The sequence below is a fragment of the Anomaloglossus baeobatrachus genome, chromosome 4, assembly GCF_048569485.1.
Source record: "Anomaloglossus baeobatrachus isolate aAnoBae1 chromosome 4, aAnoBae1.hap1, whole genome shotgun sequence".
NCBI lineage: Eukaryota > Metazoa > Chordata > Amphibia > Anura > Aromobatidae > Anomaloglossus > Anomaloglossus baeobatrachus.
This window is the reverse complement of record NC_134356.1, coordinates 279,225,912-279,514,269: the sequence shown is the minus strand read 5'-3', so window position 1 is coordinate 279,514,269 and position 288,358 is coordinate 279,225,912. Positions and strand designations below refer to the sequence as shown.

General features: G+C 47.1%; 2 protein-coding genes across 4 annotated transcripts; one reads left to right on the top strand and one right to left on the bottom strand.

Annotated features, from left to right (window-relative positions):
* Positions 1-45,310: 45,310 nt before the first annotated feature.
* Positions 45,311-107,399, top strand: MDM2 (MDM2 proto-oncogene). 3 transcript variants are annotated; one of them, XM_075344875.1, is made up of 11 exons: positions 45,311-45,475; positions 47,372-47,453; positions 68,877-68,951; positions 69,064-69,197; positions 72,102-72,151; positions 89,899-89,963; positions 90,042-90,114; positions 90,213-90,373; positions 92,841-93,002; positions 102,617-102,691; positions 102,816-107,399. In XM_075344875.1, the coding sequence occupies exons 1-11, from the start codon at positions 45,411-45,413 to the stop codon at positions 103,371-103,373; spliced, it is 1,500 nt and encodes a 499-aa protein (XP_075200990.1). In that variant the 5' UTR covers positions 45,311-45,410; the 3' UTR covers positions 103,374-107,399. The 3 variants fall into 3 exon arrangements, with proteins under 3 accessions (XP_075200990.1, XP_075200992.1, XP_075200991.1); XM_075344877.1 differs by having other exon boundaries at positions 45,312-45,453; XM_075344876.1 differs by lacking the exon at positions 45,311-45,475 and adding an exon at positions 45,928-47,015.
* A 41,032-nt stretch (positions 107,400-148,431) lies between these two features.
* On the bottom strand, positions 148,432-282,707 carry CPM (carboxypeptidase M). The gene is made up of 9 exons (XM_075344874.1): positions 282,558-282,707; positions 272,929-273,088; positions 189,808-189,905; positions 186,324-186,496; positions 183,407-183,591; positions 180,271-180,414; positions 163,209-163,361; positions 159,313-159,461; positions 148,432-148,786 (listed from the first exon to the last, which is right to left on the bottom strand). The coding sequence occupies exons 1-9, from the start codon at positions 282,579-282,581 to the stop codon at positions 148,559-148,561; spliced, it is 1,314 nt and encodes a 437-aa protein (XP_075200989.1). The 5' UTR covers positions 282,582-282,707; the 3' UTR covers positions 148,432-148,558.
* Between the last annotated feature and the right edge of the window lie 5,651 nt (positions 282,708-288,358).

The window sequence follows — 288,358 nt, the reverse complement described above, 5'->3', positions numbered from 1 at the left end:
CTCCAATGGCATACCCTCCTCGTTGAAGTAGACTCACAGACATCAATTAGGACTGGGGCATGATCTGACCATGTAATATTACCAATGGAGAATGATCTGACCATGTAATATGACCAATGTCAGAGTATTTAGTGAGACGTAGGACTGGCAAATTTCCCAAGAAGGTGTCAATGCGTGTATGCGTTGAATGTGGGTGAGAGAAAAACGTGTACTGTACCGGGACTTGTTTTTCAGATGTGCCTGCTCCAAAGGGTCTCCGGGGTCTGCCCATATGTTCCGGGCAGCGAGTGGGCTATTAATAGCGGCGGGATCTGGGGATACCGTGGAGAGATTCAGACTCATGCTTCTTACCCGGCCATTAGCAAGCCACCTTTATTCACAATTTTTAATTCTGCAACATTCACTGCGTTTGACACCATAGGTGTTTTCCAGAGATTAAATCGTCACTACACTCATTCATAAATTCCCAGAGGGATGTAATTTCCAAAATTTGGTCACTTGTGGGGGATTTCTTCTGTTCTGGCACTTGGGGGGGCTCTGCAAATGGAGTCCACAAACTATTCTAGAAAAATCTGTTCACTGAAAATCAAATGCCGCTACTTCCCTCTCAAGCCCTGTGGTGTAGCCAAACAGTAGTGTACAGTCACATGTGAAGTATTATCATACTCAGGAGAAATTGTGTAACACATTATGAGGCTTATTTTTTAATCTATTCCTTTTGTGAAAATTGGAAATCTGCGGTTAAAACAATATTTTAGTGGTAAATGTAATTATTTTTTGTTCACTGCCCTATAGTATAAAATTTTGTGACACACCTTTAGTGTCAGTATGCTCACTGTACCCCTGGATGAATTAATTGAGGTGTGCAGTTTGTAAAATGGGGTAATTTCTGTGGTTCTGGCACCTCAGGAGTTCTGCCAATGTGATATGGCACCCTCAATAAACTTTTGTGAAACCCCTGTGCATTTCAGGTGCTCACCAACCATCTAGATAAATTCCTTGAGGGGTCTAGTTTCCAAAATGGGGTCACTTGTGGGTGAGCTCCACTGTTTAGGTACATCAGGGTCTCTCCAAACTCGACATGGCGTCCACTAATGATACCAGCAAATTTTACAGTCAAATGGCGCTCCTTCCCTTCCGAGCGCTGCCATGCGCCCAAACAGTTGATTTCCACAACATATGTGTTACACGCTCGCCGCCAGGGAATCGTGGTATTGCGGCGAGCTGGGGTAGTGAAAGTGTACCCACTAGAGCACAGGGGGAACCCGGACTTACCCTTTGAAGAGTTGTGGCTTGAATAAGCGCACACCAAGAGGTGGGACACCAGGTGCCACTCCCAGGGCAGCAACCAGGACTGTGGCAGCTGAGCGGAACAGTGCTACAGCAGGACTGGGAGCACAGTCCTGAAGAGGTGGTCAGCTGGGACTGCACTTACACATAGACGGCAGGAAGAGGGGAACTGGCGCTATGACGACACTACTGTGGGCATCCACAGGGGGATGAGCCGGGGACACCACAGGTGAGTGACAGAAAGGAGAGATACCAGGGGCACTGCGCAAGGATGCAGAGGAGCCTCAGCATACTAGGGGAGCCGGCGTTACAATATGAGGTATCAGTGTACTCAGGAGAAATAGCACAACAAATTTTAGGCTGTGTGCACACGTTGCGTTTTTTACCGCAGAAACGCTGCGTTTAGAACCGCAGCGTTTCAGTGGCAAATTGCATGCGTTCAGCTTTCCCAGCAAAGTGTATGAGAAAGCTGAAAAATCAGTGCACACGCTGCGTTTCTAAACGCAGCGTTTTTGATGCCAAAAATCGGTGCGGAAAGAAAAGCAGCATGTCACTTCTTTTGTGCGTTGTGGCTTCGTTCTCTCCCCCATTGAAATCAATGATGTGGGGTCAGAACGCAGCTACACCGCAGTGAGCTGTTTTTTTGTTGCGGTCCGCGGGCTTTGTCAGCATGCCAGAACGCAGGCATTTACCTGGAAGTGAGGTCAAGAGGTTTCCTGTTGACCTCACTTCCTGGCAAAGTCCTGGAAAGCCGGTTTGCTGTTGTCCCGACTCCCGAGGAATCGCCATTTGTGAGGAATCTTCTGTGGGCCATGGCGTGGTACAACAGACGGAAGATCGATGTCCCTAAGCTCATTAGTCTGGTGAGTATAGTGGGTTTTGTTTTTTTTTCACCTATTAACTACTGCCGATCCGCCTTTGAACGGCGGTAGGGTACTTTTTCCGATCCGCCGCTTTTTTACCGCAGTCGGAAAAAATGGTAGAGCGCCCCCAAGATTCAGAAAATCACCGGGATTTCAGCTACCGGGGGTATCTGAGACCCTGGAGATTATGATTCCCGGTCCCCGCTCACCCGATCGCCAGTATACACCGTATACGGATGATCAATGACAGCGCCGGTAAAAAAATGATTTATCTCCCATCTGGCATGATCAAATATGCCAGATGGGAGATAAATCTCCTCCCCGGTTTCCTCCGGTCCCCCGGTGTCCCCCCAACCCCCTCCCCTACGCCCCCCACGACCCCCAACCCCCTCCCGAAAGTCCAAAATGGCCGCGCGCACAGTAGCGCACCGGCCGCCATACTCCTATGATATCTGTCGCATGTGCCTTGAGACATGCGACAGAAAAATGCCCCCCAGGCCCTGCCAGGTCACCCCCTATTCCCCCCGGTATTCCCCCTTACCTGTCCGGTCGCAGCGCTGATCCCCCGCGGCCCCCTCCTCCTTCACAGCAGACGCCGGTCAGTGCGGTCACATGAGCAGAGCAGCTGACAGCCAGCACTGTGTTCAGAGAGCTGTGCTGGCTGCTCGGCAGTCTGCAGCTGTGTCTTGGGGAGAGTGGATGCAGATTTTTGGCACCCACTCTCCTCAAATGGAGGGTCTGCCCTACTAGAAAATGGTACGTCCTATTCTGTTGGGTATATAGGACGTCACAACTTGCAACGTGGCATCCTTTCCCGCTGTTTTTTTTTTCTTGAGGGATGTTCCTATGACGTCACTATGTCTATATATTGTATGCACTGTCTAAACTGGACAGATTGGATGTTATTTCTATCTCTGGTGGTCCTGATGAAGGGGGCAGATGCTCCAGAAACGCGTCGACCTGAATGACAATAAAGTGACACTGATCTGAACATCTTCTGAAGTGATCTATTGGCGCGGCATTGAACACCTCTCTCTTGTGCTTTCTGTTATCTACCATATTGGTGGCTGCAGCCCTGGATCGTTTGATATATGCGATTATAGTAGTTGTGGCTTCTCACAACTACATTTGGTGAGTAGATTTACTCCCCTTTCCCCACCCCTTACATATTGGGGTAAGACCCTATTGCGCTTGTTTTTCCACAGCTGTTTTTTCTACTAGAAAATGGGGGATACGTTCCCTGAACGTGCCCCCATATTCTAGAAGGTCCAGAGCCGAAGTGGGACGTCTAAATGGATTTCTGCGGACCCTTTTTTTCAAATTTTTTGATTAAATTGGAGAACAAGGGAATGATTTGGGGAGTGTTTTTTCTAATAAAAAATTTTTTGTTGTCATTTTTTTTTGCTTTTGTTTACTGTCAATTAGTTATGTCTGGTATCAAATAGACGCTGTGACATAACTAATTGCTGGGCTTGATGCCAGGTGACATTACACATCTGGTATCAACCCCATTTATTACCCCGTTTGCCAACGCACCAGGGCGCGGGATGAGTTGGGGCGAAGCGCCAGGATTGGCGCATCTAATGGATGCGCCACTTCTGGGGCGGCTGTGGCCTGCTATTTTTAGGCTGGGAAGAGTCCAATAACCATGGCTCTTCCCACCCTGAGAATACCAGACCCCAGCTGTCAGCTTCACCTTGGCTGGTGATCTAATTTGGGGGGACCCCACGTTATTTTTTTTTTTTTTATTCTTTATTTATAAATAAAAAAAAAAGCCTGGGGAGCCCTCCAAATTGATCACCAGACAAGATGAAGCTGCCAGCTGTGGTTTGCAGGCTACAGCTGTCTGCTTTACCCTAGCTGGCTATCAAAAATAGGGGGGACCCCACGCCATTTTTTTAATTTTTTTTTGGGATAAAAACTAGGCTAGGCACCCTTTAGTGCCACATGAAAGGTACTAAAGGTGCCAGCTTAGAATATGCAGGGGGGGGTGGGACGTTGTATATATATTTGACCTCCATTGACGCTTTTTAGGCTGGATGCCCACAATCAGGGTTTGCAGCGTTTTGGGCGCAGAGTGTTTTCCCTGCATCCACAAAGCTGCGTTGTGCAGTAGACGCACAGTGGAAGGATTTTTAGAACTCTCCTGCCCACTGTGCTTCTTTTCTCCGCAGCATAAACTGACCGGTGGCGTGGCTTCCCGAGCCTCAGCATGTCAATTTATGCTGTGGAGACGAGAGTGCTCTCTGCAGGTAGAATAGAGCTAAAGTCCACAGCAGCCTGAACCCAAATCGTGGGCATGGGCAGCTGCGTTCTCCCGTGGGCAACACTCACATCTCTGCAGGAGGCTGACACTGTGTACTGGATGCCGTGTCACTGGATCACGGCCACATAGCCCAACAGTGAGAATATTGGTGCTACAGCTACATTTTGGGTGAAGTAGCTGTGGATTCAAAATGCTTAATATACTCCTGAATAAAATCCTTGAGGGGTGCAGATTCCAAAATGGGGTCACTTGTGGGTGGTTTCTGATGTATAGGTACCCAAGAGGCACTGCTAATGTGACATGGTGCGCGCAATTTATTTCAACTTTTCCAAAATTAAAATGGTGCTTCTTCCATTCTAAGCCCTCCCATTTATCTAAACAGAGGTTTTTGGCCACATGTTGGGTATCCCTGCGCTCACAAGAAATTGGAAAACAACCTGTGGGGTCCACATTTTGTTGTTGCCTCTTTGAGTTCTTATCTATCTTTTATTTCCATCTCTCTATTTATCAATCCTTCTAGGCTATTCTTTTCTTTCTGTTTATCCATCCATCCTTCTATGCTTTTCTTTCTGGTTATCCATCCATCCTTCTATGCTTTTCTATTTATCCATCCTTTTTATAATAGTTTACCCTTCTTTTTTTTTTATTTTCAAGCACATGGATGTTATGATTTCATGTCAGTCACTATTTTCTGTTTATTAGGTGGAGTCTATGCCTTGCTTATGGGATATGGTTTCACCAGACTACAGCAAGAAGCAGCTGAGGGAAAATAGCTGGATTACGGTCTGCCGGGAGCTGTACCCACGTTGGCATGAGGCCGATGCCAATCTTCAGAATAACATTGGTAATGTGCAATGATGCTTCCTACCATGGGAAACTATATTTGTAACAAATGTGTTGTATTTATTTATATATATATATTTTTTTTTTTTTAAAGAAAGTGACATCCGCAAAAGGTGGAGATCGGTGAAGGACCGCTTCTTCAAGTGTCTCTCCGAATGTAACAAAAGTGGTGCTTCACCTTCCAAAACACATATTGCATACCGTGAGGAGTTGCAGTTTTTGTGCAGCGGAAGAGTGTTACGCCAGTAAGTTTTAAAAAAAAAAAAAAAAGTTGGTAAATTCATGATTACATCCATTTTGTTATGTATTCACAGGACAGAAGGAAATATTGGTCAGCCAGAGGAGCCTGGGTTTGAGAGCACCATCGACAATGAAGACCAGTCGTCTGAACAGGCAAGCCATGCCTCAGAAGAATTGGTGGTGCCGCCAATAATAAGTGTAGACCCTCTCTGTCCCACCACAAGCGGGTCTTCTACAGCTGCGCCCAGTTCTGGCACTGGTGGTCGTGAGATCCAGAGAGCCAAAAAAAGAAAAAACCCCACAACACTGGCTTGTACCAAAACAAATGACCCCCTGACCAACCAAACATTGGAGTTCCTTAAAAACACATCAACGGAGGATGAGTTTGATACTTTTGCTTCAAGCATGGCCAAGCGTTTGAGGCAACTACACAACAAAGCCAAACAATAGGCCTGTATGACGGCCTTTTGTGGCTTGCTTGCTGGGTTTGAGGAAGAAGGGCCGTTCCCCACTGCGGGTGAATTAGTGTGTGGTGCAGAAAAAATGTTTACCCTGAAACGACAGCCACCACAAAATGTCACTGTACCGCAACGATCAGCTGTCAAACATGTTAGCTGTACCACACCCTTCCAAGAGTATCCTGCTGCACATGTGAGACCTAGCAACACATATTTGCAACATGTCAGCCAAGCAACAGTTGACCCTACTGACCACCAGATGTCAGGGCCATCCCAAGGCTCGGAAGCCATGGGCGGGTACTTCTCTCAAGATTTTTTTCATCTTTAAATGAATCATTTCATTAAATAAAAAACTTATATTTGTTTAGTAATAAAAAGTTTAATAAACATATTGTTATACACTATATTTGCTGTGTGTGTGTTATTTAAATTCAAGGTTTTGAAAACATTCAAGTTTTTACATATAAAAACAACATTCTTTAAAAACACATTTTTAATTCAAAAAACACAAACATGTCAGACTGTTAGCACAAAGGTCGCTGGCCACAGTGTAGCATGCTAATGACTGGTGAAAAAAACTTGTAACATCTTGTCTTTCAAGCGGGTTCCTGTCTTCTCTGCTGATCAGGCTGCACAACACCGACACTGGAGTATTGCCAGTGCACGGCACCTTCAGGACTCATAAAGTAGTCAGTGAAGGTATCTCGCACAGAGACACCAGAGTTACTTGGCCGACCAGAAACGGTTAATACTGGCATAAAGCTTCGTGCCTGTGCTTCTTCAAATACATCACTGGTGTACTGACGACCAAAATTGTGGAGAGCACAGCACGCTTTTATGACAGCATCAACCGTGCTTGGTTTTAACTGGATGGCTGTGTGAAAGATCCTCCACTGACTACTCATGATTCCAAAGGTGCACTCCACATATCTACGTGCACAAAGGGGACTGGATCTGTGGAGCCCGGCAAAGGTTGAGGGGCTGGGAGTGTTCCGCAATCTTGAAGAATTTGCAGTCCAATCTGTGATGTTCTCAACACCCGAGAATCTCCCGTACTGCCATAAGCACCAACATCAATGGCCACAAAGTTGTAATGGGCATCAGCCACCGCCATGAGGACCACAGAAAAATATTTTTTGTAATTAAAAAAATTTGATCCTGATCGCGGTGGCTTCTGAACCCTAACATGTTTGCCATCAACGGCACCTATGCAGTAGGGGAAGTTGGCCACAGTCTGAAAGCCTGCCGCAACCTGTAGCCAAGTTTCCTTGGTTGGGGAAGGCATCACTATGGGCTGCAACGTCTGCCAGATCACGTTGCATGTGCACCTCACAATTTTGGAAATGGTAGATTTACCAACCCGAAATTGAAGATGCAGGGATGCAAAACTCTCTCCAGTGGGCAGAAATCTGGAAAGGAAAAGAAAATGAAATGAAAACCAGTTTTTGACATTTTACAAAAATTACATATATTGCAATAAACCCATTTCGTTTAGACATGTCAAGTAGGTTCACTACACTGTGTTGAACGTGACATTTCTTTTGTTTTCACTCCCACTATTTCGATGTCTCCCTCTCTCTTTCTATCTCTTTGTGTGTATTTCTTTGTGTCTTTTATTACTGGCTGTGTTGTGACAAGAAAACATTACATACAAAAGGTGGTGGCTGCGCATTCTCCTCAAGTGCAGGCTGCATTGTGTAATAGCTATATTGACTTTAATGGAGCCAGGTTTTTTGTGAAATTAATTTAAGTGCGACGTTAACATTTTTACAATCAAAACATAGTCTACGTCATTCCCTGTGTCACATGAGTGTGGCCAAAATGTCGAGAATAAACATGCAAGGGTGCAGATTCCTGTAGCAGACACACAATCAACAAAAAACAGTGTTTTGTATATAGTACATTACAACTTACCGCAAGGTGATGAGCAGCCTTTCCTCAGCAGAGATAGATTGTCGCATCACACTGTCCTTATATGTTAGCTCTCTTTTGACCATTGATAGTAGCCGATCAAAAGCGTGGATGGGTAGCCGACAAAAAGAAATGAATTTGTCTGGATAGCTTTTTTTAAAAAAAAAAAAAAAAAATTAGAAAAAAAACCTGGGCAGTAACAACCAGAAGCAGAGATTACAGAGCTCAAACAAACACTTTTTTGTGTGTTATTTAAAATAAAGTATTTTTTGGTGTGTGTGTTTATTCACTTTACTTACGGGTTGATCATGTCAGCTGTCACATAGACGCTGCCATGATCAAGCCTGGACTTGGTTGCGGCGATGCGCAGCCATTAACTACTTATATTACCCTGATTGCCACTGCATCATGGCAACAGGAAGAGCTGGGGACACTCCGGTACTGCTGCATAATGGATGCGACAGTCCCGGGGCAGCTGCGGCTGATATTCTTGGCTGCAGGAGGAGGGGGGGTGTAATGGGATCAACCATTCAGACTGCATCATCAATGTAGAAATGGATTTGAACATTGCTTCAGCACTTGCCCACAAGGGGGCAGTGTCAGACTGTGCAATCACAGACACAGAGGTGGGAAATCCCCTACAGCCTGTGTGTTCTAACCAGGAAGAAAAAGAGCGGGAGGACAGTACAGCCCCGGAGCTCAGCCAGCACAGAGCTACATGTGGTCTCCCTGAACAGAGGGCTCTTTTGCAACCGGATTCTTGGAAGAATCACCCTGTGAAAGTGGTTTCTGCCATCCCCGGTTTGCAGGACTTTGTTTTCACCGAGGATCTAACCGGACTGCAGAGCATCGCGCCCGGAGTGCATATCCAGGGGCTGTGACAACTTGACTGCAGAGCATCGCACCCTGAGTGCAAGTGCAGGGGCCGTTACCGACACAAGGGAGCCATCCGTACAACCGTGACCTCCCTTCTTCTGCTCGGTGTGCCCCGGGACTAAGAGACTGACTAGAATCCGTTACCAGCGGGAGAAGATCAAAGGAGAAGACCGAGGAGCTGCATCCCTTCAGCGCTGCACCAGGACCCATCATCGTGAGACTCCAGGCCTGCGACGTGGGAGCGGCATCTTCTTCTGGGATAGACTGGTACGTGATTGTAGGGAAAGTTAGGGAAAGTTGCCGCCATTTCTTTGTGTTTTTCTCTTTTCTTTTTTTTTCTTGCTGCGTACCCGGAAGGAGTGAAGATCCGGGGACTCCACCATACACATGTGCGCAGATAGTTCGGTTGACTGTGTTATAAATATGTTTCATAGTAAAGAAATGTTACTACCGGTAAAATCTGAGTATGGGGATTTTGTTGGAATAGAGCATACACACACACCCGCGGCCCTACCACCGGTCGCTTCATGTGGCGTAGTCGGAAGGATGTGTGACCAACAAAATCATCCCCCGGTAGTAACTTATAACCGGACAGCTCCCCCGCCGTCTATTGTCAATCAGGTGAGAAAGTTTAACGGACGGAACTATCCTGTAACTGAATGGACTGAACAACTTAAGATAGTGGGGGAAATGTATAACACTGATCCTAAGACCTTAGCAGAAATGGCCATGCTAACATTAGAGGGGGAAGCGTGGACGACAGTCAGGCTGGAGACGGTTAGGGGCCGGCGTACGTTGGATGACTTGGTGCGGGTGCTGGAGAACACCTATGGGCCGACCACATATGTGGGAACATTGCGCTATATGTTCTTCCGGCGTACTCAGCTCGAGTCGGAGGACATTCCTCAATATGCCAATAACCTTCAAGTGCTGCTAGAACAAGCCTGTAGAAAAGAAGAACAGATAGCTAGTACGGGTGCCCGTGACCTGGTGTTGAGAGATCAGTTCGTGACCGGATTGAGAGACCCGTACCTTAACCGCTCATTGCAAGATCTACTCCGGATAAATCCGGCCCTTACGTTCGCTGAGGTCAAACAAGAAGCTATAGACCGTTCAAGGGGACCTGTCGTGGAGACACAGACATATACCGCGGCTTGCAGGTCCATATCTGGTATCGGGACTCCGAACAGCGACACGGAAGAACTGAAGCAGATGGTGGCAGAGTTGCAGAAACAGGTGTTACAGCTCACCCTAGACCAACAGGCGGGCCGGCAAGCGAGACAACAACCAACCGGCCGATGGGAAGATGCTGGACTTGCGGCGACCCCCGCCATAGAGCAAACCGTTGCCCCCAGAACTTTCAAGTTCATCCACGGTCCGATCTACCAGAACCAGCAAGTCATGTCTCACAACAGCGGCCGCCTTTAAACTAGACGCCCCTGCCAAAGAGGCTCACTCGGCAGGGGAGGCCAAAGAGAGGGGTGTGGGAAAACAGAGCCAGCCACGGAACAAACTTGCATCAAATAGCCCCACCCTGGAAGTATTACTGGAAGGGATCGCCGTACAAGGGTTAATGGATACTGGGTCTCAGGTATCCACCATCTCCGAGCAGTTCTACGAAGAATGTCTAAAGCCGCGGGTTGCCTATGACCCTGATACCGCCATCAAGATCAAAGCAGCCAATAATCTACCCATTCCGGTGACGGGAGTTGCCTGGATGAACACCGAAATCTGTGGCCAAGATCTCGGGAAGAGAGGGATAATTGTGGTCAGGGAAGGCTTTGGATCAGAAACGCCCATGATTATTGGGATGAACATCTTGAAAGACCTGAATCTGGTGTTGTTTACCAAGAGGGGGCCCAAGTACTGGCAAGAAGTGACCGCACATAGGGCCACCCGCCGTGCCTTTCAGCAAGTGGTCCGGACCTGCAACCTCCAGCGAATGACAGAAGAACAACTGCCACTGGCCACGATCACCGTACCCCGCCATACTAGAATCATATTACCGGCTGGGAAAGAGACAGTTATCTCACTACCCCTTAGCACCACGAGACAGCTTGAAGGCGTGGAGGTGCTGCTTGAGCCACGCACCCCGAAGGAAGGGAAGCTGAATCCACTAGTTGCTCGAACTCTAGCAGTAGTGAGAAAGGGAAGAATTCCTGTCAGGCTGGGCAACACGGCTAACGTGAGCGTTGACCTAGAAGCCGGGACACAGCTCGCCCGAGTCTACGCTCTAACCGAAGAGGTGAACCCTATGAGCCCCCTCCAGTTTGTACCGTCTACAGAGGGAGATTGGACAGTGACGGTCTCTGCCATGGCCGCTGTCGCGGGTGACACCAACGCGGGGCGAGAACTACGAGAGAAGTGTCAGTTGGACGTATCCCAATACTCCAAACGGGAGGTGTCCCAGGTGGAAGAGCTACTTCAAGAGCATCAGGCGTCCTTTGCCCGGCATGACACCGACTTTGGGTGCACCACCAGTATCAAGCACGAAATCCCCACAGGTGACGCTGCTCCGATCCGTGAAAGGTACCGCCAAATACCTCCCCAGCAATACTAAGAAGTGAAAAATCTCCTGAATTCCATGCTACATGCTGGAGTGGTACGAGAAAGCCAGAGCCCCTGGGCTGCACCGGTGGTGATAGTCAAGAAGAAGGACGGGTCCCTGAGGTTCTGTGTGGACTACCGCCGTTTGAATGCTTGCACCACCCGGGACTCATACCCTTTGCCAAGGATCGAAGAATCCCTGACAGCCCTGAAGAAAGCCAAATACTTCTCTTCGTTGGATCTGGCCAGCGGATATTGGCAGGTACCCATGCACGAGAAAGATAGAGAGAAGACTGCTTTCATCCTACCCATGGGCCTGTACGAGTTCGACCGGATGCCCTTTGGTCTGAACAACGCGCTGGGGACTTTCCAGCGGCTGATGGAGCACTGCTTGGGAGACTTCAACTTTGACTTCACCCTCATCTACCTGGACGACATTGTAGTCTATTCGGCCACATTTGAAGAACACCTGCAGCAGCTGGGCCGTGTGTTCAGTAGGTTGAGAGAACATGGCCTGAAGTTGAAACTCAGCAAGTGCCGTCTTCTGCAGCCCGAGATCAATTACCTGGGCCACCGGATCTCAGCCGAAGGTGTTCAGCCGTCTTCAGAGAAGATAGCCGCCGTACGGGATTGGCCGCAGCCCACAAACGTCAAGGAGGTCAGGGCTTTCCTGGGGTTGGCCGGCTACTACCGCCGGTTCGTCAAAAACTTCGCCCGGCTTGCTGCACCCTTGCATGACCTGCTTCGAGGGACCACCAACAGCCCCAGAGGACGACCAATCAGCTGGGGACCCAGCCATGAAGAGTCCTTCCAAGCCCTAAAGGGTGCCTTAATGTCTCCCCCCTTCCTGGCATATGCGGACTACAACCTGCCCTTCCAACTACACACCGATGCCAGTCTACAGGGTCTACGGGCAGTACTTTCACAGGTACAAGAAGGCAAGGAACGGGTCATAGCCTATGCCAGTCGGTCCCTACATGAGGGCGAGAATAATCCCACCAATTATAGCTCGTTCCGGCTGGAGCTGTTGACACTAACGTGGGCTATGGCGGAGAAATTTGCAGGGTACCTCACGGGGACCGAAGTACTAGTCCTGACCGATAATAACCCATTGGCCCACTTAGAAAATGCGAAGCTCGGAGTCATGGAGCAGCGTTGGATGGCTCGGCTCTCCAAGTTCAATTACAAGATCAAATATAGGGCTGGAGCTGAGAATCAAAATGCGGACAGCCTGTCTAGAGTGTCATACCCCTTACTCCACCGAGACCGGGATGAAGAATTAGAAGGGGACGAGACGCCTGACTTTGCAAAGCTCACCCAACAGATGATGGATTACCGCCAGTTCGTTGTCGGCGAAGCTGGAACTCCAGTGGGGGTCGCCTTGCCACCCCAGGAGTGGTGCAGGCTCCAGGACCAGAAGCCTGAATGGGCTCTACTCAAACAATGGGTGAAGCGGCAGCAGAAGCCTCCCGCCGATATACGGGCACGACTGTCTACCGGGACCTTGACCCTGCTCAGTCAGTGGGACCGGCTGATTCTGAGAGAAGGAGTGCTATACCGGAAGGTTCTCTTGTCGCACATGCTGGAGGAATGCACACAAGTTGTGGTGCCTGATCAATTGGCCCGTGAGATGGTGGCCAAAGCCCACAAAAGGAATGGACACTTCGGAATAGACAAGACCTTTCGGTGGATTCAACAGTCCATCTATTGTCCGGGGCTCCGCAAGCTGGTTGAAGACGTCTGCCAAACCTGTCGCACCTGTGAACTACACAAGTCCCCTGAGCAGCGTGCACCTGTCCAGACAATTAAAACATCCAGGCCCCTTGAGCTGTTGATGGTGGACTATCTGCTGATTGGGACGGCGAGCTATCAGTACTGCCCAGTCATGGTGGATCACTTCACAAAATTCGCTGTCGCTGTTGCTACCAAAGACCAGACGGCTGAATCGGCTGCACGGGCCATCTGTCGACAGTTCATCCACGTCTATGGGTGTCCGGAGAGGTTGCACTCCGAACAGGGGGCTTGTTTCGAAGGCCGAGTCATCGAAGAGCTGCATCGGATGTATGGGATCCAGAAGTCAAAGACCACTCCTTACCACCCACAAGGAAACGGTGCATGTGAACGCTTCAACCGGACTCTACTCCAGCTGATCCGCACCTTGGCCGATGATAAGAAAGACCAATGGCCCCAATTCCTTCCCGATCTAGTATGGGCCTACAACAACCAGGTCCACTCCGTGACTGGTTACATCCCACACACCCTTCTCTTTGGCCGCCCCGGAAAAGGGGTCCATGACCTGAACCTATTCCGCCCCGGAGATGATGTCTGCCATAACTACCCCTCCTGGCTAAATGCTCACCGACAGAAGATGGAGACTGTACACCGGCTGGTGAGCCAACAAATCCGGGGCCAGATACATGCTGACCCACTCCCCGTGCAAGAGCACCCCTTGAAGTTGGGACAGCTAGTCCTGCTCCGTATCAAGAAGCCACAAGGGAAAGTTCGAGCCAAGTGGGAGACTGAGGTCTACCGGGTAATCGAACACCCCTACCCCAACGGGCATGTATACCGAGTGCGGGGTGAAGACAGTCGCAGCATCCGCACTGTGCACCGAAATATGTTGCATCCCTGCCGATCCCAGCCTGACTCCCCTACCACAGTACCCGGAGGGGGTGACGCTGCCAACACGACTGACGTCACGGACGTTTCCCAGCATAGTGATCACGTCGACTCTGAGACCGGTGACCCACCTACACAACCCAGTTCTTCCACCGGAGTGCTGACTGAAGTGGGGAGTAAAGACAGTGACGGGGAGGGGAACAACCGACCCTTGAGACGCACTGACCGCACCACTGCTGGGATCCCGCAGGGACCAGTATATATGGCCCACTTCTCAACCAACCCCTGTGACATCTGCAGTCATCACTGCCTGGGAACCGACGGTAGTTGACAGGGACTGCCAACCTTTAAGTGGGGGGGTATGTAATGGGATCAACCATTCAGACTGCATCATCAATGTAGAAATGGATTTGAACATTGCTTCAGCACTTGCCCACAAGGGGGCAGTGTCAGACTGTGCAAGAACAGACACAGAGGTGGGAAATCCCCTACAGCCTGTGTGTTCTAACCAGGAAGAAAAAGAGCGGGAGGACAGTACAGCCCCGGAGCTCAGCCAGCACAGAGCTACGTGTGGTCTCCCTGAACAGAGGGCTCTTTTGCAACCGGATTCTTGGAAGAATCACCCTGTGAAAGTGGTTTCTGCCATCCCCGGTTTGCAGGACTTTGTTTTCACCGAGGATCTAACAGGACTGCAGAGCATCGCGCCCGGAGTGCATATCCAGGGGCTGTGACAACTTGACTGCAGAGCATCGCACCCTGAGTGCAAGTGCAGGGTCCGTTACCGACACAAGGGAGCCATCCGTGCAACCGTGACCTCCCTTCTTCTGCTCGGTGTGCCCCGGGACTAAGAGACTGACTAGAATCCGTTGCCAGCGGGAGAAGATCAAAGGAGAAGACCGAGGAGCTGCATCCCTTCAGCGCTGCACCGGGACCCATCATCGTGAGACTCCAGGCCTGCGACGTGGGAGCGGCATCTTTTTCTGGGATAGACTGGTACGTGATTGTAGGGAAAGTTAGGGAAAGCTGCCGCCATTTCTTTGTGTTTTTCTCTTTTCTTTTTTTTTCTTGCTGCGTACCCGGAAGGAGTGAAGATCCGGCGACTCCACCATACACATGTGCGCAGATAGTTCGGTTGACTGTGTTATAAATATGTTTCATAGTAAAGAAATGTTACTGCCGGTAAAATCTGAGTATGGGGATTTTGTTGGAATAGAGCATACACACACACCCGCGGCCCTACCACCGGTCGCTTCAGGGGCATTAACCCTGCCCCCCGCCCTCCCCAGCCTGAGAATACCGGGCCACCGCTGTGTGTTATCTGGCTGTACGGTAAAAAAAGGCGGAGCACACGTTTTTTTTTATTAAATTTGTCCGTTTGATTTGTATGTGTATTCTATATGTCTGTGTGTGAGTGCTGTGTGTGTGTTCTATGCCTGGGTCTGTGATGTGTGTGTGTTTACTCCCTGCTCCGCTTCCTCTTCCTGTCATAATAACATCACTTCCCTGCAAATCGCAGGGCAGCAATGTACATTACCGCAGGTAAACCGCGAAATACCGTAGTGAATTACGCATGAAAATGCAATGAACTGCACAGAATTTGCTGCCTGCGTTATTCCCTGCGGGATTTCACGATTACATTGCAGTCAATGGAGTGAAATCCCGCAGCGACGTGCGGAAAAGAAGTGACATGCAATTGTTTTAGTAGCGGGAATCCCGCAGCAAAACATGCAGCTATCAAATTCCGCATAGGGCGCACAGCATTTTTTTTTTCACATAGGTTTTGCTGGTGATTCACTGCAGAGATGTTATGAACATAACATGCAGCGAAACAGGCAGCAAAACCGCAGGAAATCCGCTGCAAAAACCGTTAAGTGCGCACAGGGCCTTAGATCCAGATTGTATATGTCAACAAAAAAAGGAAAATAACCTATAGAGACCCATATAGAAATATGGTATTACATAAAGATATACATATGTAGCAAAATAAAAAGACTAGGTTTTGCTCACCGCCTTAAATCGCTGTAAAGTAAGGTGAAATGGCCTTTCTCCTCACGTGCCATAACAAGAGGATGCACCCACATCCTTTTTGTCATTGCCTGCAACATATTGTATTGGTTAATAGGGAACAATAAAGAAAACAGAAACGTTAAACAATTTTGGGCAAAAAATTACCTGGCGTCTACGACGACAAAGTAATAACAGTAGAATAAGCAGCCGACTTCGTTGGGCCCTGCGTAGACGTATCTGTCCTGTGGTTTGTGGCATTTTTTATTACAGCCAAGATCACTCTGTTTCCACAATAGAGAATGTAGAGAATGTGGAGAAGAAGGAAATGACATCACAGGTTTTTTTTTTCCAAAGGTCTGTGTTCAACCAACTTTATATTAACACTGACAAGTCTTAAAAAAACGCACCTAAAAAAACGCATGAAAAACGCATGCGTTTTCAATGCGTTGTTTCTCAAAAAGCATTGTTTACAATTCTCCCCTCTGCCAGAGGGTGCGTTTTTTTCCGTGCTGAAAAAAACGCAACGTGTGCACATAGCCTTATGGTGCATTTTTTTGTGATACTCTTGTGAAAACCCAGTGGGACATAGAATCTTCTGGTTCTGCTAAAAGCTGTAAGTTCTTATCTGCTATTCAAGACAATTTCCTCTCTCACATGGTAGATGAACCGACAAGGGGAGATAATCTGTAGATCTGGTCCTGTCAAATAGACCGGATACGATTTCAGATGTACAGGTCCGGGAGCACTTGTGCACCAGCAATCATAATATGGTAAGCTTCAAAGTAATATTCAATAGAACATTTCAAAGGGGAAATGCTAAAACCTGGAATTTTAGTAAAGCTGATTTCAACAAATTAAGGGAAGAGCTTAAATATGTAGATTGGGACAAAGTCATGGTAACTGGGGATACTGAACTTAAAGGATATACTCCTAAAGTCCTGTAAAAAACTTATACCCTCTGGTAATAAAATGTCCAGGAATAAAAAGAAACCACTATGGATAAATAAGACTGTACAAAGTATAATAAAACAAAAACAAAGGGCGTTTAAAATTTTAAAGGCAGAGAATACAGAAATAGCATTACAGAAGAATAAAGATATCAATAGGAAATGTAAAAAAAGAAATCAAACAAGCAAAACTAGCTACTGAAACGAAAATCGACAAGGACATTAAAATAAATCCCAAAATCTTTTATAAATTATATCCCTTAAAATATAATAACATGTTATATAGGACAAACATAAGACTGAGATATTAAATAGGCATTTCTCATCTGTGTTCACCAAGGAACTGACTGTACTAGGGATCATTCAACAAGTGAAAAATCAAAGTTCACCACCCGATATAATTAATTTAACACAAGATGTACGCCTGCGTCTGAGTAAATTAAACATTGACAAATCCCCAGGGCCAGATGGCATTCATCCACAAATATTGAGGGAATGGAGCTCCGTAATCGACAGACCGCTGTATCTCATCTTTTTAGACTCACTTGTAACAGGGTTGGTGTCTCAGGATTGGAGGATTGCTGATGTGGTACCGATATTCAAGAAAGGTAAGAGGGTAGATCCAGGTAACTACCGTCCAGTAAGCCTGACATCAGTAGTATGCAAAGTTTTTGAGGGCATTTTAAGGGATGACATGCAAAAATATATTGCAGAAAATAATATAATAACTGACAAACAGCATGGATTCATGAAAGATAAGTCGTGTCTAACCAACATGTTGGGGTTCTATGAGGGGGTAAGTGCAAACCTGGATATTGGTAATGCAGCTGATGTGATTTATTTGGACTTTGCAAAGGCATTTGATACTATACCACATAATAGCCTTATACTAAAGCTCCAGAAGCAAGGACTAGGGGAAACTATATGCAACTGGGTAAGGAATTGGCTAAAAGATAGGAAACAAAGAGTAGTCATAAATGGTACATTCTCTAAATGGGCTATAGTCAGCAGTGGGGTGCCACAGGGATCTGTGCTAGGACTGATTCTTTTTAATCTCTTTATTAATGACCTTGTGGATGGGATTGATAGTAAAGTGTCAGTCTTTGCTGGTGACACCAAACTATGTAGGATATTAAAAACTGACCTTGATAGTACAATATTACAAAAAGATCTGGATAAGATGTCAGAATGGGCAGATACTTGGCAAATGAGATTTAATGTTGATAAATGTAAAGTAATGCACCTAGGATGGAGTAATCCTATAACTGCGTATACATTAAATGGAAGTAAACTCGGGACTACAGAACAGGAGAAGGACTTGGGTATTCTTATTACAAATAAGCTGAGCAGCAGCACTCAATGTCAAGCAGCAGCTGCTAAAGCAAACAAGATTTTACGGTGTATAAAAAGAGAGATTATATCCCGTGATCCCAACGTATTGTTAGCCCTCTAGAAATAACTTGTAAGGCCACATCTGGAATATAGGATCCAGTTTTGGGTTCCACATTTTAAAAAAGACATTCTGAAGTTAGAGTCAGTTCAAAGGTAGGCAACTAGACTACTACAAGGAATGGAAGGCCTCCCATATGATGACAGGTTGAAAAAGTTAGATATGTTTAGCTTAGAAAAAAGACGTCTCAGAGGAGATCTCATTTATATGTATAAATACATGTGTGGTCAATATAAGGACTGGCACATGACTTATTTCTTCCAAAGACAATACTAAGGACCAGGGGGCACTCACTGTGAGTGGAAGAAAAGCGATTCCGACAGCTAAATAGGAAAGGGTTCTTTACAGTTAGAGCAGTCAGACTGTGGAATGCCCTACCACAAGAGGTAGTAATGGCAGATACTATAACAGCTTTTAAAAAAGGGCTGGATGATTTCATCAGTACACAAAACATTGTTGGTTATAAATGACTTAGTGACCAAATGTAGAACTGGTGGAGGAAGGTTGAACTAGATGGACCTAGGTCTTTTTTTCAACCTAAGTAACTGTAACTATGTAACTATGAAAAAAAAGCTATCTGGTTGAAGTAACAATTTTGTGGTAAAAATGTATTTTTTAATTTTCACGGCTCAACGTGTTAAATTTCTGTGAAGCCCCCAGGGGTTCAAGGTATTCACCAAACATCTAGATAAATTCCTTGAGGGGTCTAGTTTTCAAAATGGGGTCACTTGTGGCGGAGCTCCACAGTTTAGGCACATCAGGGGACCTCCGATTGCGACATGGTGTCCACTAACTGTTCCAGCTAATTTCGCATTCAGAAATTTAAATGGCGCTCCTTTCCTTTTGAGCCCTGCTGTGCACCCAAACAGTAGCTTTTCACCACATGTGGGGCATCTACATAATCAGGAGAAATTGTACAACTAATTGTATGATGCATGTTCTCTTATAACCCTATTAAAAATGCAAAATTTTATGGCTAAAGTAACATTTTTGTGGAAAAAGTAAAATTTTAATTTTTTTCCTTCTACATTACTTTGGTTCCTGTGAAGCACCTAAAGGGTTACTAAACTTCTTGGATGTGGTTTTGAGCAATCTGAGGTGTGGAGTTTTTAGAATATTGGGTATTTTCTGTCACCTAGGCCTCTCAAAGTCACTTCATATGTAATGTGATGTCCCAAAAAATAAAAAAAAAAATGGTTTTGTAATTTTTGCTGGAAAAATGAGAAATTGCTAATAAACTTTGAACCCTTCTAACTTCCTAACAAAAAAAATGTTTTTTTCAAAAATGGAGCAGATGTAGGGTAGATATGTGGGAAATGTTATTTAGTAACTATTTTGTGTGACATAACTCTCGGATTCATGGCCATAGAATGTCAAAGTTTGAAAATTGCACAATTTTTGCCAAACCTCAGATTTTTTGCCCACAAATAAATGCAAAAATATCAGCCAAAATGTACAACTATCTTGAAGTATAATATGTCACAAAAAAACAATGTCAGAATCACCGGGATCCGTTGAAGCATTCTAGAATTATAACCTGTCAAAGTGATGCTGGTCAAAAACCGCTGCCATCTTTGTGGAGCCCACAGTGTTTGCTGTGTGTTCCACTTTTCCCCTGTCATTGCTGCGAGAGGTCCAGGAATGGAGTGAGTTCATCAAGGGGCGGTGATCGCAGCTGACAGCTGCAACTGCCACTGTACTCAGCACTAGCAGGGCGGTGACAGGAGCCACTGCCATGAGCGGAGGTCTGGGAATGGAGTCAGTTCATCTCGGGGCGGTGATCGCAGCTGACATTAGCTGCAACTGCCGGCAGCTCCTCCTGCTACTGTACTCATCGCTAGCAGTGCGGTGACAAGAGCCGCTGTCGGGAGCGGAGGTCTGAGAATGGGGTCAGTTCATTCTCGGGGTGGTGATCGCAGCTGACATTAGCTGCATCTGCTGGCAGCTCCTCCTGTTACTGTACTCAGTGCTAGCAGTGCGGTGACGGGAGCCGCTGCCACGAGCGGACGTCCGGGAATGGAGTGAGTTCATCACAGGGCTGATATTAGCTGCGATCACCAGCAGATCCTCCTGTCACTGTACAGCAGTGACAGGAGGTGCTACCAAGACACCCGGCTCACAGGAGGAGGTGCCGGGAGTGGAAGTGCGATGAATACCGCTGGCTCACAGGAGGAGGTTCCAGGAGCAGAGGTGGGTGAGTACCGGTGGTGGGAAGCGGTGATCGCAGCCTAACATCTATAGTACAATACCAGGCTACAGATCACCGCTGACACTGCTGTGTTCAAAGCAAAGCAGAGAAATCACACGCTGCTTTGCTCCGAACACACTAACACAACTCTGCTATATCACTGCACACTAATATACAACCCCTGGCAAAAATTATGGACTCACCTGGCCCTGAGGATGTCCATTAAGTTGTTTACTTTTGTATAAAAAAGCAGATCACAGACATGGCACAAAACTAAAGTAATTTTAAATAACTTTTTGGCTTTAAGAAACACTAACAAAATCATAAAAACATAATGTGCTAGCCAGTAACGGTTTCTTTTCAAAACCAAACAGGGGGGAATAATTATAGAATCACTCAATTCTGAGCTAAAAATTATGGAATCCCCCTGTAAATTTTCATTCCGAAAACTAACATCTGCATCAAATAAGATCTGCTCGTTAGTCTGCATCTAAAAAAGGAGTGATCACACCTTGGAGAGCTGTTGCACCAAGTGAACTGACATAAATCATGGCTCCAACACGAGAGATGTCAATTGAAACAAAGAAGAGGATTATCAAACTCTTAGGGTAAATCATCACGCAATGTTGCAAAAGATGTTGGTTGTTCACAGTCAGCTGTCTAAAATCTGGACCAAATACAAACAACATGGGAAGGTTGTTAAAGGCAAACATACTGGTTGACCAAGGAAAAGATCAACGCGTCAAGATAGGAAACTTAAAGCAATATGTCTCCAAAACAGGAAATGCACAACAAAACAAATGAGGAACGAATGGGAGGAAACTGGAGTCAATGTCTGTGACCAAACTGTAAGAAACCGCCTAAATGAAATGGGATTTACATACAGAAAAGCTAAAAAAAAGCCATCATTAACACCTAAACCAAAAAAAAACAAGGTTACAATGAGCTAAGGAAAAGCAATCGTGGACTATGGATGACTGGATGAAAGTCATATTTATTGAGGAATTGCGAATCTGCATTGGGCAAGGTGATGATGCTGGAACTTTTATTGGTGTCATTCCAATGAGGTTTCTAAAGATGACTGCCTGAAAAGAATATGTAAATATCCAGTCATTGATGATATGGGGCTGCATGTCAGCTAAAGGCACTGCGGAGATGGCTGTCTGTTGTGAATGTCAGTTATGCTTTGGCTGCTGGGAGGCTCCCTCTTGTGGCCAGGAATGGTTTGGACATAGACCAGGTGTGTTGAGCAATGGGCGTTTCCATTGCTAACTCTCTGCTTATTTAAATCCTGGTCTGATAGCAGGTTATGCCGAATGTCAGTTGTTCTTTGTTCACCAGCCTGCTTCATTCTGCTCCACACCACATCTACCCCAGATAAGTGCTTTGCTTTTTATTTGTTGTTTGGTTCTTTTACTCTTATCTGAGTTTGTCATTTGCTGTGGTTGTTTTCAGTTTAGTGGCATGCAGGGATCTTTCCTCTCAGTTGTTTAGCTGGGAAACTCCCTGCAGTTATGTTTGGAGTATTGCTCCTATAAGTCCATGTGTTTGTGGCTTTTTGAATTTGTAATAATTATTGTTTTCTGTTCATTGGTATGACAAGAGCGCCTGGTATAGGATGGAGTGCAGATCGTGCGATCTGAGGGCCTTTTGTACTATCAGGAATTTGGAATTTTGCAGGGTTTTTCTCTGGCCACTATCAGCCCCTTTCCTGTCCTTTCCTATTTTAGTCAGTGGGGGCCTCACCTTTTGCTAATCCTATCATCTGTGTATTGTGTTTTCCTATATCACCGCAGTCTTTGAATGTGTGGGGCTTGCTATTCTTTATCTATTTTCTGAGGCAGAGAGTTATTCATCTTTCCTTCCTTTAGGATAGCTAGTTCTCCGGCTGGGTCCACGGTGCAGAGGATGTTAGTTCACCCCTCGGCTACTTCTAGTTGTGATGGTTAGTAAGGGGATGGTGGCCAGATTAGTTGCCAATGCTCTTGTCACCTTTTACCAATGAATTATGGTGGTCTGCCATGGTTCCGGATCATAACAGCTGTCATTACATCTTCAATAAATGCCCATATTTACATTGAAATTTTGGACACTTTTCTTATTGTCAAATTTGGTTTTGACCACAAAAACGCTAACAATACGCTTGCGTTTTTACCGCATTTTGTCTGCATTTTACATGCTTTTTCCTTGCTTAAAATCAGATGCGTTTTGAATACAAATACACTACTAAATAAAGTTTAAACATACAAACACTTTGAAAAAAAGGAAAAAAAAGTTAACAAATATCCTGATTAAAATAATACACAAAATAGCTAATTTTATTAAAATTATAACTGTTCTAATATTTATGTATAAAATAACGTTAAATTATGGAGTTTCATTAATTTAATTGTCGGACTATGTGTGTGTGAAAAGGGACATATCATGCCCTTAATATAAAGTAAAAAACGCATGCATTTATGTTGTCAAAAAAGCATGTTTTCTGCATCAAAAAAGCATGTAAAACGCTAGGATTTTGATTTAGGATGCGTTTTTAAAGTTCTCATTGACTCTAATGTTAGCAAAATGCTGCCAAAATGGCAAAAACAATTGACATGTTGCTTCTTTAAACGCAGATATGAAAGACACTCAACCAAGCCATAGTTATAAATGTATAAAACATTTTATTTACATAATGCTGTGAATGTGTCAATAAGTAAATCAAGATGATATAGAGAAAGGACCAAGGGGAAGAGGTGCTGAAAGGGAGAACACCCCACGTGTCCCGGATGAAATTAAGAGTAAAATCTCCCAGGGATCCTAAAAGAGGGATCCAGAGAACCGGGGTAGCACGTTTGGGACGTCGGTCCCCACGTGCTACCCCGGTTCTCTGGATCCATCACCCTGGTAGGTGCAGGGCCCTGGGCTTTACTTAGGTTTACCTGACATATCAGGCCTCACTATATCCCGGGCTGTCATCCTCTGTGTGGTTACTTATTACCCTGGGAGGGGGTTTTTGGATCCCTGGGAGATTTTTCTCTTAATCTCATCCGGGACACGTGGGGTGTTCTCCCTTTCAGCACCTCTTCCCCTTGGTCCTTTCTCTATATCATCTTGATTTACTTATTGACACAATCACAGCATTATGTAAATAAAATGTTTTATACATTTATAACTATGGCTTGGTTGAGTGTCTTTCATATCTGGCAAATTTAAAGACTCTATCTCTTTGGGTATTATCAGTTTCGAGTTGTTGCTAATACTTATGTGGCTCTTTTTTGTTCTTATTCTTTAAACGCAGGTATTTTGACAACATTTCTGCATCAAAAACGCAGCGTTTTAAACAGCATTGTGCGCACAAGAAATCCCTATTTACCATTGATTTTGCTTGAAAATCAAAACGCATGCTTTTTTGCATTAAAACGCTGCAGTTGAAAACGCTGCGGAAAAGCATGAAAAAACGCAAAGTGCGCACATAGCCTAAAACCTATAAGTACCCAAAATTAGGATATAGAGATCTTAATTACTAAATGTGGAAAAGGAGAGGAGAAAAGGTCCTAATGGGTAGTTATTGTGACCCATAAAAAATGTTTAATCCCGGAGTCTGGGGATCTCATGATGATCTAGAGTTTTTGGCCCAGACTTATGCACTTGCACTTAAACATTTTAAATGCATGTGTTTTTTACCACGTTTTTCATGCGTTTTTTCTGCAGGTTAGTCCCTGCGTTTTTTTTACCATTATCTATGGCAAAAAACGCAGGTACCTGCAGAAAAGAAGTAACACGCTCTTTAATTCCGCAGCAGAAAGTTTTTTAAAACCCATAGGATTTGCTGGGGAATGACTGCAGCAATGTTAGACACATTTCTAACAAAGCATATGCCTGCAAGGAATGCTTCAAGGAAAAAAAAAGTCAAAACTTATTCAGGAGAAAACCAAACTCCTTGAGAATTTTCCCAAAAAGGAATGTTTCCTGGCCAGGTTTCTACTTTAGGCTATGTGCGCATGCTGCAGATTTAGGGCTCATGCGCATGTTGCGTACTTACATGCATTTACGCTGCATATTGCACTGCAGCGTAAATGCATGCGTCCTGCGTCCCCTGCACAATTTATGAAGATTGTGCATGAGACGTGCGCACGTTGCTTTTTTGAACGCTGCGATTTGGGTGCTAAAATTTTGACTCAAATCCGTGCGTTCATAAAAGCAGCATGTCAATTGTTTGTGCGTTCTGGATGCAGCTCCCACTCTGTCTATGGCGGGGGCAGCATGAAATCGGCTTTTTTTTAACAAAAATACTGCATTCATTATGCAGTGTTTCTGCAGCGATTTGAAGAGCTCATATGCTGTCAAATCGCTGCAGAATATTATGCAGTTACGTTCGCATGAGCCCTTACCGCGGATTTGCTGCAGAAAATGTGTCCAACATTTCTGCAGTCATTCCCCAGCAAAACCTATGGGTATAAAAAAAAAATGCTGTGCGCACACTGCATTTTTTTTTTATACCTGCGGATTTACCAGCTGAATTTCCGCTGCGGAATTAATGAGCATGTCACTTGTTTCTGCAGGTACCTGTGTTTTTTTGCCATAGATAATGGTAAAAAAACATAGGGACCAACCCCTCGGCAAAAATGCGTCAAATCGCGGCAAAACCGCGAGTTCGGTTTTAGCTGTGAGTGCGGTATTCTGCCAGAGGGTGCGGATTTTTCTTAAGAAAAGTCCATTTTCAAGTGCGCACATAGCCTTAGAAACAACATCTTTGAACACCTCCTAGAACTTTCTGTGAACATGATTTTAGCTGGAATTTTTTTTTTTTTACAGCTTTGACAAAATGTGATGTACTTTTGTGCCAACATCTGGCTACTTTGTCTATAATATGTTGCACGTCCAAAGGTCACTCACTACTTCATTGCATCATAACATAGATTAAGAATAACTTTTAGGAAGGCCTACTGTTACATGACAATAGCCCCACATGCATAACTAGGTCTATAAAATAGTCTGCTATGTAAGAAAACAATAGGCCTTTACAGACATCAATCACATCAAATATTTGGGAAGAAATGAAAAGGGGACTGAGGAAGGCTACTTTCATGTACAGGTTCACTTTAAAGCAAAATGGATCACGTGTGGTGAAAGGATCTCCTTTTGCTCCATTTGGGTAGTAAATGAAGCAGAGAACCATGTACCTCACTTTACTGTGCATGTGCTGTTGTACCCCTAGTACATAAGATGAAGATGGAGATGATCTAGTATGCTAGTGAATAAAAAGTTTGAGTTTGGTCCTATCCCTCCAAATTACCTTGTTCTAGAAGTTTGGAGGCTTGTCTCTGTGCTGTTTGGCGTATTGTAGGCGAGATACTATGTGGCATTTGCGCAGTAATGGATTTCTTCTGGTGACTTGACCAAGCAGCCCAATTTTCTTCAAGTGCATATTGAAACAGTCACACCGCTAGTTTTCAGTGAGTCAGGTATTTCAACTGATGTTGTTTGTGGGATTTTCTTTGCTTCCCGAGCAATTTCCCTGGCAGCTGTGGCCGAAATTTTTGTTGGTCTACCTGATTGTAGTTTGGTTTTTACAGATCCCCTGATTTTCCATTTGTTAATCAGTTTGAACACTGCTGACTGGCATTATCAATTCCTTGGATATCTTTTTGTATCCCTTTCCTGTTTTATACAGTTCCACTATCTTTTCCCGTAGATCCGTTGACAATTCTTTTGCGTTCCTCATTACTCACAATCCAGAAACATCAGTGGCTTGATACAAGAGTCACTCTGGATCTCAGAAACTCACTCAGGTTTGATGCGCGCACACACACTGATTACAAGCAAACAGGTCACAAATGAGGATGTTACCTTTATTAGCCATTCAAACAAATTTGTGTCAACTTCTGTGCATGTTATCAGGTCAAAATCATCAGGGTTTGTGAACTTTTGATGGATCTTCATGGATCCCAGCAAAGTACACATAGAATCCAAAGTTTAAAGGTAAACCACACAAACTGTCTTTTGAATTAGTTAATATACATTTCTGTGTTTCTACAGTCATTAAAGGGAACCAATCATCATGATTTTTGTATATAAGCTAAAGCCAGTGCTATAGTGGCACTATCATGCTGATTATCTACATACCATTAGTGGTCAGCTTAGATGTATGGGTTTTCAAATCCATGAAAGTGAAGTTTATAAAATCAGCAGCTTCTTGATTGGCATTTGCAACTGAGCAGATAATCTCTGGGTGGGTATTCATATGGATTCCCGCCCCCCTGCCTGTTGTTCCTCCCTCTCTCTGTTCTCTATGGTAAGTATTATACAAACTATTCACTGTGCTCAAGGACCTGTGGTGAGATCATACCCATGTGACCAGAAGGGGCGAGGCCTCAGCCAACAAAGCTTGATACCAGGTCACATGAGTATAATCTCACACAGGTCCTTCAGCACAGTGAATAGTTTGTATAATACTTATCATAGAGAACAGAGAGAGGGAGGAACAACAGGCAGGGGGGCGGGAATCCATATGAATACCCACCCAGAGATTATCTGCTCAGTTGCAAATGCCAATCAAGAAGCTGCTCATTTTATAAACTTCACTTTCATCGATTTGAAAACCCATACATCTAAGCTGACCACTAATGGTATGTAGAGAATCAGCATGATAGTGCCAGTATAGCACTGGCTTTAGCTTAGATACGAAAATACTGATGTTTGGTTCCCTTTAAGTAATAAAAAGGAAATCAATAGTGCTTCTAGAGCATGCTCTCTTCAACTTTGGAACTCGCATCCGCTTTGCTAGGATCTATGAAGTAACCTGAGCCCCTTGAGGAAGGAGACCGCAATCGCTCCCAAAACGCACATCGATTCAAGCCCAGAAGCAATTCACCTAATGATCTGTGGTGAGGATGTAAATATCTGACTGATCCAGAACCTTAAACCAATCTAACGATAGATGCCCAGGAGAGCCTGAGAACCCGTGCCCCAGGACGATCTTCGATAACGGAGCTTACCTGTCTGTTCATCCACATGGAATAGAGCCATATTCTGCGGACGACCTCAGTGAACTGCTGCTCTTACGCGCTGCGCTTCCAATATAGCGCAGGGAACAGAGTGTTACTCTACAGCAAACCCTCCGGACGGTGATCGACAACCAGGTAACTCATACTAGGCACCTGGCATGGGCGCTTGGTGCATTGTTACATCGCTGCTACACTCCAATGTGGCCTTGGCGGGCCGTAACACGGAGTGCAGGAAGGTCAGACACACCAGAGAGGGCACGGTCTCCGCATAACACAACTATCTGGATACATGGAGCAGGCATACAGTGAGGACATACACTGAAGGTTGGAAACAACTAGAATACTTTGGGCACAGCTATCTACCAGTGACTATTGCATGTATACCGCCAAATCTATCAATCAATGGGGTTACCCCTACTTTGAATCACCAATTTTAAAACCTTGCGGAAATTCTTGGAGGACATTAAATCTTAAAAATTGGACTATAGGTGGCAGCCAACAGCCGGGGCTCCACTTATTTTTTTTAAATTGGACATTGTAGTTAGTACATTTTATATAGTAAATTTCATACAGTATACTGTGTATTGTTATTGTTTTAAATTATTGCTTTGAAATATTGTATATCAACCGTCAACGTATTATTCTTTATACATTTGAATGAAAAAAGAAATAAAAAAATCCATTTCGGTCTAGTAAAATTACAACTTCGATCTAGCGCAGATTTATATATAATTTTGCTTATATGTTTTAACTGTACTATTGGGCAAGGGGAGGGTAGTTGCCAAAATCTAGCCACAGCTGAAGTTTTGGGTAAACAGAGCTGGAATCTACCTTTTAACAGATATATTACCTAGTAACTACACTTTACCTGCAACTCAAGCAAACTTGACATCTTCCTGTGCTTGAATGCTGAACTTTACTGTGAGAGCTGGCACTGCCCGGCCTCACTGTCCAGCCCGCCCTCTGCACACTCATTGGCTGTCAGTATTCTGCCCCAGCACTGACCTATCATCATTCCAGTACTGGTAAGGCTGGTTTCACACTACGTTTATTTAACATCCGTCCATAACGTTTTTTTAGCGGAAAAACGGATCCAGTGCAAATGCGTTTTCACTTCAATGCATTTGCAATGGACTCGCGTCCACCTGCGTTCGCATGCGTTTGCGTGCGTTAGACACAGGATCCGTACTTTTGCGTTATTTTAACATGTTTCAAAAACGCTACTTGTAGCGTTTTTTACCTTTGTCAAAATAACGCATCTCACAGGATCCTTCACATTGCGCCGCGAGCTGCAATGCATTTCAATGAGCGCTGGATCCTGCCTAGCAGAATGCGTTGAGTTGCGTTGTAACAGGATCCTGCTTATGTACTGAGCATGCCCAGAAAGTACTGAGCATGCCCAGAACCAGTCTCGCGTGATCTGTCTCTCTCTCCTCCTCCCTCCCTCACCCTCTCTATCTCTGTCTTTCCCCCTCTCTCTGTCTCTCCCCCTCCCTCTCTCCCACCTGAGAGCTGCGGACACTCGTAACCAAGGTAAATATCGGGTAACCACTTATCTTAGTTACCCGATGTTTACGTTGGTTACGTGTGCAGGCAGCCCTGCTCCTAGCAGCTGCAGACACTGGTAACCAAGATAAATATCGGGTATCCAAGCCCGATGTTTACCTTGGTTACGAGCGTCTGCAGCTGTCAGAAGCCGGCTCCCAGTCTGGCACGTTTAGTTCCCCTCACTCCCGATCACATGACTGCAATGCCCGCCCCTAAACATCCAGTGACAGGATCATGCAAAATAACAGATGCGTTAGCATGCGTTTTTTGCTGTAAAAGCAGGATCCGCTTTTGCAGCAAAAAACCGTTCCTGACGCATGTTAAAAAAACGTAGTGTGAAAGCAGCCTAATAACATGAGAGATCCTGCTTCTCTCATCTGTGACAGAGCAATTACCTCACATCACATCTACAATGGCGACACATAGAGAGTTGTTACATGTTCCTCACCCCTTATAGATAAATGAATACTGTGTAAGGAAGACTATATATAGCATCTAATGTGAGTCTATAGTAGATATGAGAGTGTGTGTGATATATAATATAATATATACAGTACAGACCAAAAGTTTGGACACACCTTCTCATTCAAACAGTTTTCTTTATTTTCATGACTCTAAAAATTGTACATTCACATTGAAGGCATCAAAACTATGAATTAACACATGTGGAATGAAATACTTAACAAAAAAGTGTGAAACAACTGAAAATATGTCTTATATTCTAGGTTCTTCAAAGTAGCCACCTTTTGCTTTGATTACTGCTTTGCACACTCTTGGCATTCTCTTGATGAGCTGCAAGACGTAGTCACCGGAAATGGTTTTCCAACAGTCTTGAAGAAGTTCCCAGAGATGCTTAGCACTTGTTGGCCCTTTTGCCTTCACTCTGCTGTCCAGCTCACCCCAAACCATCTCAATTGAGTTCAGGGCTGGTGACTGTGGAGGCCAGGCCATCTGGCGTAGCACCCCATCACTCTCCTTCTTAGTCAAATAGCCCTTACACAGCCTGGAGGTGTGTTTGGTGTCATTGTCCTGTTGAAAAATAAATGATGGTCCAACTAAACCAGATGGAATAGCATGCCGCTGCAAGATGTTGTGGTAGCCATGCTGGTTCAGTCGGCCTTCAATTTTGAATAAATCCCCAACAGTGTCACCAGTAAAGCACCCCCACACCATCACACCTCCTCCTCCATGCTTCACGGTGGGAACCAGGCATAAGGAGTCCTTCCGTTCACCTTTTCTGCGTCGCACAAAGACACGGTGATTGGATCCAAAGATCTCAAATTTGGACTCATCAGACCAAAGCACAGATTTCTACTGGTCTAATGTCCATTCCTTGTGTTCTTTAGCCGAAACAAGTCTTTTATGCTTGTTGTCTGTCCTTAGCAGTGGTTTCCTAGCAGCTATTTTACCATGAAGGCCTGCTGCACAAAGTCTCCTCTTAACAGTTTTTCTGACTCTTGTTCTTCCTTTCCTGGGGTGGTCCTCATGTGAGCCAGTTTCTTTGTAGCGTTTGATGGTTTTTGCCACGGCACTTGGGGACACTTTCAAAGTTTTCCCAATTTCTCGGACTGACTGACCTTTATTTCTTAAAGTAATGATGGCTACTCATTTTTCTTTACTTAGCTGCTTTTTTCTTGCCATAATAAAAATTCTAACAGTCTACTCAGTAGGACTATCAGCTGTGTATCCACCAGACTTATGCACAACACAACTGATGGTCCCAACCCTATTTATAAGGCAAAAAATCCCACTTATTAAACCTGACAGGGCACACCTGTGAAGTGAAAACCATTTCTGGTGACTACCTCTTGAAGCTCATCAAGTGAATGCCAAGAGTGTGCAAAGCAGTACTCAAAGCAAAAGGTGGCTACTTTGAAGAACCTAGAATATAAGACATATTTTCAGTTGTTTCACAATTTTTGTTAAGTATTTCATTCCACATGTGTTAATTCATAGTTTTGATGCCATCAATGTGAATCTACAATTTTCAGAGTCATGAAAATAAAGAAAACTCTTTGAATGAGGTGTGTCCAAACTTTTGGTCTGCACTGTACATTCAGCTTATGGCAGCCATACTCAGACATAAAGTTAGCAGAGGGCAGTCATACTGCACATGTACCCAGTCATACAGTCAAAAGAAAGCAGCAATCCTGTACATATACCTGGACATGCAGACGGCAAAGTTGGTACACGGCAGCTATACTGCACATGTAGTCATCAGACGGCGGACAATCAGAAGACAGCAGGCATACCACATGTATCCGAAGATAGTCAGCTAAGGCAGCCATACTGCACATGCAGGGGCGTAACTGCAGTGGTCGCAGCGATCACCATTGCGACCAGGTCCGGTAGGTTAGGGGCCTGCGGCCGCATGGCAGATCAGCAGCCAGCTCCTTTCTGTGAGAGAGGAGCTGCGCTGTTTTGCCGCAGACCACGTGGCCGCTATATGACCTGGTCACCGCCGCTGACACCGGGAACCCCAACAGAGTGTCGGCGGCACTGGGCCCCCGTCGTCGCACACTGCTATGATATTGCATAGAGCAGCTGGCGCCGCTCTATGCATCATCATTCTTCCCCCGTGACTGCGCGGTGACGTCACTCCGTGCGACTGCTGTGTGTGGTGAGAGCACAGAGCGCAGGACGGGAGGACGCTGACCGGAGACACGGGGGAATGAGAACAGAAGTGAGGATGAGCAGCAGTGAAACAAGTAGAGGTAAGGACCAGGGCTGAGGAGTCGGTAAGCCAAACCTGCGACTCCGACTTCTCAATTTCCTTTGCACCGACTCAGACTCAACGACTCCAATTTCCACATATATTGCTTATATTTAAGTGAAAAATTTATTGTAGTACAATGTGAACATCAGACATTTCATTTTTATGATACAATAATCAAGATATTTAGGTAGAACATAAAATATATTTATTGGAATACAACTTTAGAACACAAACTAATAAGTTGTAAATATGTAATACACTATGTAATATAGATTTTATATATATATTGTGAGGCAGTGACAGGGGTAATATTTGAAGACCGCTATGTGTCCCCCAGAATGTGTCTGGAAATCCTCTGAGTTTGCCATAGCTATTACTGGGAGTATAGCACAAAGGGTAACAGGGAGACAGATCCCTCCTCCCAGTCCAGGTTTTGTAGCAATCCTCATGTCCGGCATTTTCGTTTAACCCCTTAACGACCGCGGGCCGTAAAATTACGTCCTAAATGACATAATGTTACTGCCCGCGGTCCTCCGGCGGCAGCATGCCGCGATCGGCACACATCTCAGCTGATTTTCACAGCTGAGATGTGTGCCTGCTAGGCACGAGCAGAATCGTTATCTGCTCGTGCCGATTAACCCCTTATATGGCGCTGTCAATACATGACAGCGCCATTATAAGCGCGATTGCGGTAATATTTTCCTTACCGCCCGATACCGGAAGTCACGTGACGCAATCACGTGACTCCCGATAGTTGTCATGGTAGCACAGGGTCATGTGATGACTCCTGTACTACACCTGACTTGGTTTCACTTTCGCTGTGCCCGGGGCACAGCAAAAGAGAAAGACAGCGTATCTGCTGTTTACAGCCTTGCAGCTGTGATCAGCAGATACTGCAGAGCGATCGGAATGCTGATCGCAATAGCCCCCTAGGGGGACTAGTAAAATAAAAAAAAAAGTTAAAAAATAAGTTTTAAAAAATTAAAAAAAAACAAAAAAACCTAAAAGTTCAAATCACCCCCCATTCGCCCCATTGAAAATTAAAGGGTTAAAAAAATAAAAAATATACACACATTTGGTATCGCCGCGTTCAGAAACGCCCGATCTATCAAAATATAAAATCAATTAATCTGATCAGTAAACGGCGTAGCGGCAAAAAAATTCCAAACGCCAAAACGACGTTTTTTTTGTCGCCACAACTTTTGCGCAAAATGCAATAAGAGGCGATCAAAACGTAGCATCTGCGCAAAAATGGTACCGTTAAAAACGTCAGCTCGAGACGCAAAAAATAAGCCGTCATTGAGCCTAAGATCCCGAAAAATGAGAACGCTACGGGTCACGGAATATGGCGTAAAACGTGCGCCACTTTTTTCGGACAAACTTCCGATTTTTTTTTAACCCCTTATATAAAAGTAAACCTATACATGTTTGGTGTCTACGAACTCGCACTGACCTGAGGCATCACACCCACACATCAGTTTTACCATATAGTGAACACAGTGAATAAAATATCTCAAAAACCATAGTGCTATCGCACTTTTTTTGCAATTTTTCAGCATTTGGAATTTTTTTGCCATTTTCTAGTACACAATATGGTAAAACTGATGGTTTCATTTAAAAGTACAGCTCGTTCCGCAAAAAATGAGCCCTCACATGATCATATTGACTGAAAAATAAAAAAGTTACGTCTCTCAGAAAAAGAATGGCGAAAAAAAAAAACGGAAAGCGAAAAATCGGCCGGTCGTGAAGGGGTTAAATCATGCAGAGCACAGCAGGGTATGTCTCAGTTGAGAGCCAGGCTTGGTGAAGCTAACACATGCTGTGTGAGCTGGGCTGGCTCTGTGTGGAGTGAACACAGGCCAAGAGTGTGAGCCTAGGAGAACCTTACACAGATCCCTGCGGTTAACGGGGTCCTAAGGTAACAAGACTTTTTGATGCAAAGAATTTGTCTATATGCACCGGCTATGATCCGGAAGAGACTTTGACAGTGGGAAATTGGATCTATTTATGCTGCAACAATAAATAGACTGTTGGTGTGAACACCCTGCTGCCTCACTGCCTCACGTTTTTGCCCAAACAACGCTGCTACCTCACATTATGGTGGAGAATGCGGGCATGGCAGCCTGGTTGCTAAGGGCAATGGCCTAAGAGGTACTTACCCGGAAAAAATAAAAAAAAAATTATTTTTTTTTACTGACTGTTTGCGGTGGATCGGCGGGTCCACGAAGCTTACAGGCGTTGCAGCCTGGTTGCTAGGGGCAACAACCCAGTTTTCACATGTTTATGATCAAGCCTGCAAAGTTACAGTTTACCTCAGCAGCCACTATGGAGGATCTTGTAAAGCAGCTGGCCCAGTCTACTGCTCAACTACAGCAGGTTTTTGCACAAACCAGTGCACAACAGCAACAGGCTAATGCTCAGCACCAGCGGGCGTTAGCTCAGCAACAGGAGACAAACAGCTTGTTGATTAAGCAGCTTTCTGCTCTGCAAGAAGCGCTCCCAGCGGTAACTCCAGGTCATCCAGTCCTTCCTGCGGCCCAGGACAGAGTAAGGGCGGCACTTACGAAGATGAGTGCAGAGGATGACCCGGAAGCCTTTCTCTCCGTGTTTGAGAGGACCGCTGAGCGAGAGAAATTGTCTATCGACCGTTGGACTGATGTCGTGGCCCCGTTCTTGGTAGGTGAACCCCAAAAAGTCTACCTGGATCTCAGCACGGAGGATGCCAAGGACTATGGCACACTGAAAGGTGAGATCCTTGCACGAATGGGGGTTAACACTTATCTCCGGGCCCAACGAGTGAATCAGTGGTCCTTTGAGGAGGGAAAACCTGCACGCTCACAGGCCCATGTCTTACTGGACCTTGTAAAAAAATGGCTGCAGCCGGAGACCTTGAACCCCGCACAGATGATTGAGCGGGTGGTGATTGAACGGTTTGTGCGGACTTTGCCAGCCCCCATTCAACGGTGGGTGAGACAGGGGGACCCCGGTACCCTAGACCAGCTAGTGAATTTGGTGGAACGCTACACAGCTACCCAGGAGTTGGTCCGGGACTCTGCTTCATGGCGGGCACTCCGTAGGGATACGCCCCCTTCACAGTTGGTAAAAGACTCCCGTCCCTCCTCGGGTGCTGCCCCGTCTTCAGCCCAGGCAGAGAGTAAACCCCAGACTAAGGTCAGCCGGAGTCCCGGTTCCCCAAAGTCAGACACCCGAAACAGGGTCACCTCTGCTGTTATGTGCTGGCGGTGCCATCAGCTCGGGCATGTGATGGCACAGTGCCCACTCACAACAGAACCCATGGACTGCCGGTACGCTCGCCGGGTATCAATGTAAGCCCATACTGTTTGTACCGCAAGCACTGTTACTATGGGGGAGGAGCCCCATCTCTGCAAAGTACGTGTTAATGGCTATACAGCAGAGGCTTTGTTGGACTCAGGAAGTGTAGTGACTCTTGTACATGCCTCCTTGGTCTCCGGGGAAAACCCTACGGGACATAAAGTAGGGGTACTTTGTATTCATGGAGACCTACGTGAATACCCTATGGAAAGGGTCACCATTGCTACCTCGTGTGGAGAGGTTCAACATGAAGTGGGGGTGATGAAATTACTTCCATATGCTGTTATTTTGGGAAGAGACTTGCCCCTGTTCTGGACATTATGTGGGAGGCGACCTAGCCCTCCGAGGTGTATGATTGAACCAGGCCCTGAGCCGGACGATCCCGACTCAGGGATACCTGCCGTAGGGGTCACCAGTATAGGGACAGAGTGTAACCCTGCCAGGTTTCCCCTAGAGGTAATGGCAGGAGAGGTTGAGCCACCCGAGGCAATCCCGGAGTTGAACGTGTCTCCAGATAATTTCGGAACAGCGCAGCTCCGGGACCCCACATTGGCTCCTGGACGTGGAAATGTACAGGTAATTGATGGGGTACCCCAGCGGCCTGGTGCCAGGCTGGAAACTCCCTACATGGCTCTAAAGCGAGAGTTGCTCTATCGGGTTGATACAATCCGGGGGGAAATAGTGGAACAGTTGGTGGTCCCTCAGCCGTACCGCCGTCAGACCTTGGAATTGGCTCATAACCACCTAATGAGTGGGCACCTAGGTGAAGAGAAAACGCGGGAACGCATGTTTCAGCGGTTTTACTGGCCAGGGGTCGGCGCAGAAATTAAGAGGTTCTGTGAGTCCTGCCCAGTTTGTCAGTTGACCGCACCAACGCAACGTTTCCGTAGTCCTCTGATACCTTTACCCATTATAGAGGTGCCTTTTGAGCGGATTGCTATGGATCTGATCGGACCCATTGTAAAATTAGCCCGTGGTCACCAGCACATCCTGGTAGTGATGGATTACGCGACACATTATCCGGAGGCCATTCCACTACGTCACACCTCGGCGAGGCTTATTGCTCGGGAGTTGTTTGCTATGTTCTGTCGCGTGGGGTTACCCAAAGAAATCCTGACCGATCAGGGCACTCCCTTTATGTCTAAAATTACAAAGGAACTGTGCAAACTCCTCCAGATCAAGCAGCTACGCACGTCAGTGTACCATCCCCAGACTGATGGTCTAGTGGAACGTTTTAATAAAACTCTGAAGGCTATGTTGAAAAAGGTGGTCTCCAAAGAGGGGAAAGATTGGGACATGTTATTGCCCTATTTAATGTTCGCTATCCGCGAGGTCCCACAATCTTCCACCGGGTTCTCGCCATTTGAGTTACTGTATGGCAGACATCCGCGGGGACTGCTGGATATAGTTAAGGAAACTTGGGAACAGGAGCCCACCCCTCACAAAAGCACAGTGGAATACGTTATGGGTATGCAGGATCGTATCACGGCAATAATGCCCATTGTTAAAGAGCATTTGCTGGATGCTCAGGCAGCCCAAAGTACTCAGTATAATAGAAAGGCCTCCATCAGGTCTTTTAAACCGGGAGATCGTGTCTTAGTCCTGATACCTACTGCAGAAAGTAAGTTCTTAGCCAAATGGCAAGGTCCCTATGAGATCCGGGAGAAAGTGGGGGAAGTAAACTATAAGGTGTATCAGCCAGGTAGAAGAAAACCAGAGCAAATCTACATTGTAAACCTGCTGAAGGCATGGAAAGACAGGGAATGTATGGTGGCTGACGTAACGTTGGACCTAACCTTTTCAGGTGCCTTGACAACAACAAAGGAGGAGTCCCCTGATGATGAATTGGGAGTGAGGATAGGGGATTCTCTCTCAAAACAGCAGAGACGGGAGTCTCGGAGGTTAGGGCAGCGGAATACGAATGTGTTCTCAAGCCTACCAGGCCGAACAACCGTAATCCACCATGATATTGTCACCGAGCCTCAAGTAAGGGTACGCCTGAGGCCATACCGGGTACCAGAGGCTCGTAGGCAAGCCATTGCGGAGGAGGTAAAAAAGATGCTCCAACTAGGGGTTATTGAAAAATCCACGAGCGAATGGGCCAGTCCCATTGTACTGATCCCGAAACCAGACGGTTCTTTAAGATTCTGTAATGACTTCCGAAAGTTAAATGAGGTTTCGAAATTTGATATGTATCCCATGCCCAGGGTCGACGAGCTGATAGAGAGACTGGGACGGGCCCAGTACTTCACGACTCTCGATCTCACTAAAGGTTACTGGCAGGTGCCGCTGACAGAGGCGGCAAAAGAAAAGACCGCTTTTGTCACGCCAGGGGGGCTCTATCACTATGTTGTCTTGCCATTTGGTTTACATGGGGCTCCGGCCACATTTCAGAGATTAATGGACATAGTGTTAGAACCCCATCAACCATATGCCTCCGCATATTTGGATGACATCATCATCTATAGCAGTGACTGGAGCACCCACTTATCTCAGGTACAAGCGGTAGTGGATTCGCTCAGAGCTGCTGGTCTGACGGCGAATCCAAGCAAATGTGCTATGGGTCTCAAAGAAGCCTGTTACTTGGGGTATGTGATAGGCCAAGGGGTTATCAAGCCACAAGTAAACAAAATCGAAGCCATTCAAAACTGGCCTCGTCCCCTTACCACAAAACAGGTAAGAGCCTTTCTGGGTATAATGGGGTATTACCGACGATTCATACCCAATTTTGCTGGAAGGTCGGAGCCTTTGTCCGATCTTTTGAAAGGGAAGAAGTCGGTCATGGTCCACTGGAATACACAAGCAGAGGAAGCCTTTCAGGTGCTAAAGGTAGTCCTATGTGGTCAGCCTGTCCTTGTCAACCCTGACTTTCAAAAGGAGTTTATAGTACAGTCAGATGCCTCTGAGGTGGGTCTGGGTGCAGTTCTGTCCCAGGAGGTAGATGGAGAGGAGCACCCGGTCACCTATTTGAGTAGAAAACTCACCCCAGCAGAGAAGAACTATAGCATAGTGGAGAAGGAGTGCCTGGCGAATAAAATGGGCTCTGGAATCCCTCCGCTACTACCTGCTGGGCCGACACTTTCGCCTGGTGACAGACCACTCCCCTTTGGTCTGGATGAGGAATGCTAAGGAGAGAAATGCTAGAGTCACCAGGTGGTTTCTCTTCTTGCAGAACTTTCACTTTTCTGTGGAACACCGGGCTGGTAGGTTGCAGGGCAATGCGGATGCCCTGTCCAGAGGTCCCTGTATGTTGGCAAAAGTTCAACCCCGCCCGTTTGAACTGAGGGGGGGGATATGTGAGGCAGTGACAGGGGTAATATTTGAAGACCGCTATGTGTCCCCCAGAATGTGTCTGGAAACCCTCTGAGTTTGCCATAGCTATTACTGGGAGTATAGCACAAAGGGTAACAGGGAGACAGATCCCTCCTCCCAGTCCAGGTTTTGTAGCAATCCTCATGTCCGGCATTTTCGTTTAAATCATGCAGAGCACAGAAGGGTGTGTCTCAGTTGAGAGCCAGGCTTGGTGAAGCTAACACATGCTGTGTGAGCTGGGCTGGCTCTGTGTGGAGTGAACACAGGCCAAGAGTGTGAGCCTAGGAGAACCTTACACAGATCCCTGCGGTTAACGGGGTCCTAAGGTAACAAGACTTTTTGATGCAAAGAATTTGTCTATATGCACCGGCTGTGATCCGGAAGAGACTTTGACAGTGGGAAATTGGATCTATTTATGCTGCAACAATAAATAGACTGTTGGTGTGAACACGCTACTGCCTCACGTTTTTGCCCAAACAACGCTGCTACCTCACAATATATATATATATGTATATTATATATATTAGTGTATATATAACACTATGTAATAAAATATGTGAGTGGCAAAAAAAAGTTTTCAACAAAGACCTACTAAATAAAATTTGTGCAGTCTATGAATTTGTTGTAAGGGATAGAATTGCCTCCATCAGATCCTCCTTCGCAGATGACCTCAAATCTGACCTAATAATTTTAAGGCTACAGAACAACCTCTCTACAGTAACTTGGGTTGGAGGCAAAGCCGTAACCACATGGGCAACATTTCTAACAATTACCGGGTATAAAGGAATTGCCTCATGCACAGTCAGTTTTGATGAACGGTTGAATTTTTCTATTTCTTTGAGAGCAAGTGAAAAATTTTACTGAAATCTGGTCAATCTGCTGCTATAGGAGACTGAGTGAAATCTTTTTCCTTGAGGCAATGCTTTGCCTGCTTCATGTCATCCAAATACTTGTCAAAGTTAAACTCATCTGATGAGGATGAAGATATGGCAGCAGTAGCACTGTCAGGACCCAAGTCCTCTTGCGCCTGACAGTCCTGTAGGCCACTCATATCAACTGCTACCTAAGTCAGAGCTTCTTTTCCTTTAGTAAGCTGTTGATCATCAAGCAGTATATGATGACTTGGGTCCACATAAACAGCTGCCAGAAAAAAAATATTTTCCAATAGCTGTGTCTCTCTCTGTTTCATTGAAGCAGAAATGCCATCTGCGATTAAACCTCCTCTTTGGGACAGGCAAAATAGCAAGTTCCTCCACTCCCTTATAAAAAATGCCAGGGGTTAAATACTCAGCTTGTAATTTTTTTGTCAAGATAAATGGGTGATTAAGCAATTCCTTCAATTCAGCCACCTGTGTCCATACATTTAGTGTTACCTGAGGGTTCGCCATATCTATAAGAAACGGTTTTAGTTCAAGCAATCGCTCAATCATTAACCCCTTTACGACCCATGACATACTGGGTATGTTATGGATCATATGCAGTTAATCCCCGCCCCCTGCCGTGGGCAGGCCGCGGCGATCCGCGCACATACTGTATCAGCTGATTTCAACAGCTGACATGTGTACCTGCTAGTTGCGAGTGGAATCGCGTTCTACCCGTGACTATTAACCCCTTACATCTCGCTGCCAAAATCTGGCAGCGAGATGTATATGCGCGCCGCCATTATGCTGACTTACTCCACCCCATCGAAAGTCACGTGACTTCCGGTGGTTGCCATGGTAGCACAGGGTCATGTGATGACGCCTGTAGCTAACATGAGTCACTTCCTCTCAATGCCTTAATACAGCCGGCATTGAAAGTAAAGCAGCATATCTGCAGATTTTAGCTCTGTAGCTGTGATAGAAATATGGCAGAGCGATCAGATTGCTGATCGCTATAGCCCCCTTGGGGGACTAGTAAAATAAAAAAAAGGGAAAAAAAAAGTTTTAAAAAAAATAAATAAAAAACACCTAAAAGTTCAAATCACTCCCCTTTCACCCCATTGAAAATTAAAGGGTTAAAAAAAATAAAAAATATACACATATTTGGTTTCGCTGCCTTCATAAATGCCCGATCTATCAAAATATAAATTTAATTATTCTGATTGGTAAATGGCGTAGCAGCAAAAAAATTCCAAACGCCAAAATTACGTTTTTTGGTCGCTGCAAATTTTGCACAAAATGCAATAACAGGCGATCAAAACGTAGTATCTGCGCAAAAAGTACAGTTAAAAACGTCAGCTCAAGACGCAAAAAATAAGCCGTCACTGAGCCATAGATCCAGAAAAATTAGAACGCTACGGGTTTCGGAAAATGGCGCAAAACGTGCACCACTTTTTTTGGACAAGCTTGTGAATTTTTGTAACCCCTTAGATCAGTGTTTCTCAACTTCAGTCCTCAAGACCCACCAACAGATGATGTTTTAAGGTTTTCCTCAATATTAGATAGGGAATAATTCAATCACCTGTGCAATCCTAGAAACCTGATTGAGGAAAACCTCAAAAACATGATCTGTTGGTGGGTCTTGAGGACTGGAATTGAAAAACACTGCCTAAGGCCCCTTTCACACGTCAGTGATTCTGGTACGTTTGTGCTTTTTTTTAAACGTACCAGAATCACTGACATACGCAGACCTATTTATAATGAATGGGTCTGCTCACACATCAGTGATTTGTCACTGCACGTGTCTCCGTGCAGCGTACCCGCGTGTGCGTGATTGCTGCACGGAGACATGTCCATTTTTTTCTGGCATCACTGATGTTCCACGGACCACGCAGTGGTGTGATCCGTGAAACACGTGCCAGAAAAAAACGTACTTTTAAAATAAAAAACATTTTAACTCACCCGGCTTCAGGCGCGCTCTCTGCAGCCTGTTCTCCCTGCTCCTTCTGTGCCGGCTGATTACTGTCACGCATATTCATTATGCGCGACACAGCCGACCCGGAAGCAGCTGCTGCGGGGGTCACCGCAGGCCGGATGCTGCGTCGCAGGAGCGATCAGCACCATGGACAGCGGGAGCGGGCGCAGGTGAGTGAATCTCTAAGTGCAATCACGGGCCACGGAGAACGGAGCCCGGATTGCACTTAGACAACCCACGTGTGCCGTGATTTTCGGCACACGCAGGGACATGTGCGTGTTTTACACGCCAGTGAAAAACGTCACTGTTTTTCACTGACGTGTGAAACGGGCCTTTTAGGCTTCTCTCACATGTCCGTGAAAAACCACACACTTTTTTCATGGACGTGTCAGAGGTGCGTTTTGCCCTCCGTGAGCCATGTTTATGGCACACGTGTGTTATCCGTGATAACACACGGAGAACGGGAACTTTCTACTCACCTGTCCCTGGCGTCGCTTTCCATGGTTCTGATCTTCGGTCTCCGGTCCTGCCGACTCCCCGCTGCTGCTGCTTCCGGCTGCAGTGAAGTGAATATTCAATTAGCATAATGAGCGGCGGTCGGCAGCAAGTGACAGCAGCGGCAGAGACAGGAGGGCTGGAGAAGGTGAGTAAAGGTTTGTTTTTTTTCTCACAGACACGTCTTCTCTCCGGTGCGTGTCACATGGAACACATCCGTGTGGTCCATTTGCATTACGTGTGACCCGTTTGCTTTCCGTGTGACACCAGTGATGCCGGAGAGAAAACGGACTTGTCGACGTGAGAAACACACGGACACACGTAAGTACGGAACGGACACACGTTCCGTGCGCAAATACTTACGTGTGTCCAAAACCATAGGAATACTTAGGTCTACGTGTGTACGTATCTCCGGTACGTGAGAAAACTGCCAAACACGTACCGGCACGTACGTGTGAAAGAGGCCTTAGATACAAGTAAAACCTATACATGTTTGGTATCTACAAACTCACATCGACCTGAGGTATCACACCGACACATCAATTTTACCATATAGTGAACATGGTGAATAAAATATCTCAAAAACTAATGTGCGATCACACTTTTTTTTTGCAATTATTCCGCATTTGGAATTTTTTTGCCGTTTTCCAGTACACTATATGGTAAAACGTATGGTTTCATTTAAATCTACAACTCGTCCCACAAAAAACAAGCCCTTATATGGCAAGATTGACGGAAAAATAAAAACGTTACGGCTCTTGGAAGAAAGAAAGGAAAAAAACAAACAGAAAAACGCAAAATACCCGGGGGCTGAAGGGGTTAAAAAAGTGCTGCCCCACCAAGTGGCTTGATCGACAATTGCCCCTTTCCCAGCACGTCTCTTTAAGGGCCGTTTCAGATCAGCGGTATTCTGCCACACTCGCAGATCCGGCACAAGGGCACTACAGTACTTTACAGTTCACAGACAGTGCGGCAAGTCCCGGTCATATGCTGCCACATGCTCCGGTCACATGACCCTATGTGCCCGGAGCTTGCCAGTGAACTGTAAAGTACTGTACTGCCCTTATGCCAGATCTGCGAGTGCGGCAGAATACCGCTGATCTGAAACGACCCTTAGATGGAATCAATTTTAGGGGTTCTGGCAGCAATAACCAATTTCCTCACTTTTCCAATCAGATTTCCAGCATGTCTCTCTTGCAGACTATCTCTTATTGCCAGCTGCAGCATGTGCCCAACACAGCGCATATGATGAATAGGAAAGTGTTTTGAAGTAGCTGCAACAAGATCATTTAATTCTAAAGTATCATTTTGCTGTTCTTCTGTTGTAATATCTGTTTGTTCCTCAGTTACATGAACAGCACTGTGGCTCCATCTCACACATACTGAATCCTAAATTCTCTTTTAGCTGTTGTTCATTACTCTCATTCATCAGTTTAATTGTACTTAACATGTTTGAAGCATTGTTCATTATTTTTCTAATCTGCTTTTGCTATTGAAAACATTATTTATGAGCTCAAAAACCTTTCAGGTGATGTGGTTTTTTAAAAAGCTGATCTGCTTTTGCAGCTGAAAAACGTATCCTCAAAAAACGCAGCAAAAACGCTGTGTGTGAATGCAGCCTTAGATCAGGAATAGAACAACCATTTATAGGACATTTCATAACTTTTCCAAATTCCTATGAAAAAATAATCAGCACATTCTGCATTGAACCGCTGTACCCAATTTATTATATATTTTAGGAGTCGGAATCAGTCCATTTTATACCGACTATGACTCCACCAAAATGAACACCGACTCCACGACTCTGACTCCACAGCCCTGGTGAGGACAAAACATCAGTGGAAGGAGAAGAAAGGTGAGTACTTGTTTTTTTCTCATATAAATCAGTGAGTACATGGGGAGGCATTGGTGGGGGGCTGGCTGCAGGACTCATGGAGGCCTGGAGGGGCTGGCTGCAGGACACATGGAGGCCTTGGGGGGCTGGCTGCAGGACACATGGAGGCCTTGGGGCAAGGGGGCTGGCTGCAGGACACATGGAGGCCTTGGGGGGAGGGGGCTGGCTGCAGGACATATGGAGGCCTGGGGGGCGGCTGCATGACACATGGAGGCCCTGGGGGGGCTGGCTGCATGACACATGGAGGCCTTTGGGGTGCTGGCTGCATGATACACGGATGCATGGGGGTGCTGGCTGCATGATACATGGATGCCTGGAGGGGCTGGCTGCATGATACATGGAGGCCTGGGGGTGCTGGCTGCATGATACATGGAGGTCTGGAGGGGCTGGCTGCATGATACATGGAGGCCTGGAGGGGCTGGCTGCATGACACACGGAGGACCTGGTGGGACTGGCTGCATGACACACGTAGGCCCTGGTGGGGCTGGCTGCATGACATATGGAGGCCCTGGGGGTGCTGACTGCATGATACATGGAGGTCTATGGGGCTGCATTATTCATGGAGGTCTATAGGGCTGCATAATAAACATGAAGGTCACCTTATACATGAACTGTAGGGGTGCATTATACATGGAGGAGTATGAGGCTGCATAATACAATATGAAGATTTATGGGGTTGCAATATAATACATATAGGACTATGGGGGCTACATTATAATATATGGAAGACTATAGAGGCTACCTTATACATGGACTATGGGGGTGCGTTATAAAACATGGAGGACCATATGGTGCAGTATAGTATATGGAGAACTATGAGGTGGATTATAATACATGGAGAACTATGGGAAATTCATTATAATAATTGCTATGAGGGTGCATTATAATATATGGAGGACTGTGTGGTGCAGTATAATATATGGAGGACTATGGGAGTTACATTATAATAATTGGAGGGATATAAGGGCTACTTTATACATGGAGGCCTATGGGAAATGCATTATAATACATGGGGGACTATGGAGCTGCATTCTAATATATGAAGGTTTATGCGGGACCCTTTATACTATATGGAAGGCTATGTGGGGGCCATTATGGTATTTGGAGAACTATATACGAGGGGGGACAAAGATACAAGCATGGGATGGGAATGTTTTGTGGTGAAGGAAAAAGGCTCTTTCCCTCAGCACCCAGCTTTCCCATGCTCTGATATACATCATCTCTCAGTACCCAGCTTTCCTATGCTCTAATATGGGAAAGCTGGGTTCTGAGGGAAAGATGTATAGCAGAGCATGGGGAAGCTGGGTGCTGAGGACAAGGTGGATCTCAGAACATAGGAAAGCTGGGTGCTGATAGAGGGATTTCAGAGCATGGGAAACCTGGGTGTAGTGGGGAAAAGCCAAGTGTCAGCGTCATTATCCTGTACCCCGAGTGTCAGTGTCATTATCCCGTACCCCAAATGTCGGTGTACGTGGACCAAATTTTGCACCAGGGCCCATGAAACTCTAGTTACGCCACTGTGCACATGTATCCGAAGATAGTCAGCTGGGGCAGCCATACTGCACATATACTCAGACATACAGCTAGCAGATGGCAGCCATACTGGACATGCACCCGGACATACAGTCAGGGACGGCACGGCAGCCCTACTGCACATGTACCCGGACATAGAATAATCGCCAGACAGCAGCCATACTCCTGTCTGCCGGCAGGAGGAGCCCGTGAGATGGCGCACAGCTCACACTGGGAAATGGCGGACGAGTAGTCTGTGATATTGCATCATATGGTGAGGGGGCCGGGGCCGTACACTGACGAGATGGAGGAAGGTGAGAGCAGCTCGGAGCTCAGGTAGGTAAAGGGTGTAAGCGGGGCGGTCTGGCGGGAGAGCACGGAGCCATCCGGTCTGCGCTGCTTCTAGTAGTAGCGGCCGTCGGTGTTTCCCGGCGCGCGATACCGGTAACTCTGCAGCATATACCTAACATAGCGGCAGCCACCACCGTATAATGCCGGTACATGCACCGACACATGAGTGTTCCCTGTTATTACAGTGTGAGTGGCCTTAATCCCCCTCATGTACTGTCCTCAGCCCTGGCTGCAGTGATAATGGAAGGTGGCGTCTCCCCTCAGTGTGCGCTACACAATACACATTCATGTATATGAGGGGGAATTACCCCGCCATGGGACAGCAGGCCTCGTGGAGGCTGCACGGAGTCATCCCGGACACTGGTGCTAGCCTTGGCTCCTCCGGTATCGGCTACTCGTCACAGTCCACAGGGAGTGGAGCCGCGGACACGGGAGCTGTGGGGGCCGCCGGCGTGAGGCCGCAGGACACGGGAGCTGTGGGGGCCGCCGGCGTGAGGCCGCAGGACACGGGAGCTGTGGGGGCCGCCGGCGTGAGGCCGCAGGACACGGGAGCTGTGGGGGCCGCCGGCGTGAGGCCGCAGGACACGGGAGCTGTGGGGGCCGCCGGCGTGAGGCCGCAGGACACGGGAGCTGTGGGGGCCGCCGGCGTGAGGCCGCAGGACACGGGAGCTGTGGGGGCCGCCGGCGTGAGGCCGCAGGACACGGGAGCTGTGGGGGCCGCCGGCGTGAGGCCGCAGGACACGGGAGCTGTGGGGGCCGCCGGCGTGAGGCCGCAGGACACGGGAGCTGTGGGGGCCGCCGGCGTGAGGCCGCAGGACACGGGAGCTGTGGGGGCCGCCGGCGTGAGGCCGCAGGACACGGGAGCTGTGGGGGCCGCCGGCGTGAGGCCGCAGGACACGGGAGCTGTGGGGGCCGCCGGCGTGAGGCCGCAGGACACGGGAGCTGTGGGGGCCGCCGGCGTGAGGCCGCAGGACACGGGAGCTGTGGGGGCCGCCGGCGTGAGGCCGCAGGACGCGGGAGCTGTGGGGGCGGCCGTTGTAATACAGTACACTGCGCTGTGGCCGGTGTGGCTCAGTCACTGAGCGGTGGGGGCGGCCGTTGTGACAGTACACTGCGCTGTGGCCGGTGTGGCTCGGTTACTGAGCGGTGGGGGCGGCCGTTGTGACAGTACACTGCGCTGTGGCCGGTGTGGCTCGGTTACTGAGCTGTGGGGGCGGCCGTTGTGACAGTACACTGCGCTGTGGCCGGTGTGGCTCAGTCACTGAGCGGTGGGGGCGGCCGTTGTGACACAGTACACTGCCCTGTGGCCGGTGTGGCTCAGTCACTGAGCGGTGGGAGCGGCCGGTGAGTCGTCCGCAGCTGGTGAGTCAGCCGGTCATGCTCAGACATGCTGTGTGCGCACGGATCTAGCCCTGACTTGCCCACTGCCGCCTCTTATAGGACGCTGCGGCTCCTGCACCTCTCTGTACAGGCGAGCGCGGCTCTGCACTGCAGCACTTTACCTCCCCTCCTATGTATTTCCCAGGTAAGAGCGTAATACTTCTCTGCTGACTACAGCCCGTACTATGCAGGTCACAGTCTATAGTGCCACTAAACCCTCTTATAACCCCATATGTTGTGGTCCCTCTACTAATGCACATTCGTTAATGATGGATGACATCTTTATATTTGTCTATCTTCTTCTTTTACTACTTTTGGCTATAACATGTAATAAAGGCTTATAGTCTTTTAGCCTGTATATGCCCAGGGATGACATATCACTGTATGCTCTCTAATGGCCCATGTATGATCGGGGATATGGGTTACATGTATGCAGATATCACTGTATGGACTCTAGTCTTGTAGTTGGAATAGAGATTAAATCTCTTTTTGGTTTTGCAGGCAAGCGTGCAATATGAATATATCATCACATACAGATTGTCTACAGCGGTCTGCCATCATGAGCCCAGATAAAGAGACTCTGGTGAGTTAAATGTCATTATTATTATTTATTGCGCACCATTGATTCCATGGTGCTGTACATAAGAAGGGGGTTACATACAGAAGTAACAGTAGACAGACTTCATGAGCCCAGATAAAGAGACACTGGTGAGTTAAATGTCATCTCATTTAGTTCATAACAGCATGGAACCTGGGCCTGTCCCGTGATAAAGAATTGACTACTGTTAGGGGGTTTGAGGTAACATTTCATTTCTATATTAGATCATTCCTTCTGTTAATAGCTTATTATCTGCGACATGCTACATCTCATTATCTTGTGCATCTGTACAAGACTGTCAGGTATCTATGGTTATAAAGGGGTTGTCCATTACTAAACCCTTCAGGGCCCAGTACATGCTGACCTCTGTGGTGTTATTCCGTCATGGTTGCACTACTATTCTTGGCGTGTCACAAGATTGCCATAGCTAATTGTCAGCTGCTCATTGGGATTGGGTGCAGCTCATCAATACACCCATCAGAGTGGATGTTAACAGTTATGACGGCTGCTTGTAGCAATTACGTGACACAACATTTTCACGTGAGCTACCAAGAATAGTGTGGCCAAAGTTGCTGGAATAGCGCAGTTGTGAGCGATAATTATACATTGTTTGTTTTTATTGAGCACTGAAGTGACTAAACAGTGGTTTCGTGGATAATCACCTTTACAACAGATTGAAATTAAGTGCCAGTCTAACCAACTGGATCTGTCTTGCTGCTGAAACATTTTTAGGCCCCCTTCACACGTCCGTGTCTCCGGTACGTGTTTGGTCTGTTTCCTCACGTGCTGGAGATACGGGCACATGTAGACCCATTAAAATCAATGGGTCTGCGCTCACGTCCGTGTTTTGTCATGGACCGTGTGTCTGTGTGGAGCATACGCGTGCGCCACACATAGACGTGTCCATTTCTCTCCGGCATCACGGGTGTCACACGGACCGCACGGATGTGATCCGTGTGACACGCACCGGAGAAAACATACGTGCCTGTGAAGTTAAAAGAATTTCTGTACTCACCTTCTCCAGTGTTCCTGTCTCTGCTGCTGCTGTCACTTGCTTCCGACCCCCACTCATTATGTTCATTGCATATTCACTCCACTGCGGACCGGAAGCAGCAGATGCGGGGAGTTGGCAGAACGGGAGACTGAAGATCAGCACTGCGGATAGCAAAGCCAGGGACAGATGAGGAGAAAGTTCCTGTTTTAACACACGGAGAACACACGTGAGCCATAAACACGGCACACGGAGGGAAATACACACCTTTGACACATCCATGAAAAACGTGCGTGATTTTCACGGACGTGTGAAGGAGACCTTAAAGAGACTCCGAATGAGCCCAGAATGACTGTTCAAACCAAGTGCAGACACTCATGCATTAGTGGAAAATCTAACTGCACCCTCGCCCCTGATTGTTTCCCCTCTCTCTCCACACTCCCCTCTTTGATTGACAGCTCTAGCTTTATAGAGAGAGCGTGAAAACAAGCATGTGCGAAGAGGTATTCCATTTTTGGCCACACTGTGGTGCTCTGAGTGCCTGTACTTGTTTTGGATAGTCATTCTGTGCTCATGAGTCCGGAAGTAACCTGCTGACCAGGGCTGTGGAGTCGGTAAACCAAACCTTCGACTCCGACTCCTCAATTTCTCTTGCACCGACTCCGACATATATTGCTTATAGTTAGGTGAAAAATATATTGTAATACATGAACATGTGCATGTGAACATCAGACATTTAATAATTTTTATGATACAATAATCAAGATATTTGGATAGAACATAAAATATATTTATTGGAATACAACTTTAAACACAAACTGTAATAAATTGTAAATATGTAATACACTATGTAATATACAGTAGATTACATATATATCTTGTGTGTGTGTATGTATGTATGTGTATATATACTGTATTTTCCGGACCATAAGGCGCACCGGATTATAAGCCGCATTAGCAATGAGCGCCGGCTAAGGCGCCTAGGTTCATATATAAGGCGCATCGGATTATAAGCCGCGGCGCATTAAAGTGAACCTGTCACCAGTTTTATGGCCCCTAAGCCGCGGCCAACACCAGTGGGCTCTTATATACAGCATTCTCACATGCTGTATATAAGAGCGCAGGCTGCGCTGTACAGCATAAAAATCACTTTATAATACGGTACTCACTGAAACCGGTCACTCCAGTGCTGCTTGTTTAGATGGGCGGCGCTGTTCTCTTGAGACTGGCGCCTCCTCTTTCGGACATCTTGCTCCTCTGTCTTCTGAAGCTTGTGTGCATGACGCGTCCACGTCATACACACTCCCCAGCACTGAGGTCCTGCACAGGCCCTCAGTGTCGGCGAGTGTGTATGACGTGGACGCGTCATGCACACAGGCTTCAGAAGACAGAGGAGCAAGATGGCCGAAAGAGGAGGCGCCGGTCTCAGAGAACAGTGCCGTCCATGTAAACAAAGTGATTTTTATGCTGTACAGCGCGGCCTGCGCTCTTATATACAGCATCTTAGAATGCTGTATATAAGAGCCCACTGGTGGTGGCCACAGCTTAGGGGCCATAAAACTGGTCAAAGGTTCACTTTACCGTAAATGAAACAAAGCTCAGACTACTGTAGGTCAAAATTTATTTAACTCTTTCACAATACGTAACTCTCGTTGTTCAGTTGTACGGTAATTGCAAATCAATACATTTTCAGTTCATTCTTCCTCCACAAATCCATCAAATTCTTTATCTTCAGTGTCGGAGTTTTAGGCTATGTGCGCACGTTGTGTACTAGCCCTGCAGAAATTTCTGCAGCGATCTGAATAGCACACGTGTGCTTCAAATCGCTGCAGAAAATGTCCGTAGAGAAAAAAAAAAGCCGATTCCATGCGCTCTGCCTGCAGCTCCTCCCATAGACAGAGCAGGAGCTGCCGGCAAAGCGCACGGAAGAAGTGACATGTCACTTCTTAGAACGCAGCGCTTCGGGCAGCAGCCGAAGCGCTGCGCTTTAAGATGCCACGTGCGCACGGCCCCTGCACAATCTCCATAGACTACAAAGCGCAGCGTAACTGCATGTATTTACGCAACGTGCGCACATAGCCTAACAGTTGGGCGATTTCTTTATCAAGCATTCTCGGGTCCCCCTCATCATTATCTGAGTCGGTCTCGTTGCAGCTGCTTAGCTCTTCAGTGATGATTCCAGCCTTCCTGAAAGCTCGGATTACACTGGAGACTGATACGTTTTTCCAGGCATCCACGATCCACGGGCACATAGTGGCATAACTTGCCCGGCGTTGCCTTCCTGTGTTGGTGAATGTGTGGTCACCTTCTGTCATCCAATGCTCCCACGCAGCTCGCAATTTAACTTTAAATGACCTGTTGATGCCGATATCTAGTGGCTGGAGCTCTTTGGTTAATCCACCCGGAATTACGGCAAACTCTGAATTAGTTTTCTTCACTTGGGCTTTGACATTATCGGTCACATGGGCGCGCATGGAGTCACAAACCAATAGGGATGCGGATTTGTGAAAAAAACCATCCGATCTCTTGACGTAGACCTCCCTCAGCTACTCAATTATCTTCTCGTCCATCCGGCCTTTTGGGTTAGCTTTGATGATGACACCAGCAGGAAACTTTTCTTTGAGTAAAGTCTTTCTCTTGAAAATGACCATGGGTGGTAGTTTCTGGCCATTAGCCTGACAGGCGAGAACTATAGTAAAAGAGGACTTCTCGTTTCCTGTGGTGCGTATAGATACCGTACTGGTCCCTGTTTTCTCAACAGTACGATTTACGGGGATATCGAAAGTGAGGGGGACCTCATCCATGTTAGTGATGTGTTCTGGCTGGATGTTCTTTTCATTTATCTTGGTTCTGCAGTAGGTGCGGAAAATGGCCAGCTTCTCTTTATAATCCTTTGGCAGTTGCTGGCAGACAATAGTTCTGGTGCGGATGGAGAGATTACGTCTTTTCATAAAACGAAAGCACCATGAAGGACCTCCTCGAAACTCTGTGATCTCCATGTCGCGTGCTAACGCTGTGGCTTTCAGTCGAATAGAGACAGTGGAGACGCTTCTACCAGCGGTTCTCTGTTCGATAACCCACTGTTCTATTTTGTCCTCCAACTGTGGCCATCTTGCTTTGTTTCCTCGGAAACTCAGTTTGGTCTTCTTTACCTGGCGCAGTGCATCTTCTTGTTTCCTCCAATTACGCACCATAAATTCATTTATGTTGAATTCTCTTGCAGCTGCTCTATTTCCATGCTCTACTGCATGATTTTTAGCTTTAATCTTAAAATCTGCATCATAAGCATGTCGCTTAACAGGAGGCATTTTTGGGGCACAGATAACCCGCGCACAGATCTGTACATATCACCGCACTCAGTGAGGCTCCTGACTACGGTGGCCGTAATGCTCAATCCATGTACTGTACTGTATCCATATATAAAGCGCACCGGGTTATAAGCCGCACTTTCGATTTCTGAGAAAATCATAGGCTTTTATGTTCGCCTCATGGTCCGGAAAATACGATATATTTTATCTATCTATCTATCTATCTATCTATCTATCTATCTATCTATCTATCTATCTATCTATCTATCTATCTATATATATATATATATATATATATATATATATATATATATATATATATATATATATATATATATATATATATATATATATATATATATAATGTGTGTGTATATATATATGTATATATAATGTATATATATATACCGTATATACTGGCGTATAAGACGACTTTCTTTGTCGCTCCATTGGGAGACCCAGACAATTGGGTGTATAGCTTCTGCCTCCAGAGGCCACACAAAGTATTACACTTAAAAGTGTAAAGCCCCTCCCCTTCTGCCTATACACCCCCCGTGCATCACGGGTTCCTCAGTTTTCATGCTTTGTGCGAAGGAGGCAGACATCCACGCATAGCTCCACAGCTTAGTCAGCAGCAGCTGCTGACTATGTCGGATGGAAGAAAAGAGGGCCCATAACAGGGCCCCCAGCATGCTCCCTTCTCACCCCACTCTTGTCGGCGGTGTTGTTAAGGTTGAGGTATCCATTGCGGGTACGGAGGCTGGAGCCCACATGCTGTTTTCCTTCCCCATCCCTTTAGGGCTCTGGGTGAAGTGGGATCCTAATCGGTCTCCAGGCACTGAGACCGTGCTCCATCCACAGCCCCTGGGGACTCTGCTGGACAAGGAGCCGAGTATCGTCAGGGACAAGGCCCTGCTACTTTGAGGTACTCTGTGTCCCCGTGGGGACCGCGCACAGAAACACTCCAGCATTGCTGGGTGTGTTAGTGCGCCGGGGACCGCAGCGCTGACCGCGCTTGTGCCATCACACACTGCAGCGTGGCTGGGTGTGTTAGTTTACTGGGGACTACCGCGCTGACCGCGCGCTGCCATTTCACACTGCAGCGCGGCTGGGAGTGTTAGTACGCCGGGGACTACCGCGCCGACCGCGCTTATACGCCGGCCGCGCTTATAACTTTAGTCCCCGGCTTTTGCGGCCTAGTCTCACTCTTTTCCCGCCCCCAGGCCTGCCAGTCAGGGGAAGGGCGGGACGCTGTACGGACGTCAGCACTGAGGGCTGGAACATGCTTTGCATACTCCACCCCCCTCACTGTGCACAGTGGGGCACCAGATTCCCGCACTTTTTAGGGCACGCCCACGGCCCCCTCCTCTCCTCAGGACGCCGGCAGCCATTCCTGTCAGCTCTTCTGACGCTGGAGAGGGGAGACAAGCTCTGGGAGACCCAGGCAGGGATTCTGGTGACCACACAACCGCTTTGAGCGGGCGGTAAGCAGCACCTGAGGTGCTGGCCCCACTAGTGCAGAAGTGTACATATAGATTATATGATTATAGGCTATACTTTACACTGTATGGTGCACGGTTGATTTTTGGCTATATACCCTCCTGGATTGCTCAGAGGAGACAACAGCATGTCGTCCGCAAAAAGCAAGGGTGCCAAAGCACAGGCTTACTATGCTGCCTGCGCCGCATGTACGGCTATACTACCGGCAGGTTCCACTGACCCTCATTGTGTGCAATGCTCGGCCCCTGTGGCACTTACTCAGCCGGAGCCTCTGCTAAGGGTGACCCAGGGGGAACCACCTGCTAACACTGTCCAGGTGACGGGGACGGAGTTTGCAGTTTTTACTGATAGACTTTCTGAGACTATGGCTAAGATACTAGAAGCCTTGCAGTCCAGACCGGTATCTCAGACCATGGGCACTGTGGAATCATTGCACCCTGGTCCCCCTCAGTTGGAACAACAATGTCCTCCCGGGGTGTCTCATAGATCCCAGGGTGAGGTCTCTGACACGGACCGCAGCCCCAGACCGCCTAAGCGAGCTTGCTGGGAAATTCCCTCGACATCATCACATTGTTCAGGGTCTCAGCGGGAGGACTCTCTGTATGATGAAGCGGAGGTAGCTGATCAGGATTCTGATCCTGAGGCCGCTCTCAACCTTGATACTCCTGATGGGAACGCCATAGTGAATGATCTTATCGCGTCCATCAATCAAATGTTGGATATTTCTCCCTCAGCTCCTCCAGTGGAGGAGTCAGCTTCTCAGCAGGAGAAATTCCGTTTCAGGTTTCCCAAGCGTACGAGTATGTTTCTGGACCACTCTGACTTCAGAGAGGCAGTCCAGAAACACAGAGCTTGTCCAGATAAGCGTTTTTCCAAGCGCCTTAAGGATACACGTTATCCCTTCCCCCCTGACGTGGTCAAGGGCTGGACTCCGTGTCCCAAGGTGGATCCTCCAATCTCCAGACTGGCGGCTAGATCCATAGTTGCAGTTGAAGATGGGGCTTCACTCAAAGATGCCACTGACAGACAGATGGAGCTCTGGTTGAAATCCATCTATGAAGCTATCGGCGCGTCTTTTGCTCCAGCATTCGCAGCCGTATGGGCACTCCAAGCTATCTCAGCGGGTCAGGCGCAAATTGACGCAGTCACACGTACGTCTGCGCCGCAAGTGGCGTCCATAACCTCTCAAACGTCGGCATTTGCGTCCTACGCTATTAATGCTGTCCTGGACTCTGCGAGCCGTACGACGGTTGCAGCCGACAATTCGGTGGCAATACGCAGGGCCTTGTGGCTACGGGAATGGAAGGCAGATTCGGCTTCCAAAAAGTGCTTAACCAGTTTGCCATTTTCTGGCGACCGTTTGTTTGGTGAGCGATTGGATGAAATCATCAAACAATCCAAGGGAAAGGATACATCCTTACCCCAGGCCAAACCAAACATACCCCAACAGAGGAGGGGACAGTCGAGGTTTCGGTCCTTTCGGGGCGCGGGCAGGTCCCAATTCTCCTCGTCCAAAAGGCCTCAGAAGGATCAGAGGAACTCCGTTTCATGGCGGTCTAAGTCACGTCCTAAAAAGACCGCCGGAGGTGCCGTTACCAAGGCGGCTTCCTCATGACTTACGGCCTCCTCACACCGCATCCTCGGTCGGTGGCAGGCTCTCCCGCTTTTGCGACACCTGGCTGCCACAGGTAAAAGACCGTTGGGTGAGAGACATTCTGTCTCACGGTTACAGGATAGAGTTCAGCTCTCGTCCTCCGACTCGATTCTTCAGAACATCTCCGCCTCCCGAGCGAGCCGATGCTCTTCTGCAGGCGGTGGGCACTCTGAAGGCAGAAGGAGTGGTGGTCCCGGTTCCTCTTCAGCAACAGGGTCACGGTTTTTACTCCAACCTGTTTGTGGTTATAGCATCAGAGGTTAAAATTTAACTTTTAATCTAGTATTAAAATCCTTGTAGACTAAAACATTAACCCAAAGTTCTCTGGATTGCTGTCGTTAAACAGCCCTCACAGCCCCAGAGAACCTATGACATAACAAACCAATCAAAAAAACACAACAAACACAAAACAAAATTGAGTATGATGGTTAACACTCCAAAAAGGACAGTGGTCCAATATGAGTATATAAAAAAATCATCAAAAACAACTCCATATAATAAACATATAGTGCACGGTAATCCTCAAAGAGGAATTTACCAATTCAAAATTTATAGAATGAGTTAGGTTTGATCTCACCCATTCTTGCAGCTTGGGGTGCAGAAGGCTTCCTCTATATGGGTCCACACAGCGTCAGCTGGCCCTATACTGACCCTAGAAGACCTTCATAATGTCTAACACCCCAAAGCTTCTGCTCTTACAAGAACAGACCACATCTAGTCCTCTCTTGTGCCCCTACAATATTCCTGGCCCTCGTCCCGACGCGTTTCATCAATTCCGACTCATCAGGGGACTTCAGTATTGCATTTAGAGGTAACAGGTCCTACACCCAGACTCAGGTGGGTGTAGGACCTGTTACCTCTAAATGCAATACTGAAGTCCCCTGATGAGTCGGAATTGATGAAACGCGTCGGGACGAGGGCCAGGAATATTGTAGGGGCACAAGAGAGGACTAGATGTGGTCTGTTCTTGTAAGAGCAGAAGCTTTGGGGTGTTAGACATTATGAAGGTCTTCTAGGGTCAGTATAGGGCCAGCTGACGCTGTGTGGACCCATATAGAGGAAGCCTTCTGCACCCCAAGCTGCAAGAATGGGTGAGATCAAACCTAACTCATTCTATAAATTTTGAATTGGTAAATTCCTCTTTGAGGATTACCGTGCACTATATGTTTATTATATTGAGTTGTTTTTGATGATTTTTTATATACTCCTATTGGACCACTGTCCTTTTTGGAGTGTTAACGATCATACTCAATTTTGTTTTGTGTTTGTTGTGTTTTTTTGATTGGTTTGTTATGTCATAGGTTCTCTGGGGCTGTGAGGGCTGTTTAACGACAGCAATCCAGAGAACTTTGGGTTAATGTTTTAGTCTACAAGGATTTTAATACTAGATTAAAAGTTAAATTTTAACCTCTGATGCTATATTCCCTAAATTTGAAGAGGTCTATTCTCCTACATCAGGAGTTGCTGAATTGACAACCTGTTTGTGGTTCCAAAGAAGGACGGGTCTTTCCGTCCTGTCCTGGACCTAAAACTGCTCAACAAACACGTAAAGACCAGGCGGTTCCGGATGGAATCCCTCCGCTCCGTCATCGCCTCAATGTCCCAAGGAGATTTCCTTGCATCTATCGATATCAAAGATGCTTATCTCCACGTACCGATTGCTCCAGAGCATCAGCGCTTCCTGCGCTTCGCCATAGGAGACGAACACCTCCAGTTCGCGGCACTGCCGTTCGGCCTGGCGACAGCCCCACGGGTTTTCACCAAGGTCATGGCTACAGTAGTTGCGGTCCTCCACTCTCAGGGTCACTCGGTGATCCCTTACTTAGACGATCTGCTGGTCAAGGCACCCTCTCAAGAGGCATGCCAACACAGCCTCAACGCTACTCTGGAGACTCTCCAGAGTTTCGGGTGGATCATCAATTTTCCAAAGTCAAATCTGACACCGGCCCAATCGCTGACATATCTTGGCATGGAGTTTCATACCATCTCAGCAATGGTGATGCCCCCGCTGAACAAACAGCGGTCACTGCAGACAGGGTTGCAATCTCTCCTTCAAGGTCAGTCACACCCCTTGAGGCGCCTCATGCACTTCCTAGGGAAGATGGTGGCAGCAATGGAGGCAGTCCCGTTCGCGCAGTTTCACCTGCGTCCTCTTCAATGGGACATCCTACGCAAATGGGACAGGAAGTCGACGTCCCTCGACAGGAACGTCTCCCTCTCTCAGGCAGCCAAAGCTTCCCTTCGGTGGTGGCTTCTTCCCACTTCATTGTCGAAGGGGAAATCCTTCCTACCCCCATCCTGGGCGGTGGTCACGACGGACGCGAGTCTGTCAGGGTGGGGAGCAGTCTTTCTCCACCACAGGGCTCAGGGTACGTGGACTCAGCAAGAGTCCTCCCTTCAGATCAATGTTCTGGAGATCAGGGCAGTGTATCTTGCCCTAAAAGCGTTCCAGCAGTGGCTGGAAGGCAAGCAGATCCGAATTCAGTCGGACAACTCCACAGCGGTGGCTTACATCAACCACCAAGGCGGAACACGCAGTCGGCAAGCCTTCCAGGAAGTCCGGCGGATTTTGATGTGGGTGGAAGCCACGGCCTCCACCATATCCGCAGTTCACATCCCGGGCGTAGAAAACTGGGAAGCAGACTTTCTCAGTCGCCAGGGCATGGACGCAGGGGAATGGTCCCTTCACCCGGACGTGTTTCAGGAGATCTGTTGCCGCTGGGGGATGCCGGACGTCGACCTAATGGCGTCCCGGCACAACAACAAGGTCACGGCATTCATGGCACGATCTCACGATCACAGAGCTCTGGCGGCAGACGCCTTAGTTCAGGATTGGTCGCAGTTTCAACTCCCTTATGTGTTTCCACCTCTGGCACTGTTGCCCAGAGTGTTACGCAAGATCAGGGCCGACTGCCGCCGCGCCATCCTCGTCGCTCCAGACTGGCTGAGGAGGTCGTGGTACCCGGATCTGTGGCATCTCACGGTGGGCCAACCGTGGGCACTACCAGACAGTCCAGACTTGCTGTCTCAAGGGCCGTTTTTCCATCTGAATTCTGCGGCCCTCAACCTGACTGTGTGGCCATTGAGTCCTGGATCCTAGCGTCTTCAGGGTTATCTCAAGAGGTCATTGCCACTATGAGACAGGCCAGGAAACCAACGTCTGCCAAGATCTACCACAGGACGTGGAAGATATTCCTATCTTGGTGCTCTGATCAGGGATTTTCTCCCTGGCCATTTGCATTGCCCACTTTTCTTTCCTTTCTTCAATCAGGATTGGAAAAAGGTTTGTCGCTCGGCTCCCTTAAGGGACAAGTCTCAGCGCTCTCTGTGTTCTTTCAGAAGCGTCTTGCCAGGCTTTCTCAGGTACGCACGTTCCTGCAGGGGGTTTGTCACATTGTCCCTCCTTACAGGCGGCCGTTAGAACCCTGGGATCTGAACAGGGTTCTGATGGCCCTTCAGAAGGCACCTTTTGAGCCTTTGAAGGATATTTCTCTTTCTCGCCTTTCGCAGAAGGTGGGCTTCTTAGTAGCAGTCACATCACTTCGGAGAGTGTCTGAGCTAGCAGCGTTGTCATGCAAGGCTCCTTTCCTGGTGTTTCACCAGGACAAGGTGGTGCTGCACCCGGTTCCGGAATTCCTTCCTAAGGTGGTATCCACCTTTCATCTCAATCAGGATATCTCCTTACCTTCTTTTTGTCCTCATCCAGTTCATCAATGTGAAAGGGATTTGCATTTGTTAGATCTGGTGAGAGCGCTCAGAATCTACATTTCCCGTACGGCGCCCCTGCGCCGCTCGGAGGCACTCTTTGTCCTTGTCGCTGGTCAGCGTAAGGGGTCACAGGCTTCCAAATCCACACTGGCTCGGTGGATCAAGGAACCAATTCTCGAAGCCTACCGTTCTTCTGGACTTCCGGTTCCCTCAGGGCTAAAGGCCCATTCTACCAGAGCCGTGGGTGCGTCCTGGGCTTTACGGCACCAGGCTACGGCGCAGCAGGTGTGCCAGGCGGCTACCTGGTCGAGCCTGCACACTTTCACCAAACACTATCAGGTGCATACCTATGCTTCGGCGGATGCCAGCCTAGGTAGACGAGTCCTTCAGGCGGCGGTTGCCCACCTGTAGGAACGGGCCGTTTTACGGCTCTATTATGAGGTATTATTTTACCCACCCAGGGACAGCTTTTGGACGTCCCAATTGTCTGGGTCTCCCAATGGAGCGACAAAGAAGAAGGGAATTTTGTTTACTTACCGTAAATTCCTTTTCTTCTAGCTCCAATTGGGAGACCCAGCACCCGCCCTGTTCCCTTCGGGCTGTTGTTTTTTCGTGTACACATGTTGTTCATGTTGAATGGTTTCAGTTCTCCGAAATTTCTTCGGATTGAAGTTACTTTAAACCAATTTATTTGCTTTCCTCCTTCTTGCTTTTGCACTAAAACTGAGGAACCCGTGATGCACGGGGGGTGTATAGGCAGAAGGGGAGGGGTTTACACTTTTAAGTGTAATACTTTGTGTGGCCTCCGGAGGCAGAAGCTATACACCCAATTGTCTGGGTCTCCCAATTGGAGCTAGAAGAAAAGGAATTTACGGTAAGTAAACAAAATTCCCTTCTTTTACCCCCTTAAAATAATGGCTACAGTGGGGGGTCGTCTTATACGCCGGATATACGGGGGGGGGGGGGGGGGGTGTATATATATATGTACACTGCAGCGTCCAGGGGAGGTGGGGGCAGCAGCTCTGGAGCACAGGGGAACGCTGCGGGCTGCAGCCTTTGATCTCCTGCACCCGCTCATATAATATGCACAGCCGCTGTCCATCTCCAATGTTGCTGAAATCGCACGCAGTGAGGGGCTGGGGCAGCGGTGCATATTATATGAGCCTGCGTCCCAGTGTGGTCGCACATGCCCACCCCTGTGTTAGATTTGGCCCCCAGGCTGCTGCTCATTCTAAAATAAAAAAGCGTTTCTTACCCCTGCAGCGTTTCTCCCCGTGTCCCTGCTTCCACTGTGATCAGGCAGGCAGAGAGCTCAGCCTGCTGTGCCGATCACATGACCGCACTGAGAACCAGGAAGTGGAAGAACAGAAACACGGAGCCAGACAGGAGGGAGCTCAGCGCTGGAGGAGATAAGGAAAGAGGGTTTTATTTTACTTTGGGCAGCAGCCTAGGGGCCATATCTGACACAGGGGGACTTGTGCGATCTATAGGGGCCATGGGCAGCACTATGGGGGCGATATCTGACACAGGGGGACTTGTGCGATCTATAGGGACCATGGGCAGCACTATGGGGGCGATATCTAACACAGGGGGACTTGTGCGATCTATAGGGGCCATGGGCAGCACTATGGGGGCGATATCTAACACAGGGGGACTTGTGCGATCTATAGGGGCCATGGGCAGCAGCATGGGGGCGTTATCTAACACGGGAACGTGTGCAATCCATAGGGGACCATAGGCAGCACAGGGGAACGTGTGCCATCACAAGGGGGCTATATTCAATATAAGGGGGCCATATCCAGGGGCTAATTTTAGGATGGGGGGCTATGAGGGACATATACCCTATATGATTTGTTAGAGGGACACTGGCATTATAAGATGGACCCCATTTAACATTAAAAAAAAAAAATTCTCTTTTCCTTCACCAAATTTGGGGGTGCGTCTTATAATCAGGTGCGTCTTATAAAGCGAAAAATACGGTATATATCATACAGCAGGGGTCGGGAACCTATGGCTCGCGAGCCAGATATGGCTCTTTTGATGGCCGTATCTGGCTCGCAGACAGGGCTCCTACCTGTCTATGGGCAAATGCCGGGGCCCTGGAGAGCCGGGGGGGCCCACTCGGCCTCGTCAGTTCTCCTGTCCCTTGGCCGGGGCCCACTCGCCTTTATAGTTCTGCTGCCCCCGGCCGAGTTCCGGGGACCGCAGTCCTCGGCAGCAATCTGCGGCGCCGTCACTTTAAGGCGCGCAGACATCCTGTTTTGAATTTCATCTGTGGGCGGAGCTACCGCCTTCTCAGTCCCACAGATGGAGGCGAGCTTCTGTCCGGCGCTGTGTGGGCCCCCTCTCCACCGTGACCTAATCGGGTAAATGCCCTCCCCGCCTCCCCATTATGGGCCCCGGTGAGCTGCTTCTAACCCCCCAGATGTATGCCCTGCCAATCCCCCCCCCCCCCCCCCCCCGCCGATGCCGCGGGTGCAGGCCCCACAGAGCAGCAGAGTTGTGTGTATTTGTCTGTATGTAGCAGAGTTGTATGTGTTTGTCTGTATGTAGCAGAGTTGTGTGTGTTTGTCTGTATGTAGCAGAGTTGTATGTTTGTCTGTATGTAGCAGAGTTGTGTGTTTGTCTGTATGTAGCAGAGTTGTGTGTGTTTGTCTGTATGTAGCAGAGTTGTATGTTTGTCTGTATGTAGCAGAGTTGTATGTTTGTCTGTATGTAGCAGAGTTGTATGTGTTTGTCTGTATGTAGCAGAGTTGTGTGTTTGTCTGTATGTAGCAGAGTTGTGTGTTTGTCTGTATGTAGCAGAGTTGTGTGTGTTTGTCTGTATGTAGCAGAGTTGTGTGTGTTTGTCTGTATGTAGCAGAGTTGTGTGTGTTTGTCTGTTTGTAGCAGAGTTGTGTGTGTTTGTCTGTTTGTAGCAGAGTGTAGTACCATTGTTTCAGTCCAGTTGTGGCTTTATACAGCAGGGAGGAGCATTCCTTGCTGTACTAAGTGAACATTGGAGCGATTGATCTGTCAATGGCCCTTTAAAAACATATTGTACGGCTCTCGCGGAATTAAAATTAACATGTTGCAATCAAAGCAGACTTTTTTTCATTTGGGAGCGGGGTAGTCTTATACAGTGAGTATATCCCAAATTCTATATTTTTAGGGCAGAAGTTGGGGGTCGTCTTATACGCCGGCATATACGGTATATATGTAAAATATATATATATATATATATATATATATGTGTAAATATATATATATATAGGTAAATATATATAATGTATATATGTATATATAATATATATAGGTAAATATATATAATGTATATATGTATATATAATATATATATCTCCTATATATATTTTACCTATATATATTTCTTTTTCGCTCCTAATTGGGAGACCCAGACAATTGGGTGTATAGCTACTGCCTCCGGAGGCCGCACAAAGTACTACACTTAAAAGTGTAAGGCCCCTCCCCTTCTGGCTATACACCCCCCCGTGGGAGCACGGGTCCCTCAGTTTTTTGCTTTGTGCGAAGGAGGTCAGACACGCACGCATAGCTCCACTGTTTAGTCAGCAGCAGCTGCTGACTATGTCGGATGGAAGAAAAGAGGGCCCATACAGGGCCCCCAGCATGCTCCCTTCTCACCCCACTTTCTGTCGGCGGTGTTTGTTAAGGTTGAGGTACCCATTGCGGGTACGGAGGCTGGAGCCCACATGCTGATTCCTTCCCCATCCCCATTAGGGCTCTGGGTGAAGTGGGGTTTTACCGGTCTCCAGGCACTGAGAACGTGCTCCATCCGCAGCCCCTGGAGAAGCCGCTGGATATGGAGCTGAGTATCGTCAGGGACAGGGCCCTGCTCCGTCAAGGTACTCTGTGTCCCCGTGCATACCGCGCGCACACCGCAGCATTGCTGGGTGTGTTAGTGCGCCGGGGACATCAGCGCTGCTGCGCTTGTGCCATTTCCTCACTTCAGCTTGGCTGAGTGGGTAGACTTAGGGCGAACGGTCGCGCCGGCCGCTGGGACTGCGACGCGGCTGGGACTTGTGGTGCGCCGGGGACTTCCGCGCTGGCCGTGCATATATCACGGCCGCGCTTATTACTACAGTCCCCGGCTTTTGCGGCCTAGTTCGTTCGTTCCCGCCTCCGCACCTGCCAGTCAGGAGGAGGGCGGGACGCTGTACAGAGCATCAGCGCTGAGGGCTGGAGTCGTTTTTACATACTCCAGCCCTCACACCAGGCACAGTAGGACGCAGTTTCCCGCACTTTTGTTTGTGGCACGCCCACGGTCCGCTCCTCTTCACAGAACGCCGGCAGCCATTCCTGCCTGCACGCTGAGCTGCAGAGGGGAGACGGGGAGGCCCAGACACGGGATGCTACGGCCTCATACCCGCTGTTCAGCGGGCGGTAAGCAGCCCTCAAGGGCTCACCCCCACTTGTGCCTTTTGTGTACTTAGTATTTTGTGTTTGCAAATACTTTGCACTGTACGGTCGCTGGTGATTCTCGGCTATATACCCTCCTAGATTACAAGGAGGCAACAGCATGTCGTCCGTAAAACGCAAGGGTGCCAAGGCACAGACATTATATACTGCCTGTACCGCATGTGGGGCTGCTCTACCGGCAGGTTCCACTGACCCCCATTGTGTGCAGTGCTCGGGCCCTGTGGCACTTGCACAGCCGGGGCCTCTTGCTGGACGTGACCCAGGGTGTACCACCTGTGAATGCTGTCCAGGTGACAGGAACGGAGTTTGCAGCTTTTGCTGACAGATTGTCTATGACTATGTCAAAGATTCTTGAAACATTGCAGTCTAGACCAGTAACTCAGACCATGGACACTGTTGCACCATTGCTCCCTGGTCCCCCTCAGCTGGAACACTTCCGTGCTCCGGGGGTGTCACATGCACCCCAGGGTGACGACTCTGACTCGGACGACAGTCCCAGACAACCTAAGCGGGCTCGCTATGAGGGGCCCTCAACTTCGTCTCACTGGTCAGGATCCCAGCGGGACGAATCTATGGGTGATGAGGCGGATGTAACTGATCAGGATTCTGATCCTGGGACCGCTCTCAATCTGGATACACCGGATGGTGACGCCATAGTGAATGATCTTATAGCGTCCATCAATAAGATGTTAGATATTTCTCCGCCAGCTCCTCCTGCGGAGGAGTCAGCTTCACAGCATGAGAAATTCCATTTCAGATATCCCAAGCGTAAATTAAGCACTTTTCTGGACCACGCTGACTTTAGAGACGCAATCCAGAAACACCACGCTTATCCTGAGAAGCGGTTTTCTAAACGGCTTAAAGATACACGCTATCCTTTTCCCCCTGACGTGGTCAAGGGTTGGACCCAGTGTCCCAAGGTGGACCCTCCAATCTCCAGGCTTGCAGCTAGATCCTTAGTTGCAGTAGAAGATGGAGCGGCACTTAAAGATGCCACTGACAGGCAGATGGAGCTCTGGTTGAAATCCATCTATGAAGCTATTGGAGCGTCGTTGGCGCCAGCTTTCGCAGCCGTATGGGCACTCCAAGCTATTTCAGCTGGGCTTATACAAGTCGACTCGTTCACACGTACATCTGCTCCGCAGGTGGCACCATTGACCTCTCAAATGTCTGCATTCGCGTCTTACGCGATTAATGCTGTCCTAGACTCTACGAGCCGTACGGCGGTGGCGTCAGCCAACTCCGTGGTTTTACGCAGAGCCCTGTGGTTGAGAGAATGGAAGGCAGATTCTGCTTCCAAGAAGTGCTTAACCAGTTTGCCTTTTTCTCGTGACCGATTGTTTGGGGAGCGTTTGGATGAAATCATCAAACACTCCAAGGGTAAGGACTCATCCTTACCTCAACACAGACAAAACAAACCCCAACAAAGGAGGGGTCAGTCTGGTTTTCGGTCCTTTCGAGGCTCAGGCAGGTCCCAATTCTCCTCGTCCAAAAGGACTCAAAAGGATCAGAGAGGCTCAGATTCTTGGCGGACTCAGTCACGCCCAAAAAAGACAGCAGGAAGAACCGTTACCAAGACGGCTTCCTCATGACTCTCAGTCTCCTCTTTCCGCATCCTCGGTCGGTGGGAGGCTCTCCCGCTTTGGCGACATTTGGCTGTCACAGGTCAAAGACCGTTGGGTGAGGGACATTCTGTCTCACGGGTACAGGATAGAGTTCAGCTCTCGTCCTCCAACTCGTTTCTTCAGAACTTCCCCACCGCCCGACCGAGCCGATGCTCTGCTGCAGGCGGTGGCCGCTCTGAAGGCGGAAGGAGTGGCGACTTCCGTTCCTCTTCAGGAACAAGGTCACGGTTTTTACTCCAATCTGTTTGTGGTGCCAAAGAAGGACGGGTCGTTTCGGCCCGTCCTGGATCTAAAGTTGTTCAACAAACACGTAAAAACCAGGAGGTTCCGGATGGAATCTCTACGCTCCGTCATAGCCTCCATGTCTCAAGGAGATTTCCTAGCATCAATAGACATCAAAGATGCTTATCTCCACGTGCCGATGGCGCCAGAGCATCAGCGTTTTCTACGCTTCGTTATACAAAGCGAACACCTGCAGTTCGTAGCGTTACCTTTCGGGCTGGCAACAGCCCCTCGGGTCTTCACCAAGGTCATGGCAGCAGTAGTAGCTGTCCTGCACTCGCAGGGTCACTCTGTGATCCCGTATTTGGACGATCTACTTATAAAGGCACCCTCTCAAGAGGCATGCCAACACAGTCTGAACGTGGCACTGAAGACTCTCCAGAGTTTCGGGTGGATTATCAACTTTTCAAAGTCAAATCTAACCCCGACCCAATCACTAACATATCTTGGCATGGAGTTTCATACTCTCTCAGCGATAGTGAAGCTTCCACTGGACAAGCAGTGTTCTCTGCAGACAGGGGTGCAATCTCTCCTTCAGGGCCAGTCGCACTCCTTGAGGCGCCTCATGCATTTCCTAGGGAAGATGGTGGCAGCAATGGTAGCAGTCCCTTTCGCGCAGTTTCATCTGCGCCCTCTACAATGGGACATTCTCCGCCAATGGGACGGGAAGTCGACGTCCCTCGACAGGATGTCTCCCTCTCTCAGGCAGCCAAGGACTCTCTCCAATGGTGGCTTCTTCCCACCTCATTGTCAAAAGGAAAGTCGTTCCTACCCCCCATCCTGGGCGGTGGTCACGACAGATGCGAGCCTATCAGGGTGGGGAGCAGTGTTTCTTCACCACAGGGCTCAGGGTACGTGGACTCAGAAAGAGTCCACCCTTCAGATCAATGTTCTGGAAATCAGAGCAGTCTATCTTGCTCTGCGAGCCTTCCAACAGTGGCTGGAAGGCAAGCAGATCCGGATTCAGTCGGACAATTCCACAGCGGTGGCGTACATCAACCACCAAGGGGGAACACGCAGTCGGCAAGCCTTCCAGGAAGTCCGGCGGATTCTGACGTGGGTGGAAAACACAGCATCCACCATATCCGCAGTTCACATCCCAGGCGTGGAAAACTGGGAAGCAGACTTTCTCAGTCGCCAGGGCATGGACGCAGGGGAATGGTCCCTTCACCCCGGACGTGTTTCAGGAGATCTGTCGCCGCTGGGGGATGCCGGACGTCGACCTGATGGCGTCACGGCACAACAACAAGGTCCCGGTTTTCATGGCACGGTCTCACGATCACCGAGCTCTGGCGGCAGACGCCTTAGTTCAGGATTGGTCGCAGTTCCGGCTACCTTATGTGTTCCCACCTCTGGCATTGTTGCCCAGAGTGCTCCGCAAAATCAGGTCCGACTGCCGTCGCGCCATTCTCGTCGCTCCAGACTGGCCAAGGAGGTCGTGGTACCCGGATCTGTGGTATCTCACGGTAGGCCAACCGTGGGCGCTACCAGACCGTCCAGACTTGCTGTCTCAAGGGCCGTTTTTCCATCTGAATTCTGCGGCCCTGAACCTGACTGAGTGGCCATTGAGTCCTGGATCCTAGGGACCTCAGGTTTATCTCATGAAGTTGTTGCCACCATGAGACAGGCTAGGAAACCATCCTCCGCCAAGATCTACCACAGAACGTGGAAGATATTTTTATCTTGGTGCTCTGCTCAGGGAGTTTCTCCCTGGCCATTTGCATTGCCTATTTTTCTTTCCTTCCTGCAGTCTGGGTTGGAAAAAGGTTTGTCGCTTAGCTCCCTTAAAGGTCAAGTCTCCGCGCTATCCGTATTCTTTCAGAAGCGCCTGGCGCGACTTTCTACGGTACGCACGTTCCTGCAAGGGGTTTGTCATATCGTTCCCCCTTACAAGCGGCCATTGGAACCCTGGGATCTGAACAAGGTTCTAATTGCTCTCCAGAAGCCGCTTTTCGAGCCTATGAGGGAGATTTCCTTTTCTCGGCTTTCACAGAAAGTGGCTTTTCTGGTGGCGGTCACGTCTCTTCGGAGAGTGTCAGAGCTGGCGGCGTTATCTTGCAAATCTCCCCTCCTGGTGTTTCACCAAGACAAGGTAGTACTGCGTCCAATTCCAGAGTTTCTTCCCAAGGTGGTATCTTCCTTTCATCTCAATCAGGATATCACTTTACCATCTTTGTGTCCGCATCCAGTTCACCAATTTGAAAAGGGTTTGCATCTGTTGGACCTGGTGAGAGCACTCAGGACCTACATTCCCGCACGGCGCCTCTGCGCCGTTCGGATGCACTCTTTATCCTGGTTGCTGGTCAGCATAAAGGGTCGCAAGCTTCCAAATCCACCCTTGCGCGGTGGATCAAGGAACCAATTCTTCACACCTACCGTTCTGCTGGGCTTCCGATTCCATCTGGACTGAAGGCCCATTCTACCAGAGCCGTGGGTGCGTCCTGGGCATTACGGCATCAGGCTACGGCTCAGCAGGTGTGCCAGGCGGCTACCTGGTCGAGTCTGCACACTTTTACCAAGCATTATCAGGTGCATACCTACGCTTCGGCGGATGCCAGCCTAGGTAGACAAGTCCTTCAGGCGGCGGTGGCCCACCTGTAAGAAAGGGCTGCCTGACAGCCCGATCACGAGGTATTCCTTTACCCACCCAGGGACTGCTTTTGGACGTCCCAATTGTCTGGGTCTCCCAATTAGGAGCGAAAAAGAAGGGAATTTTGTTTACTTACCGTAAATTCCTTTTCTTCTAGCTCCAATTGGGAGACCCAGCACCCGCCCTGTTTTTTCTTAGGGTTTTGTTTTTCGGGTGCACATGTTGTTCATGTTGATAAGTTAAGTTCTCCGATATTGTTTATCGGATTGAATTTGTTTTTGAAACAGTTATTGGCTTTCCTCCTTCTTGCTTTTGCACTAAAACTGAGGGACCCGCGCTCCCACGGGGGGGTGTATAGCCAGAAGGGGAGGGGCCTTACACTTTTAAGTGTAGTACTTTGTGCGGCCTCCGGAGGCAGTAGCTATACACCCAATTGTCTGGGTCTCCCAATTGGAGCTAGAAGAAAAGGAATTTACGGTAAGTAAACAAAATTCCCTTCTTTACCTATATACACACATATATATATTTACAATTTATTAGTTTTTTGTGTTTTAAAGTTGTATTCCAATAATTATATTTTATGTTCTATCTAAATATCTTGATTATTGTATCATAAAAATAATTAAATGTCTAATGTTCACATTGTACTACAATACATTTTTCACTTACATATAAGCATTATTCTAAATGTTATTATTTAGTAAAATATTCAGCACATACTGCATTGCACTACTGTCCCCAATTTATTATATATTTTAGGAGTCGGAGTCGGTGCATTTTATACCGACTCCGACTCCACCAAAATGAGCTCCGACCCCACGACTCCGACCCCACAGCCCTGCTGCTGACAGATGGGAAAACAGGAGATCTGTATACATTTTCCTGTAAGCAGCAAGACTATTGACGTAGAGTTAGGCTGCTTTCACATCAGCATTTGTTTTTGACGGACGTTAATAAAAAGGCAAACGTATGTGACCGGATCCTTTGACAAATGCGTTCTCATTTCAATGCATTTTTAATGGATTCGCGTTAAGATGCGCTTGCATGCATCATATTGCCGGATCCGTTGATTTGCACTTTTTTACCTTGTTTCAAAAACACAACTTGTATGTGGTATGCTGATAAAAAGGATCCAGTTGCTCGCTCTCTTTCGCAACGTAACGGGTAAACAGCAATAGCTAAGAAAAAAATATTTTGTTGCCTAACCATGTTTTGTGTAATGTCCGCTCCAAACACCCCGACTCACGTTTCGCACTTAATGCTTTATCAAAAGGAGTATCACGTGTTCATATCTCACTTTTTTTTTTTTTTTTTAGGTAAAACCAAACCCTCTTCTTCTACACCTGTTAAAATCCACTGGTGCCCAGAAGGAAACCTTCACAATGAAAGAGGTAGGAACTGAAAGCTTTGGGTATGAGATGTATTATTATACAATGAGTGCGTTTTCCATGATCTTCTTTGTAATGTGTAGTTTATTACAATGTCTTCGTACTTGCGCTATAGGTTATTTACCATCTTGGCCAATACATTATGGCCAAGCAGTTATATGACGAGAAGCAACAGCATATTGTCCACTGCGCTAATGATCCTCTTGGAGAACTATTTGGGGTACAGAACTTCTCTGTAAAAGAACCCAGGTAACTGATGTGTTTGTAACAATATTGTTATGTAACTTTATTTACCCCAATAATACGACAGAGGACCTGTTTACTTACAAGGTTTCATTCAGAATGTTGGCAGTCGTTTTTTACACTGTATTCTTATTTAATTTATTCTTCTGCATGTTTTCCATAAGCAATTTTGAGGTTTTTATTTTTTTTCTGAGCTAACCAGGCTATAAAGTACAATACAAACAACCCAAAAAGAATAGGTACCTACAGTTAAAAGGGTGGTTCACCCATATTTTTTATTGTCTGGTTCGATATTATATTGAGAAACATAACAAAATACCTTGTGTTGGCAATAGTGCCTGTGAGAGGCGCTATTGCAGACTGCTGTTCCCCGCTCTGGTGACGTCCCCGTCAAGTGCCGCAACATCACATCTGTGCAGCCGGCTGCATTCTTGTGTTCACTGCTGTCACAGCCCATCTGCTGCCTGCTCCCCCTTCCCTCCTCCCTCACAGCAGAACGCTGCAAGCAAGAGACGTGACGCGCTGTGAGGGAGCAGGGAGGAGATGGGCTGTGACAGCGGTGAAACACAAGAATGCTGCACGGATGTGACATGTGCAGCACTTGACTGAGACGTCACTGGACCGGGATCAGCGGTCTGCAATAGCTTCTCTCACAGGCACTATTGCCAACACAAGGTATTTGAGAGAAACATTGTTTCTCAATATAATATCGAACTAGACAATAAAAAATATGGGTGAACCACTCCTTTTAATATTGGGGTGCATTGGCTACATGTCCAGACCTGACTTTAGGCCTTATTCAGGTTGCTATATTATAAGCGTTTGGTTAAAAACTAAAATCGCATTTGTTCAGGTAATTGTGGAATAACCTGTAAAGATGTTTTAGATTATTTGGGGATTTTGGGGGGTGTTGGGAGGGGGGGGACAAGAATTTCTTCTGTGCCTTTTTCACCAGAACCGAAGTGAAGACACCAAAAGTCGCAAAATGAAGGCACAACCCCAAGTTGTGCCTAAATCTTGTGACTGTTTAAAGCTTTTACACCAAAATTCTGATGTGACAGCTTTGATCAATCCAGCCCTAAATGTATTCTAAATGGACACACTCTTCTCATACATTTGGCTGATGAAAGTCTGTGGGCACTTCCTTCCATATTTTGTAACCTGTTGTAATACTGATATGCTTACTGACATGGCTGAAAGATAGTATGCAAAAACCATTAAACGTCTATACGCAGAGGGGGAATCCACTTATATATGTGTGCATGAATATGGGTTATTTTGGGATTGTACTGCAAAGTGTCTGGTGAATGTCTAGCTACACTTAGTACGGAGATATATATATAATTAGAAGGTGGCCCGATTCTAACGCATCGGGTATTATAGAATTTATTGTGTAGTTAATGTATGTTTTTTGTTATATATATCGATGTTGTTGTGTGTAGTTGCCAGTGTTTGTGTAGGGCACTGTAAATGTTCTGGGTGTTGTCTGGGTGGAGGGGGTGTGTGAGAGTGGTGTTGTATGTTTGTGGTGTGTGTTGCGTTGTTTGTGGAGCGCTGTGTGTCTACAGCGTTCTGTGTGTGTGGTGCTGTGTGTGTTGCACGGTTTGTGTGGGTGTGGAGTGCGTGGGTGTGTTTTGGGGGAGGTATGTTTTGTGCAGTGTGTGTGTGTTGCGCAGTATGTGCGTATATTTGTTTATGCCGCGGTGTTTGTGTGTTGGGTGGTGTGTGTGTGTGCGGCGTTGTCCGTGTAGGGCGGTGTTTGTGGTTCCCAGTGTGTGTGCGGTGCGCGTGTGGCGCTGTGTGTGTGTTTTGGGGGGGAAGTGTGCACCCCCCCATCGTGCTCCATCCCCCATGCTGCGCACCCCCCATCGTGCTCCATTCCCCATGCTGCGCACCCCCCATCGTGCTCCATCCCCCATGCTGCGCACTCCCCATCGTGCTCCACAGTCACACATCAGACAGTATACACGCACACATCTGATCGCGTACACTCACACACCACTTCTCTCTGTGCCCTCCGGTGGGCGGTCCCAGCAGCTGTGCTCACGCCGTGCTCCTCTGCCGACACTCACAGATCCGATCGCATACACTCACACATCAGAACACACGCACACACCCGATCGCATACACGCGCACACACACACTGACGATATTGCACATACGCGCTCACACACTCACAACATCCGGAGATACCACATGCTTCCGGCCATGTGATCCTCCGGCAGGTCCTGGAAGGTCACTGCACGCACAGTATCGCCGCTGAGAAGTAAGCAATATCACTGGATGTTGTTGTGTGTGGATGCGATCTGATGTGTGTGTGAGAGTGAGTGAGTGTGATCTGATGTGTGTTTGTGTGTCCTTATGTATGTGTGTGTGTGCTCCGCCGCTGCAGGACCTTGATGCGCTCACCTGCTCCCGGTCGGCATCTGGTGAGTATGACTGCGGGGTCTTCTTTCTTCTGTCTGCTCTCTTCTGGGGGTGCGTGCGGAGGTCCGGGGCGAGCGGCTAATCCATGTGGGGGGCGGGGCAAGGCCGAGGCGAGCGGCCAATCCGTGGGTGGGTGGAGCCAGGCCGAGCCCAGGGCGGCTAATCCATGCGGGGGGGGGGCAGGGCGAGCCCAGCGGCCAATCCGACAGTTGTCACTTTTATGACACTGTCACGGTGACACTGTCACGGTGACACAATTTTGGAGCAAGACAGACAGACAGAATAAGGCAATTATATATATATAGATACAGACTATTGGGTGGGTGGTGACAACATCTAGGGTGTTCTTGGCTGCATTGAGAGCTGTCAAAAATATATTGTTCTAATTGGGTTGCACAGTTAACAACTTTTGAAGTGTTGTAGACATAACAATGAACTGTTATAAGCTACATCTATAACTCAGACATGATCTCTTTATTTTAGGAGACTCTATGCAATGATTTCTAAGAATCTGATAACTGCAGACTCGGAAGGTAAAATTCTGATGAAATTACTGCAGTTATTCTACATTCTGATGTTGATACTTGGGTTTTTAAAGTTGTCAGGACTGTGGAATCAGTAAGCAGAGGTTGTGACTGTGTCTCATCTATTTTTCTACACTCCATTTCCTTCATCAATGTCAGATAATTACTAATTTACTGCAGTAAACTGGTATTCTCACTGGTAACCTTTTAGATTGATAGAACATATAAATATAGTCATATTAAAGGGAACCTGTAAGCTGCAATATGCACCCAGAACCATGAGCAGTTCTGGGTGCATATTGCTAATCCCTTCCTAACAGTGCCAGCCTATAGTCGCATAGATTAAAAATACTTTCTAAAGATCCTTTTAAGATCCCATATGATATGCTAATGAGGCCAGCGACTAGTTGCAAGGGTGTTGGTTCCCTTGGCTAGTTGGCCCCCTTAGCATGTAAGTACGCCCCTGTGGGCGTGCAAACATACTAATAAATGGGCAGCATTAGAGGATGGTTGCGCTCACCTCTCTGTTGCCATCGCTGGACTTCGGCTCAGTGCGCATGATCCCGGACTTTCGGTCATGCGCACTACATGAGTTTGAAGCCAGGACGCGTACACCCGGCTTCATAGTGCGCATCACTGAAAGTCCGGGATCATGCGCAGTCGAAGTCCAGCTTCGGGTGCGATAGCAGCAGAGGTGAGTGCGACCATCCTCTGACGCTGCACATTCATTAGCATGTTGGCACACCCAAAAAGGCATTCTTACATTCTTACTAGCCAAGGGAACTAATGCCCTTGCGACTAGTCGCTGGCCTTGTTAGCATACCATATGGGATCTTTAAGTTCCCTTTTTAAACCTGTCTAAATTCTTATGAAGGTTAATAACTTATCTGTTTTTGTGTTGTTTTTTTTTCTTTCAAAGCTGGAGTTGGTATATTTCACTTAGGTAACTTCCAACACCCGCCAAAGCTACAATTGCTGATTCCACGCTCCTGTCCAATTTATAATTCTAAAATTACTGCTATTTGCCTCTCTCAGATCTTTTCATGTTCATTTTACTTGCAGCTCTTCATAAAACGTCTTTTTTTTTTTTTTTTTTTCTGATGCATTATGGAATTTTTGTTTCTGATATTATTTGTCCAAAACTCTGTAGTTATGTCACATTAAAGCCTATAGTAAAATATAACACATAAAGACATACTACATACATAAATGCATTTTAGATTGTATCACCTTTTTTTGTCCGTAATGTAAAGAATGTAGCCTGCTTTGTGTATGTTATTTTTTTTCCTCATCCTTGTTTATAGCACTTGAGAATTTGTGAAAATTCATGTAGAAACATGTTTTAAATGCCTGAAAAGGATAGCAGGATATTTACTTTACACGTGCAATAATTCTGGTGCAGTTTTTTGTCTTAAACTTTTAGGTATCTCGCACCACATTTTATTACTTTCTTCGGCGCTCCATTGGGAGACCCAGACGATTGGGTGTATAGCACTGCCTCCGGAGGCCACACAAAGCAATTACACTAAAAAGTGTAAGGCCCCTCCCCTTCTGGCTATACACCCCCAGTGGGATCACTGGCTCACCAGTTTTCTGCTTTGTGCGAAGGAGGTCAGACATCCACGCATAGCTCCACTGTTTAGTCAGCAGTAGCTGCTGACTATATCGGATGGAAGAAAAGAGGGCCCATATGGGGCCCCCAGCATGCTCCCTTCTTACCCCACTTGTGGTTTGTAAGGTTGAGGTACCCATTGCGGGTACGGAGGCTGGAGCCCACATGCTGTTTTCCTTCCCCATCCCCCTGAGGGGCTCTGAGGAAGTGGGATCTTACCGGCCACCAAGCCCTGAGGCCGGGCTCCATCCACAGACCCATAGAACCTGCTGGATGTGGAGCGGGAGTGCCGTTCAGGGACAAGGCCCTGCAACTTTCAGGTACTCTGTGTCCCCGTATGGCAGGCCACGCACACCCCAGGCTTGCTGGGTGTGCTAGTGCGCCGGGGACTGTAGCGCTGTGCGCTGGGCTTATAGTCCCCGCAGATTACTGGGGGACTTTATGTGTGTGGATCGCCGCGCCGACCGCCCCTGGAGCGGCGGCGCAGCTGCGACTTGTAGTGCGCCGGGGACGCGCCGACCGCGCTTTTACGGCGGCGGCGCTTCTAACTTTAGTCCCCGGTTTACTGCGGCCTAGCTCCGCTTCGTTAACGCCCCCCACCCTGTCAATCAGGGTAGGGGAGAGACGTTGTTCAATCGGCAGCGCCGAGGGCTGGAGCACGATTTACATGCTCCAGCCCTCTCACTGAGAACAGTAGGACACAGGCTTCGCGCTTTTTCTCTGTGCACGCCCTAGGCCCGCCCCCAGGCTTGCAGCTCCCCAGGACGCCGGCAGCCATTATACACATGCAGTCTGGCTGGAGAACGGACGCAGGCTCTGAGGGACCCAGGCTAGGGGTTTCTGGCGACCACACACCCGCGCTAAGCGGGCGGTAAGCAGCACATACGTGCGGCCCCACTAGTGCCACAGTGTTATATTTGTGTACTGCACTGTAAGGTCGCTTCTTGGCTGTACACCCTATATTGCTTTGAGGAGACAACAGCATGTCATCCGCAAAACGCAAGGGTGCCAAGGCACGGGCTGTATACACTGCTTGTACAGCATGTGGGGCTAATCTACCAGCAGGCTCCAACGACTCTCATTGTGTGCAATGTTCAGTCCCAGTGGCACTTCGTCAGCCAGAACCTATTGTGGTGGTAGCCCAGGCAGAGACGCCTGTGAACCCTACCCCGGTGACGGGGACAGAATTTGCAGTCTTTGCTGATAATATGTCTGTGACTATGACAAAAATCCTGGAGACCTTGCAGTCCAGGCCAGTTGCTCAGACCATGGACACCGCTGTGTCTATGTTCCCCGGCCCCCCTCAGCTGGAATTAATCCGTAATTCAAGGGGGTCCCAGGCATCACAGGCTGAGGGCTCTGACTCCGATGACAGTCCCAGTCCGCCTAAGCGAGCTCGCTGGGAGAGACCCTCCACGTCATCACGCGGATCAGGGTCTCAGCGAGAAGGGTCTCTATATGATGGCTCAGAGGTGGGTGATCAGGAGTCTTGTCCTGACGCCGCACTCAATTTGGATACGCCAGATGGTGACGCCATGGTAAATGACCTTATAGCGGCCATCAATAGGCTGTTGGATATTTCTCCCCCAGCCCCTTCTGCAGAGGAGGCAGCTGCACAGCAGGAGAAATTCCATTTCCTGTATCCCAAGCGTAAATTGAGTACTTTTCTGGACCACTCTGACTTCAGAGAATCCATCCAGAAACACAATACTTATCCGGACAAGCGTTTTTCTAAACGCCTTAAGGATACACGTTATCCTTTTCCCCCTGACGTGGTCAAACGCTGGACCCAGTGTCCAAAAGTGGACCCTCCAATATCCAGACTTGCAGCTAGATCCATAGTTGCAGTGGAGGATGGGGCTTCACTTAAAGATGCCAATGACAGACAGATGGACCTTTGGTTGAAATCTGTCTATGAAGCTATTGGCGCGTCGTTTGCTCCAGCATTCGCGGCCGTGTGGGCGCTCCAAGCTATTTCAGCTGGTCTGGCACAGGTGGACTCTCTCATACGTCCAGCAGTGCCGCAAGTGGCGTCCCTAACTACGCAAATGTCTGCGTTTGCGACCTACGCTATCAATGCGGTACTGGACTCTACGAGCCGTACCTCAATGGCATCCGCCAACTCTGTAGTTTTGCGCAGAGCCTTGTGGTTAAAGGAATGGAAAGCAGATTCTGCTTCTAAAAAATGTTTAACCAGCTTGCCATTATCTGGAGACAGACTGTTTGGTGAGCAATTGGCGGAAATCATTAAACAGTCCAAAGGTAAGGACTCCTCCTTACCCCAGCCCAGATCAAGCAAACCTCCACAGAGGAAGTGGCAGTCAAAGTTTCGGTCCTTTCGAGGCTCGGGTAAGCCCCAATTCTCCTCGTCCAAAGGGACTCAGAAAGAGCAAAGGAGCTCTGATTCCTGGCGGGCTCACTCACGCCCCAAGAAAGCAACCGGAGGTACCGCTTCCAAGGCGGCTGCCTCATGACTTTCGGCCGCCTCCCTCCGCATCCTCGGTCGGTGGCAGGCTCTCCCGCTTTTGCGACATTTGGCTGCCACAGGTCAAAGACCGGTGGGTAACAGACATTTTGTCTCACGGGTACAGGATAGAGTTCAGTTCTCGTCCTCCGCCTCGGTTCTTCAGAACTTCCCCACATCCCGACCGAGCAGATGCCCTTCTGCAGGCGGTGAATTCTCTAAGAGCAGAAGGAGTGGTGGTCCCTGTTCCTCTTCAGGAACGAGGTCAAGGTTTTTACTCCAATCTCTTTGTGGTGCCAAAAAAGGACGGCTCATTCCGTCCTGTTCTGGACCTAAAACTGCTCAACAAGCATGTGAACGCCAGGCGGTTCCGGATGGAATCCCTCCGCTCAGTCATTGCCTCAATGTCTCAAGGAGATTTCCTAGCATCAATAGACATCAAGGATGCTTATCTCCACGTGCCGATTGCTACAGAGCACCAACGCTTTCTACGCTTCGTGATAGGAGACGACCATCTTCAGTTCGTAGCTCTGCCATTTGGTCTGGCGACAGCCCCACGGGTGTTCACCAAGATCATGGCGGCAGTGGTAGCAGTCTTGCACTCTCAGGGACACTCTGTGATCCCTTACTTGGACGATCTACTGGTCAAGGCACCCTCTCAAGAGGCATGCCAACTCAGCTTGACTGTTGCACTGGAGACTCTCCAGACGTTCGGGTGGATCATCAACTTCTCAAAGTCAAATCTGTCACCGACCCAATCACTAACGTATCTTGGCATGGAGTTTCATACTCTCTCAGCGATAGTGAAGCTTCCGCTGGACAAGCAGCGGTCTCTACAGACTGGGGTGCAGGCTCTCCTTCAAAGTCAGTCGCACTCCTTAAGACGCCTCATGCACTTCCTCGGGAAGATGGTGGCGGCAATGGAGGCGGTTCCGTTTGCGCAGTTTCATCTGCGCCCACTTCAATGGGACATTCTCCGCCAATGGGACGGGAAGTCAAAATCCCTGGACAGGAAAGTCTCCCTTTCCCAGACGGCCAAGGACTCTCTGCAGTGGTGGCTTCTTCCCACCTCATTATCACAGGGAAGATCCTTCCTACCACCGTCTTGGGCGGTGGTCACGACAGACGCGAGTCTGTCAGGGTGGGGAGCAGTTTTTCTCCACCACAGGGCTCAGGGTACGTGGACTCAGCAGGAGTCCACCCTTCAGATCAATGTTCTGGAAATCAGAGCAGTGTATCTTGCCCTACTAGCCTTCCAGCAGTGGCTGGAAGGAAGGCAGATCCGAATTCAGTCGGACAACTCCACAGCGGTGGCATACATCAACCACCAAGGGGGGACACGCAGTCGGCAAGCCTTCCAGGAAGTCCGGCGGATTCTGATGTGGGTGGAAGCCACGGCCTCCACCATATCCGCAGTTCACATCCCCGGCGTAGAAAACTGGGAAGCAGACTTCCTCAGTCGCCAGGGCATGGACGCAGGGGAATGGTCCCTTCACCCAGACGTGTTTCAGGAAATCTGTCGCCGATGGGGAAGGCCGGACGTCGACCTCATGGCGTCCCGGCACAACAACAAGGTCCCAACCTTCATGGCACGGTCTCGCGATCAAAGAGCGCTGGCGGCAGACGCCCTAGTGCAAGATTGGTCGCAGTTCCGGCTCCCTTATGTGTTTCCACCTCTGGCACTCTTGCCCAGAGTGCTACGCAAGATCAGATCCGATTGCAGCCGCGTCATACTCGTCGCCCCAGACTGGCCGAGGAGGGCGTGGTATCCGGATCTGTGGCAGCTCACGGTCGGCCAACCGTGGGCACTACCAGACCGACCAGACTTACTGTCCCAAGGGCCGTTTTTCCATCGGAATTCTGCGGCCCTGAACCTGACTGTGTGGCCATTGAGTCCTGGATCCTAGCGTCTTCAGGATTATCCCAAGGGGTCATTGCCACCATGAGACAGGCTAGGAAGCCCACGTCCGCTAAGATCTACCACAGAACGTGGAGGATATTCTTATCCTGGTGCTCTGCTCAGGGAGTGTCCCCCTGGCCATTTGCATTGCCTACCTTTCTTTCTTTCCTGCAATCTGGGTTAGAAAAAGGTTTGTCGCTCGGCTCCCTTAAAGGTCAGGTCTCGGCGCTATCCGTCTTTTTTCAGAGGCGTTTGGCACGCCTTCCTAAGGTGCGCACGTTCCTACAGGGAGTTTGCCATATCGTACCCCCGTACAAGCGGCCGTTAGATCCATGGGATCTGAACAGGGTACTAGTTGCCCTCCAGAAGCCGCCCTTCGAGCCTCTGAGGGAGGTTTCACTTTCTAGACTATCACAGAAAGTGGCTTTTCTAGTAGCGATCACATCTCTTCGGAGAGTGTCTGAGCTGGCAGCGCTATCATCCAAGGCTCCCTTCCTGGTCTTCCACCAGGACAAGGTAGTGCTGCGCCCCATTCAGGAGTTTCTCCCGAAGGTGGTATCCTCTTTTCATCTTAATCAGGATATCTCTTTGCCTTCGTTTTGTCCTCATGCAGTTCATCGGTATGAGAAGGATTTACATTTGTTGGATCTGGTGAGAGCACTCAGAATCTACATTTCCCGCACGGCGCCCTTGCGCCGTTCGGATGCACTCTTTGTCCTTGTCGCTGGTAAGCGCAAAGGGTCGCAGGCTTCTAAGGCCACCCTGGCTCGATGGATCAAAGAACCAATTCTTGAAGCCTACCATTCTGCTGGGCTTCCGGTTCCATCAGGACTGAAGGCCCATTCTACCAGAGCCGTGGGTGCGTCCTGGGCATTGCGACACCAGGCTACGGCTCAACAGGTGTGCCAGGCAGCTACCTGGTCGAGTCTGCACACTTTCACCAAACATTATCAGGTGCATACCTATGCTTCGGCGGACGCCAGCCTAGGTAGAAGAGTCCTGCAGGCGGCAGTTGCCTCCCTATAGGGGAGGGCTGTCTTGCAGCTCTAACATGAGGTATTCTTTACCCACCCAGGGACAGCTTTTGGACGTCCCAATCGTCTGGGTCTCCCAATGGAGCGCCGAAGAAGAAGGGAATTTTGTTACTTACCGTAAATTCCTTTTCTTCTAGCTCCTATTGGGAGACCCAGCACCCGCCCTGTTGTCCTTCGGGATTTTTGGTTGTTTTTCGGGTACACATGTTGTTCATGTTGAACGGTTTTCAGTTCTCCGACGTTACTTCGGAGTGAATTTGTTTAAACCAGTTATTGGCTTTCCTCCTTCTTGCTTTTGCACTAAAACTGGTGAGCCAGTGATCCCACTGGGGGTGTATAGCCAGAAGGGGAGGGGCCTTACACTTTTTAGTGTAATTGCTTTGTGTGGCCTCCGGAGGCAGTGCTATACACCCAATCGTCTGGGTCTCCCAATAGGAGCTAGAAGAAAAGGAATTTACGGTAAGTAACAAAATTCCCTTCTTTTGCACAATATTAGAGAAAGGAATATGGCCTTAGGCTATGTGCGCACGTTGCGTACTAGCTCTGCAGAAATTTCTGCAGCGATCTGCAGAGCACACATGCGCTTCAAATCGCTGCAGAAAATGTCCGTAGAGGAAAAAAAAAATGCCCATTCCATGCGCTCTGACTGCAGCTCCTGCCATAGACAGAGCAGGAGCTGCCGGCAAAGCGCAGGAAAGAAATGACATGTCACTTCTTAGAATGCGCGCTTCGGGCAGCAGCCGAAGCGCTGTGCTCTAAGACGCCACATGTGCACGGCTCCTGCATAATCTTCATAGATTATGCAGGGGACGCAGGACGCATGCAGTTATGCTGCGCTACAAAGCGCAGCGTAACTGCATGTAATTACGCAACGTGCGCACATAGCCTAACCCCTTCAGCCCCCAGCCTGTTTTCACCTTAAAGACCCGGCCATTTTTTTACATTTCTGACCAGTGTCACTTTGACAGGTTATAACTCTGGAACGCTTCAACGGATCCTGGTGATTCTGACATTCTTTTTTCGTGATATATTATACTTTATCAGTGGTAAATTTAGGCCGATATGTTTTGCGTTTATTTGTGAAAATTTCGAAAATTTGGCGAAAATTTCGCAATTTTCAAAATTTGAAATGTTATGCCCATAAATCTGAGAGATATGTCACACAAATTAGTTACTAAATAACATTTCCAACATGTCTGCTTTACATCAGCGCAATTTTCGAAACAAAATGTTTTTTCGTTAGGAAGTTAGAAGGGTTCAAAGTTCATCAGCTATTTTGCATTTTCCCACAAAATTTGCAAAAAAAAATTTTTTAAATACCACATCACATTTGGAGTGACTTTGAGAGGCCTAGGTGACAGAAAATACCCAAAAGTGACCCCCTCACTCTGCTCAAAACCACATCCAAGAAGTTTATTAACCCTTTAGGAGCTTCACAGCAACCAAATCAATGTAGAAAGAAAAAATGAAAATTTAACTTTTTTACACACAAATGTTACTTTAGCCATAAAATTTAGCATTTTCACAAGGGTATCAGGAAAAAATGCTCCATAAAATTAATTGTGCTTGTTCTCCTGAGTACACCGATATCTCTTATGTGGTGGAAATCAATTGTTTGGGCGCACGGCAGGGCTCAGAAGGCAAGAAGTGTCATTTGACTTTTCAAATGCAAAATTGTCTGGAATAGTTAGTGGATGCCATGTTGTGTTTGGAGACCCCATGAGGTGCCTAAACAATGGAGCTCCCCCACAAGTGACCCCATTTTGGAAACTAGACCCCTCATGGAATTTATCTAGAGGGAGGCAGCACATGGAGGGAGTGGGGGAGGCAGCACATGGAGGGAGTGGGGGAGGCAGCACATGGAGGGAGTGGGGGAGGCAGCACATGGAGGGAGTGGGGGAGGCAGCACATGGAGGGAGTGGGGGAGGCAGCACATGGAGGGAGTGGGGGAGGCAGCACATGGAGGGAGTGGGGGAGGCAGCACATGGAGGGAGGGGGGGAGGCAGCACATGGAGGGAGGGGGGGAGGCAGGCAGCACATGGAGGGAGGGGGGAGGCAGCACATGGGTCCGGGGAGGGGGGGAGGGGAGGCAGCACATGGGTCGGGGGAGGGGAGGCAGCACATGGAGGGGGGAGGGGAGGGAGCACATGGCGGGGGGAGGGGAGGCAGCACATGGAGGGGGGAGGGGGGGCAAGTACATGGAGGGGAGGCAGCACATGGAAGGCGACGGCCGATTAGGTGCAGTGGCAGCCGATGGAGGAGGCGGCGGCCGCCGATCGGGTGCAGTGGCGGCTGAAAAAGGTGGGTGCGACTGAAAGGGGACGGTGGCGGCGTGTAAAGCGGCATGGCGGGCAGGGACAGTGGTGGGAACAGCAGCGTGGCGGGCAGGGACAGTGGCGGGAATAGCGGCATTGGGGGGGCAGCGGTGGATTGGGGGGGCAGCGGTGGATCGGCGGGGGGCAGCGGTGGATCGGGGGGGCTATAACTTACCGATGGGCACCCGCAGCGACTGCTCTCATCAGCTTTAACGGACGGAGTGAAGCTGAGGGTAGCGGTCACCTACAGGTCACCGGCACCAGATCCACGGTGATTGGAGAGATCGGTCACAAGGCCGGTCTCTCCAATCAGAGCTGGGGGCGGGTGAAACAAAGTTCACCCAGCTCCAGCCAGTCATCAGTGCTACAGCAGCACTGATTATGGCTGGATTTCAATGTGTCAACCATTTTCAATGACTGACACATTACAGTGACTGTAATTGGCTGAGTGGCATTCGTGAGCCAATCACAGCCTCTGTAGGTTCGGGGAGGAGACACCATCCCTCCTGAGGTCAGGCAGAGGTCCCCTCCTTCCCGAATCTTCTATTTCATTACAACTATCGCACTTACAGGGGCTCCAGGGCTGCGATTTTGCCATGACGTACTGGGTACGTCATAGGTCGTGCTTGTTTTTTTTGTGGGATAAGTTGGACTTCATATTGGTACCATTTTGGGCTTCATAATATTTTTTGATGCTAACTTAATCAACAATTCTTCAGCAGAGACTTTTCTTTATCGTTCCTTTGGGAGACCCAGACCATGGGTGTTTTAGCTTCTGCCTCCGGAGGACACACAAAGTACTACACTTAAAAGTGTAGCTCCTCCCTCTGAGCTTATACACCCCCTGGTAGCCAGTCCTAGCCAGTTTATTGCTTTGTGTCAGGAGGCATACATCCACACATGCATTCTCATCTGATTTGTTTGACTTTTGGAAAGAGTTTGAAGAAAAGCGGGTCCATGTCTGGACTCCCGGCATGTCCCTTCTCACCCCACTGTGTCGGCGGTGTTGTTAAGGTTGATTTACAAGGCTGCAGCCTTACATGCCGCGCTCCTTCACCATCCCTTCTGGGCTCTGGCTTGAAGTGGGAGCCAGCACGGTCTCCATGCCTGGCAGGAGTCCGGTCTCCATCCACAGCCCCTTGAGGATTCTGTTGGACCGGAGCACTCATCCCCAGGGACATGGCCCTGCTTCTCAGCAGCTAAGTACCTGAGACGTTTATGTTGGGGGTCCCGGTTCTTTATTGTAAGGGGAGAGTATGCTGTATGTGATTGTTTTAACTTTTCCGGCGGGTTCTCTAGCTTTTGCCTGAGAACCGCGCCGATGGTGCCTGCTTGTCGGCCTCACCGCTTAAATTTAGGCCCCGGCTTCGCCGGAGGCCTAGTTTCATTTTCCTGCCCTCGCATGTCACTCATGCAGAGGGTAAAGGTTCGACTCCTCCCGGCGGCCGTTCTACACAGGGGAGGGACACTCCCCACTTCTGGGGCGTCCCTCCTTCCCTGCAGGTCTCTATAGCCCTCCAGTTCCCGCTCTTTTATAGGAATGCCCCCTAGTCCCGCCCCCTCTTTTCACTCCGGTTTCTCAGGCAGAGTTCACTCTGCTCTGGGACATCCTGCATTCTGCATCTCTGCTGAGGTGCTGCGACTGGGGGACCGGGCTTCGGGATCTGGAGGGCACACAACACCGCGCTCAGCGGTCTGGTAAGCTACAGCCGGTCTCCGGTTGTGGACCTCTGTATATTCTCCCTGGGGTTCATTCTCTGCAAAGCCCCCACTCCAGCAGCATGTCTCACACAAGGAGCAAGGCTCCAAAGCTTTATTCTGCATGTACTGCATGTAAGCTCCTGCTGCCTGAGCCGAGCATTTATCCACACTGTGATGGTTGCTCTAACTTGGCGGTGCCACAGCCTGGAGTCTCACCCCCAGTGGTCTCTCAGGCTGCTGCTGCACCTGTGACTGAACCCCCGGCCTGGGTAGAGTCCTTTTCTAGGTCCATATCCCAGTCATTTGCTGAGTCCATGGGACTTTTGTCCAGGACTTTGATGAATATGCATCAGTCCCCCTCACAGGGTGCCTCTAATACTCTTGACAGAGGATTCCTATCCTCTGACCTCCGTCCATCGGAGCTCACGGAGGATTCGTCATCTGATCCCAGACCCCGTCCTTCTAAGAGAAGGCGCAGGGTTTCCTCCCCTCCCCGTCCCACGGCTCTGTCTCAAGAGCTGACTCTCAAGATGAGGAGGATACCCTCACTGGGGGCTCGGAGGCTATGTATCCCTTCGATTTTTCTGAGGGTGACTCACATCTTAGTGATTTGATTGCTTCTATTAATTCTGTGCTGGATCTCAATCCGCCAGTATCAGAGGAGCAACCCTCTCTGGCAGAAAAGCACCAGTTTACCTCGCCTAAGAAGAGTGTGTTCTTTAACCACTCCAGTTTTCAGACCGCTGTGACCAAATCCAGGACCTGCCCTGACAAACGCTTTCCAAAGCGTGGTTCTGATGACCGGTTTCCATTTCCACCTGAGGTGGTCAAGGAGTGGTCTCACTCCCCAAAGGTAGACCCTCCGGTGTCTAGGCTCTCAGCCCGGACCGTTGTGTTGGTGGCTGACGGCACCTCACTTAAGGATTCCACTGACCGTCAGATTGACCTTCTGGCCAAATCTGTGTATGAAGCTGCGGGGGCCGCGTTTTCCCCGAGTTTTGCAGCAGTGTGGGCTCTCAAAGCCATCTCTGCTTCTCTAGAGGAGATGCATTCCCTCACCAAGGAATCTATGCCTGAGATGGTTACCTTAACTGCTCAGGCTTCAGCTTTTTCATCCTATGCCATGTCTGCCATGCTAGAGGCTGCTCACCGCACTGCGGTGGCTTCAGCTAATTCTCTTGTTATCCGCAGGATCTTGTGGCTTAGAGTGGAAGGCAGATGCTTCTTCCAAGAAGTTTCTTGCTGGGCTCCCTTTTGCTGGTTCACGGCTGTTTGGTGAACAGCTGGATGAAATCATTAAAGAAGCTACTGGCGGGAAGAGTACTTCCATGCCACAAACCAAGACCAGGAAACCCGCCCAGGGTAGGAATCAATCGAGGTTTCGTTCCTTTCGTTCCTCCAACTGGTCATCCTCTAAGCCTTCCGCCTCGTCCGCTAACTCAGCCAAGGATCAGAAATCCAACTGGCGCCCAAAAGCATGTCCGCAGAAGACCGCAGGAGGTTCTGCCACTAAGGCAGCCTCCTCGTGACTCTCGGCCCGCTCCAGCCACGTCCTTAGTCGGTGGCAGTTTCTCCCACTTTGGCGACGCTTGGTTAAAGCAAGTCTCTGATCAGTGGGTGAGAGACGTCATATCTCACGGCTACAGGATAGAATTCTCTTCCAGCCCGCGAAACAGATTTTTTTCTCTCAACTCCCCCCTGCTCCAAGGCCGCCGCCTTCTCACAGGCCGTGGCGTCCTTGCAGGCAAACGGAGTGATTGTCCCAGTTCCCGCTCAGGAACGGTTCAGAGGTTTTTACTCAAATCTCTTCCTAGTTCCAAAAAAGGACGGTACCTTCCGGCCCATCTTGGATCTCAAGCTTCTCAACAAGCATGTCCGGGTGTGGCATTTTCGCATGGAGTCTCTGCGATCAGTCATTGCCTCTATGACCCAAGGGGATTTCCTGGCGTCCATCGACATCAGAGATGCCTATCTACATGTGCCAATCGCAGTGTCACATCAGCGTTGGTTACGTTTTGCGATAGGAGAGGATCATTTCCAATTCGTGGCTCTCCCCTTCGGGTTAGCCACGGCCCCTCGGGTATTCACCAAGGTCATGGCGGCAGTGATTGCGGTCCTGCACCTCCAGGGGTTAGCAGTGCTTCCTTATCTGGACGACCTTCTGGTCAAGGGTACATCCAGCGCAGACTGTCAGCGGAGTGTTTCGCTCACTCTCGCCACCCTAGCCCAATTCGGGTGGATTGTCAATCTTCCCAAATCCACTCTGACTCCGACTCAGAGTCTCACGTACCTAGGGATGCAGTTCGAGACTTTGCCGGCACTTGTGAAGTTGCCCTTAATCAAACAGCAGTCTCTCCGGCTAGCGGTGCACTCTCTCCCGAGGCCCCACCGTTATTCCCTCAGGCGCCTGATGCAGGTGCTGGGTCAAATGGTGGCCTCCATGGAGGCGGTTCCCTTTGCCCAGTTCCATCTGCGTCCTCTGCAGCTGGACATTCTCCGCTGTTGGGACAAGCGGCCTTCCTCCTTACAGAGGTTAGTGGCTCTGTCGCCACGGACCAGGAGCTCTCTTCAGTGGTGGCTTCGACCCCTCTCCCTGTCCCAAGGGCGCTCCTTCCTGACTCCGTCCTGGGTGATTCTCACCACGGATGCCAGCCTATCCGGCTGGGGAGTGGTACATCTCCACCACAGAGCACAGGGCACTTGGACTCCGTCCGAGTCAGCCCTTTCAATCAATGTGCTGGAAACCAGAGCTGTGCTTCTAGCTCTCCTAGCCTTTCACCACCTGTTGGCGGGCAGGCACATTCGAGTCCAGTCAGACAACGCGACAGCGGTTGCCTACATCAATCACCAAGGCGGGACACGCAGCCGCCTGGCAATGTTGGAGGTCCAACGCATTCTTCAATGGGGGGAGGACTCCAAGTCCACCATATCCGCAGTCCACATCCCTGACGTAGAAAACTGGGAGGCAGATTATCTCAGCCGTCAATCCGTGGACGGTGGCGAGTGATCCCTGCTCCCGGCAGTGTTGCGGCAGATTGATTGAAAGTGGGGCACTCCGGACGTGGACCTAATGGCATCCCGTCACAACAACAAGGTTCCAGTTTACGTGGCTCGCTCCCATGATCCTCAGGCCTTCGCCGCGGACGCTCTGGTTCAAGACTGGTCCCAGTTTCGTCTGTCCTACGTGTTTCCCCCTCTAGCTCTCTTGCCCAGAGTCCTGCGCAAGATCAGAATGGAGGGCCGTCGAGTCATCCTCATTGCACCGGACTGGCCCAGGCGAGCTTCGTATCCGGACCCGCTCCAACTGTCCGTGGAGATGCCGTGGCATCTTCCGGACCATTCAGACCTGCTCTCGCAAGGTCCGTTTTTTCCGCCCGAATTCTGCGGCACTCAAATTGACGGCGTGGCTCTTGAGTCCTGGATTTTGACGGCTTCTGGTATTCCTCCTGAAGTCATCTCCACTATGACTCGGGCCCGTAAGTCTTCCTCCGTCAAGATCTATCACAGGACTTGGAAAATTTTCCTGTCCTGATGTCGCTCTTCCGGCCATTCTCCTTGGCCATTCTCGTTGCCGACCCTTCTGTCTTTTTTACAGTCCGGTCTGCAGCTAGGACTGTCCCTCAACTCTCTCAAGGGACAAGTCTCAGCTCTATCAGTGCTGTTCCAGCGGCGTCTCGCCCGGCTGGCTCAGGTCCGCACCTTCATGCAAGGTGCGTCTCATATCATTCTGCCTCATCGGCGGCCCTTGGATCCCTGGGACCTTAACTTGGTCCTCACGGTATTGCAGAAACCCCCTTTCGAGCCCCTTAGGGAGGTTTCTTTGTATCGTCTTTCTCAAAAGGTGGCCTTTCTAGTTGCCATAACTTCTCTCAGGAGAGTCTCTGATTTGGCTGCGCTCTCCTCGGAGTCACCTTTTTTGGTTTTTCACCAAGACAAGGTAGTTCTCCGTCCAACCCCGGACTTTCTTCCTAAGGTGGTCTCTCCCTTCCACCTTAACCAGGATATTTCCTTGCCTTCCTTCTGTCCGGCCCCTGTTCATCGCTTTGAGAAAGCGCTGCATACTCTGGATCTGGTGCGTGCTCTCCTGATTTATGTGTCTCGCACCGCTGCGCTTAGGCGGTGCACCTCTCTTTTTGTGCTAACCACAGGGTGGCGCAAGGTTCTCTCTGCTTCTAAGCCGACCTTGGCCCGTTGGATTAGATCGACCATTTCGGACGCCTACCAGAGTACTCGGGTGCCTCCCCCGCCGGGGATCAAAGCACACTCGACCAGAGCTGTCGGTGCCTCTTGGGCTTTTAGGCACCAGGCTACGGCTCAACAAGTCTGTCAGGCTGCCACTTGGACTAGCCTGCATACCTTTTCGAAGCACTACCAAGTGCATGCTCATGCTTCGGCAGATGCGAGCTTGGGCAGACGCATCCTTCAGGCGGCTGTCGCCCACTTGTGAAGTTAGGCTCCGCCTACTTCTTAGTTTTTTCTGTTTATTCCCGCCCAGGGACAGCTTTGGAACGTCCCATGGTCTGGGTCTCCCAAAGGAACGATAAAGAAAAAGAGAATTTTGTTACTTACCGTAAATTCTTTTTCTTAGTTCCGTATTGGGAGACCCAGCTCCCTCCCTGTTGCTTGTTGGCAATTTTCTTGTTCCGTGTGTTATCACCGGCTGTTGTCGTGGACAGAGTCTCCGGTTGTTCCGGTTCTTACTCGGTTCTACTTGTGGGTGGCTATTCTCCTTCAGCTTTTGCACTAAACTGGCTAGGACTGGCTACCAGGGGGTGTATAAGCTCAGAGGGAGGAGCTACACTTTTAAGTGTAGTACTTTGTGTGTCCTCCGGAGGCAGAAGCTAAACACCCATGGTCTGGGTCTCCCAATACGGAACTATAAGAAAAAGAATTTACGGTAAGTAACAAAATTCTCTTTTTTTTTCTGTCTTCTATATAGAGGGGTTCTCATGTGCAGACATTTTCTATAGACCCTCCATGCTTAGTTTTTCAAATGTTAAGAGTTGTCCTATTAACAAAGTTAATTTCAATCAAGAGTTCTTGGAATAATATTAACCCCTTCAGGACCCATGACGGATATATCAGTCATGGATCGTCTGAGGTTAATCCCCGCCCCCTGTCGTGGCCAGGTCACGGCGATCCGCGCACATATCAGGTGTTTTCAATAGCTGACGTGTGCCTGCAAGTTAGGAGTGGAATCGCTTTCCACCCACAACTTTTAACGCCTTACAGCTCACTGCCAGCCTGGCAGTGAGATGTATGTGCGCGCAGCCATTACTTTTACTTACCGCCGTCCCCACCGGAAGTCACGTGGGTGATCATGTGACTTTCGGTGGCTGCCATGGTAGCACAGGGTCATGTGATGATGCCTGTAGCTAACATAAGTCACTTTCTCTCAGTGCCGCCATACTTCCGGCATTGAGAGTAAAGCAGCGTATCTGCAGTTCTCAGTTCTGTAGCTGAGATCTACAGATATGGCAGAGCGATCAGATTGCGGAGCCATATACTCCCCTAGAGGGACTACTAGTAAATTAAAAAAAAAAGCAAAAAAAAAAAGTTTTAAAAAATGAAAAAAACCTAAAATTTCAAATCACCCTCCTTTCAACTCATTGAAAATTAAAGTGTTAAAAAAAATATACACACATTTGGTATCGCCGCGTTCAGAAATGTCCGATTTATCAAAATGTAAAATCAATTAATCTGATTGGTAAACGGCGTAGCAGCTAAAAAATTCCAAACGCCAAAATGAAGGTTTTTTTGGTCGCCGCAAGTTTTGCGCAAAATGCAATAACAGACGATCAAAACGTAGCATCTGCGCAAAAATGGTACCATTAGACACGTCAGCTCGAGACACAAAAAATAAGCCATCACTGAGCCATAGATCCCAAAAAAGAGAACACTATGGGTTTCGGAAAATTATGCAAAACGTGTACCACTTTTATTGGACAAGCTTGTGAATTTTTTTTTAACCCCTTATATAAAAGTAAACCTATACATGTTTGGTGTCTACAAACTCCCACTGACCTCAGGCAACACCTCATTTTATAATATAGTGAACATGGTGAATAAAATATCCCAAAAACTATTGTGCGATCACACTTTTTTTTGCAGTTTTTCCACACTTGGAATTTTTTTGCTGTTTTCCAGTACACTATATGGTAAAACTTATGGTTTCATTTAAAAGTACAAATTGTCCCGCAAAAAACAAGCCCTCATATGGCAAGATTGACGGAAAAATAAAAAAAATTACGGTTCTCGGAAGAAGGGGAGCAAAAAACAAACTGAGAAACGCTCTGGGGCTGAAGGGGTTAATTTACACAATTGGATGTGTTAGGTTTTTGTTTTTTAAAAAAACAACCCCTTCGTTTTGAAGTAAGACATAAATTAAGAAACACGGCAGGGAAATGTTTTACGTCACAAAAAGAATGAGCTGTGATCCCATACTGTGTTATCTAGATACTCTGTTTCCTCCCCTGCCCAGGAGATGAGGTATGATCAGACCGTATCCCTGTGCAGTCAGACACAGCCATTACATAGTGCATAGTAGGGGCGCATTTCAAAGATTCTCAGCTCAAGAGCATATTTTTTTTAATCACATCCAATTGTTTAAATCATTGTTCTAAGATCTTTTGATTAAAATAAACTGTAAAATTAACTTTGTTCATGTGAAAACCTGTTTAAGTTTGTTTTCTGATTGCTATTTCTGGACTAATAAAGCGTCTTCTTTCAGATTGCTGCGGAGATACTTCTGCGAAAGAAGCAAGTAATTTTTCACAAACTGATCGCTCTATACAGGTATATCTGCTATAATAAGATTGTTTTGCTCATCTTTATATGTTGGCGTTGGCATAATGTATTTTTTCATTATTGTAGGATTCAACTGAGGAGCTTCAAGAGAAGATAACTGCCTCTGCATCATCCTCTAAGAAAAGCCAAAGTGAATCAGGTAATTTTCTATGTATTCAGCATCTGCAAATGGCACCAGTAGCTGTGTACAAAAGGTGTGTTTTCTAAAGCGTTTATTTTTATTTTTATTTTGTTTAGAGGAAAATTCTTCAAGTGGTCAACCCCCAGACCATCAGAGAAAGAGACACAAATCAGACAGTATTTCATTAACCTTTGATGAGAGCCTCTCGTGGTGGGTGATAAGTGGCTTACGCTGTGATAGAAATAGCAGTGATTCCACAGATACCTCTACTAATGCAGTAAGTAAGGCAATATTCTGACCAAATAGTTCAATAATGTTCATTTAGGGTTTCTAGACAAAATGTAGAAGGAATTGTAAGAATTATGACAGGTAGCAGTCTTTTTTTTTTTTTTTTCTTTTTTTAATACAATCCCCAGGATATGTACGAAGGGCCGCTGATAAGTCTTTGGGTTTACCCAGAAAGAAACAATATAGGATGATGAAACTTAACATTTATTCCACACACTCTCCACTGTTGTCAACACACTTCTTACATTGGTATTCCAAGTTCTGTAAGCTTAGCAAAAAGGATTTCGGTAGTGCCTCAAACCAGGCATCCGTATCAGCCATGGCATCAGAGATGGTGTGGAATTTGGTACCCTTGGGGTGTTTCTTCAGGTTTGAAAACAGATGATAATCGGAGGGAGCTAGATATGGTGAATTAGATGGGTGATCAACCAGCTGGAAGCCCAGCTCTTACAGTTTTGCTGTGGTCGCTTGTGTAGTGTGAGCAGAGGCTTTGTTTTGCAGTAAGAAGATTCCTTTGGACAGCTTGCCAAACCTTTTGGCCTTCAGAGCTGCCTTCGTTTGATCCAAAAGTTCAATGTAATACGTTGCATTGATGGTGGAACCCTTTTGAAGGTAGTCCACTAGCAGCACGCCCTCCTTATCCCAGAACACAGACGCCATCACCTTAGTGGCTGATTTTTCCACCCTGAACGTCTTTGGATGAGGAGAACCACTGTGCCTCCACTCTTTTGACTGCTTCTTGTTTTCAGGGTCATACAAATAAATCCAGGTCTCATCCATAGTGACCAGTCAATCCAGGAAGTTCTTATCAGTCCGGAAACACTGGCAGATGGATCGGAAAGTTATCACTTGCATGCTTCTCTGATGTGTTGTCAAACATTTGGGGACCCACTTTGTAGATAGCCTCCTTATATCCAAGTGTTGATGGTTAATGACACAAACACGTTCACGGGAAATCCCCATGAGTTCTGCTATTGCTTTAGCTGAAATTAATAGTTTCTCCAGTATGAGGTTCGCACAGCATCAACGATCTCCGGAACAACAACCACTTTCGATCGTCCAGGACGTTCCTTATCAATGGTGCTGAACTGACCTGTTTTAAATTTGGCAACCCAGTTCTTAACTGTGGAATATGAAGGGCATAGATCCCCCAATGTCTGCGACATATCACCATGAATATTCTTCAGGGACTTTGCTTGCAGAAACAAGACTTTTATCACTCCTCTGCTCTCAGTTGCTGTGAATATCGCATTAGACTCCACAATTGTTTTCCCGCATGCGTAGAACACTGTTGCTATCAGCAACAGACACAACATTTTGAAAACCTATATTAGACACACAAGGCTTTCATGTGATGTAGCATTCTTTACCGTAGAAAAAGATCACAAAGCCAAAGACTTATCAGCAGCCTCTCGTACAGAGCTCTGCATTCAGAGAAATGTTAGATCAACAGCTGATAAAGTAATTTATCAAAACTGCAGCATGCAACCCAAAAAGTGATACATTACTGGAATCAGAATCTCTGCTCCATAATGCTGCTTTCAGATGGGGTACTAAAACCTGGCAACAGATTTAATCATTGTATAATTAATCAGCTTTTTACTTTGTATCAATTCCTCATTATTTCACTATTCCTTATGTTTGCTGTTAGCGGGTGAAAGCAAACCAGGGCAGACCCAGTTTTGCTCACTGCTGACAGTTGACATTAGTCTATCTAATTGAACCAATTTTCACCATCAATAATCTTATGTTCTTCTAGTTTTCTATGTATTAATAATCCATGAACAATGTATCCTAAAGGCCAGCATGTTTACCACTAGAGGTTTATTTAGATTGTATTTGGATATACGTCTGAAGGCCAACCGCTAGCTCTCTGCTTTTGGTGTATGTTTCCATGTACTGGAATTGCTGCAGATTTCTATCTGGGTTTTTGGACAGAAAGTAATCTACAATATTGGGGAAAAAGAGGAGATGCAATTTTTCACACAGAGAGACCTGCATGGTGAAACGTAAAATCTGCAGCATCACCTTGTCATTTGAAAAAAAAATATTACCTTGGTAAATTTAACGTGTCATAATTTAAAGCTCAACCCACTAATTGTGGATTACCTACAGATCTGCAGAAAAATCCTCAGTCACAATCATAAAATATGAAAAAAGAGAAAATTTTAATTAAAAAAAGGCATAAAAACCCAAACCCATTTGTGTCTACTCTAATAACAGTAGCCTGGGCATTTGCTGGAACTGGGATCCAGAGATGTCTTGCCATATGCCACTGTAGCCAATCGTAGGCTTCAACTGAAAGGTCTTGCTAAAGGTTGAGTTTGCTGAGATCAAGCATTTCATGGAGGAGTTAGAAAAGGCAAATGGTATTACCGTACAATAAAACTGTAAAACATATTAAGGGGCATTATTAATGCCACATCACTAAGTATTTTTTTTCCTATTTCCTTTAGGACCATGAGGCCCCCTCAGCACCTGATGACTCAAATTGGTTGGATGCAGAGTCTGATTCTGATCAGTTTAGCGTAGAGTTTGAGGTTGAATCTGTATATTCAGATGACTATAACCCTAGTGGAGCTGAAGAAGCACTAACAGATGAAGATCTAGATGATGAGGTAAGACTAATATAGATTCTTAGGCCTGGACACATTACTAGTCATGTTCTTGCTGCCGATGAAAGTTTTCCAACGCTCTCAAAAGAGAACTGCAATTTTGGAAACATCATGTGTGTACCCCATGTTCAACAATAAGAACAGCTCAGCTTTTATAAAAAAAAAAAAAAATCTCCGCACACAGCATTATTGGCAGAAAAAAGGAATGTTATAGGTCTTAGAAAATGGCAACAAACTTTTTTTCTTTTGGTTACACAGTATACAGAGGAAGTTGTCAGTCAGTGGTGTGGGCTGGGTTACACAATGTGTTATGCACAGAGGAAGCTGAGTTCGTGGTGTGGCCTGAGTTACACAATGTACAGAGGAAGTGGCCAATCAGGGGCAGGCTTGTTTACACACTACAGAGGAAGCTGCCAGTCAATGGGGTGGGCAAGGCTACACAGTGTACAGAGAAAGCTGCCAATCCGTGGTGTGAGCGGGATTACACAGTGTACAGAGAAAGCTGCCAATCCGTGGTGTGAGTGGGATTACACAGTGTACAGAAAAAGCTGTCAATCGGGGGTGGGCGGGGTTACACAATGTAGTGTACAGAGGAAGCTGCCAAGCGGGGAGGTGGGTCGGGTTATACAGAGCTACATATTCTGACCACTTCTACATGTACAGCAGAGAAACAGGGATTCTATAAAAACTACATAAAACAATCCAGTAAGTTATACATGGCTTTGTTTTTATATTCCTGGATCAGGCTGTCTGCCCCGACCTCATGCAGTTCTCAGATTCGATAGCTAAAACCTGCTGACAAAATCTCTTAAAAACTACAACTCGTCAAAAAAAAAAAAAAAAAAAAACAATCCATAGGATGACTGTTGACAGGAAAGTTGACAAAGTCATGTCTTTTGAAAGGAAAGACAGAAACAAACACGAAAAAGGAAAAAAAAAATTAAGGGTTGGCCTGGTGTTTATTTGTTGTAGGTAGTTTTTTTTTCTGCAACAATATTGCACATCAAAACGTGATTAACCCCTTTACAACCAAGGACGTAACTACGTCCTTGGTCGTCCATCTCCCGTTACCACGGGCTCTGGCGGCGAGCCTGTATTAATCCCCACACATGTCTGCTGATCTGATCAGTAGACATGTGGGACTAACAGGTGCAGGTTGATCGGAGATCCGCCCCCACCTGTTAACCCTGTAGATCGCGCTGTCACACTTTAAATAGCTGCAGCAGGGATCGCGCTGTTCCCCGCCGCGACCCCGTGACACAGTCACTGTTGCCAGGGTAGCGTGGGGTCAGCTGATGACCCCTGACGCTGCCGTGACTCACTTCCTGTGAGAACCGACAGCGTGCTGCCACTTATAGGAATGATGGTGCTCTGATCAGCAGAAATGCACAGGCGACCAGACTGCTGTGATAGTCCCCATGTGAGACAAGTAACATAAATTAAAAAAACAGAGAGTGATAGAAGAAGGGTCTTAATTCCGCGCCAAGGACTCAATGGATCCAGGAAGAGAGTAATGCTTCTTTAATAACATGCACAAGTTACGCGTTTCTGGAGACACAGCTCCCTTCATCAGGACATTGGCAAGAGAACATCAAATCTGGTTTCAAGTGAGATGGTGAAGTATAAAAGCATGCAATGATGTCATAGGAAACACCCATCCTGAAAAAAAACTTTGAAAGCGGGCGGGATCCAGATCATTCTAGAAATCTGTATGTTCAAACAGTTCCCTGAATATTGAATTATGATCAAAAAAAGTTATATACACTTCTACTAACATACAGTAAATATGTACAATAATCCTGACAAAGGAAAAACAAAATAAATATATAATATATAATAGATACTGAACGACATACACGGGGTTAGAACCTGGTGTAAAATAAAGAAAAACAGCACGATTTCATGGAGGAGCAGAGACATCAACCACAGGACTACCGCCCCGAGTTGTAATTTATCATAGTCCTAAGGTAGTTTCCTATTAGGCAGGCAGCCTAAGGGTATAATGATGGAGCTCAAATTGCTGTCAAGGAATTGCTAGAAGAGAGCGGATAGCCGAGGGCTATGTGTGGAGTATATTGTGGAACCTTCAATGAAATGCAGTACGGAGCTAGTGTCAGAGAGGTGAACAAAGTTCAGAGGCGTGGGGAAAAAAAACACAACCAACGTACGCCTGTGTAGACTGGTGCTCAGAAAAAACAGGCAAAAATCAGAGAGACACAGGGTCTAACATATAGCAACTCGGGGGATATATATTCACTGGGGGAAAAACTTTATATTGGATGGACCACGGTCAAAAAACAGCTCATCTATAATGAAAAATGGAGCAAGTTTTTTTTATATATATATAATTTCTTTGTCGCTCTATTGGGAGACCCAGACAATTGGGTGTATAGGCTATGCCTCCGGAGGCCGCACAAAGTATTACACTTAAAAGTGTTAAGCCCCTCCCCTTCTGCCTATACACCCCCCGTGCTCCCACGGGCTCCTCAGTTTTTTTGCTTTGTGCGAAGGAGGCAGACCTGCACACATAGCTCCACAGATTGGTCAGCAGCAGCTGCTGACCATGTCGGATGGAAGAAAAGTGGGCCCATATAGGGCCCCCAGCATGCTCCCTTCTCACCCCACTCTTGTCGGCGGTGTTGTTAAGGTTGAGGTATCCATTGCGGGTACGGAGGCTGGAGCCCACATGCTGTTTTCCTTCCCCATCCCCCTCAGGGCTCTGGGCGAAGTGGGATCCTATCGGTCTCCAGGCACTGAGACCGTGCTTCATCCACAACTCCTGTGGAGCCTGCTGGATAGGAGCCGGGTACCGTTCAGGGACATGGCCCTGCTACTTGAAGGTACTCTGTATCCCTGTGGGGACCGCGCACGGCAACACCTGAGCTTTGCTGGGTGTGCTAGTGCACCGGGGACCGCGGCGCTGACCGGGTTAAACTGTGCCATTACACACTCAGCGTCGCTGAGTGTGTTTATATGTAGGGGCTACCGCGCTAACCGCCGCTGCCATGGGAAACTGCGGCGCGGCTGGGACTTGTAGTTCGCCGGGGACTTCGGCGCCGGCCGCGCTTTTACGGCGGCCACGCTTATACTCGAGTCCCCGGCTTTCTTGCGGCCTAGTTTCCTTTTCTCCCGCCCTCAGCCCTGACAGGCAGGGGAAGGGCGGGACGCTGCACGGAACGAGCAGCATTGAGGGCTGGAGTATGATTTGCATACTCCACCCCCCTCACTGTGCACAGTGTGAGCACCAGTTCCCGCACTTTCTCGGCCACGCCCACAGCTCCCTCCTCTCGTCAGGACGCCGCAGCCATTCCTGTCAGTCCTCCGACGCTGCAGAGAGGGACAAACCCTGGGAGACCCAGACACGGTCTCTGGTGGCCTCACAACCGCTTTAGGCGGGTGGTAAGCAGCACCTGTTGGTGCTAGCCCCATGGTGCTGGAGTGTATTGATACATTATTTGTTTATAGTATATTCTTTACACTGTATGAGCACAGTTCATTCTGGCTATATACCCTATTGTGTTGCTCAGGGAAAACAATAGCATGGCGCCCACAAAAGGCAGGGGTGCCAAAACACAGGCTTATTATGCTGCCTGCGCCGCTTGTACGACCCAGCTGCCGGCAGGTTCCACTGACCCTCATTGTGTGCAATGTTCAGCCCCTGTGGCACTTCTTCATCCAGAGCCTCTGCTAAGAGGGGCCCAGGGGGAGCCACCTGTTGACGCTGTTCAGGTGACGGGGACGGAGTTTGGAAAACTCTCTGAGACTATGGCTAAGATACTAGAAGCCTTGCAGTCCAGGCCGGTATCTCAGCAAAGGGACTCTGTTGCATCATTGTTCCCTGGCCCCCCTCAGTTGGACCAACAATGTCCTCCCGGGGTATCTCATACATCCCAGGCTGAGGGTTCTGACTTAGACCCCAGTCCCAGACCGACTAAGCGGGCTCGCTTAGAATTTCCCTCGACATCATATTGTTCAGGGTCTCAGCGGGGGGAATCTCTGGTTGATGATGCGGATACAGCTGATCAGGATTCTGATCCTGAGGGCGCTCTCAATCTTAATACTCCAGACGGGGACGCCATAGTGAACGATCTTATTGCGTCCATCAATCAAACGCTGGATATTTCTCCCTCAGCTCCTCCGGCGGAGGAGTCAGCTTCTCAGCAGGAGAAATTCCGTTTCAGGTTCCCCAAGCGTACACCGAGTATGTTTCTAGACCACTCTGATTTCAGAGAGGCAGTCCAGAATCACCATGCTTGTCCAGATAAGCGTTTTTCGAAGCGCCTTAAGGATACACGTTATCCTTTTCCCCCTGACGTGGTTAAAGGTTGGACTCAGTGTCCCAAAGTGGATCCTCCAATCTCCAGACTGGCGGCTAGATCCATACTTGCAGTGGAAGATGGGGCTTCACTCAAAGATGCCACTGACAGGCAGATGGAGCTCTGGTTGAAATCCATCTATGAAGCTATCGGAGCTTCTTTTGCCCCAGCATTCGCAGCCGTATGGGCGCTACAAGCTATCTCAGCAGGTCAAGTGCAAATTGAAGCAGCCACGTGCACGTCCGCGCCACAAGTGGCATCCATTACCACCCAGACCTCGGCATTTGCGTCTTACGCTATTAATGCTGTCCTGGACTCTGCGAGCCGTACGGCGGTTGCGGCCGCCAATTCGGTGGTACTCCGCAGGGCCTTGTGGCTACGGGAATGGAAGGCAGATTCTGCTTCCAAAAAGCGCTTAACCAGTTTGCCAATTTCTGGCGACAGGCTGTTTGGCGAGCGTTTGGATGAAATCAAACAATCCAAGGGAAAGGATACATCCTTACCCCAGCCCAAACAGAACATACCCCAACAGAGGAGAGGGCAGTCGAGGTTTCGGTCCTTTCGGGGCGCGGGCAGGTCCCAATTCTCCTCGTCCAAAAGGTCTCAGAAAGATCAAAGGAACTCTGATGCATGGCGGTCTAAGTCACGTCCTAAAAAGACCACCGGAGGCGCCGCTAACAAGGCGGCTTCATCATGACTTTCGACCTCCTCTAGCAGCATCCTCGGTCGGTGGCAGGCTCTCCCGCTTTTGCGACACCTGGCTGCCACAAATAAAAGACCGCTGGGTGAGAGACATTCTGTCTCACGGTTACAAGATAGAGTTCACCTCTCGTCCCCCGACTCGATTCTTCAGGTCATCCCCGCCTCCCGAGCGAGCCGAGGCTCTTCTGCAGGCGCTGCGCACTCTGAAGGCAGAAGAAGTGGTGATCCCTGTTCCTCTCCAGCAACAGAGCCACGGTTTTTACTCCAACTTGTTTGTGGTCCCAAAGAAGGACGGGTCTTTTCGCCCGGTCCTGGACCTGAAACTGCTCAACAAACACGTAAAAACCAGACGGTTCAGGATGGAATCCCTCCGCTCCGTCATCGCCTCAATGTCCCAAGGAGATTTCCTTGCATCGATCGATATCAAAGATGCTTATCTCCACGTACCGATTGCTCCAGAACACCAGCGCTTCTTGCGCTTCGCCATAGGAAACGAACACCTGCAATTCGTGGCACTGCCGTTCGGCCTGGCAACAGCCCCACGGGTTTTTACCAAGGTTATGGCTACTGTAGTAGCGCTCCTACACTCGCAGGGTCACTCGGTGATCCCGTACTTGGACGATCTGCTGATCAAGGCACCCTCTCAAGAGGCATGCCAACGCAGCCTCGACGCTACCCTGGAGACTCTCCAGGGTTTCGGGTGGATCATCAATTTTCCAAAGTCAAATCTGACACCGGCCCAATCGCTGACATATCTTGGCATGGAGTTTCATACCCTCTCAGCGATGGTGATGCTCCCGCTGATCAAGCAGCAGTCACTACAGAAAGGGGTACAATCTCTCTTTCAAGGTCAGTCACACCCCTTGAGGCGCCTCATGCACATCCTGGGGAAGATGGTGGCAGCAATGGAGGCAGTCCCTTTCGCGCAGTTTCACCTGCGTCCCCTTCAATGGGACATCCTACGCAAATGGGACAGGAAGCCGACGTCCCTCGACAGGACCGTCTCCCTCTCTCAGGCGACCAAAGCTTCCCTTCGGTGGTGGCTTCTTCCCACTTCATTATCGAAGGGGAAATCCTTCCTACCCCCATCCTGGGAAGTAGTCACGACGGACGCGAGTCTGTCAGGGTGGGGAGCGGTTTTTCTCCACCACAGGGCTCAGGGTACGTGGACCCAGCAAGAGTCCTCGCTTCAGATCAATGTTCTGGAAATACGGGCAGTGTATCTTGCCCTGAAAGCGTTCCAGCAGTGGCTGGAGGGCAAGCAGATCCGAATTCAGTCGGACAATTCCACAGCGGTGGCATACATCAACCACCAAGGCGGCACACGCAGCCGGCAAGCCTTCCAGGAAGTCCGGCGGATTTTGATGTGGGTGGAAGCCACGGCCTCCACCATATCCGCAGTTCACATCCCAGGCGTGGAAAACTGGGAAGCAGATTATCTCAGTCGCCAGGGCATGGACGCAGGGGAATGGTCCCTTCACCCGGACGTGTTTCAGGAGATCTGTTGCCGCTGGGGGGTGCCGGACGTCGACCTCATGGCGTCCCGGCACAACAACAAGGTACCGACGTTCATGGCACGGTCTCAAGATCCCAGAGCTCTGGCGGCAGACGCCTTAGTTCAGGATTGGTCGCAGTTTCAGCTCCCTTATGTGTTTCCTCCGCTGGCACTGTTGCCCAGAGTGTTACGCAAGATCAGGGCCGACTGCCGCCGCGTCATCCTCGTCGCTCCAGACTGGCCCAGGCGGTCGTGGTACCCGGATCTGTGGCATCTCACGGTCGGCCAACCGTGGGCACTACCAGACCGACCAGACTTGCTATCTCAAGGGCCATTTTTCCATCTGAATTCTGCGGCCCTCAACCTGACTGTGTGGCCATTGAGTCCTGGATCCTAGCGTCTTCAGGGTTATCTCAAGACGTCATTGCCACTATGAGACAGGCTAGGAAACCAACGTCCGCCAAGATCTACCACAGGACGTGGAAAATGTTCCTGTCGTGGTGCTCTGCTCAGGGTTCTTCTCCCTGGCCTTTTGCCTTGCCCACTTTTCTGTCCTTCCTTCAATCTGGACTGGAAAAGGGTTTGTCGCTCGGCTCCCTTAAGGGACAAGTCTCAGCGCTCTCTGTGTTTTTCCAGAAGCGCCTAGCCAGACTTCCACAGGTACACACGTTCCTGCAGGGAGTTTGTCACATCGTTCCTCCTTACAAGCGGCCGTTAGAACCCTGGGATCTGAACAGGGTGCTGATGGTTCTTCAGAAACCACCATTCGAGCCAATGAGGGATATTTCTCTCTCACGCCTTTCGCAGAAAGTGGTTTTCCTAGTAGCAGTCACTTCTCTTCGGAGAGTGTCTGAGCTAGCAGCGTTGTCGTGCAAAGCCCCTTTCCTGGTGTTTCACCAGGACAAGGTGGTTCTGCGTCCGGTTCCGGAATTTCTCCCTAAGGTGGTATCCCCCTTTCATCTCAATCAGGATATCTCCTTACCCTCTTTTTGTCCTCATCCAGTTCACCAATGTGAAAAGGATTTGCACTTGTTAGATCTGGTGAGAGCACTCAGACTCTACATTGCTCGTACGGCGCCCCTGCGCCGCTCGGATGCACTCTTTGTCCTTGTCGCTGGCCAGCGTAAAGGGTCACAGGCTTCCAAATCAACCCTAGCTCGGTGGATCAAGGAGCCAATTCTCGAAGCTTACCGTTCTGCTGGGCTTCCGGTTCCCTCAGGGCTGAAGGCCCATTCTACCAGAGCCGTGGGCGCGTCCTGGGCTTTGAGGCACCAGGCTACGGCTCAGCAGGTGTGTCAGGCGGCTACCTGGTCGAGCCTGCACACTTTCACGAAACACTATCAGGTGCATACCTATGCTTCGGCGGATGCCAGCCTAGGTAGACGAGTCCTTCAGGCGGCGGTTGCCCACCTGTAGGAAGGGGCCGTTTTACGGCTCTATTACGAGGTATTATTTTACCCACCCAGGGACTGCTTTTGGACGTCCCAATTGTCTGGGTCTCCCAATGGAGCGACAAAGAAGAAGGGAATTTTGTTTACTTACCGTAAATTCCTTTTCTTCTAGCTCCAATTGGGAGACCCAGCACCCGCCCCTGTTTTTTTGTGTACACATGTTGTTCATGTTGAATGGTTTCAGTTCTCCGATATTCCTTCGGATTGAATTTACTTTAAACCAGTTGATAATTTTTTCCTCCTTCTTGCTTTTGCACCAAAACTGAGGAGCCCGTGGGAGCACGGGGGGTGTATAGGCAGAAGGGGAGGGGCTTTACACTTTTAGTGTAATACTTTGTGCGGCCTCCGGAGGCATAGCCTATACACCCAATTGTCTGGGTCTCCCAATTGGAGCTAGAAGAAAAGGAATTTACGGTAAGTAAACAAAATTCCCTTCGTCCCAGAGTGCCTGGAAATGTAAAAAAAACCACAAACGCTTGTGGTGATGGTGCATTTTTGTCACTCGTAACTTCATATGTTTTTCAGTAGAAAGTGTGACAAAAATGCAAGAGGATAGAACGTGCAACATTTTTTTGGTCAGAAGTTTGTGACAAATCAACTGCAGGCAAAAAACTGCAACGTGCGCACAGCAAATCTGATTTCTCTTAGACTTTGCTGCGAAGTCAAAAGTGAGAACTTTCTGACAACAAAACTGCACCAAAAAACACGACTAAAACTGCAGCATGCGCAAATGGCTTATTCACAGTGCAGGATCAACATCAGTCAATTGCATCTTAACTTCAGCTTGTCGGTTATCAGACATTTGCACGGTATTGTCTATGATCGGCATAAACGCCTTTATAACTGATGTCAAAGAAAATTACCTCCGAGGATCTGAGAACTGCTAATGCTAAACAGCCTTGCTGTAAGCAAATACAATTGTAAAAGCTGAAGCTATTAGGTTGTCTGTGGTGTGATATCATGTTCTGTTTTTTTTATGGGGGTTTGTGTCATCTGAGGTTACAACTGATGAATAGCTTGTTGTGTATTGACTTCTAATATCAGGCCATAGCTATTTGTTATATGTACATGCAGATAGGAAGAAATTCCTTATGCAGCTAGCCAAAGCTTGTATTTTTTAAAGTTGTGGCATATTCGTAGGATTTCTGTGATCCACACAAACCACTTCTGAGAATGAATGACAGGCAGCATTGGTATGGCTTAGCATTGCCTTCATTGTTTTTTTTATCCTGCACAGGGGCCTCAGCCATTGAGCCAATATAGTACAGCATGGGCCATGGGAAGGCTGCATTTCTCTCCATAGCCAGGAGCAGAAAAGGGAACACTGCTCTAAACCACAGCTGCTACCCCGTTCATTTTCATTATTAGCCTGGGTTTCCTAGAAACTGGATTCTCTCCTATCCTAAACTATTGGGAATAGCCTGTTGGTTTATAGGCTTTTATTCCCCCATTTCAGCAGGAAATCTGTGATATTTTTCACAAAAATGTTTTTGTTTTTTTTTTGGCTAAAGTTTTCTATGACATAATTTTTAGTGTTGTGATATATTCTGCATTATGTGTTTGGTTTTTTTTTCCTTGGCCAGTACAATGGCTTATGCTGGGCTTTATTGGTATGCCGTTTTATTTGCTAAAACCAATTTGTTCTCTTCCCAGGTTTATCAGGTGACCATATACCAAGCTGAAGAATCAGGAGACTCTTTTGATGAGGACACTGAAATCTCTGAAGCTGTAAGTAGAACTTAGTGTAAATGACATTTCAGAAAAGTAAATTTTTTATTTTTTTTTTTTTTTTTTTTTTGTGCAGTGATGCTCTGCAGGAATTTTGTAATATGTTTTTCTAAAAATATTACAGGATTATTGGAAGTGTTCAGAATGTGATGAAATGAATCCTCCGATTCCAAGATATTGTAAAAGATGTTGGTCTCTTCGTGAAGACTGGCTTCCAGATGAATCTGAACAGAAAAATTGCCCCGTAAAAAGAAAAACAATGGAGGATTCTCGAGAGGATGAAGGCATTGATGTTCCAGATGGCAAAAAAACAAAAGTCACAGAGGCGCCAGAAGCAGTCGTCACAAAAAAAGAAGAGGAGGGAATCCATAGCTCTGAATCTCAGGAAACTGAGGATTTTTCTCAGCCTTCAACGTCTGGCAGCATCGCATCTGGTAGTCAGGAGGAGTACCGAGAAGGTGAACTATCTCAGGAGGAAAATTCAGAACAAAGTCTTCCACTTTCGAGTATTGAACCTTGTGTAATTTGCCAGACTAGGCCGAAGAATGGCTGTATTGTTCATGGCAGAACAGGGCATCTCATGGCATGTTTTACATGTGCGAAGAAGCTGAAGAAAAGGAACAAGCCGTGCCCCGTATGCAGGCAGCCGATTCAGATGATCGTGTTGACCTATTTCAGCTAGATCAATAGACACAGCATGAAAATGCAAGAAGTGGAAAGCATTTGAACTCGTAGAATATATAATTGTTGCAAAAGGGACAGGATATAAATTTATAATTTCACTTGAAAAAATAGAAAATTGCTTATTGAAACTGAGGACTACACCAGCTTATACAAGCACTTGCACATGTAAATAGTTTAATATCTTCATAGGGCTGAAATAAAAGCAGTTCCTTGCAACTATTAGTATCGGAGTTCATGAATAGGCAAATCATTTTAGACTTTATTTCTACCATGAAGTCAGATTTTAGGTTTCTAGACTAGTCAGACTGTAATAACATCCAAAAGCTTCAATAGAAAGTTCTACGAGCAGTCAGCCCGATCGTAGTCTTTTATATTGGCATCAGACGCACACTACCAGCGTCCTGGTGCTTTCAGCTTGGTTTAGTGAATTGTAAATGGTGACCATTGTGTGAGATCTACTCAATGAAGGAAAAACTGTTTGTTTAAAGGGTATTACTCTAATGGGATTAAAATTGAGAATTTGACCCTCAGAAAACACTGCTGTGGCTGGTTAAACAATAGTGATTGAGTTTCTGTCCCTATAGGCTTGATACCCTCTGCATACAGTTTTCACAAAGCTTATCTGATGTAATGTAGCATAATATCTTAATATTCACATCTTAAGTTACAACTTAGACAGATTGGTGAAATCCAAATTTTAATCTGATGCAAACTAGTTTAATGTTTGGTCAATAAAAAGGACTGCGTTATGGAAAATGCGTAATTACATACTGGAAAGCCAAAGTAAAAATAACCCAAAACATTGACCAAGTAAGCTACCTTCTAGGTACACTGGCTATCTGGCTTGGAAGTTTCCAGTTTCCTCTATTTGTTAGCTTAGGATTTAAGATTCTGCTACCTATCCAATGATACCGGAGGGTTCAGTTCTATAATATAGAAATGGGAAGTGTTCTTTATCATAAGAGACCTTTTGGAATTATAATTACTATTGGGCTTATAGAGTGTCTCTTTACCTACAAGATGTTTGCCACTACATTGAATTCCCCACTTCTAAGCAGTTGGCTGCTGCAGAACCATTTATACTTGCCATTAAACTGTACATCCAGTAACTCGAGAATGAAATATTCCACGGGAATTGCAGAGCTCAGTAAGTGTAGCCAAGAGATTGTGGCCTTTTAACTGGAAGAGGGGTTACGAAGAACGAAATGAATTTAATATATTTGTATACTATTTAGTTTTTCAGATTGCAGAGATTTTGTAGAAGTGAATGTGTGTTTTTGTTTTATTATAAAAATGAATATTTCTGGTATGCAGAAAATGAAAACCTTCGTGCCTTTTACATAGTTTTTTTTCTAGTGATTGTGAACTAAACCATTTGAACACCGTAATATGAACTTCTGTACAGCAGATAATATACAGGCTTAATATGGGGCTAAGCGCGTGTCCACCATGTACCATACTCATCCAAGTGTATGCCCCAAGAATGAGAAATTACCTCAGTTCTTAAAGACGCAGTGTGTTTAGGCTATGGTTGCATATGTCGGGAATATTTTATGTATAAACTATTTATCAAATGCCGTATTTTTCGGATTAGAAGACTCACTTTTCCTCCCAAAAATTAGGGAGGAAAGTGAGGGGTGCATCTTTTAAAATCCGAATGTAGCTTACCAGGAGGTGAATGGGCACTATGCTGACTGCGGTGGGCGCTGTGTGGAGCAGGGAGGTGCGGCGGGTGAGATGCTCTGTCGGTGGTGCGGGACTGTGGTGGGTGGTGTTTAGCAAGGCAGTGCAGGGGTGAGATTCTCTGCCGGCGGTGCAGGGCTGTGCTGGCTGCGGTGAGCGCTGTGTGTAGAAAAGCACTGTGGGGGTGAGAGATTCTTTCAGTGGTGCGATCTTCAAACAATTCTGCCATGGGTCGGCACTTGCGCAGATGGAGCTCTCAGATTGTCATTGAGATGAAAACTCAATCTGCGCAGGTGCCGATTCCGGGCAGCATTATTTGAAGATCGCACCGCCAACAGAGCATCTCACCCCTGCACTGCCCTACTCCATGCAGCCAGCTCGGCCGGCCCAACAGCAGGAGTATAAGATGGACCCCATTTTTTTTTTTTTTTTAAATCTTTTTTTATCTCTATATTTAGGGTGTGTCTTATAAAACAAAAAATACGGTATGTATTTATTTTCACTCAAAACCACATTAATACGTCAAATAATACACCCTATGTGAACATTCCCTTACCCAAATTTCTAACCAGTTGTCTGATACGGGATTTTATTTTTACAAGCTTAGATGTACTTAATTTGAGGGTAAAAAAGTGGCATACTCCTTCCAGTGTGCCTGCGGATCTAGCACATGCTGCTCTGGAAGGGACCGCTACAGCTAATCACAGGCTGCAGTAGTCCTCTGACTTCCAAATGCCACAGACTACCTGTGCTTGAAGGCAAGTGACAGTTTTTGGGGGGTTTTTTTCTCGCTTATTTTAAGCCCATTCATGCTTAATAAACAAAAAAAAAAATCCTATATCAGACCAAACACACTCAGTTTACTAAAGTACAATTTCAGTTCCCTTTCAACAACATTTTCTACAGAGGACATTTTTAAAATTTTAGACTTTTAGCCGGGTCTGGTGAAGCTTCTTTCACAGCAGCACTAAAGTGTACATTTCTAAACCATATTAGATTGCATGAGATATAATTGGGTTCCTCTATTGGTTGCTTACTACATTTATTTCATTTTTTATTTTTCCACCCAATTGATCAGTTAATTTTAGGTTTATTGTCTTTATTTTTCTGCATTTACTAAATCAAAACAATATAATTTGATAAAAAGTAATCTATTTAATAGCAACCCTCTGAGATCTTTAGCTTATTTTTTTTAGATATCTATTGTTACCTTTTTGTTTTAATGTGTATGCTTGATATTGGCTGCACAGCAATAATTAAATTGCATGATTTCTCACTTACCTAATTTTTTTTTTTTTAAGGTAAATTGGCCCATAATGTATAGCAATTTAAGTATTGTAATTTGTTGAAAGTTCATAAAATTTAATTTGACAATAAAGCAAAATATTTTTTATCTATTGAGCTTGCTCTAATATAGTAGCTTGTTTTTTAGTTTCATCAATTTTGGATACATATCCTAACAAGAAATGTGCACAGTGATTTAGGTGGTTCTAATAGTTATTAGCCATCTGAACATCTTCAAGCACTTCATATTGGTGTATAGAGTTGCATTCACACATAGTATGTAAGATCTGTACTCTTTTTTTTTTTTTTTTTTTTTTTTTTTAATGTTCAGAGAAAATTGGTACCGGTAGGTAAAGACTGCTTCTATTTTCCTTTGTACCATTTGTTCAGTGTATTCTTATTTTTTTATGAAAGGATACATTAAAAGTTGAATGAAGGGTCATTGGATTAGTTAGTCGCAAGATTTTAGACTAAAATATATAAACATGGCTTGAATTCTGCTGCAGTCAGATTTTTTTAAAAATGTTTTTTTAAAAACTACCATGGCTTTGTGGTCATGTATAACAAAAGGGTCTCTTAAATCTCAAGTTCTAAAAGACATTTAGACTTAATTTTATTTCTCTTCATGAATAGTAGTTAAGGCTTTTTTTTAGTATTCCTTCATGATTATAGTGTGGTATTCGATTTACACTTTGTTTGAATGAAATATCTTCTAATTATCATTTTAGTTATTTATTTTAGGTTTAATCTCTGGTTTCCCAGCAATAATCTTCTTGCTGTATTAGGGTATGTTCACCTCACATTTAGGGGTGCTTCACACACAGCGAGCTCGCTGCCGAGATCGCTGCTGAGTCACGCTTTTTGTGACGCAGCAGTGACCTCATTAGCGATCTCGCTGTGTGTGACAATGAGCAGCGATCTGGCCCCTGCTGCGAGATCGCTGCTCGTTACACACAGCCCTGGTTCGTTTTCTTCAAAGCCGCTCTCCTGCTGTGACACACAGATCGCTGTGTGTGACAGCAAGAGAGCGACAAATGAAGCGAGCAGGGAGCAGGAGCCGGCGTCTGACAGCTGAGGTAAGCTGTATCCAAGATAAACATCGGGTAACCAAGGTGGTTACCCGATATTTACCTTAGTTACCAGCCTCTGCAGCTCTCACGCTGCCAGTGCCGGCTCCGGCTCTCTGCACATGTAGCTGCTGTACACATCGGGTTAATTAACCCGATGTGTACAGCAGCTAGGAGAGCAAGGAGCCAGCGCTAAGCAGTGTGCGCGGCTCCCTGCTCTCTGCACATGTAGCTGCATTACACATCGGGTTAATTAACCCGATGTGTACTGTAGCTAGGAGAGCAAGGAGCCAGCGCTGCGCGGCTCCCTGCTCCCTGCTCACACTGGTAACTAATGTAAACATCGGGTAACCATACCCGATGTTTACCTTAGTTACCAGTCTCCGCAGCTTCCAGACGGCGGCTCCGTGCAAGCGCAGCGTCGCTTGCACGTCGCTGCTGGCTGGGGGCTGTTCACTGGTCGCTGGTGAGATCTGCCTGTTTGACAGCTCACCAGCGACCATGTAGCGATGCAGCAGCGATCCTGACCAGGTCAGATCGCTGGTCGGATCGCTGCTGCATCGCTAAGTGTGAAGGTACCCATAGACTGGGATTTTCACACAAAGCAAATGCCATATAGTTGTATGTCAGCGTAGGAACAGATTATAAAACAATTCTTAAAACATACTTCTCTTTTTCCCCCCTATTTAAAGGGAATCTGTCAGGTCATTTAGTACTACAATACTAATGTTATCTTTAAATGGGGCTTAAGGAGACCTTTCAGGATCAGTAAGTTTTATTGCTTTGTTATCCTGTTATCTTGTTGTAAGGGTACCGTCTCGCTAAACTATGTACCAGCGATTCCGACCACGATACGACCTGGTCAGGATCGCTGGTACGTCGCTAGTGAGCTGTCACAGTCAGCTCTTCCCAACGACCAGCCACCAGCGACTCTTGTAATGATGCTGCGCTTGGTAGCCAGCGTAAATATCGGGTAACTAAGCAAAGCTCTTTGCTTGGTTACCCGATATTTACCCTGGTTACCAGCGTACGCTGCTTACAGAGTTGGTGCTCGTTGGTCTCCCGCCGTCAAACACGCCGATGTGTGCTGTACAGCGGGAGACCAACAAGCAAAAAATGAACCAGAACAGTGTGTAGCGATCAGCGATTTCACAGCAGGGGCCAGGTCGCTGCTTAGTGTCACACACAGCGAGATCGCTGATGAGGTCACTGGTACGTCACAAAACCTGTGACTCAGCAGCAATCTAGTCATATCGCTATGTGAGAAGTACCCCTAAGGGTACTGTCACACTTAAGCGACGCTCCAGCGATCCCACCAGCGATCTGACCTGGTCAGGATCGCTGGTGCATCGCTACATGGTTGCTGGTCAGCTGTCAATCAGGCAGATCTCACCAGTGACCAGCCCCCAGCCAGCAGCGACGCGTGGACGCGATGCTGCGCTTGGTAACTAAGGTAAATATCGGGTAACCAAGCGCTTGGTTACCCGATATTTACCTTGGTTACCAGCGTACACCGCTTAGCGCTGGCTCCCTGCACTCCTAGCCAGAGTACGCATCGGGTTAATAAGCAAACCGCTTTGCTTATTTACCCGATGTGTACTCCCGCTACTTGTGCAGGGAGCCGGCACTGAGAGCGGCGGACGCTAGTAACCAAGGTAAATATCGGGTAACCAAGCAAAGGGCTTCGCTTGGTTACCCGACATTTACCTTGGTTACAGCTTACCGCAGGCTGCCAGATGCCGGCTCCCTGCACATTCAGATAGTTGCTCTCTCGCTGTCAAACACAGCGATGTGTGCTTCACAGCGGTAGAGCAACGTCCAAAAAATGAACCAGCACTGTGTGTAACGAGCAGCGATCTCACAGCAGGGGCCAGATCGCTGCTCAGTGTCACACACAGCGAGATCGCTAATGAGGTCACTGCTGCGTCACAAAAACCGTGACTCAGCAGCGATCTCGCTAGCGATCTCACTATGTAAGAAGTACCCCTAAGGGGGCAGTGAATAAGCAGTTTGTATTTGCATATGCTTGACAAGCTACTACTTCACACTGAATTCTAGGGCGCTTAAAATAAGATAAGATTATGTACAGCTATAAAAGTTACTGATCCTGAAAGGCCTCCTTAAGCCCTATTTAAAGATGACCTTTGGATAGTACTACAAAATCACCTGACAGATGCCCTTTAATAGCATAGTCTAGAACATAGGCATCCCTATAACTTACACATGCAAAATTATACATTTAGACAAACCTCTAAATGTGGTGTGAACATGGCCTAATCCAGACAGAGAGCAAAGAATGTGATGGCTTTTTGGAACTTTCTCCTCTTAGCACCTTGTTAATTATTTTTTTCTTTTTTAGTATTTGAAGAGTTGATGTGCATATTCTCACTCTCTGCCTAGAACATTTAGCTAAAATGCAGTGTAATTAACTGTAACATCTAATATATTTATGTATTAAAATTATTTAATGATAACTATTTGTGGCGTTGATCTGTTGGGGTATCCACATTTGTTTTACCGTATGTTGAACTATAATTCTGTAAATTGTGTTTAGCTTTCAGTTGATTTGCAATAAATGGAAATCTTTAAAAGTGCATTTAGATGACTAGATAATTGACAAACGAGCGTTCATTCCCCCAAATATCCACGTTTAATATGTCGATTGGGTAGTTTATGCCAAGAAAATATATTTGCAGGACATTGCCTCATGTATACAGGATGTTGTGGCGTTAACATGGTGAAAGAATGATCGTATTAGCGAGGCTTCTGTCCTCTTAATTAACACAGGTCAGTAAATAAGTGGTGAGAGTCAGTTGGCACTCATTAACATGCCAAAATTGTCCCATTTTAATGCACCATAATGCTACATTCACACAAACAGTGCATTCAGCCTGAAAGTACAATGTCGAATCTCCTACCGTGTTTTTCCAAAAATAAGACACTGTCTTATATTTTTTTTTGCCCCCCCCCAAAAGAGCACTAGGGCTTATTTTTGGAGGAGGTCTTATTCTTGGAGAAACATGGTTGGGGGTAAGTTTACCCCCCAAAAAAGCAGACCCCCCCCCCCCCCACACTTCCCAGGAGACTCATACTCACCAGACCAGGACGTCTGCGTGGTTCCCAGGTCCTCCTGTGATCTCTGGTCGGTGCTGCACGCCGTCCTACCCTGCTGCTAGCTGACACACACAGAAGATCCCAGACACACACAGCAGATCACACACACACACACACACACCAGATCAGATATACACAGCAGATCAGATATACACAGCAGATCAGATATACACAGCAGATCAGATATACACAGCAGATCGCAGATATACACAGCAGATCGCAGATATACACAGCAGATCGCAGATATACACAGCAGATCGCAGATATACACAGCAGATCGCAGATATACACAGCAGATCGCAGATATACACAGCAGATCGCAGATATACACAGCAGATCGCAGATATACACAGCTGATCACACACAGCAGATCGCAGGCACACACAGCCATCATAGATACACACATCCGATCGCAGGCACACACATCCGATCGCAGGCACACACAGCCGATTGCAGACACACACACACACACACACACACACACACATCACATCACTGTGTGGGTATGCGATCACTGCAGGTCCTGCTGCTCGGCGTCTGGTGAGTGTGATTGCCGGGTGTCGCTGTGTATAATGAAGTGTCCTGCAGTATCTGTAACTTTTTTAGCTGCACGGATACTTCATTATTGATCCGGGACTAGGGCTTATTTTCGGGGGAGGGCTTATATTTAAGCCTTTCTCCAAAAATGCTGAAAATCCCTGCTAGGGCTTATTTTTGGGGGAGGTCTTATTTTTGGAAAAACACGGTAACACGGACAGCACTACGGCCATTGTTAGTCAATTGGGCTGTTCACATGTTTTTTTTTGTTTTTCTTTACACCAATTGTCTACATGAAAAAAAAACCCACCATGCACTAGTCTGTTCTTTGTTTCAAATGAGACTCGTCTGTTAAAATCTGTGGGTGAGCAAAAGAAAAGTATACGGTTGATCCATTTCTGATTTTTATATACATTTCAATTCTCATTCAGATGCCTGATGGCTATACAGATGAAAAATTGGCGCCTTTTATTCAGTCTTTTTTTTTTTTTTTTTTTTTTTATAATAAAGTCATGTGAGCTTGATGGCGATACACAATGTGGAAATACCTATCCATGAAAGTCATCATCAAGACCACAAAGCAATGCTTGGAAACATATAATTTCCTTTCTTCTCTCAAACTAGAAAATGCATCAAAGGTCGTGTTCACACACAGGTTTTTGTTTGTATTTTGTGCCAATCCAAAGTGGGTTTTGATTATTATTTTCTCTGTCGCTTTCATTGAGGGACACAGGACCATGGGTGTATGCTGCTGTGACTAGGAGGCTGACACTAAGTAGACATAAAAAAGTTAGCTCCTCCCTAGCAGTGTACACCCTGAGCCGGAGGCGGAACTATGCCAGTTTTTTGCTTAGTGTCGTAGGAGGCTGATGTGGGCCCATATCTCTGTGGGCCAACCTCAGCCTAGGCTATTCCTTTTTTCCGTTTTTTTTTTCATGCTATACGGCGCCGCTCAGCCTTCTCATCTTTTTACATTTTTTGTCTCTTCTGCAGGGTTTTAAGCCCTGCATCATCAGAGAGAAACCTCGCCTGCTCTTTCCCTACGGGGTGTCGTCCCCAGGGTTCCTTGAGGATCGAGGCACCAGCCCTTATCCCCCTCCAGCCCCACGGTACCACTCCAGGGGCTGCTTGGGGTCCCACACGTTTATTTTTTATGGGCTCACTCCCCGTCGACCCCTATGGTACCGTCCCAAAGGGTGTTTCGGGTGGAGATGGCGAGGACGCTCTTCACCGGGATCAGGATCGCAAGCGCAGGAGCGCCCACAGCACCAGGCCTCCCCCAGTGTTCTTCCCTGATTTACTGGGCCCAGGCAGAGGATCTGACACTGCAGCGCAGGAGCGCTCTGCAGTCTCCCCCACAGCCCCCCAGCAGCCCTCCCCTGGCGCTTGCCAGCAGCAGCCTGCACTTACCGGGGGCCGCAGCATCCAGGATGGGACCCGTGGATCTGGGCGCCGCGCATGGACGCAGGTAAGATCTGCTCCGCGTGCAGCACTGCGCTCCCGGCGGCCGCCGCTCACTAATTTAGTCCCCGGCTTGGGCCTACCTCGGGCCGGAGCGCTCCACCCCCCTGTTTGCGCGCGCTTTTCCGGCCACGCCCCCCCTTCTTCCCGGAGACAGCTTCCCAGCGTCCCCTACGTGACAGGCCCCAGGGGGAGGATCACAGCTGCAGCGCAAGAGCGCTCTGCATCTCCAGGCCTCCCCAGCATTCACTGCTTCCCTGGGCCCAGGCAGGGGATCGTGATCACACAGTTCTCCCCAGGCAACTCTCCGGCAGGCAGGATGGGGCCGAGGATCACAGCGACACCGGCAGAACGCAGGTAAGACTGCTCTGCGCGCAGCGCTGCACTCCCGGGGGCCGCCCACTACTCTAGTCCCCTGCTTCGGCATACTTCAGGCCTCAGTCCTCCGTCTCACCGCTTGCTGTGTTTTTTCCCAAGCAGACCCCTGCAGTTCCTGCCCGGTCCCAAAACCAGCCAGCCCCCCTACTATATAAAAAAAAAAAAATGATGAAGGGCTGCATTTTTTTCTTCAGCAATGCTGTCCCCGCAGTTTCTTAGACCTCTGCTGACCTGGGTGGGACACAGGACCTGGGTGAGGGCTGATCCTGCTTAGGAACAGACTATAGCTTCCTTCCCCTTTTTTATTATTTTTCTTAATTTTTTCACTCTTTTCTCCTGTCTCCCCCCTAGCGTCGCTAGTGGTTTTTTTCCTAAGCGCCATGGCTAACGCTAGTCTCCCCATACAGACCGGGCCCCTTTATAGCCTTTTTGAGGCTTGCACAGCCTGCTAGGTAAATTTCTCCCAAGCCAGGCTTCGCCCCTCCCCCGCTCGGCTTGCGCCACAAACCACCCTGTCACCGCCAGCACCCGACCTCCGCTGCGCTCCCTTAACCAGAGGGGTAGAACCCCTATCCCAGTCTGTGGGCTCTCTCCCAAGGGCGTCTATGACCATCGCGCAGGCGTTGCAGTCGCTCCCTACGCCCGGCCATGCTCCCCCGGTCCAGCTGGCTCTGGGCAACAGTCGGTCTGATCCAGATCCTACTGCTGGAGCGCAGAAGGGGACCTGCGGGGTCTCCTCTCAAGCCCTCCCGGACATCTCTATCACCTCCAGACTCCGAGTGCTCCTCGGCTCCGAGACCGGCCGACCCCCTGTTTCAGGAGAAGAGTTGGATGCAGCCTCAATGCTGAGTCCAGATCAGAGGGCGGATGTCAGAGGTAGGGTGGATAGTCCGGTCAAAGCGGCAAGTCGTACGCTAGAGCTGCAGACGGACTCTGTGGCTACCCAGTGCTTGCATGTCTCATTCAAACAGGTTAAGCGGGCACACAGGCAATTCGGTGACCATCCAGAATTTGCGGAAATTCTATACAAGCACAGACGACAAGCGGTCAAGATATCCAACAATGGTAAGTCATTTGATTTACTTTTTCCCCTTCCCTGAGGCTCTCAGGAAGAAATGGGCAGGTTCGCCTAGGGTCGCCCTTCTGTTTTTTTCCGTCTGTCATCTTCCAATACTATCTCTCCCGCACGGGGCATCGCTCCGAGTCGCCACGGATCAAGACACCGAGAGAGTGGCCCGTTCAGTTTGTCTTCAGACGGCAGGCACGGTACTCCTACTGTCTTTGCCGCCATCTGGCTGGCAGCATCCATGATGTCCTGGGCTGCTACCTCCACAACGGTCTTCGTGCGGGATCGAGCAATCTGGAGTTCTCATCACGGCTACACAGATCGCTCTGGCGGGTGAGTACATACTCATCACATATCTGTCAGCAGCCTACTGTGCAGTGCAAGCGGCTGGCAGCACGGGGGCCATCTGTCGGGCGATCTGGCTCAGAACCTGGTATGCGGACGCAGCTTCTAGGATATCACTTACAATCCCCCCCTTTACAGGAAGTCGTCTGTTTGGGGACTGGCTGGATCAGATATCGACGAGATCACAGAAGCTTCGATTCCACACACAAGAAAACCAGGCCTCCGCAGAGGAACAGGAAGTTCCTGTCCTTTTATACGTGTTTTTTCTGGCGTTTCTCAGCCACGTCAGCCATCAAAGACGACGTCCGGTTCACAGCGCCACCCCGCTGATGACCCTTGGTCGTTGCGCGCGGGCACAGACCAGGTGGAGGGGGAGGCGCATGTCTCTTCTCATTCACGTCTGGCGGACTTGGATCACAGACGCCTGGGTCGGAGAGATACTGGACTCAGGGTACATAATAGTTTTCAGCAAGTCTATCGTCGGACATACAGGTCGCACCTAACTTGACAACAGCACAGATCTTTCTGCGTCTCGTAATAGCAGACGATCATTGTTGGTGTTTCCGCACCTGGGCGCCTTGTTGATCAGGGTTCTTCGATTGTCTCCTAGGTGTTCAGGTCACCATTGATATCCTGTCCCGACTCGGCTAGCTCATCAAGCGGAAGAAGCCCTCTCTGACTCCGGCCAGCAGGATTACCTGTCTAGGCATGGAGTTCGATACCATCCAAGGACGCGTGTCCTTACAAAGAGACCGCCAGATCCTCCGTCACTCCAAGCCGGAGAGTCCTCAGTCGGATGGGGGCGGAAATAGAGGCGGTTCCGTTTGCCGCTTCCGCCTTTGTCTCCTTCAGCTGACTTGGCAGAACAGATGGGACAATTCTCTATTTACCTTGAATCGCAGGATCCAATTGACTCCGGGAACCCGCCGCTCGTTTTTATGGTGAACCAGCGGCCCTAATCGGTCCAGTGAAATGTCTTTCATACCAGTACACTGGCAGGCAGTCACCACCGATACCAGTCTTCTGACTGGAGAGCAGTGTTCCGAAATACACGGCTCACGGTCGGTAGTCCTCCCAGGAGAGCCGTCTGCCTATTAATTTTTTTTTTTAGGGATCAGTGTTTTTTCTCCGAGCCCCACAGATTTTTTTCAGCCTTGCATACGAGAATCGCCATCCAGAATCCAGTCGGACATCACCTGGGCGGAACAAGGAGCGTCACGGAGGTGACATAGGTGAAGAAGATCTTACATTGGGCATAGCTTCACCACTACAGATTTTGCCCGCAATCATTTTTCCCCGCCGCAGATAATTGGGCAGCAGACTATATCAGCAAGGTCTGGCGGCAGGCAAATGATCCCTCAACAGAGAGGCTTTCGAATGGATCTGCCACAGATGAGATATTCCGAATGTGGACCTGATGGCTTCTCGATTCAACAATCAAGTCACGGGAGTCCTCCAGCAACTCCGAGCAGAGGGCATACCAGTGACTCATTGCCTGGGTTAACCCAGGCAAGCGTTGTTCGCAGAGCTCACGCAGCTCATCAGACACCCCAGGGTGGCTTCCAGATCGTCTGAACTTCCGGTCGCAAAGTCCTCTTTTCCATCAATATTCAGGGGTTCTCAATTTGACCGCATGGCTGTGGAACCATGGCTACTAGCCCAGGCAGGCTTTATCCCACAGGTGTTACAGACCATGGTCAGAACTCAGAAGCCTCCGTCTTCAAACATCTACTACCGCACCGGATAGATCTCCTTTCAAGAGTGTGAGGTCAACTCATCTCCACTGGATCTGTCACTCCCAGTGTTACTGGCCTTCCTACAGTCAGGCTTGCAGGCGGGTCTCTCGCCAGCAACCTTCAAAGGGCAGATGTCGGCTCTATCTGGCTTTTCTAGAGAAATCTTGCATTTCGGCCGAAAGTCAGGACGTTCATCCAAGGAGTCCTCCATCTGGCACCGCTAGGTCGTTCCCCGCTAGAACCATGGAACCTCCAGCTGGCTCTAGGGTCTCTTTAATTAGCCCCGTTCGATCCGCAATCTCTCGCCTATCCGGGAAGGTGGCTTTGTTTAGGGCAGTCACTTCAATCAGAGGAAGGTCTGTTCTGTCAACCCTCTCATGCGGGTCACTTTGTTTCTTGTGTTTTTCTCCAAGACGAAATTGTTCGGCACCAGTCTCGGGTTTTTTTCCTACCGGATGTAGTATCTGAATGAGATGATGGCGGCGCCATCCTTCGTGCCAGCCTCCATTCGTTCCTTGGAGAGGTCACGGCTTACACCGGATCTAGTGCGAGCTCGGAGGAGTTACGTTTCGAGATCCGCGCCCTTCTGCATCTTGGACGGCCTAATCGTCCGGTCTACTGGACTCAGGAGGGGCATGCCGGCGCCCAAGGCTACCATGGCAAGTTGGATCAGGCAGACCATATCAGAGGTCTGCAGGAATAGAGTCAGGTTTACCCCGAGGGGTGTAAAAGCCTCTCCACCTGTGCAATTGGGGCGTCTAGGACAATCAGACGCCACGCGTCAGCCAAGCAAGTCTACAGAGCCGCCGCGTAGTCAAGCTTTTCATACCTTTTCCAGGGTTTCCTGGATACAGCAAGTGGCTGTCACACGCTATGATAAGCCGGTATATTTTTGCAACGAGCATTGCTACAGAGTTTGGATATGTTTTTGAATCTGCAGGATTACTCCTGTACCCACCCAGGGACTGCTTTTGGACGTCCCATGGTCCTGTGTCCCCCAATGAAAGCGACAGAGAAAGAAGGATTTTTGTGTACTCACCGTAAAATCTTTCTCTGAGTCTTCATTGGGGGACACAGCACCCACCCTATTTGGATATTGGGTTGCTCTTTGTTGCCGGATGTTACTGGTTCCTTATGGAAACACGTTCTTCCGTACCCGGCGTATTTATGTTTTTTATATGTATATTTATATACAGTATAGGTTTAGATAAGATACTGTGTGTTTCTTATTACCTTGAATAGTTATGGTTGTTCAGTTTTCTCCTACTACTGCTTGTACACTAAACTGGCATAGTTCCGCCTCCGGCTCAGGGTGTACACTGCTAGGGAGGAGAACTTTTTTTTTATGTCTTAGTGTCAGCCTCCTAGTCATAGCAGCATACACCCATGGTCCTGTGTCCCCAATGAAGACTCAGAGAAAGAGATTTTACAGTGAGTACACAAAAATCCTTATTTATTTTCCTAAAAAAGTTTTGAAAAACACCTGAAAAAAGGGCATTTAGGAATTTGCTCCAAATTAGGCACTGTTAAGTCAAAAGCCTGAAGAAAAGCTTAAAGAAAATAACTTCCACAAGAAAGCACCCCCAAAAGCTCCATATGAATATAGCCTAACATATGCATATGGCTGTGTTAAAGAATAAATCTGGTCTAAAAGATCAGATTGATATAATTGTTTGAATTTGCTACACCTAACATAAAATAACATCTAAATATGTATGAAGACCATATTCAGTGTATTGTGCCTTTTTAAATATAAAATATATTAAGTGCTGGTGCATTGCAAAGTGTACCAGTCCTTATCTCTCAGGCTAGGTTCACACTTCCGTTAAATTGTATCAGTCACAATCCTCTGCTCTGGTAAACAACGGAATCAGTTTGGCGGATTCCGTTGTTCCCATAGACTTGTATGAGCGGCAGATTGTGACTGATGCTGCGTTGCATCTTCCACACTACTGATTAGTCATGGAACGACTGACCGCGGGGCGGAAAGAACACAGCTTGTAACAGTTTTTGAGCAGCGCAAATCCGTAGGATTTCGCTGCGCATGCTCTCCCTGGCTCCCTGCACACGTAACCAGGATACACATCGGGTTACCAAGCAATGCGCTTTGCCTAGTTACCCGATATTTACCATGGTTACGTGTGCAAAGAGCCAGCGCTAAACGGTGTACGCTGGTAACCAAGGTAAATATCAGGTAACCAAGCAAAGTTCTTTGCTTTGTTACCCGATATTTAACCTGGCTACGTGTGCAGGGAGCCCATCACTTCCCCGCTCGGCTCCATCCCGTCCCGCACTCCGTATGTACACACACACACACACTCACCTGTCCCCAGCCATGCAGACTGCGGCACTGACGTCCTCAGCGCCACGGCCCTGCTCTGCTCCACCCACCTCGCACTCCGCCCCACGCCCAAAACTGAGTCCGATAATGAATTCTGTTCTTTGTCATCCGTTGTACAACGCATCAGTCACATGCGTCAAGCAACGCATGTGACTGATGCAAAACAACGGAAATGTGAACCTAGCCTAAGAGAGGCCCCCCTGATGCACATGGCATGACTCTGCATGTTCCACATCACATAAGCTGTTATTAAAAAGTCCCTAGATTGTGTAAGAACAAGATAAAGACCATCTTGGACCATGCAGAGAGCCAAGAATATTATCTTGATATCCATTTGAATCAGGTGGTCTCTGATTTATGTAATATTCCAGATGAACCAATCATTATGCAATAGTGATAAGATTGACCAATGTATGATGGTCTACATTGACTTATATGTTAAAGCTTTTCAATAAATAACCCCCTGGGCATTTGCTCAGCTGGGGAACCACACGATTGACGTTGCTGGCTGGCTTCCTCCCGTCGACGAACCATTCATTGCTCTTCAGCAATATTTATGTATGATCTATATTAAAACTAGTGAAATAACTTATTCATGCTGGCCATACATGGTACACTCTTGCCACACAAGCTATTAAAATGAACCCTTTCGCGCCAGAGCCTGTTTTTGCCTTCGTGAATTTTTTTTCATTTCTGATCAGTGTCATTTTGACAGGAAATAACTCTAGAACACTTCAACTGTTCCCGGTGATTCTGAGATTGTTTTTCTCATTTTTCCAATAAAATTTACAAAACCATTTTTTTGGGACCACATCACATTTGAAGTGACTTTCAAGGGCCTAGCTGACAGAAAATACCCAAAAGTGACATTATTCTAAATACTACACCTCTCAAAGTACTCAAAAATCACATTCAAGAAAGTTATTAACCCTTTTTGTCCCTCACAGAAACTAAAGCAATGTGGAAAGAAAAAATTAAAATTTTAACTTTTTCCCACAAAAATGTTATTTAGCCACACAACGTTTTAATTTCACAAGGGTAACAGGAAAAAATGCGCCATACAATTTTTTTTTTGTGTGCAATTTTATCTGAGTATGCCGGTACCCCATATGTGGTGAAAAACTACGGTTAGGACGCACGGCAGGGGCTCAGAAGGGAAGGAGCGCCATTTGGATTTTAAAGCGCAAAATGGTCTGGAATAGATAGCAGATGCCATATCGCATTTGGAGAGCCCCTGATGTGCCTAAACATTGGAGCTTCCCTCACAAGTGACCCCATTTTGGAAACTACATACTTCAAGGAATTTATCTAAATGTTAGAAGTACCAGCGGTATCAAGGTGCACACCACGGAATTTTATAGCGTTGAACTGTGAATATAAATAAAAAAAAATTTTCTTCGGCGCTCTATTGGGAGACCCAGACGATTGGGTGTATAGCACTGCCTCCGGAGGCCACACAAAGCAATTACACTAAAAAGTGTAAGGCCCCTCCCCTTCTGGCTATACACCCCCAGTGGGATCACTGGCTCACCAGTTTTCTGCTTTGTGCGAAGGAGGTCAGACATCCACGCATAGCTCCACTGTTTGTAGTCAGCAGTAGCTGCTGGCTCTATCGGATGGAAGAAAAGAGGGCCCATATAGGGCCCCCAGCATGCTCCCTTCTCACCCGCGGTGGTGCTTGTAAGGTTGAGGTACCTATTGCTGGTACAGAGGCTGGAGCCCACATGCTGTTTTCCTTTCACATCCCCTGGAGGGCTCTGTGGAAGTGGGATCTTACCGGCCCCCAAGCCCTGGGGCCGGGCTCCATCCACAGACCCAGAGAACCTGCTGGATTTGGAGCGGGAGTGCCGTTCAGGGACAAGGCCCTGCAACTTTCAGGTACTCTGTGTCCCCGGCAGGCACGGACACTCTCAAGGCTTGCTGAGCGTTATAGTGCGCCGGGGACAGTAGCGCTGTACGCTGGGGTTAGGTCACTGCAGCCTTGCTGAGTGACGTTACATGTTGGGAACTACTGCGCCGACCGCTCCTGGAGCGGCGGCGCAGCTGCGACTTGTGGTGCGCCGGGGACTTTGCGCCGACCGCGCTTTTACGGCGGCGGCGCTTCTAACTTTAGCCCCCGGCTTCTGCGGCCTAGCGCCGCTTCGTTCCCGCCCCCACCCTGTCAATCAGGGTAGGGGAGAGACGCTGCTCAATTGGCAGCGCCGAGGGCTGGAGCTTTATTTACATGCTCCAGCCCTCTCACTAGGCACAGGGGGAAGCAGACTTCCCGCTCTTCGTCGGTGTATGCCCAGGGCCCGCCCCCCCTCTCCACAAGGACGCCGGCAGCCATTACACATGCGATCTGGCTGGGGAAAGGCAGCAGGCTCTGGGAGACCCAGACTAGAGGGATTTCTGGCGACCACACACCGCTCCTAAGCGGGCGGTAAGCAGCACAGTAGTGCTGGCCCCACTAGTGCCTCAGTGATATATTAGTGTACTTCTTTCTTGGTACCATATATATATATATATATATATATATATATATATATATCTATTTATATAGTGCACTGTAAGGTCGCTTCTTGGCTGGACACCCTGTACTGCTCTGAGGAGGCAGCAACATGTCATCCGCAAAACGCAAGGCTGCCAAGGCACGGGCTGTGTACACTGTTTGTACTGCATGTGGGGCTGATCTACCGGCATAGGCGGCTACCTCATGACTTTCGGCCTCCTCCCTCCGCATCCTCGGTCGGTGGCAGGCTCTCCCGCTTTTGCGACATTTGGCTGTCACAGGTCAAAGACCGGTGGGTAACAGACATTTTGTCTCGCGGGTACAGAATCGAGTTCAGTTCTCGGCCTCCACTTCGGTTCTTCAGAACCTCCCCACACCCCAACCGAGCAGATGCCCTGCTGCAGGCGGTGGACTCTCTAAGAGCAGAAGGAGTCGTGATCCCTGTCCCCCCTCAGGAACGGGGGCGAGGATTTTACTCCAATCTCTTTGTGGTTCCAAAAAAGGACGGCTCCTTCCGTCCTGTTCTGGACCTAAAACTGCTCAACAAGCATGTGAACGCCAGGCGGTTCCGGATGGAATCCCTCCGCTCAGTCATTGCCTCAATGTCCCAAGGAGATTTCCTAGCATCAATAGACATCAAAGATGCTTATCTCCACGTGCCGATTGCTACGGAGCACCAACGCTTTCTGCGCTTCGTGATAGGAGACGACCATCTTCAGTTCGTGGCTCTGCCATTTGGTCTGGCGACAGCCCCTCGGGTGTTCACCAAGATCATGGCAGCAGTGGTAGCAGTCTTGCACTCTCACGGACACTCTGTGATCCCTTACTTGGACGATCTACTGGTCAAGGCACCCTCTCAGGAGGCATGCCAACTCAGCCTGAATTTTGCACTGGAGACTCTCCAGGCGTTCGGGTGGATCATCAACTTCCCAAAGTCAAATCTGTCACCGACCCAATCACTAACGTATCTTGGCATGGAGTTTCATACTCTCTCAGCGATAGTGAAGCTTCCGCTGGACAAGCAGCGGTCTCTACAGACTGGGGTGCAGGCTCTCCTTCAAAGTCAGTCGCACTCCTTAAGACGCCTCATGCACTTCCTCGGGAAGATGGTGGCGGCAATAGAGGCGGTTCCGTTTGCGCAGTTTCATCTGCGTCCACTTCAATGGGACATTCTCCGCCAATGGGACGGGAAGTCGACATCCCTGGACAGGAAAGTCTCCCTTTCCCAGACGGCCAAGGACTCTCTGCAGTGGTGGCTCCTTTCCACCTCATTATCACAGGGAAGATCCTTCCTACCACCGTCCTGGGCGGTGGTCACGACAGACGCGAGTCTGTCAGGGTGGGGAGCAGTGTTTCTCCACCACAGGGCTCAGGGGACGTGGACTCAGCAGGAGTCCATCCTTCAGATCAATGTTCTGGAAATCAGAGCAGTGTTTCTTGCCCTACTAGCTTTCCAGCAGTGGCTGGAAGGGAAGCAGATCCGAATTCAATCGGACAACTCCACAGCGGTGGCATACATCAATCACCAAGGGGGGACTCGCAGTCGGCAAGCCTTCCAGGAAGTCCGGCGCATTATGATGTGGGTGGAAGCCACGGCCTCCACCATATCCGCAGTTCACATCCCCGGCGTAGAAAACTGGGAAGCAGACTTCCTCAGTCGCCAGGGCATGGACGCAGGGGAATGGTCCCTTCACCCGGACGTGTTTCAGGAAATCTGTCGCCGATGGGGAAGGCCGGACGTCGACCTAATGGCGTCCCGGCACAACAACAAGGTCCCAACCTTCATGGCACGGTCTCGCGATCAAAGAGCTCTAGCAGCAGACGCCCTAGTGCAAGATTGGTCGCAGTTCCGGCTCCCTTATGTGTTTCCACCTCTGGCACTCTTGCCCAGAGTGCTACGCAAGATCAGATCCGACTGCAGCCGCGTCATACTCGTCGCTCCAGACTGGCCGAGGAGGGCGTGGTATCCGGATCTGTGGCATCTCACGGTCGGCCAACCGTGGGCACTACCAGACCGACCAGACTTACTGTCCCAAGGGCCGTTTTTCCATCGGAATTCTGCGGCCCTCAACCTGACTGCGTGGCCATTGAGTCCTGGATCCTAGCGTCTTCAGGCTTGTCCCAAGGGGTCGTTGCCACCATGAGACAGGCTAGGAAGCCCACGTCTGCTAAGATCTACCACAGAACGTGGAGGATATTCTTATCCTGGTGCTCTGCTCAGGGAGTGTCTCCCTGGCCATTTGCATTACCTACCCTTCTTTCTTTCCTGCAATCTGGGTTAGAAAAAGGTTTGTCGCTCGGCTCCCTTAAAGGACAAGTCTCGGCGCTATCCGTCTTTTTTCAGAAGCGTCTAGCACGACTTTCTAAGGTGCGCACGTTCCTACAGGGGGTTTGCCATATCGTTCCCCCGTACAAGCGGCCGTTAGATCCATGGGATCTGAACAGGGTACTAGTTGCCCTCCAGAAGCCGCCCTTCGAGCCTCTGAAGGAGGTTTCACTTTCTAGACTATCACAGAAAGTGGCTTTTCTGGTAGCGATCACATCTCTTCGGAGAGTGTCTGAGCTAGCAGCGCTGTCTTCCAAGGCTCCCTTCCTGGTCTTCCACCAGGACAAGGTAGTGCTGCGCCCCATTCAGGAGTTTCTCCCGAAGGTGGTATCCTCTTTTCATCTTAATCAGGATATCTCTTTGCCTTCGTTTTGTCCTCATGCAGTTCATCGGTATGAGAAGAATTTACATTTGTTAGATCTGGTGAGAGCACTCAGAATCTACATTTCCCGCACGGCGCCCCTGCGCCGTTCGGATGCACTCTTTGTCCTTGTCGCTGGTAAGCGCAAAGGGTCGCAGGCTTCTAAGGCCACCCTGGCTCGATGGATCAAAGAACCAATTCTTGAAGCCTACCGTTCTGCGGGGCTTCCGGTTCCATCAGGGCTGAAGGCCCATTCTACCAGAGCCGTGGGTTCGTCCTGGGCATTGCGACACCAGGCTACGGCTCAACAGGTGTGCCAGGCAGCTACCTGGTCGAGTCTGCACACTTTCACCAAACATTATCAGGTGCATACCTATGCTTCGGCGGACGCCAGCCTAGGTAGAAGAGTCCTGCAGGCGGCAGTTGCCTCCCCGTAGGGGAGGGCTGTCTTTGCAGCTCTAACATGAGGTATTTCTTTACCCACCCAGGGACAGCTTTTGGACGTCCCAATCGTCTGGGTCTCCCAATAGAGCGCCGAAGAAGAAGGGAATTTTGTTACTTACCGTAAATTCCTTTTCTTCTAGCTCTTATTGGGAGACCCAGCACCCGCCCTGTTGTCCTTCGGGATTTTTGGTTTGTTTGCGGGTACACATGTTGTTCATGTTGAACGGTTTTCAGTTCTCCGATGTTACTCGGAGTGAATTTGTTTAAACCAGTTATTGGCTTTCCTCCTTCTTGCTTTTGCACTAAAACTGGTGAGCCAGTGATCCCACTGGGGGTGTATAGCCAGAAGGGGAGGGGCCTTACACTTTTTAGTGTAATTGCTTTGTGTGGCCTCCGGAGGCAGTGCTATACACCCAATCGTCTGGGTCTCCCAATAAGAGCTAGAAGAAAAGGAATTTACGGTAAGTAACAAAATTCCCTTCTTTACCGAAAAATTTACTTCAACCAGAGCCCCCCCCCCCCACCCACAAGTGTAAAAGGAAACCATGCACCATACAATTTGTTGTGAAGTTTCTGCTGAGTACGCAGATACCTCATATGTGGTGGAAATAAACTGTATTGGACGCACGGCAGAGCTCTGAGGGAAGCCGTGCCATTTCAGTTGTTTGAACGCTAAAATAGCTGCAATTGTTTGCAAACGCCATGTCTCATTTGGAGAGCCCCTGATGTGCCTACATAGTGGAGCTCCCCCACAAGTGACACCATTTTGGAAACTAGACCCTTCAAGGAATTTAGATGTTTGTTGAGCACCCGGAAACCCCAGGTGCTTCACGAAATTTAATAACGTTGAGACATGAAAATGAAAAAGTACGTTTTTACCACTAAAGTGTTTCCACTTTTCACAAAGGGAATAGGTTAAAAAAAAAAAAAAAAAAAAAAAGGCCCCATAATGTGTTACACAATTTCTCCTGAACATGGCAATATCCCACATGTGACTGTATATTACGGTTTGGCCACACCACAAGGCTCAGGAGGAAAGGAGCACCATTTGATTTTTGGAGGACAGGTTTTCTTAGAATAATTTGCAGACTCAATTTGCAAAGTCCCCAATAGGGCTGAGCGGATTGGCAAAAAAACGGGACTGACTCAATCACCAGATCACTGCTCAATTAAAAAGAAAAATCCTGATCCGCTCCGGAATCCTGTGCCCATATAAGTCAATGGGGACCAGAATCTGGAGATTAAAAACATTTGTGGAGGGGATAGGGGGGTAGAAGCGCACGGTATACTCAGCCAGGCGGTGTCATGGCGGCAAACTCCTTCGGGGTCACGCTTTTTCCTTCTGGAGCCGAAAATTCAATATTCACTACTTTGCCCACCCACCGGTGCGTGTAATTGGTTGCAGTTAGATGCGCCCCCACCCTGAGTGTCAGCTGACTGCAACCAATCACAGGCGCCAGGACGGCTGCTGGGCGGGGAAATCAGTACATTGTTTTATTTAATCGTCGCATGTTCCCCCGTATTCTGATAACAGCACAGGTAAAGTGCACGGCTGCAGCCCCCAGCTATCGGGCTGTATCTGGGCTGTGGATCCAGAGCCTAGAGTCACACATGCGAGGCTTTGCTGGGTGATGCCATGGCAGACTCGCACAAGCCCCTCGCAAGTGTGATTTTGGCCTAAGAGAAACCACATGCGGCATTTTTTATTTTATTAAATAATTAAAAAAAAGACGTGCGGTCCCCCCCCCAATTTTGATCACCAGCCAGAGAAAAAGCCGGCTGGGGGCTGGTATTCCAGCCCGCAGCCACCCGGTATTGCCGCATCCATTAGATGTGAAAATCCCAGTGCTATACCGGCTCTTCCCGTTGCCCTGGTGCGGTGGCAATTGGGGTAATAGTAGGGGTTAATAACAGCACACAGCTGATACTAAACCCTAGGTTAGTGATGGCACAGATGTCTATGATATACCTCCATCCTTTATTTGGAATAAAATACAAAAACACACCCTCCTGGAGGTTCCCATGGTCCTTCACCTGTGACCGCAGGTAACCTGACCTCAGGTGGAGGTCACGGAGTTCTCAGACCTGCATCTCCTAGCAGAGAAATGCATTTTTCTGTTACCATTGTGGATGTGAGGTGATTGCTGTGTCACAGATGAGAGAAGCAGGATCTCTGCTTTGTTATTTCTAATGCAGAGAGGTCAGGTGCAGGGGCAGAATACTGACAGCCAATGAGTGTGCAGAGGGTGGGCAGGGGGCGGGGCTGGACAGTGAGGCCGGGCAGTGCCAGCTCTGACTGAGAATACAGGAAGTTATCATGTTTGCTGGAGCTGAAGGTAAACAAAGAGCTGCAGAGAATGAAGGGATAATTCAAGAGGAACAAAAGTCAGAAAACAAAAAATAACAATGTAAGGGTGATTTATATGACAATACAGCACAGATTAGCTTACATTTTTTTTTCTTTGTCGCTCCATTGGGAGACCCAGACAATTGGGTGTATAGCTTCTGCCTCCGGAGGCCACACAAAGTATTACACTTTAAAAAGTGTAACCCCTCCCCTCTGCCTATACACCCTCCCGTGCATCACGGGCTCCCCAGTTTTATGCTTTGTGTGGAAGGAGGCACACATCCACTCATGCATTCTCAGATTAGTTATATCGGTTGGAAGAAAAGAGGACCCCCACGGGGCCCCCGGCATGTTCCCTTCTCACCCCACTATGTCGGCGGTGCTGTTAAGGTTGAGGTACCCATTGCGGGTACAAAGGCCGGAGCCTCATGCCGTTTTCCTTCACCATCCCTTAGTGGCTCTGGGAGAAGTGGGATCCTGACCGGTCATCCATTCACTGGGACCGGGCTCCCTCCGCAGCCCCTGTGGGAATCTGCCGGACAGGAGTCTATTCATCCTCAGGGACCGGGCCCTGCATCTATAAGGTACTCTGTGTCCCCATGGGGACTGTGCATGGAGCGCCTTCTTCCCGGACGCTGCAACAGCTGCTGATTTGTGAAGACCGGCGGACGACCGCGCCTGCTTGTCGGCCGCGGTCTTAAATTTAGTCCCCGGCTTCATCGCGGCCTAGTAGCAAAAATCCCGCCCCCGGGCCTGCCTGTCAGGGGTAAGGGCGGGACTGCCGACCTGACGTCGGATGTGAGGGCCGGAGCATCCTGTATGTTTCCTCCCCCCTCACTGATCACTGTGGGGACCCCAGATTCCCGCACTTTTTCTAGCACCGCCCACGGCTCCACTCCTCCCCTGAGAGCTCCGGCAGCCATGTTTTTGGCATTCTGCCGGTGGAGGATTATCAGGGAAGAGCTCTGCAGCTCTGGGAGACCTAAGGCAGGGAACCTGGAGGACACACACTCCGCTTTTTAGCGGTCGGTAAGCCACACCGGTCACCCGGTGCTGGTCCCCCCTAGGGTGCCGGAATAGATACGTATTTATATACATATTTCTGTTCGGTCGGGCTGTATACCCCTTCCCATATACCCTCAGTGATCACTCTCCTAGGAGACAACAGCATGTCGTCCACAAGGAGCAAAGGTGCTAAGGCACAGGGTTTTTTTTGCGACCTGTACCTCTTGTGGGGCTATGTTACCTGCGGGTTCCACCTACCCTCACTGTGAGCAATGCTCGACCCTTGTTTCGCTTGCTCAGCCGGAGCCTCGGCCACTAGTGGGCCCCTCGGCTCAGGTAGACCCCCCTGCTCCCCCTGTCCAGGCGGCAGGGACAGAGTTTGCTGCTTTTGCTGAGAAACTCTCTGAGTCACTTTCACAATCCATGGCTCAGTCTATGGACAAATGGTCTGCCAAGCTGCTAGAAGCTTTGCAGTCCAGACCGGTCCTTACACAGGCCCCGGTCCCTGTTGGATCGTCGCCTCCAGGCCCCTCTCGGTCCGCGCCGCAGCGCGCTCCCAGGTTGGGCCCTAGATCCCACGCGGAGGACTCCTGCCCGGACCACAGTCCCAGACCATCTAAGCGGGCTCGCTGGGAATCTTCCCCGACTTCTTCACGCTGCTCGGGTTCCCAGCTTGAGGACTCTCTGGAGGATGAGGCGGACGTCGCAGCTCAGGGCTCTGAACCTGACGTTGCCCTCAATCTTGATACACCTGAAGGGGACGCCTTAGTAAATGATCTTATCTCGTCCATCAACCAGGTGTTAGATCTGTCTCCCCCACCTCCACCTGTACAGGAGTCGGCTTCTCAGCAGGAGAAACACCAGTTTCGGTTCCCCAAACGTACACTGAGTGCGTTTTTCGATCACTCTAACTTCAGAGATGCTGTCCAGAAGCCCAGAGCGGTTCCGGACAAGCGCTTTACTAAGCGCCTTACTGACACACGTTACCCCTTCCCCTCTGACGTAGTTAAGGGTTGGGCTCCGTGTCCCAAGGTGGATCCTCCAGTCTCTAGATTGGCGGCTAGATCTGTGGTATCGGTTGCAGATGGTTCATCGCTAAAAGATGCCACTGACAGGCAGATAGAGCTCCTGGTGAAATCCATCTATGAAGCCACGGGCGCGTCTTTTGCCCCGGCCTTTGCAGCCATGTGGGCACTCCAAGCTATCTCAGCTTGTCTGGCTGAGATTAATGCAGTCACACGTAATTCTGCTCTGCAGGTTGCGTCTCTGACTTCTCAAGCGTCAGCTTTTTCTTCCTACGCCATGAACGCAGTCCTAGACTCTGCTAGCCGTACAGCGGTGGCATCCGCTAATTCTGTGGCAGTCCGCAGGGCCATGTGGCTGCGCGAATGGAAGGCAGACTCGGCCTCCAAGAGGTTCTTAACCGGTTTGCCGTTTTCTGGCGACCGATTGTTTGGCGAACGATTGGATGAGATTATTAAGGAATACAAGGGAAAGGTCTCCTCCTTACCCCAGTCCAAACCTAAGAGACCTCAGCAACGGAAAATTCAATCGAGGTTTCGGTCCTTTCATCCCTCCGCCAAGTTCCAATCCGCTTCGTCCAGCAGGCCGGAGAAAGGCCAGAGGAACTCCTATGCGTGGCGGTCTAAGTCACGCCCCCAAAAGGCCGCCGGAGGCACTGCCTCCAAGGCGGCCTCCTCATGACTCTCGGCATCCCCGAACCGCATCCTCGGTCGGTGGCAGGCTCTCCCGCTTTTGCGACGCCTGGTGGCCACATGTTCAAGACCGATGGGTGAAAGACATTCTGTCTCACGGTTACAGGATAGAGTTCAGCTCTCGTCCTCCGACTCGTTTCTTCAGAACCTCTCCGCCCCCCGCTCGGGCCGACGCACTTTTTCATGCAGTGGACGCTCTGAAGACAGAAGGAGTTGTGATCCCTGTTCCCCCTCAGGAACATGGTCGCGGCTTTTACTCCAACTTGTTCGTGGTGCCAAAGAAGGACGGATCATTCCGTCCCGTTCTGGACCTCAAACTACTCAACAGACTGTGAGCACCAGACGGTTTCGGATGGAATCTCTCCGCTCGGTCATCGCCTCAATGTCACAAGGAGACTTCCTAGCATCGATCGACATCAAAGATGCTTATCTCCATGTGCCGATCGCACCCGAACATCAACGCTTCTTGCGTTTCGCCATCGGGGACGAACACCTTCAGTTCGTGGCATTGCCTTTCGGCCTGGCGACAGCCCCACGGGTGTTCACCAAAGTCATGGCATCCGTTGTGGCGGTCCTACACTCTCAGGGCCACTCGGTGATTCCCTACTTAGACGATCTCCTAGTCAGGGCACCTTCTCGGGTGGCGTGTCAACACAGCCTTACCGTCGCTCTGGCGACTCTCCAGCAGTTCGGGTGGATAATCAACTTCCCAAAATCCAAGTTGACACCGACCCAATCACTGACTTACCTCGGGATGGAGTTTCATACACAGTCAGCGGTAGTCAAGCTACCGCTGGACAAACAGCTTTCTCTGCAGGCAGGGGTGCAATCTCTTCTTCGGGGTCAGTCACACCCCTTAAGGCGCCTCATGCACTTCCTGGGGAAGATGGTGGCAGCGATGGAGGCAGTGCAGTTCGCGCAATTCCATCTACGGCCACTCCAATGGGACATTCTCCGCCAATGAGACAGGAGGTCGACTTCCCTCGACAGGAACATCTCTCTGTCCCTTGCAACCAAGACGTCTCTTCAGTGGTGGCTCCTTCCCAATTCTCTATCGCAAGGAAAATCCTTCCTACCCCCAACCTGGGCTGTGGTCACCACGGACGCGAGCCTGTCAGGGTGGGGAGCGGTTTTCCTCCACCACAGGGCTCAGGGAACCTGGACTCCGGTAGAGTCCTCCCTTCAGATCAATGTTCTGGAGATAAGGGCAGTGTATCTAGCCCTATTGGCTTTCCATCGGTGGCTGGAGGGCAGACAGATCCTTATACAGTCGGACAACGCCACTGCCGTCGCATACATCAACCACCAGGGCGGCACGCGCAGTCGTCAAGCCTTCCAGGAAGTCAGGCGGATTCTGCAGTGGGTGGAAGCCACAGCCTCCACGATCTCCGCAGTTTACATCCCGGGCGTAGAAAACTGGGAAGCAGATTTTCTCAGTCGTCAGGGCATGGACGCGTGGCAATGGTCTCTTCACCCAGACGTGTTTCGAGAGATCTGTCACCGCTGGGCAACGCCGGACGTCGATCTCATGGCGTCACGACACAACAACAAAGTCCCGGCATTCATGGCCCGGTCCCAAGATCACAGAGCTCTGGCGGCGGACGCATTAGTTCAGGATTGGTCGCAGTTTCGACTGCCTTATGTATTTCCTCCTCTGGCGATGCTGCCCAGAGTGTTACGCAAGATCAGATCCGACTGTCGTCGCGCCATTCTCGTCGCTCCAGATTGGCCGAGGCAATCGTGGTACCCGGATCTGTGGCATCTCACAGTGGGTCAACCATGGGCGCTTCCAGACCGCCCAGACTTGCTGTCACAAGGGCCGTTTTTCCTTCTGAATTCTGTGGCCCTCAACCTGACTGTGTGGCCATTGAGTCCTGGCTCCTAGCGTCTTCAGGATTATCTCAGGATGTCATTGCCACTATGAGGCAGGCCAGGAAACCAACGTCCGCCAAGATCTATTACAGATCTTGGCGGATCTTCTTATCCTGGTGCTCTGATAATGGTTTTACTCCCTGGCCGTTTGCCTTACCCACTTTTCTTTCATTCCTTCAATCCGGAATGGACAAGGGGTTGTCACTCGGCTCTCTCAAGGGACAAGTTTCGGCGCTCTCCGTATTTTTTCAAAACCGCCTGGCCAGGCTTCCGCAGGTCCGCACGTTCCTGCAGGGAGTTTGCCACTTAGTCCCACCTTACAAGCGTCCGCTGGAACCCTGGGACCTTAACAGGGTGCTAACGGCTCTTCAGAAACCACCTTTCGAGCCGCTGCGGGATGTCTCTTTATCACGTCTTTCCCAGAAGGTGGCATTTCTAGTGGCAGTTACATCACTCCGAAGAGTGTCGGAGCTTGCAGCGCTGTCATGCAAAGCCCCCTTCCTGGTTTTTCACCAGGATAAGGTGGTTCTGCGTCCTGTCCCGGAATTTCTCCCTAAGGTGGTATCTCCTTTTCATCTCAATCAGGATATCTCCTTACCTTCATTTTGCCCTAATCCAATTCACCAATGCGAAAAGGATTTGCACTCATTAGATCTAGTGAGGGCACTCCGGTTCTATGTGTCTCGCACGGCGCCCCTGCGCCGTTCAGATGCGCTCTTTGTCCTTGTCGCTGCCCAGCGTAGGGGTTCGCAGGCTTCCAAGTCAACATTTGGCTCGGTGGATCAAGGAACCGATTCTTGAAGCCTACCGTTCTTCTGGGCTTCCGCTTCCTTCAGGGCTGAAAGCCCATTCTACCAGAGCCGTAGGTGCGTCCTGGGCATTGCGGCACCGGGCTGCGGCGCAGCAGGTGTGTCAGGCAGCTACCTGGTCTAGTCTGCACACTTTCACGAAACACTATCAGGTGCATACCTATGCTTCGGCAGACGCCAGTCTAGGTAGGCGAGTCCTTCAGGCGGCGGTTGCCCACCTGTAAGAGCGGGCCGTTTCGGCTCTTTTTATCGAGGTATTCTTTTACCCACCCAGGGACTGCTTTTGGACGTCCCAATTGTCTGGGTCTCCCAATGGAGCGACAAAGAAGAAGGGAATTTTGTTTACTTACCGTAAATTCCTTTTCTTCTAGCTCCTATTGGGAGACCCAGCACCCGCCCCTGTGCCCTTCGGGCTGGTTGTTCTTGTGTGTACACATGTTGTTCATGTTGAATTGTTCTTTTGGTTCATGGTTTTCAGTTCTCCGAACATCCTTCGGATTGAATTTACCTTAGACCAATTTATAAGTTTCCTCCTTCCTGCTTTTGCACCAAAACTGAGGAGCCCGTGATGCACGGGAGGGTGTATAGGCAGAGGGGAGGGGTTACACTTTTAAAGTGTAATACTTTGTGTGGCCTCCGGAGGCAGAAGCTATACACCCAATTGTCTGGGTCTCCCAATAGGAGCTAGAAGAAAAGAAATTTACGGTAAGTAAACAAAATTCCCTTCTTTTTTGAGTATATGTCGGATAACTCCTTTAAGTGGGATTTACTCACTACAACAGGGCCAAACGTGGACGCTAACTGTGGTTTAGGCACACAGTGGTGCACAAAAGGAAGGGGGACATTTGGATTTGGGAGTGCGGATCTTGCTGGATTTCTTTTTTTTAGGGGGGGCAAAGCATACCTTTTTCTCAGAGCCTTTGTGTTACCAGTAACGTGGACGCCCCTTATATTTCCATTAACATGACGGACCTGAGTGGTTTTTTTTTTTCTGTGGATTGAGTTGCAGCTTTTATTGCGAACATTTTACATAACATTTTGGATACCATTTATTTGGTGCTCTACGCTGAGCACTTACATTGGGGTTTCTATCTAAATATATAATATAAATAATGTGATTCGGATGATACACCCAAGTAATCCATTCACTATAATGAGGCAGCCGAGATACTCTGAACTCTGTCTGGCCTCTGTTCAGCACTGTCCTTTTCACAAAACTAGTTGAATGCACTTTTATGCACCACTGAGACTGACACCGCTAGATCAATGGCAGACAGTCCAAAATTACTCCTTTTGCCTCATTATAGGAAATGTTCAGTCTGGGATTTCGTCTGAATCACATTGTTCAGAGTTGCATACGTAATCCCTAGTGTAAGTGCTCAGCATAGAGTGCAGGATAAATGTGAGTCGCGCCATACTGTGATCTTTGTCAGGCAGCATTAACAAATCAACAGCAGGTCAAGAATCCCGTTTATCTACTTTTTACGCTGTCCACCGTGTGGTATAAGTGATTAGATCAGTGTTTCTCAACTCCAGTCCTAAAGACCCACCAACAGATCATGTTTTTAGGTTTTCCTCAATCAGGTTTTCAGGATTTCCTTAACCCCTTAACGACCCTTGACGTACTGGGTACATCATGGTGACATGGTGCTAAACGACCCATGACGTACCCAGTACGTCATGGCGAAATCGCGGCCCTGGAGCCCCGGTGAGTGCGATCGGTGTAATCAAATAGAAGATTCGGGAAGGAGGGGATCTCTGCCTGACTTCAGGAGGGGTGGTGTCTCCTCCCCCGAACCTACAGAGGCTGTGATTGGCTGATTAACGCCGCTCAGCCAATTACAGTCACTGTAATGTTTCAGCCATTGAAAATGGCTGAAACATTGAAATCCAGCCATAATCAGTGCAGCTGTAACACTGATGACTGGCTGGAGCTGGGTGACCTCAGTTTCACCCGCCCCCAGCTCTAATTGGAGAGACCGGTCTTGTGACCGATCTCTCCAATCACCGTGGATCTGGTGCCGGTGACCTGTAGGTGACTGCTCGTTTCAGCTTCACTCCGTCCGTGAAAGCTGAGGAGAGCGGTCGCTGCGGGTGCCAATCGGTAAGTTATAGCCCCCGATCCACTGCTGCCACCGCCCGCCGCTGCCACCGCCCGCCACGCCACTGTCCACGCCGCCACCGCCCGCCATGCCGCTGTCCCCGATCCACCGCTGCCCCCTACATGCTGCTGTCCCCACCGCCTGCTACACCACTGTCCCCGATCCACCGCTGACCCCGCCCCGCCGCTGCCACCGCCCGCCGCTGTCTCCGCCGCCACGCCGCTGTTCACGCCACTGCTTGCCACGCCACTGTCCCCGATCCGCCGCTGCCACCGCCCATCACGCCGCTGTCCCCGCCACCGCCCGCCACGCCGCTGTCCCCGATCCTCCACTGCCTCCGCCCGCCCTGCCGCTGCCACCACCCGCCACGCCGCTGTCCCCGCCGCCACTGCCCCCTTTCAGTCGCACCCACCTTTTTTCAGCCGCCGCTGCCCCCAAATCGGCCGCCACTGTTCCCGATCGGCCGTCGCCTCCTCCATCGGCTGCCCCTTCTCCATCTGCCACTGAACCTCCCACCCTCCATGTGCTGCCTCCCCTCCTCCATGCTGCCTCCCCCCCTCCATGTGCCATCGCTCTCTCCCATCAGACTCTGCCCCCCTCACCCAATCTGTTGCCTCCTTCATCTGCTGCCTTCTCTGTCTGCTGTGATCCTGCTGCCTAGATCCATCCTGTAAGGTAGCTATCCCCAATCTCACCTCCCACCCCTCCCCAACCTCCGCTGCTCCTCCATCCGCTGTGCCCTTTCCCATCCTCTGCCACTCCTCCATCCGCTGCGCCCTTTCCCATCCTCCATCCGCTGCGCCCTTTCCCATCCTCTGCTGCTCCTCCATCCGCTACGCCCTTTCCCATCCTCCATCCGCTGTGCCCTTTCTCATCTGCCGCCCCTCCATCCACCGCCGCGCCCTCTCACATCGCATTATTCAGCACAGTTGCTCGCTTCCAGACAGGAGCAGATGATGCGATGCGAGACTCGTGCATTGCTCTCACGTTTGGCACTTGCCTTAGTGGCAGGCGCTCATATTTTTTTTTTTTATTCTTTTTTTTTTTTTTTTTACTGACGTCCGTTTTTTTATTTTGCCAAACTAATACTTTTTTGTATTTTCTCTTTCTTTCTAGATTTTCCTTGTTCGACAAAGACACACACACACACTAAATTAAAGTATTTTTTTCTCACACACACAAACACTAAATAAAGTTTTTGTACACACACCACACATACAATGTCCCGATCCTCACGATTCTAGAGACAGTATTCAGATGAGGGGGCATATGCCTTTGTTGCCTCCGAGCCTGATAGTGAGGGAGATGACCCTACATTTTCTCTGTTCCTCCCAAACCGCTTCCTCCTCCAATGACGAAGGACCACCGCGAAGATGTCGCAGGACGAGGTATCGGTCACGGCCCAGGGGAGAATAGCCGGGGCCCAGGGGAGAAGAGCCGGAGCAGAGCGTGAGTGACCCCCAACCTAGCACTAGTGACCGGGTATGGACCCTAGTCCCTGAAAACTCTGCACCACAGATTCCTGAGTTTCTTCCCCAATCAGGAATCCAGTTTGATACTACCAAACTTAGAACAATAGACTTTTTTAAAGTCTATTTCTCTGAAGAGTTCGTCAGTCTCATGGTGGTGCAAACGAATCTCAACGCCCAACGATTTTTGGCCCAAAATGCTGACTCAGCATTTTCTAGCTGGACCCTGACGGATTCAGTAGAAATGTTGAAGTATGGGGGTCTCACTCTTCACATGGGGCTGGTGAAGAAGCCACAACTTCGCCAATATTGGAGTGTTAATATTTTATACAACACTCTAGTATTTGGCATGGTTATGACCCATAAGCATTTTGAGGCCATGCACAAATATTTACATTTTAGGGACAATTTGGATTGTCTTCCCCGCGATTACCCAAATTTTGACAGACTGTTCAAAATTCGTCCAGTCATCGAACACTTCAGAAGTAAGTTTGCTGAAGTGTACGTTCCCCAGAGGGAAATTTGTGTGGATGAATCCCTCATCCACTTTAAGGGGAGACTGAAGTTTTGCCAGTACCTGCCCAGTAAAAGGGCAAGGTACGGCATTAAACTCTATAAGTTGTGCGAGAGTACCTCAGGGTACACTCACAACTTTAGCGTTTACGAAGGGAAGGACATGCAGATCCAACCCCCAGAATGCCCACCTACTCTGGGGGTGAGTGGGAAAATTGTGTGGGATTTGATCCACCCACTGCTTGATAAAGGTTATCACCTGTATGTTGAAACTTTTTATACAAGCATCCCACTCTTCCAATCCCTCTCTTCCAGAGGTACCGCAGCTTGCGGTACTGTCCGGAAAAATCAGAGGGGCCTCCCTTTGACGCTAATTGGACAGCTGCTCTCAAGAGGTGAGAGTAGAGCCCAATGTAACGACAACATGGTTGTTGTCAAGGACAGAAGGGATGTCCTTTTCTTGACCACAATACATGGTCCCGGCACCACAGCCATCAGTGTTCGAGGTACGTTGGCACAGGTTTGCAAACCGGACTGTGCCTTGGGGTACAACAAACATATGGGAGAAGTTGATCTTTCCGATCAAGTCCTCCAGCCCTATAATGCCATGCGGAAGGTGAAGGTGTGGTATAAGAAGCTGGCTGTGTACATCATGCAGATGGCACTGTACAATGCATTCGTGCTTTCACGAGGTGCAGGCCAGATCAACACCTTCCATCAGTTCCAGGAAGCAGTCATCAAGACCTTGATGTTTTGAAGAGAAGAAGCAGCTGTCCCTAGCACCTCTGGAACTGCAAGTGCCCGCATGGTACCAGGGCAACATTTCCCTGGTGAGGTACCGCAAACCACCGGAAGAGGAAGATCACAGAAAAGGTGCCGGGTGTGCTATAACAGGGGGGTGAGGAAGGACACAGTGTTTCAATGCGACACTTATCCCGATAAACCTGGACTTTGTGTGGTAAACTGCTTCAAAGTCTATCACTCATCCGGGTACTAAATTAACATGTGCCATCCCAACATTCCTCCATCCCGATATACTCTACAAAACACACACACAAAACGACATACACCACAAAAACGGGGGGACCTGTAGACGGGGGGGACCTTCAGTACACCACATAGATGGGGGGGGGGAACCTTCCGTACACCACATAGACGGGGGGAGGACCTGACGTACGCCACACAGACGTGGGGGACCTGACGTACACCACACAGATGGGGAACCTGACATACACCACACTGACAAGGGGAGAGGGACCTGATGTATACACCACACAACACAGACGGGGGGAGGACCTGACGTACACTACTCAGCATACACATGACAGCCTGATGTACCCTACACACATATACCACACTATAAAATTGACATACGAGGTCCCTGCTAATATACAGCACTCTTTCCCTTTGGAGCCCTGCCATGCGCCCAAACAGTGGTCTGCTGCCACATATGAGGTATCAGCATACTCAGGACAAATTGCCCAACAAATTTTGCAGTCTATTTCATCCTGTTACCCCTGTAAAAATTAAAAAATTGAGCCTAAAATAACATTTTTGTGGAAAAAAAGTACTTTTTTGCTTTTACGGCCTAATGTATGAAGCGCGTGAGGGTTAAAAGTACTCATTACCCATCTAGATTTATGCCATGGGGGGTATAGTTTAAAAAATGAGGTCACTTGTGGGGGAGCTCCATTGTTTAGGCACCTGAGGTGGTCTCCAAACACAACATGGCATCCGCTAACTAGTCCAGACAATTTTGCGTTTGAAAAGTCAAATGACGCTCCTTGCCTTCTGAGCCCTGCTGTACGTCCAAACAATTGATTACCACCACATATGAGATATCTGTGTACTCAGGAGATATTGCACAATCCATTTTATGGTCCAATTAGTCCTGATACCCTTGTGAAAAAAAAGCTACCTGGTTGAAGTAACAATTTGTGGTAAAAAAAAAAATATATATTTTCACGGCTCAACATTATTAACTTTTGTGAAGCCCCCAGAGGTTCAATGTGCTCACTAAACATCTAGATAAATTACATGAGGGGTCTAGTTTACAAAATGGGGTCACTTGTGGGGGAGCTCCATTGTTTAGGCACCTCAGGGGGTCTCCAAACACAACATGGCATCCGCTAACTATTCCAGACAATTTTGCGTTTGAAAAGTCAAATGACGCTCCTTGCCTTCTGAGCCCTACTGTGCGCCCAAACAATTGATTACCACCACATATGAGATATCTGTGTACTCAGGAGAAATTGTACCATACATTTTATGGTGCAATTTTTCCTGATACCCTTGTGAAAATGCTAAATTTTATGGCTGAAATAACATTTTTGTTTAAAAAAAAAAAAGTAAAATTTTCATTTTTTTTTTCTACATTGCTATGGTTGCTGTGAAGCTCCTAAAGGGTTAATAAACTTCTTGGATGTGGTTTTGAGCAGAGTGAGGGGTGCAGATTTTAGAATGGGGTCACTTTGGGGTATTTTCTGTCACCTAGGCCTCTCAAAGTCACTCCAAATGTGATGTGGTACCTAAATATTTTTTTTGTAAATTTTGTTGGAAAAATGAAAAAATGCTGATTAACTTTGAACCCTTCTAACTTCCTAACGAAAAAAAAATTTGTTTCAAAAATTGCGCTGATGTAAAGTAGACATGTGTTAAATGTTATTTAGTAACTGTTTTGTGTGGCATATTTCTCAGATTTATGGGCATAAAATTTTCGCCAAATTTCCGAAATTTTCACAAATAAACGCAAAACATATCGGTCGAAATTTACCACTCACATGAAGTACAATATGTCACGAAAAAAACAATGTTAGAATCGCCAGGATCCGTTGAAGCGTTCCAGAGTTATAACCTGTCAAAAGTGACACTGGTCAGAAATGTAAAAAATCTCCGGGTGAAAGGCTTTAACCCCTTCACGACCATGGACGGAAAGATCCGTCATGGTGCCCGGGGCCTTAACGACCAAGGACGGATCTTTCCGTCATGGCGTAATCGCGGCACCGGAGCCTCCGGTGACTGCGAAAAGTTAGGATAAACCGCAGATTCGGGGAGGAGGGGACCTGTACCTGACCTCAGGAGGGGTGGTGCCTCCTCCCCGTACCTACGGAGGCTGTGATTGGCTGACGAACGTCGCTCAACCAATCACAGCCACTGTAATGTTCCAGCCACTTAAAGTGACTGAAACATTGAAATCCAGCCCTGGCCAGTGCAGCTATAGCACTGGCCATTGGCTGGAGCTGGGTGACCTCACTGGATCACCCTCCCCCAGCTCCAGTAGCTCTGATTGGAGAGATCGGCCTTGTGACCGATTTCTCCAATCACAGTGGACCTGTTGCCGGTGACCGCCCCCGTCATCGTCCCTGCAGCACGCCAGCACAGTGAGAGTACACAGTGCAATGGCAGGGCGACAAGCTCCGGTCCCATGCTGTTATGAGACCGGAGCATGGGACCCGGAAGTTGCCGCGCTGCCATTGCACTGTATGAAACCGGCCTCCCGATCCGCCGCCACGATCTGCCACCCGCACTCCCACCCCTCGTATCTGCTGCCCGCACCCTCACCCCCACACCTCCCGATCCGCCGCCGCTGCTGCCCTCCGCTGCGATCTGCCACCCGCACCCCCACCCCTCGTATCTGCTGCCCGCACACTCACCCCCACACCTCCCGATCCGCCGCCGCTGCTGCCCTCCGCCGCGATCTGCCACCCGCAACCCCACCCCTCGTATCTGCTGCCCGCACCCTCACCCCCACACCTCACGATCCGCCGCTGCCCTCCGCCGTGATCTGCCACCCGCACCCCCACCCCTCGTATCTGCTGCCCGCACACTCACCCCCACACCTCCCGATCCGCCGCCGCTGCTGCCCTCCGCCGCGATCTGCCACCCGCACCCCCACCCCTCGTATCTGCTGCCCGCACACTCACCCCCACACCTCCCGATCCGCCGCCGCTGCTGCCCTCCACCGCGATCTGCCACCCGCACCCCCACCCCTCGTATCTGCTGCCCGCACACTCACCCCCACACCTCCCGATCCGCCGCCGCCCTCCATCTGCCACAGTGCCACCGGTCCCCCCCGATCTGCTGCCCGGCCCCTTTCCCTCGTGATCGGCTGCTCGTCCCCTCACCGCCGTGATGTGCGCTCCCTCCCCTGTCACCGCCATGATGTGCGCTCCCTCCCCTGTCACCGCCGTGATGTGCGCTCCCTCCCCTGTCACCGCCATGATGTGCGCTTCCTCCCCTGTCACCGCCGTGATGTGCGCTCCCTCCCCTGTCACCCCGTGATCTGTGCTCCCTCACCTTTCACCCCGTGATCTGTGCTCCCTCACCTGTCACCCCCGTGATCTGCTGTCCGCTCTCCCTCACCTCTCACCCCCGTGATCTGTGCTCTGCTCACCTGTCTCCTCCGTGATCTGCGCTGCGCTCCCTCGCCCACCTCTCACCCTCCCCGATCTGCTGCCTCCTTCATCTCCTGTGATCCAGCTGCCTAGATCCATCCTGTAGGGTAACTATCCCCAATCTCACCTCCCACTCCCCTTCCCACCCATCCCCCCCTCCCCCCATCCTCCCGTCCCCCCATCCTCTGCCGCTCCTGCATCCACTGCGCCCTCTCCCATCCGCCCCCACCCTATCCCAGCCGCCGTCTCACAATCACAGATGCTCCCTTTATATGCCGCTGCCCCCCCATCTGCTGCCGCCCCATCTGCCGCCCCCCCCATCTGCCGCTGTTTTTTTTTTTCTATGCCATGGGGGTCTAGTTTCCAAAATGGGGTCGCATGTGTGGGAGCTCCACTGTTTCGGCACCTCAGGGGGTCTCCAAACGCAACATGGAATACGCTAATTATCCCAGACAATTTTGCGTTTGAAACGTCAAATGACGCTCCTTGCCTTCCGAGCCCTGCTGTGCGCCCAAACATTTTATTTCCACCACATATGAGGTGTCTGTGTACTCAGGAGAAATTGCACAATACATTTTATGGTGCAATGTTTCCTGATACCCTTGTGAAAAAAAAAGCTACCTGGTTGAAGTAACAATTTTGTGGTAAAAAAATTTTTTTTTATTTTCACAGCTCAACTCTATTAACTTTTGTGAAGCCCCCAGAGGCTCAAAGTGCTCAATAAACATCTAGATTCCATGAGGGGTGTAGTTTCCAAAATGGGGTCACATGTGGGGGAGCTCCACTGTTTCGGCACCTCAGGGGCTCTCCAAACGCAACATGGTGCGGCTAACGATTCCAGCTAATTTTCTGTTCAAAAAAGTCAAATGGCGCTCCTTCCCTTCCCTCAGCTGATCGCGCTACTCACCTCAGTTGCTGTGTGGAGCTGACAGGAGCGGCGGTGTCTTCTGCAGCTCCGGTCACCTCCATGCAGCAGAGCTGGAAGCGACGCTGGAGGTCCGTGGATTACGCCGGACATGGAGGGCTTTTTTGGGCTTATTAAATTGCTGAACCAGGGAATTTGTTAGTGTTTTTAATTTCTAATAAATGATTTTTTTCAGGTGTGTGTGTGTGTGTGTGTATTTACTGTAATTTACAGATTAATCATGGAAGGTTTCTCCGGGAGACGCCTGACATGATTAATCTAGGATTTAGTGGCAGCTATGGGCTGCCATTAACTCCTTATTACCCCGATTTGCCAACGCACCAGGGCAAATCGGGAAGAGCCGGGTACAGTCCCAGAACTGTTGCATATAATGTATGCGGCAATTCTGGGCGGCTGCTGACTGATATTGTTAGGCCTTCAGCCGTATGGCTGTATCTGGCTGGTATTAAAATTGGGGGGGACCGCACGCCATTTTTTTAATTATTTATTTATTTATTTATTTCACTGCACAGTATAGACCCGCCCACCGGCTGCTGTGATTGGTTGAAGTGAGACACCTGTCACTCAGCGTGGAGGCGTGTCTCACTGCAACCAATCATAGGCGCCTGTGGGCGGAGAAAGCAGGGAATACGAGATTGTTTAATGAGCGGCCGGCTTTTTCAAAATAGTAAATGCCGCCGCAGCAGTGTAAACGCCGTGCAGCGCCGCGCTGGGGATCGGTGATCGGTGAGTATGAGAGAGGGCTGCTAACTTCAGTCACTCAGGGGATTAGCGGTCACCGGTGAGTCCTTCACAGGTGACCGCTAATCAGGACGCGGCACAGACAGAGCCGCAGCATGACAATGAAGTCGGGTGAAGTTAACCCGAGTTCATTCTGATTGTGCGGCTCTGTCTGTGTCTGCTGTCATCTGCCATTCAGCTCTGCTACATGGCTGTCTGTGTCTGCTGTCAGCGGCCATGTAGCAGCGCTGAATGGCAGATGACATAGTAAAAAATACGTATTACACACGCATTACACACGCATTACACACGCTAGTAAAATCATTAATTTATTCAGAAAAAGCATCGCACTTGCGTTGCACTTGGACCTAACGAACTAAAATCAGCTGAGTTTTTTTCAGCCAACTCGGACCGATTTTACTCGCATAGATGTGTTTCCAGCCTTACATGGCCTGTCCTTTCCTCAGTAATTGAGAAATCAGCAGCTGAATTGATATACAAATGAGGCTGAAGAACTGTTGTGGATTTGAAGCCTCTCTCACTCCAGCTCTTTTCCCCTCCTATCTTTGCCTATGACTAGATTGACTGCTCCTGTGCCTGGAGTCACATGGCAATGGAGACTGTCAGTCAAGCAGGAGGCGGCGCCGCTGGGCAGAGAATAGAGCTGGAGTGACAGAGGTTTCAAATCTTAATCCTCATTTTCTAAATAACAGAGGTACAAACTAATCATGTAAATATATTGCTGGACTGGTCTTTGAAAAAGCTGTATGTGCATATAAATACTTCAGGGATGAAATCCTGCTGACAGTTCCCCTTTAAGTCTTCTGCCGTTTGAGAGAGATTAAAGTGGTCGGACCTCTAGCAATCAAACATTTAGAGGTTATTCTAAGGAAATTCCATTAATGAAAATAAACCATTGGGACAGAATATATAAAATATTTTTATCTTTGGTCTTTTACACAGAATAACATTAATGGATTTTCTAATTTCCTCTAAGACTGTAGAATGCATATTTCCTGATGTGGTGACACTAGTGTATAACCATGATGAATATTCTCCTTCCGCATTACCTATGCTATGCGCTGAGGGGGGTAGCACCTTGGTGCCGGCCCTCTCCGTGACATCGTCATGGGTGGGTTTTTTGATATGATCTTGGAATGAGGTTGAGGTTAAGGATCCCTGGCTGGTGAATATCGTTCTTCCATCTTTAGCATTACTTGTCCATTGTTTATATTTATATTATCTATGCTATGCACTGAGGGCGGTGGCATTAGTTGATGCCACCCCTCTCTGTGGCATCGCATTAGATGGGTCTTTGAATGACTTCTAGAGCAATTTCCATGATTGGACATGATCTCCAAACGGTACTGACACCAATGATCTCTTGTGACCATCTCCTTGGTTTGTTCATTTGAACAACAAACAACTTTTTCTTCCATCTTTGGCATTACTTGTCCATTGCTTACATTTATATTATCTATGCTATGCTCAGAGGACGGTGGCATTAATTGATGCCGCCCCTCTCTGTAGTATCGTATTAGATGGGTCTTTGAATGACTTCTAGAGCAATTTCCATGATTGGACATGATCCCTTAATGGTATTGATACTAATGATCTCCTGTGACCATTCCTCGAATTGTTCATTTGAACAATAAATAATTTATTTTTCTATGCTATGTGTAGAGGGCGGCGACACCCCTGATGCCGCCCCTCTCTGCATCATCGTTATAGTAGGGTCTATATGACTTTTTTCATGCAAATTCTTATGATCTGAGCCCTTGATTCCCAAGTGGGATCTATATTATCATATTGAGGCTTTGGCACAGCCTTTTGAGCAATTCTTCATAAGTCTTTAACAACTTTGCTCTCTATATCTTCCATAGTGAAATTACAGACTATCTCCCTATCTTTAGTACCACTCCTTCATTATTTATATTATTTATGCTATGCACAGCGGGAGATGGCATTTTATCTCATTTTGTGCCATCCCTTTCTGTAGCATGGTGATAGATGAAGTCCCTGAATTATTTTTTGAGCAATTCTACTATTTGACATGATCTCTGAATGGTTTTGATATTGATGATTTTTTGCGACTATTTCTGACCTGTACATTATTGATTGTTCAATCCATTTTCTATACTATGTACAGAGGGCGGTGACACCCTTGATGCCGCCCCTCTCTGCATCATCGTTATAGTAAGGATTCATATGATTCAACTGATGTAATTATTATGTTCTTAGCTCCTAAATGGAATATATACCATCATATTGAGATTCTGATATTGCCTTCTGAGCAATCCTTGATGAGTCTTTGATAATCGTACTTTTTTCTATCCCCTATAGTGAAATTCACATTATCATATAGGAAAATGAACTTCTGTATAGAATTTAACATCTATGTTTGAAATGATTAATATCTGAGATGCATTTATATTTCAGAGTTCTGTTGCAGCATCACCTTCGTTCGCTTTTTGTTTTTTTAATTTTAATTGAGGAAATTTAGGGTACCTTATTTGTAATAAAGAGTGTCAATTCTCCTTCATATTGGTGATTTTGTGATATATTGGTGGCTATGGTGAAATTATCTTTGGATCAATTTTTCTTTTGTGTATGTGCACGAATAGTATCTGATGATCTTGAACAGTTTTCACAATAAAATCTGTTGTTATGCATATATACATATTGAATTTATGATGACTATTAATTTCCTTGCCAAACATAGTGGATATTCTGATATATACTCCATTTGTTATCATTTATGATGGTTGCCATTTTGGGGAGTACAGTTAGGTCCAGAAATATTTGGACAGTGACACAAGTTTTGTTATGTTAGCTGTTTACAAAAACATGTTCAGAAATACAATTATATATATAATATGGGCTGAAAGTGCACACTCCCAGCTGCAATATGAGAGTTTTCACATCCAAATCGGAGAAAGGGTTTAGGAATCATAGCTCTGTAATGCATAGCCTCCTCTTTTTCAAGGGACCAAAAGTAATTGGACAAGGGACTCTAAGGGCTGCAATTAACTCTGAAGGTATTTCCCTCGTTAACCTGTAATCAATGAAGTAGTTAAAAGGTCTGGGGTTGATTACAGGTGTGTGGTTTTGCATTTGGAAGCTGTTGCTGTGACCAGACAACATGCGGTCTAAGGAACTCTCAATGGAGGTGATGCAGAACATCCTGAGGCTGAAAAAAACGAAAAAATCCATCAGAGAGATAGCAGACATGCTTGGAGTAGCAAAATCAACAGTCGGGTACATTCTGAGAAAAAAGGAATTGACTGGTGAGCTTGGGAACTCAAAAAGGCCTGGGCGTCCACGGATGACAACAGTGGTGGATGATCGCCGCATACTTTCTTTGGTGAAGAAGAACCCGTTCACAACATCAACTGAAGTCCAGAACACTCTCAGTGAAGTAGGTGTATCTGTCTCTAAGTCAACAGTAAAGAGAAGACTCCATGAAAGTAAATACAAAGGGTTCACATCTAGATGCAAACCATTCATCAATTCCAAAAATAGACAGGCCAGAGTTAAATTTGCTGAAAAACACCTCATGAAGCCAGCTCAGTTCTGGAAAAGTATTCTATAGACAGATGAGACAAAGATCAACCTGTACCAGAATGATGGGAAGAAAAAAGTTTGGAGAAGAAAGGGAACGGCACATGATCCAAGGCACACCACATCCTCTGTAAAACATGGTGGAGGCAACGTGATGGCATGGGCATGCATGGCTTTCAATGGCACTGGGTCACTTGTGTTTATTGATGACATAACAGCAGACAAGAGTAGCCGGATGAATTCTGAAGTGTACCGGGATATACTTTCAGCCCAGATTCAGCCAAATGCCGCAAAGTTGATCGGACGGCGCTTCATAGTACAGATGGACAATGACCCCAAGCATACAGCCAAAGCTACCCAGGAGTTCATGAGTGCAAAAAAGTGGAACCTTCTGCAATGGCCAAGTCAATCACCAGATCTTAACCCAATTGAGCATGCATTTCACTTGCTCAAATCCAGACTTAAGACGGAAAGACCCACAAACAAGCAAGACCTGAAGGCTGCAGCTGTAAAGGCCTGGCAAAGCATTAAGAAGGAGGAAACCCAGCGTTTGGTGATGTCCATGGGTTCAAGACTTAAGGCACTGATTGCCTCCAAAGGATTCGCAACAAAATATTGAAAATAAAAATATTTTGTTTGGATTTGGTTTATTTGTCCAATTACTTTTGACCTCCTAAAATGTGGAGTGTTTGTAAAGAAATGTGTACAATTCCTACAATTTCTATCAGATATTTTTGTTCAAACCTTCAAATTAAACGTTACAATCTGCACTTGAATTCTGTTGTAGAGATTTCATTTCAAATCCAATGTGGTGGCATGCAGAGCCCAACTCGCGAAAATTGTGTCACTGTCCAAATATTTCTGGACCTAACTGTATATCTTTGACTTATGGTATACAACAAAATGGCACTGGCTCCCTCTATACACAGCAGTGTGAGCGCTGCCGCACGCATGCGCGGTCCTGTTCTCTCCGCCCCGTGGTGTGGATGCGTCATCACGGGCGACATCGTCGCCCCTCCTGACGTGCTTGCACCTCGTGGTGGTGGGAGAGATCTTCCACGTTCGTGCTGACAGTGCCCGGTAAGCAGGGCGCTCAATGATTTATTAAATTCAGCTGTATGGGAGCTATATAAGGTTACCTCACATTACTCCCTGACGAAGCTACGTCAAACGATCGTTGGAGTGGTGTGGGGAGGGTCTGTCTATATTGGGTAAAGTATCCCTATGATTATTTACATGCTGGTTATATGTGGACTTTGTTGTTTCACTGTGAGTAATGCCCCCTAAGGCTCTTTATATAATATGAGATACCTATAAGTTTACTACATCTCTTTTGTATGGATTTTGCCTTTTCTTTACATGAAATGCATTTTTTCCTGTGAATAATGCCCCCTAAGGCTCTTTATATAATATGAGATACCTATAAATTTGCTACATCTCATTTATATGGATTTTGCCTTTTCTCTATATGAAATGCATTTTTTACATACAGGTTTACCAATATAACATCTCTCTCCTTGTGATATGTAATGGTATTCTTCATATATGAATTAATTTATTAATCCTAAAACAAGGGGATTACACACAGTGACTCAAACCTAATAAAATACATTGTGACTTATAAATATTCTTATATCATAAATTACATCAATGAATTATTATGATGGACCCTCCATTTTACACCCCATCAAATTTTAATCATGTCTATTGTGTTCATGTTTTTTAATCATGATAATAAAGATTGGTTTGTATATATTTATAATATGGTCTTTGGAGTGATTTATATGGGCTCTTGGTCTTTGAAAAAGCTTTATGTGCATATAAATACTTCAGGGATGAAATCCTGCTGACAGTTCCCCTGTAAAGGCCCCGTCACACTAAGCAACATCGCTAGCAACATCGCTGCTAGCGAACAACTTTTGTGACGTTGCTAGCGATGTTGCTGTGTGTGACATCCAGCAACAACCTGGCCCCTGCTGTGAGGTCGTTGGTTGTTGCTGAATGTCCTGGGCCATTTTTTAGTTGTTGCTGTCCCGCTGTGAAGCACAGATCGCTGTGTGTGACAGCGAGACAGCAACAACTAAATGTGCAGGCAGCAGGAGCCGGCTTCTGCGGAGGCTGGTAACCACAGTAACCATCGGGTAACCAAGAAGCCCTGTCCTTGGTTACCCGATATTTACCTTTGTTACCAGCCTCCGCAGCTCTCAGCTGTCAGTGCCGGCTCCCTGCTCTGTGCACATGTAGCTGCAGTACACATTAGGTAATTAACCCCATGTGTACTGTAGCTAGGAGAGCAAGGAGCCAGCGCTAAGCGGTGTGCGCTGCTCCCTGCTCTGTGCACATGTAGCTACAGCACACATCGGGTAATTAACCCGATGTGTGCTGTAACTAGGAGAGCAAGGAGCCAGCGCTAAGCAGTGTGCGCTGCTCCCTGCTCTCTGCACATGTAGCTACAGCACACATCGGGTAATTAACCCAATGTGTGCTGTAACTAGGAAAGCAGGGAGCCAGCGCTAAGCAGTGTGCGCTGCTCCCTGCTCTCTGCACGTGTAGCTGCATGCGCTGGTAACCAAGGCAAATATCGGGTTGGTTACCCGATATTTACCTTAGTTACCAAGCGCAGCATCTTCCACGCGGCGCTGCTGGCTGGGGGCTGGTCACTGGTTGCTGGTGACAGCTCACCAGCAACTCGTGTAGCCATGCTCCAGCGATCCCTGCTAGGTCAGGTTGCTGGTGGGATCGCTGGAGCGTCGCAGTGTGACATCTCACCAGCGACCTCCTAGCAACTTACCAGCAATCCCTATCAGGTTGGATCGTTGTTGGGATCGCTGGTAAGTTGTTTAGTGTGACTGGGCCTTACGCCTGCTGCTGTTTGAGAGAGATTAAAGTGGTCAGACCTCTAGCAATCAACATTCAGAGGTTATTCTAAGGAAATTCCATTAATGAAAATAAACCATTGGGACAGAATATATAAAATATTTTTATCTTTGGTCTTTTACACAGAATAACATTAATGCACAGTAGTTTTGTAGAATGGCATATCTGACATTTTGTAATTTTTAAAGTGAATTCCATCCAACAGATTCAGAACTTTCCTCCAGATTTTCTTTTGGCATCTTAAAGTATGTTATATAATAGCACCAATACAGTTCTTAAGAAGAACATAATCAAGCAAACTTGTAATGTGCTGCCACTGCTATTGCTTCCATTAAGAGTACATGATCCTGTTGCTGGCAAAGGACTGCTTGTCGTTTCAGTAAACTGGAAGTTGTAGGTCATTGCAGATAGGGTCGAGCTCTGTGGTATGGTAATCGTCTTTACCATTGACTTGTCCAACATCATAACCTAAATTATAAAAAGGTAATCACAGATAAGAGTACAGTCTATGCAACATGGAAGAATAGGTATACACATAGTCTATCACAAGTGAGTACACTCCTCACATTTTTATAAATGTTTTATTACACCTTTTCATGGTTCAGTACTGAAGACATGACACTGTTTTACAAGCTATACACTGACTTCTCTACATTGTATCAGTGTAAATTTGGTTTGCCCGCTAAATAACTCACACAGCCATTAATGTCTAAACCACTGACAACAATAGTGAGTACACCCCTAAGTGAAAATTGCCAAATTATGCCCAAAGTGTCAATATTTTGTGTGGCCACTAGTGATGGGCGGTCTCGCAGATACCCGGGATCAGAGGGTCCAACTGGGTTTAAAAAATACCGGACTTGATCCCGGATATCTGGCAGGACGCTGTTCCCCATATAAATCTATGGGGACCAGAATCCAGCGCTTTAAAATTGTGGTAGAAGGGATAGAGGGATTAGAGCGGGCACATTATACTTACCCAATCTCCCGCGTGGCTCTAACGCTACTTCCAGGGCAACTCATTAACCTCATAGATATGCAACGCCTCCGCCGCCCACCGGCATACCCTGCGTCTCTGGTTGCAGTGAGAAGCGCACCCACCCTGTGTGATGTGTCTGACTTCTTTTACACAGCACCTCTGACTGCCAGTGGGCGGGGAAAGCAGTGCATATGAATGAGATTAATGAGTGGTTCCAGAAGCAGTATGTGCAGCCCCGAAAGCAGTGAAGCAGTGTACAGCAGCACAAGAGACTCAGTAAATATAACGTGCCTGCTTCCCCCCCCCCCCCTCCCTTTTTTTTTTTTTTTTTTATATATATATATACACGAGTTTCCGGTCCCAGATCATTACCCGGAGTTCTCTGTTAACTGTGGCACTGGGTTTGTTGCTCGGGTACTTTTGAACCCGCGCAGATCGGGACTTTTACAGTCTGGATCCGCCCATCACTAGTGGCCACCATTATTTTCAAGCACTGCCTTAATGCTCTTGGGCATGGAGTTCACTCGAGCTTCACAGGAGCCACTGGAATCCTCTTCCACTCCTCCATGATGACATCACTGAGTTGGTGGATGTAAAGACCTTACGCTCTTCCACCTTCCGTTTGAGGATGCCCCGTAGATGCTCAATAGGGTCTACGTCTGGAGAAATGCGTGGCGAACTCAGCACCTTTACTCTGTTTTTTTTTTTTTTTTTGCAAGACAGTGGTCGTCTTGGAGGTATGATTGGGGTCATTATATTGGAATACTGCCCTGCGGCCCAGTTTCTAAAGTGAGTGGATTATGCTCTGCTTTAGTATGTAACAGTATATGTTGGCATTCATGGTTCCATCAAGAAACTGTAGCTTCTCACAGCCGGCAGCACACATGCCGCCCCAAACCATGACACTCCCAGCACCATGCTTGACTTTAGGCAAGACACACTTGTCTTTCTACTCCTCACCTGGTTGCCTACACATAAGCTTGACATCACCTGAACCAAATAAGTTGATCTTGGTCTCGTAAGACCACAGGAAATGGTTCCAGTAAATCCTGTCCTTGTCTTCAGTAAACTGTTTGTCGTCTTTCTTGTGTATAATCTTTAGAAGAGGCTTCCTTCAAGGATAACACTCATGCAAACTTATTTGATGCAGTGTGCGTCAAATGGTCTGAACACTGACAGGCGGATCCCTGCACCCCTGTAAACTCTGCAGCAATGTTGCCAGCAGTCAAAAATTTATTTTGACAAGACAACCTCTGGATATGACGTTGACCACGTGCACTCCTCAACTACAAGCTGTACACTGACTACTTTACATATCTAAGTGTCATATCTTCAGTGTTGCCCCATAAAAAGATATATAATAAAATAATTACAAAAATATGAGGGATGTACTCACTTTTTTCATATACTGTATATTACAGGCTCAACCTAATTGCTGGCTGTCATTCTATTGCCTCTTCTTTTTGCATCCACCCGGAAAGTCCATGGTAATACTACTCAGACCACTGTAGACTACATAAACTATTCAGTACAGTTGTCGCGGGCGGGGAGGAGGGTGTCAGCACACCGCGCTCACCCCTTCTGCTCGGGTCCGGCAGCTGCTCCTGGTGGCTCGAGCTGTGGGCCGGATCCCGGGGTTTCTCGAGCGACACTCCTCGCCCGTGAGTGAAAGGGGGGTGTTTGTGGTTGGATGTGGGGATTGTTACAGTTCGTGACGCCACCCACGGTTGTGGTGATTGCACCACCGCTGCTCAGTATGGGGGTCCCGGGGATGGTGATGCGGAGCAGCCAGGTGTTGTGTTGCCCCTCCGTGGGTAGGGGTTGGTGATCCCGGGGCCCGGTGATGAGATGTGAAGTGTAGGGCCTGGAGGGCGCAGGGACGCGGGGGCAGCGCTGTGCCTTGCGGCACTATGGTACTCACTCAGCCTGACACACGGACACAGTTTGTACGGTAAACCAAACGGCTGGTAGGACGGTCCCACAGACGGCTGCACCTGCACTCCCGGTAGGTGACGGTGATGTCCCTCTTCCTTGCACCTTTGCTTGACTTGTGGTATCGGTGGATTCCCTCCGGTTACCCGCTCCCCGGCTGCAATCTGGGCCGGAGGAGCTCTACACTTTGCCCGCAGGCGCTGGCCCTGGGGAAACTGGTGCCCTGGCGGTGGCGGTGTCTCCCCGGTTCAGGTTGGGCTGTTGCCTTCACTCGGGACTTGGTTGTTGGGGGAGCTGCGTCCCCGTCACTGACGGATTTGGCAAATCTGGCGACTCCTAGCCTTGCCGGGGTCCGAGAGGCCCCTGCCCTGGTGCTGACTGTCCTTCGGAACACTGCTCCAGACCACCGGGCACACAGCCAACGGGGTCCTTCCAGGAACTTCCAAACGGTCCCCCTCCAGACAGTCACCGCCGTTGCTGACCTTGCTGTTCTGGCCCTCACAAAGCTGGACCCTTCAGGCTGTCCTTCTCTTCTGTCACTTTACTTGTTTTTTTTCCTTTACTACTTTCACTTTCTTAACTCCTCCACTTTAGCTCCTCACACTTGCCCTGCCTGGGCTAATCTCCGTTGTTACTCCTTCCACTTCCTCCTCCTGGACTCATCTGCCTGGTTTCTTCCTGTCTCCAGAGTTGTGAGCTCCTCGGTGGGCGGAGCCAACCGCCTGGCCCACCCCCTGGTGTGCATCATCAGACTCCTGGAGGAAGGCAACAAGGATTTGTAGGTTAGCTGTGATGTGCCTACCTGGAGTGTGGGGTGTGGTGGTGTGTGACCTGTGTCCCCTGGCTTGCCCAGGGCGACACATTCCCCCTTAGCAAAATGCAGACCGTCCGCGGGCTGCCGTCCTACACCGGTTTTTTTTTCTGTAAAAAGGGGTAACAGGGTTAAGCAAACATAATTACATTTTTAATCAAAACTCTTCCCAAGACGGGAGGCACATTTACTTAAACGTTGCAACGGTATACGGTCACGGTTTCCGCTTTCTCCCACCCAAGCAACCTGGCCCTGATGCTGCCCCTAAAGCCCAGGCAGCACCCCTTGACCCACAGTCCAGCACAAGTTACCCGAGCGGGATCTGTCCTTCCCCTCCAGAGGGTGGCCACCAGTTCCTTTGGTGGCTGGGCCCTGGCCTGCTCTGCTCAGGGCCCTCCCTCCAACCTGCCTCTCCGGAGACGGTATTGCGGAAACGGTAACGGTACCCAACATATTTACAAGCCACTTAACGTTTGTGGTGCCCTGCAAGTTCACGGGCTTGTCCATGGATAGTTCCCATGCAAAACTTAAACGGTCCCCACGGGGACAACGGTGCCAGCTCCTGCCGGTTCTAATCACAAAGCAAATCTGGTTACTGTTCGGTAATCATTTTTCATCATTTTCTTATCATTCTTTTTCAAACTTTCAAACAAACAACAACACTCTTTTACATTTGCGGACCCCTTTTACTCATAGAACGGTCTCCCGGTACCTAAGTGGGGGCCTACCTAGGTTAGAACGGGTGGACCTTCGGGGCCCGGTGTCAGTGGTGCTAGACAGTGGGGTAGAGGAAACAATCGGTTCCTCCTCCCTGCTACAGTGTGGGGCAGGCGGAGGTGCAGGGGAGCTGGGTACAGGTTCGTCCCTGGGCACTGGCACTGGTTCTGGCTCACGGTTAACCGCTTCCACTACTTCTTCATCCACGGGTTGTGGGAACAGTATCACTGGAAGAATCACCGCGCCGTTCTGTGTAGGCCAGTTTGCTGGGAAGTCACCCATTACAGTGTGGATTACCTCGGCTGCCTTTTCCACTGGTGGAGGAACCGGTACTTCAGCCTCTGCCTTCAACGCTGGGGGGCATTTTTTTAGATGGTCCCGAGAAACTGTGGCTAGGGTGCCCCCTTGGTCACGACTGATCTGATAGGTCTTCCCATCTCCCCATTCTGTGGGTTGTATGACGTAAGGGACTGGCTCCCACTGATCATCCAGCTTGTGGGCTTTTCTCTTCCGTTTCAGCACCACATCTCCTGGCTGGAAAGGACCTGCGGGCGCCTTCTGATTGAACCGATGTTCTTGCTGCTCTCGACTTCGGCTGAGGTTTTTCTCCACATACTCCTGGATTTGCCGGTATTGTGCCCTCCTCCGACTTTCCCACTCCGCCGTTGAAGGGAGTGCTTCCGGGGCTTCCAATCCCATCTCCAGATCCACCGGCAGGCGGCCAGGCCGAGCCCTCATCAGGTACGCTGGGGTGCACTTCGTCGAGCTAGACGGGATATTATTGTACATGTCGACCAAGTCAGGTAGCTTTTCCGGCCACATGTTCCGTTCTTCTAGTGGTAGTGTCTTGAGGAGCCCCAGGACCAAGTGGTTCATTTTCTCGCACATGCCGTTGGTTTGGGCGTGGTACGGAGTGGTCCGGATCTTCTTGCAGCCGTACAACTGGCAGAATTCGTGAAACACCTCTGCTTCAAAAGCCGGGCCTTGGTCAGTCAGCACTTTCTCGGGATACCCATGGGGTCGGCAGAAATAAGCCTGGAACGCTCGAGCAGCGGTTCGACCAGTTAGGTCCTTAACGGGGACTACTACCATAAATCTTGAGTAGTGGTCTACCATGGTCAAGGCGTAGGTGTACCCACTTCGGCTAGGGGTGAGCTTGACATGGTCCAGGGCGACCAGCTCCAGCGGCTGATGGGTGACTATGGGATGTAACGGTGCCCTCTGGCTAGTCTCGTCCTTTCTCCTCAGTGTACAAGGACCGCACTCTCGGCACCAGGCTTCCACCGATTCACGCATCCCACTCCAATAGAACCGCTCCCTCAACAGCATCTCCAGCTTCTTCCACCCGAAGTGGCCAGCACCATCATGGTATGCCTGCAGGACAGTAGCGACATCAGCTTGAGGAACGATTAACTGGCATATTTTCTCATGGGTCTTTGGGTTGATCAGCTCACGGTACAGCCTCCCTTGGTGTAGGTAAAGCCGTTTCCGTTCTTTCCACAAACGTTGGGCTTCGGCTGGAGCGGCAGGGTCTATTCCCATAGCACCTTGTTCCACTAGAGTCTTGACAAGGCGGACAGCCGGCGCTTGATCCTGGGCGTCTTGCCACTCTTGACTGGGCCGCGGGTCCAGATCCACCCTTTGCTGACAGACTTGTACCCTCTCAGTAGGCAGCTGGTGAAACGCAGGCAACTCGATCTCCTCGAGGTCGTCATCCTCGCACCCCTCTTCTGACAAATGGGGCATCCGGGAGAGTGCATCAGCATTTATGTTGACACGGCCAGCTCGGTACTTTATGGTGAAATCATAGTTGGCTAGCCGGGCTACCCACCGCTGCTCCAGCGCGCCCAACTTGGCCGTGTTCAGGTGAGTCAGCGGATTGTTGTCCGTAAACGCGGTGAATTTGGCTGCCGCCAAGTAGTGGCGGAACTGCTCCGTGATAGCCCACACCAACACCAATAGCTCGAGCTTGAAGGAGCTATAGTTCTCAGGGTTCCTTTCGGTCGGCCGGAGTTTTCGGCTAGCGTAGGCAATCACCTTCTCCTTTCCATCCTGGACCTGGGATAGGACCGCTCCTAGCCCCACGTTACTGGCGTCCGTGTGGAGGATGAACGGGCTCCCATAGTCAGGGTACGCCAGGACCTCTTCTCCGGTCAAGGCCGCCTTCAACTGGCAAAAGGACTCCTCATGCTTGTCCTCCCACGACAGTGGGGCCCCAATGGGTCTACCACCTTTGGTCTGTCCCACGAGGAGATCTTGCATGGGGGCAGCCATCTTCGTGTACCCCTTTATAAAGCGCCGATAGTACCCCACCAGACCCAGGAACTGCCTTACTTCCCTCACTGTAGTTGGTCTCGGCCAGCTCTGGATGGCAGTGATCTTTTCAGGGTCGGGGGCGACACCATCCGCACTCACCACATGCCCTAGATACTGCACCCTGGGTTTCAGCAGGTGGCATTTTGAGGGCTTCAACTTCATCCCGTACTTGGCAAGGGACGCGAACACCTCGGCCAGGTGCTCCAGATGGGCTTCATACGTCTGGGAATAAACAATCACATCATCCAAATACAGCAGGACGGTCTCGAAGTTTAAATGTCCCAGACAGCACTCCATCAACCGTTGGAAGGTCCCGGGGGCATTGCACAGCCCAAACGGCATGCTATTGAATTCGCAGAGCCCCATCGGGGTGGTGAAGGCGGTCTTCTCCCGGTCCTCTGGGGCCACGGCCACTTGCCAGTATCCGCTGGTGAGGTCAAGGGTCGAGAAGTAGTTTGCAGTTCTCAGTGCAGCCAAAGACTCTTCAATACGAGGTAATGGATAGGCATCTTTATGGGTTATCTGGTTGATCTTCCGGTAGTCCACACACATCCGCATGGTACCATCCTTCTTCTTGACCAGTACCAACGGAGCGGCCCAGGGACTACAGCTGTCCCGAATAACCCCTGCCTCCTTCATATTCCTCAACATATCTTTGGCACACTGGTAATGTGCAGGGGGAATAGGTCTATACCTCTCTTTGATAGGGGGATGTTCACCCGTGGGAATGTGGTGTTGGACCCCCTTGATCTGCCCAAAGTCTAGGGGGTGCTTACTGAAAACCTGTTCGTACTCCTGCACCACCCTGTGTACCCCTGCCTTGTGATGTGTAGGGGTATCATCAGTGCCTACATGTAACTGTTGGTGCCACTCCTTTGCGTCCCCCTGGGGTGGGGGAATGCTGACGGTAGGTGGGAGTGTGGATGGACTGGCTTCATGGATAGTGTGAGGGTCCTGGGTGAGCAGCTTTGCAATGGTGGCATACCGGGGGAGCCTGACTTCTTCCTCCCCACAGTTCAACACTCTCATGGGCACTCTCCCTTTCTTCACATCTACCACCCCGCGGGCGGCCACTACAGTGGGCCAGTGCTCGGAAGGCATGGGCTCCATCATCGCAGGGTAGTCACGCCCCTGAGGCCCTACTGCTGCCCTACACCAGATCATCATCTCACTCCTAGGGGGCACAGTCAATGGAGCAACATCCATCACTCTCACTCCACCAATCTCCCCTCCTGTTGAGCTCACATGCTGGCGGTACATCAGGGCGCGGATCTCACGCTGCACAGCCCTCTGCCGGCTCCCCGCCGCTGTAGCGGCTAGCTGTTGCAATAAGTTTAACACATCAGCCATGCAGTGTTCCATCACATTGGTTCCCAGCACTATTTTCGGGTTATGATCACTGGGTTCATTCATGATCACAATCATACCCTGGTGTTGCAGTTCAGCTTGCCCCACTGTCATAGCCACTTGTTTATACCCCACCTGGGTCAATGGGAGTCCATTAGCGGCAATTAAATTTATACTATTGTCTGGAGGCGCCAGCTCGTCTGTGGCCCAATACTGCTGATACAACGTGTACGGTATGGTAGTTACCTGTGATCCAGTGTCCAAGAGAGCCATCACCGGTATGCCGTCCACAGCCACGGGGATGATAGGGCGGGCCCCGACATATCGGTCTCGCCAGTCCGGGGGGCCACGGTGTTCTACTCCTGAGGATTGGCCCGGGGCCCCAGGGGTTGCTCGTTTAACGGGCACTGTCGGTAGTAATGGCCCGGCTTACGGCACTTGTAGCAGATCGGAGGTCTGCTCCGCGGGTTGTTAGCGCTTCTCCGCTGCATCCAGGGAACATCTTCGGGACTGTCAGCAAGCTGTATCTGCGCTGGGAGTTGAGGTCTGGTCAGAGGTTGCAGTGCAGCTAGGATTTTGGCAAGGTCTCCGTCCATGCGACGGACCTGGGCTGCCAGCTCTTCTACTGTGCTGCTCGGGGCTGCAGATATTAGGGAGGTTGGTTTGGCTGAGGCCGCCACAACGGGGGCCGTCTCGACGGGCCACAGGACAGGTTCCAGAGCTTCAACAGCTGGGGGCTGTAGTGCTTTGATAGCCCGCTCCTTTAACACAGCAAAGTCCACATCAGGGTGTTCCAGGGCCCAGAGCCGGAGTTGTTTACGATCCTCAGGGGACCTCATCCCCTGCGCAAATTGCTCCACTAACATCTTGTTGCTATCCGCCTCATTAATAGAGTTCACCCGCTTCAGCGTGCGGAGGGCGGTCTGCAGACGTAGAGCATAGTCCCGAATGCTATCCCCAGCTCGTTGCCGGCACTGGTAAAACTGCATCCTCAGCTCCGCTTCAGTCCGGGTCTCGAAGGCAGTCTGTAGCTTCTCGAAGATGGTGGCTACAGAGAGCCGGTCCCCCTCGGTCCAGGTCTCCGCTTCCTGCTCCGCCGCACCGGTTAGCTGGCCTAGCACTATCGCTGCACGTTGCTTATCAGTCAGGGGGTACAGCTCTAGCAACGGGTTAAGCTTTTTCCGGAAGGCCTGTAGGGCATCCGGTTTCCCATCATACTGCGGTAGCCAGGCAGCTCCGGGCGCATAGGGCAAGGAAAACGGCATGACCTGAGCAAGCGCGGGGGCCGCGGCACCTCCCGCTGGTACGGCCGGGACCTGGGCAGGCCCATTCCCATCCGCGGGTGCCGCTGCGGCTGCGACCACCGCTCCTCCAGCGGCTCCGTCGGGCGCAGACATCTTGTTTCCGCCCCCCTTAGCTCTTTCCGGCCCCTCCTCTCTCGGGGCGGGGTTTTGGCCTTCGCGCCTCTACTGCTCGAGAAGACGCTCGAGCGGGAACTTTTCGCGCCAAAGATGGCGGCTTCTGAAATTTTTCTGCCGGATGCCTCCGGCGGTAACAAGGCGCACCTCTACCTGACGGCAGAGCGGTAAGATCCTGTTCGTGACGCCAAGTTGTCGCGGGCGGGGAGGAGGGTGTCAGCACACCGCGCTCACCCCTTCTGCTCGGGTCCGGCAGCTGCTCCTGGTGGCTTGAGCTGTGGGCCGGATCCCGGGGTTTCTCGAGCGACACTCCTCGCCCGTGAGTGAAAGGGGGGTGTTTGTGGTTGGATGTGGGGATTGTTATAGTTCGTGACGCCACCCACGGTTGTGGTGATTGCACCACCGCTGCTCAGTATGGGGGTCCCGGGGATGGTGATGCGGAGCAGCCAGGTGTTGTGTTGCCCCTCCGTGGGTAGGGGTTGGTGATCCCGGGGCCCGGTGATGAGATGTGAAGTGTAGGGCCTGGAGGGCGCAGGGACGCGGGGGCAGCGCTGTGCCTTGCGGCACTATGGTACTCACTCAGCCTGACACACGGACACAGTTTGTACGGTAAACCAAACGGCTGGTAGGACGGTCCCACAGACGGCTGCACCTGCACTCCCGGTAGGTGACGGTGATGTCCCTCTTCCTTGCACCTTTGCTTGACTTGTGGTATCGGTGGATTCCCTCCGGTTACCCGCTCCCCGGCTGCAATCTGGGCCGGAGGAGCTCTACACTTTGCCCACAGGCGCTGGCCCTGGGGAAACTGGTGCCCTGGCGGTGGCGGTGTCTCCCCGGTTCAGGTTGGGCTGTTGCCTTCACTCGGGACTTGGTTGTTGGGGGAGCTGCGTCCCCGTCACTGACGGATTTGGCAAATCTGGCGACTCCTAGCCTTGCCGGGGTCCGAGAGGCCCCTGCCCTGGTGCTGACTGTCCTTCGGAACACTGCTCCAGACCACCGGGCACACAGCCAACGGGGTCCTTCCAGGAACTTCCAAACGGTCCCCCTCCAGACAGTCACCGCCGTTGCTGACCTTGCTGTTCTGGCCCTCACAAAGCTGGACCCTTCAGGCTGTCCTTCTCTTCTGTCACTTTACTTGTTTTTTTTCCTTTACTACTTTCACTTTCTTAACTCCTCCACTTTAGCTCCTCACACTTGCCCTGCCTGGGCTAATCTCCGTTGTTACTCCTTCCACTTCCTCCTCCTGGACTCATCTGCCTGGTTTCTTCCTGCCTCCAGAGCTGTGAGCTCCTCGGTGGGCGGAGCCAACCGCCTGGCCCACCCCCTGGTGTGCATCATCAGACTCCTAGAGGAAGGCAACAAGGATTTGTAGGTTAGCTGTGATGTGCCTACCTGGAGTGTGGGGTGTGGTGGTGTGTGACCTGTGTCCCCTGGCTTGCCCAGGGCGACACACATATACATAATTGTTACTTACATTGAATGTGTATGTTCCTGGGAGAAGCAGAAGGAAATATTCCCCATTTTTATTGGTTCGGTAAGGGCATATGCGCAGTCTGCCCTGAACATCCACTACAGCATTTTGGATGGGTTTTCCATTTGTGTCAAGCACTTGCCCTTTTATTCCTGCCAAGTGATTGAAAGGGAATATAGAGTACTTAGCTCATAAACATACTCAGCAAAGAATGTGTTCATGACATTTTATAACATTCACCAAATTATCCCAATACCAGCGATTATTGTGATGGGAAAACTTTTTAAATAGTTTGTCCACTACCAGGACAACCTCTTCTTATTCCAAGTTTCTCCCGGGTAAAATAATAAAGCCTATAATCACCTGATGCACCTGAGCCCTTCCAATGGTGTCCGAGCTCACAGTGCCGGGGACAATGTGGAGTTGTGAAGTCACATGAGCCCCACATCCAATCAGCGCCGGCTTCCTTCTCCCCGCCTTCGGACCAAACGAGCAATCCACAAGAGGTGAGCGCAGCCGGCGCTGATTGGAGATGGGGCTCATGTGACGTCACAACCCCAGGTTAACCCCAGCACTGCGAGCTCTGACACCGCTGGAAGAGTGCCGGTACAGGAGGTGAGTGAGTATAGGCTTTAATATTTTACCTGGGGGAAACGTGGAATAAGAAGAGGCTGTCCTAGTAGTGGACAACCCTTTTAACTTAGTAATGAAATTGGATGTTCCAAATGCTGGAATTTTTTTTTTATGTTTTTATACTTGAGCACTTGGAATTGCTGTTTCAAGCATTTTGCAATCCAAACAGTAAGTTCACACATCACAGACAAATCACAGTATTTTCTACAAACTGCAAAACTCAATAGAACTGTAAAGAATGATTTTTTTCTCTGGCTGAAGTCATGCATGTAGCTTTTATGGCTCTTTTAGATGCAGTTTTTTACAGGTTAAAAATGTGTTAATGTTTTGTTGTGTTAAAGAGGTTGTCCTCTACTTTTACATTGATGGCCTATCTTATGATAGGTCATCAATATCAGATTGGCTGGGGGTCTGACACCCCACAACCCCACTGATCAGCTGCTCTTTGTACTGGCAGCAGCAGCAGGCAGCCGGAGCTGCTCAGTCTTCTGATAGTGGCCATGGCCGGGTACTGCACATCCACCTCCTTTTCAGATTAATAGGAGGCGGATGTGCAGTTCCCTGGCTACAGCCATTATCAGAAGACTGAGCAGCTCTGGAACTGAGCATTTCCGGCCCTAGGCTGCTGCCACCATCACTGAGAACGCTGATTGGCGGGGGTGCAGTGTGCCAGACCCAGCCAATCTGCCATTGATGACCCATCCTAAAGATAGACGATCAATGTAAGGGTACACTCACACGAGCATATAAATTGGACAAGTGCAATGCGAGAAAATTTCACATTGCATATTCAATGAGGGAGTGCAAATGGGCAGCTTTTTTCTCATCCAGATTCTGGATGAGAGAAAAGTCGCAGCATGCTGCGATTGTCAGCGAGAGCCATGTCACTCGCACCCATACAAGTCTGTGCGCGAGTGAAACATCGGACTGCACTCGAATGATATCTGAGTGCAGTGCCATTATCGCATCAGCTGACAATAAAGGAGATTTAGAGATTAATCCCGCCCTCTCCTCTACAGCGCCCGTCTCCTCCTCCGCAGCTGTGATCCGATCTTAGGATCAGATCACAGTTGCGTGACATTCGGCTCACGCTGGCAGCACAGCGGGAGCCGAGGGTCATTAGTATATCACATCTGAAGCATTCGCATTTGATGTCATACCACAGTGTGAATCCAGCCTAAAAGTAATGGAAAATCTCTTTAACTTATAATGCAAAAAAAAAACCCCTTAAATTTGCATTCGATTAATGTTGCAGATGTATTGCAAAGGGTGCACCCGACAGTGAAAATGACACAAACAAGTGACGCTGCTTATCTGTAGCATATGCAAAGCGGCTCAATTCCATATATAAATTATCTGCAGTGGTTGTCATTTTTGAAGTCTAACCTCGCTGCTATGCTAATGTGCTGTGGATTTCCCATTCCCAAATCCAGACTGAAAATCTGCTGCAATTCTGCAATGTGTGAGCAAGTTATTGGTTTACTTTTACGTTTACACTTTTTCCCTTCTTTTCAGATACACTCCTGATTTTAACTCAAGAAATGTAGAAACAGAAAAAAATACGCAAAGTGTTACAAGACGAGGGTGATTTTGCACATTTTACTTTTAATACAGATTTGTTCACAGTATATTTTTTGCAAAAATTGTGCTTGCTGCACGTGGGTTTTGCTGATTTGTCTCAAATTTCCATTGTGGAGAGTGAAATCCACACTCAATTCTGCACGAAAAAATTCACAAACTTAAAATCTGTGCAGAAATTTTTAGCAACATGGGATTTGTTTAACTTTCTTCTGCTTAGAGGCAAATATTCAATGAGTGAGTGAACGTTCCGTGCCCTGGGCCGTTTTTGTAATGGGGTGTATTTACATGGGATTTAGGTTAGTGTTCATACGTGACGCCACTTACGGTGCTGCGGCTATATATATTTGGAGCCGCCGCAGCAGAATATCACTACTGGGGCTGGTGGTTTTTGCAGCCTGGATGGTAGGCCCTCCGCAAGCAGGGCCTCGCTCCAGAGGATGGGTGTTGTGACGGGCGTCGGAAGAAGGTAGTCCACACAGAGGTATAGTGCAACTGTTTTTTTACTCACGGCTGGTAGGTGGTAACAGGTTGCCCGAGGCCGGCTGGTTTCACCTTCAGGTCCCCTTCGTCCCAGTGCCAGTTCAATACTCTGGTACCTTCTTCCCCTGCACCTGTCTCTGGTAAATGGGTCCCCGTCCAGTGGTTTGTCCACTTTTGTCCACCTAACGATAGCGTGAACCCTGTGTGGTTGGAGTCTCTGGTCCTGTCCCCGACTCTCCCTTTGCTACTGAGTCTTCAGATTCTTAGGGTCAGCGAGGTCCCCTCGCTGTGCAGATGTTAACAGGTCGGCTTGAATTTTTTTCCTGTCCTAGGGTTCTTACCCCGTCGGTGCGTAGTTCCTGGAGTACTCCACCGGCAACTACTCTCCTGGGTACCAGGTTACCGTTCCCCCCTCAGTCAGGACGTTGCTTCACTTCCACCTTCACTCCTCTACTGCTGTCAACTCACTGACTACTCTCCACAGTCTGCCCATCCCACCTGGTCAACTAGTGGACTGGTTTGGCTCCACCTCTAGGCGGCCATCCATTGGTCCAACCCTAGCTAAGTACCATTGTATGGGGGATTGTTGGGGAAAAACTGGGATTACTTGGGTTTTTGGTGTTACCGGCACTGGGTCTCCGGGTCCCTAGGGGGTAGGCCCTGCATCCTTCTGGGGACGCAGAACCTTGTAGCACACTGATGACTTTAAGGGTGCTACACTGGCCTTACAGATACTGAGGTAACATACTCACCAAATACACAACATGTGCACATGGTCTTACAAATACTGAGGTAAGAAAGTCACCAAATACTCAATGGGTGCACGTGGCCTTACAAATATTGAGGTAAGAAAGTCACCAAATACTCAGCATGTGCATGTGGCCTTACAAATACTGAGGTAAAAAAAACAAAACAAATACCCAACGTATGCACGTTGCCTTACAAATACTATGGTAAAAAACTCACTAGCTACTCAACGTGTGCACGTGGCCTAAGCTGATGGCTCCAGAGTAGCTACACCTAGTGTTTAGACTCACAGCTAAATCTACATGCTGTTCCATATTGTGCATTATTAGTCTAAATAATGCAGTTCCACATTCTTGCAAATTATGATCAGACTCCATTGCTCTTTATTTTCTGTTAATGACATGTTAAGCTGTTTTGATTTCTTTTCACATCACCTACTTAGATGATTAGTCACGTACCCATATGGACTTGCTTCATGTACTCCACAACAGAAACTTTGTTGTCATTCCAATGCCCCTGAAGTGTTGCGGCATCTGGATACTTACAACACGACACCTCGAGAGTGATTTCAACGCACTGACTGAAGATGTAGTTATAATCTTGCATGCCACCTGGAATCAAGGGTATAGGTCACTTTTCTAACCACATTGGTAAATATAGAAATATTGTGCACAAAATACAAATATTAACTCTCAGTTTCATTCTTAGTTACCTAACCCCCAACTACAACCCAACAAATTCTAGGAATTTCTAGTCAGTTTAGTAAGAAAAAAAGTGTAATGAAGAAACACAGTTTATACATAAGTGAGAATGGCATTTAAAATAAAATGGAGGTTTGTGCTTCATGCAGTAATGTATGGGTACGTTCTCCATTTAGGATTGCTATTAAAGCTGCAATAACCAGACTTTATATGTTCTACAGAATACTCTGATCACAATAAGGCTATGTTCACACTGAGGTGTTTTTTTTTTATTTTTTTTTTTAATTTTAAGCTTTCAAATACATGTTTTTCAAGCAGAAACCGGTTCAGGAAACTCCTTTTTTTAGGGGATCTTGTAAAGGGATTTTTTTTCCCTGAACAGCTTTAGAAGTGTTTTAGTTGGACAGTGCTTAGTTTGGAGAGGTTTACGTCAGGATCTCAGAGAGATGCACTTTTGTTTTTTCACAAGGCGGTTTTCAAAACTTTTTAAGGAAAGTTCAAATAACTCATAAATGGCAAAAAATGGAGTGTGTTTGGCTAGGTTCACACACCGTCTTTTAGTTACCGAGTTTTCCCAGGCAAAACAACTTCAGAAAACTGTCTGCTGATGTTCTCGTGAAGCAGCTTTGCCAACAGTATTGCCGTTCTTATGACAGCTATACCAGAAAAGAAGGGACATAAAATGGAAACCGTACACAGCAATGTCGTCTTTGACAGATGTGAACTATGTTCACTTTATGCACCTTTTCACTTTCTTTCAGATAATTTCTAGGACTTAACCGCCTGAAAATGACCTACTCCATAGCCTTACAACAGTTTGTGAGGAGGATGTTGAAGAGAATCCACACCAAAATACTCAAGATACAGGGTCAACATAGCCTGCAGTGTGTGCTCATGTTGCTTTTAATGCTGACGTGTTTTAAAGCAGTAAAAAAAAACGCTCAAAAACATGAACATGTGTATTTTTATGTAAAAACTAGTTTCTTTTGATATTGTGTAATATGGTTTTGCCAAGATGCCAAGCCTTTTAAAAGAAGTGACGTATATTCGTCAACCATTTTGCACTATGAAGACAGTTAATACTTTATAATAGAAGTCAACAGGAAAGCTAAAAAAAAATGCCCTGAAGACAGCAATTTTTTTGTGTTTTCCACCACACACACACACACACACAAAATATTAGCATTTTCTTAATTTCTTAATGAAGTCCAGAAAATGCAAGAAAGATACCAGGAAAAATAAATGCCAGGATTGTTTCCTCAGGCTTTTTTTTTTCAAACGTCTTTAAGGCCTCTTTTACACATGTTAAAAACACATATGTCCCTCTGTGTGCTGTGATTTCACGGCACACGTGTGTTCTCTATGTGCTACCCGTTATAGCACATGGAGATCAGGCATTCCAAACTCGCCTGTTCCTGCTCCTACTGTCCATGGTGCTAAACCTCTGGCTCTCGTGTGTGCGGCCGCCGCCGTGTCCTCTCTGCAGCTACTTCCGGGTCAGCTGTGCAGTGCATAACTGCATATTCATAAGAATAATTTGCCGGGCCTGGAAGCAGAGACAGCAGCAGCCGGAGACAGCGTCGCTGGAGATGGGTGAGTTTCAAAACCTTTTTAAATGTACGTGTTTTCTGGTATGTGTTTCACGGACCATACCACTGTGTTTTCCATGTGACATCAGTGATGCCAGAAAAAAAACGGACATGTCTCCGAGCGGAATCATGGACACGCATGTACATCACAGGGACACAGTCAGTGAAAAATCACTGATGTGTGCACAGACCCATTGAATTTAATGGGTCTGCGTATGTCCATGATTCTGGTATGTATAAAAACTGTCACATACGTACCAGAATCACTGACATGTGAAAGAGGCCTAAATAGCAGAAATAGACACAAAGTAAACAAACTCTTAACAAATGTGCAAACGGGAGAAATGTTGAGAATTTTTTTTTTTTTTTTTTTAAATCAGGTTCATTTTTATTTAACATCAAAATTATACAACACATAAAATAATTCCCTCCATAGAAATATCACAGAAAGGGAAAAAACCTTTAGTCAATAAGAAAAACCACACAAATAACATAATAAACAATGCACCCGCAGTCCACGTCTCATTTCAATATGGGTCTCAAAGTGCATATTATTTCCCAATATATTCTCCATAGTATAGCTTACCCAGCATCATTATGACATTATATATATATATACACATATACATACACGCACGCACGCACGCACACACATATACATGCACACACATATACATACACGCACGCACGCACACACATATACATGCACACACATATACATGCACACACCTTCCAGCAGTACGCATATCACCCTATTTGAGGAAATTTGTTAACCGGTCAGAAGGAGAAGGACCTGGTCGCTCGCACTGTCCTGCAGTAACGCCGAGGAGGGAAGGCCTGGGGTATCCAACCATGCCCCCCAGATCTTATAGAACTTTTTCAATGCATTTCTTTTAAGGTATACTCCTCTCTCCAGTCGAAGTATAGCGTTTACTCTTTCCCTAAAATCCCCGATGACCGGAGGCGCTGGGTCCAACCAGTGGTAGGCCAACAGTTTCCTAGCCTGGTACAAGAGACGTGTAATACCGACCATTACCGGCGAACTCAAGGCCACCCCCCCTCCAGTAGACCCAGGATACATATAATAGGTCTTGGCTGTAGACGGATATTGAAAACTTGTCTAACCAAATCTAGTACTGCCCTCCAGTAATCTTCAATGTTCCCACAGGACCACATCATATGCATCAGATTCGCACCCTCCTGTCCGCACCTAGGACACAGATCATCCATCCTAACTCCCATCTTATGCAATAGACTAGGTGTCCTATATACTCTATGTAACAGGAATAGCTGTGACAGTCGTTGGCCTTCAGATACAGCAAGGCTTGGCGTCTGAGACAGGACCTCACCCCACTGTTCCTCTGTCATAGGGCCTAGGTCCCTCTCCCACTTTTCTCTAGCCTGCAAAGGGAATTTGTCGAGGTGTCTAGATAACATCACTGTATACAACCTAGAAATAATACCATAGGAGCGATCAGATGTCAACAATTCAGTAAGAGTGTGATTCCGCTCTATCCTAATGTCCATACGACGTGTCTGTGTCTCATAGGCATGACGGAGCTGCAGGTATTGGTAAAAGGAACTGTGCGGTATCCCAAACTCAGCTTGAAGCTGGTCAAATCTTTTAAGTATATTATTCTGAAGAATCTGAGACACCTGATGCACCCCCCTGCTCACCCACATTCTCCAACCCGGGAGTCTCTGCAGCTCCGCCAGTCCACGATTATGCCATAAGGGCCAGTACTCAGTCATTCCTGATATTCCCAGCAACTGCTTCCCTCTATCCCACACCTTGTACATCAATGATAATGTTGGATATAATGTTCCTCCTCTGGGTGAGTATCCTGCATCCAAAAAAGCCACTGGGTGTCCCCATTCTGCAAGGCCCCTCACCAATTTGCCCCCAGCGTCATATGCCTCATCCTTTCCCCACCCCCTGAAGTGCTGCATCTGTGCCGCAATATAATAAACCCACGGGTTGGGGACTGCCAGACCCCCATCCTCCTTCCCTCTCTGCAGGGTCTCAAGGCGGATTCTAGCCTGCTGCTTTTGCCACAAGAGTTCCCGAAACAAAGTGTTGATTTTACGGAAAAATTTCCAGTGGATCCATATTGGGGCGTTGTGGAGAAGATACAGAAGTTTGGGCATCAGTACCATTTTTAGTAGATTAGCACGGCCAATAAGGGACAGTGGGAGTCGACACCAGGCATCTATCTTGTTCCTAAACTGAGCCAACACTGGTTCCAGATTTTGAGAGTAGTAATCACGCGGTCGGGCACTAACCACAATCCCCAGGTATTTAAATTTATCCACCGTCGGAATTGGCAGCCCCAGAGTACTAAAATTAGATGGGAGTGCATCTATAGGGAGCAGGGCCGATTTCTTCCAGTTTATTAGGAGTCCCGAGCGCCTACCAAATTCTATAATAATATTTATTGCTGGGCCCACCGATGTCCCCACCTCCCTGAGATACAGCAACAAATCGTCCGCATAGAGGGAAACCTTATGCTCCAGACCGCCTATCTCAAACCCCTTTACGCCAGCGGATGCACGAAGCATAGCCGCCAATGGCTCAATTGCCGCTGCAAATAGTAATGGAGAGAGAGGACAGCCCTGTCTCGTGCCCCTGGCCAAATTAAAAGACGAGGAGGTACAACGATTAACTCGAATCCTGGCCCGCGGAGAGGCATATAACAATTTGACCCAGCCAATAAATCTGGAGCCAAGACCCAATTTCTCCAAAACTACCCATAGGAAATTCCATTCAATACTGTCAAAGGCTTTGGCTGCATCTAATGACAGGACTGCTCTCTCCTTGTTTCTCCCCTCAGAACTTAGCTGTATCCCCAGGAATAAACGTCGCAAATTAATGGAAGTAGATTTATTGGGGATGAATCCAGTCTGATCCTCGTGGATCACTGACGTGATCACCCGGGACAATCTGTTAGCTAGAATTTTAGCGATTAATTTAATATCTAATGTAAGCAGCGAGATTGGGCGATAGGAGTCAGGCGCGGTCGGATCTTTCCCGGGTTTTAAAATCAGAACAATAATAGCCTTCCTCATGGATGCAGGGAGGGATCCCTTCTCCTCAGCATCTCTGAACACATCCAAGAGTCTTGGCAGCAGCAGATGGGTATATAATTTGTAGAATTCACCCGGGAGTCCGTCCGCACCTGGGGCCTTTTCATTTTGGATTTGACCGAGCGCCTCCTCCAGCTCCTCCAGGTCTATATCTCTATTCAGGGATTCTCTCTCACTATCTGACAGACTGGGGAGAGTGATCTCCTCCACAAAGTCCCGCAGTTCCTCATCCCCATAATGCGATTTAGAGGAGTATAATTGGGTGTAATACTGTTGCATGACCTCCACAATCCTCCCGCTGTCCCTCACCTCCTCTCCAGTGTCAAGTTTCAATTTGGTGATATAGGTCAATCCCTCCTGCGCCCTAGCAATTGTAGCCAAGCGATGTCCCACACTCTCCCCCTCCGTAAAGTACCGCTGCTTAAGGAAAAAGCGTTTGTTAGTGGCCAAGGAAGTCATATGGTCTCTCAGAGCTCTCTGCGCCCTCTCTAAGTCCCGCTTGGCATCATCTGTAGGGTTAGATATAAGAAGTCGTTCTGCATCACCTAAAGTGTCCGTCAGATACTTAGTGCGCTCTCTTGTTTTCGCCTTTCGGGTGCAAATTTCCCTAATATATGTCCCACGAACATACGCCTTCATTGCGTCCCACACTATATGTTTAGATGCCGTACCGTCATTTGTCACAAAATATTCCCGTATAGTGTCAGTCAGAGTGCCCCCTATCAGTTGTATCCAAAAAGGGTTGAGCCGCCAAGGTATCCCCGCCAGCCGGTCTGGGTCCCCAAGCCTTAGACGGACCTGTAGTGGGGAGTGGTCAGACACCCCCCTGGCCAGGTACGTGACTGAAGCTACACAAGGCAGCAGCTGAGCATTTCCAATGGCCAGGTCAATCCGGGACAGTGAATGATGAGAACTAGAATAGCATGAGTACTGCCGGACCTGCGGGTTTCTAATACGCCAAATATCTACATATCCCACCTCCTCCATCAGTCTGGCAAGGGATGTAGCTGCCGCCCCCACTGAGATATTCCCTGTATGTAACTTATCCCAATACGGGTGCAAGTAATTATTATAGTCTCCTACTAATAGGGTGGGGACCTCAGGGAGGGAAGCAACAAAATTGAGGATACGTTTCAATGGTTCCCCTGTGTATGGCGGCGGAATATAAATTGCAACTAGAACACAGCGCACATTATGAAGGACACAGTAAAGACATACAAATCTACCCTCCTGATCCACAGAAGCTTTAAGACACTCAAACGGCACTGTCCTGTGTATCAGGACACTCACCCCCCTGGAATGTGTGGTATATACAGAGTGGTACTCATGGGCTATCCATTTTTTGTGGAGCAAGTGGAGCCGCTCCTTCACCAAGTGCGTTTCTGATAAGAATATTATGTCTGGCTTAAGCTGCTGTAGAAACAGAAAAACTGCACATCTTTTAGTGGCTTCACCCAATCCTCGCACATTCCAGGCCACTATATTAACCTCCTTCGCCATAAGGGTGAGTGCACATATGTAACAGCAGGGGGCAGCAAGCGGGGACCCCCGGACCCATCTGCAGCAGTTCCCATAGATGAGCATAGACCAAACAGGTGCATAAAACAAAAAGGTCAAACAACATAAAAACATACACAGTAAACCAGGACATTCCTCTCAAACAGAGGGAAGTGGGGCTAAACATAACCGTAAGAGCACATAACGGTTTAAATTCCTGAACAGTCATCAACTGCATAGTAACCTATCTGGGTGGCTCCTGCCAACCGTCCATAAGTGTTCCAGCCGGGAAACATAGCAAGTTCACCTCAGCAAGTCCAACAGCAAGGAATCCGCAATAATCCTCAGCGGTGATTTCTGCGCAGTCCTTTTTCATTGGTATCGAGCCATGCGGCTGCATCCTTTGGAGTGTCAAAAAACTTTGTCCCACCATCCGCCACCACTCGCAGCCTGGTAGGGTATAGCATTGAGTAAGAGATCTGCAGCTGCCTCAGGCGTTTTTTGACATCAATAAATTGCGCTCTCCTCTGCTGGATTTCAGTGGAAAAATCCGGGTACAGTGAGACCTTATGGCCGTCAATAGCCAGATCCTTAATCTCCCGGGCTCTGCGGAGCGCAGTGTCCCTGTCCCTGAAGTGCAGTAGCTTGAGGAGGATAGGACGAGGGGGTGCCCCTGGTGGTGGGGGTCTAGTGGGGACCCTATGTGCCCGCTCAATAGTGAAGAAAGGAGAAAACAGATCCATACCCAAAGTCTTGGGGAGCCACATTTCAAAAAAAGCTACTGGATTATTGCCTTCTGCCTTTTCTGGGACCCCGACCAGTCGGAGATTGCTTCTGCGGGATCTGTTTTCTAGATCGTCCACCTTAGCCCTAAGCAATGAGATATTGTGGATTGCTCTGCCAAGGTCCCGAGTCAGAGGGGGCAGCTTATCCTCTGTGGCACTGACCCGGTCTTCCAGGGCCCCCACCCGTACATTGACCCCCTGCAACTCGTGCCTGATAGATGAAATGTCCATTTTAATTCCTCCCATCTGTATGTTCAAAGTGGCTAGCATATTGTTGCAGGTGTTTACTGCTGCAAGCACATCACTGAGGGTGGGCTCTGCTCTCCCAGGATCTGTGTTTTCATCTGCAGCTCTAAGATTGTCCCCCTTCTCCACATTACTGGCAGCAGCCAACATACTCACAGCTCCCTGCTGCTCTTCCTCCTCCATCAGTTCTTGTCCTGGGATCTGTAGCTCCTCCACGCTGAGGTCAGACTGCTTAACAGCTCCAGGTATCTCAGGCTGATCTCGTGCAAACTTGCTGAGGCGAGCTATTGCATCAGACGCCCTGCCCCCACCTGAAGCTCCAGCGTCCATGAGTGTGGCCTGTGTCCCACGCTTCTTATCAGCCCGAGTTCTGGTCATATCACTCAGGTCTTTGAAGCCCCCTCAGTCTAGGAGAGGTCACCACTTCAGGAAAGCAGTAAAACAAACTTTAACCCCAGCTGGACAGGATTATACAGGAGTTTTTTGCAGGAGCTCTCTCTACACAGGTCTTCCTCACATGCTGCTCAGGCCACGCCCCCGAGAATTTTTGTTTTTAATGGATTCTCATAAAATCCTCTTCAAAATTTCTTACAAGTTATTTCTATAAAAAAAAATGCACTTTGGTGTTACGTTTTTTTTTTCTTTTTTATTCCTGAAAAGATTTTGAAACACTTAGTGGAAAGAAAAAAAAAAAGAAAGTGCATGTCACTTCTTTGAAGAGAATCTTGGAGGAAAACTCTCCAAACTAGGCTCTGCTCTTTTTGGGTGTTAATTCTTCATCAGGGCAGAATACCTCTGCCCTGATGAAGAATTAACACCCAAGAATTTCAAAATGTACGTCGCTTCGTGAGGTTCTGCTGCTGCGACCAAGCCCTCATTATACCACTCCACCAATACTGGTAGATATGCTGTTACCATCGCTTACACAATGTGATGAGGTTGTGATCCTGAGGGGTTATATTTACTACGGGCATTGCCCAAGACAGGATGTATGCAATGTTTGCATTTGTCTTTTTGCAGTATTGCAATTTAACTAACTGTCATTAACCCTGAAGGGTTATATACACTAGAGCCTGGTCCTGTCATTTTATGTGTTTTTAATGGATGTTCATCTGCTGTATCTAATAAAACTTTTGTACCTTTTGCACTCTAAAAACTCATTGTCCTCTTGCTTATATACAATTAGAATCTATGTGGATATTCATATGTCCATTTTCATCCTGCAGCACGGATGACAAGGGGCAATACAAATCTATCGGTGTGTGAAAATCATGTACAGCACATGGATAGTATCTATGTGTCATCCGTGTGCTGTTTGTGTGGCGCCCCTGACCTGGTCAGGCACCACTGAGTACTGCACCCATGCTGGGGACAGTACAATACAGGTAATCCAGAAGGCTGACCGAGGTGTGACTACACAGGCGCATAGTGATCAGGTCTCACACATGTACCTTTGAGAGGACCCCTGGGGATCCCAGGAGGGGGCAAAGCCTTCACCTCCACTTGAGGAGTGGAGGGGGCGAAGCCTCCATCTCCACTCAAGGGGTGTGGTAGAGAGCCTGGTTGCTAGGTGGCGTAGGCAGGCACAAGGGGAAAAGAGAAGGAGGAGTAAAGAGTCTGAAGCAGAGTGTGGAGGAGTGAGGAGCATGGAAGTGGAGCTCAGACAGGAGCAGCAGGCAGGTCCCACGAGTGAGCCGGTTTAGTGTGCAGTCCAGGAAGAGCAGAAGCAGACCCTGGAGCTGTTGCAGTCTAACAGCGTCCGCGCAGTGACTACCGACGGGGGAGAACGGTCACCTGGTAGTGCTGCCCGAACACCACACACAGCTGGAGAGAGAGCAGTGTAGTGGAAAGTAAGGAGACTGTCAGGGAGTACCAGGCCCAAACGGGCGGCAGATCCCGATGCGGGGATAGATCCACCTTTCCTTGCTAAACCTGCCGGTGTGGGGCCCTTAAAGCCCACGCCACAACACCACAAAAGCCGCAGCCACGTAGCCACAGTTAGGGCCCATAGTTCACAGGAGGCAAGCAGCTGGAGTGATCTGGTCCAGGCGACAAGCAAACGGCAAACAAAAGAGGGGAGCAGCTACTTCCCTGGGTGACCCCCATAGGGACTAAAAGTCGGGGTTACCACAAACCACAGAAGGGCTAAAGAAGGCGAGTCAGTAGCCACCCTCATCAGTCAGCCTGAAGGATACCTGGTTCCAGCCTGGTTCATCCCAGCTACGCCCGGGTTACTCACCCTGCCATCAACTGTGAGTAAAACCCCTGAAAGACATTCTGCTTGTGTGGAGTTATTCTGCGCCTTGTGGTTCTACACACCTACACAGGGCCCTGGGGCTTGCCTCACTCTCAGGAGGCTGTTACAACTGACTGCACCCACCATCGGCCCCAGGCATCCCTAATCTGCAGTGGCGGTCCCCACTGACCGCAATTCTGAGAGTGGCGTCACGACAATCCTAAAAGAAGATCTCCTACCTGTGACAAGATCCAGCCGAGTGGAGTCCCTGAAGGTAATGCACCGACACTGCACTTGTGGGGCTTCACATCTGGCGTCACGAACAGGATAAGGACTAGACCTGTTCAGACAGGTGACCATGTGCCTGGGCGGTCCGCTTGGAAAATTGGAAGCGCCGCCATATTGCCACCATGAAAAGCGCGCTGAAAAACAACAGCAGCCCGCGCTGGGAGAAGTTACCGCCCACGAAGAGGTGTGGCTACCCAGAGATCCCCTGCAGAGTCCGGACCTCGCAAGTGAAGAGAGCGGAGGCGTTCAGAGACGTCGGGACAGAAAGGGAGCCAGAAGCCTGCTGCTGGAAGAGGCAGAGCAGAAACTGAAGAGCCTGCAACTGGAGGCAGCGACGAGTCCACTGCTGGGAAATCGTGCAGAAGAAGGCGCAGAGGAAATGGCGTCTGAACGCAGAAACCCAGAACCAGGCTCCGCTGCCTGGTGGTATCGGGAGCTTGCCCAGTTCTGCGACCGACTGGAGACCCGGGTCGTGGAGCAGATCAGAGAGGAACGCATGGAGCTTCTGGAGATGGCTGCCGCGGTGCAGGCCTATGAGGAAAAAGCTGCGCGACGAGTGCCAGACCGAGCGGCGACGACTCAGACCCCGATGGTGCCACCGATGGGTGAGTCCAGTGTTGCCCCTGCCAGCGCGAGTGCCCCGACCCCTGCTGCCACGCACGCGGTCCCTGAAGAGGCGCCCGGCGCGGCGACGCTGAAACAGGCCGCAGCCACGCCAGGTGCGGCCCGCCAAGTCCAGGCCGCCGCAGAGATGCCCTGCCCGGCCCGCAAAGATCCGGCTGCCGCCGCGACCCTCATCCACGCCGCAGGTGTGACGCTGACCCAGGCCGCCGCCATGCTAGGCCCTGCCCGCCAAGCCCAGATCGCTGCAGCGACGCCCAGCCCAGCCTGCACAGATCCCATCGCAGCTGCGACGCCAATTCAGGCCGCCGCAGCGATGCCCTGCCCGGCCCGCCAAGAACCGGCCGCAGTAGCGATGCCCGCTAAGACTCCAGCTGCGACCCTGATTGAAACTGCAACGCTGATCCAGGCCGCTGCCATGTCAGGCGCGGCCCGCCAAGACAAGAATGTACCACTGTTTACCCCGGCCTGCAAGGCCAGAGCAGACACCGCTCCCCAGTCTAAGGAAGTTCCTGCTAGGAAGTCCCTGATAGGAGAGGACCCTGAATACTGGAAGCTGAAGGCTGACCTAGAGGCCCAGTTCCCACAGGAGATGGTGGACCGGTATCTGCTCCCTCCGCACACCCCCAAGGCGACTTCTGCAGCAACCACGCCAAAGAGTCCCCCGCCCGGGCCTGCTGATGACCACCCATCCCCGGCGCTGCCACAACAGGAGTGCTTAGAAGAACTAAGGGGGAGAGGAGGCCAGGAGGCTGAGGAGCTGACCCCGGAGCCATCAGCAGTGGATCCATGCCCCGCGCCAGAGATGCTGCCGTATTCCCGCTGGGATGAAGAGAGCCCGACACCCTCTGCTGAAGAAGATCTGTCCAGGTACCTCACCTGGGAGCCTGCAGGCAGTGAAGTAACAACCCAGCAGAACCCAGCCCGTAGGACACGGCGCCGTAGCAGAACCAAGCTTTCCCCTGCACCGCAGTCTCCAGAGCAGAAAGACGAAGTCATGGCCAGAGACTTGGAAGAGAAACGGTCTTTAAGAAGAGCCAAATCCCAGGTTAGAGGCCCACTTTGTCGTGGTGTAGTAGAGGATTTCAGTTTGAAGAGTGGATATGGTTTCATAGTAGCTCCTGGTATAAAAGAAGGCATATTTGTGAATAGAAGGGATGTTAGAGCCCATTTGCCCAGAGGACATCCGGGAAGGAACTTACAGATGGGAGATACAGTGGAATTCACAATGCATCAGGGAGAAAGAGGATGGTATGCACTTGACGTTACGCCATGTACCAGAGATTCCTATAGAAACCCAGTTGTCTCCATACCACAAGAAAAAGAAACAGATACAGAAGAAGAAAGGAAAGATAAAGGACCCACTGATGAGACTACCTCCGATGATGAGAGAAATGAAGGAAACAACAGGTGCCGCAGCCCTACAGGCCCAAGCCCTGGTAAGGAGGAATCTATGTAGAGAAAAGTAAGAAGTACAGCAAGTTAAAGTTTTGAAAAGTTTGCAACGTTAATGTTTAAGAAATGTGCCCACATGAACTAATGTGAGAAACCCATAAACCTTAAGGCTATGAACTGGCTATAGCCACAAACTCTCGCAGTGTAAATAGTTACCCCAGAGGTACCACCACCAGAGCCAGCCTGTTTAGGGGCTTGGCTCACCTGCAACCAGGGAGCACGTCCGTTTATGGGGCCTTGGCTCGCCTGCAACCAGGGAGCATGCCTGTTTATGGGGCCTGGCTCTCCACCACAAAGAGGGTACCTGGTCAGCACCAACTGTGGAGGCCGCCTCTACATCCTGCCAGAAGTGGCTGAAGGCGCGGCTTCACCAGGCCAGGTATGCCCTGAAGACCACCAGCCCATGAAAGCCGCCTCTACATCCTGCCAGAAGTGGCTGAAGGCGCGGCCAACGTGAGAGGGTTTTGGGTGGGTTAACGGACTTGTGGGTGGAGGGTGGTGATGTATGGTACCTGGTGGTTTTAAAAAGTTTTACCATGTTTTAATGTTTTATGCATTTTAAAATGTTGTCTTGCAGCCCGAGGACGTGCTGGTGATAACTAAGGGGGAATGTGGCGCCCCTGACCTGGTCAGGCACCACTGAGTACTGCACCCATGCTGGGGACAGTACAATACAGGTAATCCAGAAGGCTGACCGAGGTGTGACTACACAGGCGCATAGTGATCAGGTCTCACACATGTACCTTTGAGAGGACCCCTGGGGATCCCAGGAGGGGGCAAAGCCTTCACCTCCACTTGAGGAGTGGAGGGGGCGAAGCCTCCATCTCCACTCAAGGGGTGTGGTAGAGAGTCTGGTTGCTAGGTGGCGTAGGCAGGCACAAGGGGAAAAGAGAAGGAGGAGTAAAGAGTCTGAAGCAGAGTGTGGAGGAGTGAGGAGCATGGAAGTGGAGCTCAGACAGGAGCAGCAGGCAGGTCCCACGAGTGAGCCGGTTTAGTGTGCAGTCCAGGAAGAGCAGAAGCAGACCCTGGAGCTGTTGCAGTCTAACAGCGTCCGCGCAGTGACTACCGACGGGGGAGAACGGTCACCTGGTAGTGCTGCCCGAACACCACACACAGCTGGAGAGAGAGCAGTGTAGTGGAAAGTAAGGAGACTGTCAGGGAGTACCAGGCCCAAACGGGCGGCAGATCCCGATGCGGGGATAGATCCACCTTTCCTTGCTAAACCTGCCGGTGTGGGGCCCTTAAAGCCCACGCCACAACACCACAAAAGCCGCAGCCACGTAGCCACAGTTAGGGCCCATAGTTCACAGGAGGCAAGCAGCTGGAGTGATCTGGTCCAGGCGACAAGCAAACGGCAAACAAAAGAGGGGAGCAGCTACTTCCCTGGGTGACCCCCATAGGGACTAAAAGTCGGGGTTACCACAAACCACAGAAGGGCTAAGGAAGGCGAGTCGGTAGCCACCCTCATCAGTCAGCCTGAAGGATACCTGGTTCCAGCCTGGTTCATCCCAGCTACGCCCGGGTTACTCACCCTGCCATCAACTGTGAGTAAAACCCCTGAAAGACATTCTGCTTGTGTGGAGTTATTCTGCGCCTTGTGGTTCTACACACCTACACAGGGCCCTGGGGCTTGCCTCACTCTCAGGAGGCTGTTACAACTGACTGCACCCACCATCGGCCCCAGGCATCCCTAATCTGCAGTGGCGGTCCCCACTGACCGCAATTCTGAGAGTGGCGTCACGACAATCCTAAAAGAAGATCTCCTACCTGTGACAAGATCCAGCCGAGTGGAGTCCCTGAAGGTAATGCACCGACACTGCACTTGTGGGGCTTCACATTTGTATTGAACATTGAAAGTATAGGAGAAGCTTTGCAATTTCTTTATCCATCCGTGAAAAATGCTTGTGGCAAACTGATGATAAAATCGGACACACGGACCATACACGGATGACACACTGTTCAAAACATTGATGACACCAGTACCATTTTTTCCACATATGTGTTTAAAAACGGATAAATGAATGCGGTCTTATTCAAATTCTATTTAAAAGAACTGCTGAAAGTTCAGGTATTGCAGCCGTAATATTTAATGTGAATGCATTTCAGGTGCTTGAAACCGTCCCTAAGACCAGTTTTACACGGTTGGTCTGGACACATACACACTGCTCAGCATTGATAATGCAACACCAAGAAGGAAAAGTTATGGAATTATGGAAATCACAGGAACATAGGCATATTATATGCAAATGATTAAAAAAAATTGAATACATTTTTTAAAACATCTTGATACTATAGCACACATATCATCAAGATTCACTGATCATTGAGATCATCATTAGATGGAATGATGTTTAATTTCATTTGGAGAACAGAATGGATCACTACGTGCTATTGACAAATCTGAAGGAACCACCTAAGGAAATGCTGTGAAAGGCCTTCACATTAAAACATCATACCGGTCCTGCTCCAGGCATTATGATGTGGGGAGACATAATGTATTGTAGCCAGCTCTAATCTTCATTCTAGGTACACTAACAGATAGGCATTGCGTTAATTTAGTCGTAGAACCAGTGTTACAACCAATTCTTCCAAGTGTCCAAGTAGTCATATTTCAACACGACAATGCTAGGCCTCATGTTTGTTAGTGCTACTGTAAACCTAATATGGTTTGTCACATCTCCAGACTTGTCTTCTATCGAGCACACCGGGGATATCAATGATCGGCAATTGCAAAGGGAGCTGCTAGCAGTGGATCTTGATGACTTCTGTGCCTAAGTGCACTCAGTGTGGCAGAACATTCCTTGGACAACTATTAATAAAAACCTCACTGATAGCATGCCAAAGTATATAAGTTCAAGTATTTCTGTGTGTGTCACCCCTACTTGGTACTGAATATATTTAGATGTTTTGAAAAATGTATTATTAACATATCTACTGATCCTGTGATTTTCACAATTTCATTGCTTTTCCTTCTTCCCATTGCATTTTCAACATTGATGAGTTATCAAATAATACAAAAAAAGGATATTTCAAATACTCACCATTCCCTGGGAATCCATAAGCCTGCATTATGGGAATGAGACACACAATAAAAGTTGTAATAAAGTGGCATATCTGCTGATAGGAAAAGCTGCAGGAGCAAACCTACCAATTATAAGGGTATGTGCAAACGGAGATTTTCCGGCGGTCAAAAACTCTGATTTTTCTATTGGAAAATGCTTCAAGAAAGCAGTTTTCTTTTCCTGAATCAGTTGAACCAATTTTGAATTTTTTTTCTGCTAAAACCTTTTTTTGTGACCTTTTGATTGATAGTGTCTTGTATGGATTGCCATCAAAGAAGTGACAAGCATTTTTTTTTCCCCACCAGTGATTTTTCCCAGCTGAAATGGAAGAAAAACACACTTGACCAGCAAAGTAGTTTTAAAAAAAGAAACAAATCGGAAAAGTCTTTAAAGGTTTTTTTTTGTTTGTTTGTTTTTTGTTTGTTTTTTAGCAATTTTTCAGGTCTCTTGATTAGGAACTACTCAAAAATAAAGCTCTGTGTGCACATACCGTAAAGTAATATGATGACACCCAAAGGTGAATCTACACTTAAACAGATTTGGCAAGAAATAATCCAGCAGACTATATTTTTATGTTTTGGTTAATAGACAAATAGATAATAGATATGATATCACTTTAAAAGATAAGCACAGGTGCAGGGCTAATTTTTTTTTTTTTTTTAGAGCACCACTCCAGTGTCTTTTTTTTTTCAGCACTGGAGTGGTGCTTTAAACCTAGGTCTCCTGGCCTCTGTCTTAGGCCCCCTTCACACGTCCATGATAAAAACACACGTTGTTCAAGGTCCGTGTTGAAGGTGCATATGGCCCATCCGTGTGCCGCGATTTTGGCACAAGTGATAACACACAGAGAACAGGAACTTTTTACTCACGTGTCCCCGGCGCTGCTGTCTCCAGCACTGCTACTTCTGGGTAGTGAATATTCATGAGCATAATGAGCAGGCCTGGAAGCAAGTGACAGCATCGCTGGAGACAGGTAAGTATAGACATTTTTTTTATTTCAAAGACACATGTTTTCTCCAGTATGTGTCACACTGCTGTCACACAGAGCCCATCAGTATACGCTCCATGTGACTTCTGTGCTGCTGGAGAAAAACGGACTTGTCTCCGTGCGTAACTGATGGACACGCGTGCCGCACGGACACACGTCTGTGAATAAACATGGTTGTGTGCGCAGACCCATTGATTTTAATGGGTCTGGGTATGTCCATGTCTCCGGTACATATGAACACGGTTGTCATATGTACCGGAATAACGGACGTGTGAAAGGGGCCTTATGCTCAAATGATATAATGTTCCAAATTGAGCCAACACTTTGGCACAAAACAAGATGGTCTAATGTAAGTCAATCGAAAAAATTCTGCTGTGAAGTTAGTCTGAATGTGGGCTATCTGATCCAGCATGAGTCCCCGTGAGAAATTTGCTGCATCTAGTCTAATGCTAGATAGTTTTAATACATCCGCCCTTACATCTGGGAGATTTGCTTACCTATATGCCTTTTAATATCAAAATTGGGCATGTATAGGTAATAATAGAGGATAAATTCACAAAGTGGAAAATATGTTTTTTACTCTTTTGTACTAGGATTTGTTCTCTGTTTTAATGTAAATTGGCATACAGGATGATGGATTTCCTTGATATAATATGAATGTTGCCTAAAACTATCCATAGACATCTGATGAATATTAGCAGGTCCAAAAGAAATTTGATATGCATTGCTAATGTCCCACAATGACACGTGTTAGTACAAATGAAGATTGGAGTTATGGATTTTAAGAAGTTTTATACTTTGTTACCTAAAACCAACTCAGCTCGCCTTATCTGTATGGGTAGCTTCAGTAACATACAGTATCAATTTGTTAAAACAAGGTACTTCCTTAATTATCTTACACAAACATTAGAGTATAAAATGCCATAAAACAGAAAGGCTTATAGCCCTGCGTACATGAGTGTCCTCACCTCTAATTTTGTACCAGTTAGCTCCATTTGTGACGCCATTGTTAAAACCAATTGAGCTAGGACAAGACATTCCACTGTACATTTTGTCATTATTTTTGGCATATAGCTGAGCTAAGTACTGCAACACATCATTGTCTGGGGGCGCTGTATAAAAGAGATGTAAAAATGAGTGAAATGTTCTACTAAAGTACTGGTAGTAATGTGAATGTGACACAGAAACGCATCTATCATTTAGTACTTTTTTGTCAAGGGCAACGTTCACATAATGCTTTACCCTACGTTCAGTGGCTCCATTGGGGCTTAAATCTGAACTCCTCCAAAACTGCATTTGGTCGTATTTGTTGATGGAACGATTGACCGTTATAATACAGATGGAGTCACAGTGTACGCGGTTGTACATCATTTTTAGCGCTATACACTAATTGGCGGTGGACATCAAGATATATTAGGCTAGGTCTTGCAGTCCACTTCTAATTGGTGCATACAGCTGAAAATAATGCACACACTGACTCCATATGCATCGTTGCCGTAAGTGGACCTGTCACCACATACACCCGAATCCCGTTTTGCAGCGATTCAGACTTTAGCCTAACTGACCATGTGGTAAAAGTTGATGTGAACATTGCCTAACTAATATACATAGCAGTGGTTTCCAAAAAACAAGTACTCTGTCAGTATTTTTCAGCTATATGTTTAGTGCTGTAGAAACTACCAAATGCAGCATGAAAATCTAGACAGACTCCCTCATTACAAAGATGACTCTTAATTCGAGATGGGAGAACCCACAGATGTTCGAGCTCGGTGGGTCTGGCCAGACTTAAAAAAAAGTTTGGTTCGGGACTTGACTTGATGCCGAAATCCATACTCACTGCTTCCCCCACCCACCCTTTGTGACTGTGTCTGTGATTGGTTGAAGTCAGACTCTCGGCATCGGTGATTTGTTGCCCTCACACTAGCTGTCTGGGTCTCCAGAGTGTAAAAATAAATAAGTAGTTGGAAAAAATGGTGTAGGGTCCCCCTTATTTTGATACCCAGCACAGACAAATTACTTACAGCAAAGATGGAACTGCAGCTGTACATTATCTAGGCCAAAAACTACTACTCCAGCAGGATACAGCTAAGCCCCCACTAGGTGGAGGCATCACAGGTGCAGGAGGAGCAAATCACACACACACTTCCAAAACATGGAGCGGGCGATTGCTGGATGGTAAAACTTCACACTGATGGCTTGCATAGATTTATTCCTCTTTTTTTGTTGCTTTTTTTATATTTTATATATAGTGAAGGGACCTCATATTTTTTTGAACAGGATACAGCCAGGCCCCTTTTAGTTAGGCCTTGCATATTAGAGTTCCTGTCCCTGTATGATGCACAGATGGAGTACGGCTTGGCAGCCCACTTGATGTAATAGTATGGGTGTTGCCCAATAGGCTGCGGGTTTGTGACTGTGCATCTGCAAATGTGAACAGCGCTCTATGCAAGCCATCAGTGTGCAGTTTTACCATCCAGCAATCGCCCGCTCCATGTTTTGGAAACGTGTGTGTGATTTACTACTCCTGCACCTGTGATGCCTCCACCTAGTGGGGGCTTAGCTGTATCCTGCTGGAGTAGTAGTTTTTGGCCAAGGTAATGTACAGCTGCAGTTCCATCTTTGCTGTAAGTAATGATATTTATGCTGTAAGTAATAATATTTATTCCTCTTTTCTGTTGTTTTTTTTATACCAGCACAGATAAAGCAGATGGCTGGAGGCTGCAGCCCCCAGCTGTGTGCATCATCTTGGCTGTGTATGAAAATATGAGTACTCTATACAGCTTTTTTTAAATTATTTAAATAAATAATAAAAAAAAAACTGTGTGCAATCACCCCCCATTTTAATACCCAGCCAAGATAAAGCTGACAGCTGGGGTCTGGTATTCTCAGGCTGGGAAGGCCCATGGTTATGGGGCCCTCCCCAGGCTAAAAAATAGCAGCCAGCATTCGTTCCAGAATTAGTGCATCCATTAGATGTGCCAATCCTGGCGCTTATCTGGCTCTTACAGATTGCCCTGAAGTGGTGGCAATTGGGGAAATATAAGGAGTTAATGACAGTTGTGTTTTGTAAAAAAAAAAAATCCCAGCTGTCATCAAGTTTAAGGTTAGTAAAGAGAAATAAAGTATTTTTCACTGTGTGTTGTGTTTATTTAAAAAAAACAAAAACTCCCTCCAATATATTAACCCCCAAAAAACCCCTGCAGGTCTGACATAATCCACACCAGGACATCCAATAACTCTACTATGTCTGAGGTCGCAGAGCGCGGTCATATTAGAAAACGTGACCGAACACTGCTGTGTCAGGGACACACTGATGCAGCTGAGAGAACGTTGATGTCAGTTAGTTCACCTGAGGTCACAGCTGTTCGTTCCCACGCAAACCCAGCTGTGACCTTAGGTGAACTCATCTCAGGAGAACCCTATGAATTTACCTGAGATGAACTCAATGTCGGATTACCGCCATAGGCTATATGTGCATGTTGAGTATTTGGTTTCAGAAATCTGCACCTCCTTGCAGAAAACATGTCAAAAATGTGTCAAAACCACATCGTGTTTTTGATGCGTTTTTCTGACAGGAGATACAAATTTGGTATAGATTTCTGCAACAAATATCTGCATCTCTCAGCAGAAACATGCAGCAAAACCACACTGAGTTTTGGTGCATTTTTCTGTCAGGAGATACAGATTTTCTGCAACCAAATACTCAACATGTGCACATAGCCTAAGCCGGTAATCCGGCATTGAGTTCACCTGAAGTGAGTTCACCTGAGTTCACAGCTTGGGTACTGTGGAAGCCAAGAGCTGTGCCTCAGGTGAACTCACTGTCATCATCACTCTCACAGCAGCGGCTTCATCAGTGTTTCCCTGATGCCACGGTATATTACGCTGATTACCACAGCTGCATGGCAATTGGGAAGAGCCGGGTAAGTGTCAGGATTGGCGCATCTAATGGATTATGGTTTATAGGTTATGCTAGTATGTAAAACCATTTTATTTTCCTGTGTTTGAGGTATTCACATTATAGAACCTAACCAATGTGCTTATTGTAGATCTGTGTCCCTGTATATTAGAGGTGTGTAAGACATTATATACATAGAAACTTACTAGTATATGAGTTATCATATGGATAGCTAGCCACCATAGCACCACCATGGAAGTTAGCCGACAGCACAAAACTTTCATTGGTAATCCAGTTTATAACAGCTTGTGTTTCTGGCTGGATCGTATCTGTGTTCTGTTCAAATGCATCAGGAAAATTCCTGTTCAGATCGTAGCCGTTTTTATTGGTCCTAAATATTGAAATTTAAAGTTATACATTGAATATGCAATTACAAAATATCTTACAGTATCTTAAGTACATTTCCTATTTCCAGTATCTTAAGTACATTTCCCACACTTATTATATAGGCTATTCCACAACAATACATTTCTTCTGAAGTCTAAAAAAATTGTTTAAAAGAACTGAGAGTTCTCAGTGGTTGATACCTTTTAATGGCTAACTGAAAAGATGGTAATATATAGCAAGCTTTCGAGACTACTCAGGTCTCTTCTTCAGGCTCAGGCTTCTGAAATCTAATCACTGTGTATGATGAGTCAGTACTCACAACAGTGAAGAGGTTGTGCATTCATACAGTGCACTAGTATTATAAAATCATCTCCAAATCATATACCTTTTAAACCTAGAAGTATCTTGTATAATGAATTCTAATTTTAGCAGGTATTTCAAGGGCTGTGGACATGTATGATTAAAGGGGTATTTTTGTTGTAGATATTTATCCCATAAATGTCTAATTGAGGAAGGTCCAAACTCTAGGACTGGCACCTATTTCCAGAATGCTCATCCTCAGCCTTTCTGTAGGCTACACATCTAGTTGGAGAAAGGTGATCACGCATGTACTTGGCCTCTTCATTCATTTTCTGGAAGTTACAAAAGCAAATAGGTATTCTTTCTCAGCTATTTTATTTTTCTTCATAGGTACTGGTCTGAAAGGTGGGATACTTATCAATTAGACCTTTATGACTTTTGGATATGCCAGTGAAATATCTTGCATATTCAGTGGCGTAACAAGAGTTTGATGGGCCCCGGTGCAAAGTTCGGACCTGGCCCCCCCCTCTACATACACCGACACTTGGGGTTTGGGACAATGACACTGAAACTCAGGGTACAGGATAATGATGCTGACACTTGGCTCTTTCCCTCAGCACCCAGATTTTTCATGATCTGAAATCTCTCTATCAGCACCCAGCTTTCCTATATTCTGATATTCATCTTGTCCTCGGCACCCAGCTTCCCCATGCTCTGCTATACATCTTTCCCTCAGCACCCAGCTTTCCCATATCAGAGCATGGGAAAGCTGGGTGCTGAGAGATGTACAGCAGAGCATGGGAAAGCTGGGTGCTGAGGGAAAGAGCCATTTTCCCTCAGCACAAAATGTTCCTATCACCTGCTTGTATCTTTGTCCCCCCTTTTATATAGTTCTCCAAATACTATAACTACCACATAGCCTTCCATATTGTATAAAGGGTCCCACATAACCCTTCACATATTAGAATGCAGCTCCATAGTCCTGCATGTATTATAATGCATTTCCCATAGTTCTACATATATTAAAATTCACCCCATAGTCCTCCATATATTATACTGTGCCCTATAGTCCTCCATATATTATAATTCACCCCAGGCCTCCATGTATAATGCAGCCAGCCCCCCCATGCTCCATGTATAATGCAGCCAGCCCCCCATGCTCCATGTATAATGCAGCCAGCCCCCCATGCTCCATGTATAATACAGCCAGCCCCCATGCTCCATGTATAATGCAGCCAGCCCCCCATGCTCCATGTATAATGCAGCCAGCCCCCCATGCTCTATGTATAATGTAGCCAGCCCCCCATGCTCCATGTATAATACAGCCCCCCAGGCCTTCATGTATAACGCTGGCAGCCCCCCAGGCCTTCATGTATAATGCTGGCAGCCCCCCAGGCCTCCATGTATAATGCTGGCAGCCCCCCATGCTCCATGTATAGTGCTGGCAGCCCCTCATGCTCCCCTGCCCCCGTGTTCTCACTGATTTTTTAAAAAAAACAAACAAAAAAAACCCCAAACAAGTTCTTATCTCTCTCCTCGTTCCCCTGCTGCTGTCCTCACGTCTCCTGTTCCCCCACTGCTCCGTCCTCATCTCTCCGCCGTTCCCCTGCAGCTGCAGTCGGCGTCCTCTCGCCCTGCGCTCTGTGCTTTCAGCACAGCAGTCGAACAGGAGTGACGTCACCGCGCAGGCACAGAGGGAGAATGATGGAGCGTGAAGCTGCACGCATGGACCGCTCCACTGTTGCTGTGCATGATGACGGGGAGGGGGGCCCGGTGTCAGCGGCGGTGGCATCAGGTCACAGCGGCTGCGGGGTCTGCACCAGAACAGCGCAGCTCCTCTCACAGAAAGGAGCTGCCTGCTGATCTGCAGAGTGGGCCCCTAAGCTGCCGGACCCGGTTGCAGTCGCGACCTCTGCGACCGCGGTAGTTACGCCCCTGTGCATATTTAAGATTAAAATCTACTTGAGACACAAACATATTGCTAGAATTTTTCTGTTGACCCCATGCTGTGCCTAAATACAGTGGCCAAGGGAAGGCAATTGGTTTAGTATCTTCATTATACTTATATTAACTTTTATTAACATCAGTGTTATGTGATATATAAAAACATGCTATTTGTGTGTAAAATATTTAATTCTAAACATGTCAAGGGTTTCTCCCCTGTGAACTCTGTGATGTCTAACAAGATGTGATTGATGTGCAAAACTTTTCCCACATCCTGAACATGAAAAAGGCCGTGTGCCTCAGTGTTATGTCTTTTTACTTTGCCAAATTAGTCACTGTATATACTATAATTCATAATGAATAAAACAAATCATTAAATATTTCAATAAGATATATAATTTACAAATATTACTGATCCTCACACAAAATTAAATACATGAATAATATCTTGTCATTCATACATTTGAGCACTAAAATAATTTGGCTACTTGCCTGCCATTAGTAGAATCACAATCAAGATACGATGAAGCTTCAAAGCCATCTGGGTTCATTGACGGCATAATATGTATTCTGGTATTGGTTATCAATTGTGTAACATTGGCATCACTTTGATAACCTGTCAGTAGGTACTCAATCAGATGGAGAAGTATCTCTCTCCCCACTGCCTAGATTAAACAAGACAAGAACGTATATTTAAAAGTTATATGTCACTTTATTTATTTATTTTAGCAATGGGTGCTATTATAAGAGAGGTTTTTTTATAGAGGAATATCGATGGGATATGTAAAATTATACACTGTGTTTTGTGAGTGTAATCATGAAGATTAGGATAGTTGATCCTACCTTCCAGGGATTTTTACTATGTAACCTGAGGTCAGCATGACTTGGGGGCTGAGACAATAACTTCAGTAATGTATCGCTTATCAGGCTGTGTGCTTCAGTATAATGAGTGTTTTTTTCAGCAGGAGATTATCACTATCATCACTATTAATATCATTATCACTATCGGACTAGCTGCCCATGTGCAACCTGGTTAAGCCATGACCGCAGTACTGATTAGCAGCTTATTGTCGATATGGAATGTACAGAAAAAGCTGCTAATCACAGGTGTTGGTGGAGTTAGCTTTCTGAGCTGTGCTACAATCAGAATTTTGGTTGTATCATAACTGCTACACTAGTAAAGTAAGTGACATGTCGTTGGAATCATTGTCTGATCTGGAGAACCAGGTCAGTTTAGCCATATAGTGAACATGGTAATTAAAAAAAACAAACAAAAAACATTTTGGAATTGCACTTCCATTTCTTTATTTATTTTTACACATTGCTTATATAGCACTATCATATTTCACAGCACTTCATAATCATTAGTCTCTATTGGAGCTCACAATCTAAGGCGGGCTTTGCACACTACGACATCGAGCGCAAAAGCGTCGTTATCGTATCATCGGTGTAGGGTCCGACATTTCTATAATGCCGGTGTAGAGACAGGTACGATGTTTTTCCTCATTCCTGCGGCAGCACACATCGCTGTGTGTGAAGCCGCAGGAGCGAGGAACATCTCCTACCTGCGTCCCGGCTGCAATGCGGAAGGAAGGAGGTGGGCAGGATGTTTACATCCCGCTCATCTCCGCCCCTCCGCTGCTATTGGCCGCCTGCCGTGTGACGTCACACGACCCGCCCCCTTAGGAAGGAGGCGGGTCGCTGGCCAGAGCGACGTCGCACGGCAGGTAAGTGCATGGGAAGTCGGCGTAGCAATAATGTTCGCTACGCCAGGAATCGCAAGATATCGCTGCTGTGACGGGGACGGGGACTATCGCGCTCGACATCGCAGCATCGGCTTGCGTTGTCGCAGTGTGCAAAGTACCCCTAAGTCCCCTATTTGGAGTGTGGGAGGAAACCAGAGGAAACCAAGGCAATCATAGGTAGAACATACAAACTCCTTGCAGATGTTATCTTTGGTGGGATTTGAACCCAGGACCCCAGCGCTGCAATACTGCAGTATTAGCCACTGAGCCACCATTCACATATTTACCTTTATAGCCACAAGAACCATTAGGGACGGTGTTTAACCTAAAAGCTAAACTTTATTTATTCATGTAAAAAATATATTAACAATTACATGTGTCAAGCAAAAGATCGTTATCACACTGGACATGTCAACATACTCATATTGTATCAGTAAACTCTACAGTGCCGTCTAAAACATGGTTATAATTTCAGAAACCTACAACTATTATTCAGCTTCACCCATGATTACTGCAACCACCCCTAGAGGAAAATACTGTTTGTATAGCTGATCTCAATCAAGCCACTATTATGATTCCCACTAGCATCAATATCCTGATTATCACAATAACAAAGGTTCCACCTGACCCAATCAGACTGATGCCACCAACAATAGAAGTGAGACCTAAATAATTACATTGCCAGTAAGATGACCCCCAGTGACCGAGCGTCCCTACTGCCAACCATGGCTTCCCCTAAAGGGCTGATGCAGCCCACGGTGATGTAGAGATACACTGACCTGTATTAGTGCTTAGCGTGACCGTCCGCTGTCCCGACGCGCGTTTCCCACTTCTTCAGGGGACGTGTGTCAATAGGTGTGGTTGGGGAGGGTTCACAAACGAACGTTTTTTTCGTTTGTGAACCCTCCCCAACCACACCTTTTGCCAATCCATATCATACGCATAAATAGCCTGGGTCTCAGCTTCCCATACACGGTAGGTTTTTTAACTGCATGAGAGGACACACACAAGCTAGGGACCCCAACGTAGAGAAATACTTTGGCGTAGTGTTGGGGCTCTATTGCATTGATCAATTCAGTAGTTAAATTTCTCTTGATTCATATGTTCATGGCAGTAATGCAGATTCCATTTTTCACATTTTCACTCTTACATATAGCTATTGGATTTTTCAAGTCAGTATTCACACAGCAGTTTCTGCTATTCCATGTATTCCCCTTACATAGTCACTGGTGTGCATACCTTATCTCCCCATAGTGATGTTTTTTTATGTTTTTTTAGGTTTTTGCACCCAGTTCGGACTTAGAATGGTGTTCCAAACGTTATTCCTATTAGTGATGTCCTGTGGCCGCAGATTTGCTGACGTCATTGAAAGCAAAGGCCTGTATAGATCCTACTGATCGGTGACTGTTGATACCTTCAGAAAATGTTGTTATAATCTTTCTCTGTGCTACAGTCATTGTTGTTCTCTAATTATGATCATCACATTTTGGGCAAAATAAAGGTTTTATGTTGATAAACTTTGGATCATTTGTAAAAGACTGTTCTAGTGGCATGGTGTATCCCTTACAAAAAATATTCAAATGTTGATCAATGTAGATTACATTATTTCTGAAAAAAGCAAGTGATCATATATTGTTCTCTAATTTTGATCTTCAGGGTATGTAACATAACTCAGATTTTAATACAATTTAACTTTACATATATAACTTGAGATATACTGCCAGTTCTAAGTTTACTAAGTGTGTGTGTGTGTGTGTGTGTGTGTGTGTGTTTGGGGGGAGAGTTGTCACTGATTTCATTGTGAAAACCTATCAATTTGTTTTTTTATATTATGTGCTATGATGACGGTAAGGCATTTAAATGCATGTGACATTCTAATGCTGAGATATACAGTGTGTTCTACCAGCTTTCCACTAGATGTCACTGTAACTAAATTGTAGACTAACCAGCTTGAAAGAGAATCCCTTGTGCTGGAGCGAACACTACTGCTATTGACGATCAACTTCCTTATTGAGGACACGTTATAACCCTTACTCCAACTGTAACACAGTCGATTATTAATGTATTTCTGTCTCTTCATTTCATACGTCACCAGGCCATCGCTTATCTAGTGTCCAATTTTGATTAAATTTAAAGTGACAGCAGTTTTTATATATATATATATATATATATATATATATATATATATATATATATATATATATAAATAAATTCTTACAGCAGACACATACCTCATTTCCATGCATATTTGCAACATACTTAAATTCGGGAATTCCAACTGTATGCTTATTTGGGTATCTTCCCACAACCAAAACCCAAAGATCTCTACCTATATAAAACAGTGCATAAAATGATTATTAATACAACATATTGAACATTTCTTGTCTAATAATAATAATAATAATAATAATAATAACAACAATTCTAATAATAATGAAACTACAAATACTTTGAAAGAGAACTGAGCGAGTACCCTAGTGCAAGTAAATAAATACTGAGGTGCACAATAGTGGCAAAGCTTGAAGACTGAATACAAACTCCATTCAAGTAGTCATAAATCAGAAATTTTGGCAGGACTAGATCGCCAATTAATGTGTATGATGTTAGAGAGAGAACAATTGGGCAGTTTGGTTACGAATGCCGATCCTTGTGTTCTTCTGGGAGATAAGCCACTACTAAAAGGTACAAAGTAACGAAAATCCAGCGGATCACAGGCAGATGAATTAAAAACTTTCCTTTATTTTCATCACTTTAAAAATGGATAGACAGCATCCACAAGGCACAGTTCACCAACGCATTTCGACATAACATAACATAACAACGCATTTCGACATGGATGGATCCATCCATGAATAAGAACATACGACACTGCGTTATGTCGAAACGTGTTGGATGAACTGTGCCTTGTGGATGCTGTCTATCCATTTTTAAAGTGATGAAAATAAAGCAAAGTTTTTAATTCATCTGCCTGTGATCCGCTGGATTTCGTTACCTTGTATCTGCTATTATCCCCTTGTGCCTGGGATTTCCGTGCTGGATCAGCTGGTCTTCTCCTCAGACTTACACACCAGAGCGGTGAGCTGGAACACGTTTCTTTTTGCAACTACTAAAAGGTGTAATAGATGATCGGCTGAGCATGAGAATTTTCATGCGTGTCCATAGACTAAGCAAAACTGGTACTGTCTGAGGAATAAAGAAGCCTCTCTATCCTCCTCTTTCTTACAGTGGATGCTGAGTAGTGGACACCCCATCTTAAAAGGGTTTGTCTAGATTTTTCACGAAAGTCTGCAGTCACTCAGTGACTGCAAACTTGTAAATCCTTACAGTGTGCACATTGCAGACTATCATGATACTCCGGTTCAGAAAGCAAGACAGGGTGGTCATGTGGCCGCAAGTATGCAGTATGCATACTTCAGCCTACATTTCGACTAGACGTTTGTGACCTACCTTAATATATCAATATATACATAGAGTAACTGCAGACTTTCTTTCCAAACCTGGACAACCCTTTTAATTTTATATTGGGGAATGTAGAATTAAAATACCTTATACTCTCCTGTTGTGCCAATGCCATTCTATTTATGTGAGCGTCTAGTCTCCCAAGGCTTATGTGACATTGTTATGCCATGTAAGCCCTGCAGCCAATCAGTGACTGTTTTTGGACTGCTTTGCCCCCATTTCTTTTCAATGAGCTTCGGACTTCTGAAGGAAATGAGATCACAACAACCAATAGTAACAGATGATTAGCTGCAGGGCTCACATGGCATAACAATGACAAGCAAACCTACGGAGAGCTGACATTGATAGAACAGTGGCGGTACAAGAAGCAAGTTTAAGATATTTTTCATCACACATTTGAAATTGTATTATTTAAGAAGGGAATCTCAGAGTAGTGGACAACCCCTTTTATATGTGTTTGCTTAAAAAAAATAAAAAGTTTTTAGACCTATGATCCCTGTACATTCACCATTCCACCATCCCATATCACTTGTCACAAATGGTTGGACATATATAGCTTTATTGGAATGCTAGCACATTGTAGTATGTATATAATACTATAACAGATATATTATTATTATTTAATAACAAAAAAGAACCTTAAATCAAAATCAGTGATGTCTACAGATGGGTGTCTGGTGTGGCTGATTTCTAATGGTCTGGCTTGCATGGCAGCTTCCTGTAGGTGGCACTAGAATGGCAGATTTCTTCTCTCGAGGAGTGTTATGAATTCTAACTTTTTTTTTCCAGGAAATGACCACCTTCATTATATTTTATTTATTTTTTATTAAATGCATGTATTTTGGTCTAAAAATCATTTTTGCAATTATGTTTTATTACAAATTTTGCACCATTTAGCTTTAAAAGGTTCTTTGGATCCCTGGACATTCAACTGTAATTTAGGCCTCCATCATATGTGCTTGTTTCCAGTACATGTGGTATTCGTTTTTTTGTTTTTTTTTCACGGATACCACACATACCCATTATAACCTATGGGGCTAGTCATGTCCGTGTTTTACACAGGCTGTGAGTCCGTGCAAAACATTGGGAGAAATATCTGTTCTTTTCCAGCAGCACGGATGACAAGAGCCAGTACAAGCCTATGGGGTTCGTAAGAAACCCGTACAGAACATGGATGGCATCTGCACGCCATCAGTGCACCATCCATGAAAGTATAGGAGAAGCTATCCTTTTTTTTTTTTTTTTGTTAGCCATCCGTGAAAAACACTGATGTCTTAAGGTAAAAAAGACACCCTGATAACACACTGATGGAAAACACTGACTGACACCAGTACAATTTTTCACGTCTGTGCTTTATACAGACGTTTGAAAAAGGCCTCAGTCTGTGGCTGCCTTTCTATTGCAGGAGGCTGACTGACAGGCCTGGTTATACGCTCCTACACCAGCAGCTATTGTATGGACAGAAATGCTGGTCAGAATTAGAGATGAGCGAACCTAAACAAAGTTTGGTGTTTGGGCCGAACACACTTTACAATAAAATCAGTGTTGAATTTCGCTGCATTACATATGCTGACCACTGCTCGAGCATCGTTGTGCTCGGGTCCGCCGGTTGCTCAGTCCTGTCCGAGCCGCTTGCAGTGTTTGAAGGGATGCACTAGGGGTAAAAGATTAGATGTAGTGTGTACGAAAAAAAGAAAAAAACCCGCTCTCCCTCTCCCGGAAGTGCTCTGTTTATGGCTGATTGTATGTGGGCAGAGAGACGAACTGCCAATCAGTGACTTCCAATGAGGTTCAGGTCAAGTCCAGATCCAGAACCAAACTCTAAAGTCCAGCTGAACCTGCCAAACCCGAATTTCAACAGGTCCACTCATCTCTAATCAGAATCCATCAGAGAGCTCGTTCTGACAGTCTAAAGCCCGCTTTACACGCTACAATGTATCTTACAATGTGTCGGCGGGGTCACGACGTAAGTGACGCACATCCGGCATCGTAAGGTACATTGCAGTGTGTAACAGCTACGTGCGATTGAACAGTAAAACGTTCATCGCACGCACGTCGTTCATTCCTCATGGATTGAACGTCAGGTTGTTCATCGTACCTGGGGTAGCGCACATCGCAGTGTGTGACACCCCAGGAACGATGAACAGATCTTACTTGCGTCCTGCGGCTCCCGGCCGGTAATGCAGAAGGAAGGAGGTGGGCAGGATGTTTACGTCCCGCTCAGCTCCGCCCCTCCGCTTCTATTGGCCGGCTGCCGCGTGACATCGCTGTGACACCAAACGTCCCTCCCACTCCAGGAAGTGGACGTTCGCCGCCCACATCGAAGTCGTATGGACGGGTAAGTACGTGTGACAGGGGGGTTACTCGTATGTGCGGAACATTCAACAAATTGAACGTGCCGCACATACGATGGGGGCGGTTACGATCGCATACGATATCGTATGCTGGATCGTAAGGTGTAAAGCAGGCTTAACAGGAAAGTTTGTGACTCTTTTTTTCTGACTTTTTCTGAGTTCCTCTCAGTTGATTTATATGGCCACAGACTACCTTTAAGTTAAATGTGCAGGGTAACATATAGCTTGTAAATTTCAAATAAAACCCAATAGCCAAATATATTTTTAGCCAAAAATACATGTCTATAAATAAAACAAGAAAATGTGCCCCAAAAGTGGTTATCACCTTTAAGATTTATTCTGCTTCCTGGTTGTTACATTAGATTGATGGAAGCACATTCCATAGCACGACTAACTGGTTGAGGCTGTTATGATAAAAATGCACACATAATGCACTTTGCGTGTCAAATCTACAGTGCTATGAATACAACTGCACGTCACAATTTTCAGATTTATATTTTTAAATCATTTAGAAACCATGTATGATTTCCTTTACACTTCACAAATACTTGCAACTTTGTTGGTATATCACATAAAATCCCAATACAATACATTCATTTTGTCGGAACAACATGAAAAAAATGTGGAAAAGTTCAAGAGGTATGAATACTTTTTCAAGGCAGTGTTTTATATGGTCTGTTAACCACATGTAATAATGGATGAATTTTCAACAGAAAAACGGGGGTCATTGCTGCGCTTATCACCAATGCAGGCCGGAATTATTAATCCCAGTCATTTATTGCAGGCAGATACACAGGTCAACGCGTTTCAGGGGTCTCTGCTCCTCTTCTTCAGGACAGTAAAGTATTGACAAGGGTAGTGTACAGGAAAGCGGTGTGAGCAGGTATATATACTCCTGAATGTACACGTTATCGGACCTCCCTCCGGTTCAAAAAAAATGGCGAAATCCTTCTCGGTACACAAGCCAGGATATAACAGACATTACAATTTACTTAATTATTATTTTTTATATTACTAATCTAAGGTATTAAGCAGCATCAACACCCAAATCAGAACAATCTACATTAATTGGTTAAAGACCAGGTCATTTTTGGCTCACAGACCTGACATTTGTAATTTTTCACCTTGGCATTTATCATGTAGGGTTTTCTATTGTTGCATTTACATGGATAAATGAGTATAGTTAAAGGGCAGTTTCTGTTTATACCATTTTATCTTTCTCTCCCTAGTTCATCACTGAGCTAATTGAAGTGCATTATATTATAAGTATAGGTTGTTACAGTCATGGAAATATCAGATATGTGGAGTATATTTCATGTAATTAAAATATTTATTCTAGATTTTATTCATATAATGTGATTTCTTTATGGTATTTATTTTTCTCCTATTTATTTTTGTAATTCTTTTTCACCGATATAGGGACTTCATTTTATTTTATTATTTTAACTCCTTCAAGACCCAGCCTGTTTACACCTTTCTGACAAGGCCAATTTTTTTCAATTCTGACTAGTGCTACTTTATGAGTTAATAACTTGAACGCTTCAACAGATCCCAGTGATTCTGAGAATGTTTTTTCATGATATATTGTACTTTATGTTAGTGGTAAATTTAAGATGATATTTTATTTAGTTTATGTGTGAAAAATTGGAAACCAATGACGTACTATTATGTCATTGGTAGTGTCCCCAGGTTACTGCAGGCTCCGGCGGCGAACCCACAGTAATCCCTGCACATGTCTGCTGATCTGATCAGCAGACATTTGTGGCTAACAGACACAAGTGGATCAGAGATCCACTTATGCCTGTTAACCCCTTAGATAGCGCTGTCGAACACTGAAAGCGTGATTTAAAGTGCCGTGGCAGGGATTGCGCTGATCCTCACCACCAATGGGGCGCCAATGTGTTACCATGACAGCAGGGGGATAGATGATCACCCGTGATGCTGTCATGAGACACTTCCTGTTAGAAAAGAGAATAGGAACACAGTATTTCTACTGCTGCTGAAGCATCACTCCGATGAGAAGCGATGAGACTGTGCTGTGATAAAGTCAATTAGGGGGGCTAGTATAATAAAAAATAAAAAAAAGTAAAAATAAGTTTTAAAAAATATTAAAAAATAAAAAAAAACCTAAAAGTTCAAATCGCCCCCCTTTTGCCACACTGAAAATAAAACAATTAAATATACATATTTGGTATCACCGATTGCAGAAATGCCCAATCAAAATATCTAATCAATTAATGTGATTGGAAATTTTTTTTTTCACTACACCGTGTACCAAACGTCAAAATTATGTTTTTTTTTGTTGCCACAACATTCATTAAAATGCAATAACAGGCGATCAAAACATTTTATCTACCCAATAATGGTATGGTTAAAAACAACAGCTGAAGACGCAAAAATAAGACGTCACTGAGCCCCATATCTCGAAAAATTAGAGCGCTACGGGTCTCAGAAAATGGTGACACAAGTGTTATTCTTTTTTTTTGGACAAATGTCTGAATTTTTTCTCACCACTTAGATAAAAGTAAACCTATACATGTTTAGTATATAGGAACTTGTACCGACCTGAGGCATCACACCAGCATATCAGCTAAAGGCTATGTGCGCACGTTGCGTACTAGCCCTGCAGAAATTTCTGCAGCGATCTGAAGTGCACACGTGTGCTTCAAATCGCTGAAGAAAATGTCCGTAGAGAAAAAAAAAAAAAAGCCGATTCCAGCTTTTGCCCGAGAACCGCGCCGATGGTGCCTGCTTGTCGGCCTCGCCGCATAAACTTAGGCCCCGGCTTCGCCGGAGGCCTAGTTTCGTTTTCCTGCCCTCGCATGTCACTCATGCAGAGGGACAGGTTCGGCTCCTCCCGGCGGCCGTTCTACACAGGGGAGTGACACTCCCCACTGCTGGGGCGTCCCTCCTTCCCTGCAGGTCTCTGTAGCCCTCCAGTTCCCGCTCTTTTATAGGAAAGTCCCGCCCCCTCTCTTCACTCCGGCGGCCATTTCTCAGGCAGAGTTCACTCTGCTCTGGGACATCCTGCATTCTGCATCTCTGCTAGAGGTGCTGCGCACTGGGGGACCGGGCTTCGGGATCTGGAGGGCACACAACACCGCGCTCAGCGGTCTGGTAAGCCACAGCCGGTCTCCGGTTGTGGACCTCTGTATATTCTCCCTGGGGTTCATTCTCTGCAAAGCCCCCACTCCAGCAGCATGTCTCACACAAGGAGCAAGGCTCCAAAGCTTTATGCTGTATGCACTGCATGTAAGCTCCTGCTGCTTGAGCCGAGCATTTATCCACACTGTGATGGTTGCTCTAACTTGACGGTGCCACAGCCTGGAGTCTCACCCCCAGTGGTCTCTCACGCTGCTGCTGCTGCACCTGTTGCTGAACCCCCGGCCTGGGTAGAGTCCTTTTCTAGGTCCATATCCCAGTCATTTGCTGAGTCCATGGGACTTTTGTCCAGGACTTTGATGAATATGCATCAGCCCCCCTCACAGGGTGCCTCTCATACTCTTGACAGAGGACTCCTATCCTCTGACCTCCGTCCATCAGAGCTCACGGAGGATTCATCATCTGATCCCAGACCCCGTCCTTCTAAGAGAAGGCACAGGGTTTCCTCCCTCTCCCCATCCCACGGCTCTGTCTCAAGAGCTGACTCTCAAGATGAGGAGGATGCCCTCACTGGGGGCTCGGAGGCTATGTATCCCCATCGATTTCTCTGAGGGTGACTCAGACCTTAGTGATTTGATTGCTTCTATTAATTCTTTGCTGGATCTCAATCCGCCAGTGTCAGAGGAGCAACTCTCTTTGGCAGAAAAACATCAGTTTACCTCGCCTAAGAGAGTGAAGAGTGTGTTCTTTAACCACTCCAGTTTTCAGACCGCAGTGACCAAACCCAGGGCCTGCCCTGACAAACGCTTTCCAAAGCGTGGTTCTGATGACCGGTTTCCATTTCCACCTGAGGTGGTCAAGGAGTGGTCTCACTCCCCAAAGGTAGACCCTCCGGTGTCTAGGCTATCAGCCCGGACCGTTGTGTCGGTGGCTGACGGCACCTCACTTAAGGATTCCACTGACCGTCAGATTGACCTTCTGGCCAAATCTGTGTATGAAGCTGCGGGGGCCGCGTTTTCCCCGACTTTTGCAGCAGTGTGGGCTCTCAAAGCCATCTCTACTTCTCTAGAGGAGATGCATTCCCTCACCAAGGAATCTATGCCTGAGATGGTTACCTTAACTGCTCAGGCTTCAGCCTTTTCATCTTATGCCATGTCTGCCATGCTAGAGGCTGCTCACCGCACTGCGGTGGCTTCAGCTAATTCTCTTGTTATCCGCAGGATTTTGTGGCTTCGAGAGTGGAAGGCAGATGCTTCTTCCAAGAAGTTTCTTGCTGGGCTCCCTTTTGCTGGTTCACGGCTGTTTGGTGAACAGCTGGATGAAATCATTAAAGAAGCTACTGGCGGGAAGAGTACTTCCATGCCACAAACCAAGACCAGGAAACCCGCCCAGGGTAGGAATCAATCGAGGTTTCGTTCCTTTCGTTCCTCCAACTGGTCATCCTCTAAGCCTTCCGCCTCGTCCGCTAACTCAGCCAAGGATCAGAAATCTAACTGGCGCCCAAAAGCGCGTCCGCAGAAGACCGCAGGAGGTTCTGCCACTAAGGCAGCTTCCTCATGACTCTCGGCCCGCTCCAGCCACGTCCTTAGTCGGTGGCAGGCTCTCCCACTTTGGCGACGCTTGGTTAAAGCAAGTCTCCGATCAGTGGGTGAGAGACGTCATATCTCACGGCTACAGGATAGAATTCTCTTCCAGCCCTCCAAACAGATTTTTTCTCTCAACTCCCCCCTGCTCCAAGGCCGCCGCCTTCTCGCAGGCCGTGGCGTCCTTGCAGGCAAACGGAGTGATTGTCCCAGTTCCCGCTCAGGAACGGTTCAGAGGTTTTTACTCAAATCTCTTCCTAGTTCCAAAAAAGGACGGTTCCTTCCGGCCCATCCTGGATCTCAAGCTTCTCAACAAGCATGTCCGGGTGCGGCATTTTCACATGGAGTCTCTGCGATCAGTCATTGCCTCTATGACCCAAGGGGAGTTCCTGGCGTCCATCGGTCCCTCGGGTATTCACCAAGGTCATGGCGGCAGTGATTGCGGTCCTGCACCTCCAGGGGTTAGCAGTGCTCCCTTATCTGGACGACCTTCTGGTCAAGGGTCCATTCAGCGCAGACTGTCAGCGGAGTGTTTCACTCACTCTCGCCACCCTAGCCCAATTCGGGTGGATTGTCAATCTTCCCAAATCCACTCTGACTCCGACCCAGAGTCTCACGTACCTAGGGATGCAGTTCGAGACTTTGCCCGCACTTGTGAAGTTGCCCTTAGACAAACAGCTGTCGCTCTATCCTGAGGCCCCGCCGTTATTCCCTCAGGCGCCTGATGCAGGTGCTGGGTCAAATGGTGGCTTCCATGGAGGCGGTTCCCTTTGCCCAGTTCCATCTGCGTCCTCTGCAGCTGGACATCCTCCGCTGTTGGGACAAGTGGCCTTCCTCCTTACAAAGGTTAGTGGCTCTGTCGCCACGGACCAGGAGCTCTCTTCAGTGTTGGCTTCGTCCCCTCTCCCTGTCCCAAGGGCGCTCCTTCCTGGCTCCGTCCTGGGTGATTCTCACCACGGAATGTTGTAATCTTTTTTTATAGAAAATGAAGGTTGGGATAATCCACTTTGTAAAATCCAAAATTCCTTTTATTGAGAATCCACATGCTCAGCAGTCGCAAACACATCACCACTGATGCTTTTCTGGCATTCTAAGGCCCTGTGCGCACGTTGTGTCGTGTCACTGCAGAATGTTCTGCAGTGATTTGACAGCTCATGTGCGATTCAAATTGCTGCAGAAACACTGCATCATGGATCGGGTGGTTCTGCAGAAAAAATGCCGTTTTCATGCGCTCTTGATGTTGCCTCTCCCATAGGCCTCTTTCACACGTACGTGCCTCCGGTACATGTTTGGCAGTTTTCTAACGTACCGTACACATGTGGACCTATGTATTCCTAATGGTTGTGGACACACGTAAGTATTTTGGAACGGAACGTGTGTCTGTTCCGTACTTACGTGTGTTCGTGTGTTTCTCACGCTGACATGTCCGTTTTTCTCCGGCATCACGGGTGTCACATGGCCCGCACTTGTGAGACGTGCCGGAGAAACAAGTGTCATTATTTTAAAATAAATAAAACACATACTCACCTCCATAAGCCCTGCAGCATCTTCCGCTGCAAACAGTTGCTGCCGACCGCTGCTCATTATGAGCGTGTTAAGGAGGTGGACGTGATTTTCACGTATGTGTGAGAGAGGCCATAGACAGAGTGGGAGCTGCATCCAAAGCGCATGAAAGAAGTGACATGCTGGATTTTTTAACGCACCGATTCGGATAAAAATTTCTGCATCCAAATTGTTGCGTTCAAAAAAGCAACGTGCGCAGGGGACGCAGGACGCATGCATTTACGCTGCAGTGCTAGACGCAGCGTAAATGCATGCAATATGCACACGCCCTAATACCGCCTTTAGTCAGAGATATTTTCTACATTTTTGCCACGTTGTAACTGCTGGGCTGCAGCCGAAGTGAAATCCATGATCACAGAGGAACTGAATTTATTGGTATAAAGAAAAACATGGTGAGTTTATGGACTTTCTATTGTAATTTTTTATTAGAATCTACATCATAATATGGTGAATTTTTGAGTCCGTGGAGGCCCTGACTAGAGATGAGAGAACCTGAAGTTTGGTACGAACTCAGACTTTTCCAAGAAAATAAAGTGTGGGCTCTTACGCACGTAACCGCTGAATATTCTGCAGCGATTTGACAGCACAAGTGCGCTTCAAATTGCTGCATAAATACTGCATAATGAATGCAGTATTTTTGTTAAAAAAAAACATTGTTAAAAAAATTTTTTAGCACCCAAATCGCTGCGTTCAAAAAAGCAATGTGTGCACGTCTCATGCACAATCTACATAGATTGTACAGAGGACGCAGGACGCATGCATTTACGCTGCAGTGCTATACGCAGAATAAATGCATGTCAGTAGGCAACGTGCGCACGAGCCCTTAGGGTTCGGAGTTCAGGTGCTTTACAAACGCAAACCACTCACTTGAGCAATGCTGTGCTCGGGAACTCTCAGCTCAGCCCACTGTGAGCCGCTTGTAGTATTTGAACAACTCGCACTGGGGGTAACAACAGCGTGATCAGATGTACTGTGTACGAAAAAAAGGGGAAAAAAACACCGCTCACCCTCACTTGGAAGTGTTCTGTCTATGGCTGGCTGCATGTGGGCAGAGATCCAACCTGCCAATCAGTTACTTCAAATGAAGGTCAGGTCCGGGTCCAAAACCCAACTTTAAAAAAGTTCAGCTAGACCAGCAGAACCCACCCTTCCACGGGTCCACTCATCTCTAACCTGACCCTTCTACTAAACCCTGGCTGCTTGTTAGAGAAATAGCAAAAGGAAAACTGAAAAAAGGCACAAGATTGTGAATTTGAAGAATAAATTCTCCTTTGTGTTCAATTCTTACTATTATCACAATGTCCGTTTCCTTTCAGAGAATGGGCATGTTAAGGCTATGTTCACACAGTGCATCTTTTATTGAATTTTTGGTGCATTTTTGAGGTCACAAAGATGCACCTAAGTGCATACATTTCCTTCTCCCAGTAAAGTCTATGAGATTTCTATTTTGCTGTATGTGACACCCTGGTAAAACCAGGCAGTCACAGATAGGCCCCCCGCATAACACCATCCCTCACCTAGGAGACACACAGCCGACCTGAAGCCCTAGTCAACCCCCCATAGGGAAAGATAGGCATACCAGTGGGTGGGACCAGGCAGTTGGACACGCCCATCCCGGGGTCTAGACAGCCCAAGGCGGGAAATCAAGCAGAATAGTCTTGTAGTTCAAGTTGAGAGGAGTGTGGGATGAAGCTAGGTGTAGCTCCAGCAGAGGAAGTTCAAGTTGAACGGTGCCAGGGTCGAAGCCCTGGTGCCTTTGTCTAGGTGGCAGACGGTGGTCTCCGTCAACAGGAGACGGGAAGACGGCTAAGCAGATCCGAGGTGGACCGGGACAGGGTTGTAGCCCACCGGTACCGACACGGAGAACTGACCCGAAAACCGTAGCACAGAGGGGGTACTCGGACCCTGAAGCCAGGACCGAAACTAGCGGCCTAGCTAATTAACCGATTGAGGGCAGGATTATAGGTCCTGTCCCACCCAAAGTCCTTAAAAGAAGACAACAGCCCACCGATAGGGATAAGGCCACCACCAGGGCCCATAGATCCAACGAGCCAGCGTCTGCGGGCACGGCTCCTTAGGCCACAGCCAGCCGGGAGCGGACTCCTGAGTTCCAGACCAGGCAGTCCACCATACACAAAACAAGTGCAGAGGAAAAGGACAGTGACCACCACCGGGGGGGGGACCTGATTGCAACCGGCCGCGGCAGCCGGCCACCAGCACCTTGGTTTACCAAAAGACTCGTGTGATTCATTTACTGTGAGTAACCAAACGCCCCCCTGCTTGCTTTGGCGCGCTGGCCCTTGCCGTCGCTATACCCTGCACAAAGACACTGGGCCCCGGGGCAACCATCCCTACCCATGGAGAGGTTAACATCCAGCTGCCACTACATCTCCCCCCGGGTGCCCTACAACAGCAGCGGTGGTGTCCCACCTCACCACACACCGTGGGTGGCGTCACAAACTTAATACGGCCTAGCCCGTACATAAACGTCCTCGCTTTTTATTCGACGTGTCCGGAGGATACCTCGAGCCACAGACACACACAGCGGGTCCGGACCCGAGCAGCGGCGGCTGCTGGCACGGGGGCGGCACACTGTACACACCTCTTTTTTTGGCTGCATCTTGGCTGCATCTTTGAAGATGCAGCAGGTCAATTCTTTTTGCGTTTTTCCAGCGTTTTTTAGCCCTTCCAGTCAATAGATTTGACTTAAAAAACGCATTTGGCAAAATGCGGTAGAAACACAGAAAAAACGCCTGCTTTTTTAATGTGTTTTTGTCGCAGTTGCGTTTTTTGGGGCCAAAAATGCTGCATCTTTATGGTTAGAAAAGATGCACTTTGTGAACATAGCCTAAGAGCGTGTAAACCTGTACACAGGCCTGCACTAACGGTGAATGGCACCCTGTAGAAAAGTGACTTTTCGTGCCCCAACCCAATTGTGGTTTTATTCACTTTCTCATGTACACGTGTGGGCAGGCATCTAGCAATTATACTCTAGTAAACTTGATTTAGGCTTCCCTCAGACTGATAAAAATGGCTTTAGACTTATTTCAAGCTTGTTAAAAGCACTATCAAATTCATTTTTTTTTTACAAGCATTTAATTGTATTGTGGCTTGGGGTGGGGGGGGCAAACAACATTTTGCAAGCTTTTCTTTCTGCTCTTTTATTTTTGTTCTGCAAAATTTATATGAAAACATCTGAAGAAAAAAATTGCACCAAAAGTACGGTATGCAGTGATTTGAAGAAAATGTCAGTAAGACAAAAAACAAATGTTTGTGTTTCTGTGTTTCCATTTGTAAGATATAAGGTCTGTATACAGTATTCTTGCAATATTGTAAAGAAATAAGAAGGGAATCTAGCCTTAAATTAGGTCTACTGTATGTTGAAAAGATTAGTGGTTTTCTTCTGGGACCCGTATCTGTGTTAGTCCCCCTTCATACGTCAGTGAAAAACCCACACATGTGTGCGCAGCATGGAAACACGTCAGTGGGACATCACTGATGTGTGCACAGACCCACTGATTTTAATGGGTCTGCATATGTCCGTGATTCTGGTACATGTAAAAACTTCAACATACGTACAAGAATCACTGCCATGTGAAGGGGGCCTTAAGGTTGAAAACACATCTATGCGAGTAAAATCGGTCCGACTGGGCTGAAAAAAACTCGGCTGATTTTAGTTCACGTTAGGTCCGAGTGCAACGCAAGTGCAATGCTTTTTCTGAATAAATTAATGATTTTACTAGCGTGTGTAATGCGTGTGTAATGCGTATTTTTTACTATGTCATCTGCCATTCAGCTCTGCTACATGGCCGCTGACAGCAGACACAGACAGCCATGCAGCAGTGCTGAATGGCAGATGACAGCAGACACAGACAGAGCCGCACGATCAGAATGAACTCGGGTGAACTTCACCCGACTTCATTGTCATGCTGCGGCTCTGTCTGTGTCGCGTCCTGATTAGCGGTCACCCGTGAAGGACTCACCGGTGACCGCTAATCCCCTGAGTGACTGAAGTTAGCAGCCCTCTCTCATACTCACCGATCCCCGGCGCGGCGCTGCACGGCGTTCACACTGCTGCGGCGGCTTTTACTATTTTGAAAAAGCCGGCCGCTCATTAAACAATCTTGTATTCCCTGCTTTCCCCGCCCACAGGCGCCTATGATTGGTTGCAGTGAGACACGCCCCCACGCTCAGTGACAGGTGTCTCACTGCACCCAATCACAGCAGCCGGTGGGTGGATCTATACTGTGCAGTGAAATAAATAATTAAATAATTAAAAAAAACGGCGTGCGGTCCCCCCCAATTTTAATACCAACCAGATAAAGCCATACGGCTGAAGGCTGGTATTCTCAGGATGGGGAGCTCCACGTTATGGGGAGCCCCCCAGCCTAACAATATCAGCCAGCAGCCGCCCAGAATTGCCTCATACATTAGATGCGACAGTTCTGGGACTGTACCCGGCTCTTCCAGATTTGCCCTGGTGCGTTGGCAAATCAGGGCAATAAGGAGTTAATGGCAGCCCATAGCTGCCACTAAATCCTAGATTAATCATGTCAGGCGTCTCCATGAGATACCTTCCATGATTAATCTGTAAGTTACAGTAAATAAACACACACACACCTGAAAAAATCATTTATTAGAAATAAAAAACACTAACAAATTCCCTGGTTCAGCAATTTAATAAGCCCCAAAAAGCCCTCCATGTCCGGCGTAATCCAGGATGGTCCAGCGTCGCTTCCAGCTCTGCTGCATGAAGGTGACAGGAGCTGCAGCAGACACCGCCGCTCCTGTCAGCTCCACGCAGCAAATGAGGTGAGTAGCGCGACCAGCTGAGCTGTCACTGAGGTTAATCGCGGCCACCGCTGGATACAGCTGATCACGGTACTCACCTCAGTGACAGCTCAGCTGATCGCGCTATTCCCTTCATTAGCTGCGTGGAGGTGACAGGAGCGGCGCTGTCTTCTGCAGCTCCGGTCACCTTCATGCTACAGAGCTGGAAGCGACGCTGGACCATCCTGGATTACGCCGGACATGGAGGGCTTTTTGGGGCTTATTAAATTGGTGAACCAGGGAATTTGTTAGTGTTTTTTATTTCTAATAAATGATTTTTTCAGGTGTGTGTGTGTGTTTATTTACTGTAACTTACAGATTAATCATGGAAGGTATCTCGTGGGAACGCCTGACATGATTAATCTAGGATTTAGTGGCAGCTATGGGCTGCCATTAACTCCTTATTACCCTGATTTGCCAATGCACGAGGGCAAATCGGGAAGAGCCGGATACAGTCCCAGAACTGTCGCATCTAATGTATGCGGCAATTCTGGGCGGCTGCTGACTGATATTGTTAGGCTGGGGGGCTCCCCATAACGTGGAGCTCCCCATCCTGAGAATACCAGCCTTCAGCCGTATGGCTTTATCTGGCTGGTATTAAAATTGGGGGGACCGCACGCCAGTTTTTTTAATTATTTATTTCACTGCACAGTATAGACCCGCCCACCGGCTGCTGTGATTGGGTGCAGTGAGGCACCTGTCACTCAGCGTGGGGGCGTGTCTCACTGCAACCAATCATAGGCGCCTGTGGGCGGGGAAAGCAAGGAATACGAGATTGTTTAATGAGTGGCCGGCTTTTTCAAAATAGTAAAAGCTGCCGCAGCAGTGTGAATGCCGTGCAGCGCCGCGCCGGGGATCGGGGAACGGTGAGTATGAGAGAGGAGGGGAAAATGACCGACATGGACAGAGAGAGAGAGGGACAGAGATAGTGACGAACCGACAGAGAGAGAATAGAGACCGAGAGGGAGAGACCGACTGACAGAGAATAGTGATTGACAGACATTGTGAGACCACTCGTTTCCAGTGTTTTAGAAAACATGCGAGAAATGTATTTAGAAAATCGCATGTCACTAGGATGGTGTGAGTGCCGTCCCGTGACATCCGATTATTTACACGCTCCCATAGACTTGCATTGGAGAGACTCGCAATAGAAACTCGCAAAAAAGGAGCATGCTGCGATTTTTTTCTCAGTCCGATTTGGACTGAGAAAAAAAATCGCAAATGCGAGCTGAATCATTGACTAACATGTGTCCGATTCCAATGCGAGTTTTTCTCATATTGCTCTACTGCGAGAAACTCGCAAGTGAGAAGCACCTAAGGGTAGGTGTCCCAATCCCTGTGCCATATGATGGTGTTCCCCGGCATCCAGGCACAGAATCATGTTCACACCTGCCAGCATTCAATTATTTGGGAAATTTCATAATAAGTCTTTGATTGCTAATTTATTGACAACAAAAAGGCTAGATAAAAATGAAAAAAAAAAAAAGTTTTTTTCTGCTTTCAGCCGCTATTACACTATAAGGCAATGTTCCCACGATGAGGTAAATTTTTGATGTTGCAGATTTTTTGCTCCATTCTGCATCTATTATGTACATTAGGATACATCTGTTTTTTCATTGCCTTTTTGTGTGCGGTTTTTAACATGCATTTTTGTTTTTTTAACACTGCGGGTTTTTTTTCATTTTGGTGTGTCATACTTTAAATAAAGTTTCTTTGTATTTCATACTTTTTGGTATTTGGCTTTGACAACTTTATTGACATTCCTAGGTGTGGATTACATGCGGTTTTTTTATGCTTTTCCGCTACAGAAACGCACCAAATGTGCAAATGCATCTTTTCCCTGCTGAAGTCTATGGGGAAAATCTGTACATCTCAGCACACCCGCAGGAGAAAGTGACATGCTGCGGATTTGCAACATGCACAGCAGGCCAATTTATGCTTAGTTAAAAGGAAGCCCAGTGGGCAGGAGACTTCTATAAATTCCATCCACTTTGCTTGAAATGTGAGACACTGAATTTGCGAATAAACTCCGTTCAACATGAAAAGTTTGGTGAGAAATCCTGTTTAAACAGGATGTCCAGGATATTTGTAAAAAATGTCTCAAAAGCACTAGATGTGGTAATAATTATTACTCATCAGTTAAACTTGTCGCTGTTCCCGTGGTTTCTCTAGCCTTTAGTAGACTTGTCGTACTGTATGTGATCACATGACCACTGCAGCTAAATTCCTGGCCTTTGCTAAGATGCCTACATGTACTGCAGAAGACTGCTGAAGCCAAAGGATTTACAGTAGACACACTCGAACAATGGGCTGAGGCAAACAATGGTGTTCAACAGGGACAAATGTAAAGTTCTACATCTGTGTAAAAGAAATGTAAAAAGCATATATAGCATGGGAGGAATATAACTAGGTGATAGCACAGGGGAAAAGGACTTGAGCATAATAGTACATCCCAGATTCACCATGAGCCATCAATGTGGAGCTGCAGCTAAAAAGCCCAACAAAATTCTGGGCTGTATCAAGACAAGCATTGAATCTAGATCAAGAGAGGCAATTATTCCCCTATACTCTGCCCTGGTCAGACCACACCTGGAATACTGTGTACAGTTCTGGCTGCCCCAATTCAAGAAAGACATCGATATATTGGAACAAGTCCAGAGAAGAGCAACCAAGATGGTAGAAGGTCTGCAAACCATGTCAGATGAAGAACGGCTAAAAGAACTAGGGATGTTTAGTTTGAAAAAGAGAAGGCTGAGAGGAGACTTAATAGCGGTCTACAAATATCTGAAAGGCAGTCACAGTGCAGACCCTATTTTCATTAGCACAAGGAAGTACAAGAAGCAATGGGATGAAACTAAAAAGAAGGAGATTCAGATTAGACATTAGGAAACATTTTCTGACAATGAGGGCAGTCAGGGAGTGGAACAGGTGGGCACAGGAGTTGGTGAGCTCTCCATCAATTGTAATCTTCAAGCTTCAGAACCTGGATAAACATATAGCTGGGATGATTGAGGAAAGCCTGCACTCGCAGGGGGTTGGACCCAATGGCCCTTAAGGTCCCTTCCAACTCTACCATTCTATGAGTTGTTGCAGAATTCACATGTACAGAATATCATAGCTGCAGGATAATTCAAGATTGTTATTATAACCACTAGATAGTTATCTTGTCATATTCCCTGTGTTGAGTTGTTGAGTCCTATTTTTATGGCCAACCACTTAGAGTAAGTAAACTCTCATATAATTTTATAAACCTTTAAGTGCTCATATACAGTAAATTGTATGTGTAGTTTCCGATATTTGTTTGGATCGCACACGGACAACATTCTGACCCACGGTTTATTGAGTAGGGCTGTTCAGATGAACGATTTTTCTCTCGGCCCTACTGTCTGTGAGAAAAAAATTGCAGCATGAACAACTTTCTTGTGTAAATCAGATTTGAGTCAGCTCAAGTCTATTGGGGCATAAAAAAAAAAAATCTGACCACACAAACAGCATCCTTTAGTTATGGATATATTTCTGTAATCAACCTATAAAACTATATTTGATCATGCTCATTTTTTTAATGTCAGTGTATGAAAACGAATCACCCACAGACAGCACACGGATATTTCACAGACAAAAAACAAATGGATACATGGATAAAAATTGGCTGAAGATTAGTTGAAAATGAATTCTAGTTTTGTGGATTAAACTCAAATGATTTTCATACACTTGTCTGCAGCTGGACTTATTTTGATCAGATCATTGGTTATACAGACCCTCACAGATTACTCAAAAAACCCTTAGAAGCGCACAGGTCCTGCCTGACCGTGAACTCACATTTGAGTACGGCTGCAGCAGAAAGCATTTCTACTGCATCCGTATTTTGCTGGTGTACGGTATGCACGCACTCCTGCCTACTGAGCTGCACACTTCTACAGCGGGCTTTACATGCTACGATATATCTAATGAGATATCGGCGGGGTCACGTCGTAAGTGACGCACATCCGGCATCGTTAGTGATATCGTAGCGTGTGACAGCTAAGTGCGACGGTGAACGAGCAGAAATACTCACCTTCTCGTTAATCGTTGACATGTCGCTCATTTTCAAAAAATCGAACGTCCTGTTGTTCATTGTTCCCGAGGCAGCACACATCGCTCCGTGTGACACCCTGGGAACGATGAACTGCAGCTTACCTGCGGCCGCCGGCAATGTTGAAGGAAGGAGGTGGGTGGGATGTTTACGTTCCGCTCATCTCCGCCCCTCCACTTCTATTGGCCGGCCGCTGTGTGATGTCGCTGTGACGCCGAATGTCCCTCCCCCTTCAGGAAGTGGATGTTCGCCGCCCACAGCGAGGTCATTTGGAAGGTAAGTACGTGTGACGGAGGGTTAAAGCATTGTGCGACACGGGCAAGAAATTGCCCATGCCGCACAAACGATGGGGGTGGGTGTGATCGCAAATGCGATCGCACGAGAAATCAACACATGTAAAGCAGCCTTAAGGGGTCTTTTGCGAGATCAGGACCCAGACCTCCACCAAAGGAACAGAATTAAAAGGCCAAAACAAATATACAAAAGCTTACTCTTTAAAAACACCTGACGAATTCTTTTTAATGAAAGCCACCCACACACCCACACCCACCCACACACCCACACCCACCCACACACACACACCCACCCACACACACACACACACACACACACACACATCATAGCTCCAATAAAAAGAAAAAAATAAGAACTAGGGGAAGATTGCAGATTGCCTACTTTAGCATGCCCATCATAGAAAACATACAGTATGTAAGGCCCTGTGCACACGCTGCAGTTCTTGCTGCGGATTTGCCGCGATTTTGCTGCATGAATTGCTGTAGAAAATGTTCATAACCTTTCTGCAGTCATTCTCCAGCAAAAGCTAAGGTAAAAAAAATGGTGTGCGTTTTTTTCCCCTACAGGTTTTGCTGAAGAATTTCTGCAGCAAAAAGAATGAGCATGTCACTTCTTTTCTGCAGGTCCCTGTGGTTTTTGCCATAGATAATAGTAAAAAAAACACAGGGACCAACTTGTGGAAAAACCGCGGCAAAAACGCGGGTGCGGTTTAACCGCGTTTTTTGCCACGGGTGCAGTATTCTGCCAGAGGGTGCGGATTTTTCTTAAGTCAATTTTCTAGTGTGCACATAGCCTAATTCTGAAACTTCACACGTCACCTTTTGTCTTAAAGGGAACCTGTCAGGTGCCCTATGCCTTCCAACCCAGCAGTATTCATACCTGCCCAAATTCCCTCCCTAACCAGCCCTGTATAATGTTATTCACTCATATATTTAGAAATGACTTATAAACCTCGCTGTCCCTATGCTAATTAGCGCCTTGACTAGTCGACGGGGCGTGTACGTGAGATGTTTTCTGAACTTCCGATCATGCGCAGCCAATGAAGTCATGAAGCATACACCCAGCTTCATAGGGGCACTGACGTGGCTGAAATGAACCGCACATATGCGCGAGATTTCCAGGAGATGCCGTGATGCCGACACAGGGGAGTAATAACATGGAGAAAGGAATGACTTGTCCGGGGAAACAACACCCCTCTGACTAGTCAAGGCCCTGATTAGCATTATTAGTTTATAAGTCATTATTTTTTAAAACATTCTTGTTAGTGAATAGCATTATACAGGACTGGTAAGGAAGGGAATTTGGGCATACAGATATGAGTGCTGCTAGGTTGGAGGGCATAACCTGACATGTTCTCTTTAAATGTGAATTAGCAACAACTAAAATATTTTCAGCAATAAATCTACAAGTATAATCCCAGCAACTAAATCATGCTCATAGTGAACATATCACACACTAATTAGCATCTTAACAAGCATTAGAAGGAATAATTAAACCAGTTGGGCTACCACTCCTAACTAATAAAAAAAACCCAAAACATTTACTTAAGTTTTCTGTCATTACCAGGTATTAATCTATTTTTCAAACCGTTTAATGTAATATGTATTATAACAACTCATGTGTCTGAGTATTTCTAGGGTTATAGATTATAACTAATGCTAATATCAACAGATAATATGCTATAAATGACTACAAAGACCATCACATATTACTAACACTAGAGCTGCTGTGCTGTACATACGCCATTTAGTCTCAGACCACGTTTTTTTCTTTGTTTTTATTATGTGCAGAAAATAAACTGTGTTTAACAAGCAAAATGAATGTGATTTCCTAAATTCATATGCCCACTGTGTGTTTAAACTTTATTATTGAACTGCGCGTATGTTTGGGTTTTTGGGGGTAAGTTTTTCCCTATAGGCTTCTTTTGGAAAAAGCGTCGTTGCATTTGTAAGTGCAGAATCCCAGCCTATATGCTCTTAAAAACATGCATAAAAACACAAATCTGTATCAAAAAAGCATAAAAATACCACATTCTATTTTGATACTGTCAATATATTTCACAGTACTTTACAGTTTAGAGGGTATTTGTACAAACAAGACAAGACATTACAAAGTAACAGAGGAACGCATACCGAGAGGGGTGAGGGCCCCACTTGCAACCTTACAATCTAGGAGACAATGGGGGTGAATCAAGAGATAAAAGGTAAAAATAAAATGCTTGTCATTATAATAAATAGGGGCATTCAAATAACACTGCATGAACCAGTCACTATCTAGTATCTGTACAAGAACAGGTATAAAGTGCTACCAAGCTCATGGAAAAGAGAACGGGATATTTAGTGAGGTGATAGGCCATTCTAAAGAAATGTGTTTTTAGGGCATGCTTGAAACTGTGGATACTAGCAATGAACCAAATTGTTTGGGGTAGCGCATTCCAGAAAACTGATGCAGCACGAAAGAAATCCTGAAGAAGGAAGTTTGGATTATAGAGGATATTTATCTTGTCATTAACAAAATGAAAAAGGGGGGGAAATACCTTAAAAAAGTAGTAACAATCAAAACAGATTGTTTTTACATATTCTGGTGCTGACATCTGCATTAGAAAAAAAATAAAACATATAGAAAAAACAGATTTTTTTTCACATGGGAATATAGCCTCAATGTACTAAACACTATTTAAGTATGTTAGTCCAAATGAAAAACCTCTGTCTATATGTCCCACTCATTTGTGGAGGTTATGGCTCCTTCTCTAGCAAATTGGCATGACTATACACTAATAAGCCCATAAAATGAAAACCACTGACAGGTAATGACATTTATAACTGTTTAACAATGACATCTATCTAAGGTTCAAATATATTCTGCGGCTACTGAACATTCAGTACATGTTGATGTGCTGGAAGCAGGAAAAAATGGGTGTTATGATCGGAGTGACCTTGACAAGGGCCAAATTGTGATGGCTGGACAACTGGGTGAGAGAATAAAAAAAGATACGTTTTTTGGGTTCCCAGTCTATCAGCACAAAATGACTGTTCAAACAAAGTGCACAGAGTGCTTGTACGTGGTTTGAACAGTCATTTTGCGCTGACAGACTCCCTAAATCCAATCATCACAGCAGTAAAGCTGGTGTCACACTAAGCGACAACGACGTCGCTGTTACGTCACCATTTTCGGTGACGTAACAGCGACCTTGTAAGTCGCTGTTATGATCGCTGCTTAGCTGTCAAACAGCAGAAGCAGCGATCATAACGTCGCTGTGCTACATGTGCAGAGAGCAGGGAGCCGCGCTTAGCGCTGGCTCCTTGCTCTCCTAGGTACAGTACACATCGGGTTAATTAACCCGATGTGTGCTGCAGCTACATGTCACAGTGCAGAGAGCAAGGAGCCGCGCGCACTGCTTAGCGCTGGCTCCTTGCTCTCCTTGCTACAGTATACATCGGGTTAATTACCCGATGCATACTGCAGCCACATGTCACAGTGCAGGAGCCGGCACTGGCAGCAAGAGCGGAGGCTGGTAACCAGCGTAAACATCGGGTAACCAGGGAAAGGTCTTCCCTTGGTTGCCCGATGTTTACGCTAGTTACAGCTTACCGCAGCTGCCAGTGCCGGCTCCTGATCGCTTCATTTCGTCGCTCTCTCGCTGTCACACACAGCGATGTGTGTGTCACAGCGGGAGAGTGACGACCAAAAAATGAAGCTGGACATTCAGCAACGACCGGCGACCTCACAGCAGGGGCCAGGTCGTTGCTGGATGTCACACACAGCGACAGCGACGGGACGTCGCTGCAACGTCACAGAAAATGGTGACGTAGCAGCAACGTCGTTGTCGTCGTCGTTATGTGTGATACCAGCTTAAGTGACATGGAGTTTCCTCCCCTCTTCCCCAAGTAGTTCTTTAGCTAACACAACCCCTCATGGATGATACCGATACCCCTACTCATTCCCCTTTTTTGCCCTTGGAAAAATAAATAAGCCTATAATCTGCTCCGGTGCGGCCGTGATTCTAGCGATGTTTAAAGCTGTGTTCCCGGGGCCCACATGACATTGTTATGACCAATCAGCGGTGGCTTCCTTTACTGCACCTTTGGACGTTTGAGGGGGAAGTCAGTGCAGCGCTTCAATCCTGCTCAAATGTCCGAAGGCGGGGAGACTGACACTGGGCACTGATTGGTCGCTGAGCTCGCATGTCATAATGTCATGTTGGCCCCAGGAACGCGGCTTTAGGCATCGCTGGAACCGTGGCCGCACCGGAGGGGAGTATACCATAGTCTTATTTATTTTTACGGGGGCAAACAAGGTTGAATGAGGAGGGTTTGTAGTAGTAGTAGTAGTAGTAGTAGTAGTAGTAGTAGTAGTAGTAGTAGTAGTAGGTGTAGTAGTGGACAACCCATTTAATATCACTCACTAATGTTAGTTTTTTTTAATTTTTTACTTTAGTAAAATCATATAAATTAAAATTTGTCTGTCTTTTAACTAATCACAGTACAGCTTTCAGTTTTCCAGAGCAATTTAAAAATGAAAGCTAAACTCTGCTTGCTATGAGAAACAAAAGACATTACTGAAATAGGTATTTTGGCAGGATTAATCAAGATTGTCATTTTGTACCCCAGTCTTATTGAGGGGTGTACAGGAATAAGATGAACCAAAATCAGCAGGTATTATCAGTGGCTTGTGCCTCTCCAGAAAAGTTGCTCAAGGGACTGGAGTAACATTTCTGGCCTAAAAAACGCAGCCACTTTTGATAGGTTTGACTGTCAGTCTCGCCCCAGCTTTCCCACTCCACTCATTTTAGTGGAAATGCCTGATACTTGACTGTAAACGCTAAAAGTCACACAAATTTATCACAACTTGTAGTTGAGAAAAGAAAAAAATTGCAAGTTTTCAAAGTGCTTTCTGGTGTAAATACTTTGATGCATTGGGGTCTTTTCTGGTGTAGGTACTTTGATGAATCAGAGCCTTTTCTGGTGTAGGTACTTTGATGAATCGGAGCCTTTTCTGGTGTAGGTACTTTGATGAAACGGGACCTTTTCTGGTTTTGATATTTTGATGAATCAGGGCCTTTTCTGGTGTAGATACTTTAATGAAATCGGGGCTGTTTCTGGTGTAGATACTTTGATTACGGGGCCTTTTCTGGTGTAGATACTTTGATGAATCAGGGCCTTTTCTGGTGTAGATACTTTGATAAATCGGGGCCTTTTCTGGTGTAGATACTTTAATGAAATTGGGGCCGTTTCTGGTGTAGATACTTTGATGAATCAGAGCCTTTTCTGGTGTAGGTACTTTGATGACGTGGCCTTTCCTGGTGTAGATACTTTGATGAATCGGAGCCTTTTCTGGTGTAGGTACTTTGCTGAAACAGGGCCTTTTCTGGTGTAGATATTTTGATGAAACGGGTCCTTTTCTGGTGTAGATATTTTGATGAAACGGGTCCTTTGTCTTTTTTCACACCTGTTTTTGTTTTCTGATTAAGAAGTCCAACATTCTGTGCTGATCAATGTCACAATGACTCTTTTTAAGGAAAATAGTTTAGTTTTTCTTGTATGCTGCTCCAAGTTATAGACAAAGAATCTATTAAGACAATATGGCTGCCATTGGCACTGTTTTTTATTTAGGCACCAGAGACTGTTTTCAGTTTGGTACTGAGAAGTAGTGAAATCATCTTTTGTTTTGTGAAGAAATGAAGAACAGGAAATTCACTGTTTCTCAACACTCATCTGAATAAACCTTACAACTTCCTGGTTGGGCGTTCTTTTAGTATTGGCAGGACAACTTTATTTACCTTTTTATACAAGACAAATACGGCTTGTATAAAATCTTTAGAATGTCACATTTTTCCATTAAAGAATTATCTTGAACATAATGCCTTCTGTAAGGCAGCCAACTTCCCTGAAGACCCATACTAGAGCGCCATTGTCAGTATTACTCACTAGCAAAACATTTCCCACCGCAATAAGGATTAATATAAAATTAAACTGCTATTATTTTAGGATTCTCGGAAATCCAAGGCTTATTTATACATTTATAAAAAACTTCACCAAACCACTATCCGTAGAAAAGTGGATGCTGCATTTTTTAAGACAATCATAATGTGTATTGTGTAATTGGCCAATCACAAGTCTGTCACTTTGGGTTTTACAAGGCGTCCATTGATCAGCAAGTTCAGTCAGTTTCTGGCCTTACGTTATGTGTACCGGTATTTTAAATACACATATTAGTAAGATTAGTAATCCTACAGCTTTGAAAGAAATGTGGGACACCCATGTAATAGATTGTTCTAGTCTATAATTACCACTCCCTGACATCTTCTTGATGCTATAAGGCAGTAACTGAATCCCACCCAAACTAATCCTGGTAATAATCCTGTTATAATGTAATGCATTTGTAACACTCAAACTCTCCAATAGAAATCCTTTTCTTTATATAAAAGTACAAATGGGATTTTTACTGACTAATATGGCAGGTTTTACAAAGTGCTTCATATTGTTAACAGGTAAGAAACGGTACTAATCTGATTTAGCATGTCAGCCATTGAAATTAAGGTATTATACAACTACAGCAGTGATCTTAAAGTAAAATTGCAAGTGCGTCATAACAAGGAAGATCACATAATTGGGTATGTTCTGTCCTGAAACTATCAGTATTAAACAACACATGTATTTCACCTTACCAAGATGAGCTATGATTATTATAGCCCTCAAGGGTAAATTCTATCTACCCGCATATATGAGGTTGTTGAGTTTGGGGCAGAAATCCCATGGCCAATCCATACATCACAGTCGAAAGTACAGACCCATAAACATGAGTGATAATCCACAGCGTTTACAACTCGTTCCCATGATCCTTAAAATATATTAAGGGAATCTGTCAGTAGTATCAAACCTCATTATTCATCTATCATAAGTGGAATAAAATGCTACCTTGATAGCTGCAATCTGAAGTGTTATTAAAAAAAACACAATTTTTTGGGGAGTACGTAAATGAGCTGTTAAAATCTATAGATGGGGCAAAGATCTCCCTGAGAATCGGCCCCAGAAACTATTTTAAATGAAAGGGGCATTACCAGTGTGGACATGTAATGACTGACAGTCTGCTCTCTTGATCTACATGTCTCACTCTGGTAATGCCCCCATATATTTAAAATAAGCTCTGGCGGCAGATTTTCAAGGAGATCAGTGTCTCATCCATAGATCTTAACAGCTCATTTACATATTAATATGTAGATTTTTCTGAAATAAGACACTGGATCACAGCTATCATGGTATCATTTTATTCAACTTCTATGGTCTGCATGCCTACATAGAGGACTTAGGGAGTTTTATCCTACTGACAGATTCCTTTCCAGCGCCAGCATCCCTGTAATGCCTTCCCTAATATCCCACCTCTGACGCTGACTCACTGACCCTCGTGGCCGGACTGCTTCCTGCCCTGCATTCCCACGGCCATTCATGTGCTTCTCTGCTGCCTCCTCCCGGGCCCTGTGCACGCCGCACAGGTCTACCGGGAACGCTGTTAGGTCACGAGTGTGCACTCCTGCTCTGCTCTTAGAGGGCCGATGCGCCATTTCGCAGAAGTGCCCCTCAGCCTATGGCTGAGAGACACTGGGTTCTCAGGGCATCCTCCCACTAGAGCAGGGGTGGGGAACCTTTTTTCTGTCGGGGGCCATTTGGAAATTTCTACCAACCTTCAGGGGCCGCACAAAATTATCAATGTTTAAATGACCCTGCTATATTGGGTGAAGCAATTAATTAACTGGGGGCATGGGGCTGGGGGCACAGACACCACACGCAGGGCTGGGGGCACAGACACCACACGCGGGGCTGGGGGCACAGACACCACTGGAGGGGCTGGAGGGACAGACACCACTGGAGGGGCTGGAGGCACAGACACCACTGGAGGGGCTGGAGGCACAGACACCACTGGAGGGGCTGGAGGCACAGACACCACTGGAGGGGCTGGGGGCACAGACACCACTGGAGGGGCTGGGGGCACAGACACCACTGGAGGGGCTGGGGGCACAGACACCACTGGAGGGGCTGGGGGCACAGACATCACTGGGGGGGAGGCACAGACATCACTGGGGGGGAGGCACAGACATCACTGGGGGGGAGGCACAGACATCACTGGGGGGGAGGCACAGACATCACTGGGGGGGAGGCACAGACATCACTGGGGGGGAGGCACAGACATCACTGGGGGGAGGCACAGACATCACTGGGGGGGCTGCACACACGACTGGGGGGGGCTGCACACACGACGGGGGGGGCTGCACACAGGACTGGGGGGGCTGCACACAGGACTGGGGGGGCTGCACACAGGACTGGGGGGGCTGCACACAGGACTGGGGGGGGCTGCACACAGGACTGGGGGGGCTGCACACAGGACTGGGGGGGCTGCACACAGGACTGGGGGGGGTTCACACAGCATTGGGGGGGTGCACACAGGCTTGGGGGGGTGCACACAGGACTGGGGGGGTGCACACAGGACTGGGGGGGTGCACACAGGACTGGGGGGGTGCACACAGGACTGGGGGGGTGCACACAGGACTGAGGGGGTGCACACAGGACAGGGGGGTGCACACAGGACAGGGGGGTGCACACAGGACAGGGGGGTGCACACAGAACTGGGGGGTGCACACAGGACTGGGTGATGGGCTGCACATAGGTTTGTGTGGGGGTGCACACAGGACATTGGGGGGCTGCACACAGGACTGGGGGGGTGCACACAGGACTGGGGGAGGGGTGCACACAGGACATTGGGGGCCACACTGCGCTGAGAGTTTCATGCAACTCTGGGGGAGAGGGTTTACAGAACTGGTGTGGGGAGGCACAAAGCATTGGGCAGGGCACATAGCAGCAGAGGGTCGGCGCTGGACTCACAGCAGCATTGCACTCACATCACTGGAGTGCAGGAGCCGGACACACTGCATCAGAAGGAGAAGGCAGGCACTGATCTCCGGAGGGCAGGGGGCGTGCACAGAACGAGGGAAGCTGTGAGGCTGCTGTAGACCCGCCCACAATTGGCACTGGCCGACGGGAGAACACATTGCAGCACAAACAGCAATGTGTGGATTTAAAGGGCCGGCGGCAGCAAGACCGAGGTGACAGCACCAGCACTGCCTCCCCCGGGAATCTGCCCGGGGGCCACATAAAAGGTCATGGCGGGCCGCATGCGGCCCGCGGGCCGGAGGTTCCCCACCCCTGCACTAGAGGAATTGCCTGCGTAACGCCTTTAGTTAGTCAGTTTGCCCATCTGCTAGCTAGTTGAGAGGTCTTGTACTCCTGTCCCATTACCTATACCTGTGTCCGCTTCCCATAGTTGTCGGACTCTGTCGTGTGCCCACCGTACCTGTCTGCTTCAGCCATCATGTCTGCCTCAGCCATCTGCCCACCTGAAACAGAGACTGTATCCGCCTGCACCTGTGTCCATCCCTGCATTTCCTGCCTTGGGGGTCAGCTGCCCCAGTTCTGGACACTGCCCTAGGAGTGGCACCTGGCGTCTACCTTGGTGGTTGCTTAGTCAAGCTCCTCCCATGTCAGGGTAAGCCCAGGTTCCCACTGGGAGTCCAGTGGGTCCACTCCTACTACTGCTCGCCTCCACACTGGCGAGCGTTACAACCTTTAGGAAGCAGAAAACATTATAGCCAGAGAACATCATTCAATTACACATTGAATGGTTAACAAAGACATCTATAGACCCAAATGTCTTCTGGAGTGTAGCATGTAGTTGCTGGGTGGGGGTTCTTATCCTACTGTCCAATGATTTCATAATGGTGTACCATTGACGACAATGCAGTGCCAATCCAGTTGATGGATCTGTGCTGTTCTGCTCTGCAACTGATCACATCCAGCTACCACTGTCACCAAGAACAGCTGATAGGCGGGAGTGCCAGATGTCGCACCCCCATTGATTTGATATTTATAATCTATCCGATCCCCTTTAAAAAAATGACACATCAGATCATATAATTATTTTTTCTCCAGAGATATATACAATTAGATGGGAGGATAAGGAATATATTAGGTATAGTAGTTTGAGAGGGCACAAAAAAAAAATTGTAGCAACCAAGCTTGTTTTTATAGTCACAGAACAAGCAGCTAAGAAATGGGTTACAGCACAAAGCTTACTTTGATACATTGATCAAGCTAATGGTACAGGTCAGATTAATATCTGCCATACTGAATGCGAACAAAGGTCTAGACTCTAGAGTTTACTTCCCTCATTAAAAGGTAACTTATACGACAGTGTGAGAGCAGAGTAGAAGCTTCAGCTACTGTACAACATATTACTCTACAGTTACCTCTGCAAGACAGAAAATGCTTTCTTTAGAGGAACAATTTACTGCTAGAGACATTTATATATAACTACAGACACATTATAATAATGTAACAACAAAACATTGACCATTTATGATGCATTCAATTGCAATCGAAATTATTCACACCCAAAAGTTTACATTTTCCTCTTATTTGCAATCAACCAACAAACTACAGTCATCTAAAAAGCTCAACACAACTAAGGCTAGGTTGACATTTCCGTTGTTTATGATCAGTCACAATCCGCAGCTCTGATAAAGAACGCAATCCGTTTGGTGGATTCCGTTGTTTCCCATAGACTTGTATGATCGGCGGATTGCGACTGATGCCCTTGCGTTGCATCCGCCACCCGACTGATCAGTCGTGGAACGACTGACCGTCGGGCGGCAGGAACACAGCATGTAAAGTTTTTTGAGCAGCGGAATCCTTATGTTTTCACTGCGCATGCTCAGATCTTTTGTTTAATCAGCTGATCTCCCGGCCGCCAGCTTTTGAGAGCGATCAGCTGATTGTTCACAATAGCCGGCCGAACAGCTGATCGTTCACAGAAGCCGACCCCCGGGCAATCAGCTAATCGCTCTCAAAAGCCGGCGGCCGCATGTGACTGATGCAATAAAACGGAAATGTGAACCTAGCCTAAAGGGGGCTTTACACGCTGCGACATCGCTAATGCTGAGTCGTTGGGGCCACGGAATTTGTGACGCACATCCGGCCGCATTAGCGATGTTGCTGCGTGTAACACCGATGAGCGATTTTGCATTGTTGCAAAAACGTGCAAAATCGCTCATCGGTGACATGGGGGTCCATTCTCGATTAGCGTTACTGCAGCAGTAACGATGTAGTTCGTCGCTCCTGCGGCAGCACACATCGCTATGTGTGACGCCGCAGGAACGAGTAAGCTCTCCTTACCTGCCTCCCGGCCGCTATGATGAAGGAAGGAGGTGGGCGGGATGTTCCGGCCACTCATCTCCGCCCCTCCGCTTCTATTGGACGGCCGCTCAGTGACGTCGCTGTGACGCCGCACGGACCGCCCCCTTAGAAAGGAGGCGGTTCGCTGGTCACAGCGACGTCGCCGGGCAGGTAAGTATGTGTGACGGGTCTGCGCGATGTTGTGCGGCACGGGCAGCGATTTGCCCGTGTCGCACAACAGATGGGGGCGGGTACCCACGCTAGCGATATCGGAACCGATATCGCAGTGTGTAAAGCGGCCTTAAGGCTAAGTTCACTTGTCCATCCAGCTTTCACCTGTTTGAAGTGGATGCAGTAAGCAAATAAACTTAAGGCCCTGTCACACACAGAGATAAATCTTTGGCAGATGTGTGGTTGCAGTGAAATCATGGACATATTGTTCCATTTGTACACAGCCACAAACCTGGCACTGATTGTCCACAATTTCACTGCAACCACAGATCTGCCAAAGATTTATCTCAGGGCCTTTATCCATTTCAAATGGAAGAGAATACAGATGGCTTTTTAACATATCTGTTTTCCATAGAACTTACTGTCATTAAAAAAAATAAAAAAAAAATAATGATCCGATTGCAATTTGTTTTTTACCCAAACTAAAAGAACTGCTTCCGCAGAACTTTTTTGCCTTGATAAAATAACTGCTCTTGATCATGTTTCAAACAGATCATTACTGAACAAGTGAACTCACTCTATTGTGACATGTGGATTCTCCAAGTTCAACACAAATTGCAACTTTTAATGACCACTGCAGTCTCATAATTATTCAACCATTTAGTGACAAATGCCTTTAATACTTAGTTGAGCACGCTTTTCCTGGTATGATATGCTGCAAACGTGATGCACAGCCGGATACCAGCTTCCAGTAGTGTTCCTGAGGAACCTTACCCGATTCCTAATGGGCAATGGCTACCAGTTCGCTAACATTCTTGAGTTATCAACAGAATAGTTCAAGAAGTTAAAGGATTTCTGAGGACTTCTAAAAAGAGAAGTGAACGTCTGCAGAGTTCTAAATCCTGATATCGTGCGGTGCACATGACCGCCCGATCTCAGCGGCAATACCGATGAATCTTGACAATGTGCATACCACACAGAGTGATTGTAGACTTTTACAAGAAGATGTGAATACACGTTTAAGTAAAAATATCCTTGCACAGAGAAACGGATAAAAAAGACAGAAAAGGCAGTGAATATCCCTAGAGATACAGTTAAAAGCATATTCTGGAAGTTCACAGTTACAGTAAAGAACAAAAATGAAGCCAACTCTGAAAAGAATGTGAGAATATGCTGAAAAGAACACACCCTACCGAAAGTGAAGAATGGTGGTAACTTGTTGACCTGTGGCTGTTTGGAAACCTGCTCCATGTCAAGGACAAGATGGATGTAATGACTATTGAGTCAGGAAATACTAAAAGAAAAAGATTTGCCTTCTGTGAGGATGCTGAAGTTTGAGTGTTATTGAGCTTTTCAACATGACACTGATTTCAAGTATCTTTCACTGTCCACTAAAGGCCGCTTTACACACTGCGGCCAGCATGCGTACCTGCCCCCATCTGTTGTGTGACACGGGCAAATCGCTGCCCGTGTCGCACAACATCGCCCGGACCCGTCACACGGACTTACCTTCCCTGCGATGTCGCTGTGACCAGCGAACCGCCTCCTTTCTAAGGAGGCGGTTCGTTCAGCATCACAGCGACGTCAAAGCAGCGTCACTGAACCGCCGCCCAATAGAAGCGGAGGGGCGGAGATGAGCGGTACGAACATCCTGCCCACCTCCTTCCTTCCGCATTGCGGGAGGCAGGTAAGGAGAGCTTCATCGTTCCTGCGGTGTCACACGGAGCGATGTGTGCTGCCGCAGGAATGAGGAACAACTTCGTTACTGCTGCAGTAACGATATTTGAGAATGGACCCCCATGTCACCGATGAGCGATTTTGCACGTTTTTGCGACGATGCAAAATTGCTCATAGGTGTCACATGCAACGGCATCGCTAAAGCGACCGGATGTGCGTCACAAATTCCGTGACCCCAACAAGATCACTTGAGCGATGTCGTAGCGTGTAAAGCCCGCTTAAGGCTTGGTATTTAGATGAAGGCCTGGAAGATTCTGGAGTAGCCATGATAATTTAAACCCTTGTTACCGCATTGAAAATCTATCCAACTAATGGATAATCAATACAATTTTTACACTGCAATCATAGATGAGACAGTTCACCAAAATTACCTAAATATACCACATAAGTGACAGATTTCTGAAGTAAGTGAGGGCAGCTTAATGTCATTCCGTGTCAAGTGGACCAGTTTTAAAAATCGTCCCCACTCGACGTTCTCCGATTTTGCTGAAAATTTATAAGGATGTACATGTATGTTTGAAAAGAGGTTCTGTACATTTTTAGGGCCAGATCTCAAATATATTGGGCACTATTGACCTTTCACTGGAGGCCCCCCCCCAAGCCTGCGGCTTCAGCTAAGAGGATTTTGCAAGCTTTGGCACATAGCCATTAGAGTTCTATACTGGCTATGATGCTGAAATTTGGCATACTAGCTCAACTTTTGCTGCTAAACGCGATAAAATTATTACCGGCTATGACAAAACAATATTTCGGCTGCAATTTTGTGTCAAAGTAGCTTGCAAAACGCCTCGCATAAAATTTATGCCAAACTTTGCCCATATATAACTCAAGACCAAAAACCAATAGGAACTGGTGCTTTACCCTGTACAACAAACATCTTCATGACTTTGCATTGCTGCAATATCACGGTCAAAGCATATGTATTTGTGGAAATATTCACACCCACATATGATGAAAAACTTAAAAAAATCGAATTTTACCTATTTTTAGGTCAAATTTCCCAAAAAGGGAACCCTAAAATATATTAATTCTGTTATCATTTGAAAGAGCACATTTTTCTCTACAAGAATCATTGGGGGTTTTTTTGGAGTCTCTCCATTTAAGAAAAGAAAAATGGCACTGAACATGGTGTTATTTATTAATACGCAATGAATGCTAACTGCACTATTCAAACCCTTGCGTTGGTCCATGGTGGTTATACCACAACCAATTCCCTAAGAATTGGTATTATAATCCTATTAAGAATTGTAATAATGCTGTCTTTCGAGAATTGGCAGCCCCATCGCCTAGGAGCCATGGCCGATAGCCGTGCAAGGCAAGTCGCGGGTGGTCTCTTTATCGCAGGTTCCAAAGCCTGAGGGTGGGTGTCTTTGCCTAGGATCCCAAGCCTAATATTGGGTATCTTTTGTTGGTTCCCAAGCCATAATGTTCAGTCTAAGTAAGTGGTCTGGAATTGTTGCTGAATTTGCAACATAATGGGTTCAGAGAAGCTGTATTGTCGGCCCATTGCTGTTGCAGCTGGTGCTGGAATTATTGCAATGATCGACTGCTCGGGAATCCAGCATGTATCATTTCTCACAGGCCAGTGAAAGAAGCTAGCTGCTCCATGAGGATGCATAAAATGTATTAATGCATCATGGTCGTCGACTGAAATTTCAGAAATATTTCCAATCCACCAGTTCCTATCGTAAATGCAGGCAATGTATTGCCCTGGCTGGAGGTTTGCAATTGGCACAAAAGGCATTTCTGATCTGACAGATCCATCTACATGGGCAATGAAAGATGAAGGGTCATTTGACACCCTTGAAATGCGAATCTTTTTGTCATCAATTTCATTCTCCATCACTAAAAAATAAATAATATATGCATTAAAATGTAACAATAGTCAATAGGTTTATAGGTTTTTGATTATAATAGACATTGCTAGCAACAATACAACTCTGTAACATGTGATAAGAATCTGAAAATCAAACACAAAATCAATGCATTACGTGCATACATAACACCATGTTCAGTGGCATTTTTCTTTTCTTAAATGGAGAGACTCCAAAAAACCCCCCAATGATCCTTGTAGAGAAAAATGTGCTCTTTCAAATGATAACAGACTTAATATATTTTAGGGGTACCCTTTTTGGGAAATTTGACCTAAAAATAGGTAAAATTCGTTTTTTTTTAAGTTTTTCATCATATGTGGGTGTGAATATTTCCACAAATACATATGCTTTGACCGTGATATTGCAGCAATGCAAAGTTATGTAGATGTTTGTTGTACAGGGTAAAGCACCAGTTCCTATTGGTTTTTGGTCTTGAGTTATATATGGGCAAAGTTTGGCATACATTTTATGCGAGGCGTTTTGCAAGCTACTTTGACACAAAATTGCGGCCGAAATATTGTTTTGTCATAGCCGGTAATAATTTTATCGCATTTAGCAGCAAAAGTTGAGCTAGTATGCCAAATTTCAGCATCATAGCCAGTATAGAACTCTAATGGCTATGTGCCAAAGTTTGCAAAATCCTCTTAGCTGAAGCCGCAGGCTTGGGGGGGGCCTCCAGTAAAAGGTCAACAGTGCCCAATATATTTGAGATCTGGCCCTAAAAATGTACAGAACCTCTTTTCAAACATACATGTACATCCTTATAAATTTTCAGCAAAATCGGAGAACGTCGAGTGGGGACCACTGGTCCACTTGACACGGAATGACCCGATAACAGCTTCCAATTAAAGGGAATATTCCTATGTCGCCTATGTTTTTTTTTATCATACAGAAAACCAGTTACTGATACATACTATTCTTTTTCCTGATAGTAGATGTTTTACTTTTATTTTCTGTAAAAGAATATGTAGGCGGTCAGCTTGCCTAAATTGCCATTAACAGCACTAAAAGATATGCTTTACAGCTGCCACAACGGATATTAGATATTAATTGACTTTTTGGCAGTGTGTACGCCAGGCATGCTCTGTGATTTGCACAGCGATAATTGTGCAGATTGGGGGAGGGGGGATGAGGAAGGAAACATGTGACCTTCCTCTTTTCCTGATCCAGCGTTATCTATATGTAGATATAGATATTACCCTTCATTATGAGAACAGCTGAAAAAAAAATCTCTACAGAACCTGCAACATTTCAGGATTTTTTTCAATAGGGATTGCGGCATTTAAAATTAAAAATACATGTCACCCAAATCGTAAATAATGTTTAACATAAAAACGTGCCACTTCAGCTACCTTGAAGTGACATTCTAACTTGACCATATATCATAGGTTTATTCTCTTGACTGATTTTCAGGAGTACACCCCTTCTGACTTCCAGCTGGCTCCCGAATGACTGTCAGTTCTTACATGGCCCTACTGGCCACAATGTGCATGCTAGTAGCAGCACCTTTGCCTCTGCAGTACTGGAGGAAGGCAAGAGCACTGAAACTGTCCAGCACTAGACAAAATTGAATTATTTTTTTAATTAAATTCAGAAAGGTAGGTATTGGCATTATTCTGCGGTAATGATGTGGCTTCCTTCTTGTTCTACCTGTACTGTAGCTCCCAGGTATATGGGGTGCTCGGTTCCGGGCAGTACAGGTTATAGGGAAGTCATGGTGGTAGCCGTTAGCCGGTTCCATGCCCTGGGCCCTTTTTGTAATGGGGATATTTACAGGGGAGAAAAAGGTAATGTTCACGTGACGCCACTTGCGGTGTTGCGGCTAAGTGTACGGAGCCGCCGCTGCAGATTGTCTCTACTGGGGCTGGTGGTATTGGCAGCTAGAATGGTAGACCCTCCGCAACTAGGGTTTTGCCCCAGAGGGTGTATGGTGCAGTTGGCGTTGGTAGAAGGTAGTCCGCACAGGTGTTCAGTGTAACTGGTTTACTCACTGCTGGTAGATGTTGACTGGTTGCCCAAGGCCATCTGGTTTCGCCTCCAGGTCCCTTTCGTCCGGGTGCCAGTTTGGTTCTCCTGTACACTCTTACCATGCACCTGTCTCTGGTAAGTGGGTCCCCGTGGTATGGAACACTGGGGGTCCCCGTTCTGTGGTTTGTCCACTTCTGTTCGCCTGATGATAGCGTGAACCCTGTGGAGTTGGAGTCTCTAGTCCTGTCCCAGGTTCTCCCATTGCTACTGAGTCTTCGGATTCTTTAGGATCAGCAAGGTCCTTGATGGTCCCCTTGCTGTGCAGGTGTTAACAGGTCGGCCTGGAGCTCTTTCCTGTCCCAGAGTCCTGTACCCCGTCGGTGCGTAGTTCCGGGAGTACTCCACCGTACTTCACCGGCAACCACTTCTCCTGGGTACCAGGTCACCGTTAACCCACGACAGACCATCTCTTCTGTCAACTCTCTCCTTTCCACCTGACCGATGACTGTCAACTCTCTCACTGTCTCTCTCCACAGTCCGCCCCTCCTACCTGGTCAACTAGTGGACTGGATTGGCTCCACCTCTAGGCAGCCATCCATTGATCCCACCCTAGCTGGGTACCATTGTATGGGGGATTGTTGGGGAAAACTGGGATTACCTGGGTTTTTGTTGGTACTGGCACTGGGGTTCTGAGTCCCTAAGGGGGTAGGCCCTGCATCCTTGTGAGGATGCAGAACCTTATAGCATCCTGATGATATCAGGGGCGCTACAGTACCAGGGGTGGACATTTCATTGGTGCAACCTGTGCAGCTACATAGGGGCCAAAGAGGAAATGTGACTCATTTCTACACCCGAAGTAGGTGGAATTGTGCATTATAATGAGCTTTTGGACTGCAAAAGGCCCATGTACTATTCTTGCACAGGAGCCACTTCTGTCTGTGTTCTCCAGTGACTTGTATGCTACTTATTCTCATATTCTATTAAACCACACCGACATAGGGTAAGGTGGAGTATCCTTTACCATGTCACTCTTTATGAGTTAGTCCTAGTCTTACTATTTACCATAGTTTGCTGCAATAAAAAAAATAAAAAAATACTGAATTATAAATTGCCATCACTAGTGCAAAATGAACCAATACAAGAAACCCCTCTGTGTGTAACCAAATGAAGTGGAAATATCTGTGAGATGAGTTTTGATTAGACAATTCTCGTTATGACAGTTCACACTAGTGAACACAGAACAAACAAATTTGGGAGCAGAATCCCACTGTTTACAGTGAAAGAATATAGGATGTACCGAATCACGTTTCTCTTCATACCGGGATTCAGTCTTGTTAAGCCCTTCAGAGAATTGAATTCATATGTTTTTAACATTAAATAGCCTAACATTTATTTAACAAGGACTATACGCAAGGACTGTAACAGTATAACTCTGGTGAAATTTAATTTCAAAATTGCTGATGAAAAAGAACAGCTTATACAATACCTCACATAAGGGGAACATAATGTCACGGGGTGTGACGAGGTACCTTGGAACATGGGCACCTACACTGGCCCTAGGGCTAGGATGACCCTAGCTGTCCCTGCTCCCAAAGATACGTCTAATGGTGACGATGTTTGGTCCGCCTTCCTAACCCTAGCTCCGGGATAGCCCTGGCCTATACCCCTGGAGAATGGCTGGGACAGGAGTGGTTTATCCCACACACATAGACAGGGAAAAACCAAAACTCAAACTCACTGATCTGACACACACACACACACACACACACACACACACATAGAGAGAGGGGAGCCAGCACGATCTGAAAATGGCATGCATCATATAAAAAGTGCAAATTCACAGATTTATTCCAACTGTACTGTAATATAAATGAGATTTTTAGCAAATAATTGATCAATTCTTTGAGCCACCCCTGCCAACATCACGGCAAATCTCAATAGGGGGTCCTACACTATATTCTGTATTTCATGTGCCATGCGGCCTCCTAGATAAAGTTAAAAGCAGAACCATAATAGAGCACACATACCTGTAACCTGTATATATAACCGCTTCTATGTTGCAAAAGAGGCAATTGTGGATAGAGGCCTGCCCAGGTCCCAGCATGTGGAGCAAGCTCTACACATACCAGCACTATATCAGAACTGACCCTCCCAGTGCCAGACAGCAACCATTGATAAAGGCGGACCAGATCCAAGTATGGTGCTTAATTAGCAATGCCTGTGGAAAGGGTGAGGCAACTGAATGTGAACAGCTACCAACAGGAGGAATATATTGCAAACCAAGATCAGGCGTGCATAGCATGGTGGTGACCAGCCACCAGACATTTGTAGCATAACTACAACCAAACAGAGAGAGATTGATCAATTATTTGCTAAAAATCTCTTTTTTTTATTATAATACAGTTGGAATAAATCTGTGAATTTTCACTTTTCATATGATGCATGCCAAATTCAGATCGTGCTGGCTCTTTTTTCTCAGTTATGACTGTAGTTATGCTACAATTTCTGGTGACTGACCATCACCATACCATGCACACCTGATTTTGGTTTGCAATGTATTCCTCCTGTTGGTAGCTGTTCACATTCAGTTGCCTCACCCCTTTCCACAGGCAATGCTAATTAAGCACCATACTTGGATCTGGTCCGCCTTTATCAATGGTTGCTGTCTGACACTGGGAGGGTCAGTTCTGATATAGTCCTGGTAGGTGTAGAGCTTGCTCCACATACTGGGACCTGAGCTGGCCTCTATCCATAATTGCCTCTTTTGCAACATGGAAGCGGCTATATACAGGTTACAGGTATGTGTGCTCCATTATGGTTCTGCTTTTAACTTTATCTAGGAGGCCGCATGGCACATGAAATACATAATATAGGTTAGGACCCCCCTATTGAGATTTGCCGTGACGTTGGCAGGGGTGGCTCAAAGAATTGATCAGTTATTTGCTAAAAATCTCTTTTTTTATTATAATACAGTTGGAATAAATCTGTGAATTTTCTCTTTTCATATGATGCATGCCAAATTCAGATCGTGCTGGCGCTTTTTTCTTTTTTTTTTTTTTCTTTTTTTTTCTTTTTTACACACACATAGGACAATATGTGCTTAGGAGTAGAGTTGAGCGCGGTTCTAGGTTCGAGGTTCTCCAGTTCTAGGCTCGAGTGATTTTGGGGGCTGTTCGAGATCGAACTGGAACTCAAGCTTTTTGCAAAAGTTCGATAGTTCTAGATCCGTTCGAGAACGGTTCTAGCAGCAAAAAGCAGGGCTTTTTACAGCTACAGTGTGCAGGAGCCATCGCTGGCAGCCTGCCACAAGCTGGTAACCAAGATAAACATCGGGTATCTAAGAAAAGCGCTTTGGTTAGTAACCCGATGTTTATCTTAGTTACGTGCAGGAAGCCCACACTTCCCCGCTCAGCTCGCTCCGCCCCCTCCTGCCCACGGCATGTACACACACACACACACACATGGTCCCGCTCAGCTTACCTGCGGTGATGAAGTCCCGCCATCCCGACCTCAGCGCTGTCACTGTCCTCCATGGCCGCCGCTTGTCACATCACCTCTCGTTACCGACCCGAGACTGACTAGCGGTGACGTCACGGGCCTCTCGCGATACTTGGTGTGAAGGCGCCGGTCATTGAACTCAGTGACAGGGGCTGTCAGTGTGCTGGAGATCAGCGCAGGTAATGTACCTTGCTGACAGCAGCACTTGTCATGCCCTACAGTGACCTGGGCTGACCCATTGATGTTAGCTCAGGTCACTGCACTGCTCTCCCAGCCAATGGGGAACATCCTGCTCTTCATTGACTGGGACAGTGTGGATCGTCATGGCAACCCCTTGGATTACACCAGACCTGGATTTGTTTTTCTTTCTAATAAATTGGTTAAAGAGGGAATGTTTTGGGGAGTGTTTTTTCAAATAAAAATGTGTTTGTCGTCTATTTTTTTACTGACTGGGTTGGTGATGTCGGGTATCTGATAGACGCCTGACCTCACCAACCCCAGGGCTTGATGCCAGGTGACATTACACATCTGGTATTAACCCCATATATTACCCCATTTGCCACCGCACCAGGGCGCGGGATGAGCTGGGGCGAAGCACCAGGATTGGCGCATCTAATGGATGCGCCACTTCTGGGGCGGCTGCGGCCTGCTATTTTTAGGCTGGGGAGAGTCCAATAACCATGGACCTCCTTAGTCTGAGAATATCAGACCCCAGCTGTCTGCTTTACCTTGGCTGGTGATCCAATTTTGGGGGGACCCCTACGTGTTTTTTTTTTTTAATTATTTATTTAATTTAAAATAACAGCGTGGGGTGCCCTCAGTTTTGGATTACCAGCCAAGGTGAGGTTGCCAGCTGTGGTCTGCAGGCTGCAGCCGTCTGCTTTACCCTAGCTGGCTACAAAAATAGGGGGAACCCTACGTCATTTTTTTTTTTTTCATTTTTTTGGCTAAATACAAAGCTAAGCACCCCTTAGTGCCACATGAAAGGCACCAAAGGGTGCAAAATTACAAAATGCAGGAGAGTGGGACATTATGTGTCTTTCTGCCATTATAATGACAGAAAAGACTGATATGAAGTGTACAAGCACAAGAAAATCACCAGAGCGCTCTACGCTGTGAAAAGCAGTAGAAAATGGCACTGGAGTGAACATGTGACCGCCTCATGTAGGATGAAGCTATGGATCCTGGGTAAATTTATGCATTTACCCTCATTCAGTTTTTTTGCAGTACACAAAAAAAACGGAAGGCACACGGATGACAAACAGATGACATACGGACCGTCTACGGAACGAAAACGGATGCCACACGGATGCACCCGTGAAAAAAAACGGACTGTTTTTTGCAGACCACAAAAATGGATCGGTCATGTTAATGTAGCCTTATTCTGATCTGCCGTTTATAAACAGCAGGCAGAAATAAGTGAATAACGCCCCCCAGCGTCAGAAAATCTCCGGGGTTTCAGGGCTAGCTGAGACCCTGGAGATCATGATTCAGGACGGTTTTTCCGGTCCCCGCTCACGTGATCACAGGTATACACCGTACACCGATGATCACGTTACAGTAAATAACAGCGCCGGTAAAAAATTATTTATCTCCCATCTGGCATGAACAAACACTTCTCCACTTCTTCTCCACTTTTTCTCCACTTTTTCTCCACTTTTTCTCCACTTTTTCTCCACTTTTTCTACATTTTTTCTCCATTTTTTCTCCACTTTTTCTCCATTTTTTCTCCATTTTTTCTCCACTTTTTCTCCATTTTTCCACTTTTCTACATTTTTTCTCCATTTTTTCTCCACTTTTTCTCCATTTTTTCTCCACTTTTTCTCCATTTTTTCTCCATTTTTTTCTACACTTTTTCTCCACTTTTTCTCCACTTTTTCTACACTTTTTCTCCATTTTTTCTCCACTTTTTCTCCACTTTTTCTCCACTTTTTCTCCACTTTTTCTCCACTTTTTCTCCATTTTTTCTCCACTTTTTCTCCACTTTTTCTCCACTTTTTCTCCACTTTTTCTCCATTTTTTCTCCACTTTTTCTCCACTTTTTCTCCGTTCTTTTTCTATGGTCGGTCTACCCATTAGCTCTGCCATGCATAGTGTAGCTCTACACCTACTGCACATGTTACTTTATGATTGACATCTCTTTCGTACCAGAGCTGTCTAAGCCTACTCTGACCCCATATGTGTCATTACTATATTGTCCTTGTACTGTATTATGACATTTGTATCATGTGTTTCATTTCTTGCTGTGTTGCAATTTTTTTGCTGCATCCCAATTGTACCTCTACATTGTTCGAGTTTATGTTATTGTTCTCTCACTCTTATGTGTTACTGATTATTGTCATTTTTCATGATTACATGCAGATAAGTCCAATCTGACGAAGGCTCAGGCCAAAACGTCATTTGTAACTTGTTTTGGACAAAAACATATATGCTTATGAAAAAATTTTTTTTCTTAATACGGACCAATAAAGAGTGATTTTGCATTACTATCCGTTGTGACTTACTGACTTAGTCTGGGAGATTTAGAGTGCCGAGGTTACTCACTAATTTTATCTATTATTACCTCTGAGCACCTATATACCAGTGAGCAGAGCTTCCTCTACAGTAGTTCTCCTGATTAGGCATGCCCTTACCTCATGAGCAGGGCATTGCAGCTTTGGTAGCAACCATTACGACATGGACTCTGCTGCTGTGGACCCGGGGAGAGTGAGTGCAGATTCATTGCACCCACACTCCTCACATGAAGAGTCCGCACTCCTAGAAAATGGGGGATACGTTCCCTGAGTGTCTCCCCCCCATATTCTAGACGGTCCAGAGTCGTCGTGGGACCTCTTTATTTTTTTTCTTACAATAAATTGGTGAAAGAGGAAATGTTTTGGGGACTGTTTTTTCAAATGAATTTCTTTTGTCGATTTTTTGTTTTTGTTAGTACTGACAGTTTATGATGTTGGGTATCTAATAGACGCCATGACATCACAAACTGCTGGGCTTGATCTCAGGTGACTTTACAGCTAGTATCAACCCGATTTATTACCCCGTTTGCCACTGCACCAGGGCACGGGATGAGCTGGGGTGAAGCGCCAGGATTGGCGCATCTAGTGGATGCGCCACGTCTGGGGTGTCTGCGGCCTGCTATTTTTAGGCTGTGAAGGCCCAATAACTATGGACCTTCCCACCCTGAGAATACCAGACCACAGCTGTCCGCTTTACCTTGGCTGGTGATCCAATTTGGGGGGGACCCTACTTTTATTGTGTAATTATTAATATTTATAAAATAATTATAAAAAAAGAGCCTGGGGGGACCTCCACATTGGATCCCCAACCACGGTAAAGCTGCCAGCTGTGGTTTTCAGGCTACAGACGTCTGCTTTACCCTAGCTGGCTATCAAAAATGGGGGGACCCAACATCATTTTTTTTTTAACTATTTTTTAAATAGAAAAAATTAATGGGCTTCCCTGTATTTTGATTGCCAACCAAGGTAACGACAGGCAGATGGGGGTGGCAACCCATAGCTGTCTGCTTTATCTGCGCTGAGAATCAAAAATACTGCGGAGCGCTATGTCATTTTTTTTAAAGATTTATTTTTACAGCACTGTGATGTCCAGCAATCAAAATACAGGGAAGCCCATTTTGTTTTTAGTTAGTTAAATAAATAATTAAAAAAAATATATATGGGCTCCCGCTGCATTTTTTGTATTGCTAGCTAAGGGTAATCCAAGCAGCTACTGGCTGCTAACCCCCACTGCTTGGTGTTACCTTCACTGGCAATGGAAAATCCAGGGAAGCATTTTTTAATTTTTTGGCCAAAAAACTACAAAAAAAGGACGTGAGCTTCGCCATATTTTTGTATGCTAGCCAGGTATAGCAGGCAGGTGCTGGAAGAGTTGGATACAGCGCCAGAAGATGGCGCTTCTATGAAAGTGCCATTTTCTGAGGCGGCTGCAGACTGCAATTTGCAGCAGTGGGGCCCAGAAAGCTCAGGCCAACCTGTGCTGCGTATTCCAATCCCCAGCTGCCTAGATGTACCTGGCTGGACACAAAAATGGAGCGAAGCCTACGTCATTTGTTTTCTAATTATTTCATGAAATTCATGAAATAATAAAAAAAGGGCTTCCCTTTACTTTTGGTTCCTAGCCGGGTACAAATAGGCAACTGGGGGTTGGGGGCAGCCGTACCTGCCTGCTGTACCTGGCTAGCATACAAAAATATGGCGAAGCCCACATAATTTTTTCAGCAAAAAACTTCTGCATACAGTCCTGGATGGAGTATGCTGAGTATGCTGAGCCTTGTAGTTCTGCAGCTGCTGTGTGTCTGTATGGAGAAGAGCAGACAGCAGCTGCAGAACTACAAGGCTCAGCATACTCCATCCAGGACTGTATGCAGAAGTTTTTTGCCCACCAAAAAAATGACGTGGGCTTCGCCATATTTTTGTATGCTAGCCAGGTACAGCATGCAGCTACGGGCTGCCTCCAACCCCCAGTTGCCTATTTGTACCCGGCTGGGAACCAAAAATATAGGGAAGCCCTTTTTTTTTTAATTATTTCACTTATTTCATGAAATAATTAAAAAACAAATGACATGGGCTTCGCCCCATTTTTGTGTCCAGCCGGGTACAACTAGGCAGCTGGGGATTGGAATCCGCAGCACAGGTTAGCCCGAGGTTTCTGGGCGCCTCTGCTGCGAATTTCAGTCCGCAGCCATCCCAGAAAATGGCGCTCTCATAGAAGCGCCATCATCTGGCGCTGTATCCAACTCTTCCAACAGCCCTGGAGCTGGGTGGCTTGTTGGGTAATCATGAGTTAATACTGGCTTTGTTTTACTAGCCAGTATTAAGCCAGAGATTCTTAATGTCAGGCACGTTTGACCCGACCATTAAGAATCTCCAATAAAGGGTTAAAAAAAAAGACACCACACAGAGAAAAAATACTTTAATAGAAATAAATACACAGACACATTAGAGACTCCATCTTTATTACCCCCTGTCAGCCCAATAAATCCCCAATAAACCAGCGCTGATAAGAGGTTTTTAATAGAGGCTTAAATTATAAGCAGCAATTTCAGCGTTCCAAGTGCCTTTAAATGAATTTGAAGAAACTGCACTTCAGGATTGTAGTGAGGATTGTAGTGAGGATGAGGTGCCCCAGCCCATTACTTGATGGGCTGGGGCACCTCATCCTCACTACAATCCTCACTAGTGTAGTAGTAGTGACGATTGTAGTGAGGATGAGGTGCACCAGCCCATCATGGGCTGGGGCACCTCATCCTCACTACAATCCTCACTAGTGTAGTAGTAGTGACGATTGTAGTGAGGATGAGGTGCACCAGCCCATCATGGGCTGGGGCACCTCATCCTCACTACAATCCTCACTAGTGTAGTAGTAGTGACGATTGTAGTGAGGATGAGGTGCACCAGCCCATCATGGGCTGGGGCACCTCATCCTCACTACAATCTTCACTACAATCGGGAAGCAGCGTGCAGCCTTCACTCCGTGAGTGATCAGTGCCGCTAACGGTAACGCTGACAGACGCGTTACCATAGCAACGGTGCTCCCGGAGCCGCGGTTAGTGGTGGCGTCACCGCTAACTGCGTTGCTATGGCAACGGTGATCTCCGTTAATGACCGGCTGTGTCAGCCGGTCCCTAACGGAACGGGGAGTCGACCGTGTGCTAGAGCATATCGCCGGTACACGGCGATACACAAATGTGCACCGTGTACTGGAGAGATGCACTCGCAGGTCCTACATGACGTGTCATAGTCATGTGACCAGTCTGTAGCCAATGAGATAATAGCCACGTGACAGGTCACATGGCTATTTTGAAGTCACGATAGGTCCTGCTTCTCTGCTGGCAGTGCCGGTCACCGGGAGGATTCAGCGATCATCGGATGGAATAGCGGCAGGAGACAGAGTGCAGGAGGGATCGCGGGGACCGGTAAGTGTTATGGCAATGTTTATTAACTGTTTGTGTACATTTATCATGCATTTTTAGGTGTTTGTGATTGCCTCCCATTCTAGCCTATAGGTTCAAGTTTGGTTCCTCGAACGTTCGACGAACCGAACTCGAACGGGACCCCCGTTCGGCGAACCAACCTCGAGCCGAACCGCGACCGGTTCGCTCATCTCTACTTAGGAGGAAATAAAGAATCAGGGAGCAAATAACAGACAAAGGAGAATATTTCCATGACACCAAATAACACACCAGAGATCACCAGAGCTAGATCACCACAGAACAAAGACCGGTATCGCAAATGAAGATATAATCGGGTTGGGGGAACAGACTCCACCACCTTTTCAAGGGCGAAGGCAACTGTGATAGGTCTCCTGTAACCTGTGACCCTAGCAGCAATCCACACGCTGACAGAAATTAACTCCTGCTAGACTGATCACTAATAAGCACACAACTGATCAACACCTGAGTCTGACTGTGCAATTCAAAAGCACCAGGGAACCATAGTGTGACATGTCAGACTCTGCAGTGTGAACTGGGTCAAAAGTCACCATGACACTCGATGAGTCTAGAGCAGAACACCGCATGACACATAATAAGTAACAGTTGTAAAATAGTAGAGTTGGTTGGATAAAACCAAAAGCCATTTAGTAATAGGCTCACTTATACGCTGCACCTCTTCAGGAAACAAAGGCTTACAATTGATCAACTGATTCAAGTGAAAGGGCGACTAGCTTAGAGCTTAGAGCGATAGCTGCACTCTCTACCATGGGAGTTTCTATGCTGTAACAGAGTGCATAAACTTGGATAATGTTCATTTTAAAGTAGTACATTCACCCTATTTTTTGTGGTATTATAAATTATTAGAATTTATAATCTTACAGAAAAATCAAGAGTAATAATGGTGGAAGAAAACTCCAACTCTCTCCTGAGGGGAATAAACGCGATAAAATAAAAAACATCAACTAAACATATACCGTATTTACATTGTCAACCACTTGAGAAAAAGGTGGAGAATGATCTAAACACACAGCGAAGATTGACAGACACATGACTTCACAAGGCGAAACTTTATTCTACTGTTCTATGACATGAATAATTGAGGTACAGAAAATCTAATGTTTCTAGCAACAGTATTCAACAATCCTGCCGCATGCTGTAATCAAGACTCATCTCAGTAGTAATGATATTTTCACCATTGCTTCATTTGTATATGCACACCAAAGCTTTACACTAAAACAAATTACACTTACATCAAATATCAACTAATGTGACTGTAACAAATATATACAATGGAAACAAAAATCAAGAATTTCATGAACAGAATCCACACTTTCCTTCTCCCCTCCCTTTTCTTCTTTGCACTGTGTAATGCTATATAATATTTTGTATATACTATACATTTTAATAATACTATTTTTCTTTTTACCATGAGATTATGGATTAATTGACCTGTATTATTAATGACCTAGATAATTAATTTATTCACATCTAATAACTATAAATTAATTTATCAATAAGAATCTAGTTACCATATATAATGATATTGTGTTTATTAATGTCTATGTTTATGTATTACTGTTGCTACAAAGAATTACGGTGCATCTTCTATGTATGTCATGATTCTTTAACCCAGGGGTGGGGACCTCAGGCCTGCGGGCTGCATACGGCCGCAATGACTTATTCTGCGGCCCCTTGGTAGATTCCAGGGAACCACAATGCTCAGGCGGCAAACACATCTTTTACTGGCTTCCGGCCCTTTAAAGCACCATGTGCTCTGAGTAAGCACACGCAGCTTTCACTACTGAAAGCTACATGCGCATACAACAAGGGAAGCTTAAGAAGTACTTTGTGGGCAGAGATAGGGTGCAATGTGCTCCCATCCCATACCAGCCCCAGCATCTCCAGTACTGTATATGCTACTCCAGTGATGTCTGTGGCTCCCAGTGCTGTATGTCTGTGCCTCCCACCAAAGAGAAGGAGCTCCAGCCGTCACAGTAGGGTTGAGTTAATTAATAATTTGACCAGTGGTGTAATGACTGCGCTCGCAGAGATCATGACAGTGCCCAGTAGGGTTAGGGGCCCGGTGCCCACCCTGCAGAGTAGCAGCCGACTACTCTCTGTGATAAAAGAGCTGCACTGTTCAGTGGCAGACCTCGCGGCCGCTAAGGGGCCCCTGAGTCAGAGGCCCCCCGTCGCCCGTCATCGCACAAAGTAATGAAGAAGGATGGAGCGAAATTCTCTACTCCATCCTTCATGATTCTCTCCCTGTGCTTGCGCTCAACGTCTCAGTGCAGCAGTATGCGGTGAAGTCACTACTGCGTGCTGCTGAGCTAAGACTGCAGAGCGCGGGACACTGACTGGAGCAGTGAGGGAACAAGGCGAGGTGAGGACTTGTTTATTTTTTTTTAATCAGTGAGTACACGGTGGCCAGAGGCCTATGGGGGTGCATTAAACGGTATGGGGGTTGGATAATGCAATATGAAAGACACCTTATACATGGACTATGTGGGTGCATCATAATACATGGAGGCCTATGGGGTGCATTAAATAGTATGGGGGCTGCATAATATAATATGAAGGACTATGGGGGCTGCATTATAAAACATGAAGGACTATGGGGTGAATTATAAGAAATGGAGGCCTACGGGTGTGCGTTAAACAGTATGTGGGTTGCATAATACAATATGAATGACTACGGGGTGCATTATAAAATATAAAGGACTATGGGAGCTGAATTATAATATATGGAGGACTATGGGGTGAATTATAATATATGGAGTACTATGGGGTGCAGTATTATATATGGAGGACTATAGGGTGGATTATAACACATGTAGGACTATAAGAGGTGCATTATAATAATTGGAGGGCTATCTTATACATGGAAGACCATGCGGTGCAGTATAATATATGGAGGACTATGGGGTGAATTATAATACATGGAAGATTATGGGTGCAGTATAATATACCCCGAGTGTTGGCGTCATTATTCCGTACCGAGTCTCGGTGTATGGTTTGGGAAGGGGGGGGGGGCAGGTCCAATCTTTGCACCAGGGCCCATCAAACTCTAATTACATCACTGTATTTGACCAAATATAGCAGGGTAATTTACACTCTTCCTTTCCTCCTGACAAGTCCTCTTTCATTTATATATCCCCTGAGAATGCTAAAAATACACGTAACTCATATTGGGGTCAGGTATTGTGGAGGTCATGTAATTAATGCAGCACTCCATCCCTCTGTTTTCTTTAGTAACATAGCCCTTACATAGCCTTGAAGTGTGCTTTGAGTTATTGTCCTGTTACACTGATCTATTATCCAATCCTTGTGTTGCTTTTCCCAAACAAGTTTTTTTCTTCTTGTTTAGGGTACTTTCACACATCCAGTTTTTGTCGTCAGGCACAATCCGGTGTGTGCCTGATCCAACGAATCTGGCGCAGATTGTGTAAAACTGATGCGACGGATCTGATAAAAAAAAAACGGATCCGTTGTAGCAGTTTGTACCGAGAATCCAGCTGTGGCCACGGGTAACCTGAGTGACGTCACCGCTGACAGCGCGACTCACTTCAGTTGCTCTGTGGAGCTCACAGTGAGCGGCAGTGTTCTACGGCCGCTCCTGTCAGCTCCCGATGTAGCAGAGTAGCAGAAATGAAAGCATCGGGGAACCTCGTGTGGATTACGTCGGACCTGGAGGGGTATTTGGGGATATTAATAAAGTGGTGGAAGAGGGTGTTTTTTTGTCTTTTATTTCAAGTAAAGGATTTTTCGGTGTTTGTGTTTATTTATTTTCACTACAGATTAATCATGGGGGTGTCTCATAGACGCTTGCCATGATTAACCTACATAGTGGCAGCTATGGGTTGCCATTAACTCCTTATTACCCCTTATTGCCGCCGCACCAGGGCAATTCGGGATGCATCAGGTAGAGTTCCGGGACTGTCGCATCTAATGGATGCGGCATTTCCGGGCGGCTGCTGGCTGATATTTTTAGGCTGGGGGGCTCCCCATCCTGAGAATACTAGCCCTCCGCCGTGTGGCTTTTTGCCTTGGCTGGTATCAAAATTGGGGGGGACCGTTTTTTAAAATTATTTATTTATTTTACTGCAAGATTTAGACCCGCCCACCGGCGGCTGTGATTGGTTGCAGTGAGACAGCTGTCACTCAGCGTGGGGGCTCGTCTGACTGAACCCAATCATATGCACTGGTGGGCGGGGGAAGCAGTGAATACGACATGGAATAATGAGCGGCCGGCATTTTCAAAACAGGAGAAGCCGCGGGAGCTTTGTGACAGCTGTGCAGTGCCGCACCGGTGATCAGTGAATATGAGAGACGGGGTGAGATGGGGAGACCGACCGACAGAGAGAGAGATTGACCGACATCGACAGAGAGAGACCGACCGACAGAGGGAGAGAGAGACCGACATCGATACAGAGAGACCGACAGAGAAAGAGAAAGATATTTTCTAACCAAAAAGGAATTTACACATCTGAGCATGCTCAGTTAAAAAACTGGACCACCAATAGGCTTTCTTTTTACAACCAGATACAGCACAGTGCGTTTTTTTGCTGGTGACAAAAAAACTTTCCATTGTGCGTCCTTTCCTGCAGCCGGACCCAGAAATTTCGCTGATTCTGACGCACGCCGGATGAAACGCAGGGGGATCAAGCACAATCGTCACTAGTACAATTCAATGAGGATAAAAACGCATCTGGCGCCAGATCCGTTTTATCCGATATTTGCCGGATTGTGCCTGACGGCAAAAGCCAGATGTGTGAAAGCATCCTTAGGGTTCTTAGCAGTGGTTTATTTGCAATAATTCAACCATAAAAGTCTGCTTCTCACAATATCCTCTTTACAGTTGATTTCTGTGCATCATTTCTAAGGACTGTTGTATAAGGTGCTGTCAATTTGGAGTCTCTGAGGCTGGTAACTGATGAATTTATCCTCTGCATCAGAGGTAGTTTTTGGTTTTCATTTCCTCGGGCTGTCCTCAAAAGATACAGTTTCATTCCAGCAAATGATGGTTTCTAGAAATACGCCTGAGAATAACTTCAAGGTTCTAGGAATTTGTTTTAGCAAAAAAAATACACATTTAAATACTTTGGCATGCTATCAATGAGCTTATTAATAGTTGTCTGAGGAATATTGTGCCACACTGAATGCAGTTAAGCACACAAATCATCAAGATCCATTACTGGCAGCTACGTCTGCAATTGCCATCCATGACTTCCCAGATGTTCTCAATGGGACACAAGTCCGGAGACACTGCAGGCCATATTAGCACATTTGATTTGGTTGAGAGACTGATGAAACAGCTATTTCTGCAAAATGTCCCAGGAGTAATTTCAAAACAATAACACCAGGCTGCATGGTGCTCAACCTGTTAGCAGCCTGCATGGCATAGATTTGATAATATGGCCTGCAGCATCTCCAAACGTGGCTCTCATTAAGCACATCTGGGAAGTCATTAGTATGCAATTGCAAATGTAACTGCCAGTAATGGATCTTGATAATTTGTGTGCTCAAGTGTATTCATGAGACAACCATTAATAACCTCATTGATAGCATGCCAAAGTGTGTAAATGCATACATTTCTCAGTATGGCGCTAAAGTTATTCAAATGATTACAGGCAGTCATTTCGCTACCCATGCCAATAGTGTTCTTTAGCTCCACGATAACGTAACTATAGGATGTGATCAAGGCTTTTACACTTTAATTGTTGTAGGAAAATGAGTCTGCAGATGCTGAGAGCAGTTCACTCTAAAAGCCTACATACCTGCTTAATTGTCCTGACCTCAAGTTATAATTAGGACATGTAATCTCAGATTCCATAGGTGAGCTAAGAAGAATGTATAACAAAGGAAAAGAATAGGTATGCACAATGCAGTGTGTGCCACAATATAAAATGATTCAATTAAAACATCTTAAAATGGTCTATTATTTGTTCCAAAGCTAAAGTAAGGACAAAGTACAATAAAAGTAGACACATCAATCTCTCACTTGATGGTGTAAGTAGAAAAGTAAACATTAGACTGGTATTAATTGTGTGGGTTGTATTAATACAGACATTTTTGTTAGAAGTACATATTTGTTGATATTGATCCTACACTGTGGACTGCCCTATTGTTTCAAATTGAAATCATGCTTCACGAGAATAAAAGATGGTTAAAGGTTTCTTTTGACTTGTCGCAAGTATGGATCGACCATTCTGCCTCAAAAAGCAATTATTGGTGTTAATCAGAGGAGATCCTCGTTTATGTATATCTAACATCTGTACTAGCCCTACAGTCACATCCCTGGGCCTTCTGTGTCTGTTTAAGGCCGCATTACACGCTGAGATCTCGCTAGCGAGATCGCTAGCGTGCGTGCCCGGCCTTATCGGTTGTGCGTCACGGGCAAATCGCTGCCCGTGGCGCACAACATTGCTCGGACCCGTCACACTACTTACCTGCCTAGTGACATCGCTGTGGCCGGCGAACCGCCTCCTTTCTAAGGGGGCAGTTCGTTCGGCGTCATAGCGATGTCACTAAGTTGCCGTCCAATAGAAGCGGAGGGGCGGAGATGAGCGGGACGAACATCCCGCCCACCTCCTTCCTTCCTCATTGCGTGTGGCCGCAGGTACGATGTCATTCCTCGTTCCTGCGGTGTCACACATAGTGATGTGTGCTGCCGCAGGAACGACGAACAACATCGTACCTCCAGCAGTAATGATATTTGGGAATAGAGCAGCGTGTCAACAAGCAACGATATGGTGTGTATTATCGCTCGTTAGCGGTCGCTCCTGCGTCACACGCAACAACGTCGCTATTGAGGCCGGATGTTCCATGCACAAATAAAGTATACGGCTACGTACTGCAGCCCCCAGTGTGTGCTTATCTTGAAGGGACGCATGAAGAGCAATACAAGCGCTGTCTTTGGGTAATAATTCTATGCAACAGCTGTCCCTGTGTAGATGTAGCTCCCCTGAGACCATCAGGGAGCTACAAGGTACTGCATCTCTACCAGGATGCAGGGCCTACCTCCAGGGTACCCAGAAGACCAGTGCACAACCAAACATTGCAGGTAATCCATATTTTGCCCCAAAATCCTCATAGACTGGTACCAGGCTAGGGTCAGACCACTGGATGGCCACTCAGAAGTGGAGCCAATCCAGTCCACTAGATGACCAGGTGGGAGGGGCACACAGTGGACAGTCAAAAAGACAGTAGTCAGTCTGCAGGAGTGGGTGACAGAGAGCAGACACAATGACAGGAGTGTGACAGTGACCTGAGGGCCCAGACGGTTGGTTGCCAGTTGAGTACGGTTAAGTACTCCTGGAATCACGCACCAACGGGGTACAGGATCCTTGGTCAGGCAAAAGATCCAGACAGACCTGATAAAATCTGCACAGTGAGGGGACCATCAAGGACCTCACTGACCTTGAAGTTCGGGACACAGTAGCAACAGGAGAACCGGGGACAGGACCAGAGACTCCAACCCCACAGGGTTCACGCTACCGTCATACAGACTGCTGTAAGAGACAAACAGGAGGGGATTCCCAGCAGCTCCAAGCCACGAGGACCCACCAACCAAAGACAAGTGCAGGGGAAAGAAGCCTCCAGGTCACTAAACCGGCACTGGGACTAAGGGGACGTGCGGTTCAAACCAGCCTTCCCCGGGTGACCAATTACAACTGAAAGTGAGAAAAAGAACCAGTTATACTGCAACCCAGTGTGTGGCCTGCCTTCTTTCGACACCTGTTTACATCACCTATCCTCTGGGGCCTGGCCCTGCTTGCGGAGGGCCTAATATCCAGGCTGCCATAAACACCAGCCCCAGTAGCAAGAACTGTGCAGCGGTGGCTCCATCCACATAGCCGTAAAACCGCAAGTGGCATCACGTGTGAACTTTATTCAAAAATCCCCTGTAAATATTCCCCTTTTAAAAAGCACCCAGGGCATGGGACTGGGCAATGGCCACCAAAGTGACATTCCTCAGTTATACACCGCCCGGGACCGAGTACCCCATAACCCTGGGAAACACATAGTAAGGCTATAAAACAGCTATCCCTGGATTATGGGGCTATACAACAGCTGGGTTGCAGGTCAAGCCCTAGAACACTGACAAGTAATTTTTAATTGCACAATTTTATTTTTACTACAAAATTCTGCAAAAGGATCACCAATATTCTGCACCGGGGATATGAAGCCTCATCTTTATGACTGTTCCCTTTGATTCAATGCATACATTTGTAGTTTTTTGGAGTTTTGTGACGCCTTAACTCACTTGAGAACTTTTCTTTGAAGTAAAACCTGTAAAGTCTCAATGCTTTGCTGCCCACTATACAAAAGGCCAATCTATCACATTAATTATAAAAGGTGTTTACTTTTTACTAGACAATTTATCACCCATGACAGCGTCTCTATAACAGCTGCTTTACGAACCCTGTAAAATACCCTTACTTTGAAAACTCTGTATCATGGCTTTCATGTTAAGCTATATTTATAGTCAATATATTGTTTGTTGGCGTTCGTGTTGATACCTTAACCACTTTAGTTTTCTGATGCGCCACTTCTATTATGTTATCTAATTACAGCAGATGTGCTGCAACAATGGATTATACTGAGAAAGAAACAACATAACTAAATAAACAGCCTCTAAATGAGTATGCACCGAACACAACACTTGGAGTGAATACTCGACGTTTTATTCCAGTGAAAATGGAGTGTTATTGTGTCTACATAATTTTACAAACGGAAATGTCAATGTATTTCAACATACTGCCATCTATTTAACTTGACTTTGCTTCTTAATAGAAATGTCTTCCCTTAAATATTTTTTTTTCATCTAAAAATTAATATTTTGATCGATGTTGTAGTATATCTATAAACAGATGTTAATACTGATCTACATATAGGGTTGATACAGAGCTACAAATCCTTTGACAAACATTTTAATATTTTATTATTTATTTGCTAAATGCAAAAACAGGAAACAATATCGTCTGCACTATATATTTACAGGTATTTTGTTGCTGTGCAGTGTTCCCTAAGTTCAGTCCTCAAGAGCCACCAACAGATAATGTTTTCATGATTTCCTTAGTATTGCCCAGATGATAATTCCTTCACTTGGGCAATACTAAGGAAATCCTGAAAACATGACCTGTTGGTGGCTCTTGAAAACTGGAGTTGGGGAAACACTGGAGTAAAGTCTATAAAGTCTAAGCAACTTCTTTACATGGCAGGCTGTACTGCTACTGAAATCCTCATGGCTTTTTACTCCTGTTTAGAGTTGAGCGGATCGCTAATAATCCGGGTCCGGCGGATCAGTGGCGGGTTGAAAATGAAGTCCGGATCCGATCCGGAATCCGGCCCAATATATGTCAATGAGGAGCGGGAGAGAGAGAGAGAGAGAAGAGAGAGAGAGAAGAGAGAGAGAAGAGAGAGAGATGGAGAGAGAGAGAGAGAGAGAGAGAGAGAGAGAGAAAAAAAAAAAACGAATTCGGATCGTGCATCCGGAATCCCGCGTCCGGATCCACCGCTGAAACCGCGCGGATCCGGATTTTTCAAGTCCGGGTCCGCTCAACACTACTCCTGTTAGCTTAGGTCCAACAGGAATGAAGCTGTACTAACTGATGAGAGCTAGTGCACGCAGCAGCTTTCTGGATTCACAGATCACATGGCAAGGATATATTAAGCTGTGTTTACAGAGTTCGTTGCTGCAGACGCTGGGAAAACTTTCAGTTCATATGTTAAACATAACCATAGCTCTCATTTACTTCATTGAGGCCAAAACAATGGCCTTTTGGATTTTCTTGGATAAATATAGATCAGTATTCACTTTTCTGTTATATATGTTAACATATCCTGCTGCACTATTCAATACTGAGGCATCCAGTAAAAACAGATTGTGTGCGATGTATATTTAACACTGAAGTTCATGAGTGACAATGCCTCTGTATCCTATACATTGATATCTGTTGGCGGTACTGCACGGGTCAGGAAAGACTCCCCATGTATATCTCTAAAAGATACTACAAGCAGTGTGAAAATAGTCTACTTGTTATCTAGGGTAAGAAAAGTCAAAAAGGCTTGTACCACATTCCCAATTTATAATCTATCCATGTGATGAGTGATAAGTTGGTGATTGCTGGTGTCCTCTCTAATCACAAAAATAGGGATCCGAGTATGAATACACATAGCGAATGCTGGAGGAACGTGAAGGACTCAAGATACCATTCTTAATATTGATGGAGTCCCCAGTAAGAAGCCTCAGAGATCATCAATTTATCTTATTCATAAGTGAGTTGTGATTGGGACAAAACCCTTTAATAAATCGCTATTGCAGCCTGAAACTTTGAGTTAAGTTTCTTGTTTGTCTTTTTACTCTTTGTTTCATCTAAACATTTTACAACACTGAACGTCATGAGCACATCAAGCTCTTTACATGGTGTGAAATCATAAAGTGCTTACAAGCTTAAAAAGAACCTGTCACAATGAAAATGCATTATAATCTGCAGGCACCATGTTATAGAGTAGGGGGAGCTGAGTAGATTGACATATAGTTTTGTGGGAAAACATTCAGTATAATTTGCGCTATAGCCATTTAAACCTCTGCTCTTTCTGGAATTTTTGGTCCAGTGGGCGGTCCTATCAGTGATTGACAGTTTTCTTTTTATGTATGCATGCGGAGATGGCTTTCAATCACTGAAAAGACTGCCCACCAGGCCAAAAGTGCAAGAAAGAACAGAGGTTTAATGATTAAAAAAAACTGATTATACTGAATCTTTTAGCCCTAAACTACAGTGCATTGCAAAAGTATTTGGCCCCTTTGAATATTTCAACCTATTCCCACATTTCAGGCTTCAAACATAAAGATAAAAAAATTTAATGTTATGGTGAAGAATCAACAACAAGTGGGACACAATTGTGAAGTTGAATGAAATTTATTGCTTATTTTAAACTTTTATAAAAAATAATAAACTGAAAATTGGGGCGTGCAATATTATTCATCCCCTTTAAGTTAATATTTGTGGTGCCACCTTTTGCTGTGATTACAGCTGCAAGTCACTTGGGGTATGTGTCTATCAGTTTTGCACATCGAGAGACAGAAATTCTTGCCCATTCTTCCTTTGCAAACAGCTGGAGCTGAGTGAGGTTGGATGGAGAGCGTTTTCAGCTCTCTCCACAGAATCTCGATTGGATTCACGTCTGGACTTTGACTTGGCCATCCTAACACCTGGATACGTTTATTTGTGAACTATTCCATTGTAGATTTTGCTTTGCTTTGGATCATTGTCTTGTTGAAAGACAAATCTCCGTCCCAGTCTCAAGTCTTTTGCAGACTCCAACAGGTTTTTTTCAAGAATGGTCCTGTATTTGGCTCCATTCATCTTCCCATCAATTTTAACCATCTTCCCTGTCCCTGCTAAAGAAAAGCAGGCCCAAACCATGATGCTGCCACCACCATGTTTGACAGTGGGGATGGTGTGTTCATGGTGATGAGCTGTGTTGCTTTTACGCCAAACATGTCATTTGGCATTGTGCCCAAAAAGTTCGATTTTTGGTTTCATCTGACCAGAGCACCTTCTTCCACATGTTTGGTGTGTCTCCCAGGTGGCTTGTGGCAAACTTTAAACAACACTTTTTACGGATATCTTTGAGAAATGGCTTTCTTCTTTCCACTCTTCCATAAAGGCCAGATTTGTGCAGTGTACGACTGATTGTTGTCCTATGGACAGACTCTCCCACCTCAGCTGTAGATCTCTGCAGTTTATCCAGAGTGATCATGGCCCTCTTGGCTGCATCTCTGATCAGTCTTCTCCTAGTTTGAGATGAAATTTTTGAGGGATGGCCGGGTCTTGGTAGATTTGCAGTGGTATGTTACTCCTTCCATTTCAATATGATCGCTTGCACAGTGTTCCTTAGGATGTTTAAAGTTTTGGAAATCTTTTGTAACCAAATCCGGCTTTAAACTTCTCCACAACAGTATCACGGACCTGCCTGTTGTGTTCCTTGGTCTTCATGATGCTCACTGAGCTTTAAACAGAACACTGAGACTATCACAGAGAAGGTGCATTTATACGGAGACTTGATTACACACAGGTGGATTATATTCATCATCATCAGTCATTTAGGACAACATTGGATCATTCAGAGATCCTCAATGAACTTCTGGAGTGAGTTTGCTGCACTGAAAGTAAAGGGGCCGAATTATATTGCACGCCCCAATTTTCAGTTTTTTTTTTTTGCAAAAGTTTAAAATAAGCAATAAATTTTGTTCAACTTCACAATTGTGCCCCACTTGTTGTTGATTCTTCACCATAACATTAAAATTCTTATCTTTATGTTTGAAGCCTGAAATGTGGGAAAAGGTTGAAAAATTCAAGGGGGCCGAATACTTTCGCAAGACACTGTATATATATCAATCTACTCAGCACCCCCTCCTCAATAATATGGTGCCTGCAGATTGGACCGTGTTTTTCTGTTGACAGGCTCTCTTTAAACACATGTAAAGCCAATCTGATGACATTTATTAACGTAAAGTCTCTGAACGTTTTTCAAGGTGGCAGACGGAACCTCAATGTTACAGGCTCCGAGGACAAACCTAGTTAAATTGATTTCTTATGTAAGCAGAACTGTATGGAGAGTTGCTGACACAAATGCATAAAGATTGATCAAGGTGCACGAACGATATTAAAGGAGGGCATATAGTATTTTGTCCAAAGAGTATTTATATCACAAAGTGCATATTTAAATACAGTACTGTACTTGAATGAATTCCCCTAAAGTCATTGTGCGTACCACACAGGTGCTCTTTTCTGGAAGACACTGAATACAGGCAACAGTGTGCACATACGTCAGCGCGTTGTCATAGCAGCATGTCACCCTTCACCTGCTTCACTATCTGTTCTTAAATGTTATCCAGGCTGCTTTATATTCATAGATGGGATTGTGTACAAGGGGATTGTGGTTATTTAAAGAGTAACAAAGCATTATACCATATCCTTAGCGATTTGGCATGCAACTTAAATAAGATCAATAAGGAAGAAAGGCTTAAATGGAACCTGCAGATATAGAGTTAATCCGCAGGTTAATAGCATGATGAAGGTGCCCGGCTGCCTGCAGTACTGAAAGTGCGTCACCTGGGAGAAATTAGCTTTATTTCTCCAGGCAGCTGCCAGCTTTCAGTCATGCAGACGTGTCCAGAGCAATTACAGTCACTGTCCTGAGAGCAGCAGCTGTTATCTTGCCCCGGCACTGACTGACAGCTCTACAACGCACTGATGTAGAGTAGAGTCGGCTGTCAGTCAGTGCCGGGATGTGCTTAGAGCCGCTGTTCTGAGCTGTTTTGAGCGGTGACTGTAGCCAAACTGGCTCGCCTGCATGACTGAAAGCTAGCGGCTCCTAGAAAAGATAAAGTTCAATTTCTCCTAGGTACAGCACATTCAGTATGGCAGCTGGGCACCTTCAAAATACTATTAAGCTACAGAATATCCCTATAGCCATAGGTTCACGGCATTATCAGACGTGCCAGGTTCCCTTTAAGAGAGGAAAGGTTAATAGATACTGGAAACTCACTGTTCTTAAAATATCCCTATGATTTACGGTCAATATACAGTGGTTTGTGAAAGTATTTACCCGCCTTGGCTTTTTACATTACTACCTGTGTTTAAATATTTTTGTAATGCGATGTGTGTGACGCATCAGCAGTAAATAGTCTAAGATGGGAAAGAATAGGCAAAAAAAATAGATTTATGGGATAAAAAAATATAAAAATTGCCATGGCCATATGTATTCAGACCTTTTTGCTATTGTAGTGGGTGGGCCTACCCCCTACTAGTTTAGCATAGTTACCCGGCATTGTGATTATTAAAAGTGTTGATTTTTATTATTGTATATGATGTGTTAGGGCACCCCCCTAGTGGCCGGGTGGGACGGCTGTTGCCACCGGGGAGGAGGAGTCGGCCGGATATCTAGGCAAGGTCTGAATGTGTGTGGAGGGAGAGGATCCGGGGCAGCGGAGAGTGCACATCTGCAGCGGCAAGTGTGATTGTGTGAGCGGACCATCAAGGGACACCGGAGATAAGGAGGTGAACGCAACCTCAAAGCCTATTCTGCCGGTGTGGGTCCGGTGTATGCTTGGCTGAAGAGTGGGAGCCCGTAGGAAGTGGAGTACTTTGGGCATATTCCCACCAGAGGGTGCGTTTGGGCAGGGTGTCCCCAGCTCCACTAATATTGCCGGAATCTGCTGCCCGGAGTGTTTTATCTTCGTGAATAAATGTCGTTTTTATTGCACCTGGACTTTTGCCTGCAGCCTTTTTGTGCATCGGCCGATGAAGACACCGACATACACTCTCTCAACATTAAAGAAGTGATGAAGCCAGGGATGTGCCTTGAATACAGTGCTGCCACGACTACACAGCCAGAGGCCTCCCTGACCTGTCACTTCAAGTGGCGTAGTCGGCAGGATCCGATTCCCCTGCCAGGAACCCAAGAAGCCGGAGACCAAGTGGTGCCGAGTGCACCGTCTCCGGGCTATGAGAACAGATTTCCAGTCCCATGGTGGGAGGAAGAAGTGCCCAAGGCGTTGGACCGGGCACAAGATGGCGGCAAGATGGCCGTCGTCTGTGAAGATAACGAGAGCGCGCGAAAAGTTGGCGCCAAAAGAAGAGCCTGGGGCTGGCCGGCGCCGAAGAAAAAGGACAGAGAACTCCGCCCAAAGAGGGGAGGCGCCAGCTCCAGGGCATTGAAGATGAAGAAAAAGAAAAAGAAGTACCTCAGCGGAGGAGTCAAGATGATGCGTGAGGCTGGGGGTGGAGTCCGTTTAAGAGCGGGAAACGAAGACCCGCCGCCACTCTACCCAGTCTCAGCATTGACACCGCCGCCGTTACCAGCAAGATTGTCAGGGGCAGCGACGCCTTCACCACCGAGAGGAGCTGCAGCAGCTGCGCCCGTGGAGCCACTCTACGCCCCTGTGTCCTTCCAGAGGATCCGTCGGCAGCCGGGACAATCCCTGGGGGCATACATCCAGGCCCAAGCGGAGGAATGGAAGAGGGCCTGGCCCCCAGAGTAAGTCACCACTGCTGATCTGTTGTTTAAGTCCGGCGCCGTTTAGCCGGCAGAAGTTCTTTTAAAGTTTCACGGGACGAGCTCCCTTCTGTGTGTTTGTACGGGCAGTCGCCCCATCTAAGACCGGGAGCGCTTTTGAAGCCTCCGGGCACCTTCAGCAAAGACCGGGAGCGCTATTGAAGCCTCCGGGCGCCCATCTAAGACCGGGAGCGCTGTTGAGCCTCCGGGCGCTATCCAGAGACCGGGAGCGCTGCTGCGCCATTAAGCGCCCCTAAAGACCGGGAGTGCCGCTGAACTGGTGCCGCTGTTGAGGACTGACCCAAAAGGTTTTTATGTGTCAATATGTTTAAAGTTTTAGAGCCTTGCCGGGAGGCTCGGATTTTAAGAGGGGAGGCATGTAGTGGGTGGGCCTACCCCCTACTAGTTTAGCATAGTTACCCGGCATTGTGATTATTAAAAGTGTTGATTTTTATTATTGTATATGATGTGTTAGGGCACCCCCCTAGTGGCCGGGTGGGACGGCTGTTGCCACCGGGGAGGAGGAGTCGGCCGGATATCTAGGCAAGGTCTGAATGTGTGTGGAGGGAGAGGATCCGGGGCAGCGGAGAGTGCACATCTGCAGCGGCAAGTGTGATTGTGTGAGCGGACCATCAAGGGACACCGGAGATAAGGAGGTGAACGCAACCTCAAAGCCTATTCTGCCGGTGTGGGTCCGGTGTATGCTTGGCTGAAGAGTGGGAGCCCGTAGGAAGTGGAGTACTTTGGGCATATTCCCACCAGAGGGTGCGTTTGGGCAGGGTGTCCCCAGCTCCACTAATATTGCCGGAATCTGCTGCCCGGAGTGTTTTATCTTCGTGAATAAATGTCGTTTTTATTGCACCTGGACTTTTGCCTGCAGCCTTTTTGTGCATCGGCCGATGAAGACACCGACATACACTCTCTCAACATTAAAGAAGTGATGAAGCCAGGGATGTGCCTTGAATACAGTGCTGCCACGACTACACAGCCAGAGGCCTCCCTGACCTGTCACTTCACTATGCAGCCTCTAAAAATTTCTGCTGCAAGCAATTTCCTTCATAGGTCACATGCTTAGTGAAAGGAAGTATATCAGTATATACACACCTTTTCTGAAAGGCCACAGAGGCTGCAACACCATTAACCCCTTCACCCCCGGGCTATTTACAGTTATTAATTTTCGTTTTTTCCTCCTTTTTCTGAGTGCCATAACTTTTTTATTTTTCCATCAATATTGCCATATTGTCACGGCCGGGCGGTCGGGTAGACCCAGGAGGTGGATCCACTGGACCGGACTCTAAGATGGTGGTAAGGAGTCCGGCAGCTGAAGCACTGAAGGGCGGCAGAACAGTCCGTGCAAGTGAGGGCAGCGGAGGAGTCCCTGGGACCACGGAGTCACAGATGGTGGTACTGGTGACGTAGCTCAGGTTCGGAAGCCGAGATGATAGTAGGCGGGGTCCGGAACCTCTGGAGCGGGATGACGGGTCACCGCAGGGATCCGAGATGGTACGGACTGTCAGTTGGCAGACGGACAGCGTGCGGGGTTCAGGACACGGCAGACTGGATGGCGCGGCAGGTACGGCTCTACAAAGAGAGATAGGTGAGTATAGGCACATAAACACCAGGAGACCTGACTCCTAGCTCAGGGAACACGAAGATCAGGCCCCGCCCCCTTGGACAATGACCCCCTATATACCCTGTACCTGTGCAACCTCATTTCCTGTTAATGGACGCTGGCCCTTTAAGAAAGGGTCAGTGACCGCGCGCGCGCCCTAATGCGCATGCGCGCCGCCCGAGTGCCAGAAGCCAGGGAAGGAGGCTGCGAGGAGGACGCAGGGGAGCCGGCCAGGTCCAGGGAAGCTGTCGGGCGCCGGGATCGGGGTCCAGGGACCCTGGGACGGACGGGATCCGGTGGCTGGAGAGCGGGGAGCGTGGCAGGTGAGCCGGGGAGCGGGGGTGAGGACCCGGGAAGCGTGACAGTACCCCCCCCCCCACGCCCCCCTCCCCGCAACCGGGACATGAAGGCACGGATAAGAGGAGTGCCCACGTTCTCCCTGGGCTCCCAAGACCTATCCTCAGGACCATACCCCTCCCAGTCCACCAGGAAGAACTGCCGACCTCGTACGGTCTTCATGGCCACGATATCCCTTACCGCATAGATGTCATCATCGGCAATAGGTGGAGGAGCCGGACTGGCAGCAGCGGAGAAAGGACCAAGGACAACCGGCTTGAGCAGGGAGACGTGGAATGAGTTGGGTATCCTCATCGTGGCCGGGAGCTGTAGCTTGTAGGATACCTCATTGATCTTGCGGAGGACCTTAAACGGCCCGATGTAGCGAGGACCCAGCTTGTAGGACGGTATCTTCAATCGGATGTACTGGGAAGCAAGCCAGACCAGGTCACCAGGAGAGAAACACGGAGGATCCAGACGTCTCTTGTCAGCGTGTTTCTTCATCCGCTGGGAAGCGCGCCCAAGGGACGCCTTGACAGAGTCCCAAATGGTAGCAAAGTCACGGACAGCAGTATCAGCAGCCGGGACATCCGATGAAGGGGATATAGGCAGCGGGACGGCGGGCTGAAGTCCGTAAACAACATGGAAGGGTGATTTGGAGGATGACTCACTGACGTGGTGGTTATGGGCGAATTCAGCCCAAGGCAGAAGCGAGGACCAGTCGTCGTGATGGGCGTTGACATAGTGACGTAGGTATGAGGTCAAGATTTGATTGACCCTCTCCACTTGGCCATTAGACTGAGGATGGTAAGCAGAGGAAAAGTCCAGAGTCACTCCCAGATGTTTGCATAGAGCCCTCCAGAAGCGGGAGGTGAACTGGGTTCCTCTGTCGGACACGATGTGGGATGGAAAGCCATGCAAGCGAAAGATGTGATGTATATAGGCTTCCGCGAGTTCCTGAGCTGAGGGCAGTCCGGCCATAGGAACGAAGTGGGCCATTTTGGAGAATCGATCAACCACGACCCATATGACTGTGTGCCCGGAGGATAATGGCAAGTCCGTAATAAAGTCCATAGCTATGTGTTGCCACGGGACTGAGGGTATCGGCAGAGGCAGAAGACGGCCATGGGGCAAGTGGTTGGGCGTCTTGTTCCTGGCACAGGAGGAGCAGGCAGAGACAAAAGCAGCGACGTCCGTGCGAAGGGATGGCCACCAGTAATGGCGTACAATCGCACCCCATGTTCTCTTCTGGCCTGCATGGCCGGCTGTTTTTGATGCATGACCCCAGTGTAACACTTTTTGCCTGTCGGTCTCAGAGACATAGGTCTTCCCGGGCGGTATCTGGGCTAGAGTGACAGGGGCCACCGGAACGATGTTGCTAGGACAGATGATGGGTTGGGTAGTCGCTTCCTCCTGCTCCATGGGCATGAAAGACCTGGACAAGGCATCAGCGCGTACATTCTTGTCCGCGGGTCGGAAGTGAAGCTGAAAGTCAAACCTGGCAAAGAATAAAGACCACCTGGCTTGCCGTGGGTTCAGTCGCTGAGCGGACCGCAGGTATTCCAAGTTCTTGTGGTCAGTGTAAATTATCACGGGATACACTGCACCTTCCAGGAGGTAGCGCCATTCCTCCAGTGCCAGTTTGACTGCCAAGAGCTCTCGGTCCCCGATGGTGTAGTTGCGTTCAGACGCTGAGAAGCCCTTGGAGAAGAATCCGCAAGTCACCATCTTCCCGGAGGAGGATTTCTGCATGAGCACTGCTCCGGCTCCTGAGGAGGAGGCATCCACCTCCAAGGTGAACTGGCGGTTTAACTCCGGACGGTGGAGTACAGGAGAGGAAGCAAAAGCTCGCTTCAATGAGCCAAACGCGGCGTCGGCCGCAGGCGACCAGTCCTTTGGATTTGCCTCTTTCTTAGTCAAAGCGGAAAGTGGAGCAGTCAGAGCAGAGAAGTGAGGGATGAATTGGCGGTAGTAGTTGGCGAATCCCAGGAAGCGTTGGATTGCTTTCAGTCCAGAAGGGGGAGGCCAGTTGAGAATGGCGGAGACCTTCTTGGGATCCATCTGCAGTCCAGTCTCAGAGATGACGTACCCCAAAAAGGGGAGTGTAGACTGCTCAAAGACACACTTCTCATACTTTGCGTACAGGCGATTCTCTCTCAATCTTCGTAGAACCAGCTGTACGTGCTCTCTGTGGGTTGAGAGGTCCGGAGAGAAGACAAGGATGTCATCTAGATATACTACCACACAGGTGTAGAGGAGGTCTCGGAACACGTCGTTCACCAGTTCTTGGAAGACGGCAGGAGCATTACACAGGCCGAAGGGCATCACGCAGTACTCATAATGTCCATCGCGCGTATTGAACGCGGTCTTCCATTCGTCACCAGAGCGGATGCGCACCAGATTGTAAGCACCCCGAAGGTCCAGCTTGGTGAACACACGAGCCCCCCTAAGTCGGTCAAACAATTCGGGGATGAGCGGCAGAGGGTACTTGTTTTTGACTGTGATCTGATTCAGACCCCGGTAGTCGATGCAGGGGCGTAAATCGCCCTCTTTTTTCTTGACAAAGAAGAAACCTGCTCCAGCAGGAGAGGAGGACCTCCGAATGAATCCCCTTGCCAGGCTCTCTGAGATGTAAGCAGACATAGCCCTTGTTTCGGCTGGAGATAAAGGATATATCCGTCCTCGTGGTGGCGTTGTTCCAGGGAGCAGGTCGATGGCACAATCGTATGGACGATGTGGCGGCAGTACCTCGGATTCCTTTTTATCAAAGACATCCGCAAAGGTCCAATAGGCCGAGGGCAGCCCCGGTAGGTTCTCAGGAACCAGAGGTTGTCGGATGGGTTGTGTGGATTTTAGACATCTCTCATGACACGAAGAACCCCAGCGGGTGATGTCGCCTGTACCCCAGCTGACTGATGGTTCGTGGGCCCGTAACCATGGAAGACCCAGCAGGATCTGATGGGACATGTGAGGGAGGACGTAGAAGGCGATGGTCTCGGTGTGAAGAGCACCGATCCGCAGTTCAACCGGCCTGGTGGTCCAGGAGATGGTGTCAGAAAGGGGTCTCCCATCTACAGAGGCAATCACCAGGGGCTTGTTGAGTGGAATAACAGGCACTTGGTATTTGTCCACGGTGGCTTGCTGGATGAAATTGCCTGCTGCCCCGGAATCGAGGTAGGCCTCAGCCGTGAACCGCGTCTCTCCCGTTGTCACTTGCACGGTCCATGTGACCGGATCAGAGAGAGTCCCAGCACCTAGGGTGGCCTCTCCTACCAACCCTAGGCTTTGGAGTTTCCCGGCCTTTCCGGACAGGAACGGAGGAGGTGTGTGTCCTCACCACAGTAAAAGCAGAGGCCCTTAGCGAGCCGCTCTGCTCGTCGTTGTTCGGACTGCCGTATCCGGTCAATCTGCATGGGCTCGTGGACGGGAATCCCAGCGGTAGAAGACTGAGGTACGGAGGTCTTCTGTGGAGGAGAGGGATGCCGGACTGGACGTCTCTCCCGAGACAGCTCTTTGGAGCGCTCCTGAAAACGGATGTCTACTCGAGTTGCTAGGGCAATCAGGGCATCTAGGGTGGAGGGCACGTCACGGCCCGCCAACTCGTCTTTGATGCGGCTTGAGAGACCCTCCCAGAAGGCGGCTGTTAGGGCCTCATTATTCCAGCTGAGTTCTGAAGCCAACGTGCGGAAACGAATGGCGTATTGGCCCACCGTCAGTGTTCCTTGACGCAAGCGGAGAAGGGATGAAGCAGACGCAGAGGCGCGTCCCGGCTCGTCAAAAGTGCTGCGAAAGGCCTGCAGGAACTCTTGAAGATCCTTGGTCATAGGGTCCTCCTTTTCCCACAAGGGGTTCATCCACGCCAGCGCCTCGCCCTCCAGGTGAGACATTATAAAGGCGACCTTGGCTTGGTCAGAGGCGAACAGATGTGGCAGCTGCGTGAAATGAAGGGAACACTGGTTAATGAAGCCCCTGCAGGTCTTGGGATCTCCAGCATAACGAGGTGGTGAAGCCAACCGGAGTTGGGAAGCACCCGACGAGGCTGCCACTGGTGCGGGAGCCGTGGATTGTCCATTGGAGGACCTGGGTGCCGCAGGCGTCATGGAAGCTTGTAACGTGTACAGGCGGGTGTCCACGGAGGTCATAAATTGCAGCATGCGGGTCTGGACTTCACGCTGGCGTTGGAGTTCCTCTTGCAGGGCCAATAGTGCTGCAGCGGGATCCATGGCCTGATCTTACTGTCACGGCCGGGCGGTCGGGTAGACCCAGGAGGTGGATCCACTGGACCGGACTCTAAGATGGTGGTAAGGAGTCCGGCAGCTGAAGCACTGAAGGGCGGCAGAACAGTCCGTGCAAGTGAGGGCAGCGGAGGAGTCCCTGGGACCACGGAGTCACAGATGGTGGTACTGGTGACGTAGCTCAGGTTCGGAAGCCGAGATGATAGTAGGCGGGGTCCGGAACCTCTGGAGCGGGATGACGGGTCACCGCAGGGATCCGAGATGGTACGGACTGTCAGTTGGCAGACGGACAGCGTGCGGGGTTCAGGACACGGCAGACTGGATGGCGCGGCAGGTACGGCTCTACAAAGAGAGATAGGTGAGTATAGGCACATAAACACCAGGAGACCTGACTCCTAGCTCAGGGAACACGAAGATCAGGCCCCGCCCCCTTGGACAATGACCCCCTATATACCCTGTACCTGTGCAACCTCATTTCCTGTTAATGGACGCTGGCCCTTTAAGAAAGGGTCAGTGACCGCGCGCGCGCCCTAATGCGCATGCGCGCCGCCCGAGTGCCAGAAGCCAGGGAAGGAGGCTGCGAGGAGGACGCAGGGGAGCCGGCCAGGTCCAGGGAAGCTGTCGGGCGCCGGGATCGGGGTCCAGGGACCCTGGGACGGACGGGATCCGGTGGCTGGAGAGCGGGGAGCGTGGCAGGTGAGCCGGGGAGCGGGGGTGAGGACCCGGGAAGCGTGACACATATGAAGGTTACACTTTGCGAAACGAGTTGTACTTTTGAATGAAACCGTTAGTTTTAACATATAGTGTACTGGAAAACGGGGAAAAAATTCTAATGTGGAGAAATAGTGAAAAAAGTGAAATTCCACAATGTTGTTTTTTTTTTATTCACCATGTTCACTATATGTTAAAATTAATGTGTTGGTGTGATGCCTCAGGTTACTACGAGTTCCTAGATATTAAACATGTACAGGTTTACTTTTATCTACGAGGTGAAAAAAAATTCTGAATTTATCCAAAAAAAGAATAGCACTTTGTTACCATATTCCGAGACCCATAGTGTTCTCATTTTATGATATCTGGGGCTCAGTTATGGCTTATATCTTGGATCCTGACCTGACATTTTTAACTATACCATTTCTTTGTATGGTAGATGCCATGTTTTGATTGCCTGTTATTGCATTTTAAAGAAATGTTGCAGTGACTGAAAAACGTAATTTTGTTGTTTTGGAATTTTTTTCTCGACACGCCATGTACAAATCAGATCAATTGATTTTATTTTTTTATAGATTGAGCATTTCCGAAAATGGCGATACCAAACATGGGTATTTAATATTTTTTTAACGGTTTTATTTTCAATGGGGGGAAAGGGGAGTGGTTTGAATTTTTTTTTTTTTTACTTTTTTTTTTAATTTAATTTACTAGTTTCCCCAGGAGACTTTATCACTGCACAGTCTGAACGTCTGTGCATTTCTGTTGATCAGAGCAGCATCGCTCATCCCCTGTGAGTGCAGTTGCTCTGTCGGCTCTCACAGGAAATGAGCCATGGCAGTGTCAGAGATCATCAGTTGAACCCACACTGCCATGACAACACATTAGCGTCCTGTGAGTGCATCACAGGGCCACTGATGAAAGCAGGTGATGGCGCAATCCCAGCCACGGCCCTTTAAATCATGCTGTCAGTGTAATCTAGGGGGTTAACAGGCGCAGGTGGACCTCCGATCAGAACAGCAGATATGTGTGGAGAATACCGCAAACTCACGGTATTCCCGCCCGTGGTAACCGGAGAGAGGCGACCAAGCACGTACCAGTATGTCCTTGGTCATTAAGGGGCACCAATAACCAAGCAACTCCATTCAGATCAAGGAGAACACCAAACAAGTCAGAGACAAAGTTGTTGAGACGTACAAGTGACGGTTGGATTGTAAAAAAAATTCCAATCTCTGATGAACCCCTACAGCACCATTAAACATGCCAAGAGAGGGCTGCTAACCAAAACTGTCAGCCCAGGCAAGGAGAGCATTAATCAGAGTGGCAGTACAGAGACCAAAGGTAACCATGTACAGTAGGAGCTGCTGAGTTCCCAAGCAGAGACTGGACTATTTGTCCATACAACCACAATAAGCCATACACTCCATAAAGCTGGCCTTTATGGAAGAGTGGCCACAAAAAAACCCTTTACTTACAGCCAAGAATTGTAAGGCTCGTTTGGGAACAGCTCGTGGTTCTGGGTGCATATTGCACCTGACAGGTTCCCTTTAAAATAATGTAACAGTTTAATAAGGGATTCAATCAAAGGTTTGACTTAAAGGGGTGGTTCACCCATATTTTTTATTGTCTAGTTTGATATTATATTGTGAAACAATGTTTCTCTTAAATACCTTGTGTTGGCAATAGTGCCTGCGAGAGGCGCTATTGCAGACCGCTGTTCCCGCCTCCAGTGACGTCCCCGTCAAGAGCTGCACACGTCATATCCGTGCAGCCGGCTGCAGTCTTCCACACTCACTGAGCTGTGGGCGGTGTTTCACCGCTGTCACAGCTCATCTGCTCCCTGCTCCCCCTCCCTCCTCCCTCACAGCAGAACACTGCAAGCAAGAGATGCAACGCACTGTGCTGTGAGGGAGGAGGGAGGGGGAGCAGGGAGCAGGGAGCATATGGGCTCAGAATGCAGCCGGCTGCACGGATGTGACGTGTGCAGCACTTGACGGGGACGTCACTGGAGCGGGAACAGTAGTCTGCAATAGCGCCTCTCACAGGCACTATTGCCAACACAAGGTATTTGAGAGAAACATTGTTTCTCAATATAATATCGAACTAGACAATAAAAAATATGGGTGAACCACCCTTTTAATATGAAGAATGACCCACTAATATAGATAAAAGAAATTCTCTGTCACCTCACTAGTTTACTTGGTGTAATATACTGTGTTGATTTTAAACCAGTACAAGTTGAACTAACAAGTCAGCCCCTGTAGACTTATGTCCTATTAATAAAGCCACAGCCATATCTAATCATAAAAATCTCAAGGACGCTGTGGAAATAACAGACAACATATGGTGAGAATACAATTCTAATTATTATCTTATAGTAAGGGTTTCTTAGATTGAAAAATACAGAGGTAATGTGACGCCCCAGACTAGTCGGGTCATCCCAGGTAGTCACACACAACGCCACACCCCCCTCCCAGTTAGATGACAACAGCAAACTAAAAACCTTGTCACCACCCTCCAGGTTTGATGCCACACCAGAGGGGCTGGAGCCAGGCGGTTTGCTCCGCCCACCGAGAGGTTCACAGGCCTGGAGGCGGGAAAACAGTTAGTCTGAGTCTTAGTCAAGTGCAGAGTAGAGAGCAGTCAAGGTCACGGGCAGTCATGTGTCCGTGCCCTGATAAGAGACTACCAGGTGGTTGGGTCGGAGCGCAGTCGCCATTGGCAAGGAGGCAGATGGTGGTGGCCGCCTGCAGGAGACCGGGAAGACGACCGGTGGAACCGTAAGGGACCGGGACAGGGTAGAGGCCCACCGGGACCGAACCGGGGAGCCAACTGGATACCGGAGCACCAGGCAGGGTACTCAGACTCAGTACAAAGCCCTGAACCGACAGGGCCGAGTCGAGTCAACTGATTGCGGACTGGACTTTAGGACCTATCCCACACAAGTCCCGTTCAGACAAGAAAGCTGTGGAAAAAAAAGCGCATATAGGGTCTTACCCCAGTATATAAGGGGTGGGAGGAGGGTGAAACTACTTACCAGATATCGTTGTGAAAGTCACAACAACTGTAGTCGCATGTAGAATCTGATCAAAGGCTGCAGCCACCCGAAACGGCAGATAACAGAGAGCAAAAGAGAGGGGTGTTTGATACTGCGCCAAAAGATCACTGGAACAGATGTTTAGATTAATGTATCTTTATTTCATCCAGGTCTACGCGTTTCAGGAGCCACTTCCCCCTTCCTCAGGACCGTCAGGAAAGACAAACATCAAATCTGTCCTGGTGGACACCAGCATACAGATAAATAGACAAGATGACATCATGACACCACCCCTTCTTAAAAAAAAAGGGCGGGAAAAGACAGTGCAAAAAAAAAAAAAAAAACTGTCCAGGATGACGTGATAAATGCATCGTGTTATACCAGTCATGTTTTAACTTTATTTGTTGAAGATGCATTTATCACCCACAGTACGAGCACGGATCCGAGCGGCTCGGCGGTCGCAGCCGAGCCCGCGGAGCGGTACAGTATTCCTTTACTTGGGGAATATGTAAAGATGGAACATGAAATAATTAATATGATCTGTATCAAATTGTAAGATAATAGAACAGCTCTAGTGATTGATAATCACACCAACAAGTGTATTCAATAAATAGGTATATCTTTATGAAGTGATCAGTGGCGTAACTAGAGTTTGATGGTCCCTGATGCAAAAGTTTTACCTGGGCCCCCACCTGCCTATTGGTCAGATTTATGGGCCCTTGTATCTTCTAGATCCTGTAAAGGTATACTTGTTGACCCCCTAGAATGTAATAATGTCCCCCATCCTATACTAATGTCACACATCCTAGGCTCCATCCTAGTATAATGTCCTTCATCCTGGGCCCTTTCCAGTACTAATGTCCCCCATCCACTGCACCTTGCAGTAATAATATCCAGCATCCTGTGTCCCTTCCAGTAAGATTGTTCTCCATCCTGGGACTTTTCCAATAATAAGATGCAACATCTTGGGTTCTTTACTTGTATAATGTCCCCCATCCTGGGTCCCCTCCAATAATAATGTCCCCATCAAGGTATGATGTCCCCATCCTGGCCCCTTCCAGTATTATATATATATCCCTCATCCTATGACCTTTCCAGTAATAATGTCACCCTTCTTGATATAATATATCCAATCCTGGGCCTCTTGCAGTAGTGTCGTCTATCCTGGTATAATGTCCCCCATTCTGAGCCATTTCTTGGTATAATGTCCACCATCCTGGTGCAAATTCCCCATCCAGTCCCTTTCCACTAATAATGTCTCTCTTCTGGGATAATGTTCCCCGTTCTGCTGCTGGTCTCTAACATACTTTTAAAAAAAAAAAAAAATCTTCTCACCTTTCCCACCTCCCACGACATGCAGCATCCTCTTCTATAGCTGGTGCAGAGGTCAGCAGCTGACTTTGGAATGCCTACTGTGAGTAATGCATAATGTCAGTGCTATGTACTAACAGTGACTGGCAAACTGACATCAGCTGCCGGCCCATGATTGGACGGCGGTGGGTATTGCAGTGCAATTCATTCACCGAAATACATTTCAGCCAATGTGCGTCACTGGACACACATCTAGTTGATATAGGTGCTTGCATCCGTGGGACTCCCTTCCACACGGGCCTGATCATGGTCACATCGTCTTTTTTTATGCCCCTGGAAGTGACATAAAGGCTTTTCCCGTGCTAGGTAAAATACTACACAGAGAATGTAAATCGTACTTTGTATTATAAATAGGCACATTCCATATGTAATACATGTACTATAAAGCATACAGGTACCAACAGGTACCAACTGAGAATCCATATATGTGCAACTCTTATTCAAATGTCAGTGATTTTACATGGATCTTAGTGTAGATGTAAAGTTTCATTACTCCCTTACACTGCATGTAGTAGGTCTGCTGTACTGCATACTATACCACAGAGCAGGCGCCGAGCAGAGCATTCCCATTCCCTGTGCACACAGACTGATGTATTGATATTTCATCCAGCTGGCACTACGACAGCATGAGCACCAGAGAACACGTTGTGCGGGGAAATATAAGAACCAACACTAGGCGGTACTGGTAAGACGATAATTATAATTGCTGTCTCACCTTTTGCCTAATCCCGGTACCTACATGTTGTGATATCCCTTACATACACGGATCCTTGTGATTTTTAGGATTTCATGAGACTGTGACCTTATTAGTTGGAAACAAGTCTACAGTACAAGTTGTTAGTCCAGTATAAAATCAGTAGAATAATTGACATCATGTGAAGTAGAGGGGCGACAGTGTTTATTTTTAGGCTGGGTTCAGAAAAGTATATGAACATTTTCCAATTTTCAAACAGAAAACTCAGTGGATATTTATCTGTATTGTCATCCGTATGTCCATATTTTACATCTGTGTGAGATCCATGCAACATTCATGTGTCACAGATTTCAACATTTATTAATTTACTACACAGTTTCCTAGAATAATAATAGCAATGTATCTGAAAAATTGGATGTAATATGGATGTTCCCATAGCCTTGAATAAGTGAGTCTCATCCAATGTATACACTGTGTGCAGAATTATCAGGCAAATGAGTATTTTGATCACATGATACTTTTTATACATGTTGTCCTACTCCAAGCCGTATAGGCTTGAGAGCCAACATCAATTAAGTAAATCAGGTGATGTGTATCTCTGTAATGAGGAGAGGCTTGGTGTAATTACATCAACAACCTTATAAGGTTTGCTTAATTACCATGTTTCCCCGAAAGTAAGACCCTGTCTTACATTAATTTTACCCCAAAAAGTCCCACCCTGTCTTACTTTCGGGGGAGGTCTTACATTAGCCGAAAAAAAATGACAATTTCTTTTTAACCAATAAATTAACATTTATTAACATACCCCATAACAGTGCCGTATCCCACTGCACACAGCCCCATACCCCATAACAGTGCCGTATCCCACTGCACACAGCCCCATACCCCATAACAGTGCTGTATCCCACTGCACCACACAACCCCACACCCCATAACAGTGCAGTATCCCACTGCACACAGCCCCACACCCCATAACAGTGCCGTATCCCACTGCACACAGCCCCATACCCTATACAGTACATGTTTCCCTACTTGGTTTTTAAATGCTGGACGTTTTCCTCTGCGGTGCGGCTGTGGGTGCGGAAGGCCTGTGCTGCAGGGAACGCTGTGCCAATCAGCAGGGAAACAGCGGTGACGTGGGCCTGGGGCGGCCAATTACAGCCCGAGCTGCTGGGCCAATCAGCGCTCGAGCCGGGGGCCGGCGGTGACGTGGGGAGCAGGGGCGACCAATGAGCTGTTGAGCTGGGCGGATTGCGGGGTTAACACGGCGAGTTAACCCCATGAGCGCTGGACCCGCCCAGCTGCACCTGAGGACACCTCTGGAGCCTGGGGACCCAATGGGGGACAGCGGCGGCCCAAAGGTAAGGGCCTTACATTTCACAGCGGCCCCCCAACCCTGCCTTACATTCGGGGGAGGCCTTACATTGAAGGACCCCCCCGTAACCCCCACCCTGTCTTACTTTCGGGGGGGTCCTATTAGACAACTTCCTTTCCTTTGCCAAAATTGGTCAGAAGAGAGATTTGACGGGCTCTGAAAAGTCCAAAATTGTGAGATATCTTGCAGAGGGATGCAGCAGTCTTGAAATTGCCAAACATTTGAAGCGTGATCATCGAACAATCAAGTGTGACGCCCCTGCGGTAACCAGGTGTCACAAAAATAAGGTAACAACAAGATAACAGCTCGGGTCCTACATGACTGTGCCAGTCAGTACACACACACACACACACACACCAGGACATTTACACTCACTGTACCCGGCTGGGAGACTCACCTAGCCAGATGACAGGGCTGGGCACTGTTAGATGACAGGTAGCTAACCGGGGAGGAAGAGACCAGACCTGGGGGAGGATAAAGTGACCTGGGAAGTGTGGCTAGTCCATCGGAGAAACGAAGTGAAAGAGACAGGAGTTAGTTGGTAGGAGTGAGAGAGGAGAAAAAGGAAAGGTGTCAAGACAGACAACAGACTCTTGAGACACATTGAAAGTAGCAAAGAATCCGCAAAGACCTGAGTAGAAAGATCAGCCACTCAGAGGAGAAAAGTAGCTGGAGAGCGAGAGAGCAAGCTGCAAGGACAGAGGGATCCTGTGGGGTGGACATCCAGGGCTCACAGTACTTTGCACGCACGGGATGCAGATCCAAGAACAGACCAGAACTTAAAGCCATCTGTTAACTCTGCCATGCGGGTCGGTTTCCAGGACTCCTGTGCCACCACTAACGTCTGAGGCATCAGCAGCAAAGAGGGGACCGGGAGAAATTCCCTTAAATAGTCCAAGTTGCCTGCAGCAGGACCCAGACACCAGGAGAACCTCCAAGTGCTCCACGCCAGGGAGGACCCACATACACCAGAGTGCAAAGGTGGAGAGTGGCACCAGGTTGACTGGCACAGCCATCAGGGACATGGCGCACCTGGGATCCAGTATGTTCCCAGGGCGGGAAGCCAGTAAGTAAAGACAATCAAACTGCACTCTCTGTCAGGACTGCTTCATTGCGCTGCGCCTCCACGTTAACCCTTCACCTAACCCTGGGAAAAAGCCCTGCTCACGGAGGGCTCCACCATCCATGCCGCACCCATCCATCATCCCCAGCGCGAACCCACAGCGGCGGCCCTACTATCGCTGGCCGCAAACCGCGAGTGGTGTAGTCGGACTTTATTTTTATTTTCATTTAAAACTGTTCGACGGTGCCCCCAAGTCCGTGACCCCTCAAGCCACGGACTACCCGGATCCGAGCAGCTCAGCTGCCCCGGGGCGCGACACAAGCGTTTCATGGCAAATAGCCAACAGGGTCACAAGAAGCGTGTTGGGCAAAAAAGGCGCAAAATACCTGCCCATGAATTGAGGAAAATCAAGCGTGAAGCTGCCAAAAGGCCATTTGCCACCAGTTTGGCCATATTTCAGAGCTGCAACGTTACTGGAGTATCAAAAAGCACAAGGTGTGCCATACTCAGGGACATGGCCAAGGTAAGGAAGGCTGAAAAGCGACCACCTTTGAACAAGAAACATAAGATAAAAAGTCAAGACTGGGCCAAGAAATATCTTAAGACTGATTTTTCAAAGGTTTTATGGACTGATGAAATGAGAGTGACTCTTGATGGGCCAGATGGATGGGCCAGAGGCTGAATCAGTAAAGGGCAGAGAGCTCCACTCCGACTCAGACGCCAGCAAGGTAGAGGTGGGGTACTGGTATGGGCTGGTATCATCAAAGATGAACTTGTGGGACCTTTTCAGGTTGAGGATGAAGTGAAGCTCAACTCCCACCAGACCTACTGCCAGTTTCTGGAAGACAACTTCTTCAAGCAGTGGTACAGGAAGAAGTCAGTATCGTTCAAGAAAAACATGATTTTCATGCAGGACAATGTTCCATCACATGCATCCAACTACTCCACAGCATGGCTGGCCTGTAAAGGTCTAAAAGATGAAAAAATAATGACATGGCCCCCTTGTTTACCTGATCTGAACCACATAGAGAACCTGTGGTCCCTCATAAAATGTAATATCTACAGGGAGGGAAAACAGTACACCTCTCGGAACAGTGTCTGGAGGCTGTGGTGGCTGCTGCACGCAATGTTGATCGTAAACAGAAGAAGCAACTGACAGAATCTACGGATGGTAGGCTGTTGAGTGTCATCATAAAGAAAGGTGGCTATATTGGTCACTAATTTTTTGGGGTTTTGTTTTTGCATGTCAGAAATGTTTATTTCTAAATTTTGTGCAGTTATGTTAGTTTACCTGGTGAAAATAAACAAGTGAGATGGGAATATATTTGTTTTTTATTAAGTTGCCTAATAATTCTGCACAGTAATAGTTACCTGCACAAACAGATATCCTCCTAAGATAGCCAAATCTAAAATAAACCCACTCCAAGTTAAAAAATATTAAGCTTTGATATGTATGAGTCTGTTGGGTTGATTGAGAACATAGTTGTTGATCAATAATAAAAAAAAATCCTCTAAAATACAACTTGCCTAAAAATTCTGCACACTGTGTAGAACAGAGTAGTACATGCTGTGGTTGTTTTCACACAATGGGTCCATGTGAAAAATTGTCATCAGAGAAGACCCATTGAGTTACAATGGTCAGTGTGCTGTCCAATTTGTACTCAGACAGTACATGTCCATATAATATGCTCATCTGAATAAGCCTTTATCCATATTAGTGGGATTTTCTTGATATTAAGTCAGACTATAACCTTTTAATGAATCACTTATTGCACTGTGGAATTATTTTGAAAGAATATAACTTATTATTGAGTTGTTATACATTTTTCTTTCTCTACCTTAGAAATCTCTTCATGCTTATTGGGTAGTACACAGTTGTATAAATAACATATATTAAACACAGATCAGAGGGGATTTTAACAAAAATTAATTTCAAGCATCTTCCATATATCACAACATGCCGTCTTAAAATAAAGGAATGTCGACATCACAAAGGAAGCATCAGGGTCCCATCTATTAGATAAAGGACAGTGTGCTGACCAGCATATAAGTGTGCCACCCCGTGGCCCCGTTACCTTCAGGTCGTCTCAGGGTCTTCAGGGACGGCGCGTCCTGGGTCCTTCTTCTGGTCACAGGTAGGTTACTTCTATAGGATTCGTGACGCCACTCTCATTATTGCGGTCAGGGCGACCGCCACTGCAGTTTAAGGGGCACCTGGAGCTGATGTTTGGTGCAGTTAGGTGTGGTAGCCTCCCGAGAGTGAGGCTGGCCCCAGGGCCCAGTGTGGGTGTGTAGTACCACAGGTCGCAGAAGAACTCACACGCACAGCAGGAATGTGTTTCAGGGTTTTTACTCACGTCAGGTGGCAAGGGTGAGGGAACCCGGGCGATGCTGTGATGCACCAGGAGGGGAACCAGGCTCCTTCAGGCTGACTTAGGGGGTGGCTGCTGACTCGCCTTCCTAGCCCTCTTGTTTTTGTAGTGACCTAAACTTGAAGTCCTACGTGGTCCACCCAGGGAAGTTGCTTCCGCCTGTTCTCCCCTTTTTCGGCCCGTTTGCTTGTAGCCTGGACCAGCTCACTCCGGCTGCTTGCCTCTTGTGATCTATGGGCCCTCTCATTGCTACGTGGCTACGGACTCTGTGTTGGTGAGGTCACATAAAGTGCCCCCACCAGCAGGTTGAGCAGGTCAACAGAATGGGCCCCTGCTCTGGGGACCTGTAACCCCGTGCGGGCAGGGTCTACTGGCAGTCCCCGTACTCAGTCACCTCTCTGCACTCCGGCCTCAGGTGGTTTTCGGGCGGCATTACCAGGTAGCCCTTTTCTCCCCCGTCAGCAACCCCTGCACCTGCGGTGTCTGACTAGTGATAGCCTCCAGGTTTCCTCCTTGCGACTGCTCTCTCTCCCTGAGCTTCACTGACTGACTGGCTCACTACTCCCTCCCCTCTGTGCCTGCCTCCGCAACTTAGCAACCAGACTCTCTACCACACCCCTTTAATGGAGATGGAGGCCACGCCTCCTCCTGGATGCCCAGGGTAGTGATGGGCAGTCCGGCTCTTTTTGATGAGCCGGCTCATTCGGCTCGGCTCACCAAAAAGAATCGGCTCTTTCGGCTCAAAAAACGGCTCTTTTTTAAAAAAAACCCCTCTGCTACACCTTGTGATGATACAGAACCTCCCCTGTACATTGGGAACCTCATTCTACAGCCTTGTATGTATCTAGTGAAGCAGTAAAAACAGTTTTTAGCATTATTGTTTCCGTTTCCTCAGATTGTCAGCTCTTCTGGACAGGGCCCTCGCTCCTCTTTTATGTGGTGTTTTTGTACATGTCCTTTCTACATTAGTCAGTGCTCTGATATGTGTCGCTCCTACAAAAGATTATAATTCCTGAAAATAAAGGCGAGTTGCAATTACTGTGCTGCCTGTCACTATATGTGCAACACACACACTGTACATACTGAACACAAAGGACACACATACATACACACATTGTACACACATACTGTACATACTGAACACAAAGGACACACATTGTACACACACTGTACATACTGAACACAAAGGACACACATACATACACACATTGTACACACATTGTACACACACACTGTACATACTGAACACAAAGGACACACATACATACACACATACATACACACATTGTACACACACACTGTACATACTGAACACAAAGGACACACATACATACACACATACATACACACATTGTACACACATACTGTACATACTGAACACAAAGGACACACATACACACATTGTACACACATACTGTACGCACACCAAAATATGGAAGCATAGGATACTGAATAGCAAAATCAGTTTATTACAACACAACCTGGAACAGAAATGTTTAAATGCTAACATAGCATGGGTCCACCTTCTGCTGGTGGTGCACAGCACTACAAGTCCCAGCAAGTGGAACACAATATGGCAATGCAACACTAGTTACATACCAACTTTTTTAACAGTTAAGTGACAATAAATGTCATTGAGGTAGTATTGCACATAAAACAAATGTATAGAGGTTGTCCTGACTAACATTGATGGTCTGGCCTTACTATAGGTAATCAATGTGTGATGGCTGGAGGGCGGATGTGCGGTATCTAGCCGCTGTCACTACATACAAGACGGAGCACCTTCATAACGGCAAATCTGGCCAACATTAAGAAGAGCTGATCATCCGAGGTGTCGGGTGCGGCCCTACAGCAATCACACATTGATCAACTAAAGCAGAGGTGAGGACCTCCAGGTCTGGAGGGTGCAGGTCATGTGCTCAGGATTTCCTTATGGTACTGTCACACTGGTGGAGGATCGCCTCTGAACATGCCTGTAGTCCAGGCGAGGCAGGGAGCTATACTTTGTATGGCTTCCGTCATGTGTCAGAACACTATTGCTGCGTCACACGCGGCAATGTGTTCAGATCGCCTGCTCCTCATCGCCAGGTTTCCCAGCAGTGCTAGGCAACCTCCGAATTCAGGAGATGAGCGGTGGCAGCGGGAAATTGCCCTGTCACACGAGGCGACACACTGGCGATGTCATTGTAACTTGACCATGCCTACTAAGTTGCAGCAACATTGCCAGTGATACCTCCCTGTCTGACGGGGTCTTTAGTATTGCACAGTTGATAATTGAATCATCTACACTGTGTGTGGCACTCAAGACCTGAAGTTTCCCATCTCTGAATTAAAGTAAGGGCCCTGTCACACATGTCAATGTGGTGGGCAACGTCGCTGATGACCGTGTGACCCCGCCCACCGCATCAACGTCACGGGTGAGATGTCATATGTGACGATCTCACCTGCGACTTCTCCTGCAATGTCGCTGTGTGATGCCATAGCATCACACCAGTGTCTCCAGGAGCTATAGTGCAGCTCCTGAAGTCGCTGGTGTGAAGGTGTCACATGCAGCGATGTCGCTAGATTGCAGTTGCGTGGTTTTCGGTCCGGACCGAAAACTTCGCGACTGCGACCAGCGATAAATTGTGGGGCGATTTTGCAGGGTCACACGTGGCGATGCACTCACGATATCGCCGCAGTGACATCGCTGTGGCGATATCGTGAGTCACATTAGGCTGCGGGGAAACCAGGAGAGGTAAGTACAGATTTATTTTTTAATGAGTACACGCTCGCCAGAGGATTATGGGGGAGGAGGGGGGTGCATTATAGTCTATGGCGAGTTGTGAGGCTGCATTATGCTATGTGGAAGGCTGTGAGGCTGCATTATACCATATGGAGGGCTGTGAGGCAGTATTATACTATATGGAGGATAATGGGGGTGCATTATTATAATTGGATGACTATGGGGGACTATGGGATGCATTATAATATATAAATGACTATGAGGGTACATTGTGATATATGGAGGAATATGGGGATGCGTTATAATAATTGGATGACTATGGTGGTGGGAGGGGAAGACCATATATACCAGGATAAGGGACATATATACACGGGGCCCATACATATGATCTGACCAACATGTGTGCGCACGGAGTGACAGGTGGGGGAGTGCCCAGGTCTACATTTCACACTGGGGCTCACCAAACTCTAGTTACGCCACTGATAATTAGGAAGCGATACAAAAAAAAGTGTTTTATAGATGTGTGCAGATGTCAGATCTATTTACATCTAAAAATGCCAGGATTTGTTAACAGAAATAGAAAAAAAGTCTTAACTGCGAGAATTGTGACACCACAACGCCACAGACACATGCATATAGAGGTTAATGAATATGTTGTATGTAGTCACCAAACTAGTAAAAAAATATCAATTGTGGTCACAAAAAAAAAAAACACACACACACACACACACACACACACATACACAGTAGCTTCCACTAAACATTGAAGGAATGGAGACATGGCTATTATCAATGATTTTCTCTTTTTTATGCCAGGAGAAAACCTTACAGGGTTAAATGAACATGTCAGGGGTCCATTGTTATCAGCAAACAAGCTGAGCCCTCTCCTCCTACACATTACCATATGTGCCAGTCGAGGTCAGAAAACTTAACCCTAGCACATCATTCCCTGGTACTAAATTGTGCCCACTGAACTAAGGAAGAACCACTATGTGTGTATAGCTTTAAGTGTCAGCTCCTGCCCAGAGCTTGTGTTTACTTTACTCTTCTCCTTATCTCCTGCTTCCCCCTGAAGCAGAGAAAAAAAAAAAAAAAGCGGCTCTTTATGGCTCGTTCACTTTGATGATTCGGCTCATATCGTTCACTTCAAAGAGCCGGCTCAAAGAATCGGCTCGTTCGCGAACGACACATCACTAGCCCAGGGGTCCCTTCAAAGGTCAATGTGGGAGACCTGGCTACTATGTGCCTGCGTGTCCACAACCCGGTCAGCATTCTGGATTACCTGTGTTGTACTGCCCCAGCATGGGTGCAGTACTCAGTGGTGCCTGACCACGTCAGGGGCGCCACATAGGGATGGGATGCTACACTGCAATCAACAAGTACATAGGTGAGAGTAGTCTGCTATGCATTTATCATGAAAGTTGCATTAGTATTCATTACAAATTAAGGGTAATATTAATTGTCCAACAGTTGGGCAAAAAAAAAAAAGTCATTATCAGTAAAGACACATTCACAGGTAAGTTTTTCAAGGATAGTACTCGTTCCTATGCCACTCTATGTCAAGTAGATGTAAAATGTAAAATTATAAATACATGTCCTATATTGATCTGAGTGGTAGTGTTATGTGCACTAAAGTACACACGTGATAATGAAAATTAGGGTCTAACTTAAAACTACTGCACCTAACCCATCAATTTCTTGCACAGACTAGAGGTCCCAGCTGCACAGATCCCTACATAGACTGAAACACTACTAATTAGATGACTCAGATGACCACTCGGATCTTCACCTCCTAAGTGAACATCGAGGGCTCCATGTACTTCCTAAAAAATCTGGGGGAAGGTGCAGAGTAAAATATGGAAAACCAAAAGTTGTAATCTACCAGGAGAAACACAATACAAACAGGCTGAAGTTCCAAGCAGGGTCAACCTCAGCAATTTCAGTGTTTGCAGCGTTTTAGATATAGCGTGCTTTTGCTGCGTCCCAAATGCTGCATTGTACAGTACAAGCATAGTGGATGGGATTTCTAGAAATCCTGTGCCCACTGTGCTTGATTTTTCTGCAGCAAACACTGACCTGTGGTGCGGCTTTCCAAGCCTCAGCATGTCAATTATTTGCTGCGGATTCGCATGCGTCCTCCGTGGGGAGAACACAAACGAGAGACCACAGCGCACTGAACCCTGATCATGGGTACAAGCAGATGTGGTCTCCTGCGTTCTCCTGGGGAGGAGACTCGCGACGCTGCAGGTCACGACCCGTTGCTTCCAGGACGCAGTGAGTTTTGATCATGGGCAGATACCCTTAAATAGTTACATCCACCAGGTGGTAGGGCAGATTAAATTACATAATAGAAAACACATGTTGGCAGAAAGGCAATGAACACTCAAAATGTCCACACAGAGACAAATTGTTCAGAACCGGGAGTGTGACTGAATATGACAGGAGGCTGCTGGATCAAATCCGATGACAATTTGACCAAACTTCGCAATACAAGTCTCTGGGTGAGTGAAAAAACTGACAACCTTCAGCTGCCATCCCAGTGCAGTTCATTTTTTACAGACTGATAGCTAGGAGAAGGTGGAGAAACTTTTCTCATCCATAAAAAACCCGATTACTTCTTAATGATGCCTTAGAAACTACCCTAATCCAACAAGCAACATTAATGAATGACCAGACAGAACTTGCTGTGGCAATAAAAGCAAATTCAACTTGAATATTTTGTTCTTTGAAATCTGTAAATTTTTTGAGCAGTGCAAATAGAAGATATTGAGCAGCTATCTCCCTCTTTCAGATCAGGTAAGACCTGTCTGACCAAAAGACAGCTGCCTGCAGCAGGCGTCCAGTCCCACTTATATTTATGCAGTAAAAGATCAGATAAACTAACCACCGGCTTTACTGATAGCTCAAAAAAGTCTACTTTATGAGTAAACTGACTTGTTAATACTGTGGACAAGTTTCAATCATTAATTTGTAGGGGTATGTCCAGTCTTTGTGCAAACAATCAGATGTCAGGATTTAAAGCTGTATAGACAACTGTACTTCATTAAGCCAAACAATGACGGAAAAGAATACTCTTACCTTCCACGGATTTCCCAATACTGTGAAGAAATGTTATTGACGGGTAATTTGAGTTGAACTTCTTTAGAACAGCTTCCATCTGTCCAAAATTGTGGTAGGAAAAATCTAAATTTTGTGCAAATAAAGGGAGAACTCCCAGCCACAGTAGGGTCACAGCAGCCTGTAACAGAGAATGGACATTGCTTCAGTGTGTGCAGTTATATGCATGTGAAGATGATTTTTTTTATTATTTTAATTGAAAGGGAACTTGTTATCAGATTCGTGCTGACTGAACCATAGGCAACATGTATCACAAACTGGCTGCATGATTACAGTTAAGTATGTGAAGTTGTGAGGCACATAGTTCCTAATCAGCTTCTTCCTGCCCCAGTAGCCATGACTGGAAGGTTTCTCCCTATGTATCCACACAGCGAGAGACCTGTCAGTCAACCGGAGTAGGGCTGGGAGAAGCTTTTCAAAATCTGTTTTCTCGGAAGCTAAGCAGTGTTACATTCAAGGCTGCAATCACTCAGTCACTGTCTAAGTCATTTTACCCATGTTTCGGGCAGCATGGATCTGATGACAGCATTCCTTCAATGACAACTTTTATACATACGTACAGTATATACTTCAGTATTCCAGCCAAGAACTCAAACATTGTGTAACCTGAAACTGGAAATTTATTTTTATAGGGGTTTTACACTTTTAAAAAATGATCACTTGCACAAATTGACAGAACAGAGACTTGAATCCACTGTTAGAATGAACTGCTGGTGGCACATGACTGCCGCCACTCCAATTCGACTCTATGGAACTGGCAGAGATAGCTAATGCATTACTGGGGTCTCTATTCAACTCCTTCTGCCCACAAGACCATGGCCAGGTATAATGAGTGGGCATCGCAGGAGTTGGACCCAGATGGATCTAACAATAAGCAGGAGATAAATAACGAGGCTCCATAGGTTTTGAGTAGCAGCACTGATGATATCAGGAATGTCACCGCTCAACACTGATCACAGTCCCTGTGTCAGCAGAGTGCAGCATGCTTCGGGACCGGCTGTTGCTCAAAGCCTATGGATCCTCATTATGAGTCTCCTTAGAGTTTGATTCAGGTAATTGAGGAACAGCGTGAGAACCACTGGATTACGTCAGATGTGAGAACTTTGTTTTCTAATAAATTGGTGAATAAGGGAGTCTTTTGTTTTTATTTCTTTACCTCTCTTTTTTTGTTTTTCAGGTTTTCATTGTGGACTATGTTGGTTTCTGTAGACAACTTCAGACCTGCATGGTTTTGTTTTTGAATAAATTGGTGAACCAGGGAGAGATTCGGCAAGTGATTTTTTAAATTAAAATATTTTTTTTGTGTGTTTTTTTCTCTTTATACTTACAGGGTTAGTAATGGGTGTGTTTGATAGATGCCTCACCATTACTAACCCCTGGAGTTGATGACAGCTGACAATTCACAGCTGACATCAACTTTATCAACCATTACCCCAATTACCAACACATCAGGATAATCGCGAAGAGGCGGGCAAAGCATCAAAATTGGCCCATTTAATGAATGCGCCAATTCTGGGGTGGCTGCAGGATGTAATTTTTCGGCTGGGAAGGACCCAATAACCATGGACCTTCCCAGCCTCATAATATCAGGCCGCAACTGTCTGCTTTACCTTTGCTGGAGATTAAAAATAGAGGGACCCACGTTGTTTCTTTCACTTAATTATTTACATTAGATGTACAAGCTATGTAATGATTTTCTATTTATCTATCTTTCCACATCTTTAACACATAAAAAAATAATTTCAGTGTCATGCGTTTATTTTTCTGTATGCTGTATTTGTTTCATCCGTGCTGCCAGTAAAAAAAAAGGACATGTCTCCGTGTAGATCACAAGGACACGCACGTTGTTGGAAGATCTCCATTGATTTTAATTAGTATATGTGTGAACGAGTCTCCTAGTACGTGTGAAAATGGACACCACACATACAGGAAACACGGACGGGTAAAGGGGGCCTAAGTCACATATATTATTTGAACATGTAAATAAAGTATGAATCTGCATAAAGCCAAAGAGTCACATAAATCATCTTGTCATGTCACATTCTAATGTGCTTTTCCTTGAACCCAAAACTTATAGTTTATTTGTTGAATGACTGTATCCAAATCAAATTCACGTCATTTCCTATCTAGTACCAAAAAAGGAAAATTAAAGCAAATAAGTGACACTTATGTTGTGTGATATGGCCTGCCATGTAGTCAGCATTAAAATTCAATCCAGTAGTAGGATTGAGGTCAGTTAGGGTTTTTCACTCCAAACTAAAAAAAAACTGACTTTCTTAGGGCAGGAGCCCTGTCATATTGAAACAGGAAAGAGTCTTTTCCAAACGGATGCCAATTGTCTTGAACATTATGGAATGCTAAGACATTGATATTCCATTCCCAGTACTTAGAGGCCCAGCTTGTACCATAAAAAAGGCTTATGACTCTAACACATGGTGGCTCTGTGGTAGTACTGTTGCGTTGTAGCACTGGGGTCCTTGGGTCAAATTCCTCCAAAGAGAACATCTGCATGAATCTTTGTGTTTGTGTGGCCCCAATAAGGTCAGAGAGGTCTGCAAAGCACTGTGGAATATGTTGTTGCTTTTTAGGGATAATAAACATATAATGGAGAAAAACACAATTGGTAGCAGTCGTGGCTCCATTATACATGGAAAAATAAATTTCGGCAGTCACTGTATGTTAGGCCCCCTCCACTCGCACATGTCTCCGGTAATGCTAGGTACGTGCCCGCATGTACCGGAGACACGGGCACACGTAAACCCATTAAAATCAATGGGCTTATGTACACGCACGTGTGCAGCCATTGGCCCCTGCCTCCGTGTGGAGCAGACGTGAGCTCGTGTGCTCCACACGGATCAATGTCCGTTTTTCTCCGGCATCACGGGTGTCACACGGCCCACATACGGGCCACACGGATGTAGTGTGGATGCGGTCCCGTGTGACACGCGCTGTAGAAACACAAGTGTCAGAGAAAAAAATAACAAATCTTTACTCACCTTCTCCTGCCCTGCTGTCTCTGCCGCTGCTGTCACTTGCTGCCGACCGCCGCTCATTATGCTCATTTAATATTCACTTCAGTGCAGCGGAAGCAGCAGCAGCGGGGAGTCGGCAGGAGCGGAGACTGAAGATCAGCACCACGGACAGCGATGCCAGGGACAGGTGAGTTGAAAGTTCTCGTTCTCCGTGTGTTATCACGGATAACACACGGAGAATACACGTAGTGCCATAAACACGGCACACAGAGGGGAAAACAAACCTTTGACATGTGCGTTATTTTCATGGACATGTTAAGGGGGTCTTAATGTAGATTTCTAAATCCTGACAGTGTGCAATGTCCAAGTCAGCTAGCAACTTTTCCTGCTTCTCTCAATGTTCTGCTGAAAGTGGCGGCTGAAGAGTTAGTTGGCACTTGATCACAAACTGCATGTCATGTGACAACCGCTCAAGGTGGTAATGGAGGTGAATCCTGACACTATCCATCCTGCATGCTATCAGGATTTGTCAATGTTTAGTCACATACAGTCACTGCAGAAACTTATAGTCAGTCTGGAAAACCCTATTAAAAAGACTGATCACTAATGAACTTCTTCGACTAATTAATTAATTTGTAGCATTGTCACTTACTCTAATTGACATACTATTAATTTATGGGACACTGCAAGCACTGGAAGAGAATATGAAAGTATGTGCACACAAATTGACCTGAATTTGCAGGAGGAGGTTAAAATGAAACACACAAGGTTTGCTATAGCGAGATGTAGTATTCCTCTAACCAAGGGGGTACACTTTCAAGCACCTTAGTACCAGCTTACCTGTTACATCTGCTCCACCTTTAGCTACATTCTGACCTAACCCTAATATTTGCTGTATTGCTATAACAGTAAGGTATTTAATATTACTACACAGTGGATATAAAAAGTCTACCCACTCCTGCTAAAATACCGGGTTTTAGTCATGAAAAAAATCATACCAGGAAGAATCATTTCAGAACTTTTTCCACATGTGATTTTACCAATAATCCGTACAAATCAATTGAGAAACACACTGAAATAGTTTTGGAGCAGGAAATAAAATTAACATAACTAAAATAATGTGGTTGCATAAAAGTGAACACCCTCTTATAATTGGGAATGTGGTTGTGCTCAGAATTAGCATATTGAGGATTTTAGCTGTTAAGTAGTTGATAGCGTACACACAGGCAACGTCCCTGGTCCAAGGCGAGGCTTTTATCCACTTCATAAACTCTCAGCGGACTTCAAATAAAGAAAGCAGCCTTTCACCGACACAAAGTTTAAAGAAAAAAAACCAAAACATTTCCTACAGCGTTTAAAGGGACTCTATAAGTAGCATAGGATGACTGTTCACGTCAAGTACAGGGGCTCGGTGCATCATGGCGGAGCTAATCATTTAAATTCACTTTCCCACCTGCATATTTTCCCTTTATTTCCATCCTCCCCTATTCTTTGACTGACAGCTCTCGCTTCATAGAGCCAGAGAAGGGAGGCGATAGATAGAAAACCAGTGGGTGGGCAGGTGTATTTAAATGATTAGCCCCGCCATGATGCACCGAGCGCCTGTACTTGGTGTGACCAGTGATCCTGTGCTGATAAAGTCCCTTAGTCCACTCTGTCAGAGGCTAGCTGACACTGGAGGCTTTCCCACCTACCAGACACCACTGAGGCAGCTTCAACTGCCTTAAAAAGGACACAGAAAGCCTAAACACCTGGGCTGGCAGTATCGCAGTGGTCAGTCTCACCCAGCACTTCTGGCCGCTCCTAAGACCTGGACCCATAGCACATTGAAAAACCTCTCAGCGCTATTATGCTGGAATCTTCTCTCCAGATTTCACATCGCTGAGTCTAGGCACGTCAGTGGCACATACACTCCGTCCAGTACCTGCCCAGCAGCTACCCTACAAAGCCACTTCCCGTCTACCTAAAGCTGGGGGGCTGTGCATCTTCTGCCATCTAACAATGTACCCGTGACAGGGCATTCACATTCTCATGTTACTCATGGGCCTATTCTCTACTTTATAGTTAACTTAAAATCCTGTAGTGCCAAAAACAACCTCTTCACTCGGGCATTGTCGGCTTTCTTCTTCCACAGCCACCTCAGTAGGGCATGGTCCGACACTAACATAAATTTTCTGCCCAGCAAGTAGTACCCAAGAGTGTCTAATGCCCATTTTATGGCCAGGCATTCTTTCTCCACTGTGGAGTATTTCTCACATGTCGACAGCTTATGACATAGGTGACACGGTGCTCCTCCCTATTAATCACCTGAGACAAGACTGCACCCTGCCTGACATCTAACGCGTCCATCTGGACCACATTCTTCCTGAAAAAGTCCAGTTCCTGAAAGGTCGCCTCAGCCATGGTCTACCTCTACCTTTCAGTAAATCCTAGAAAACATAGGGCAGTATATATGGACTTCATCAAAGATAGAAGGCAACAACTTCAAAAAGCATATATATGAAAACGGAGACAGAAGTCTTTAAATTTGCCTAATGAACACTATACCCCATAATCACATAGTCACCAATCAACAGCGCTAGTGCACATAAAAAAAATTTTTATTTTTAATTGGTCAGACACATTAGAGAGGCTGCTGTTAAGGCTAAGTTAGGGAAATCTTGGGTAGTAGTCAACGTTGCCTAGAAATACCCTCACTAGCTTCTTTGACAGGAGGTGTGCCTAGCTTTGAATACCCTCTACCTTATTTATGAGGTTTTATCTCACCTCTGCCTACCACATAGCCCAGATATTTGACTTCCTACATACCCATGGTATCTTTGGGTTGATGGTAAAGCCCTCCTTCATTAGGACATCTTGTATTGCCTGGACCTTGCTTAGATGACTTTCCAAGTCCTGGCTGAATATGACAATGTCATCTAGGTAGCTACATACATTTTGTGAGGGGCTATGTCATAATCCATGGCCCTGTGAAAAGTGTCCGGAGCCCCCTGCAACCTGGAAGTTATCCTGACATATTGGTAACATCCATTGGGTGTTGAGAAAGACATCTTTTCCTTGGCCTCCTTGGACAGGGAAATCTGCCAGTAGCCTTTAGTTAGATCCAGGGGAGTGATGTATCAAGCTGGCCCTAATTTTTCAATGAGTTCTTCTACACAGGGCATTGGGTAGGTGTCCAATTTCAAAACTTCATTCAGCTTCCTGTAATTGTTACAAAACCGACACTCCCCATCTGGCTTTGGCACCAAGAGTATAGGACTGAACCAGCCACTCTTGGGAGTCTTCGATGACTCCCAGATTCATCATCCATTGTACAAGATCGCTTCTCGTTGGGCTTCTGGGATCAAGTTGACTCACATATGAGGCTCCATGGAACCTCATGCACTATGATTTGAGTGAGACCTGGCAGCTCTGAGACTAGGTCTCTGTTCTGGTGCAACAACTGCTGACATTGTTACTTTTGGGAACACGACAAAGTTTTGGCCATCTTGACGTCTCCAAAGTTAGCTTTGGATTTGGCCAAGAAACAAAGGGCTGTCTAGCCAGGGCTTGATCAGGTCAACTTGGGACACCTATGGGCTTCCTTCTCCCTAGTTGGTCAATTTTGTAGTTGGCTTTGCTAACCTTTTCCTTCACTTCATAGGTGCCCTGCCACTTTGCCAGAAACTTGCTCTCAACGGTGGGCACCAGCACAAGTACCCAATCACCACAGTTGAACTGTCTCATCCTAGCCGATCTATAATACACCATCGACTGTGCCTCGTGTGCCTTCAGGAGGTGTCCCTTCACAATGGGCAGTACATTAGCCACTAGGGTACACTAGGGTACACTGTTTAGGAGCCTAATACAAGATTATTGGCTCAATCAGACTTGTTCATCTGACAGCACACTGATCCGGTGGCAACCTGTGCCAGGTCCCACCAAACTTACAGACCAGACTATTGCATGCAAGTGCTTGAGCTCATCCACTATGCGGATAAGCACACAGAGTTAAACATGGAGCTAGTCGTGTTGAAAAATTTGCAGAAGTGTGGCCGAGGTTTAATAAAATTGTCTGATCCTGGCCTAAGAAATAGAAGTCAGGATCAAGCAAGTAAATTGTGATAAAGATGTATTGTACTTAGATTTCTTGACTGTAGGTCGAGAGGGAAGTATTTATTTGCTATTAATTTAGATATTTTAAATCAGCTGTTTTATATCATGAAAAGATGGTACTGATTCCTTATCCTATGGGCACAGGGCATACCATCAATGGCGATGCTAGAATACTGCTACAAGCGTGCACTTCTCTACAGTCTTATTAGATATGCTGGCACAAAAGTGAAAATGTATAATGTGTGGCTCTTACACACTATACATACAATGTCTGTCTTGTTCTAAAATGCCTATTCTTTATTCATACCAAGAACTTTTAGGTGTAAAGTTAATATCTAAAAAATGCAGAAATCAAAATAAAACAAATAAATTGAATGGGGGAAAATATCATCTTTAAATAACATAACTAAAAAAAACTAATTTGTCCTGGTCAATAAGGGAAGAAACAGGTTTATATATTCAATCAACTATAAAAAGAAGCTGTCAATGTGAAAATAAAGAAACTGGTTCTAGCATTATTAAAGCTTTTTCATCAAAAGACCATCTAATTTGGATAAAGGGGTATCTTCTGGAGAGGTTACGATATCTATCTATCTATCTATCTATCTATGTATCCCTCTATCTATCTCTTTAGTATCTAATCTTTTAGCTATCTACTTCTCTAGTATCTAATTATTTATCCTATTTTTCTATCCATCTATCCTATATATCTATTATCTATCTATTTATCTATCAATATCTCTAGTATCTAATTATCTATTTATTCTATCTATCCATCTATCTATCTATCTGTCTGTCTGTCTGTCTGTCTGTCTGTCTGTCTATCTATCTACCATATACATCTACAGTATTTATCTATGTCTCTGGTATCTAATTATCTATCTATCTATCTATCTTTCTACCTATCTATCTATGATTCTATCTATCTATCTATCTATATTTCTTTCTATCTTTCTATCTATCTATCCTGTTATTTATCTATATCTATTATCTATCTATCTATCTATCTATCTATCTTTATACCTATCTATCTATGATTCTATCTATCTATCTTTCTACCTATCTATCGATTCTATCTATCTATATTTCTTTCTATCTTTCTATCTATCTATATATCTTTCTATCTTTCTATCTTTCTATCTATCTATCTATCCTGTTATTTATCTATATCTATTATCTATCTATGTATGTATCCATCTATCTATCTATCTATTCCTCTATCTATCTTTCTACCTATCTATCTATGATTCTATCTGTCTATATTTCTTTCTATCTTTCTATCTATCTATCTATCTATCTATCCTGTTATTTATCTATATCTATTATCTATCTATGTATGTATCCATCTATCTATCTATCTATCTATCTATCTATCTATCTATCCTGTTATCTATATATATATATATATATATATATATATATATATTATCTATCTCTCTATTACCTATCTATTATATCTATCTCTATTATCTCTCATTGTCTATCCATTCTATTTCTCTAGTATCTAATTATCTATCTATCTAGTGTCTAATTTTCTATCTATGATTCTATCTAGTATCTATCTATCAATCTATATCTATCTCTTCTATCTATCCCTCTATCTATTGATTTAGAATAATAAATAGAAGGCAGCACTCTAAAAAAAAAGGTGCAAAAAGTGGACGTTTATTATGTTGGTAAGTCTCTCTCCCTCCCTTTATCTCTCTCTCTCCCTCAATCTCACTTTTTCTGTCTCTTTTTTTCTCTCTCCCTCCTTCTCCCTCTCTCTTTCTCTCACCCTCTTTTTATCTCTTTCTCCCTCTCCCCCTCTCTTTTTCTCCCTCTCTCTTTCTCCCTCTTTTTCGCTCTCCCTCTTTATGTCTTTTTCTCCCTCTCTTTCTCTCTCTCCCTCTTTCTCCCTCTCTCTTTTTCTCTCTCTTTCTCCCTCTTTCTCTATCCCTCTCTATTTTTCTCTCTCTTTTTCTCTCTCTCCCTCTCTCTCCCTCCCTCTTTCTCTCTCTCTATCTTTCTCCCTCACCCCCTCTTTCTCTCTTTTTCTCTCCCCCTCTATTTTTCTCTTTTTCTCTCTCCCCCTTTCTCTCTTTCGCCCTCTCCCCCTCTTTCTCTCTCTCTCTCTATCTCTCACCCTCTCTCTATTTTTCTCTCCCTCTTTCTCCCTCTCTCCCTCTTTCTCTCTCTTTTTCTCTCTCCCTATTTTTCTCTTTTTCTCTCTCCCTCTCTTTCTCCCTCTCTCTTTCTCTACTCTCTCTATTTTTCGCTTTTTCTCTCTCTCTCTCCCTCTCTATCTCTCTCTCTCCCTCTCTCTATTTTTCTCTCCCTCTCTTTTTCTCTCCTCTCTCTCTATTTTTCTCTCTAACTCTCCCTCTCTTTCTCCCTCTCTCTCTCTCTCTTTCTTCTTCTCTCTCTCTTTTCCCATTGTATGTCATTACTGGCAGTAATGAGCACTTCCCCAAGTGACAAGTAACTTCTTAAGTACAGACACAGTGCCAATGTGTAGAAAGTGAGAAGTGGCGATGTGAGTACCGTTGCCATGTGTCCCCGGAGCATCCTCGTCGGGCGGTGCAGTGACAGCTCTCCTTCCCTTGATGCCAGGCGCTCCTCTTGCCCTGGCTGCTGCTCTCCGCCCTGCCAGTCACCTCTCCTCCAGCAGAGTATGTGCACGTCTCCCTCCGCTTCCTGGGACTCTGCAGACTATCGCCACCTAGCGGCCGCTGCACTGCACATCTGTGGCTCTTTATGACTACATAGTTTTCTAGGGTTGGGTGACAGGCAGCCAGTTATGTGCATGGGGGGAGGATCACACAACAAACAGCACAGGATGATGATGATGTCAACTTTTCCTGTCAGTTTAAACTTGTTCTCCAGAGACAACAACTCATGTCTATGGGTATCTGTGTATGGCCATTTCCGATCTGGAGTGACAGCTGCCATCAAACTCCAATACAGCCCGACACTCTGCTCCATGATTACTGAACATATTGGGGAAATGCTTTACAACCTAAAGCTTCATTGGAATATTCAGACTGTGGAAGGAAATATTACTGGGGTTGCAGAAATGGCCTACCCCCTGCTGCCCAAAAAAGAAGGTGCCCCCCCTCCCCCCAGTGTTTTTCATCTTTGTGATGGATCCAATTTTCATCCATTTTTTGTGGCATCTGTTTGCCCCGATATGCCTTCTTTTTTTTATGTGGTTTGTTGCTCCAATAAGAACATGCAAATGTGAACTACCCCCTAGAGACTGTAATAGGTACATGTTCTATCCATGAAAAACAGGGGTGGAATTCATAGGTAAGAAACAACTGAGCGAGACTTCATAAGTACAAATATGAATATAGCTATGTTCACACTGCCGGTTAAAGGGAATCTGTCAAGATGTTTTTGCTTTGTAATCTGAGGACAGCATGATGTAGAGGTTAAAACACTGAATCAGAGATTTGTCACTTATTAGGCTGTGTGCTGCTGTTTCCACACAATGAAGGTTTTATCACCAGGAGATAATTAGTGCCAGGACTACAGGTAACGCAGTTCCCTCCTTTGATAAGCAGCTCACTGTCAACAGACAATGTACACAGAGAGCTTTGGTGTGGGCAGGCTTAGCTTTCTGAGCTCTGCTTGTCACACTAGGTATGGGGAAGTACCGTGAAAGTGAAGGGAAAGGATACCCTATGTCTAGGGAATGGGAAGATGATGATCCCTGACCACACCTACTGCAGGTCCCTGGGGTCCTTCACCACCCTATATAGGGTCCACACCTATGCGCAGAGACGGATACCTACCCTTAGGTGTCTCTAGTGCTGGGCCCTAAGCAGGGAACAGATGGGATAGGCTCTTCATCAATTTCACTAATCACTATAGACAACACGAGGAGGACACACAGGGAGGAAATTCATGAACTACTTATCCACATATGACACTGGTAGAAGTTCAGAAAGGTTTTCAGCAACAATACCACAGAGGAGTACAAGCCACCTGCTTGCAACCAAGGCTTGAATGAAGTGAAAAATATTACCGGCACCAGTCTAAGGAAGGAAGGAGTATTTAAGCACATGGAGAATACTGATGATCAGCAGCTGGGTGGAAGGCAAGCTCATGCTGGGTCCAAATGGGAGAGATGAGTCTAGTAGGAAAGTTACCTATACCAATGAATACTTATAGCAGGAACAAAGGAAAGTCAGGGGGATTTCTGCACAGTCAGACGCTGTGACCTTCTATGGCCACAAATCACAGGACTCTCTGTCACTTGTGACAGTCCCGTGACACTGCTACATGCAATATGTAAGAAATCAGCGTCACAACTGCTGCACCCAGTAATCTAAGTGACATATCGTTGGAATCAGGGTTTTCCCCCTATATTATGCTGCTCTCAGATGAGGGTAACAAAAACCTGCTGACAGATTCCATTTGATATACTATTGGGAAAATAATGAGAATGGAATATAAAGAGCTGTAGAATTTATGGCACTACATAAGCAAGTAAAATAAATAAATACATATGGAGGAGGACAGACTCTTCTTCACATTCACAGTTCATAGTGACCATCAATACTTGTCTTCTGTCAGTTTGGTTTTCCCTTCCTGAGGTCGGTATCCCACATTTCTCACTGGATCTTAATGACTAAAACATTTTCCAGTGTAAACATTTATATATTAGGTATAAATATTTAAGAACGTGCTGACTGCATAGAATTCTGCTTGGATGGATTCATATCTTCTAAAAGGTACTTGAAAGAAAATCCTATGGGTTTATATTAAGAATATTGTGGTGGGCAATGGGGCAGCTAAAATATTAGACATTTGGCATCCTGCCATAACATCAAACCATATATTTTAAAGTTTACAGGATCTCATAGCTTGATTGATGGTGGTCTGGCCACAGGACCACCCATCGTTCTGAAGAATAGTACCCAGTCTGTGTTGGGAGTCCACACCTTTTGGCAGTAACTACAAATATACAAATACAACATCGAAATACAAGCACTATAACTTGATCGTGAACTTCAGGGTTCAGTGCAAAAGCTACCATACTAATGAATAGAGCCCAAAAGCAGACCCCAGAGCCAGTGCCAGTTATGATGTGTGGCACTACCCAGCAATAGCCATTGTTGTAGAGCAGAGTTGACAACATCTTGGACATTTTTTGGAAATATATGTTTACACGTCCTGAAACAGGGTCATAGCTCCTATTCTTGTAGCGATCATCTATATACAGTTAGGTCCAGAAATATTTGGACAGTGACACAAGTTTTGTTATTTTAGCTGTTTACAAAAACATGTTCAGAAATACAATTATATATATAATATGGGCTGAAAGTGCACACTCCCAGCTGCAATATGAGAGTTTTCACATCCAAATCGGAGAAAGGGTTTAGGAATCATAGCTCTGTAATGCATAGCCTCCTCTTTTTCAAGGGACCAAAAGTAATTGGACAAGGGACTCTGCAATTAACTCTGAAGGCGTCTCCCTCGTTAACCTGTAATCAATGAAGTAGTTAAAAGGTCTGGGGTTGATTACAGGTGTGTGGTTTTGCATTTGGAAGCTGTTGCTGTGACCAGACAACATGCGGTCTAAGGAACTCTCAATTGAGGTGAAGCAGAACATCCTAAGGCTGAAAAAAAAGAAAAAATCCATCAGAGAGATAGCAGACATGCTTGGAGTAGCAAAATCAACAGTCGGGTACATTCTGAGAAAAAAGGAATTGACTGGTGAGCTTGGGAACTCAAAAAGGCCTGGGCGTCCACGGATGACAACAGTGGTGGATGATCGCCGCATACTTTCTTTGGTGAAGAAGAACCCGTTCACAACATCAACTGAAGTCCAGAACACTCTCAGTGAAGTAGGTGTATCTGTCTCTAAGTCAACAGTAAAGAGAAGACTCCATGAAAGTAAATACAAAGGGTTCACATCTAGATGCAAACCATTCATCAATTCCAAAAATAGACAGGCCAGAGTTAAATTTGCTGAAAAACACCTCATGAAGCCAGCTCAGTTTTGGAAAAGTATTCTATGGACAGATGAGACCAAGATCAACCTGTACCAGAATGATGGGAAGAAAAAAGTTTGGAGAAGAAAGGGAACGGCACATGATCTAAGGCACACCACATCCTCTGTAATACATGGTGGAGGCAACGTGATGGCATGGGCATGCATGGCTTTCAATGGCACTGGGTCACTTGTGTTTATTGATGACATAACAGCAGACAAGAGTAGCCGGATGAATTCTGAAGTGTACCGGAATATACTTTCAGCCCAGATTCAGCCAAATGCCGCAAAGTTGATCGGACGGCGCTTCATAGTACAGATGGACAATGACCCCAAGCATACAGCCAAAGCTACCCAGGAGTTCATGAGTGCAAAAAAGTGGAACATTCTGCAATGGCCAAGTCAATCACCAGATCTTAACCCAATTGAGCATGCATTTCACTTGCTCAAATGCAGACTTAAGACGGAAAGACCCACAAACAAGCAAGACCTGAAGGCTGCGGCTGTAAAGGCCTGGCAAAGCATTAAGAAGGAGGAAACCCAGCGTTTGGTGATGTCCATGGGTTCCAGACTTAAGGCAGTTATTGCCTCCAAAGGATTCACAACAAAATATTGAAAATACAAATATTTTGTTTGGGTTTGGTTTATTTGTCCAATTACTTTTGACCTCCTAAAATGTGGAGTGTTTGTAAAGAAATGTGTACAATTCCTACAATTTCTATCAGATATTTTTGTTCAAACCTTCAAATTAAACGTTACAATCTGCACTTGAATTCTGTTGTAGAGGTTTCATTTCAAATCCAATGTGGTGGCATGCAGAGCCCAACTCGCGAAAATTGTGTCACTGTCCAAATATTTCTGGACCTAACTGTATATAATTGCCTTATTCTGACTGTCTGTCTTGCTCCAAAATGACGTCATTACAGTGACAACCGTCGCCACATCGCGTGCGCTTAAGAGTCTGTGACCAACGGCTCAGCTAAGTGAACAGCACGAAGTACGGCGTGACAGGACGACATCCGACACCTTTCCCCGCACCCACACGGAGCCCCGACTCCCAGGTGACTGCTGCACCACCGGGAGCCCACACCGAGAACCCAGAGCAGTGTGACAGCTGTGCAGCGCCGCGCCGGTGATCGGTGAGTATGAGAGAGGGGGAGAGAGGGGGGGTGAGAAGGTGGAGAGAGAGGGGGAAGGTGGAGAGAGAGGGGGGAGAGAGGGGGGGGGGGGGAGAGAGGGAGGTTGGAGGGGGGGGGGAAAGACCAGGAGTGATTTTAAATGATTTTGATTGTTCTGCTGGACATGCCCAGCATGCGCAGTAGAACGTGATGGGATCCGTCAGCGGATTCCGCCGCTTAGTGCATTGCAGCGGAATCCGCCCCCATAGACCGTCATTAGACACTTTGACGGATTCTAACGGAAAACGCTACAGGCAGCGTTCCCTCCGCCCGATGCTGTGTCAAAATAACGACTCAGCGTCGTCCAGCAGATGCAACGCAGACACTGGCGTTACAGTGCGTCATCAATACAAGTCTATGGAGAATAGCGCAGTGCGTTAACGGACTGAGCTAGTCTCCATAGCGGCGGATTGCGCTGCACGCAAGTGTGAAAGCAGCCTTACCCCGCAGGATGGGGGCACATGTCAGGATGGTGGCTGCACTTTGATGGGGGCACATACCAGCATTGGGCCACATCACAGCATCAGCATATTTTTACTTAAGGCTACTTTCACACATCCGGTTTGAGCAGTGCGGCACAATCCGGCGCTCTGCTGAAAAACGAAACCTTTTTTTTTGCCGCCGGTTTCGTTTTTTCCAGCATTGACTTGCATTGGCGCCGCATTGTGCCGCATGGGCTTGCGTTCCGTCCGACAAAGCATGTCAATGTGGTGGTGCACATGAACATTTTTACACATGGACTAATGGTCTGTATGTAAAAAAATCACAGCATGTTTTGATCTGTATTTTCGATCATACCCGCCCATTACAAATCCTCCGTATGTCACACGTTTATTTATAGATCTATTACAATTATTAATATAAAAAAACTATTTGGCCTTTATTTTTTATTAAATTGTTGATGTAAAAATAGTATGCTATAAGGATTTACAAAATGGACACATGGAAGTAAAAAACAGACATGCGGATTCCCTACAAATGTAAAGTTCAGGCTTATACCCTGGAGATCAAAATTAGAGAACAATGTATGATCATTTGCCTTTTCAGAAATAATGTAATCTACATTGATCAATATTACTTAATGGGAGTGATTTTCTCATAAAAATTGGTTCGAGTTTCATCAGTGTTTTTGATGGAAGTTCGTCAGTTTGGCCAGTGTCAGCTTT

Coding starts and splice junctions, on each gene's coding strand:
- MDM2 (XM_075344875.1), top strand. CDS start 45,411: ATGGTGAGGGGGCCGGGGCCGTACACTGACGAGATGGAGGAAGGTGAG. Junction 47,454..68,876: donor GCCCAGATAAAGAGACTCTG/GTGAGTTAAATG, acceptor TTTTTTTTTTAG/GTAAAACCAAACCCTCTTCT. Junction 68,952..69,063: donor AAACCTTCACAATGAAAGAG/GTAGGAACTGAA, acceptor CTTGCGCTATAG/GTTATTTACCATCTTGGCCA.
- CPM (XM_075344874.1), bottom strand. CDS start 282,581: ATGCTCCGGGGACACATGGCAACG. Junction 273,089..282,557: donor TCCGGGGACACATGGCAACG/GTACTCACATCG, acceptor TCTCTGTTACAG/GCTGCTGTGACCCTACTGTG. Junction 183,592..186,323: donor TGTGATTCTACTAATGGCAG/GCAAGTAGCCAA, acceptor TTCAATATTTAG/GACCAATAAAAACGGCTACG.